General features: G+C 42.3%; 8 protein-coding genes and 1 pseudogene across 20 annotated transcripts in view; 3 read left to right on the forward strand and 6 right to left on the reverse strand.

Annotated features, from left to right (window-relative positions):
* Nucleotides 1–208, reverse strand: part of COL2A1 (collagen type II alpha 1 chain) — a 30,828-nt gene extending 30,620 nt beyond the window's left edge. For both annotated transcript variants that reach the window (XM_029204434.1, XM_029204433.1), the window contains exon 1: nt 98–208. In XM_029204434.1, coding sequence (XP_029060267.1) covers nt 98–182 — 85 coding nt within the window. In that variant the 5' untranslated portion in view covers nt 183–208. The remainder of the gene's footprint in view (nt 1–97) is intronic.
* Nucleotides 209–34,892: 34,684 nt separating this feature from the next.
* Nucleotides 34,893–99,008, reverse strand: SENP1 (SUMO specific peptidase 1). 2 transcript variants are annotated; one of them, XM_029204456.1, is made up of 18 exons: nt 98,171–99,008; nt 93,966–94,013; nt 91,928–92,058; nt 90,802–90,883; nt 85,530–85,689; nt 81,628–81,799; nt 73,809–73,912; nt 73,440–73,726; nt 71,835–71,889; nt 65,950–65,988; nt 65,017–65,101; nt 64,630–64,785; nt 63,623–63,754; nt 44,074–44,277; nt 43,135–43,214; nt 42,124–42,208; nt 41,501–41,596; nt 34,893–40,565 (listed from the first exon to the last, which is right to left on the reverse strand). In XM_029204456.1, the coding sequence occupies exons 2-18, from the start codon at nt 93,967–93,969 to the stop codon at nt 40,503–40,505; spliced, it is 1,935 nt and encodes a 644-aa protein (XP_029060289.1). In that variant the 5' UTR covers nt 93,970–94,013; nt 98,171–99,008; the 3' UTR covers nt 34,893–40,502. The 2 variants fall into 2 exon arrangements, with proteins under 2 accessions (XP_029060289.1, XP_029060288.1); XM_029204455.1 differs by lacking the exon at nt 98,171–99,008 and adding an exon at nt 97,538–98,023.
* Nucleotides 99,009–99,113: 105 nt separating this feature from the next.
* Nucleotides 99,114–141,012, forward strand: PFKM (phosphofructokinase, muscle). Of its 4 annotated transcripts, XM_029204447.1 has the most exons (24): nt 99,114–99,550; nt 100,208–100,330; nt 118,644–118,736; nt 126,268–126,341; nt 127,200–127,277; nt 128,908–129,097; nt 129,326–129,491; nt 130,257–130,301; nt 130,722–130,830; nt 130,943–131,038; nt 131,299–131,391; nt 131,975–132,100; nt 133,187–133,251; nt 133,773–133,836; nt 134,575–134,724; nt 135,823–135,893; nt 136,249–136,336; nt 136,418–136,570; nt 137,067–137,231; nt 138,212–138,273; nt 138,497–138,608; nt 139,924–140,023; nt 140,103–140,208; nt 140,450–141,012. In XM_029204447.1, the coding sequence occupies exons 1-24, from the start codon at nt 99,469–99,471 to the stop codon at nt 140,592–140,594; spliced, it is 2,556 nt and encodes an 851-aa protein (XP_029060280.1). In that variant the 5' UTR covers nt 99,114–99,468; the 3' UTR covers nt 140,595–141,012. The 4 variants fall into 4 exon arrangements, with proteins under 4 accessions (XP_029060280.1, XP_029060278.1, XP_029060277.1 ...); XM_029204445.1 differs by lacking the exons at nt 99,114–99,550; nt 100,208–100,330 and adding an exon at nt 107,653–107,671; XM_029204444.1 differs by lacking the exons at nt 99,114–99,550; nt 100,208–100,330 and adding an exon at nt 115,462–115,506.
* A 1,385-nt stretch (nt 141,013–142,397) lies between these two features.
* Nucleotides 142,398–150,560, reverse strand: ASB8 (ankyrin repeat and SOCS box containing 8). Of its 7 annotated transcripts, none has more exons than XM_029204502.1 (6): nt 150,430–150,451; nt 150,083–150,142; nt 147,743–149,987; nt 147,263–147,517; nt 146,176–146,280; nt 142,401–144,323 (listed from the first exon to the last, which is right to left on the reverse strand). In XM_029204502.1, the coding sequence occupies exons 4-6, from the start codon at nt 147,263–147,265 to the stop codon at nt 143,691–143,693; spliced, it is 741 nt and encodes a 246-aa protein (XP_029060335.1). In that variant the 5' UTR covers nt 147,266–147,517; nt 147,743–149,987; nt 150,083–150,142; nt 150,430–150,451; the 3' UTR covers nt 142,401–143,690. The 7 variants fall into 7 exon arrangements, with proteins under 7 accessions (XP_029060332.1, XP_029060335.1, XP_029060329.1 ...); XM_029204498.1 differs by lacking the exon at nt 147,263–147,517 and having other exon boundaries at nt 143,691–144,323; nt 147,743–147,902; nt 149,623–149,987; XM_029204497.1 differs by lacking the exon at nt 147,263–147,517 and having other exon boundaries at nt 143,691–144,323; nt 147,743–147,906; nt 149,462–149,987.
* A 17,586-nt stretch (nt 150,561–168,146) lies between these two features.
* Nucleotides 168,147–170,493, forward strand: CCDC184 (coiled-coil domain containing 184). Its single transcript, XM_029204512.1, has one exon. It carries the CDS (start codon nt 168,672–168,674, stop codon nt 169,257–169,259), a length of 588 nt encoding a protein of 195 aa, XP_029060345.1. The 5' UTR covers nt 168,147–168,671; the 3' UTR covers nt 169,260–170,493.
* A 13,835-nt stretch (nt 170,494–184,328) lies between these two features.
* LOC114886142 (olfactory receptor 10AD1) lies at nt 184,329–219,586 on the reverse strand. The gene is given in 6 exon segments (XM_029206702.1): nt 184,329–184,498; nt 184,501–184,713; nt 184,716–185,176; nt 185,178–185,294; nt 214,238–214,329; nt 219,419–219,586. Coding segments are annotated over 6 exon segments (1,221 nt in total).
* A 13,634-nt stretch (nt 219,587–233,220) lies between these two features.
* On the forward strand, nt 233,221–234,059 carry LOC114885123 (testis-specific H1 histone). Its single transcript, XM_029204516.1, has one exon. The coding sequence runs from the start codon at nt 233,251–233,253 to the stop codon at nt 234,055–234,057; it is 807 nt and encodes a 268-aa protein (XP_029060349.1). The 5' UTR covers nt 233,221–233,250; the 3' UTR covers nt 234,058–234,059.
* A 6,092-nt stretch (nt 234,060–240,151) lies between these two features.
* On the reverse strand, nt 240,152–252,125 carry ZNF641 (zinc finger protein 641). 2 transcript variants are annotated; one of them, XM_029204485.1, is made up of 6 exons: nt 252,016–252,125; nt 249,138–249,346; nt 248,423–248,514; nt 247,109–247,238; nt 246,197–246,310; nt 240,152–245,324 (listed from the first exon to the last, which is right to left on the reverse strand). In XM_029204485.1, exons 2-6 carry the CDS (start codon nt 249,319–249,321, stop codon nt 244,570–244,572), a joined length of 1,275 nt encoding a protein of 424 aa, XP_029060318.1. In that variant the 5' UTR covers nt 249,322–249,346; nt 252,016–252,125; the 3' UTR covers nt 240,152–244,569. The 2 variants fall into 2 exon arrangements, with proteins under 2 accessions (XP_029060318.1, XP_029060319.1); XM_029204486.1 differs by lacking the exon at nt 252,016–252,125 and adding an exon at nt 251,954–251,993.
* Nucleotides 252,126–274,388: 22,263 nt separating this feature from the next.
* On the reverse strand, nt 274,389–275,316 carry LOC114886143 (annotated as a pseudogene).
* Between the last annotated feature and the right edge of the window lie 13,042 nt (nt 275,317–288,358).

Here is a 288,358-nt window from a genome sequence, read left to right on the forward strand (position 1 = left end):
CTGCGCATCCGCAGGCTCCAGAGCGCGAGAGGGCCAGGCAAGAGGATGCGGCGGGACGGCACAGAAGGGTGGCAGGCCGGGGCTGTGGGCAACTTACGGACATCCTGGCCGTGACACCGAAGGACAGCGGCGACGAGCAGCGTCAGCAGCACCAGCGTCTGAGGAGCCCCGAGGCGGATCATGGCTCACCGCGGGGCCTGGCGGAGCCGGGCCCGGGCGGAGCGCAGCGTGGCGGCAGGAGCACGGCGTAGGTCCGGGTCTCTACCGCGCCCTCATGCAGGAGGGCCCTCGGAGCAGGAGGAGGAGGCAGGAGACCCGGCAGCCCAGCAGCGCTCTGCGTCTTGTCTGCGCCGCGGCGCCCGTTATATGCGCCCGGCTCTACTCGAGGCTGGAGAACTCGCCCAAACCGCGGGCCGCCCCCGGCCCCCCGCGGGGTTGTAACCTGAGACCCCGCCCCCGGAGCCCGCCCGGGCCCAGCCAGAGCCCGCACCTGCCCGGGCCGGACCCCCCTCTCCGCTAGCCCTGCTTCCCGCCCCCCACCCCTAGTGTGCCGAGTGGCCTGATCGGGCGGGGCGCAGAGACGGCCCCTGTACTCCCCTCCACCCGGGGCTGCGGCGCTGCCCTCTCCGACCACAGGCGGGAAGGGGGGCCTCCGGCCCCTCCCCTCGGAGTTCTGCCCGGATTGGAGGGGCGGGGGGTGTTTGCAGAGGCGCAGGCTGCGAGCCCTAGACCATGGACGGAAAAGACTTGGGAGGGAGGAGGGGAAGCGTAGAAAGGAGCAGCGGGGGAGGGAGAGAGGGGGCATCGCATTGGGACCTTGGGCGGGAGGCGAGGAGAAGGGCGCAGGGGGAGCCCACGAAGTAACTGGAGCTCTAAACCTTGGAGGCTGGCAAGCAGGGCCAAGTTTGGGGGCGTCGTCCTGACCTATCTTCTAGCAGCTTCTCGGGGCACCTGGCCCCTGGGCTCCCACCTGGAGGTTCAGAACGACAGCCCCCCAGCCCCTCCCCCATCCAACTATGCGATGAATGAGCCTCGTCTGGAACCTCAGCAGGCGTTGACTCCAGCCGAACGCCAGGAAAGGGGCCGGTGTGTTACAGCACAGAGGGAGACCTGTGTGAAGGTGTGGAGGGCGGCGTCCGATCCTGGGGAGGGGGCTCGAGGAGACATAGAGCACCGAGGGAGGCGAGACTAAACCGTGCGCGCGGCCGAGGTGGGGGACTGTCTAGTTCCAGGCTCAAACTCGGTGTCTGCTCTTCCTGGCCGGGGTCCGGGAGTCCCGGGGGGCGGGGCGGGGGGAGTGGGCGCTGCCGGCCGGGATTGAGCAGCTCTGGCCAGGGAGGGAGGAGGCTGCTCCAGCTGGACCGAGTTCTGTGAGCCAGAGGAGAAGCCAGAATTCCCTAGGTGGCCCCCTGGCCCTCACTTCCCACCTCATCTCACCTTCCCCGGTGAGCGCCCTTCTGGCACCTTGGCCCAAATGCCGCCTTGGAGAAGGGCTCAGCTGTGCTTGTCTCTTGGCTCCAGGTGTCTCCATTAATACCAGGGAGGAAAAGCCCCCAAGCAGGCCTTCTTCCTCTGGACGGTTTTCTATCCCTGAGGATTGTAAGCGGCCCCCCCCCCCACAAAGAACTTTAGGCAAAAAGGCAAACTTTAATGCAACTCAGAATTTGGAGTTTGATTTAACCAGAAATCCCCTCCCCAGTGGTGGGGTTTCTGCAGCGCTTTCCTCCTTGAAGCTGAAGGAGCTTAGAAGCTGCTTCTCCACCCAGGCCTCAGTCTTCACAGGAGGCTCTGGGGTTCTCCTCCCTCTCTCCACCCCGCCCTTGGGCTTTGAAGCTTCTCAGAGTAGAGCCCTGAATTCCAAGTGTGCAGAGTTTAACTTCAGTGCAAGTGTGCTGGCTCGAGAGTGAAGGAACTTGCATTGTTTAAAGAAATAACCTCCACGCTTTGCCTAGTCTGGATGGAGGTGGGTGAAGGATTAAAGCACTAGCTCCAACTTCTCCTCTACCTGCCATGGGCCTTCCTTGGCTATTTTCCCATCCTCCTGTTCAAGACCTTGCCTTAAGCTCTGAGCCTTTCCCTAGCCCCAGCTGGGAGAAGGCCAGTCTCACCCCCTGAGGTATCCCATGCCCTGCTTGGAGCCATGGGTCCTATCTTCTCCACCTGGAAGGTAGAATGACCAAATCTCACACATTATTCAAGACCCCCTACGTTTATGTCCCTCTGAGAGCCTTCTCTGATATCTCTAGAATGCAATGTCTCCCTGCCTTTCTGAATCCCTCTGGCACTTATAGCCTGTATCCACGACTATATTCTAAGCTACATACTTTTCTGTGTGGTTTTCATTCCCTCCTCCCCCCCCGTATTCATTGGTCTTATCTTACTAATGAGCCTAGAAGCTCCTTGGGGACAAGCACAGTTGCCTAGCACAATTTTAGGACATAGGAGGATTTAAGAAAACCCATGTGGACTACTGCATTTAGATGCAAAATATGATTTATTTTCTGATAAAAGCAATACATATTTTCTGATACAAGCAATACAATACAAGCAAATCTAGGCATTTATACAACTGACCTCAAATACAAGTGGCCATAAAAGTTCAACCAAAAAAAAAAAGAGTTTGGGTGAAAACACTAAAATAGATGAAAAAAATTGAAGCCTATTTCAAAGTGATCTGGATCAGTGGACAAAAATTATACCTATTTCTGTTGGTAAGTTGCTCTTGATTTCATCCTCTAACTCTGTGATTCATCTTCGCAGTGAACTGTGTCTACATGTAAGAGCTCTGGAGTCTTCCCAGTAATAATGGTTCATCTGTGAATACAAAATTTAGTTCTCTACTCCCCATGGGGGGGGGGAGTTTTTTCATCAGAGATGAGAATTGACAAATGCAAAATAAAATTTAAATTGACAGAGCCACAATAAACTATGGAAATTATTTAAATTCTAAAGTCAACTAAATACCAGTATTAATATTTTACCCATCCATGAATCCAAACATCTACAATTTAAAAACCCCTAATTTGTGACTCAGACTGGGACTGAACCTATATGTGGGAGGCAAAAAAAATCACTGATTTGGAGATTACTTACCCAGCAATCTCGCTATCCAGAACATAGCCAACAAACTGTAAAGAAGGAGAGAGAAACCTGTGATCTGGGGGGAGAAGTAGTGCTCAGAATTCTGGGCAGCCAGAATTTGTGTTATGTGCTAAACCTTATGCATTTTATGTGTAGCAGAGTCCCTCTTATCCCGTGTCTATTAATTCATAGTTTAGATACTGCCTTAACAGACAGTCATCTGACCTCACCAATTCGATGCAGAAAAATCGAGGTAAGACAGGAGAGCAGTTGATGAAACACAGGAAGAACAGCAAGAAGGGACAATAAGACAGGAGATAGAAAAGGAACCAATAAAAACCACGGTTGCCTAGGGCCAGTAGGGTAGGGGTCAATAGTCCTAAAGCCCTCAGTAGTTCCAGGGAGTATCCTGGTTTATAGCATTTGCTGCTGTCCCTGTGGTTCATATGATGAACTTAAATGTCCAAAAAAATGTTAACTCAAGTTGAATATGGTCTCTTCGGGGAGACAGGGAAACTTGTATTCCATTTTAGAAAGGTTTCCATTAAACATAATGAAAGTAAATGTTTGTTCACTTAATGTGGAAAACCTTATATTCTAGCAGTGTTAAATAGATGTGAAGCACTGCAATGTCTAGAACTGTAGAAGTGGAATCAAAGAGCTGCTATTTCCCCCCACTTAGTGGAAGAAAGGCATCGATGGCTAAGGATGAAGGTCCCACGTGGCCTTCATTGTTCACTTATATCTTTAAGTACGGCAGGCTTGGTAGAACGGTTAGAAATTAAACAGACACAATCAGTGTATCTACCCCAAATCAGACCAACTTAGTGAGACAGGTGGATTAAACCATTTTGTGTTGCATAAACGAAATAACTATTTCACTATTTTTTCTCTCTTTTACGGGGATATTAAATTTAGACTTATAGTGGACACAGCCTTATTGGGAAAGATGTTTGTAGGTAAACTGTAAAGAAAAGATCGCTTTCTCTCCCTCTACACAAATCCCATTTAAAAATAGTGATAAAGTGAGGAAGGATTCACATTCCAAAGAGGTAAGCCCCAAATATGGCAGGTGATGAATGCAGGCACTTCACACAGCCAGCCACGGTGGAGGGAGAGCCGGGCCAACTTGCTCAGCGACATTCAGCTTCTGTTGGTTGGGCTCAGTTCAGACACCTTTTCAAGACGTGTTTATGTTTTCCTTTGGCATTTTTGGGGCAGAATAACAGGATCAGGACTGTCCAGGGTAGGGTTTCTAGATTCATGGCGTACATTCCATTTCATGGGAGCATAAATGTGTTACTATGTAGTCTCAGCGCAAACAGCATAAAGAATCCAACTCTGTCTCTTCGGTCCTATCCCAGCGCCATACGCGTTCAGTTTAGCACTCATACAGAACGCCCACTTCTGTATGAAATGGAGATACAGTGAGGATTAAGAGACTGTCTTTGGGGCTTCCCTGGTGGCGCAGCCGTTGAGAGTCCGCCTGCCGATGCAGGGGACGCGGGTTCGTGCCCCGGTCCGGGAGGATCCCACATGCCGCGGAGAGGCTGGGCCCGTGAGCCATGGCCGCTGAGCCTGCGCGTCCGGAGCCTGTGCTCCGCAACGGGAGAGGCCACAACAGTGAGAGGCCCGCGTACCGCAAAAAACAAAAACAAAAACAAGAGACTGTCTTTGAATCTGCAGGGGAAATGAGAAAAAAAGACTGTGAAAAATGCTGCAAGCAAGGTACCCTCCTTCCTCCTAAAAAGCAAACCAAACAAAAACAGAAAGAACAGCATTCTGGAAGCCATACAGCAATCTGGGGAAGGTTTCCTAGGAGAAGTGAGTCTCCAAGGGTGGGTGGGGTTTTGAAATGTGGAGGTATAGTGAGAGGACAGGAGGCACCTATAAGAAAGCAAAGGAGGGTAGATGAACCAGAAGACAAGGTAGGGGGCCCAGAGCAGTGTGGAGTCAGCCATGGGGGCCAGGGGGAATAAGACGTAGCACCAGGGATGAGATAAAGGCCAGACACAGAGGACTCCATGAGTGCCACTAGTTGTCACTGGGTCTGGCTCAGACCTGCCTTTTTAACTTCTCATTTTTGCCTTTTCTACTTATCTCCTACTAGGTAGGCTTTTGGGGCAAAAGAAAAAGATGTCTGGGTTTTCTAAAGGCTTACTTTTTGAAGAAATAGCTGTACTTTTACACGGAAATACCTTCCCATTTCACTTTTTTTAAAAAACAAATCCCTTTCACGTAATATCTTGCATTTTCTTGAAGTACGTGGCTTTCTGGCTTAACGGAACACGTGTGTCTCTCATCAGCTCTTGCTGGTTATGGGGTGAAGGGAAGAATATCATTGCCTCGATGCAGCGATGCTGGAGCTGTGTGAGCTGTGAAGCAGTCATGGTCGTCCAGCCACATCTGTCTGCAAGAGCCAGGGAGCCTTTGCTCCGGGCACTCGTCAGGCAAGCACAGCATGGAGGCTCCAGGGGACACCCTTCGAGGGACCGACAACCTGCCAGACATGTGAAAGTGGGTGGCTTCTATCTCCTATCTCTCTCCTTCCCTTGAACTCTTTGCACGAATATATAGCCCATACCATACCATTGTGCCCTCATTCATTCATTCATTCGTTCGTCTATCCCTCAACCATGTAGAAAACTCCTACTTGAGTCTATTCACACATCTTGAGAGCGGGGGCCGTAATTTTTACATTTACGGTTTTCCCCACAAAGTCTGTCTAGCACAGTGCTGTCACGTAGTAAGTGTTCTAAGTTCTTGCTACTGGAAGAGTGGTCCACAGAATCCACTCAATCAGATTTGGCATCTTGCCGAATCTCCAGATAACTCATGCGCCCATTAAGGCTGGAGAAGTGCTGGTCTAAATGTTGGTTGGAGGATAGTTCTTTGCGGCCCTGGCTAATAGAGCGGGTGCTGTCTTCAGTTCCAGACAGCTGCGATCGTGCGTGCACTGCGTCTACCGGCGTGGCAAGGAGGGGGCCTGAGTTAAGGGGTGGCAGAAAGGAGAAGTGAGTTGAGGGAGAGGGATGGACAGAGGATTTGCCGAGAAGGAGACAGATGCAGGACTTTGGAAGGCGTGCTGCTGGGGGTGTGAGCATGTTAACATCTCCTTCTGTGGTAGGTGGGAGGTCACTCTTCTTCCATTTCTCTGATAGGAAGTGGGGTCGGTGCCAGGAAGAGATGGACCCATTCTAGAACTTGAGTCCGGAGCTCCATGGAGAGAGTGTCGGGGCTGGAGTGGAGGCTGATGTCTTACCTCTTTCCCACCAGCCCTGCCACTCAGGGTCGTGACCCATGAACTCTTCCTGGGTGGGAATTTATCACGGAAAGCTAGGAGCTAGACTGGAGCCCCTGGGCCTAGCAGGGCACATACCCCTGCCTCTCCCCCTCTCACCCCTCAAGAAAACCAGGCACCTGGAAACCAAGTTTATTCTACCCCCGTGGGTGGGGTGGACCTGCCTTCCAGGAAGTCCTTGAAAAGCTCAAGGGAATGTGTGGTAAGCTTCTGGTGGGTTCCTCTACCAAAAACAATCTCAGGAGGGAGCAGAGGACATATGTGCGCCCTTCCCCAGCCGCAAACCCAGTGAAGGCGCCTCGTCTGTCCTGCTGAGAGAGGCACATGTCTAGGGCCCGACAGGACACCCCCCTGCTCTGCACGCCTGCACCCCACTCCAGCCTGCAGGCCAGGCCCTCTGCTGACACCCACCCACTACCCCTGACACCGCCCGCCCGACTCCTGGGCTCAAAGCCAGGGACTTCTCTTTGACTGTCTCCCCTCACTCTGTCCCCCTTCCTGCCCGTTTCCCTCTCCCATGCCTCAGCCGGCATTCCTTCCACTGCATTGTGTTGAGCACCAACCCAGAAAGATCTGTTTGACGTGGATCCTGTCCTTAGGGAGACCACCATCTCGGGGGAGGTAGTCACATAAAGAGGCAACCTACGAGGTCAACAGGTTGCAACATAGTGTATCGCGATGTGAGGCAGCTCAGTGCAATGCCTCACGTGGAAGCACTCTGGCCTGGCGTTTAACTGAGAATAGCTCTTCTTCGCACAGCTTTGGGTAGCGAAGGCAGCTTCGTCGTACCTGTGCCAAAGTGTTACTTCCTAATCGTTAGAATCTCCAGAGATCTGCCATCAACCCCACCTCCACATCCCCAGCTGTAAGTTTCTTCCTCGGGCAGCTTAATTAAGACACCACCAGCAAGGCCCCGACGGTGGCTTTGTTCATTGTCACCTGGGGACCCTGCCCGGGAATCCTCAGCCAGTGGTACAGGAGCTCCGTTCTCACGGAAACAAGAGTAAAGAATCCCACTTACACCCTGGTTCCCTCCTATGCCAGCCCGTCAAGATGCCTGTCTGGTTTTATCCTAAAAGTTCTTAGAAACGCACATGCCCTAACTGTCGCCCTTTCACTGCCCAGGCTAGACAAGGCAACTGCATTTCCCAGCTCTGTCCCCTTGGGCGAGTTACTCGGTTTCTCTGAACTTCATCCATAAAACAGGGATAATAGCCATTTTCTCCTGGGCTCATTGTGAGGATAAATGAAATACAGATGTGGAGCCTCGGCAGCGCACTCCACAGAGGAGGTTCAGGGTCGCATTCATTGTCTTCATCCCGGCTTTCCGTGGTCCCCACCCTACGTATTTACCCTTGCCCCACTTGCCTACCATACCATAAAGACACAATCTCACTTCTCTGCTTTTAATTTAGTCTAGTCCGGTTAACATTTTTGTCTTACCAGTTATGTCTCCATGAGTTTGGATGACAACTGATAGTATCTAGGTTGATTGTTGAAGATCCTGGGATTTGAGGTATAGAATTGAAAGTGTTTTCATTGTTTTGAAGTAACACAAACTCGGGATTCACGAACACTTAGTATTACCTGAAAAGGAAACTTGGCACTAGGGATACATGGGCCCAATACTTGGGCACAACTTCTCCCTAAGAAGGTAGGATAGTGGTTAACCTTCTCAATACCTATCAGTTTAAACAAAAACATAACTGTGGAAAGACCAAGATTTGGGGGGAAATTACCCCATAAGTCTTTTTGATCCAGTTTGATGAGAAGCTCCAGAGGATCTAACTCAAAGATGGGAGAGAGTGGAGCTGGCTCTTCTCAGGTCACAGTAGCACCCATGCTCTACAGTTGACGGGGAGAGGCCTTAGGGGCGCCGACTCTCTGGCAGTCGAAAATCGGCCTATAATTTACCCCGACACTCTGTATCTATGGTTCCTCCACATATACAGTTCTGCCTCTGAGGATTCAACAGCTGTGCATTGTGTAGTACTGTAATATTTACTATTGAAAAAGTAATGGGTGGGGGGGAGGTTTAGTTATCCCAGAAGCAGTGTGTGCAAGGTGAATCCAGCAGTAGGATGTGGTGGCTGGGAGTGAGAAGATGAGAAAAAAGCAATTTCATTATCATCCTTACTAGCAAACATTTAACGAACACCTACCTACATATGTATTGTACTAGAGATAAAAATTTATGTAATATTTTATTTCTTCTCTTGAATGGCTTATGCATCCTTGCAGATCTCTTGGGCATGGAGCAATGGAAAGAACACTGGCCTTGGAGTCAGGAAACCTAATTTTTACGCCTACCCATGCGTCTAACTTGCCTCGTGATCTTGATCCAATTGCTTTACTTGGTGAGCCTCAGAGGCTTCATCTGTAAAATGAGGTAGCTGCGTGTGGTTTTACAATGAGAGGCACCAGCTCCAGTTTCTTTTCCTCTATCACTTCACCCTAATTCTAGTTTCACTATCAATGACCCATCAGTTGAATCTGAAAATCAACCACTGTGAAGGTAAGGGATCAACTGGCTGGAGGGTTTAATTTTCCCATCCAGTGTGACTAAGTCAGATGGCACTTCCTCTGCCTTTGGGCTCAGCACCCCTCTCCCAGCTCCACCTGGGTCCATGCTAGTCACCCAAGGAGGAGCAGAGCGGTTACTCAGACACAGGAGGCAGGCCGCCTCCAGTACTTCCCTTTCCCCAAGACCTAGAAAAAAATACCTTGAGAAGAGAGAATATGTCTAGATTTGTCACCTCTGAGTTGGGCTTGCAAGAGGAAGTGCCTATCAGCTGCACCAGTGTATCCTGGTCCATCTTCCAGGCTATAAGGACTGACAGCAGCAGAAGCTCTGAGAGGCCATCACCTGGAGCCCTGCATTTTCTTGCCTGAATCAGCGGCTGGCCAGAGGTAGGGGAGGCATTCCCAGTGCAACGTGGTCATCAACCTCTGACAAGCCCATTGAGCTGTGCTGGATAAAACTCCATGAGAATGCTAATTGATGCCCAAGTAGACATCAGTCAGTCAGCCAGTGTTTATGTGAATCTTGCCTGTGGACAAAAGCCTGAGTGCATTAACCTGAGCAAGCGTTAACCGAGCATCTTCCACAAGCCCAGTGCACAGGTGCGATGTGAGGAGTGCAAAAGAAGTGTTTTGTAGTCCTCGCACCAAGAAAGCTTCGACCCACATTTCAAGAGATGATCCACATTTCAAGCTGCTCCAATACAGCTTCAGAGACAAAGAGATGCTCTAAGACAGAACTGCCTAACAGTTCTGTGATGATGGAAACATTCTACATCTGTGCTGTCCAGGATGGTAATCACTAACCACATGTGATGATTGAGCACTTGAAAAGTGGCTAATGCAGTTGAGAAACTGACTTTTTAAGTTTTAATTGGGTTTAATTTTAATTAATTAGCTACATGAGGCTAGTAGCTACCATCTTGGACCACATGTCACAACCTTGCTACTCAAAGTGTGCCCTGCAAACAAACCAGCAGCATCACATCGCCTGGGAGACTGTTAGAAATGCAGAATGTCAGGCTCCACCCCAGACCTACTGAGTCAGAATCTGTATTTTAACAATATCCCAGGGTCATGTGCTTGCACATGAAGTTGGAGAAGTACTAGTCCAGGGCCAGTGCTTCCCAAACCTGACTGTGTATTCAAATTCCTAATAAGGGGAGCTTTTAATACTCCCAAAGCTGTGACTGCACCCCAGACAAGTTAAATCCGAATTTCGGGCACCAGTGCTTTTTAAGCCCCCTCCTCATGTGACTCCAGTGTGCTCCCAAGGTTGAGAATGGCTGTTCCTGGGCCACGCAGCCAGCCTGGGTCACACTCTGATGGATGAGTGTGTGTGAGGGCCAGTGCCTCATCTCTCAGCCTCGAAATTCACTTGTTGGGCCCGGCTGGCTGGGAAGCCAAAGGGAGTTGTTCACCCTCAGCAAGTAAAAGAACTGGCTGGGGCTTATATTTGTTTCCAACACCTGAGTGAGATGTTCGTAAGTTTTTCACAAAACACATCCAAATGCCACACCACCAGAGGGTACTGAACGGGCCTGATGACTGGAGGGCCGGGAAGGGCTCATTCACTTGCTTACTCTGGGACTTGGATAACACTGGCATCCCAGAGCAGGCCCATGAAGGGAGATATTCTTCCCATCCAGGGTGGAGACGGCTGGTTTTTCCAATGCCACTCTCTTCAGCTGTCCTTCCCTGTAGCTCAGCAAATGTCCGAGGGTCACTGGAGCCAAAGAGAAAAGGTGGATTTTCCTGAAGAGCTGGACTCTCTCATCCTGTTGATTCGAACAGGACCTTAAAGGCCCCAGTCACTTTCTAGTGATGAATGACATTTTAGGAGATGAGTTTTCATCTTCCAGCTGTGGCAAAGACTCGGGAAAAGCATATCTGAAATCAGGCTCTGAGAAAACTGGGTCCCATGAACAGCATGGCTATCCCAAGGGATGGAGCTGCAGCCCCTGTATGGAACGTCAATTTCCAGAGTCTCACTGAGGAATTTCATCCTTGACTTGGGTAATTTGGAGATGCAAGTGGTGCACTGTGGAAATGGGATCCACAACGATATGATTATTTGCCCCTTTGTCTTGACGTGTCCATAGAATTTCTTAAGCTTTCTATCCATAACTCTTCTCCATGTCGACCTTAGAAGACTGTGTTAAGACAAGGGTGACCTCAGAAACAAGGGAACAAGCTATGATGCTTTGCCCATTTGGGGCAAGGGAAGAGTAAGGGCCAACACTGGGAGTGTCCTAGGACAGCCAGAGCAAGGACGTCTGCTGCTGCCTCCTCCAAATCCACCTCCACCTGCAGGTTACCAAGCATCCTGCAGACCTCCAGACATCCTTAGGAGGTTTTGTTAGCCAGCAGGCCCCTGGACGCAAGCCACATCTGAATGAAGCTGTCTCTTTGCTCCGACTGGATGTGTACCTAATTCTAGGGGGAGAATCAGGAAAAGAGGCAGTGGGAGGATTTTTCTTCCCTCCGTGGCTGCGTAGGTAGGTTATGCCCAGTGGGAACAGAGAAAGAAAGTTGGCTAAATGTTATCTCCTCCAACTGTCTTAACTTTATTGCTGTCCCACTGACTTGACAAAGACTCCCTGTCACCCACCTGTACTGTTATCTAGGCTGTACAATTAGCACTTTGCTAAATGCTCCCTAATTCTTCAACGGTACTTCATTACTGAGCCATAAATCATTAGGGCCCAGCAGGCTACTGGAAGGTCAAATGGTCCAACCCTCTTGACTTAGAGGTGGAGAAATGAGACCTAGGGAGCAGAGCTGGGAGCCATAATGTCAAAGGTGGACATTCTGTTCATCATGGATTTTGGGTATTAATTTTTATTTTTAAAATATTACCTTAAAATACTCTTTATCTTGATTATTAAGGCTTTTTGTGTGTGTCCTTAAAAGTTTGCACCCAAAGCAAGTGCCTTACGTGCCTCTCACCCTAGGCCTGGCTGGCCCTGGCAGGAAGGGTAGGGACTTGACCAAAGCAGAGCTAGTTTTGACCAGAGGCAAAAGGAGAGCTTGGGCCTTCCAACTACATCTACCCCCTTCTTCTCTGTCGACTTCAAGTGTGAGATCCTGTTTCTCCAAATACGTGGAGCGCTTCAACAGGCAGGGAGCTGAACTTGCGGAATAATAACACTCTTGCTTTGTTATTGTCCAGTCAGAGAAGCAGTATTTGCACATTTGAGAAACTGCAAAATTATTCCCTAAATAACAGATTGCTATTGACAATAGTATCAGAATAGTGATACTGCAGTGAGGTAACAAGAGATGTAGAAACACGGGCTAAAATGTGGGCCAGTTCCCCTGCCCAACCCTCTCTCACCTGTACTGCTTTGGAAGTGAGGAAGCCCCTTCCATCCTTTCCAAACCCAGGCTGACATTCTTCAGAATAGTTTTGTTTCTTCGATAAAGCTTCACCATACCTGTGGTTCTTTTCCTCACCCCACGCTCACGGCATAAAACACAGCCTTAGGCACGTAAAGCGTGAACAACATGCAACAGCTGGGCACAGATGAAGCACCTCTTCTTTCGTTGTGTGGTCATGTGACACGGCGTTCCTCTGCATGGTTGCACCATGGCGCACCAGTTACAGGTCGACGGACACTCAGTTGCTTCCTTTTGTTTTCTCTCTCCTTCCCCTCCCGTCCTCTCTCTCTCAATCTCTCTTTCTCTCTCCCCTCTAACTTTTTGACTAGGGATAACCCTCTTTTGTTTCTCCAGGGTTCTCCATTGCACAGTCATGTAAAGCACACAGTTTTCTTAGAAAGAGTACATGGTCCCTGCCCAGAATCAGTGCTGCTTGTGAGTCACATCCTCTAGCTATAGGATCAACTGTCCCCCACTCAAAAGAAAGGCTTGGAAACCCAAGTTTATGGAAATTGTGGCTTGGTGGTAAGCTTTTACAGACAACTGTTCCCTAAAAATCTCTGTGAGCGTGGCTGCTGGGAGAACCCATAAAGAAGGAGAGGAGAATGCAGTGAGGTGCCATCTCACCATGAACCAGGTTGGGTCAGCTTTGCATCATCTACAAAGAAAGGAAAGTACTCTTGGTTTTTCTTCTCTCTTTTCTCTTCTTTTTTTTTTTTTTTAAAGAAAAACGATCATAACTTTACTATTATTTTTAATAGGTAATTCATTCACATGATTCAAGATCCCAAAGTTACAAAAAGTGAAGTCTCCCTCCCAGTCAGCTACTTCCCCTCCCAGAAGAGACCAACATGACAAGTTCTCAGGTATCCTTCCCCAGAGATTCCAAGCATAGCTCAGCAACTGTTCCCCCCCTCGCATTACAAATGGTAAGTATCATTTTAACACAAATAGTAACATACTCTACACACTGGTCTACATGGGACTTCATTTTTTTTGTGTGTATCTTGGAGATGGTTTCATATCAACACATTAAAAATGGCCTCATTATTTTATTGGTTGCTTTAGTATTCCACTGTGTGGATAAACCATAATTTATTTAACCAATCCTCTTTTGGTGGACATTTGGGCCATTTCTAGTCTTTTGATGAAATAATGCTGCAATAATAGTTGCAAGTATTTTCTCATGGTTTAACATTTTGTCTTTTGAGTTTGCCTATGGTGATTTTTTTGTTTTTTGTTTTGCCATGCAAAAACCTTTTATTTTTTATGGTCAAAATTATTTTTATTTTGATTTCTGGCTTAATTCATAGATTTAAATTTTTCCTCATGGTTTCTTTGAGTTTTTTTCAGAGTTTAATTTTTACATTTAAACTTTTCATCCATACGCAATTTATTTCATTTTAAGGTGTGAGGTATAAATCTGACTTTAACTTTTTTACCCGAGTGTCTACCCAGTTGTTCCAGGACATTTATTGAGAAGTCTATCTTTCCTCACTGGTGCAAATGCCATCTTTACTATATTGTCACTTCCAGAGCGTGTTTGTGCCTGTCTCAGTGCTTCACCTGCTGCCCCACTGGCCTAGGTCCCCGTGCACCAGCACCACAGCCTGTCTTTTCTTTAGGTGCCACTTGGACTTGACTGCAGGTGTCTGGGTTCGCAGACACTGGGGTGGGATGGGATGGGAGTGGGGGAATAGCAAAAAGTTGGCTATTAAGATCAGAAAGGGTTTCCCTGGTGGCGCAGTGGTTGGGAGTCTGCCTGCCGATGCAGGGGACATGGGTTCGTGCCCCGGTCCGGGAGGATCCCACATGCCGCGGAGCGGCTGGGCCCGTGAGACATGGCCGCTGAGCCTGTGCGTCCGGAGCCTGTGCCCTGCAACGGGAGAGGCCACAAGAGTGAGAGGCCCACGTACCACACAAAAAAAAAAAGATCAGAAAGATTCTAAGCGCTCTCCAAAGAACCCCGCATCAAAAATGTCTTTGCTCCCATACCTCCTCTCAAAAGAAAATCAAAAAGAGAACAAAGTTTGTTTCCTCATTAAAAAACCTGGCTATGAGGGCTTCCCTGGTGGCGCAGTGGTTGGGAGTCTGCCTGCCAATGCGGGGGACGCGGGTTCGTGTCCCGGTCCGGGAGGATCCTGCGTGCCGCGGAGCGGCTGGGCCTGTGAGCCATGGCCGCTGGGCCTGCGCGTCCGGAGCCTGTGCTCTGCAGCGGGAGAGGCCGCAGCGGTGAGAGGCCCGCGTACCGCAAAAAAAAAAAAACCTGGCTATGTGTCCAGCCCAGGGGGAAGCCCTTCTCCCCTGTGCACTGGCTGATCCTCGCAGTGTCTTCCTTGCCAATTTCAGGAGCCCAGGAAGGCCTTTGGTCACCGCCTCGCTTCCCTCACAGGTACCCTAGGCCCCAAGCCCAGTTCCTGAAGGTGGAGTGTAAACTGAGCTGGTCCTTATCTTAGAGACATTACAACAGACCCTAAACAAACACATTAATAGCCACTAAGAGACCTAACTGATGCTGGCCAACAAACAACCCCCCAGGAGAGATTATGCAGAAGAGGTTCCTCCTCCTCTCAAGGCAGAGTTCTTGCTCCCTCAGCCTGGGGGCTCCTTCCTGCGGCTCCCCCTCTCCACCCCACCACTGGACTGAAAGCACCTGGAAGCCAGCTGCCCCGCCCTGGCTTCTTTCACCTCTCCCCACAATTACCCAGCATGCTCCCCTGCACTCAATAAACAGCCATTGCAAATAAAACAAGTAAGTACATCTCCTTAGAAGGAACAGATGAGAGTTCCAAGATATCAAAAGGAAAGTTTTCCTTTGGAGGTGGAGATTATCCTATATAACAGAGGTTTTCAATTTACGGATGTTCCCTGAACCCCTGCAGTGATTTTCAAATGTATACATAGGCCTAGGGGAAGGAGGGTTCTTGGTGTTCGTCAGAGTCCAATACTTAAAGGGAAAAAAATCTAGATATCTATGGATCAGATGATGTCTAGAATTTGCTTCAATAGATTCCAGCTGGAGGCCATGGAGTGGGTGGGGTAGGTGAAGTTATAGGTGAAACAAGATTGGCCATGAGTTGATCATTGCTATTGATGGGTGCTTGGGAGTTTATTATATTATTCTCTCATGAAAGAAATGATGGAGGAAAGGAAGGAAAGAAGGAAGGGAGGGAGGGAGGCGGGGCGGGGTGGGGGAAGGAAACCCTTGCTGCAGACCACATTGAAAAAACCAGACAGCCCACAGCGGGTAGCTGCCATCTCACAGTTCTAGCTTTACAGGAACAGCTGCTGCCCAGTGGTTTCCCTGATTAGCGTTTGGAAGCCTGGAAATATTTGTGGGTGCAGAAGCATGTCCCCTTCGCCCTCACCTCCGCCCTCTCTCCTCAGCATCACCCAGAGAGGGGGACCAGAGTCCCTGAGGCCATCTTTGTTCATCTGCATCCTCTCTGCTAAGCCTCCAACACCCCGGCATAGGCTTCATGGGATCAGGGAGCCGGTCATCCGAGGCCCTTGGCCCTCCGGCCCCTCCCCAGGCAGACGGAGCCCCAGTTGCCTGAGCGAGCTTGTGCCGAAGGGGTCCGTGGCTGCTCCGTTTGGATGTGCTCGGAGTAGAAGACTCACAGATTCCAAGCTCTGCTTCCAAAGCAAACCTCCTCGGCCCAGGTGCTGCTCTCCTCACCCCTCCGACGAGCTCCTCGGGGCTGCCAAGCGGGAGGCTTTGAAAACCAGCTTGTGTCCGAGCTGTGAAAGCACCAATGTTTGCTGTGTTTGCCCAGCAGAGAGGGAACATATTTCCTCCCTTCCAAATGTACGCTCAAAAGATGCTCCACAGGTTTTTCTTCAGACTTTCCACAGGAAACATAAATAAGGAAGAAAAATGACTTTAGGTACTGAGACCTGAAGTGGAATTTTAACCCTGAAGAACTGCTTGTAACAAGTGTTCTCTGTCCTTCAGTGAAGCCGTCCAGAGCCTGGGTCCATGCTTCTTCCCTCTGAGCAGCCTTCATAGACCAGGCAAAGGGAGGAACCGGACCCGTTCTCAGGCCTGACACCTGGCCCAGGGCTTCACCCCCATCCATTGGACGGCTGGTACTTGGTCTCATCAGCCACTGAGATTCCTTAGCTAATGTTTTCATCTTTCCATCTTTTATCCTCCTTGATTGTGTTAGAGTAGAACAAATGTGGGTCCTCCAACCCCAGAGGCCCACAGCCCTGCGAGCCAAATGCTAGTCAGAGGGTGACACATGGACATGGCATCCCATGGGCCCTGAGGACCTCTCTGACTTGGTCTCCATCTTAGAAGGAGAAGGGCTTCCCTGGTCCATGGTCTCTGCCCTGAGGAAGCTTATAATCTGCGTGCAAACACAGAGTAAGAGAGGGCATGGCTGTGCACACATACATGCTTCAGTCGATCCAGAGCCTCGAATAATCTACATTGACTTTTTTTCTGCATGGAGGATGAGAGCACCTCCTATTCATGGGTTATAACTACCAACTGGCTGCTTCCTCACTGGGTTTTTTTTTAATTATACATTCACAGATCAAATGGGCCCTACAAAACTCCAGACCCAAGAAATACAGGGCTGAAGTCAGTTTGGCTCGTTTTAGTGGACTAGAAGCTACAGGCTGATTGATTCGTTATGAGCTGTGTGTCGAGGGTTTACTAGGGCTGTGGATGGAATGCTTCAAGGCCACCATGTCTGCCTCTTGACATCTGAGAACCTTTCTTCTTGAGATGTTTTCCTCTCCTATAACATTCTATCTTTGGATAGGCTCAGCAAGGCCATTAAGCATCTATAACATTTTTTTAATTATTATCAATTCATATACATCAACTAAACAAAGCAAGGGACACCACTGGAAGGTGCTTGTAAGAAGATCATGCTTCCAACTAGAACTCAGTTGTCTTTGATGCACCAGATTCAGAGAAAGGCACCAGGAACCATTTCTTTTTTTGGCTGAAGTTTATTTATCCTGTTTATTTGAAGCCAGAGTCAATAATCCAAGTGGCTTTCAATGGCTCAGAAGGTTTCTCTGCGTTAGATTTTTAATGAATCAGTCCCATCACAGAAAGGTCAGCTGCCCTATGGACCGGCCTGCTATATTCATGAGTGATGCCCGTTCTGACACCTGGGGTGGGGGGGAGGTATTTCCCTAGTGATGTATGAGAGGAGAGGCACCAGCTGAGATTGGCTTTGAAAGGAGAAGTAGAGGAGGAAAGGGCAGGCAGTGTGCTGACATGGGCGAGAAAGAGTTATCAGGTGGCTCAGAGTATGGGCTTGGGGGTCACACAGATCTGGGCCCAAAGGGCTAGCCAGGCTCTGCCCCTTAGCAGCTCTGCAACCTGATGTGCTTACACATTTCTGGACATGTAAAAGTGGCACCATTCAAGCACCTGCCTTATAAAGTAATTGTGAGGATTAAATAAGGCAGAATGTAGACCACAACGGACAGCGCTGGGCTCAGTCGACACTCAGCAAACGGAAGCTATTCCAATTATGACAAAAACGAAGAACAAGGGGACAAGTCGAGGATGGGGAGAGGGGACATCGTGGGAGAGATGCATGAGACAGCAGCCCCTCCCCCAGCCCCATCTCCAGGAGCCTGGGATAATGGATGTTCCAGTCCAGACAGATGGCTCAAATGTTTATTAAGAAACCATCCGTAAAAGTTATTGGAAACTTTACACTTGCAGCCTGGTCTCTGCACACTGCCTAGCTGCCACGGCTCTCAACAAGACCTCATTCACTTCCCCAGGCAGCTCGCTCTGCTGCCCCCAGCCCCTCAGTCTCATACCCACCAGCACCCGGCCGGCCGGGCCTGGTTTACAGAGCACCCCACCCCCCATGCCTGGCCTCCTCCCCTCTCTTGGCTCTGTGATTTCTGACTTGCTTTTTCCAAATGTGACCTCAGTCTTTGAATGAGGTCACTTCAAGTGGGGGAGCCGGGGGAGGGTCACCAATATTTCCTAAGTGCAGAGGTCCCTGGGGTGATTTTAGGTGGAACACGGGTAAGTATTTTTCGTCTTATTAGTTATACATTTTTGTAATGTATTTATTTTAATGTGCCTTGGAGGAAAATGTAGAATATCAATGCCACGATATAGAGTTTTCAGTTCATGTAAACTTGAGTAAAGGAAAAGAGAATGAGAGAGTTGACTTAAGGAAACTATTAAATCAGCAGTAGTGCAGGTGGCCCTCAGATCTGACAGATCCATCTGGGAACACTGCATACTTGATCTCAACCCTCACCTAAAGCTTCCTAGACATGGACAAGGTTTTGATCTAAACAGGAGGGTCCTACCCTGGGCTGGGCAGACAGAGGGGCTGCTCCATGTCCAAAGAGCTCTGGTGACATGTCACAGGTCCCTGGATGGTGGTTCTGTCTGCCCGCTGTGGTCTGCACACCTGGCCCGACTTGCTGTCCTCAAATGCTACTCTCATGGAGTTTCCGTCGAACTGCTCAGAAGCCCTCTGTAAGTCCCCATTGCCTGCAGGATGGAGGCCGACTCCTCAGCCTGGCACTCGAAGCCCTTCTGAATCCGTCTTTCTGGCCTCTGCCCCTGGCCCAGGGCACTCACTGCCCAGGCATCTGGTCTCCTTCCTTTGATCTCCCCTCTGCTAATGCTGCTCCACCGAGGTGAACTGCCCACCCACCTCCAACCCGTCCTCGTCCTTCTCAACCCCCTCCGAGGCCCCCAAACCTCCTCCTCCCTGAGGAGGGACAGCTACTACAGCGTAATGCTCACAGGCAGGCTGTGAGTCCTGACCCTGACTCTACTGCTTACCAGCTGTGTGTCCTTGAGTCGGTTACTTACCCTCTCTGTTACCCAACTGCCTCATCTGTAACGAGTGGGTAATGACAGCAACATCTACCTCCTCCCAGTTTTGTTGGGAGAACCGAGTGAGATGCTCCTGGCATAGCACCAGATACACGCTCTCGCCACAGTCTGTATCTCTGTCTCCAACAGCCTCTTGACTCTGGGTCAGGTTAACCCCTGGTCCACTGACCTCCTTTCAGGTTCTCTTTCTCATGTTGGAAAGAGCTCAGGATGGCGCAGGGCCACATCTGAACAGAAGACCTTCCCACAGCAGGGAGGGGAGAGTCCGCTTGCTCTGGGCTTTGAGAGGGATTCAGCCCGGGTCTTTGTAGCTGCTTCTAGAAGCCAGCATGCCTCAGAGGTGTGGGACTATTTCACCATTTTAAGGAATCCTACTGGTCTTTGGATTCTTTGAGGTGAATCCTATTTTCAGAGATCTGTGGGCTCATGAGGCACTGTTGGGAAGAACCTGTAGCTGGGACCAGGGCTCAGTCTCGAGGTTAGTTTGTAGCTGGGACAGGGGCGTCCTCTGAGACTGGAATTGGGACCTAATTTGAGACAAGTTCAGGGTTCAGTGTCCAGCCCAGGTCAAAGGGCTGAGTGGGATTGAGTCAATTTGCAGGGTAGAAGTAGTGTCAGGTGTCCATTAATTGAAACTTTGTCTTATATCGAGAATTCTCACCAAGTACCACCATTTTACTCTGGGTCAATTCATTTTCTTGAGGGATTCCTCCATCCTCTGACGCCTCACCTTCCTTGAACTAGTTCTTGCCAAGAGCAGCCTCTTGGCACTTGTTTTCCAGGGAGTAGGTGTTTGATAGACATTTGTTGATTGATCGTGGCTGTCCCGTGATGTGTTTTCTTACATTCTCTTGATAGTGGGCTCCATGGAGCCTGAGAGCTGCGCTCCTTTTCCTGGGTCTAAGGACCCTTTGGAGCCTTGAAGAGCATCTATTCCTGGGCCATCTCATGGCCTTCTCTTCTCTGAGCCCCTCCAGGGCTCTTTGTGGAACCATCTACCTCTTATCCTTCAAATTTGGCCGAATAGCTGGAGTCTTCCCAGGAGCGGGCGAGGCCAGTGGAGGTGGAGCACGAAGCGTCCCCAGAGCAGGTGGGTGGGGACAGGACGGTGCCTGGACATGTGCAAGGCCACCTGCGTGCACAGGGGAGAGAGGCCCGCAGCCCACACCCACCCAGGACTCCTCCCAGGCCCTGTGCTGGGCGCCCCCTGCAGGTCCAGGCCCTGCTCCCTGGTCTGGCCCCTCGGCCCTTGCTCAGGTTGGCTATAGAGACAGTCCCAGAGCCTGGGGCTTAGGACGAATTCTACAGCAAATGGCCCGTGGCCACCCTGGAGCCGGCCTGGAGGAAGCAGCTCGCCTTCCCTGCCCCGCCCAGGCCTCAGCCTTTTCTGAAAGAAATGCTGTGTTCCCTCAGCCCTCCCCTTCCACCCTCAGAGCCCGGGTCCCCAGGCGGCGTTCCAGCGGTCCCTCTGTGAGCAGACTCCGGTGACGCAGGGCTTTGTTAGAAAGCCTCATTAGCAGAGACAGAAAGGCGCGAAGCAGCTCAGAGCGGCATTCCAGGTGTCAGATGAGGGTGGCCACAGGAGGAAAAGGCCAGTAAACCGTACTGAGGTCAGCCCGCAGTCGAATGAAAATAATCAACTGCGACCTGGGAGAGGGGTGGGACGCGAACTGGGGCCATTAAAAGGGGATGCCCCGGGCTCAAGGCGGGAAGGGGAGGCCCTGGGTCCTGGAAGGGCTGCCAGCTTCTCTTGCCTGATCCTAAGGGTCCCAGAGGTGAGGTCTGAACAGCTTCCATTATGTGAACATCTGGAGATGGAGGCTGGGCCTCAGGGGACCCTGAACCCCCAGTGCCCGGCACTGGCACGTACTCAGCGCCAGCATGCGCTCAACATTCGTTTGATGAATGAATGTGTATTTAGTCTGGTCCTCGGGGGGCGGGGCCGGCAACAGCTCAGACCTCTGGTGCGTCAGGCGCTGTGCTAAGCACTGCCTATCTAGAAGCTCTTAGTAACCCCACCGCCCAAGTATCGCTGGCTCCATTTCAAAGATAAGGGAGTACAGATACCAGAATGTGTTATTTGGGGCTCCCCTGGCTCTTCAGGAACTCACTAGAACATGACCTCCTGATACTCGAGACGGCTGAACTGGGGACACGTTCCTTCACTCCACAATTAGTCATAAAAAGGCTGAGTGAGCACTGAAGCTCACTCCTCCTGAAGGGTCATTAGTGTGAATGCTGGGATCTGGAGTTCCCTGTCCTGGGGGCGGCGAGGGCCTGCCCCTAGTCAGGCTCTGCGAGGGCGGGGACGGTGTCGGCCTGGGTGGACTCCGGACCACCGCCGTGAGCTGTTGGCCTTGTCTGGGCAGGTATTCTCGGGGGCTGTATATTTCTGTCCTTCCCAACGGGGAATGTGTGTGATTTATGAAGCCTTTTTAACCTGATGCTTCCTCATAAAGGAGCTTTGAGGAGACTTCAGGGAACCTAGTTATGAAAGGCCTTCCTTTCTGGGGATCTGGTAGACAAGGCATTGCTGCCTGCCCGCCTGCCTGCCCTCAAGGGTTGGGAACTGTGCATGCCCCACCCTAGGTCTGGGATGTGAGGATCGGGGACCCCGGGAAAACTGGACGTGGACTTGTGCCTTGTCCTCCACCCCTGCTCGGGCTTCTTGTCCTCCTCATCCTCTTAGCAGAAACCTGCCCCGAGAAATCCCCGAGGCCCTTGATTTCCAAGGCCCGGGCTTCCCTTGGACAAGCCACTTTACCTCACTTGAGCCTCGGTTTTCTCATCTGCAAAGTGAGCATGACAGTACCTCCCTCAGGTTCTTGTAGTCCCATATTGCACCTCTCCCCAGTCCAGAAAGCCCTCTGAGGACTCGCCTTTATGTGTCTCGTGTATTCTTGTCTCTCAGGCGCCTGAAACAGGGCACGTAGTGGTGGATGCAAAGTGACAATTTGTTGAGCTGAATTCTACTGGATGCAGTGATGAGGAATAAACGAAATGTTTTTGAAAGCTCCAAGCACAGTGGCTGGCTTTGGCGGGCAATTAGAAAATCGGGGTTAGATTTGAATTTAAATCTGACTCTCCCCTACAGAGGCAGAACCCAAGACCCTGGCCCAGATTGCAAGATGGGGCCCCAGGGTTTCAACACTCTCCTCCCGGACCCCCTTTGGACGACCAGGACCAGCGGCAGAGGGCTTTTGTCTGTCTCCCTCGCAGGAGCCCCTCCCCCCACACGGACCTCCCGGCCTCTCTCCATCCAGGCAGCAGCTTCCGTGGCCCCTCTGGGGAGGTGGGTGTCCCTGTGTCGGCACAGCCAGGCTGGGCCCCTCTCCAAGGAAGCGGGCTGAGGAGTGTGAAGGACTGGTGTGTGTGACTTTGTTTATTTTCTCTGAAGGCTCCTGCCTGAGCCCTGCTATAAAAATAACCTGCCTGGAAACCTCATCTCTGAAGGGGAGAAAGAAGCTTTTGTACCCAGAGAAGTGGCTCTGACGGCCCCCGTGTACCTTCGTCTCAGCCCCACACATCAAGGAGGAGCTGGCTAAGGTGAGGAGGGTCCAGGGCCCAAGTGAGAGGGGTGCAGGGCAGCTGCCGATGGAGGGCATGGTGTGGGGGAGGGGGGAGAGAAGGGGGAGGGGAAGGCAGCTCAGCAGCCTCTGTCTGCTAGCACTGCTGAAGCATCTCCCTGCCTGCCTAACCCAGGAAGCTCTGAAAAAGGAGGGAGAGGAAAGGCAGAAAGAAGAAATCAACAAGAGATATGGGCTTCCCTGGTGGCGCAGTGGTTGAGGGTCCACCCGCCGATGCAGGGGACGCGGGTTCGTGCCCCGGTCCGGGAAGATCCCACATGCCGCGGAGCGGCTGGGCCCGCGAGCCATGGCCGCTGAGCCTGCGCGTCCGGATCCTGTGCTCCGCAACGGGAGAGGCCACAAAAGTGAGAGGCCCCCAAACCAAAAAAAAAAAAAAAAAAAAAAAAAAAAAGATAAAGGCACGCTGGATATCAAGAGAGAAACTAAGAGGAAAATCAAGTTCAATAGAGAGGAGGCCTGGGGAGGAGACTGAAGTTAAAGGAGAAAGAAAACAGTGAGAAATGTTCACCCACACAGCTGTAGAGCTCGAGGGATCGGAAGAGACTGCCGCCGTGTTTACAGATGTAACTAAGGATTTGGTCCAATTCCTGGGATCCCCACTGTGTGTGCCCCCAGCCCCAAGGGAAGGCCGCGCAGGGGCAGAGCTGGGCCTTAGGGCCCATTCCTGCTTAGCTGCACCAGCTCCTGCTCTGGCTCAGGCTGGGCGAGGCAGGAAGACAAGCCTGACTGAGGTTTCTCAGGGTATTCCTTCCCCAGAGACAGGTCCAAAGGCAAGAAACGAATCTGCAGGAGTAAAAAGAACACTGGCATTGGGTTCAAGAGGCCCTAGATTCAAGTCCCAGCTCTCCTACTTTTGAGCTAAGTGGTCTTGTACAAACCATTTAAAGTCTTCCAGCCTCATTCTCTTCTCTGTAAACTAGAAAAATAACAACTAACCCCCGCCATCCCCAACTGCCACTGGGCACATCCCTAGAAGGGTGTCCAATGGACTCTGTAAGCTGTACGGTGCCAGCAAGATGACAAGAGGGGATGACCCATTCGGACACATTTCTCCAGGCAGTGGCAACGGGCTGATGCTGACCTAGACGTCATTAGAGTCTTAGTAACCAGACCAGTCACGCCACCTGAAAGCTGCAGGAGAGGCTCTCTGTTCTGCAGCCAGAAGGTCAAAGAAGGGCCTCCAGCATCAGCCATTTGGAGAAGAATAGGTTCTAATATTAACCGTGTAAGTGAAGTCCTTTGCTGTAAGAAACCTCCCATAGTTTTTTATCACCCAAACTTGGGACTGATCCACTTGAAATCAGAGGTTGGTAGGACACGTGCCATTGAAGACACCCTTGAAACTTTTGTCTAGGAGGGAAGGTTGATCTCTCCTGAGATAATTTATGGGGTCAGCAGAGGGGACATATTATCTCCCTGGGACTTGGAGCTGGTGTACTTTGAGTGACACAGATCAAAGGGGAGAATAAAGCTGGGGTCCTGGATGCCTTAAAGCAACTTTTGGAGGGAGAAGTTAAAATGTGGAAAGACTATAAAGGAAGCTCTACTTTGGGAACAAAGAGCCATGCAGCACAGCTGTCCAGCAAAGCTAGGAGAGGGCTAGGGAGCTACAGAAGCCCTAATCACAAGCAGGCTGTTGGCACTGCAGGACCTAAAGGGTTCCCAGTGGCCTGAGGCTGAACAGAGTCCTAAGGCAGAAAGAAACAAGGAGTAGGGCAGCAGCAACATGGTTGCTGTGAAATAGAAAGGAATAGGCCTGGTGATGCTGCTGGGACTGTACCCCAAACTGGCCATCAGAAATGCATTTGAAAACTGATTCACGGCATGAGCTCAGGATGCTAATAACAATGATAGTTCATAGAGAATGGTTAGCACAAGGGCTTCCCTGGTGGCGCAGTGGTTGAGAGTCCGCCTGCCGATGCAGGGGACGCGGGTTCGTGCCCCGGTCCGGGAGGATCCCGCGTGCCGCGGAGCGGCTGGGCCCGTGAGCCATGGCCGCTGAGCCTGCGCGTCCGGAGTCTGTGCTCCGCAACGGGAGAGGCCACAACAGTGAGAGGCCCGCGTACCGGAAAAAAAAAAAAAAAAAAGGTTAGCATTGGGACTTCCCTGGTGGTCCAGTGGTTAAGACCCCGTGCTTCCACTGCAGGGGGCGCAGGTTCAATCCCTGGTTGGCGAACTAAGATCCCACATGCCGCATGGTGCTACTGACAAAAACAAACAAACACACAACCAAAACACCTGTGGGTCGGGTGCTACTCTGAACACTGTTCATACCTTATCTAATCCAGCCCTGACAAATGTCCTCTGCAGAGGACATGGTGGTTACTTCCTCAGCATCCATCACACCCCACCCCCACTATGGAGCAAACTCGCAGTTTGGTAGGGTTGACACCATGCCCAATTCCAAGGGTAGAACCTGGTAGATCTGAGCCAATCAGGGTAATCCTATCGCTCATGCCCGGGCAACTCTTTCAGGTTGATCCAAACGAAGTGTAGAGCAGAAGTTGATTTAATGACGAGGAAAGAAAATACTGCTCTTCTCTTTCCTTTTTATGTTAGACCGTATATGTGCAAGTGTGAGGCCTGGGACTGCTGGTGGCGATCTTAGGATCATAGGTGAGCCATCATCATAGTTGAGGATGAACCAACATATCAGCAAAGCAAAGCCAAACCAAGAGAATCACAGAGTACAAGCTGAAGCCCTGATTAGACTATTCCTGAAACTCTTATTATGACCTCAGGATTTTCTGTTATGTGAATTAATGAAGTCCATTATTATTTAAGACAGTTGAGTTGGAATTTTTTTTTTTTTTTTTTGTAACTTGCAAGTATCCAAACTGATGCAGAATATGCGGCCCAGGAAAGTTGAGTAACTTGTTCGAAGTCAAGTATGATACATAAATGAAGGAGTGAAGGAGCTGGGATTTCAATGAAAGCGATATGAACCCGGAGCCTATGCTCTTCCAACAGCATCAACAAACCACATTGCTCGCCTTCTGACCGTAGACCAGCTCTGTGCCTCATCACTTTTCATGTTATTTCGTCGCATCTTCACAACAGCCTTTAGAGGTGGAAACTACCATTATCCCTATTTTTGCGGATGAGGGAACTGAGGTTAAGTAACATGCTCACCATCACATAGCTCTTAAGCTATCGAGTGTGATTTGAATCCAAGCATCTGTGATGAGGATGCTGGGCCTTCTCTCCAATCTGGTGGCAGAGGCTGCCTGGGAAAGACCCGGGCCGGTCTGCTCCTCGCCCTTCGAGGATGAACTGGTTTCTAAATTGTTCGTTATAGGTCGGTCCTGTCTCTCCATGGAGAATGCACAAAAAGATGAACAACAAAGGGAGTCAGGGGGTCAGTTTTAGCCCAATGTTAGGAAGAACGTTCCTAGTGTTCCATCAATGGAGTGGGCTGCCTGGGAGGGTCCCAGCTTTCCATGGCCGAGAGGCCAGCAGGCCAGGGAAAGTGGTACCTGCACAGCTTAAAGGAAAGGCTGACGTTCTGTGCCCCTGAAGGACTTCCCCTCCCTAGGCTTCAGTTTCCCCATCTGTACAGAGGTTGGGGCAAGACTAGGTGAGGGCTGAGGTGTCTTCCAGCTCTAACATTCTCAAATTCTGGAATTCCCGGACGTAGAACTCCAGGCCCCAGGGTCTGGCGGAGAGAACAGAGCCACGGCTGTTTGGCCAGCTCCCTAGAACAGTGGCTCTCATTGAGCTAGCAGTTCCTGAAACAGAAACAGCCGAATGGAGCACGCAGGGAAGATAAATTCATCTGTGGGTCTGGTGAGACTTGCTGGAAAAAAATGCAGTGCTTGAGGGCCATCCAAGGAGAGCCAATTTTCAACTAGTAGGCTGTGACAGTGCGCTCACACGATAGAAACAGCACCCGGGGCTGCACTCGGCCCTGGCCAGAAGGAAGAGGGTGAACTCAGAGATCACAGTCCCCGCTGACACCACAGGGACCAAGAAGCCCTACTTGGACAGGGCTCCTTACGGTGGGGTCCACTCTCCCTGCAGGCCCGGTGGCGTTGTGTTTGTAATTAGCAAAGGGAGTCCTTTTGGAAATTTACCTTGAATTAAACTGTTGTTGTTTACTAACCCAAAGGTGTTTATTTCAGCAGTAGAGAGAGACCACCCTCACAGTGTGGTGAGGCCAGAATTAGACTGAGAAGGCCTGGGGTCTCCTTCCCTGTGTGTATTTGGGTTGGACTAGAAGCCAAGAGGTGGACAAGAGGCCATCATAAAGCGTCTGATGGTCTTTCTGGGACATTCCCTCCACCCTTTGCTCTAATGATGACTGATTTTGATGCCGTGCCTATTTTCAACGTGCCCGGGCATCTGCAGTCCTACTGACCTTCTTTTCAATCCACTGCAGTAGAGTCAGATAATACTGCACCGTCTAGAGAGGAGAGAACACAGGGTGAGCTGAGGGTCTCTCAGGTAGCACATTATGGCTCTGGGGCCTGAACCTAAGCCCCTCGGCCCCAAAGCCTATACCCCTTATTTCTGGCACACTGCCCTCACTCCACCCCCATTTTGGGGGCCACATAGGACTGACTTTTCCAGGCTGATTTTCCTTTTGCTTAGGGACAATGCAGAGCCCTTGGAGCTGGATTAAAACTTTTACAAGTGCCAACTTTGAAAAGATTGATATTCAAATAAAAGCAATTCAAATGGTAAAGTAAGTATAAAGAAGTCCAACAGAGTTTTGGCTTTTACCATGATGACCACCTGTATGCTTAAAAAAAAATCAGATAGCAGAGATTTTTATTTAGCGACCCTGCCCTACTGGTGCCCCGAGTAGTTTCAAGCCCACCTTTGGACCACCCAGCTCCGAGGACATCCCACCATCACAGGTCCCTGGGCCCCCAGGCTACACGCTGCTCTGAACTGAGAGGAAGTCTCTAGAATTGTCTGTGAACAGGGCAGGAAGATGCCTGGACCGGAGCAGGATGCCTGACTGCTAAGGAGGCGCTCCCTGAGGGGGACCCAGGTACACAGGAGGAACAAACCCTGTCTGGGAACAGCCTCACGTCCTCCCTGGCAAATAGGGCAAGGAAACGAGGCCACAGACATGGAGGCTCCTGCAAAGCTGTCAGTCATATTCTTCCCGGCCTTGGGAAATGCAGCCATGACTACCATCGCTACCCTCAGGAAGGAGATGGAGCTCAAATCCGGAAGGGCCAAGGTAACAGTGTGAGAAGAATGGAGTATTAGGAGTATCCAGCAAGGGGACCAGGAAAGGAGCTGGAGATTTCCTGACTCCCCACTCCCTAGTGGAGTGGACCCCATCGTCCAGAGCTTCCTAGAGCTAGGGCTCCTTCCTGTATTCTCTGGTTCCTTCTAGACGCCGGTCTGGGGAAGAGGAAGCTGAAATGAAGTTCTGGGCTCTCTATCAAGAATCCGGCTGGCACATTTTCCCATCTTCCCTTCTCTTTTCGTTACTTCAGCAGAGGCTGAAGGGGGCTGAAGGGTTATAGGGAGAAGAAGATAGGGGAGCTGTATTAACAAGCGTTTGGAGGAATCCTGAGCCCTTTAGTAGCAAATTAATAAGAATTTGTAAAACTCTTTTAAGTAATATAAAAATAAACAGCTAATAAGTCTTTGATTCTCTGCCTCAAAAGAAGTAAAGCCTGTTTGTTTGGGGAGCAGCGGGCATGCAGTCCCTCTGCTCTGATTCTCCCGGACAGAGTCCCTCCTGCCCACCCCATCTCCTGAGCAGCCCTGCCCCTGGCCACCCACCCTCTTAGGGACCCCTCAGCATGATGGGGGCTGGACGTTCTCCGGCTGAGGGTGGGAGGGACTGGAGACCCCCGGATGTTGGTGAAGCAGCCCAAGGTCCCTGAGGATGGAGATGGAGGAGCCTGTAGAAGTCAGAGCAGTGAACAAAGAGGGCTTTGAACCAGGCCTTGGCAAAAGCTCTGAAGAGCCAGTGCCTTTGGCCCAGCCTTCTTGCTGCCCTCATACTCCCAAGGTCTGACTCAGACAGACTTCTGGCTCTGTCCCTTCTCTCCAAAGGGGATTCCTTAGGTAGCTTTGTACCCCAAATGCTGAAGAGTGCTGTGCCCAATTCATCTGAAATGTCACCAGGGATGGGTTCATCCCCTTGATGTCCTTCTCTTTCAAGAGTAAAGACTTTGGAGTCAGACAGTCCTGATTTCAGTGTTAGTTTCTGCCACTTATCGGGCAAGTGACCCTGAGCAATACACAATGTCCCTGAGCCTCAGTTTCCTCACCTGCAAAATGAGAATAATGATATTACTCACTGCACTGTTTGGTTTCACAATGCTTGGCACATAGAAAGCACTCAATAGACATTAGTATCATGCTTATTATTCCGAATGTCCACCCCATCCTCCATTCTCTCTTGCTCCATGACCACCACCAGGCTTGACCCTCCAAACTGACGACCCCAGCCCAGCAAATGGGTCCGTCAGATGAGAGCGCCTCAGTCTGAGCCTGAGCTAGACTCTCCACGGAGGTGATGGGTATGGGGGTATGGGAATGGGGGTCGTGTGGGAGAACTTCAGACAGTAGGTGTCGGGTGAGGCTGACACTGACCTTAGATGATTGAAGGGACTTACAATGGCCATTCTGCGTCGCTTGCAAAGCACATGACTCATACAAGTAGAGCCCTGAATGGTCAAGAAATTCACTGATTCTTTGGTTTTGAGGGAGTTCAGCGGACCTATGAGAAGCTGGCTAAACTCATGAAACCTCTTTCCAGCAAAATATAGACTTCTACATGTTTTGCGTATGATTTTAGTAGGTTTCTCTATGGACCTCAGGGTGGCCTCTATTCGTCTCCCAGTCAGAGACTGGAGCCCAGGGGGGCTGACTGACTTGCCTGAGGACCGCAGCTTGCAGGCGGCATAGCTGTGACTTGAACCCAGATGTTCAGAGTCCTCTCTCTTCCTTCATGGGGAGGAATGCCTTCACCCAGTTCTTTGGCTGAGTGTGTGTTCACTTCCCCTCCCGGGTACTCGGGGGATTTGCAGGCCTGCGGTGGGCTCCCCGGGGATCCTGAGGAGGTTGTTCAAGGGTTAACTCAGGTGTGGCCAGGCTTGGGTAAAAGGGATTGAGAGAGGCAAGGCCAGAGCCCAGGCTGGGAGCCAAGAGCCCCCCGCACGTGGTGGTGAAGGGTTAACAGAGCCCAAGTGTGGCTCTGTGTGTGTGCTCGAGGGCAAGGTGCCATGTGCAAAGGCGCACGTCTCTCACTCGCGCATGTGGGAGCTACGGACCGCAGGCCAGCCTGGGAGAGAGGTGCCGCAGTGTCCTGGGATGAATGGGTCTCTGTCTTCAAGGCTGTGTGAGTCTCTGTGTGTGCAGTCCCATTAACTCGCCCTCGGCCACATGTGGAAAGGGGAGGAGAGACCTGGAGAAGCCCAAACCACTCAGAGTCCTTCTGATTTTAGAATGAAGTAGAAGCCACAGAAGAAAGACAATTATACTGACCCAAACTCATATATTAATAGAGCATGCACACATGTACGCGTGCACACACACGCGCGCACACACATGCACACACACACACGCTCTGGTGCCCTGTCATAACCTCCTCTTCTCAACCCTACTGTCAACGTCCTTTTACACATCTGGGTACTTTGGGGGAAGGATCTTTAGCTAATACCCTAAAACAGATTCTAGAGACCTGACCCTATTTGCTTTTGGGGTGGTTTCAGTTTCGTACTGTGTGTGTCTGTCTTCTCCTTGTCTGTGAGTCTAGGTGTGGCTTCTCTTTCCCCTGCCTCACCTGCAGCTCCCGCGATGTGCGCTCAGAACTCCAACTCGGCCAGCAGGCCTCACTTGCACCGTTGTGCCTGTGATGGATGGGCTTGGCCCAAGTCCTGTCCTGAGCCCCATGTTCCTCCTCCCCCTTCGAGTCCTCTCTGGGCCCCTGTGGCCCTTGGCTGTGGTTTGTTTAATGGAGTGACTCCTGTCGGGAGCAACCCAGAGCTCAGGACACAGGGAGACACTTGTCCAAACTTGCTATTTTTTTCACCAAAAAGAGCCAAGCCACAGTGATTGGGCTCAGTGGCCTGGCTGGGAGCCTTCCTCATCCCTCCCACCACTAGCCTGGCCTCCATTCCCCTCACTGGCCCTTGTTACCAGTGGCTTCTGGTTCAGGACTTCTAGTTATCCATTGGGAGTCCTCCTCAGTAGGAGTCTGGCTTCTTATGTGAGGAGAGAAGGGAGATCCGGGTTCTGTGGAAGTAGCTGAGGCTGAGAGAGATGCCCTGGGGACCAAAGAATAGGCCCACAGAGACCAATGACCATACCATATTCGTCCCTCTCTCCCCAGTGCCTGACACAGAGTAGGTCCTAAAAGAGTGAGTGAGTGAATGTTGGATGGTTGGATGGATAAGTAGATGTGTAGATGGGTGAATGGGTAGAAAGATAGATAAATAAATGAAGACGCTTAGATCCAAGTAGACATTCTGATAAACCTAATCTGATTTCTTGGTCCAAACGTGGGACACAAGGAAGGAGAAACCTAGGTCTAGAAGGTGCAGCCAACTTATTCCTGAATCTAAAGGAAATCTCTTTTCCCAGACTCTTTACAGCGTGTCCTTGAGACTCCCCTGGAGGTCTGGGGTTGGGTGAAACTGGCCTTTTCTCCATCCTCATGTTTTGCTTCAGGCCTCTTCTTGCAGAGGCTTCTCTGCCACTAGGAAAGGTGCTCTGCAGCTGGGCAAAGCCGCACTGAGTTAGGGAGGAGATAGATGGGCAGAGATGAGGCTCAGGCTGATGGGGGTGCCATGGAACAGGACCCTGGGCACAAAATGTTTTAGGCTGGGGCTAGAGCAGACTGTTATGTGCTTGGACCAGGAGGTGGAGAACATTTCCAGCACCTAACACAGGGGCCTGACATAGCAAGCACTTGTATTTTTTTGAATGAATGAATAAAACATTCCTATGTCTTTTTCTCTCTAGATAGCACCCCCAAATCATTTTCCAAAAGGTATAGAGAATTCTCAAGAGCGCTAGGCCACTAAGGACCTTCATTTGAGGGTAGAACGAATCAGGGTCAGCAGCCCTGCTGAGGGAAAAAGGGACAGTGGCATCTCTGCCCCCATCCAAACTCTTCTCACCCCCAGCCCTGCTACCCATGGTCCCCCCTCCTTCGTCCTCCTCCTCCAGCCCCATCACTAGCTATCATGGTGCCGATCCAGAAGCTGGGGGTGCCAGGAGGGAGCAACACAAAGCTGCTGTGTGTACATGAGTGCATGTGTGCTTGCATGAGTGGCCGTGATGAGGGGGCTTGACTGAGGAGACGGGTGGCTCCATACCACCAAGGCCAGTGCTGTGGGGCTTGGAGACCCCCTTCAGGGGTCCTGTCCCCAGGCCAGATCCAGTAGATCTTCTCTGGTGCTGAGATCTTCATGGAAGGAAGTTCTCAGAGCTCCTCAGGGGCTCTTGTTGCTGGGATGTGCTCCTGGAGTTTAATCACTCTTCCCTGCTGCAATTTGTTTTGGGAGAGTCCAAGTAGAGCCTTCCCTTAAAGTAGATGCATGGTCAGAGCTGCCCTCTGAATCAGACCTAGAAAGCCTGGGTTTTAAGGCCGGAGGGGGATTGCCTCTGGTCTGTGCTGAGTCCATTTTCTGAGCAGACACAGAACTGTTGGCTCAGGGCAGGCAAGAAAAGGCCTCGTGCGCCAAGGGGAAACAATTAGGAGTAATTACCATCAAGAGAGGCCCCCAGTGAGGGGTGAGGGTGGGAAAGGCCGTCTGTTTAAGAGGAAGCTGAAAGTGGCAGACTGATTTTGGGGAAAAAATCAGAGACAGAGGGTGGGAGGAAGGGTTGAGTGTGTGCTGTCTTTCTTTTCCAGGAAGACAGCAGGACTCCTCCCCCTCGGCCTCTACAGGGGCTCTCTGTCCGGAGGTGGGAGGGGAGAGCAGGAGGGCACTGGGCTCTGCATTCCTGAGATTCTCAAACCAGTCGGAACGGAATGGCAGAGGAAACTTCATACTGAGGGGACAGAGCCCTAGACACAGACAAAAGTGAAAAGATAAAATGGAGCACTGTGGAGCACCCAAAATGTCTCCAAGTGTCCCCCCACGCAACGCCCTTGATCCCTGAGAATCGGTGGGGATGCGCTGGATCTGCTTGGTGTCTCCCTACTCACCACCCTCCAGTCCTCAGCCTTGCCCCTTTCGGGATTAGAACCAGAGGCCTCAAAGGACAAGTGTTGCTAGTATGGGCAACCTGGAGTTGGGGACAAGAGTGGGAGGCAAAAAGAAGGGCAGTTGGAGAAAGAGCTGTCGAAGGAGGGGTGAGGGAATTCCTTGGTACCCCTCGCTAGAGAAGTCAAGAGGAAATGAACCCCAAAGGAGAGGTGCCCTGACATTCCACTTGACCTTCCAAATTAAGGTGAAGAGACAAGTAAGGGCCTCAATCCTGCTCATGAGGGAACAGAGGGAGGCTTGGCCTTTGCGGACCTCGTTGGAGGCTCTCACTGGCTTCATGCTGGTGGAGCCCCGTGACCCCTGCGGAGTGAGACGGAGCAGGGCTGGCTGTGTGAGGCCACAGGATTCGGGGACACAGGCTCTTGGCTTGGAGTCTCTATCACTGACAATCTGTGAGATTTTGGGCAACTTATGCAATCCCTATGCTCCTCGTTTTCTCATCTGAGAAATGGGGATAAAGTACCTACCTCATACACTTGTAAGGATTAAATGAGGTAATGTATATGAAGATTTGGCACATAAGGCTGGGGCCAGGGCCTCAATAAATGCTGAGTCTTATTATTATTATTGGAAGAAGACAGCTCTAAGTGCTAAGTGGGTGATGAATTTGAAGCCAGAGGCCCTGGGGGAGGCTGCCCTCTCAACCATACACGAGGAAGTGAGTGAGGACTTGACTGGGTGGAGGCTCTCAATACGGAAGGTAGGCACTGCTCAGAGATGCTGAATGACTGTAGTTCGTTCACTCCTTCAACAATTCTCTCCTTCCGTCGTTCTAGGCACCAGGGATGCAGCATAAACAGAACATTTTAGCAAGAGACTGACAAAGCAAATGAGTAAATAATATAGTCAGATATGAAATGCGACAGAGAAAACATGAAGGGAGCTAGGGAGTGTGAGAACTGGGGTGTGGGAATGACAAAGGAGGTGAGGTGAGTGGGGGGGGGGGGAGAGTGTCTGGGGGAAAGCCCTCCAGACACAGGTAGCTGCAAGTAGAATGACCCTGAGGCAGAAGCAAGGTGGGTTTGTTACACGAACACCAAGCAGGCCTGTGCGCCGAGACCAAGGAGCCAGGGCAGAGTGATGGGGGAAGCTGTTGGAAAGGTGGTGAGCCACCATGCAGGGCCTCGTGGCCCGTGTAGGCACAGGTAATTGGCCGGTGGTGGGCTGACCGGAAACGGAGCTCAGGTGTACAAGGAAGCAAACTTTCTTTTCTGGGTTTCAGAAGAGCATCTGATACAAACACTATATATAAAATAGATATACAACAAGGTCCTACTATCTAGCACAGGGAACTATATATTCAGTATCTTGTAATAAACTATAATGGAAAAGAATCTGAAAAAGAATAAAAAGCGCATCTGGAACACAAATTCCTTAAGGAACGTGAATTCCACCCCCCTTCCCTTTGTAACCTTCTGCAGGGCCCAAGACCAACCCAGCCACCTGGGGGTAGAGGCTGTCTCTGACTCACGATTGGGTCCAGGTCCCCACTGTGATGGAGTCTTCTCCCCATCTGTAGACCCAGGCAATTGTCAGCTATCTTTAACCACATTGGGGAATCAGAAAACAAGGGTGGCTTGAAGGTTTCTCTCCTCACTCCAACCATTTTCAAACGGCTGAAAAATCTTAACTGTGTCAGAAAAATGTTAGAACTCAAGAAATGTCCTGGAGGGACTTCCCTGGTGGTGCAGTGGTTAAGAATCCACCTGCCAATGCAGGGGACACGGGTTCGAGCCCTGGTCCGGGAAGATCCCACATGCCTTGGAGCCACTGAGCCCGTGCACCACAACTACTGAGCCTGTGCTCTAGAGCCCAGGAGCCACAACTACTGAGCCCGCGTGCCACAACTACTGAAGCCCACGCGCCTAGAGCCCATGCTCCGCAACAACAGAAGCCACCACAATGAGAAGCCTGCGCACCGCAACGAAGAGTAGCAGCCAAAAATAAATAAATAAATAAATTTATTGAAAAAAAAAAAAGAATGTCCTGGAGATGACAAGCAGCTCTTCTAACTCAACACAGATAAAACTGTTTCACCAGGGTAGTGGAAGATTTATCAGAAGTTGGTGCTTTCTTGTTTTATTCTTTGGAGTGCAAGTTTTACAGGTAGACCAGCGGAAGCACTTCCTGGAGGTTAGATGGGGAGGAGAAAGGGGTGTGGGAGGGGGCAAGGAGACAAGGGATGCTGTTAGGTATCCAGGGTGGGTTGGAAGTCCCGACTGGTGTGTTTGGCTCAGGAGGGCTCTCTGACTGGCTCCACAGACAGGTCTGGTTTTAAAAAGTGCCAAGGAGCCACAGATTTGCATGTTATTTGCGTTTCAGACTTCAATTCCAGGTATGTGGAATGAAATGAATGAATGAACAGTATTCAGACTCCTGGTTAAGGCGTGGACTCCGGAATCCAGGCCACACTGAGGATCCAATCACTGGTCCAGCTTGGATCAGGAGACACAGACACAGACAGAGACAGAACAAACAGTCAAAGAGACAGAGAGACAGTCAGAGAGACAAACACCATCAAGTCCTTTTTTACCAGGGAGTTTCCAAGTCAAAGCAAGAAAGCAAAATCCACAGAATTTATTTTAAAATAAATCAACTTTTAAAAACTAGGGAGAGAGTCACACATAGATAGTCAGATAAAGGCAACATCACCCATGACTTATCTCCACCTCTGCCCCTCCATCATCTACACCCAGCTTCAAACTGGACCATATGCCTATGAGTCTGCCTTCTTGATAAGGTCCATTGCTTGGTATCTGCCTGGCCTCCTACATGAGTTAGACTCTAAGGTCTTCGAGGATGGGTGGCTTTTATTTCTACCAAATGGTCAAACCATTTCCACCAGATGGTCAAACCATCTCTTCACTCCACCCTCCAGGGCCCCCAAGCCCAGTGCTTAAACACAGGCTTATTAAACACCTAGCATAAGAGGCTCCCCAGAAGTGTTAGATGGGGAAAATGCCCTCCAGGACTTAGCTCTGGCTAATAGACAAGACACAGCCAGCATGTAAAACAGTCCATTTAAAGGACAAGGCAGACAGAAGGGGACCCACAATCCATAATGGATGTACAACATCACTGGAAATAAAAAAAAAACATAAAGAAAACTGTATATAATAGAAAGGTGTGTGGTTAGGGAAAAAATACTTTGATTAGGCCCCTTGCGTAGAGACTGAAACCCCTGAAGGACATGCCAAACTGCTGAGGAAGGGGTTTTTGTTAAGGGCAGAGTGAGGCATTAGGTTTAGGGTCACAAAGGAGGTGCAGCCTCACTGCAGGCTGATGTGAGTGTACCTTCTACCCCGGACTCGTGCAATGCTGGTTATGTAAATGTTTAGTCAGTCACCCCTACTCCTCCCTAGCAGGCCAGAGAGAAGCAGCTTGCACTCCTGGCCTGGAAAAAAAGCACCAAATCATTCACCTGCCTTCACTGGCAACACAGGTCTCAGTCCATTCTTGATGTAAAGGACAGATTACAATACATATGCCATGTGGAGTTGTATTATTTTCTAAGCGCTGCAGATGTCCAGATAAGAGATTTTAATGTAATCAGGGAAGGCTTCAAGGAGGTGAGATTTGGGTGTGTGTGCGCTGTGTATTCTTCAAAGCAGTAAGAGTAAATTGGATGAGGGGTGCCCAGCAGGTTGAAGACTCTGGGCTCCTTGTGTGCCTCTCCCCGACAACTTTCCTTTCCCAGCACTAAAGTTCTGCTAAGGAAGGAAGGACAATCTCCAGAAGTCAAGCAGTTGATGGTTACTCCTCAGTTTAGAATGGAGAAAAGTCAGCAGCTATGATCCGTTCCATTAGGAAAGACTGACCTGCGCCTTAACTCTAAGATCAAGCCAGTGTTAACACTGGCCTTAAACTTGACTTTGAATCTCTACCTTGACCAATTTCTATTCCAAGCAGCATTATGACCCTCAATAACATTTCAGAATCTTAGACTTTGACCAGACCCTGGACATCTGGTTCAACCACTCCCAACTGGAATTCTCCCCACCCTCTCCCTGACAGGCCAGAGAGGCAGCCTGCACTAAGGTTTCCTCGAGGTTTATCTTGTAGCTAAAAGTCTCCTAGTTTCCCATTTCTCTCCCACAGGGAATGTATGTCTAAGTACTCTTCTCTTAGTGGTGGCCAGCATAACCCCATTTACCCTTACGTTACGTCACTCCCCACCCCCAAAGCTGGGAATAGGAATTATGGGCTCTTAAAAGACAGATACTAGGATTCAGCACAGGTGAAATAAGGCCTGGGCTATTAGGAAAGCTGTTGGGTTGAGCCTTACTTGTCCCTTCCCAAATTTTAGGATGAATTTGAAGCTGTGGACAGATTGCTCCTGGGTAGGGAAATATGGCCACTTTGCCAGGAGCTCAGCATGTAGTCTGAGTCAACAGTAGGGCCTGATAGCATTTCACGTCCTTTTCTGACTCTCTTGAGTATGTGAGCTCCCAGGATGAAAGCATCATATTCCACCCTACCTCAACCCCCCTGGCCCATCCAGGTGGAGCAAGGGAGAAGACAAATGCCGAGTGTCAGTTGTCTCTCTCACTCTGGGTTAAGACATATTTGAGAGCTGGAGGGATGGCACAGGAGAAGGACCAGAAGCTGAAACGTTAAAAACATTAGGGCTCTGAAGTGAACCCTCCCTCTCTACCCACTAGAGCCTTTTATGGGCCACGGAGAACCAGGTGGCGATGGACAGACTATGGAATATGGCTGCTGGCAGTGCTTTTCCAGGCAACCTGTTTCTATCCCAGAACACTAAAACTTTGGGGCTAATCTTGCTAGGGGCAGTGGGTGGAAGAGGCTAGCACAATTACAAGGGCAAAATAAGAGAGAAGTTGATACCACAGAGAAATATGTAGCACCTCATATACAGAGGAGTCAGTTTACACAAAGTATCCAGGCCAGATGAGGGAAAAGCGCTTACATACAACCCTAAACACGGCTCCCGGGAGCAACGGTGGGTCCCAGGTGACAAATGGGATGGAACTAGCCTCTGCGTCTCGCACCATGTATCCTCAAATGGGCAGGAATGGTCTGATTTTCTCTGTACAGGGTCCAGGAGTGATTGTTGAGACTGTGGTTTCTGCTGAAGGCTTCATATCTGGCATCTAGAGCTTATCATCCATCAAGTGTTCCTTTTTTTAGGGGAGGCAAGTAATTATGAGCACTGGACACAGAGGAGAGGGGAAGATCAGAGAAAAGGAAAGCAATAGGCTTTAGTTTAAAGCAGGTTAAACAAGACATTGGTAACATGCCCTTGGCCATGGAATACAGGAACGTCCTAGTTTTTCCCCCTGTCATCAAGGTCCGCCCTTAAATGAAGAAGAAAGTTTCCAGATGCTAGTCCTGCTCTTCTTGGGCAGCTCTCTGGAAAGAATGGCCCCCACTATGTTAAGTCTACTTGGTTCCCACCCTGGACCACAACCTGTGTCTCAGCCTGGCCCACTCATGCAGGGCATCTCAGGATCACTAACTTCACCTTGTACAAAACTGCACTGGTCAGAAAGTGGGGCCAAATTCAGACAGGCTTAACAATTCCTTGTATATTTTTCAAAGTGCTTTTGTTGCATGTTTCATTTTCTGCTGTACATGGCAATAAATATTTGTTGCTTTGGTCTGTACAAAAAGTCTGTGAGGAAGGTAAGACAGATGTTATCTAAGTGGACAAACAATAAATACAGAGAAGTATCTTGTTTTGAGTCCCCCAGACAATAGCAAGAGTGCCTGAAAAACTCAGGTCTTTTTGATTCATGGTCCAAAATCTATACGATATTGTCACCTTTCAAGTTGTCACTTAAATACATTAAGTACCAAGAATCAATGTTCAGGAGTCCCACAATGAGCCTGCATGCCATAGCTCTCTAAACGAGAATGTGAAAGTCCCAGGAACTCATATATAGAAAGCTATTTATTTCCTATAGAAAACACCAAAAAAACCCAAAACAAAACAAAACAAAACCAAACAAAACAGGCAAGAAAGAAAGAAGAAAAAAAAAGAAAACAAACAAACAAAAGGTGGTCTTCCCCCTAAAGGCAGGCAGTATGAAAAACGTAGGACATCTAGTTGCTGGAGTGGAAAACAGTAACATTCAGTTAACAATGGAATACTTAAAAAAAATAGTTTTCTTTTCAAATTGTAACCTGTGGTAACATATAGAAAAATGTACTAAACAAGCTTGATATAAAACAGAGTAAAATTTTCAAATAAGCCCAGGGAGAAAGCACAATGTTGGAAAGGATGAGGTACATGGGAAGAGAAGAAAAGATTTCGTACAAAACTACCTATTACAATACAGAAAAAAGTATAAAATGTTCCTGTTTTGGAACTTAAGTACAAAATGACACTGGCATTGGATCATTTCACTATCTAGCCTGAGGAGCGCTCAGAGGGTGGGGAGATGCCACATAGAACAAAAGGAATAGCAGTTTTTCATTCTCAGGTTGATCAGTACAAATTCCACCCGTTTTCCAGTTGAAAATCTCGCCTCCCTCTGTAACCTCTACCCCTAAGCCAAATCCATCCAGGAATCAAAATATTCTGTTAGGAAGTCCACAAACACCCTACACATAGGGGCTGGGATCTGTGCGTGCTGGAGCTAAATTTGGAAAATGGTAATAAACCTACAGGCTAAAATGGTGAACACATTCAGCCTTCAAAAAAAAAAAAAAACAAAAACATATCCCTGTGAAATATATATATATATTAAATTCTCTGTGGTTAGAAACATATTTAAACTAGCTAGCCACAGACCAAACTAGACCTGCATTCATCCAATGCTGGAATTTTATGCTAAAGACTGAGGTCCTTCTTCTTGGTCAGAAGTAGGTAGCAGTAAAAGTGGTGCCTTGTCGCTCCACTAAACTGCTCCCTGGGTGGGTCTTCCCCATGTCATGTGTTGTGAGCACATGCAAGCCTCTGCTTTTAAGGAAAGGACTGCCTGGGACTTTGGGGTCCATCCAGGGCTCACGTGTTGTGCCTCAGGAGAGGAAGAAGCTACAGATGATAAAACAGCCTTGTACAGAAGCAGACGGATTTCACAAAGGGGCATATAAATAGGAAAAGTCCTGGAGGAGGGAATTACGCAGGTGCCCCAAAGTCCAGTTTACAGTCACTTTCCCAGTGACATATCTTGAAAATCCTGTGTTTATGTATGTGTGCGTGTATATGCTGGTGGTTTTCATCCCTACCTTTTTGCCCACGTCCTTTCCTACCTCTTAGTAAGGCCTAACAACAAGAGTTTACATGAAATCAAGAGTCTTTCCAAGCTTCTCTCAGGCCCCTAATTAGAGACTGAGTGAGGCTGGAGCCCTTTGAAAATAAGATGGCAGAACTGAAGAAGTGAAAAGCAGTCTCTCTCTTCAGCTTAGGGATGTCCCTCACCCCTTTCACAGCACCAAAGTTTCTTTGCAAAAATAGTATCTGAGATACAAAAGGAAAGGCAGATGTGCTTGTGAGTGCATCTCTCCAGGGCCTGGTCCAGGATCAAGGACTTTACAAGAACAGAGGGTTGGGAGCAGCTGTTTCCAAGGTCTCTGGCCGTAGACAACAAAGAGCTGGTCTCCCACAAGTCCACGTCTGCTAATTGAGACAGTCTTCACAAGAGCTTTCGGTGGAGGATTTCCCAGACCATCCGCTTCCGGAAGTAGGGCATGTGTTGCTGTAGGGACACAGAGACACCCTTATTTTCATTTCTTGTATGCAGACCTAACACTCCTTTCCGTCTTGAGGTTTTCAACTAAAATAATCTCAGCTGAATTTCTGATCTTTCAAATGGCTCATTCTTTATCACATGTGATTTTTTTCCTTTCTATTGTTTTCTATTACTATTTTTATTGCTATTTTCCATTGTTGTAACCTTAGAAGTTTTGTTGGGCATTGCCAGGAGTCCCCAGGGTACACCCAAATGTCTCCAAGAATTTTGAGAACGGTGTCTATCAAGTCCTCTATGTTAAACTTTTAAGAGGATATGAGATCCGAGCTTGAAAATCAAAAACTCACTTTTTACAGGAGATGTTACAGGAACTGCAAGAGTGAGCTCCACCCAAGGGCTATGGTGGAAAAATCTTGTAAAGCCATTGATTTAAACAGAAGTAAAGAGTTAAGTGAAGGACACAGAATAACCCCTAATCTCTAGTCTCAATCCACCTTGGTCTCCGAAGGACCACATGGACAGAAATAAACAATCACAAACTATAAGAAGACTGACCAGCTGCATCAAGTGAGGGGCAGGGGAAGAGGGCAGCATAACAAATTATACTAGATCAAGGTGTGGCTTGTTCCAAAACTTAACTGCTACCCAAATAAAGGGAAACTATAGGAAACCTGCTCTGGTCCCAGTTCTCTGCTTCTCACAGGATTTGAGGTAGGTGGGAGAGATGGGCGGAGCAGAAGGCTCTGCCCATACATCACAATATGTGATATAGGATGTGGCCTATCACTACCCTTTTTCTTGTGAGGCGGCACAGGCAGTAACCACCCGTGTTATGAGCCACAAGCTGAAGCAGAGCCCCCTAAGTGGAGCAAGTGGAGGGAAAAACATCTATCTGGCAGCCTGGAGATGGGGTAGTCATCCCTCCTGAAGGTTTGGCTCACCTGTGTGAAGTTGATTGGTCTGTCTTTGGTAATGCAGTCAGCATATTTGCAGGCAAACATGCCACAGTCGCTTCCATTCATCTGCTGTGGAATTTCCTGAAAGGCCAAAAACAATAAAAAAAAGTGACATCTTTCCAAGCTTCCTTCTTTCTTATTTGATTATAAGTAAGAGCCAAAGGATATAAATTTTACAGGTTTCCCTGAATTTTGAAGAGATGACCCTGGTCCCCCACCCAGAACAACAGAGGCTCAGAGAAAAAAATTCAGCATCTCAGTCCAGCCTGTGTATTTCATATTAATCACACAGGAGACTATCTTAGATTTCCATGACACCCAAGGGTGTAAAAGCTGGCCCCTCCCACAAGGGCCAAACAATCTGCAAACATTTCCCACAGATGAAAGTTTAGCAAAATAGCTGGGCATTTATAAAACCTAGTTCTTTATAAGAAACACAATACTAGTTTCCCACAGATAGCTTACTCTATCTTCCCCAAGGAACCAAACGACCAAGCTGAGGTGAGGCTAGACACTAACACAGAAGGTCTCTGGGGACCAAGCAGTAAAATCCTTTTCTTTCTAATACCCTAGTCTCAGGATTTCCATCTCATCAAGGAGCAACGTACCTGGCTTTTCTTGCTGAAGAGTTGCCAGCCATTGGTGTCAAACTCTTTCCTTTTCTTGTCAATGCTTTCTTGCTTCAGGTATTGCCTAAAGGTATTGGGAGAGAATGAGATGAGCTTGGGGAGCAGTGATGACAGCTGCCACTGCAAGAATGGGGTTGACAATCCTTAGGAAGAGTTTTCTTCTGCACGTCTAAGGAAAACTGTATATACTACTGTGCAGGGAATCTTTGGACTGCTAAGCTTCCTTTGGAGGTCCCACAATTCAGGCCTGCCCTGTCAACCCAAGAGAAGCATGACATCTGCCTTTGATACCCAGGCTCTTTCTACCTACTGTCCGTCCTGAGGAACAAGTTCTGATTCTTCTCCTTGGTTTATATGGGCCTACAGAACTCAATCTAATGGAAGAAAAATGTTTCTCCAGCAATACTGAGGTATTTATTTATTTATAGTCTTGATTCTCCTGTGTGAAAATTCAATCCAAATCAACAATTTGTTGAGTGCATACCTCATACACAGCACTCTTCTTAAGTGTGAACTGCTCACCATTCTGGAACCCAGCCCCCTCCTGGCTGCCAAAATGGTACAGTGAGGAATAGACATTTTGGAAAGAGAAACAGATGGGATATAAAGAGATTTGCAGTCTGGTTCCCAGTTGAGCCACTAACTAGTAGGACCTGAGCAAATGTAAATCACCTCTGTGGGTCTTGGTTTCTTCATCTGAAAATTTAGGAGGTTGGAGTAGATGATTTCTAAGTAGTTTCTATATCTATATGTATATATCCACTCTATATTTAGAGCACTGGGACAGTAATTATCCCCATTAGGGTGTATTTTTGGTATTATATTATTATTAAGCTTTACTTACTTAGATGGAAAATACCCATTCTTATTCAAGATAAAGATTTCCTTTGTTAATCACTACATTGAAGGGATCAGAGAACTGAGTTCAATAGCTGGAAAAACATAACATATACCCAACATCAATCTCTTTGTCCTCAACTCCCTACTTACAAGAGGATCCTGCAGGCTTCATTGTTTATCCCACCCATGGAGTCGTAATAGGTAATATTCTTCTTTCTAAAGTCTACAACCTGGGAATTAAAAAAAAAAAATCTGTGTTTATGAAGTGAAGAAAACTGGTTTCTCAGCTTCTTCCTTCCCTGGAATTTGGAACCTTCTGCCAGATTTCCTATGATAGCATGACAAGTCTGATGGATGCTTAGCATTATACCATGCTTAATCTGCAGAGGAGAGAAGAACAGGGGGATTATTTACTCAGAACTACGATGGGGGCTAATTGACTGGTGGCTCCAGTAATTGCCCTGAAACCTTTTTCTAGTATTCAGGTTCTCCATCTGCACTGTGGGTAACAGTGAAGACAAAACATGCTCTTCAGAGGACGTAAGTTGAGTGAGATAATTTCCATACATTTTCTGAAAGATGGTAAAAGAGTCTAGGTTTTGTTTCTTTACTTGGAGAATTTCCTTTTGGCTTATGCTTTTCAAAGGTAACTCAAAACAGACTGTGAAATACTTTTATTAATATATTAAGCTCATGTATCCATGTTCTCAGAGTCATAAAAAATATTAAATTACCAAGTATGCAAGACAAGTCATGATTAGGCAGAAAATAACAGTCATAGAATCTGAGTTGGCAGCATCATTAAGAAGCCACTTTTACTCCCCATGCCTTGCCTTTAGCCTGCTTTGACTTATAACTCCCTTTTAAAATATTTCCAGAAAAGGAAAACTCCACAGCTTTCTTCCAAGACTAAGTATCTCCCACTCTTGACAGGGAGTTCACTGATCTATCCAGTTTTTAGACAACTAAATGCTACTTTTTCTGTCAGTCATCTAGTGAAAATGTAGAACTAATATTCACTACTCTCTGTGTATTCTATAATTATATAGATTTCTTTTAAATTTTATCAGTGATAAAAGAGGCACTCACAGCAAGACACCAGTGCACTCCCAGGTGAATGGGCACCAAAAGAATGTCAGCAGAAAAGACATCCACTTTCTTGGTCCAACGTTTCACTGCTTGATAACCAGCCGTTTTTAACTTAGTGAAAAAAAAGGTATTAAATGCATGCACACTTGGCAATCCCTTCTCTTTACTTCGCTCCATCAGCATATTCATGTAGAAATTGATGATCTGTGGGAAGAAAGTATATGTATTAAAATAGACACTCCAGCCTTTCAAAATAGTTGTGCTGTAAGAAGGAAACACAGTTGCTATATTGCACAGCATAGGTTAGTTTCCTAATCAATTCAATTATGACTTCAACACCCAACAGCCTCATGTCCCTATATCAAATTCTGACTAGAAGGGAGGAAGGTGTTGAGGTGGTTATAAACAGTGAAAACAGAAAAAGCTGATGTGTGTGTGTGTGTACACACACACACACACACACACATATGTGTATATATATGGGTCCGGATACATATGGGAAGATGTTGGCAGGACTTGTAGAAGACTGAAGATCAGGTTAAAAAAACTGGAAAATGAGGAGGAAGGGGTGGTACAAGGTGAGACTCAGAGAAAAGGAAAGGAAGGAGTACAAGCAGTTTAATGAGGTACACACTAGCAGTTCCTTTAATCTATCGGGACTGTGCGAGTAATTTAAATAAATCCTGAGCTCAGAGTCTAGTGTTAATAAAGCTAAGATCAGTAGTTCAATCCTTCTATGTAGGTCTCCTGATTCTGCACAAAGATAGAAAATTCTGCTCCATGACTAAAGATTGCATTTTCAACCTAACAAGCCACGTAGCAGAAGCAAACTGTTTTGGCCTCAAGTAGAATTGAGTGACAGAATAAACCATCAACTATACTGGAAAAACATCTCTAAACTGGTAGTAGCTCAGCAATGTCACCTTTATAGAGGCAGACATGGATATAGTATAACCTACATTACATGAGACCTGAAAGTAAAATGACACACATGAAGAGTAAAGTTCTCCCCCAGAATCTATATGGTTAGCTGCCTCATTTTTGTTGATTTCATTTATGCCTTCAATATCAAGTACAAGTGAAAGAAATTAAAATGCTTGATACAGGAGATATGTTAATGAAACAATGTGTTCTCTAACAATGACTATGTCGTCCATGGTTCCTTTAAGTCCAGGACTCCTTGGTACCAAAGCTTGAAAGTTACTGTGCCGGAAGTTACTGCATACTTACTTTATGTGGCCAGCTGAGGTCAGGCCAGTGTCTGTCAACTGCAAGGAATGAATGGGCTAACTGATCCAAAGCTTGGAAATATGACTAAGAAAACAGGCACATTTTTCAGAATGCTTTTTGGGGAAAGGGAAAACACCACCGTCCTTTGACAAATATTTACACACTAGAATGCCAGAGCAGTGAGCTACTGCCCAATAGTAGGCAACTACATACTGGGGAGGCAGCAGGGAACACTGCCAGGAACACACCGGAGCGTGGTCTAGACCAGAGAAAGGGCCTATAGACGAGGATGCCTAAGCAGCTGCAGGGAAACCACATTCACCATGAAGCAGAGCTCTGAGGGTGGTGGGAGGGAGACCCAGGACTGAAGGAAGACACTGTTCTTCCTGCATCTCTGAACAGAACAACAGGCCCAGAGGACTCAGGTTGTGGTTAATTCTCTGCTGAGTGATGCCCAACAGGTAACTGGAGCTCAGCTATTTACAATAATGACAATGAATTATGACACAATTAGGATCACAGATTTCTCCAATCCAGGTTTTTAATCTAACCCTGCCCCCGAAAATAATGGTGCTAAAGGATGCTTCTCGGCTTGTGAAGGCAGCCAGGAATGCAGGAGGATCTGCTCAGCAAGCACAGATTTCACAGCTATAATCTACATCCTCTAGTGAGAGAAAATCAGCAGGAAGGGACTGATTCCTCTGGCATTCTATCCCACAATATTAGCCATGCTCTGAGGCTAAATAAACCCTTCAATCCAGGGGGTGAAGTGAACAGGCAGACAACATGTCAGTCACTGTAAGCCAAACCCTCCAAGGGGGCAGACAAGTTATATATTACAACAGGCAACAAGGACTTAGGACGGAAGTAGAAGAAATCAGAGAGAGACAAGGATAGCCAAGCACATGAAAGCCACGGAGATATATCTCCCCCAGGTGCCCATCAGAGGGGTATACCACCTTTGGGATCGTTACCCTGAAGTGAAAAGGATGACATAAATGAGTGTCATGCTACACATGACTATCCTATTTTTCAGGGGGAAAGAGTGCCAGAAACCAATTAAGTTTAGCTGGACCTACACAGACTGAGCTGTTTGGCTTCTTATTTCATTTTGTTATTTTGAGAGAGTGGACCTATAAAGCTAAAGACCAAGCCAGCTGAACAGGAACAGAGACCTAGTGATCAGGACACCATACTAAGAATCCCTCTTCCACTGCTTCAGTTCTGCCTCCAACCAAGGTTTCTCCACTGAGAGGGAAATGGCTTCCTCCAAAGTCAGCTCATTAATTAGCTCTATGGAGTCGCCTGGGTTCTTTTTCATTTCTACTGTATCTCAGTAGGAGGGAGTTTAGTGGCTTCAATGTTCCCTCCCATTAACTGAGGACATGTAATCTGACATCTGAGGCAGAATTTAGATCTGAGTTTTTCTCCTCAGTTTTTCAGCTCTTACTCTATACAAATGAGGAAAATTGCCATAGTTCAGCCAAGACACAATCATACCAAAAAAACAAGCTAGGAGTTAGGAGAACAAAAAGAATCCTACACGGCATCTCACAGAGGGCTGAAGATAAAGGAAAAAGAAATGAGAGAAGGGATCACAGTGCTTAAGATGAAAGAGGAGCAGTGATGGTCAGAGCATTTGCTTGCATTTTGTGAAGACAAGGGTCCCTCCCCTTGCATGGTGAGAGCCTCTCTGCACACAGGACTCTCTTAGCTTCAGAAGATCTTCAATTCCCTTTGGAATAGGGGGCTAGGAGTAATAAGTCAGCCCTGTGCCTACTGTTTGTCTTGCACTTGTCCCTCTTTTGGGGGCCCACACTTGCCTCTGCTTGCTGCAGCTCCTGGTGCCTGAAGAGCTGCCCTTCCTGCTGCCTTCGCAGCTTTGGCCATGAGTGCCTACTTGTCTATGCAGCCCTGTCTGGGGGTGGAATGGTTGTTTATAGTGTCTTATTCCTTTGTGATTTTATTTGAAGAGCTGCCAGGTTGAAGCTGAAAAAAGCTTCTCTTTAAAAGAAAAGCCTACCATGTTTTCAAACTAAGGATTCAATCCTTTTCCTGTATGTTACCACAATGACATAAATGACTGTTATTTGTATCCTCCTTCTCACGCAGTAAACCAGCCAAACTATTGTTTTCTCATGCATATAGAAGTAAAACATTTCACAATACAATCCTGACTTTAACCCTTTCCAATTTCACACTCTGAACCCTTATAATTGACTTAGGAAATAAATGTTCTAAAAGTCCTGAGCATGACAGTGTTCCTGAGCAGAGACCAAGATAACTTTCAGGGGGAAAAAAAGCTGTTTTCCTATTTTACCCCTCCAGATTTTCCCCTCTACATACTCATTCTGAATTTTTTTTTAAAGATTTAATTGTATTTATTTTTGGCTGTGTTGGGTTTTCGTTGCTGCGCACAGGCTTTCTCTAGTTGTGGCGAGTGGGGGCTACTCTTCCTTGTGGTGCGTGGGCTACTTGCGGTGGCTTCTCTTGTTGTGGAGCACAGGCTCTAGGCGCGCGGGATTCAGTTGTTGCAGCACGCGGGCTCAGTAGTTGTGGCACACAGGCCCTAGAGCGCAGTCTCAGTAGTTGTGGCACACGGGCTTAGTTGCTCTGAGGCATGTGGGATCTTCCTGGACCAGGGCTCGAACCCATGTCCCCTGCATTGGCAGGCGGATTCTTAGCCACTGCACCACTGGGGAAGTCTCCCTCATTCTGATTTTTAAATTAGACTTATCCTTGTCAACCAGAAAACCCGAAAGACTAACCAAGCAACAACCCCTGAATATTATGAGTCAGAAGGTCACTCACTCCTAAAAAGATCTAATCTAATAATATTATAGAAACCAAGAAGGCAGACTTCAGGTAAGCTCTATGTTACTGCACCCCTCACTGTGTCCAGGATTTTTCTCACTTGCAAATTCAAGTAACAAATTATTAGATTTACTGCCAAGGTTTTAGAGAAAGAGAGGCAGGCAACATCTATTTTTATGGAGTCATGACAACTGTAATTATTCTCCCTGTGACCTCACATAAATCCCTGGTTTATCAATAGGACTAGTTCTACTAAGAAACACTTTAAAGAGGTAAACTATAATGACGTGGAATCTTCCCATGAGTCATGTTAGAAACACTATAACTTCCATTCTGGTCATTTTATTCCACATGTTAGAGTGCATAGCATATCGTAGACCCCATCATATTCACTTAACTAATTTATCTCATTTTCTCTGATTTTTTTCCCTTCTTACGCAGTTTTTATTTCCTAAGGAAAAGCTACTCCCTGTGCTAGGTTTGTCTAGTTGGGCTTAATGTTTGGCAAGATGTTTCCTCTCTTACCAAGCATCACTTAGATTTAACTTCGCCTTGGAAACAGTTAATTATTGAGAGAGAGGTACTGAAATCTTCAACAGTGATTATAAATTTGTCTATTTCCCCTTCCAATTTTCTCAGTTTTTACTTCATCTATTTTGAAGTTCTGTTAGGTGTGCACATATCTAGGTTGTTAATCCTCTTGATGAACTTACCCATTTACCATTATGAAAAGTCTATCACTGGTAATATGACTTGCTCTGAAATCTACTTGGTGTGATATGAATATAGTTACTTCATCTTTCCTTTGTTTAGTGTTGGCACGGTATATTTTTTCCATCCTTTTACTTTTAACCTATATGTGTCTTCATATTTAAAACAGGTTCCCTGTAGACATATTTTTTAACCTAATCTGACAATCTGTGCCTTTTAACAGGATGTTTATACTGTCCAATACGGTAGCTACTAGCCAAATGTGACTCTTGAGCACTTGAAATATGACTAATGCAAGTTGTGTTCTAAGTGTAAAATACACACATTTTAAATAGAAGGTAAAATACTCATTAACAATATTTTCAGATTTGTTACATGCCAAAATAACATATTTTGGATATATTGGGTTAAATAAAATATATTATAAAATTAGTTTTACCTGTTTCTTTTTACTTTTTTATTAATGTGACTACTAGAAAACTTAAAATTACATAGATGGCTCACATTATATTTCTACTGGGTGTGCTGGGTTAGGTCATTTACATTTAATGTGATTACTGAGATGGCTGGTTTTAAATCCACCATCATGTTCTTCTTTTACTATTTGTCCCATGTGTTCTTTGTATCCTTCCTCTTTCCCTGCCTTCCTTTGGATTGGGTATCTTTTAATTCCATTTTACCTCCATTACTGGCTTATAACGATACCTCTTTGTTTTTTGTTTTTGTTTTTAACTGGTTGCTCTAGGATTTATATGTCTTTAACTTATTGTAGTCTACCTTCGTATAACATTATACCACTTCATGTATTGTATAGGAACCTTAAACAAGTATGTACTTCCATTTTTCCCCTCCTTTGTGTATGATTGTCATATACTTTACTTCAACATGTTATAAACCCCACAGTATGTTGTTTTATTTTTGACTTGTCAATTGTCTTTCAGAGATATTAAAAACTGAGAGCATTTCCACTGCTCTTCACTCCTTGTGTAGATTGAAACTTTTACCTCATATTTTTCTTCTGCCTGACAAATATCTTTTAACATTTCTTATGGTAGAAGTCTGCTGGTGATGAATTCTTTCAGCATTTGTTTGCCTAAAAAAGTATAGCCTTATTTTTTGAAAGATATATTTGCTGGTATAGAATTTAGGTTGCCAAGCTTTTTTTTTTTCCTCCTTCAGAACTTTAAAGATGTAGCTATATTGTCCTCTGGCCTACATGGTTTCTGACAGATCTTTGTTCCTCTGTACATGATATGTCTCTTTTCCTCTGGTTGCTTTCATTAGTTTTCTCTTTATCAGTGGTCTTTAGCAATTTGATTATTATACATTTCACTATGGTGTTTCTTCTACTTGAGGTATGCTGAATTTCTTGGATCTGTCAGTATATTTCCAGATTTGGAAAATCTTCCACCGTTATTTCTTTAAACATTTTTTTCTGATACCACTTATACCCCACCTTCCCTTCTGGGACTTCAATTACATGCTTAGGCTTGACACTGCCCCAGAGCTTGCTAAGCTCTAGTCATCTTTTCTCAGCCTTTTTTCTATTTCATTTGAATGGTTCCTATTGCTCTATTTTCAAGTTCACTAACTGTTCCTTCCACAGAGTCTAATATGTTAATCTCATCTCATGTATTTTTCATTTCAGATACTGTATTTTTCATCTCTAGAAGTTCAATTTGGGTCTTTTATATTTTCCATTTTTCTCCTCATAATGTCCACTTTCCTCTACTTTCCTGAACATGTGAATATGTTCATGATATCTGTTTTAATATCCTTCTTGGCTAATCCTATCATTTTTGTCTTTTCTGGGTATTTCTATAGTGACTGTTTTTTCCCTTTGTTATATTTTTCTTCTATTTGCATGCCTGAGAATTTTTAATTGGATGCTAGACATTGTGAATTTCATGTTGTTGGGTTTTGTTGTTACCAGAATTTGCTGTGTTCCTTTAAATATTGTTGGGCTTTGTTCTGTGATATAGTTAAGTTAGTTGGATCAGTTTCAAGCTTTCAAGACTTGTATTTAAGCTTGTTACCATGGGTTCAGGCGGCCTTTATTCTAGGGTCACTTTGGCCCCACTCTTGAAGCAATGCCCTTTTGAGGACTCTATTCAATGCCCCACAACTTTTCTACCCTAGATGGTTGGGACATGAACTATTCTTGGCACCTGTGTTAGCTCTCAGGCTTGTTCTGATTCCTTCTTCCTGGTGGTTCTTTCTCCAGGCTCTGGTAGTTTCTTCCCATATATGTACAGATCAGTACTCAGCCAAAGATTTGAGAGGGGCCCACTGCACATCTCTGGAGCTTTTTTCTCTTTGTTCAGCAACCTCCCCTCCAGTATTTATCTCACAAACCTTAGCCACTTTGGCCTCCCCGAACTCTGTCTCCTCCACTCACAAGACTGCCAGGCACTGCCAGGCTTTACCAGCTGTCTCCCCTCAGCACACCACCCCAGTAAGCTGTGGAAATCATAGGCTCATCCTTTTCATTTCCCTTCTCTCAGGAATCACTGTTATCCAATGTCTGAAAATTCTTGCTTGATGTTTTATCTAGTTTTCTAGTTAAGTTGAAAGAGTAAATCTGATCCATTTTATTCTATCAAGACCAGAAGAAGTCAGATTCATTTACTTGTATGCCTAAATAATTTCCATGTATTTCTAAATTTATCTGATGCTTTATAAAACAACTTTTAGGCCCTCTAAGAAGCAGAATTAGCAGGCCATAAAGAGAAACACAAAGCCTAAAGTAGTCCTCTCCTCAGGATCATTAACCTAAAATCTTAGACTTGGATTCCAGAAGTTATTCAACTCAATCTCCAGGAAATAATAATTTCTAGTACTGACATACACTTAAAAATATTTCCTTTTGTTTAATTGTGACTTTCAATCTACTTTTGCAACTAATTCCTCCTCTCTTTAACCCTGTCTTCCTTCCCTTAATTAGAAATTTCTTTTAATAACTAATCACCAGACCTGGTAAAGAAATCCCCATCTATATGTTATTAGCTTTCCAGCCTCATTTTCTATTCTTTACAAGGCAGCCACTTCCCACATTCCAATTTTGAGAAGTTTCATTTTCTTATAGTAAGGTAAAATGTTAATCCTGTCAATCATTAGTCCTTTGAAGCTGTATAGAATTTAACTATTCACCTATACAAAAATCCATTCTTGGGCTTCCCTGGTGGTGCAGTGGTTGAGAGTCCACCTGCCAATGCAGGGGACGCGGGTTCGTGCCCGGTCTGGGAGGATCCCACGTGCTGCGGAGCGGCTGGGCCCGTGAGCCATGGCCGCTGAGCCTGCGCGTCCGGAGCCTGTGCTCCGCGGCGGGAGAGGACGCAACAGTGAGAGGCCCACGTACCGCAAAAAAAAAAAATCCATTCTTAAAAACATGTTGGGGGCGGTGGAGTCGAGATGGCATACTAGGGGGACGCGGAATTCACGCCTCCTCACAACTAGGGCACCTACCAGGCACCAGTGGGGGACCACGGACACCTAAGGGGGCGGGAGGAACCCCCAGCAACTGGGTAGGACGTGGGTCATTGGGGGAAGGAAGGGGGAGGAGAGGTGGAGGCGGGATGGGACTGGTGCCCCGAGGGGTGGCTGAGGGAGGAGAAGGGGTAAATCGGGGAACCACTGGGAGGGTAGAGGATCAAAATGGAGTGTGGCCAGGTTTCCGCTGCCCACTTGAACCCCCAGGAACCTGCTGAGATCCCGGGCCTGATCCTCTGCCCACTGAGGCCCCCTCCATCCACGCGGGTCCTGAGGGAGTGGGAGGGAGGGAAGGGGGAGCAAAAGTTAAGGCCGGACCTCCAGGACCAGCACCCCTGAGGGGTGACTGGGGGAGGGGAAGAGTTCCTACAACCAGCGGGACCCACCCACGGTTAGGGGTCCAGGAGCAACAGGAGACCCTGGGGGTGATAGTGGGGGAGGGGCACGAAGGAACGGAAGGGAACAGGGCCAGTACTTTCCCTGTCCACGTAGGCACCTGGAAGCCTGTTGGGCTCCCGGGCCTAATCCGCAGCCCTCGGAGCCTCCCTCCTGCAGTGCAGAGCCCAAGCCCCACCCCTACACCCCCACCCAGGGCCCTGACTCTACACTCGGAGACCCCCTCCAACGAGCTGGGCCTAAACCCCACCCACACACCCTCACTCAGCGCCCTACCTCCAAACTCCGGAACTCCACACTCCTGAGGCCCTCCTTTCGACATGCTGCCTCTCCTCTTCCCCACAGGTCCTAAGCAGAGGCCACGCCCCACACTTAAATGTCACCCACCTAGGCCCCACCCCATGCTCAAATGTCGCCCCCCACCCGCCTAGGCCCTGCCCCACCCTAAACACCGCCGCTGCCTAAGTGCCACCCCAGCCTAAACTCCGCCCCCATGGCCAAGGCTTTTTTTTTTTTTTTCCTCTTTTAGATTGGGGTTCTGTTTTACTTTGTTGATTCATTGTTGTTGATTCTTTTATATTTTTATTTTTACTAATAAATCTTTTATTTTTCTAATTTTATTTTATTCTTTATACTTTGTTAGTGATCTCTCCTTTTGGCTTGTCCTCCACCCCTGCCTTTTCTTCCTTTTTTCTTTTGTGGTTTTATTTTGCCTTGTTGCAGTTGTTTCAATTATACTTTAACTTTTCCTAATATATTTTTTATCTTTCTACTTTTATTTTATCTTTTATTCTTTGATATTGTACTGCTTTTTTTCTTTCTTCTTCTTTTTTTTTTTTACTGTGCCACAAACCTTGCGGGATCTTGGTTCCCAGGGTGGAGGTTGGGCCCAAGCTCCCGTAGTGGGAGCTCTGAGTCCAAACCACTGGACTAACAGGAACCTCAGACCCCAGGTAATATTAATCAGAGTGAGACCTCCTGGAGGTCCTCATCTCAACACAAAGACCCAGCTCTATCCAACTGCCTGCAAACTCCAGTACTGGACGTCTCAGGCCAAACAACCAGTAAGACAGGAATACAGCACCAACCATCAAAAAAAACAAAAAATGAAACAACAAAACAATATGTTATAAACGAAGGAGCAAGGTAAAACCTACAAGACCAAATAATGAAGACGAAATACGCAAACTACCCGAAAAAGAATTCAGAGGAACGATAGTAAAGATAATCCAAAATCTTGGAAACAGAATAGAGAAAATGCAAGAAACATTTAACAAGGATCTAGAAAAACTAAAGAGAAAACAAACAGTGATGAACAACACAATTGCTGAAATTAAAAATACTTTAGAAGGAATCAATAACAGAATAATTGAGACAGAAGAATGGATAAGTGAGCTGGAAGTCAAAATGGTGGAAATAACTGCCAGGGAGCAGAATAAAGAGAAAAGAATGAAAAGAACTGAAGACAGTCTCATAAACACACCAACATTCGAATTATAGGGGTCTCAGAAGAAGAAGAGAAAAAGAAAGGGTCTGAGAAAATATTTGAAGACAGTACAGTCAAAAACTTCCCTAATATGGGAAAGGAAATAGTGAATCAAGTCCAGGAAACACAGAGAGAACCATATAGGATAAACCCAAAGAGAAACACTCTGAGGCACACATTAATCAAACTATCAAAAATTAAATACAAAGAAAAAATATTAAAAGCAGCAAGGAAAAAGCAACAAATAACATACAAGGGAATCCCCATAAGGTTAACAGCTGATTTTTCAGCAGAAATTCTGCAAGCCAGAAGCGAGTGGCAGGACATATTTAAAGTGATGAAAGGGAAAAACCTACAACCAAGATTACACAACTCAGCAAGGATCTCATTCAGATTCGAGGGAGAAATTAAAACCTTTACAGATAAACAAAAGTTACGAGAATGTTACAAGAATTCAGCACCATCACACCAGCTTTACAACAAATGTGAAAGGAACTTCTCGAGGCAGGAAACACAAGAGAAGGAAAAGACTTATAAAAACAAATGCAAAACAATTAAGAAAATGGTAATAGGAACATACATATCCATAATTACCTTAAATGTAAATGGATTAAATGCTCCAACCAAAAGACACAGACTGGCTGAATGGATACAAAAACAAGACCTGCACATATGCTGTCTACAAGAGACCCACTTCAGACCTAGGGACACATACAGACTGAAAGTGAGGGGATGGAAAAAGATATTCCATGCAAATGGAAATCAAAAGAAAGCTGGGGCTTCCCTGGTGGCACAGTGGTTGGGAGTCCACCTGCCAATGCAGGGGACACAGGTTCGTGCCCTGGTCCGGGAAGATCCCACATGCCGCAGAGCGGCTGGGCCCATGAGCCATGGCCACTGAGCCTGCGCATCCGGAGCCTGTGCTCCGCAACGGGAGAGGCCACAACAGTGAGAGGCCTGCATACCGAACCAAAAAAACAAAAGAAAGCTGGAGTAGCAATTCTCACATCAGACAAAATTGACTTTAAAATAAAGGCTATTACAAGAGACAAAGAAGGATACTACATAATGATCAAGGGATCAATCCAAGAAGATATAACAATTGTAAATATTTATGCACCAAATATAGGAGCACCTCAATACATAAGGCAAATGCTGACAGCCATAAAATGGGAAATCAACAGTAACACAATAATAGCAGGGGACTTTAACACCCCACTTTCACCAATGGACAGATCATCCAAAATGAAAATAATAAGAAAACACATCTCTAAATGACACATTAAACAAGACGGACTTAATTGATATTTACAGGACATTCCATCCAAGAACAACAGAATATACTTTCTTCTCAAGTGCTCATGGAACATTCTCCAGGATAGACCATATCTTGGGACAACAAATGTGTTGGGACAACAAAAGCCTTGGTAAATTTAAGAAAATTGAATCGTATCAAGTATCTTTTCTGATCACAATGCTATGAGACTAGATATCAATTACATGAAAAAATTTGTAAAAAATACAAACACATGGAGGCTAAACAATACACTACTTAATAACCAAGAGATCACTGAAGAAATCAAAGAGGAAATCAAAAAATACCTAGAAACAAATGACAATGAAAACACAATGACCCAAAACCTATGGGATGCAGCAAAAGCAGTTCTAAGAGGGAAGTTTAGAGCAATATAATCCAACCTCGAGAAACAAGAAACATCTAAAATAAACAACCTAACCTTACACCTAAAGCAATTAGAGAAAGAAGAACAAAAAAACCCCCAAAGTTAGCAGAAGGAAAGAAATCATAAAGATCAGATCAGAAATAAATGAAAAAGAAATGAAGGAAACAATAGCAAAGATCAATAAAACTAAAAGCTGGATCTTTGAGGAGATTGATAAACCATTAGCCAGACTCATCAAGAAAAAAGGGAGAAGACTCAACTCAACAGAATTAGAAATGAAAAAGGAGAAGTAACAACTGACACTGCAGAAATACAAAGGATCATAAGAGATTACTACAAGCAACTCTATTCCAGTAAAATGGACAACCTGGAAGAAATGGACAAATTCTTAGAAAAGCACAACCTTCCGAGACTGAACCAGAAAGAAACAGAAAACATAAACAGACCAATCACAAGCACTGAAATGGAAATTGTGATTAAAAATCTTCCAGCAAACAAAAGCCCAAGACCAGATGGCTTCACAAGCAAATTCTATCAAACATTTAGAGAAGAGGTAACACCTATCCTTCTAAAACTCTTCCAAAATATAGCAGAGGGAGGAACACTCCCAAACTCATTCTAAAAGGCCACCATCACCCTGATACCAAAACCAGACAAAGATGTCACAAAAAAAGAAAACTACAGGCCAATATCTCTGATGAACATAGATGCAAGAATCCTCAACAAAATACTAGCAAACAGAATCCAACAGCACATTAAAAGGATCATACACCCTGATCCAGTAGGGTTTACCCCAGAAATGCAAGGATTCTTCAATATATGCAAATCAATCAATGTGATACACCATATTAACAAACTGAAGGAGAAAAACCATATGATCATCTCAGTAGATGCAGAAAAAGCTTTCGAGAAAATTCAACACCCATTTATGATAAAAAGCCTCCAGAAAGTAGGCACAGAGGGAACCTACCTCACATAATAAAGGCTATCTATGACAAACCCACAGTCAACATCGTTCTCAATGGTGAAAAATTGAAACCATTTCTACTAAGATCAGGAACAAGACAAGGTTGCCCACTCTCACCACTATTATTCAACATAATTTTGGAAGTTTTAGCCACAGCCATCAGAGAAGAAAAAGAAATAAAAGGAATCCAAATCAGAAAAGAAGAAGTAAAACTGTCACTGTTTGCAGATGACATGATACTATAAATAGAGAATCCTAAAGATGCTACCAGAAAACTACTAAAGCTAATCAATGAATTTGGTAAAGTAGCAGGATACAAAATTAATGTACAGAAATCTTTTGCATTCTAATACACTAATGATGAAAAACCTGAAAGAGAAATTAAGGAAACACTCCCATTATCATTGCAACAAAAAGAATAAAATACCTAGGAATAAACCTACCTAAGGAGACAAAAGACCTGTTTGCAGAAAACTATAAGACACTGATGAAAGAAATTAAAGATGATACAAACAGATGGAGAGATATACTATGTTCTTGGATTGGAAGAATCAACATTGTGAAAATGACTATACCACCAAAAACAATCTACAGATTCAGTGCAATCCCTATCAAACTACCAATGGCATTTTTCACAGAACTAGAACGAAAAATTGCACCATTTGTATGGAAACAAAAGGCCCCGAATAGTCAAAGCAATCTTGAGAAAGAAGAACTGAGCTGGAGGAATCAGTCTCCTGGACTTCAGACTATACTACAAAGCTACAGTAATCAAGGCAGTATGGCACTGGCACAAAAACAGAAATATAGATCAATGGAACAGGATAGAAGCCCAGAGATAAACCCACACACATATGGTCACCTTATCTTTGATAAAGGAGGCAAGAGTATACAATGGAGAAAAGACAGCCTCTTCAATAAGTGGTGCTGGGAAAACTGGACAGCTACATGTAAAAGAATGAAATTAAAACACTTCCTAACACCATACACAAAAATAAACTCAAAATGGATTAAAGACCTAAATGCAAGGCCAGACACTATAAAACTCTTAGAGGAAAACATAGGCAGAACACTCTATGACATAAATCACAGCAAGATCCTTTTTGACCCACCTCCTAGAGAAATAGAAACAAAAACAAACAAATGGAACCTAATGAAACTTAAAAGCTTTTGCACAGCAAAGGAAACCATACACAAGATGAAAAGATAACCCTCAGAATGGGAGAAAATATTTGCAAATGAAGCAACTGACAAAGAATTAATCTCCAAAATATACAAGCAGCTCATGCAGCTCAATATCAAAAAAACAAACAACCCAACCCAAAAATGGGCAGAAGAACTAAACAGACATTTCTCCAAAGAAGATATACAGATTGCCAACAAACACATGAAAGGATGCTCAACATCACTAATCATTAGAGAAATGCAAATCAAAACTACAATGAGGTATCACCTCACACTGGTCAGAATGGCCATCATCAAAAACTCTACAAACAATAAATGTTGGAGAGGGTGTGGAGAAAAGGGAACCCTCTTGTCCTGTTGGTGGGAATGTAAATTGATACAGCCACTATGGAGAACAGTATGGAGGTTCCTTAAAAAACTAAAAATAGAACTACCATATGACCCAGCAATCCCACTACTGTGCATATACCCTGAGAAAAGCATAATTCAAAAAGAGTCGTGGGGGCTTCCCTAGTGGTGCAGTGGTTAAGAATCCACCTGCCAATGCAGGGGACATGGGTTCGAGCCCTGGTCTGGGAAGATCCCACATGCCACGGAGCAACTAAGCCCATGCGCCACAACTACTGAGCCTGCACTCTAGAGCCCGCAAGCCACAACTACTGAAGCTCTTGTGCCTAGAGCCCATGCTCTGCAACAAGAGAAGCCACGACAATGAGAAACCTGCGCACCGCAACGAACAGTAGCCTCCACTCACCACAACTAGAGAAAGCCCGAGCACAGCAACAAAGACCCAATACAGCCAAAAATAAAAACAAATAAATAAAAATATTTTAAAGTAAAAAATAAAAAACAGAGTCATGTACCACAATGTTCATTGCAGCTCTATTTACAATAGCCAGGACATGGAAGCAACCTAAGTGTCCAGGGACAGATGAATGGATAAAGAAGAAGTGGCGCATGTATACAATGGAATATTATGCAGCCATAAAAAGAAACAAAATTGAGTTATTTGTAGTGAGGTGGATGGACTGAGAGTCTGTCATACAGAGTGAAGTAAGTCAGAAAGGGAAAAACAAATACCATATGCTAACACAGATACATGGAATCTAAAAAACAATGGTTGTGATGAACCTAGGGGCAGGACAGGAATAAAGACACAGACGTAGAGAATGGACTGGAGGACATGGGGAGGGGGAAGGGTAAGCTGGGACGAAGTGAGAGAGTAGCATTGACATATACACACTACCAAATGTAAAACAGATAGCTAGTGGGAAGTAGCTGCATAGCACAGGGAGATCAGTTCAGTGATTTGCGACCACCTAGAGGGGTGGGATAAGGAGGGTGGGAGGGAGATGCAAGAGGGAGGGGATATGGGGATATACGTATGCATATAGCTCATTCACTTTGTTATACAGCAGAAACTAACACAACACTGTAAAGCAATTATACTCCAATAAAGATGTTAAGAAAAAAAAAATCATGTTAGAAAGCCTATTGTGTGAACAGGCACTGTGGCCTACTCTTCTTTTAGGAAAGAGAGCAGAGAAAGGGTAGCCTAATGGCTTTCTGTACATATCCCAAAGACAGGATTTCTGGATTTTACTTTCCTTATAAACTAAACCTGATCCCTTTCATTTCTAGGACCTTATACTCCTTGTCTATAAAACAGTAGAAATAACGTGTCAACCACCTTCTTTTGGAGAAAATTTTAATGCAGCCTATAAAACTGACATGAGAAATGAAAAGAAATGGTTATTAATGAAAATATCTGTTTGCGGGAAGGAGAACAGCATTGAAGAGAGAGCAAATTACTTGCAAAAGATTGAGAGTTCACAATTGAGAAATGGAATTAAGTATTTTAAAATGATTATGAATAATTAAGGATATCTACTAATTCCCCTTCAGAATGGTATTAGCTTCTCAAGGGCAGTAATTCTAAAAGCCTGAGAAATGTGGTACTTTGAAAATGGTGCTTTTTAAAATAGTTAAAATAGTTATTAAAGTACTTATTATAACAGTTCTCATCATCATCATGGACATACGAATTTGCACCTGCTTTCAAGGTTAGCATTATTCTGAACTCAGAAGTACTCCTTACAAAAGTTATGGGTAGGTGTGGTAGAGATAAAGTAGGCAAGGAATCTTTCCTTTCCCTTGTCTCTTCTAAGTAATGTAATTTCCATGAACTTTGTTTGGTAAAAATCCAGCCTCTGGTAGGCCCAGGGAATGGAAAATATGTCCTGATGAATGCTGCCTCTGTAAGGGAGCTCACTGAGGTAATACCAGAATATATAGCAAGAACTCAGCTCATATCCTACTCATTGCTGCCCCCTAGAAGGTTCTGTATAATTTACAACAAACACGAGCTACAATCCCTATAGAATAACTGACTCTTTCCCATTTAGCAGTGGCAGTCAAGAAACGGTAAAAGACCACAGATTAATATCTCCAAATCAAAAACACTTAATTGGTGGATATTTATGACTGTTCTTGATTTTCATTTTGCCCTTTGATTTCGTGAGCTCTTTTTTTCCCCTGTTATTTGACCCAATGTTCTAATATCACTATTCTGAGCCACAAGAAGCAAGGGATGTTTCTCCTAAAGCAAGACAGTATCAAACCATAATTTCTTTACTATTCTTTGTCAAAGATATTATTCAGGGAGCGATGAACTTCTGAAATTTATATCTTACAAACTCACCAATGGCAAAGACGGTAGGGTTAGTTCAGCTGGCCCCATAGAAAAGCAACCTACTGGACAAGACATGGTTCTCAAATCCTATACATCTAATCCTAAAACGGGATCCAATTTAAGATTCTGAGGCAGTATGACATAATAGATAAGACCCAATGCTTGAGTCTGAATCCTGGCTCTGCTACTTACTAGTCATGTAACCTTGCAAGTTTCTTAATCTTTCTATGCCTTGTTTCTTTATTAAATGGAGATGATAAAATTACAGTATCTACCTTCAAGGGTTGTGGTGACTATGACATGAGTAGAACACATAAAACACTTAGAATAAACCATAAACAAGACGAAAGACAACCCTCAGAATGGGAGAAAATATTTGCAAACGAAACAACTGACAAAACATTAATCTCCAAAATATACAAGCAGTTCATGCAGCTCAATATCAAAAAAACAAACAACCCAATCCAAAAATGGGCAGAAGAACTAAATAGACATTTCTCCGAAAAAGATATACAGATTGCCAACAAACACATGAAAGGATGCTCAACATCATTAGAGAAATGCAAATCAAAAGCATAATGAGGTTATCACCTCACACCGGTCAGAATGGCCATCGTCAAAAAAATATACAAACAATACATGCTGGAGAGAGTGTGGAAAAAAGGGAACCCTCTTGCACTGTTGGTGGGAATGTAAAATGATACAGTCACTATGGAGAACAGTATGGAGGTTTCTTAAAAAACTAAAAATAGAACTACCATATGACCCAGCAATTCCACTACTGGGCATATACCCTGAGAAAACCATAATTCAAAAAGAGACATGTACCACAGTGTTCATTGCAGCTCTATTTACAATAGCCAGGACATGGAAGCAACTTAAGTGTCCAATGCATAGAGAAGATGTGGCACATATACACAATGGAATATTACTCAGCCATAAAAAGAAACAAAGTTGAGTTATTTGTAGTGATATGGGTGGACCTAGAGTCTGTCATACAGAGTGAAGTAAGTCAGAAAGAGAAAAACAAATACCGTATGCTAACATATATACATGGAATCTAAAAATAATGGTTCTGATGAACCTAGGGACAGGACAGGAATAAAGATGCAGACGTAGAGAATGAACTTGAGGACACGGGGAGGGGGAAGGGTAAGCTGGGACAAAGTGAGAGAGTAGCACTGACATATACACACTACCAAATGCAAAACAGATAGCTAGTGGGAAGCAGCCGCATAGCACAGGGAGATCAGCTCGATGCTTTGTGACCACCTAGAGGGGTGGGATAGGGAGGGTGGGAGGGAGACACAAGAGGGAGGGGATATGGGGATATATGTTTACATATAGCTGATTCACTTTGTTATACAGCAGAAACTAACACACCACTGTAAAGCAATTATACTCCAATAAAGATGTTTTTTAAAAAAAAGGTATTTGGGGGCTTCCCTGGTGGCGCAGTGGTTGAGAGTCCGCCTGCCGATGCAGGGGACACAGGTTCATGCCCCGGTCCGGGAAGATCCCACATGCCGCGGAGCGGCTGGGCCCGTGAGCCACGGCCACTGAGCCTGTGCGTCCGGAGCCTGTGCTCCGCAACAGGGGGGGCCACAACAGTAAGAGGCCCACGTACCGGAAAAAAAAAAAAAAAGGTATTTGAGTTCAAAAAAAATACTGCATAACATGAGGTAAATGCCCAGCAGACGTTGGCCAATATTAGTATTTGGAAGGTTTTAAACATACAAGGCCAGGATACAGGTACCTAGAATATCTACTGCTTACTATATTGAGCATCTAAAACGTATCCATAGCTATGAAGCTTGAGTACACCCAAGATATCAGGCAGGAATGCTCCTAGTGGGCCTAAGAAAGGAGGCAGGTACTTAGGGAAAAAATCCCAACCCAGCTCTCTTTTGCTGTGAAAGTATCCTTCCTAAGCCTGTAGGCTCCTACAGGTTTAGGAATAGGACAAATCAGTTTAAAGATTCTAATGTAACTAACCTACATAAAATAATTAGAACTCTCAGGAGCTGAGAGCCATACCCTTTTTTCTTTTTTAACTCAATACATCAAGTATTTAATAATGTAACTTCTATGTCAGTTTAAAAAATAACACGTATAAATGTAGACTATTTTAGAAAGCTTCCCACTCATAACGTAAATGACCTAAGTAGAGACAGAAAGGGTAGTAGAAATGGATTCCTATATGGAAATCCCAAAGTATTCCTTCATGCTGCAACATGGTCAGCTATTAAATATTTGCTCAAAAGATGTGAACTGCAGGGCGGGTGGTGCCTTAAACAGAGCGAGAATACCAATAAGCGAATGTCCTCTCCCTCAGCATCCAAATCTTCAACACATAAAAAGACACAGACCTACTGGAGAACGGACTTGAGGATACGGGGAGGGCGAAGGGTGAGCTGTGACAAAGCGAGAGAGAGGCATACATACACTACCAAACGTAAAATTGATAGCTAGTGGGAAGCAGCCGCATAGCACAGGGATATCAGCTTGGTGCTTTGTGACGGCCTGGAGGGGCGGGATAGGGAGGGTGGGAGGGAGGGAGAGGCAAGAGGGAAGAGATATGGGAACATATGTATATGTATAACTGATTCACTTTGTTATAAAGCAGAAACTAACACACCATTGTAAAGCAATTATACCCCATAAATCAACAGTTCTCAGACATTAAGGTACATTAAAAAAACACCTGAGATGTTTGTCTAAAATACATAACTCTACCACACTGCCTCAAACTTATTCAGGAGAATGGAGAGGCCTGTGAGAGCTGCTTCTGAAGCAGGTCATCCGAGGACCACACTTTGAGAAACAGTGAAATAATACCTTTCGTTTCCACTTGATGTTCACTTACTCTTTGAATATAAAAACGAGTGTGAGATTACCTCATCATTGAGCCAGTTCAGATGGTTTAGAGTTTGAATATCTTTGCGTGTAATGGTCAAGCGGAATGCTTCACTCAGAACTTCATCCTGGTTCCCATTACGAAATACATTCTTTATTTCTTTCTCCATTTCCTAGGGAACCAAGAAGTGTCAGAGGTCAAGCATATATGGCCTTAGACATAGCAATCTCTCACCAAGCTCCATGAAATCCCTAGACTTAAATCAACTATTTACTTCTAACATTTTGGTTTCTATTCCTTCCAGTAATCTCCCTGATTACTTCCTTCCATCCTAGCTTGTCCTCCCTTCTCTGTTTCAGTACATTTCAGACCCTTGTTTCATATTATTCCTGAAGTCTGAAATAACCTTTTGCTGTCAAATTTCCTAAGTTCATGAGAAGACCTAGTTATATTTTATATCTTTGGTCCAAACAATTTCCTGAGAAATAGAATCTTTCTCAAAGGCAATAAGGAAATAAAGGTAGTGAAGTCTTTTAGAAACATTTTCCTAGAAAAATTTGTTTTACTTTTTTAATGTAAAACTGTGGAATTCAGCACAACTATAATAAATGTGTTACACTCACCAGCTATATGATAGTTTTTCAAACAGAAGAATGAATTAAGGAACAGATTTTTAAATGTATGCAGACTTTTATGTATTTTCCAAATTTTTATTCTGTGTTTTATTGCTTAAAAAAAAAGGTAAGGCTCAACTTACTATTTGATATCAAAGTACCAGACACATGCATTAAGTAAAAGTGCACATGAAATGAAACACAAATTTATTAAATGCTTTTTTACTGAAGTCACTATAAGTCACCCATAATTCTTTCCTGAATTTTCAATAATCCTTTAAAAATAAAGCCAAGATTGGTATGCAGTACAAATGAAAGCAGGAGTATGCAATACAATTTAAATACCAGATTACTTTTATGTTTGAAATTTGTCCAAAGAATTCTCTCTAAACACAACACTTGCTAGTGTAGGAATTTAGAGTATATAGTTTACCTCTGTGATTTCAGGAAATTCATCTTCGCTCTCCGTTAATTTATGACCTTTTTTTCCTGTTTCTTGGGCGATCGTGACAGGAATCTCCTTTTCAAGAGGCACACGAAGATGCAATTCTACTGAATCATGTACTGAATGTTCTTGTTCCTGCAGTCTCTGAAAAACAGAGCTTCAAAATAAGTGGAATAAAGAAATCTACTATTTGTCTATGTACACTAAGTAGTACTAGCTGAAGAGACCAAGAACATAGACCACTTATCATACAATGCTATGCTACCACACTATCTTGCAGTTACAACAACTTTGATCCCAAATCCAGGTAACCTTCTAAAATTAGTTTCAACCTGGATGTGCTATTCATTTATTATCTCAAAAATATTGTTTTACCTGGTTTTGAAGCTGTAATGCCAGTGCTTTCTGCTCTTCAATCTGGCGCAATCTTTCCCGTGCTCGAGAATCATAAACACTAGTCCTTGGAAATGAAAAGGAATGTGACACAAATGCAGACCACTCTCTCAGCGTCAAGAACATTGCTGACGCACAATGAGCATTAAATATAAAACCCTCAGAGAGAAAGTCTAAAATCCTTATACTAACTTATCACTACATTTACTTTAAGACAGAGTGAAACCACATGGTGTTACTGAAATTATCCTATTATTTTTTGTTGAAATAATGAAAATTACTAGTTTGTTGCTAAACATGAACAAGTGACTGTTGTGTTCGTAAATGTGGAGTCCTTTGTAAAAAACATGCTTCTAAGATTATGGAAAAAGTGAAGCTTCATTCTAGAAATCCAAAAATGAAACTGAATCCCAAAGAAGAGAATAATACAAGATATCATCGAGGTTTTAGTTCAAATATTGTATTTATGATCCAGAAGAAGAAATATGGGTTTCTTTTTTTCTTAAAAAAAAATCAACTAGACCGGGGGTTTGGATAACTCAAAGTGAGTCCTTGAAACTAGAGACTAAACTTTCAGTGATTTCCCAAGCTCCAGAAATAAAGATTATTCAATGAATTAGTTTTATCAATGTGAAAATAAAGGCACTTACTTTCCTTTCTATATAATAGCTAACTTTGAAATATTTTTCCAATTCAGTTGAGCTTCAACAATTGTTGCAGATTTAATAAACCTGAGCATAGATATGTCCCAACTCCAATAGAACCTTTAAAACCCAATAACTTAAAAGTTATTTTCTATATAGACAAACACAGGAAATTATTACTGACTAAAAATAGGTAGGGTGATTGGCTAATTGATTTCTTCTAACTGAAAGTGATAGAGAGGGAAAAATGATACCAAAAATAATAACTTACAATTCTTTGATCCACAGCTCTGCCTGGAAAAAAGTAGGACTATGGGTGGGAAAAGAAAAATGTGACAAATGAGCAGGAGACGTAAAGGAAAATCAAATATTTTCATCAAGAAAACCAATTATTTAAACAGTTTATAAAAATGCTTTACAACTATGCAATAAATAAAAGGACCTAAATTACATAAAACAATTCTAACCAGGAAGTAAAGGAATACAAATATGAGTCATCTGCACACGTACAGTTAAAAAGATGACCCAACATTCAGCCGAGAAACTAAGTTTAGCATGCTCCTTACTTGGAAGAGAGACCAACACGATGTGAAAGAGTACATCACTTGTCAAGGCAATATATTAAGCTAGAACGTTCCTCTTTCCAAATGGCTCAGACTGACAGATTTATTAATGGTTTAAAAAAATCTTATGGGTTCTTGGACTTCTCGTAGGTCTACTTGAGTAAAAATACATTCAACCACATCACGTTAGATACTGAAAATCCCCCCGCCACAGAACAGCCCATATCAAATGGATAATGAGCCAATGAACCAAAGCGGATAATCAGCAATACAACTCCATTCCAAAGATGAAAGGTTAGTTCTACTCCATGCAGCTCTTGCTGACAACCCAAGTCAATAGTGCTTAGCAGAGTCACAGGTATGCTCTCTGTTCTAGAGCCTTTTGCTCTTCTCAGACTTTCTTGTCTCCTTTCTTATCTCCTTGCCCCTAACTGAAGGAGTTCTCATAGAACCAAATCAAAGAAGAGTGAACAGTTTTCCGAAGAAAACTTTCAGATATGTAGAACAAGTAAACAGAGCATCAAATTGGCATTTAAGAGACCAGTATCTCCTGGAGCTGCTCTGTGACCTTGAGCAAGTCACTTCCTTTCCATGGGCCTCAGTTTCTGGGTTTGTAAACATGGAGATTAGAGTCCCTTTCAGTTCTTAAATTTCTACAGTCTGTCCTGTAAAGGCAAGAATAAGGGCTCAGAGATTATCCCCTTGCTCCTTAGCCTAACTTCTGAGAATTAGTATTCCCAATCATCCTTAGTTCTGGGTTTTGGTGACAAACTTGCTGTTCTATTACCTCCCCACTGTCGGTAGCCTACAGTGAATGACTGATGTAACAGCCAAGAAAGAAAGTCACAGAGATCAGTGGAAGCACTGTGAGGAACTACTTAGTGTGGGATACTAAAAACAAATGAACGTGAGAATACATTTATTGAACAATATAATGAAGTGACAAGAATCACACAGAATTTCATGGTACCGGATCATGCTATTCAAATTTGTCTGCTCCCCTTATTAGAATATAAACTTGATGAGGATAGGAATTTTTCTCTTTTGTATTTACTACTGTATCCTCTGCACCAAGAATAGTGCCTGACACATAGCAGGCAGTCAGTATTTACTGAAAAAATAAATAATGTAAGGGCCGAGCACTTCTCTTTAATGGATCAAGGTATCTGCTGGCGCAGGAAAGCAAAATGCAGAGTAAAAAGCAAAATCTGTTTGCTTTTCAGAGATTATACATTACTTCTCATATAATTGAAGCAATAATAATTACAGCTACTTACTGAGCACCCACTTAGTGCTTTATGTATAAAACCCTCTTTGGGGGGTTTTACATATTAGTTAAGCCTCACAATAATCCTCAAATTAATTAAGACTCAATGAAAAATCTGAAAGTGAAATCAAGAAAACACTCCCATTTACCATTGCAACAAAAAGAATAAAATATCTAGGAATAAACCTACCTAAGGAGACAAAAGACCTGTATGCAGAAAATTATAGGACACTGATGAAAGAAATTAAAGGTGATACAAATAGATGGAGAGATATACCATGTTGTTGGATTGGAAGAATCAACATTGTGAAAATGACTCTACTACCCAAAGCAATCTACAGATTCAATGCAATCCCTATCAAACTACCAATGGCATTTTTCACAGAACTAGAACAAAAAATTTCACAATTTGTATGGAAACACAAAAGACCCCAAATAGTCAAAGCAATCTTGAGAACGAAAAATGGAGCTGGAGGAATCAGGCTCCCTGACTTCAGACTATACTACAAAGCTACAGTAATCAAGACAGTATGGTTCTGGCACAAAAACAGAAAGATAGATCAATGGAACAGGATAGAAAGTCCAGAGATAAACCCACGCACATATGGTCACCTTATCTTTGATAAAGGAGGCAGGAATGTACAGTGGAGAAAGGACAGCCTCTTCAATAAGTGGTGCTGGGAAAACTGGACAGATACATGTAAAAGTATGAGATTAGATCACTTCCTAACACCATACACAAAAATAAGCTCAAAATGGATTAAAGACCTAAATGCAAGGCCAGACACTATCAAACTCTTAGAGGAAAACACACGCAGAACACTCTATGACATAAATCACAGCAAGATCCTTTTTGACCCACCTCCCAGAGAAATAGAAACAAAACAAAAATAAACAAATGGGACCTAATGAAACTTCAAAGCTTTTGCACAGCAAAGGAAACCATAAACAAGACCAAAAGACAAACCTCAGAATGGGAGAAAATATTTGCAAATGAAGCAACTGACAAAGGATTAATCTCCAAAATTTACAAGCAGCTCATGCAGCTCAATATCAAAAAAACAAACAACCCAATCCAAAAATGGGCAGAAGACCTAAATAGACATTTCTCCAAAGAAGATATACAGACTGCCAACAAACACATGAAAGAATGCTCAACATCATTAATCATTAGAGAAATGCAAATCAAAACTACAATGAGATATCATCTCACACCAGTCAGAATGGCCATCATCAAAAAATCTAGAAACAATAAATGCTGGAGATGGTGTGGAGAAAAGGGAACACTCTTGCACTGCTGGTGGGAATGTGAATTGGTACAGCCACTATGGAGAACAGTATGGAGGTTCCTTAAAAAACTAAAAATAGAACTACCATATGACCCAGCAATCCCACTACTGGGCATATGCCCTGAGAAAACCATAATTCAAAAAGAGTCATGTACCAAAATGTTCATTGCAGCTCTATTTACAATAGCCAGGAGATGGAAACAACCTAAGTGTCCATCGTCAGATGAATGGATAAAGAAGATGTGGCACATATATACAATGGAATATTACTCAGCCATAAAAAGAAACGAAATTGAGCTATTTGTAATGAGGTGGATGGACCTAGAGTCTGTCATACAGAGTGAAGTCAGAAAGAGAAAGACAAATACCATATGCTGACACATATATATGGAATTTAAGAAAAAAAAATGTCATGAAGAACCTAGGGGTAAGACAGGAATAAAGACACAGACCTACCAGAGAATGGACTTGAGGATATGGGGAGGAGGAAGGGTAAACTGTGACAAAGCGAGAGAGTGGCATGGACATATATACACTACCAAACATAAAATAGATAGCTAGTGGGAAGCAGCCGCATAGCACAGGGAGATCAGCTCAGTGCTTTGTGACCACCTAGAGGGGTGGGACAGAGAGGGTGGGAGGGAGGGAGACGCAAGAGGGAAGAGATATGGGAACATATGTATATGTATAACTGATTCACTTTGTTATAAAGCAGAAACTAGCACACCATTGTAAAGCAATTATACTCCAAAAAAGATGTAAAAAAATAATAATAAAGACAAAGGAACCTGAGGCAGTGGAAAAAAAATTAAGACTCAATATAATGTATAATAAGGAAATATTACTTATACTGTACAGAAAAGGAAATTGAGTTCAAAAGAATAATTTGTTTTGGAAGAGCCAGGATCAGAAACTATGTATGTCCAATTTCAAAGACTATGTTCTTTCTATTATTATAAAGTATCTTCTAATAAACCAAAGTATTAAGCCAAAATGGAGATGATGAGTATTTGGGCTACTCAAGAGGGTATTTCAGGCTTTCTAGGAAATTCATTTATTTAATACAGATTTATTTACTAAGTACCCATGATGTGCCATGCACTATTATGGGCACCAGGTGGTAGTGCAAAGGTACTAGTACCGAACAAAGTACAGAGATAGAAGTATTGGAAGGAAAGACTAATGCTATCAGGAGAAGCCAGAGAAATGTCCTGAGAAAAAATTAACACCTGAGTCAGATTCTGAAAAGCAAAATAAGAGTGTAACAAGTGGACAAGGAGAGAAAAGGAATTCCAGGCAGAAGGGGAAGGGTTGGAATGTACAATGGCACAAAGGCATAAAATACATGGCACATTCTGGGAAATAAGGGCAGATCTGCATTGCTGGAACTTAACCGAGCTGGAATGCTGGGAGATTAAGAATAAAGAGCCAATCAATCAACCAAGCCTTGGGAGAGCAGGCTCCAACTTTGATAAACAGCATCATCCAATAAGCCTTACCCAAGACTACTTCTTGTCCATCTCACTCTTCAGTCATCACTAGGAGAAATTCTCCATAAAGGAAAGGCAGACTCAGTAAAGAACTGAAGAACTGAGAGCACCCATTACATGAAATCAACTTTTTCCCAAGAAAGAACACCTATTTTTGCACATACATGTAAAGCACTTTTATAAGTGTTTTATCTGGAAGTTAATCTTCACAACAATTCAATAGTAAGGTATTAATACTCGCATTTTATTGATAAGGAAACTGAGGTTTAGAAGAGTAACTTGTCCACAGTTACATGAAGCCTTGAAAAGGCAAGATCAGAACCCAGGTCTAACTCAAAAAAATAAAAAAGTATAAAGAATAAAGCATCTAAACTATAAAGTCTCCTTGAGAAACTATAACAACGGGAGAATTTTTTAAAATATCTAAAGTTTAGAACATACAGGGGAGCTGCAAAGACATAGAGGAACTGAGATGAGAAAGAACATTTTATTATCCTTAATCTTCTCAATGGAAAACTGATACCATTATTATTCTAGCAATTGAATTGCTAAGGCCAGATATGGCAAAGACATAGCAATCTGAGTAGCAACTTATTGGATTACAGAGGAAGAAGTACTTGGTACCTCTCAGAGGGGTCAAGTTTCATATAGAAGATCACATTTGAATTGAGACTTAAAAGATAAGAAAAAGACTACTGCCAGATAGACAAGTGGAGGGGGGAGAAGGGGAGCATACCAGGCAGAAGGCACACAATGTGAAGGTAAGAAAATACCTATCATCTTATATGTCAGCGTATAATAAACACATGAAAGAATCCAGTATTTACACATGGTTCCTTCTCTAACCTCCACTGTGTTTCTCCTCAAATGTCACCTTATCAGAAACTTGCCATGACTATCCTAGATAAATAGCACCCCCAGACCCTAGTCTATATACTACCCTGCTTTATTTTTCTTTGCAGCACTCATCACCAACAGGCGTGTGTTTATTTGCCCATTTGTTGTCTATCTGTCCCCCATCCCTCCCCTTACACCCCTTACAATTAGAATGTAAACTCCTTGAGAGCAGAAACTTCATTTTGTCCACTGCTGTTATCTCCAATGTCTATACTAGTACCTGGCACCCAATAGACTATCAATAAATACTTGTTAAAGGAAAGAACGCATGATAGGAAGCAAGACTTGTGGAGGAAGGGTGGTGTATACCATACTAGGAGTTTGGGCTTGATTCTATGTCTGATAAGCCACCCTCAAGGGAGTTTAATGAATGATTAGATAAGCATTTTAGAAAGATCACTCTGCAGAATGGAAGATGGACTAAAGAACAAGGCAAAGAATGCATTAGAAAACATGGTGGAAAATGGAATGAAGAACAAAATGGAGGCTGGAGGAAAAGAGATTCATCAGGAAGTTACTGAAATAATTCAAACAACATATAAGAGAGGTCTGAGTTGAGGCCATTTTATATTACTTAGATCTTAGTGAAGAAATGGTGATTAAATAGAGGGAGAACAATATGTTAAAAATGTCCTTTAACCAAAGTTTACCTGGGAGTTGGAGTCTGGGAATCTTTCACTTTGAGTAAAATCACAGAGTCTGATCCTAAACAATAAAACACAAGAGCATATCATTATTAACAAAATTCCACATGGCTGTACCTTCTAGATGTCTGTAGTTTAAGTTCCTATACTTTGTTATATTCTATTTCCATAAACATAACATAGCATAAGGATAAAGGTAAGATGGAAGAGAAAGAGAGGCAGGTCCATTTTCACTGAGCCATAAATAGGGCTTAGTGAAGAGCCTGCCTCACAAATAAAGCAATCACTCTAAAAGAAAGTATATATGCCCTTCATCATCTCCTCCTGGGCTGAGCTTGCTCCCTGTGCTTCTTCTTTCTATTCCTGGGAAACAAGAATGTGCCAAGATTTCTCAAAAGTCTTTAGTTCATGAGCTACCACAAGACTGAATAAGGTGAAAGAGGGAAGGGGAAGGAGGAAGGGAAGAGAGGGGAGGGGACAAGAAGAGGAGGGAAGGCAGAAAGAAAGAGAGCAACCGCTATGTGAGAAGTAGCAGAGTCTAAAGAGTATAAATTCTATTATTCTACCATTTATTTTCTATTGATAGAGGAATAAATCATGTCCTTCTAAAGCACTATGATTAGAATCGCATTTAGAATATTTAATAAATGGTACAAGGAAAGTAATTAAACAGTTCAGTGTAGTATATTTGTTCCAGTTTAGCTGTATCTAAGCATCTGCCATACAATGCATGCTTCTGAAATTAACAGCTTTTAATAACAGTTCTCAGTAAATCACCTCACAAAATTTAAGTTTTCATGAATATGTGTAGCTATATAATGATGTCACCAATAATTTTAATCTCCAAATGAGAATTTTAAGAAAGTGAGGAATAGATTAAAAAAAAAAATTAAATGACCTGAAGAAGGAGGGGAAAGCCTTAGAGACTGATCCAGCAAAAGATCCCTAATGGCTAACCACTTAACATAAAACTTGTTTTAAGTTACATGCCTATATACATACCATAAATACACACATAACGCATACTTAAAGAAGGGGCAAACTAAGCAAACAAAAAAAAACTACCAGAGCAAAACTTTTAATTAACTGGAATGCTAAGAGACGGAATATTTTGGTTAGCTGAAAGTAAGGTAGGAAACTTTGTTTTCCAAACTTGCCGATGACCATTCCAAAATGCATAAGGCTACTATACAGGTTTTGTAAGTAGTACTTGTATAAGAACTTTTACTTTAGTTCTTAATTGATGTTCCAAAACTCCTAGAACTTCAGAGTGCTTAATTTTCATTGTAAAGTACTAGAAACAGAGACAGTACTGAAGTAATTGGGCTTAATATACTCTGACACAAGACTGCTCAGAAAGTTAATCTTTTAAATAAAATATTATAGGAAATCATTTGCATCTCCATGTAAGAAAAAAGTAAGCTACTTATTATATGCTTCATTTACTCGTGGCACAGCTAACTGAATTAAATGTATGTAAGGTATCTTGTATCTTATATCTTAATTAAGTTACATGTGTATTACTACCTTGCCTATAATTCACATGGATCCAATAAACTGTTAATTGGCTATTAGGGTTCAAAATACAGTTATACAACACACCATTTTTACCTTCAGATTGTGTATTTGAAGCTGGTAAGTTATCTGGCTGATGTGAAAGAGAGTGGTGATGTTGGGGTTGATGGAGAGGATCAGAATCTTTGGATCCAAATGCAACAACATCTGGGGTATAAGATGATATGGAAAACACATTGTGGGACAATTGTTCCTGGGCAGTTAAAATGCTGGCCAATCCGGATGATGAAGTATCAGAGCCAATGATCTGGGTTGCACAAGAGTTTCCATTTTTAAACAGTGAGTCTTTCAAAGTATTCTTACTGGAACTAAGACATCGAGACCTAGGAAGAGAAGAATAAAACTTCAATATCAAATAACAAAATGCAGAATTCAATTCATTTGAAGAATGTTTCCGTGACTCACAAGTGTAAAGGAAAGTGTGTGGTGGGTTTGGCTACAGAAAACTGTTTCCCTGTGACCATCTGTAGAAGCTGTCTGTAAATCTCTCGTTCTTCCTCTTGAACTGTCTATAAAAGAAAAAAAAATCTTAAATACATGCAATGAGGCAAATGTTTCCCAAAGTAGTATCTAGACTCCCAGAAGCTCTGTCAAAGCTCTGGCAGCGTCCTCACAATAATTAAGAATTATGGTTCATTAATAATACGCTAGAAAATTATAAAGTATACATAAGAGGAGTTGAGTGAAGCAAATACCAGACAGTATATTTTGGAAAATTATGGGGCATATACGTAAATAACAGCATAGAGAAACTACAGGATACGAAAACAGAAGGCCACTTTTGTGTCACTTATAGAGTGCCAGAAATAAAACATTTGAGGACCTCTAAATAGGACTCCAACAAATCCCTTGACTCCTAATACCTGTTAGAAAAACCACGAGGAGGTAACCAGAACAGTCAAGTGGGATATCTTGCTAAAGTTTCCTATTCTATCCAATTTTTAAGAGTGTAAATATTTTCCAGAGATGGTTTTCATTATTTACTTTTTTCCCCCCTCAAGTCCCAATACTGAATTTAGGGAAAAGCACATACTTTACATCTACAACATAATTCACTTATTGACTTAAACACCTACTGTGCTCCAGTCACTAAGATACCGCACTGAATAAAGTCCATGCCCTTGTGAAGCTTACATTACAGTTGAAAGACTGACAAACTAGTCAAGTAGTATGAAGAAAATGAAAGATAAAGGAATAGAAAGTGATGGAGGAGGAACAGCAAGAACAGGTAAGACCTTTCTAAAAAGGTGATATTTCAATAAAAACCTAAATCAAAGGAAGAAATCAGTCATAGAAATTTATAAACAGTATTCCAGGTAGAGTCAGAGCAAATGCAAAGGCCCTGAGACAGAAATATGCTTGATGTGTTCAAGGAATAGTAAGGTCAGTGTGAATCAGGAGAAGAATAATAAGAAATGAGGTCACTTAGCAGAGAACCAGATTACATAAGGACTTGTAACTATAATCATGGTAAAGCATCTACTCTGCACAGATCCCCTGAAGCAATGGGCTGCATTCATTAAATAACATGCCCCAGCATTTTCAAAATCTTATATAGAGTTTAATACAAGCACCAATCTTCACAAAATAATTTTAATACTTTGTGCCAGTGCTAGCAACATCCTACACTGTGACATTTCAATATGCACATAAGCATTTCATTCAGTTTCAAATGTTTGTTAAAAGCACAGTGAAGGGACTTCCCTGGTGGCGCAATGGTTAAGAATCCGCCTGCCAATACTGGGGACACAGGTTCAAGCCCTGGTCCGGGAAGACCCCACATGCCGCAGAGCAACTAAGCCCGTTCGCCGCAACTACTGAGCCTGCGCTCTAGAGCTCACGAGCCACAACTACTGAGCCCACGTGCCGCAACTACTGAAGCCCGCGTGCCTAGAGCCCATGCTCCGCAACAAGAGAAGTCACCGCAGTGACAAGCCTGTGCGCTGCAACGAAGAGTAGCCCCCGCTTGCCGCAACTAGAGAAAGCCCGTGCACAGCAACGAAGACCCAGCACAGCCAAAAATAAATAAATAATTAATTAATTTTAAAAAGCACAATAAATAAAGCAATTACCTATGCAAAGGTAAAGAGACACTAAATTTTTTCTTCTTGAATCTTTTTTTTGTACATAGTAAATTTCAATTACATTGTCAGTGTAATGTTACTGCTCTAACATGATACACCTTGTACTGTGCTGCATGACAACTCCTTATGAGAAAGAGCTATCCTTAAATCTGAATAGTTGAGTGATCAGAAAAGGTAGAACTAGTTGAGCATTTGGTGGCAAAATAGACCCAAGAGAAAAAACAAATTTGCAATATTCTATATGAAGAAAATACACACCATTATTTTATCCGTTAGACATTAATATTATATTCAAGATGATGGTGGTCTTCTTTTTTAGTGTTTGTGAAAAGACTGTCTACAGTATTAAAAACCATAATTAAAATAAATGCCTCTTTATTAAAACATAAATTGGCTATTATGAAAATTCTTCAAGTAGATAATATGAAGAATGAAGCATCATTACAGATTATTAGATTGTAAGAGAGATCTTTGCCAACCAACTCCACTGTGATCTATATACAGGAAAGCTGTGTTATCTGGCACTTTAATGACTGGAATTTTGAATACCCCTCCATGTAAATCTTGACTCCACCTTCCCACTACACCAAGTAACCTAATCCACAATACTATGGGGTTAACAGTATGTTGCTTTCAGGGGTGGTAAAATGGAAGGAGGGAAGGGAAACCGTAAGCGGAATACCACACCTGAGTCATGGATATTAACTCAACCATTTTAGTTCATTTTCACTGACCCTACAAACTACATCTTAAAAAGCTCTGACTGTATTATCATAACATAGGGAGGAAAGTAAAGCAGATAAACTGGTGTAGGAGGTTACTCTGCATACCAAGGGAAAATAAAAAATATGCCCATCACTTAAAGACCTCCAGAGAACACCAAGAATAATGAGATAGAAAGGACCTTTATTTGTGGTACCCTAAACACTTCAACCAAAAGGGGAAACATGAGGTGGGGGGAAGAATAAATCAGGAGCTTGGGATTAACGTACATATACTACTATATATAAGATAGACAACCAACAAGGACCTACTCTATAGCACAGGGAAATCTACTGAATATTCTGTGGTAACCTATATGAGAAAAGAATCTGAAAAAGAATAAATATATGTATATGTATAACTGAATCACTTTGCTGTAAACCTGAAACTAACACAACATTGTGAATCAACTATAATCCAATAAAAATTTTTTTAAAAAGACTTAAACCATAAAAAGTTAAGAAACATTTCCCTCCTTCCTGATATCACATAGCGAAATGTTTTCTTGAAAAACATTTTTATACTTAGGACTTCCCTGGTGGCACAGTGGTTAAGAATCTGCCTGCCAATGCAGGGGACATGGATTTGATCTCTGGTCCGGGAAGATCCCACATGCCGCGGAGCAACTAAGCACACATGTTGCAACTACTGAGCCCGCAGCTGCAACTACGGAAGCCCGTGCGCCTAGAGCCCGTGCTCCGCAACAAGAGAAGCCACCCCAATGAGAAGCCCACACACTGCAACGAAGAGTAGCCCGCATGCAGCAACAAAGACCCAACGCAGCCAAAAAAAAAAAAAAAAAAATTTTTTTTATAAATAAAACATGAATAAACCAAGGAGCCATTAAGCAACTCAGCTAATGCAAATTACAAGAAATCTAGATTAACTGAACACAAAGAGTTGATTTTTAAAAATAATTTAACACACACAAAAGTCCCCCACAAATCTTTTTCCCCAGTATCTTCAAAGAAAAGCTTCTGTCTGAGCATGAACAACCTCAGTCATTAGACAACATAAAATGAACAGAAATAAATCCATATTCCAAATAATTATCTGAACTCCTTCAAATCCCATACTTTCAGTTTAAACTGATTTATGGTTTAAAAAAGAAATTACAGGGCTTCCCTGGTGGCGCAGTGGTTGAGAGTCCACCTGCCGATGCAGGGGACACGGGTTCGTGCCCCGGTCCCGGTCCACATGCTGTGGAGCGGCTGGGCCCGTGAGCCATGGCCGCTGAGCCTGTGTGTCCGGAGCCTGTGCTCCACAGCGGGAGAGGCCGCAACAGTGAGAGGCCCGTGTACCGCAAAAAGAAAAAAAAAAGAAAAAAAAGAAATTACAGAAAAAAGGTTAAGAAGTTTTCACTGTTCTACATGTTTATTTGGAAGTTACAAGAATTTATGTTTTTTTTTAAATGATGCAAGGCACTTTTCTTTTTGGGGCTTCATTAAACAATAAAACACTGGGTATATTACATTTTATTTAGAACCATTTCGGACAAAGAAAGAACAGTCTAAGCAACTCTCAAAATAACACATCCCTGGTGGCGCAGTGGTTGAGAATCCGCCTGCTAATGCAGGGGACACGGGTTTGAGCCCTGGTCTGGGAAGATCCCACGTGCTGCAGAGCAACTAGGCCCGTGAGCCACAACTACTGAGCCCGCGCGTCTGGAGCCTGTGCTCCACAACAAGAGAGGCCGCAATAGTGAGAGGCCCGCGCACCGCGATGAAGAGTGGCCCCCGCTTGCCACAACTAGAGAAAGCCCTTGCATGGAGAAACGAAGACCCAAGACAGCCAAAAAAATAAATAAATAAATGTGGGGTTTTTTTTTAAAAAAAAAGAATTTTAAAAAAAGGAAAAACTGAAATTATAAAAAAAAAGAACACATAAGATTTGGCTTTACCAAAAGCAAATGCAAGATGCAAGGAGATAAGTCACCTGAAACTTCAAACATAATCCTTTTTTGGAGCATCTGGTACTATAATGTAAAAAAAAATTCTTTCTATGTACATAACATTAAACTATTTTCTACTGAGAAAGCAAATTAGGAAATTGAGAGGAAAGGAAGCTATAATTGGATAAAATGTTAAAGGAAGTTGGCTAACGTTATGTTTCAAACCTAATAGAGGACCAAAGAAAGTTTAGTAAGTATAAGGACAATTAGTAAAGTATGTTTTTCTTACAAAAAAAAGAAGAAAACCATCAGTGACATCCATAAGGCAGTCTAACATTTTAAAATGCTGCTCAATATGTAGCAGAGAAGCATGTCTGGAAACAACATATAATTGAAAAGAAACTACTTGTGTTTTTACTATTTAACATTTCTATTGTCCCTAATATTTTTTTCTTTCCTAAACAGAAACTCTCATCCTCTGTAACAGTGCTAAGAGAACCTTCTGTGATAATGGAAATGATCTCTGTTTGTACTGTCCAATATGGTAGCCACTAGCCATATATGGCTAATGAGTACTTGAAATGTGGCTAGTGTGACTGAGAAACTACACTTTTATTTAATTTGAATTAACTTAAATAGTGCACGTGGCTGGTGGTAACCCTACTGCTGTGGTCCGCAACCTTTTTGGCAACAGGGACCGGTTTCGTGGAAGACAATTTTTCCTTGGAACGGGGGGAGGGGGGGATGGTTTCGGGATGATTCAAGTGCATTACATTTATTGTGCACTTTATTTCTATTGTTATTACACTGCAATATATAATGAAATAATTATATAAGTCAGCATAATACAGAATCACTGGGAGCCCTGAGCTTGTTTTCACTTGCCACTCACTGATAGGGTTTTGTGAGTCTGCAAGCAATTGATTTATTGTGGTCTCTGTGCAGTCAAACCTCTCTGCTAATGATAATCTGTATTTGCAGCCGCTCCCCAGCGCTAGCGTCACTGCCTCAGCTCCACCTCAGATCATCAGGCATTAGATTCTCATAAGGAGCACGCAGACTAGATCCCTCACATGCACAGTTCACGGTAGGGTTCGAGCTCCTCTGAGAATCTAATGCCACCGCTGATCTGATAGGAGGCGGAGCTCAGGCGGTAATGCGAGCGATGGGGAGTGGCTGTTAATACAGATGAAGCTTCACTTGCTCACCTGCTGCTCACCTCCTGCTGTGCAGCCCGGTTCCTAACAGGCCAGGGACCGGTACCGGTCTGTGGCCAGGGTGTTCGGGACCCCTGCCCTATTGGATAGTATCGTTCTTTAATGTTGCCCTTGAACCAGCCATCAGCCAAGTGGTGGTACAGCCACCACCTGCATATTTCCAAATTCTTCATCCTCACGTATTATCTTCAAACCCGTCGTAAGACTGAACAGCACAGTGGTGACATGTTAATTCCGCAGATAGCTGCATATTCCTGAAGGTGTTAGACAACTCCAGAAGTAAGATTCATACACAATTCTCCTTCTTTAACATAAGCAACAGATGTCTCTTGGAGATCCCAATATTTCCATGGAAAATAACTTTTCCTCCAGCTTATAAGCTCCCATCAATATTTTAGTCCAGGGGGAAAAAGTAACATTTTAATCTGGATTATCTGTAATATCCAAGACTAAATATCTAAATAATCTGTTGAGAGTTTCATTTAATAAAGTTTGGTCCAATATTTCGTCTCGTGCATATAACACGGGTTACTCCTTATTTCTACACTACAGGTGACTTGCTTTTCACAGCAGATTATAGACCTAAAAACAACGGAGGCAAAATTCCCTGCATCTCTTGTTCCATAGGATAGATTCAATCTTTGGCATCTTTTTGACACTGCAGAAGGAAAGATGAACCAGCTTCATGTCCTCCCTTGACCCAGCCTGTGGCCTGGAAGGTGGATTGGAAGGATGAAAGTATTGGGTCAGCCCAAGTCTTCAGGCTGGAAGTGGAGGTGAAAGGAGGAGGGGCTGAATGGTCCCAAGGACTGGCTGGCTAGTGGGTGAATGGGGGGCTTACAATGAACACATTCTAAAGGGCACTGGTGATGCGAGCAGCAGCCACACGGGGCAGGGACAGGTTTGGGAGGCCTGTACCAGCTGCCATGCTGTTACCGTCTTGGTCCCCACAAGTCTCTTGGTACCCTGCTGGCTGCCTGCACTCTAGCACAAGCACAACCCCCACAGCTCCAGTAACTAAAAAAGAATTATTTATGTATGTAATAACTGATACGCAGATAGTACTAAATTCAATGTTTCAAAAGGTACAGTGAAAAATAAATCGCCCTTTCATAACTGTTGCTCAGCTCTTATCACCAAATGCAACTGGGGCCAGTTTCTTGTCTATCCTTCCCCTGGATAATTATGATTTACTAGCTCTGTCATCCTCTGCTTGAATATTTTAGATTCAATACAAATTTAAAACCAAAAAATATACAGCATTTTAAACTATGTAACAAATAATCAAGTTTTGCCACCTAAGAGATCTTCACCGCCAAATTACATAATTATTTAGCACATAATGCTATATTGCTGACTCCACGGTCTGTAAGCGCCAGTGGACAGGAACCACATAACCATGCTGTATAACAGAAAGCATACCTTCTAGACTCCTGCAGAAGAACTGGGCTGCAGGCTGGCCATTTATTAGTTGTGTGACCTCTGACCTTTACTTTTCAACTTTGTAAAATGTGGTTATTACCTCATCTCTACCTATTTCACAAGGTTAAAAGAATTCAAAACAATAATACATGTGGAAAGCACACTGGAAACTCTAATGCTATATAAGTATGAGGTCATTATTATTTATCTGTATCTCCACAGCAACCAGTCCAAAGCTGACTAGATGCACAATAAATATTTAATTGAACAGGTGTAAGCACATCTCCTTATTGTATAAATTATATGTTATATATAAGGAACTGATTTTTTCCTAAGTTTACTGAATGAATGTAACATAGTGTCAACACAACATCTTTCTTGTGGAGAAAGTTTATGATCTCAAAGATCTTACTCAAATGAAAGGATGTAAATTATTTAGCTGGCTTCTTGATTTTTCTTTTATATTGAGGAAAAATTATCCTAGTAAGAAGGGCAGGTATCAAATCCAGCAAGGTTAACAGCTTTGCCACATGAAACTAGAGCTTTAATAAGGGTCCAAAAGAGAACAGAGATAGTTTGATGTATGAGAAGCCACTCAGACAATACTGAAGATTAAGTGTGCTGTCCAACAGGAATAGAAGATGGTAAGAAAAATACTGAAGTCCTGCTAAAATATCTCCTTACTTTCTTTAGAAGAGATGTTGGCACTCAAAAAGAGCAATTAAGAAAGAAAAAAAACACAGAAAGGATTAATGGAATGGTTAATAAACATCTAAGTCAGAGGGAACACATGGCTGAATGTAGGGAGAGTCTACCTTTTAGAAGCTTTTGTTGCAGGTTTTCCTTACCTCTTCTGCTGTACTAATGTGCCGCCTCTGAGTTTTCTTGGGGCTCAAAAGATTTCGACGACATGAACCACTCCAAGATGGACTTGGAACAGGCTTAATAGGAAAAGATTTTTCATATGCAGACACATGACAGTGATGGTTTGACTTTCCTGTAAAAGTGTTTGATAATCCACTAAAAAAAAAAAAAAAGTTTGTAAAAGACAAGAACAGTAAGTAAAAGTCTAACCAGGTGATTATTTTCACTTTTAAGAAATAACAAAAACAAAAATTAGCAGAATGACAGATGTACCCTGTGAGGGAAATACACAAGAAATGAGTTGCTGCATTAGGTTCTGCCACTTAGGAGGTCTTAAACTGCCAAACTATGTAATTACCAAACACCTAAAGTTGTATTTCTTAGCTTCGCCATCTATAAGTTCCTTTGGTCAGGAACCATAGACCTGTGTGGTATGACAAAAAGCCTATCAGATTAGACTTCTTCAGAAAACCTGGGTTCTAGGTGTGCTAATATGCACACACTTTCTATTTACTCCCTGCAGTCCCCTCTCCCAGCCTTTTGGAGGGAATTACTTTAAGATTAAATATGCAAAGGTGGATAAAGCTGAAGCTTCTCAACTGTTTTTCAATTGAATTTAAGTTTCCTAAAAGACCAACAGAGGGCTCCCAGCCTCCATTAAAAAAAACTAGAAGGCTTATGAGGCTGCATCGCTGTGACTGCTCCTTCTGCCCTCACTATCTACCTCTTCTGAAGGAGAATTTTGCTTTGTTTCTTTATACCATATGTGCCTCAAATAATGGGAAAAATTGGCAAGAAAAATATTTTTGTGGACTCAAAATCCAATTGTATCTCTAAGGTTAGGTTAATAATTTAAAGTTTTTTTCTATGTGCTCTTTTTCAAATATCATTACCCAGCACAGGTACTTGTGCTCAATATAATTAATTTTCTTTCTTTCTGCTGAGGCTGAAGAGTAAAGTACATAGCTGACTAAGCTGAACTTATAGAAATGAACTCTTTAAATCAGTACATGTGGTCTGATCCAAATGAAATCAGACTAGGTCTAAAGAAAATTAAAAAGTACATCTACTCCCTCTAACTCTTCAATCTCTAATGTTTCCTATGTGTGTTAGAGTGGGGAAAGGAGCAAGAACTTGGAATTTCAGAAACACGGTTCTTTTCTTAGGATGGGTAGATGTGGCTAGGAAAAAATGGCAAGGGCAATATAATTTGCTTGGTAAAGATATAATGAATTCCCCACAATGTCTTTTGTATTTATTTTTCCTAGAGTGTGTGTGTGTGTTTAATGCAAAAGATTCTTCTTCCTAAAGAAACAGTATGAGGGCATTTGCGATGCCAGAAAGCAAGGGTGCTACCAACAACTAACGAGGTTGAGTCAGACACAGACAGAAGCCTGAAGGAACTTCCACTAGCCAAAGTTGTGAGAATGTAAGCATTCAAAGAATAATGATTGTAGTAGTGGATTAAACCACACTGAATCCATGACACTGAAAAAAGAACAGAAAAATTCATTTGAACCACATCAAGTGGTGATTAAAAAAAAAAACTTACTTTGAAAATTGGTAATGCAGAAGAAAGATCTAATCACATACCCTGCCTTCCCAGTAGGAAAACTATTTCAGGGTGACCAAACAGCCCTAATTAATGAGGTAGAAAGCTCTCCCTTATAGCAGAGTGCCAATTAATTAGTGTAAAAGAAATGATAAAATTAGAAAAATACTACTTCACTAACACTAAAATTATTATCAGGTCAAAGGAAGTCAAAAGGTACAAACTTCCAGTGATAAAACAAGTAAGTCATGGGGATGTAATGTACAGCATGGTGACTATAGTTAATAATACCATATTTCATATTTGAAAGTTACTGAGAAAGTAGATCTTAAAAGTTCTCATCACAAGAAAAAAATTTTTGTAACCATGTATGGTGATGGATGTTAACTAAACTTATTGTGGTGATCAATATACAAATATTGCATCATTACGCTGCACACCCGAAACTAATATAATGTTATATGTCAATTATACCTCAACTTAAAAAGTACTATCAGCTAAGGATTATCAACTGATATTAATAACTCCTAGGCTGATGTGAAACTGGTCGTTCATAAAATGCCAAAGTAACATCATTTAGATTACATTCTAGTCACAAGGGGGAAGAAAACCTAACTGTACAATTAAGGACCAGAGCGCTATCACTCTAATCTAGAGGTCAATCCAGCATCACTAATGATAGGACTGTAGGTTTTCTAATATGATGTAACACAGCATCAGCTTTTATTAAAGTCAAAAATCTAGTTTATAAAATATACAGAGGATAGAGGACAAAATCATGATACTATGGGAAAGCAACTTGTCAAATCCAAAAGGTGGAACATTATGCAGAAAAAAGTCATGTCATAAAAAAAGGGGGTGCTGTTCAAGATTGTGAGACTTAAGGGTGATAAATACCAGATGCGATTTTAAACTGCATACTGCTTTGGACAAACTAGCTGTAAAGGACACTTTGGGGTCAACTAGGAAAACTTAAATATAACTTATTCAGTGTATAAGATAAAATTTACTGAATGAAAAAGAGAAGATGACTGACTGAAAAAGATTACAAAAGAGTATGCACAATATGAACTCGGTTTTGGAAAAAAATGTGTGCAAACAGAAAAATATCTGGAAGGACATGTACTAAGACATTACAAAGGTGACCTCTGACTGGTGGGAATATGATGTTTTTATTGTTTATTTGTGCTTATCTGTATTTTCTGATTCTGTACAAAGCATGCGCACTGTTTCTGTAATAACATTATTTAAAAAAATAACAGCATGGCATTATTGAGGAAAAAAAGCAACTTGCCAAATGATGCATACAGAATATCTTTAATGAAGATAACATATTATACATTTTATAGTATTACACAGCATATATATCATTCTATATCTAAGCAAGAGAAAGTGAAAAGAAACAAGCATAAGAAAAGATCTGGAAGGAAACACATGAAGGGGAAGGGAGTAAGATTGTGAGTAGTGGTCAAGGGATCTTTGGCTTTATTGGCAATGTTTTAACTGTTACAATGTGACTGTGTTAATGAATACTTATGTAATTTTTAAAAATATTAAGAAGTGGGGAAGACAATCCCTGGGAGTACTCACACATGTTTCCAGAGTCCATGTGCTGATAATCACAAAATAAAATAAAAACCATCTTGTTGGTTTTAATCAGCACCAGAAAGCTTAGCTTTGACTAAGCAGGAAATTGAATGATCCCACATGCCTAAAACCATCACCAGAGTAATATTTAAGAAGTCATAAATACCATATTAAAAAAGAAATATTTACTAATATAATAAAGTACTTGAGGGAAAAGTTTCTAAGCCAAACTTCATCTGCCTTTAATAATCAGTAGAAGTTTGGTGAGGGAATAAGCAAGGCTTATAAGTTAGGCTAAATATGATCAAGTTTTTTCTGAGTCTAATTTTACAATAGAAGTAGTTGACTAAGGTGTAAGGTTGCTTTGGTTTAAGTCAGGTCTCCGCTCACATGAGAGCCTATAAAATGTGCTGGTTTCTTTGCTACCGAAGTTGCAGAAATTGATCAATTTTCACTTTAAGGTTCAAAATAGCCATATTGATTCTGAAGGGTCCCAATACACTCATATCCACCAAGATTTCCCTCAAAATTCTCTCCCTCTAATTATAAGATTTGGCTGTCACCAAAATCCAGCACAAGATAAATTAAAAGTTGAAAGTTCAAAATGAATTTGTCCGTATCTCTATGGTTTAAAGTTCAAAAGTGGTGTTTGTTACTTTTTAAAAATGCCAATGTAACAACTATCTTATAGCCATTTTCCTTTATATTGGAGGAAGAGCTTGTGAACTGAGCAGCCAGAATACTTACCTTGAGGTCTTTCGGGTTTCGAGGTAAAGACTTCGGCTGTTTCTTGATTTTTGTAAAGTTGAACCTGATGCTGGAGTGGAATTTCTCCACTGGCCATTTGCACTCTGGCCAAAGGTTCTTAGGTCTCCTGAGCCAAGAAAACTGTCTGAGGAAGGGTTGTCTAGAAGAATAAAAGTTTGAATAAATTAAACAAATACCTATACTGGTTCTCCATATGACTGCAACCATGTCCAACATTGTATTCCAAAGTAATGTGGCATATCACCATGTCTCTAATGGAAGAAAGATCCCGGTCTCAACTGCCAGTAAAGTCTGCAGTAAGGGAACTTCTACAAACTATAATTGATTCAGCCATACTAACCTGAAAATTGATGAAGGAGCTGAATCCTGCCACAGCCATGTGCCTTATCTGCATCAATGTGACTCCGTGGTGTCCACCAAAAGTCAACATTTTACCCCAACTATATCTTGCAAGCACTCCCAGGCCTGGGCCTGAAAGAAGGTAGGCCAGACCAGTAAGAAAGCAGGTGGAGGGCCAAGGAGAATTGTAATTCAAATGAACAACAGTTATTGCTTAATAAGCAGCTGGTGTCACTTTCTTGTTTTAATTACCGTGTTCACGACTCAGGGGCTCTAAGAGCAGAGATAACCTAATTGCTGCTTATTCTGGCCGGCTTATGGCAGGAATGACCCGTCATTATGCATCTGGTTCTGGTATGATAACCTTCAGTCACTTAATGTTATAATCATCAGACATATCAATACTCGGATGCTTGCTATTGCAATCAGACTAAGCGAGGTTTAATTATTATTTGAATTTTCTGACTTGTGGCTTACAAACTGGGGTGTAAGTTTGTAAGTTTCAGCTAGGAGTAGAATAATTGTTATAGCCTCCTCTCTCCATCAGCAGGATGGGACAATTTAAAACAACACCTTCAAAATAACTTCAGATGTTAGGCTATGTAACTGAGGAGCACCAGTAGAAAGACAAAAATTTAACTCTCTACTCCCTGAATTTTGTCTAATGCCAACATCACTTTGAGGATCCTCTTTCAAAGCATATTACTATGGAACTTTGCACAATATTATGTATTTATGTTATTTAAACTATTTAATGTAGCTTTTGATACTCTATCCAAAAAGTTTGGCAGCTGACAAAAGTATCAGTTTTGTATTGTATTGGAATTTTTTTTTTTAAGCTGATCAGGATTATCAGAATTTAGGCTAAATAAGATGGAAAAAAAGCAGCAGTCAGGGGTGGTATTAGTACCAGTTGATGCACCAGTGGATGACCTAATTTACTTTCAAAATGAATTACAACCTTTTCCCTTTGTAATCAACAACTATGCTTGACATCTATTACTATTAATGTAAAAATAAGAGACGTGAGGCTAATGAAAATGAGTTTCATTAAAGGACCAGAAAATCATTATCTTTAAGCAAAGTAATAACAGTAGAAATCTTCCTCTCTCATACTTTTTTTTTTTGTTAAAATTTGATTAGGGAATGATCTAACTAGAGATGTCTACTTGAGGAATAAGTCTACCAAAAAATGCAAATTTGAGACCAAGGATAAACCAGAGTAGCCTCCTCAATGGCATCTGACAGAGGTTTGGGCTTTAAAATTCAAGGGAAAAGCACAGGATCAGGCAATCTGTTCCACCAGAATAAGGTGGTTCCATCCCCACTCAATGAAATCACTGAATAGTGCTCTACTGCTGATGGGATCAAGCAAAGCTAGAAAGGGATCAAGCAAAGCTAGAAAGGGACCAACAGGAGGCTGCACTCATTCTTTTTTAGTTGACAGTTTAACCCAGTATTCTGTCATCATTAAGAAGTCAGATTGCAAATGTCACAAATAAGATTACTTATGTGTACATACACACACATAGAACTATAGGGAAATACACCAAAATTTTAACTTTGGTTGTGTTCCAATGATAGAATGATGGGGATTTTTCTACTTTTCTCTACAAATTTTCTACAAGGACAGGCAGTAATTTTATGGACATAACGAAATTTTATATTTTATAAAAAGTGTGTCAGGCAATCACTTAGTATGAAAGTAACCATCAGTTGCTCCTGTTAACTTTCAGGTTTATTTAGTTATTATGAATACAGGATGCTTTAGTTCCTCTTACCTACTAAATGCCTATTTGGCAACCTAAGTTAACATATTTTCCAAAGATAAGACATTGACAATGATTCTAAGCTTGAGCAAAATCATTTTTTTTCATCTTAAGCTACTTTTCTTTAAGGTTTAAAATGTTTTAATGTTCTTTTCAATTGTGCCCTTAATAAAATCAAGAGGTCTTCAAGTCTGACCAGCACTAAGTTATTAAAGTGAAAATGCTGCATTTTCTCTGCTTTCTAAATTTAAAAAAATGTTTTTAACAGTCTAATCTTGAGATTAAGAAGCAAATATTTAAAAAGCTTGATACAGAGAGGCAGATCTAGTAAAGTATAAATGGGAAGCTCCAGACTCTAGTTTCTGAAGTTTGAGTTTTTCCTGTGTTTGTTTTCATCTTAGTGGAGGAGAGGATAGTAAGGTAGGAGAGGAGACAAAGACCAGTACAGTCAGAATGAGGAGGCTGAGGCAGGTAAACTGGGGACCCACATCTAGTCCAATCAAGAGGTAAATCTCAAGGTGACTGACCACAGAAATCAATGTGGAAATTATTGGAAAAGAATAGGAGCTAAGAGACAATATTCTGCAGGACTTGTAATGAACAAGAATGGGTGTGGCAAAGGAACAAAGTTAAAAAAGTACACAGTAAAAAGATCTGAATTAAAGTCTTTATTATAAGAAAAAAGTATACAGACCCTTGGCATTCACAGATTGAAAGTTCTGATTGTCCGTGAGCAACCTAAAAGGTCTGTGGCATGTCCTAAGCTTGCTTGGTCAGGGGCTAAACTTGGTAGAGGCATAAATCTGAATCCTCTGCTTCAGGCTGTATTTTAGAGAATGAATCTAATAGCTCAACAACCCCATTTCAATATGGTTTTATTATTTGCTGTTGGTATTCTCTAGTCATCACCATGTATAAAGTAACTGTTATGAATTTTTTTCTTTTCCTAAAAAAATGGACTTCAAGTGAGAGATAAAAACTCTGGCATAAGATTTTGATATAGGGATCAAATTGTGGCATGAGGACAAACAGAAAAAATATAACCCTCAAGAATCATGTAACTGAGTAGAAAGCCAGCACTCTGGTTAAATACCACCACAGTCAAAAATATAGGGACCTGAGATGATCTCAGAAATATCCTTTGTGAGTATCAAGGGTCCACTGAAATTTAAAAGAAAAAAGCTAAAACAAATTATTTTAAGTCATGTTATTTATAATAGCTGAAAATGGAGAGGGTGAATGGGACCTAAACCATAGACAAAATGAAGGAAATGAAGACACAGGCCCATTATCCTAAATCACAGGCCCCTGGATCCAGTTGTGTTTCTACATTAAAAATTTTGATGATTTTACAAAGATAACCTGGTATATACTATGTAGCACTTCTAAGTATAACCTGAAGCAGCACCCTGTTATCAAACATACTGATATGTCTACAGTAAAATGTGTAAATATTCATATTTACAGAGATAAATAAAAGACAAAACATTTAAATGTCAGTTAAATGTCAGTTCGTGTAGCTTTTGCCAAGTAATGAATTGAGCTCAGGTCAGGTTTTGATGTCAAATAAATTATGAAAATATTCTTTGGTTTTCAGAGCTTTTTGGATTTTGGAATTGCACATAAAGGATTGTGAATGTGCATATAAATTCCATGGATTATGAGAAATCAACAGAAAAAGGTAAATAAGAAGAATAACAGGTAAGCAGATAGAAAATTTTAAAAATATATATTGGGCTAAAAAAATCATATTTCAAATCATACAATGTGTACATAGATATATACTCAGATAAAAAAACAGAGAAGACCACAGGGTTAAGTAAGAGTTGAGTTAGCCAGGAGACCTTGATTATAATTTTCTATATATGATTGTTTACTATTAAGCAATTACTTTAAACAAAAACCAAATATTCTGTCCAATGGTAAATCAGCATACAAAATTACAAGCAAACACAGCCTGAGTTCAAATGAAAATATTTTCCACTCAACTGTCCTTCCCCTATGATCAATACTAATAAGCTATCAAGCCATATTTCAGGCTCTCTGCTCATCAGAAAGGCCTTTTCAACAATAATGATGGCAGAGTTAACTTTCTGAAAAAATTAACTGATTTTTCTATACAATTATGCACATACGATGTGGACACCATTTCCCACCCCAGAAGAGGAAATCCAGTGCCCAGGGTAAAGTACCACCCACCTAAATGATATTTAAATATAATATAAATCTAAAAGAGCATCATACTAACGTCTTTTTAGGGGAGGAGATCTCATCTTGCTGACAAAGAATCCTGAGGAAGCCAAATAACAACAATAATTATTATTTGCATTTCATATTTATTATCTCAACTTATCTTTATAAAAATCCCATTGAAACAGGTTCAACGGTATGGCTAATATTCCCATACTTGGGTCAGGTGAGGAGATTAAAGCATGAGGAGTGAAAAGACTTTGGAAGACCACTATAATCTTCCTGGGTCATACTGCCAGGAGACTAACCAATAAAAAACTCTCAAGTTTCCCCAAGACAGAGCCAGATCATTGGAAATCCAAACCTTAGAAAGGGGTCAGATGAAAAGTCAGGCAGGCCAGGGGCTAGGAAAAGCCTAGAGAATGCTGACTTCTGTCATGGATCACAAGTTGAAAAGGCAAGCCCTTGAATATGCAAGCATGGCTGTGGCAGGTGCTAGACAGAAACATGTAGTTAACATTTCCTGCCCTAATGGAGGGACAAGCTTGGGTAGAAATAAATTTTCAGTATTTATGATTTCAAGCAGAATACAAATAGGCTAGCTCTGTGCTTCAAATCAGTATAAGTAACCTTTACACCACATACACATATCTAAAAAAAAAAAAAAAAAAAGCCAAAAACAAAGCTGTATTGCTTTTAACAAGGGCATAATAGACAAGGAGGAGAATGGATTCTAAAAAAAAATCTCCCTTTAAAAAATATCTGGTTGAGACTAGATCAGTGAAGTATTATAGCAACCATACACAGAGAGCTCATTAAAATGATGTTTTAGTGGAGAAAATACCATTTTGCTTTTGACAATGTTTTCACTTTTAGAGACAGTAAACACAAACAACTTGCTAGGAAGAAGTCTGAAAGGTAGAAATGCCTTGACTCCAAGTAATGTGTCATACCTGAATAATAATTTGGATAAGCTGCACTTCTTGTAGAACAAGTATACGATCGGTCCAAATTTCCTCGCCTGGAAGGTAAAATCTAAACAAAACAAAAGTTCTTTCTTAAACCATATTTTTTACAATAAAACAAAAACTTACACTAGGAAAAATATATAATTAAACAAGATTATGACATATTTCAGAATGCAATATAATTAATTATAATTATATATATTATAAATAAATTAAGCTACATACTAGTAAGAAAGGAAAACATGATGAAATGATTAAGGCTTCAAGGGGAAAAATGGGCAAAATATCTGTTACACAACTTAATTCAAAGAATGCTCATTAGAAGGTAATACGTATTTAATATAGCCTGTTCTCAAAGCCAGGTGTATCACATATCAAAGCAGCTGAAAAATCAACCTGGTTTTGATTCTCTTCATAACTTTACAGGACAGTTCTTAATCAGAGGTGCTGCTGCACCCCAGTACAAATCTGGAAATGTGTAGATATATATTCAGTTATCAAAATGATCACTGGGGGCAGATGCTACAGGTATTCAGTGCCCAAGGATACTAAACATTCTGCACACAGCAAAGAATGGTCTCATCCTAATTAGTAATGGCTGCCTACTGAGAAAGACTGCTTTATTAACAGTCCTCAAACCTTGGAGATTTTTTAAACTGCAGATTCTGATTCAGCAGGTATGGGGTAAAGCCTGAGATTCTGCTTTTCTAATAAGGTCTCAGGTGATGCTGCTGCTGCTGGTCCCTTGAGAAACTAAGCTTTATAGAACAGATGAATTTCAGAGCTACTGTATATTTTCATAGTTTCCCCCCATTTAATGCTCAGCAATTTTAAGACACCAGTTTAAAAGAACGCTGATCTCTGTATTAGTTAATTGTAATATTCAGAGGAATAATAAAGAGTTTCTAAAAGGTATCATTCTCCAAGAATTTGTACATAGCCTGGCTCTTATTTAACTTTAACGTATCAAACAGAATTCCAAATACTAGCATTACTGAGTGTAAAAAGTTTACATATATTCTTGTGCTTTTGAGTGTGGCATTTAAACTCTATCAGATGAAAACTTAAGCCAAAATAATTCATTAATTAAGGAAAGAAAATTATTACTAACCTGATGGTCAGAAAGTGAAAGCTGGTCCTCTGGAAAACCTGTTTGTGACAGGAGATGGGTTTTGAATATGGAGTTGTGGTTCACTAAAGTTACTTCTCCAGCATCCATCCTCATCCTATCAGCAGTATCATCTGGGGAAAGAGTCCGGATTAGTTCAAGTCACATAATTCTTCAATACCTACTTTCCTATGAACCAATCTTTTCACCTAATAAAAATGATTTCCCCCAAATACCGCTACAGTCAAATAAAACCGCTCCTTCATAACTCTTGGCAAGAAATCTCAAAATGTCACTGTCAAAAAAACAGGCCCATGTGCAGAAACTGGTTAATTTGGAATCGAGATCATCTACTAAATAGTTCAAAACTTGTACAAGAATAAAAAGAGCTTAATTCAAAGTTTTAAAAATAATGAAATTTTCCCAAAAGAAAAATTTTTTTATTTTAACTGTAGAAAAAAAAAAGGGGAAAAAATTTCACCATTCAAAGCAAATACTCTTAACCCTGGTTTATTTCCTCTGTTTCAACTCAACAAGGTGCTTTAAAATTTAATCCACTTGAAAATTTTTTCTGCAAAAAGCGTAATTTATTCATATAGCTCTTAACAGATATCAGCTCAGTTACTGTATACTGTGGCAGAACTGTACTTTATTACCATTTTTGAGACCTTTGTTACCATAAAAGAGTTAGAATAGGAACAAGTGAGAGCAAGGGAACTCAGGGATTTATACTGCTATCAGCAATGAGAGAAAAGGGAAACAAATGACCAGGAGAAAGAAGGTAGACTAAACAAAAGGAAAAAACGGTAGAGGGAAGACTAATGTGGACTTAAGAGGAGCCTATGGGATATTATAAGATCGAATTGTATAGATTTTTCAACCTATTCCTAAACTGACTATTAGTCTTGACCTTATACTGTTCCCTGTTATAGACATAAAGTACTATGAATAGCAGAAAATGTTCCAATCACAATTAATTCTCAATGCCACTAGCTAAATGAAATTTAAATTTTACCTTAATCAAATTATTTATCACATAGAGGGCAGTATAACAGTACTAAAGAACAAGGACCCTGGAACCAGTCCCTGAGTTTAAATCCTGGCTCTGCCAGTTATAGCTGTGTGATCCTAGGCAAGTTTCTTAACTTCTGTGTCTCAGTTTCTCTGTCAACAAAATGGAGATAATAATAGTACCTACTAGGTACTAAAGTAAGTCCCCTACATACAAACGAGTACCGTTCCGAGGGCGCGTCCGTTAAGTCCAGCTTGTTTGTAAGTCCAACAAAGTTAGCCTAGGTACCCAACTAACACAATTGGCTATATAGTACTGTACTATAATAGGTTTATAATACTTTTCACACAAATAACACATAAAAAACAAACACACAAAAAAAGAAAACATTTTTAATCTTACAGTACCTTGAAAAGTACAGTAGTACAGTGCAGTAAAACGGCTGGTGCTTCTTAGCAGTACCACCTACATTACTGCTGCTTCACGTTTGCTTCCAGACATCCTGGGCTTGAAATAAAGACACCGTACTACTGTACTCTACACAGTACTGTACAGTAAAGTACACAAAAGCACAAGGACTTGTAGAGGATGCACACACGTGACAATGTACACCAGACACGTGAACTAACTTACGTGACTGGACATGCAAACGCATGTTCGCATCTTTGAAAAGAAAGTTCACAACTTGAAGGTTTGTATGTAGGGGACTTACTCTATTAGGTATTTTAAGTACTTAAAAAGCAAGTCCTTGCACACAGAAATGCTTGCTACTGTGTATTTAGCTTTTTCAACACAATGAATGAGAAAGTGCTTTAAAATGTTGCTATAAACAATATCCCAACCAAAAGAAAATTGTTTGGTATACTGTATTACATAATTAGGATGAGATCTCCTTTAAAATTATTATTAAGCACAAAGACACAAATATTGAAAATATTATTAAGCACAAAGATGCAAATATTCTTTCACTCGAGCTTATCTAATCAGAGTAACTAAAAGGATTGAGCACTACTTCATAGTCAGTCTTACCCATGTCAGGTATTTTCACATCACTGACTTCAGCAAAGATACAAAGTCCTATAAAAGAAGACAGAAAATAGAAATGTTACATTCTGAAACATCTCTTTCATGTCATTACACAACAGGAAGCCACTCAGAAGTGACACTTGTATTCTTAGTGGAGAAAAATAGAACATGGTAAGGCAAGTTGATGGGAAGAGAATGGGAACTAAAACTAGCCTGAGGTAGTTCCAAACATTTCTGCAACCTGTGTAATACTACAGAGCAATTATGGACTACCCACAGAATCACAGATTACAGCACAAAGCAGGTCAGGAAAGCCAACCCTTTGCAGATTAATTTGCATATGATCATAAAGTTAGTGACTGCACTGAAATTACAGCCTAAACATTCTTCCCAATCCATTAATCTTTCTATTACCTCATGCGAAGCCATTTTATTTTATTTTATTTGGACCATTTTTAAAGTCTTTATTGAATTTGTTACAATATTGCTTCTGTTTTATGTTTTGGTTTTTTGGCCCCGAGGCACATGAGATCTTAGCTCCCTGACCAGGGTTCCCCCTGCATTGGAAGGCAAAGTCTTAACCACTGGACCACTAGGGAAGTCCCACTAAACCATTTTATAAACAAGTGACAGATCTTGTGGTAGTCCTGTTAGGACTTCTCTTCCATATGTCTTAGCAGCCAAACAAAAAGTTATCAAGGAACACTTCGCTGTTGTACTAAGTACTTTTTCCCCCATCACTACTCAAACAGTTGCAAACCAAAGCCCCTTTGCCTACATGAAATTATTTTTTTCCTCGATATATCTAATTTGCCCAGAAAAAGAAGTTAAAAGTCTAACTGATGGAACTAGGTTAATAAATGTACCCTTGGACACAGGCTTCTTGGCAGATTTACAATAGGAGAAGACTAGAGATGGTACATATATATAGTCATAATCTTATCACATATTTTTAAAAAGATTGAGCACTTCACCAAATACATAGCACTATCAGAGCTGCAATCTAAGGAAACTGCATGATGATGACAGGAATTCTTTACGGCCCCAATAACGAAGGGCACACATAAAGGAAGGCTGCTTGAGCTTCTCCTGGCATAGGTACAGACTAAGCTGAGTAATCATCTGATTACCTAGTCTTGCCAGGGAGGTTTCCCAAAGAATTTAAGCCCTAGATTTAGGCTTCAAATGTATTTCCAAATGCTCAACTTACTAAAAGGTTTCGATCTGGTAATTCTACACATTATTCTTTCCGCTTCTTTCTTTTTTAATAAAGCCAAATTCCCTGGGTCCCCCATTAAGGGAAAAAAAAAATCCTATCAGCCAATAAACTAGCAGTGGCTTTTTCACATTTCACTCTTTCAGGTCATCCCGTAACTGTCATCGCTAGTCTAGTCTTTTTTTTTTTTTTTTTTTTTAACAAACCTACCCTTTTAATATTTATTTAAAGTTTCATAACACACCTGTTTGGCTTGGGTGGGGAGGGGTGAGGGGACATTTTTTTCAGGTTTAGTTTTAAAATATTTGCTCATTTTCTACTGTCTAATCATTTCAGCACTTCCAAAGGTTCCCTAGGACACTTTGCCTCTCTTCTCTCCCTGTCCCCCAGCCGCCCCCAACTCTGGGGGCCCATGGGCCAGGAGTCATCACTAGTCTTTTTTGTTGTGTTAAGAAGAATGCCAATTTAAAAGCCTGGTGCCCATTAGAACAATCCCATGTTAACTTCCTTTGCATTGCTGAGATAGATGTGAAGAGGGAAGCAAGCAAATCAAAGAATGTTAGAGATTATGTCCAGTAGTTAAGTGACTTGCCTGAAATCACAAAGATGGGGCAAAGGGAAGACAAAAATCCAGGCAGCCTCACTTCCAAGCAAATGTTCTTTCAATAAACAATACAAAATCACATCCTTTAGCATATCCTTATTCAAGGATTCATACACATTGGCAAGATAAAAGTAATCCCTAGTTAATTCTGGGGAATGCACACTTTTTTTATAATTTTAAGAATTAAAGCCCCACATTTACATTTTAATACAAATATATCCAGCTTCTTCAGTGTGCTACTTCCTTTTTGCCACTTTGCAAATACAATGGGAGACGGAATATTTTACCCCAAGATTCAACATGAAATGGTGGACCTGGAACCTCTGATACCACCAAATTCTTTCAAGCGTAAGAATTTTTTCCCTCTAAGAAGAGCATTCTAGTAACACATTTTCTACTTCACTTTGTTCATTTAATTTATTAAAAGAACATAAGTAGTTACAGGTATTCAGGTGAAGTCAGGTAAGTAGCTGAACACAAGATAATAGGAAATCTGAAAGAAAAAAAAAGATGGCAAAGTCCTGGCAATAACAGAATGTAATGAGTATGGTAAAACATTTATAAGTTTACATACATGCAAAGAGGTGATAATAAAAGTGAATGTTTAGAGCTATGATGAAGTTTTTTGAAAGTATATATTGAGGAGAGGCATTGTACAATTAGCTTTATGCAGGACCAAGATGTAGTAAGAACAATTTATGATATGAGAAGGGTGTGGAAGTGATCATATGAATTATCCTACTACGAACTCTGGGAAATTATGTTTATGAGACAGTTTGTACCATATCATTATGTACTTTTGTTCTTGTTTTTCATATTTTTACAAGGAATCTCTCCAATTAGACTCTAACACTTTAAACACCAAAGATTCACTTTCTTTCATACACAAACATTTACTGTGCACCAATAACATACAGGGGACTGGTGATACACAGATGAATAAGAACTGGTCCCTGCTGCTGAGAATCTTACTGTCCACGGGAGGAAACCAGATTCATCAATAGATATTACAGCCATAAAATAAAGCTGGTGCAATTGGTAGGAGGTGTAGGAGTCAGCTAAAGAAAAGGAAAGACTTCCGAAGCAGCAGTCAAGAGTTACATCATCTTAGCTTGAGGCAGAAGAACCTGTCTTTTAATCCATTTGCTCCCTCTAGATTTGCCATCAGATGGGTGATACGAAGACCATCTTTGCAGTTGGGATAATTAATTGGAATTAGGTTAAGAGTGAATGAGGCTTCTCAAGATAAAAACAAATGAGGCTTCCAAAATGGGACTAGAGGGAAAAAAGGGAAACTCTAAATTGGAAGGTTAAGGGATCATGCTTAAAGAGATGCTTAAGGTTTCACGGTAACTGCAATTTCAAATTCAGTGTAATCTATCTTTCAACACGAGTCCTTAACACAAATTATCTTTATAGAGAGGAAAGATTTAGGAGATGATGCGATCTACTCCATCCAAAAACATCCAATTGGAAGAGGGACCCTAAATCAAATAGTTAGTGGCCTATAAAAGGCTTTATATAAATTTCATAAGAATCACCACCACCCCAAATATAAGTGAACCAAACGTGAGGTGAAATGACTTAACAAGGCTGACGTGAAAGTGATAAAGAAGCAAGTTATTGCCAACAAGATAGTGGAAATACTGCAGAGGCACCGATAAACAGAAATCACCAAGCTCAAGAGAAACTGGGCATATATCCAGAGAGATCACGTTAGGGGACCCCAAGAAACAGACGGTTGAAGGGAATTACCAGAAGGCGATGAGCCAGGTAAGCAAACGGTGGCAGTTAAGGGGATTTTCATAACCTGGGCAGGAGGGTCCGGACGTTTCTCTCTGGTGGTGGCACTAGCGGTATGACATCTCGGGGAGACACCACAGAGTAAAAAGAGTTGGAGAAATGTTTACGTGAGACGCAGAAGTAGTCGAGAAATATCTTTCAGGTCTCGAGGAAGGCGGGAGGTGAAGCAGGTATAACAGAAAAGCTGAGCTTCCCGGTGAAAACAGCTTTCCCCTGAGAGAAAACCTGCTCTGGCGGGAAAGCCCCGAAATCCCAACCGGCCTTTTCCTCACACGTAGGGCTGGGTGCTGAGATGGGGCCGGCCGTGACCTTAGGGAGACGGCCTCTCCTCGACCCCGGAGAAAGAGGCCTCAAGGAACGGCCTCGGGAAACCTAACTAACGGCCACCGGCCAGATCGCGGCCGGCAGACAGCAGGGGTGAGGGGAGGTGGTCCCAGGGGGCGGGGCAGAGGAAAAAGCGCCGTCCCCACAGCCGTCCCCGCTTCCGTCCAGCCCAGCCCAGGCTGCCGGGCCCGGGCCCGCACTGCCTCCCGGCCCAAGCTCCCTCCATCCTCACCCCTCCCCCAGCTTCCCGCCGCCACTCACCGAACCGGAACCGGCTGCTATGCGAAGGGGTTTCCGGCCGGGCGCGGAAAGCAAAACCCGGGAACCGCCGCGAACCGGAACCGCCTCCACAACACCGGAAGAGCTGTTCGGTGGCAGCGGAGGAAGGGGGTGGGGTGAGAGGTCAAAGAGCAGAGTCGAGGACCCGCGCAACGCCTGCGCAGTGTGGCGAGGCCTGAGAAGCCAAGGGATCATCTGAGGCTGTGGTTATAATTTCCTCTTTCAGTTTTGGCTTTTTCTCGTTCTCGTTGTTAGAATACTGTTAGTTGCCCTTCGTCCTTCGCTTTTCTCTGTTCCCTCGGCCCCCTTACCTGCTGCCTTCTGGTTCCGCTCTGGCGATTTTTGCTTACGCTCTGGTTTCCATGGCAGCTTCTTGCTGTGGCCCTCGATCTGCGGGAACCTGTGGCCACCTTGACAGATGTTGACCTGAGAGCTAAATCTAACTCAGGCTAGATTCATGTTTTATTGAGAATCACAAAACGTTAGTGCGTGTAGAGGTTATTGGTGATCATTCAGTCTGAGTTTCAGAAATGTGAAGTCTTTTCCCAAAGTTATAAAGTACATGGCAGATCTGGGCCTAGTAAACAAGTTTCTTAACTTGCAACCCTATACTCTTTGCACTACATCATGCTTGATTGGCCATTGGGGAAAAGGGGGTGGGGAGCAGCTTGGGATTGGCTTAGGTTGGACTCTAGAAACGTGTAGAAATTTCCAGAACTCTGGAGGAGTTTGAAACACTCCTCCAGGAGGTGTGAGGAAAGCTATCTGGGGTCAAACCCAGATTTCTGCCCTCTGAAGAACTAAATGGCCATGTTGTTGTTCCTGGGACCGAATTGATTAACCTTTAATCTTTATTTTTAAGAGAAAATAATGAGAAGAAATGTGTTTGTTCATTTAGACTTGTTACCAAGTCCCTCAGCTTGGCGGGCCTCAGGACCCAAGCCCTGTCTAGAAGTCTTGGAGAAATGCTTCTGAGTAAGCACTCTAGACCCAGATGACAGCCACAGTCTGAGGTCAGACTTGGCTGAGCTGGAGGCCCCCAGCCATTTAGCTACTCCCAGCTGCTGGAGAAGATGCGTGCTGAGTTCAGGATATCTTGCCCTGTCAAATGTATAAAAGTAGATTATATGTATCACTTCATATGCTGACATTTTATACTGTCAGGTCCTAAGGCCTGTTAGTATTGAACATACCTGGTCCATGTCACTTTTGTCCATCTTAATCATTCCACAGATCTGTTGATTTGCATTAAACTCTGTCTCTATTTCTAGGAGACAACCATGCATAAAGAGGAGTTGCATCTGAAATTTTTCATGTGTGTGATTCAGTCTCGCCAGTTAGTCAGGACTCCTCAGAGAACAGGTACCAGTGTCTCCTGATCATACTCAAGTGACAGAATGGGTTCTCTTGCAGGGAATCGCAGTACAGGATATGAGACTTACTAGTGTAGAGGCAGGCTTTAGCAGTCAACTGACCTTGTTTTTCCATCCCCACTATGATAAAATGTTTATGACTGAGTCTTGTCTTTTCCTTGTACAAGTATCAGGTGAAATTTTGGCCTGATGTGTGGGGATAGGCCCCAGGCAGGTAAGGAGGACTTGGAAGTTGAGGGAGAACAAGATTTATAGCACATGAGCTGGTAGTTGATTTCTCTGTCCTTTGTGAATTATTTCAACCTTTCCAGGTTCATCTGTGGGAGTCCTTGTTGCCATTGGAATTGACACTCCAAAACCTATAAGATAAATAGAGTCCCAAAGAAAAATGGCTTTCTCTTCCACCCCAGTCTTAAAGTTTCTAGTTATGTGTTCTGCTTTTACCTCATTTATGTCAAAATAGTAGAACCTTTTGGAGGTAAGATAGTTGTTGATAAGAGTCATCACTTCTCTAATTTGTCACTGGATTTATGTGAAAAATGCCCTGGAAAGCTAACTGAGAGCCTTAGAGAAAGTGAAAGAGAATAAAGAGCACTCCCCTCCCTGAATCCCACCTTGAGGGTGACCTAGAAATGTTGCTTCTCAGCTGAGGAAGCTTCAACTTGCAGCATGCTCATACAAAAGCCACCATCCAAGACAGACGCCTTGAAGAGTCTAGATACTATGGATGATCCAGACACCGTGGAAGGCATACCTATTTTTAAAAATGGTGAGGCACGTGGTTAAACAAGGGGGAGGAATGTGGAAAGGAGTATTGGAAAGTGAAAAATTTATGAGTAGCATTATAAATTAGGATAGACTTACTGAATTCAAAATATGAGTTAAGACGCAGGGGAGAAAGTTGGTGTGTGTGTGTGTGTGTGTGTGTGTGTGTGTGTGTGAGAGAGAGAGAGAGAGAGAGAGAGAAATCTGTAAAATTACAGAAAGAGGGACAGTTCCCTCTATGAAGAATAGCTTGATTTAGTCAATAGTAAGTCATTTGGCTCCCTCATAACTGTAAGCTGCTAATCTGGTTTAACCTATTATGAGGAACCTTGATATATAAAAATGTGAAACTTAAAAAAATAAATTAAGGAGTCATTATATCACAAAGTGATTCCAAATATCATAAAAAATATGCACCTTCAGAATCCACTTAATAACAAATTTCTCTTTAAGTAGTGTCCAACTCTTAGGCAATTTATATGAAACTTCAGAAACACATTTCTGTGTTTCTTCTCAACTTAAATATATCTGTATTGGAGTCAGTTCACTGCAAACATTTATTGAGTTCCCACTACGTACCCAATAATATGCTAGAAATGATAAGAGAGGTTGTAACATAACCTTGTCATTGTCCCAGTAGTTTACAATTTGGAAATGCCTTAGAGTTTCTTTAGTCCAACTCCTTATATTTCCAGAAGGAATTCAGGTCTAAAAAGGTTTTTCTCAAGAAGTTAACGAATTCATTGGAGTAATTACTCCCAGCACCTATGAAGTATATAGCAATATTTATTCAATAATATTTGAGCACTTACTATTTGAAGTCATTGTACTAGACTCAGTAGATGAGAAAATGAACTAGATGCTTTCCCTCTCCCCCAGGAGCTGACGATCAAGAAGGGAGATAATAAGTTAAGAGCTTGATAACTTTGGTTCAAAAATGTTGAATTTGAAAAGAGGATACCTTGAAGATGTAGGAAAGGAGGGGCCAGCTGACTGCTTAGGTAGAGTTTCACTGAGCTCCAGCATGTTAGCAGGGCACCATGGTCCAGGATCCAGTCCTAAGCTTTAAAGTGGCATACACTCTAACTTAATTCAGTCCCCTTAGTGTACCCAGGGTTAACCAGACTCACAAGAAAATGGTTTGTATACAAGAATTCCAGTTTATTAAGCTGTTGGAAGAATACATATCTGTATATGGCAACTGTGTGTGGTCTGTGTCCCTTTAATCAGACATTGCTTTGCCCATGCATAAAAAGCTGCTAGGTAAAGAAATAAGCCCAGCTGGTGGACTTGTCCTACAGTTTCCCGAATTTGTATAGATTATTTCGTATTTGCCCTCTTCTTCCCTGCTTTTCCCATTCTCATTTTGCTCTATACTTAATACTCACCTCAGACCCCCTTTGCTCTGATGACCCATTTGGAACTGCTTCTGTGGTCTGAACTCAGCATTATCCCATGGACAAAATTTTGATGTTCATCTTCTGCCTTTAAGCACTGAGGCCTCAGGTAAGAGCTACATTTAACCCTTCCAACTCTCCCATTAGAGACTGAGAATCAAATATCTTCCCAATTTGCCCCACTGGGGCCTCCATTCCTCCTTTTCCGCCTTTCTCCCTGCCTACTTCCCCTCCTTCATTCCCTCCTCTTCCCTTCCTTTTCTTCCTTCCTCTCTACCTCCCTCCTTCTCTCCCTCCTTTTTGTTCCTTCCAAGAAAAGTTGTTTAGCACATATTATGTCAGGTACTGTACTTGGCACTGGGAAAAAAGTAAGGAAAATCAGTACATTGCCTGCCCTCATGAGGTTTATGGTCTTGTGGGAGGAAGACAGTAATCACATGATCACACATGTGGCTAGATAATTAGAATGATGCAAGTACAATGAAGGAAAAAAATACCATGTAATCAGAGTGTAAAACAGAGCACCTAACCTGGCCTGAGAAGTCAGAAAGACCCTTTCTTGGGAAGACCTGAGAGATGAGTATGCATTAGCCAGGCAAAGGGGGAAGAGAAGCTTTCTGGGAAAAGGGACAGTAGGCTCTGAGATGAGAAGGAGTTTGGCTCATTGGAGGAGTAGAGAGGCCAGTACAACTTGAGTGAGGTGAGGAGTAGCTGGGGAGCCAACTATAAAGATAGTAGAAGAGCCAAATCATGCTATGCCTTCTGGGTCTTACCACTTCTAAGCTGTAAGAACCTGTATTCTTGCTAAAGGAAAATCAGTGGGAGCTCTGCCTCTATCAAGATTGCCTTCATCTCAGCCTAGTCACCATTCAACATTGAGCTCCCGATCCCAACCTCTCAGGACCAGCTCCAAGGAACTTGTGTTTTCATGAAGCTAAAATTTTCAGGGCTTTTATAATGTCAACTAAATTGGAAAGATCATTGAGTGGGAAAATAGCCTTAAAGATGCTTTTCTTCCAGTCAAGTATGCAAGGATACCAGTAGACCTGTGGAACCCTTTTTTTCATCTTCCATTGGTTAATAGAAATGATCTTATTTATCCTCTTGGACCACCCTACTCTGAGCCCCCTGTTAAACTGCCTCTCAGTTAACCCAGGGAAATGTGTATAAGAGCCTGAAGATATATTCCTTGGACTTGCTAAACAGCTAGGCCTTTCACATTATGCTTGATGAGGTAAAGCAGAAGATCTGAAGTAGAAGACTCACTCCCAATATTGTCTTATATAATGATTATTTGTCTTCTCTTCTCTGATATCCCCCTAAACTTTCTTCTTTAAGAAAAGAAAAAGTGTATCTGGTCCAAGCTTGAGTCTTCACACCTCGGCTAAAGACTTTGTTTACCTCTGCCTTTATCAAGACTTGAATGTGGTGCTTCAGCCTGCGGTAGGGGTCATCTTGTTACCTGTAACCTCTTTCTTGAGCTAGCTTTCTCAAGAAGTTGATCCTCATTGGCAGAAATTACTCCATAGGAACCCCCCAGGCCTTTGAGACATGCAGATTTATTCTTCAAGTGACTGGTGTTCCTGGACCACCACAACTTAGAACAATGGTTCTTAAACTTCATTGTGCATCTGAATCACTTGGAGGGCTTGTTAAACCACATTGCTCTGCCTCAGCCCCAGAGTTTCTGATTCAGTAGGTTCCAGGTAGGGCCCAAGAATTTTCATTTCTGACAAGGATCCAGGTGATGCTGAATCTGCTGGACTGGAATCAAGAAGCTTTGTCTTAAGCCAGTGCACTGTGTCAGAAACTTTAATATTTGTTGCTAGTAGAGGCTGCAGGGTCTCCAGGGGTCATCCTATGCCAACTAGAGCTAAAGATGACTCTCCAGCGCAGACAGTGGTTTCATGCTTGTGCCCAGGGTCTGTCCTCAGGGAGCTTACATTCTAGTGGAGGCAAACACACAATAGCATATTAGTCAGGTAAGGACTAGATGAGATCCAGGGGTTGTGTAGAAGTGAGAGGACCAGATAGATATTTGTTTCAACCCAGAGAGAGACCCATACCTAAGTGCTACATATGTTTCACAATATGAACCCACCAAGTCATAGTAACCCATTTACAATTCTGATTCTGGCCCAAAGGAAATCTTGGTGATCCTCGGGTATGATACTCCTAACTTCTTCCTGCCTCAGAACCTTTGCATTTGCTATTCTCCCCATCTGAAAGCTCCCCCTCCAACTGGTAGCATGGTTTTCTCTACTGTTTGTTCAGACTTCTTCCTAGAATGTCATTTCAGCAAAGTTTTTCCAGAACACCCTACTTCAGATAGCACACTTGTTGCTCTGCTTCTTTGCCCTGCTTTATTTTTCTTCAAAGCATTTATCACTAATTGACTAACTTGTTCATTATCTGCTTTCCTCACTATTATTTAAGCTCCATAAGGATAGACAGGTTTCTTTTTCCCAATCCTGGATCCCCTTGTGTCTAGAACAGTGCCTAACATGTAATAGGTGCTCAATATTTGTTGACTGAACACAAGAAACCTATATAGTATGCTATTTCCTCTTCTCCTGGGTTAGACTTACACCTGGATGACTGACATACCTACTTCTCATTCCTAAATGATGGTCCTGGTACACCATCACTAGCATTATCAACATAATCTTTATCTTCTCATACCATCCTAGTGGTAGTGAATGGACTCATGAGTATAGCATACAACATCCTCTTTATTGCCCCTCATCTATACCAGCCTTTAGTAATCATTGTGAAAGAGATCTTCTGTCTTCATGAACTACTCAACTTCCTGGCAGTAATGTCTAATTTTATCCTAGTTTAGAGGGTCCTCTCCAAAGCTCTCTATATGTTTATTTAACTACCATTACTTAACAGGGTTAATGGGCAGAGCATATGAACCAAGTACTTTAGGATACCTCAGCTGGTTTACTCAAGTGCTCTTCCCATCTAGCTGTTGCAGAATTCTCTTTAAACATCTTCTTGTACTTCTCTCCCCCAGAATGCCTTATTTCATGATAATTATAATTTTTGCCCCTATTATTAGCCTGGACTTCATGCCAATATCCCAAATAGCTGTGTAATACCTAGAAAGCTCTGGGGAGTCTAAGAGGACCTTCTAAATGTCTTCCTGTACTATGAGGATCTATGTAAACAATATGTCTTTCATTGCTTGGTACCAGCGTATGACGTATAAGGTGAGCTGTCGTATAAGGTGGCTCTCCTTTGTGCACATTAGCTTTACCCAATGTGCTGAAAACAAGAAGACCACCAACAGATAGTACAAGGTAGAAGAAATAGTAGACTTTAACCACATGGCCTTCTGGGTCCAACTGACTTTCTTCTTATGGGTTCAAGTCTTTTTTCCCCTCACTCTCTGCCAAGTCCCCTAAAACCTGAATTCTAGCTACCAACCTCAACAACTGAAGAAAGCTGATTATATTTTGGACAAAGTTCTAGATTTCCAGCAGAACCCTAGCTAATTCCTATCATTGAGTCATTAGAATGGGCATAAGCCCCCCTTGAGAAGCCTATTTGAGGACCCCAGGTTTTTTTCCAGTGCAAACCCAGGACATTTTAGCTTTCTCCTCTGGAAGAGGGGCCCAGGGTGTCTGTCCTTTTTCAGCCCCATTAAACCATACCAGTAATGAAAATAATCTTGTAATAGGGCAAATTCAGCTACTGGCTTAGTCTGGTCACCTCAAGATTTTTTTGGGGTACCATCTCTTGTTTGCCTAACTTGCTGCTTTGTTTTTGTGACTCCTGGTCCTTAACTCTGCTAAGCTGTGTGCTTTACTCCTGACAATTTCCTTAGGCACCCTAACTTGTATGACGATGTTTAGACCCCTTTCTCAACCTCTTCTTCCTTAGTCACCATACTATATTTACCTGTAGGCGTCACATACCAGCACCATGCCCTGAGGGATGCTTCTCAGACTCCCCTGTTAGAGGCCCGAGGATTGGATATATACCATAGTTTTTAGAACTTCCCAGATCTCAAACATTCCCTTCTGTAATCATTCCACCATCAAATTATACATCCAAATTTTGATTCATAAGTCAACCATAGCTCACTAAAATGCCCCTTCCAAGTTGTTAAGATTCCTGGGAAACTATATTTGAAATTTAAGTTTTTTGATAAACAGAAAATTATGAAAAAGTGAAATGTATGGTCTTGGAGTTTAAGATTAAAATTAAGGAAAATCCATATAAGGAGCTGTCATGGTTTTATCATATCATCCATCTCTCTAATACTGGAATATGTTCTCTCAAACAGTACTAAATAAACACTGCCAAATTCTTACTATCCAGGTCCCATTTTTTTTCTTACTCCATTTTCCCTCAACTAATATATTTATGGCATAAGAATTTGATATATTATAATTGTTAATTGGGTTATTGACTTCTTCAATTATATCCCAGGTCCAATGAAATATAAGCTTCCTATGAACCTTTGATAGCCCCTCTAGATAAGCTTCTTGAGAGCTTATTATACCTCAGTACCTGACACAGTGGCTGGCACATAATGAGTCCTCAATAAATATTTGTTGAATGTATGAATAAATTAATAATGAATAAGGGTTTCTCAAAATTCTTATCAAGAAGACATTTACAGCCATTTCTTAATATGATGTATTTCTTCCATTAGCTACTCTCTATTTTGGGTTGGTTTTTTACTAATTTAGCTCTCAGAGAGTAACATCTTCAAATTTGGGTATTACACCAGGATTACCATAGGCAAGGCCTAAGTACTTTCTGTGATTCCAACCTCCAACTGACCTGAAAGTTCCCTAGGTGCCTTTTAAGATGATATTCCTTTGAATTGTGCTCATATAGTTTTCTAGGAGCTCCTAGGGATGATTGATCCCTGGACAGAAAAAGGGATCTAAAGGATCAAGTATCTTGGGATAAGGCTATGAGTCAGTGAGTGACATTTCCTTGTCTTTACCTAGTTAAGGTAGACTCATTAATGTAGTAATTCATTAAGAACACTTTCAATGAAGATATAGGAGTCTATAGTGGGTAGAAAGGGGAAGGGGTGGATTGATTTTTAAATTTCAGCCTTTAGATTAATTTTTGGAGTTAAAAACCCCAGAATGTATGGGGAGCTTTTCCAGCCTCTCCTTTTTCAAATTTTAAATACATATTTATTGAGATGTAATTCACATATCATAAAATTCACCCATTTAATATGTATAATTTGGGCTTCTGTCTTCCAGTTTCCCCATGTAAGGCGCTTGGAAGTCATACTCCGTGCTAACAGCAAGTAATAGTAAAAAGACTGAAAAACCAACAACTCTTCTTGAATCTGTAAGAGAGGGGAAGACAAAGGGCAAACTGTTGACCCCAAAATTGGAGAGACAAACAGGTGAATACAGTTTATCACAGCTTAACTGGAGCAGAGACCCATGAGTGGAAATCTCGGGAACCAGTGAAGGGGTAGGAAAGCCTGAACTGTAATTGATAAATTGCTGGAGGCTCAGTGCACACAATTCTAGGAGTAAAAAACTATAGGGGGATCCAATCAAAGGAGGACCTCATAATATTGTGAGATTTACTTCCAGGAGTTTGACCAGATTCCCACAGTAAATATCAGAGAAAAATCTCCTTGGGCTTCCAGCAGGGAGAGGAGAAGAGGAACCATTTTGAACTAAACCAGAGTGCTACCAAGTCCAAGCTTATACTGCCTTACTCATGACAAGCCAGTAAATTGAGAGATGAGTTGTTGGGGCAAGGAATAGCAGCTTTATTTGGAAAGCCAGCAGACTGAGAAGATGGTAGATTAGTGTCCCCAAAAACCATCTTCCCTGAGTTAGAATTCAGGCTTCTTTTATACTAAAAGGGGGGTAAAATCCTGGTTCCTACATGTGTTCATTTCTTCCTCCCTGCAGCCATTCACAGGTGGACCTGGTCAGAAGGTTTCCTGTAAGGTAAACAAAGTATATTAGCTTAACGTTCATTATATGGGAGGCAGGGTTCTCAGAGATGGACCATTATGTATAATTTAAGCTTATAGGCAACATCCCATTAGTGACTGACTTGTAGCAAAAGGAATAGACTACAAAGGTTAAAGTAAAAGAAATAGATCCAATATGCTGTCAGATTTGTTCCTGCCTGTTACAAGAGTACTTTATTCTTCTTAACAAGGCCTGCCTTCAGGAGAAATTAGTTAACCAGAGCCTAACTTACTGGGGTAAGTTATCAGAGTCTAACTGACCTGAGGAAGGGAAATACCCAACTCCAGCCCACTCTAGCTGTCCTATCCCACCTAAGGGGGGTGGGGAGGAAAAAAATGCAAGAAACACTTGTGAAATTCATAGTCCAGAGGCATAGGCACTGTAAAAGACTGAAATCTAACCGTAGGACTGTAGAATGCTTTCCCTCCCTCCATATTTAAGACCACATTATTAAGGCCTATTTACAGCACTTTCTTTTTTTATTTTTTTTACATCTTTATTGGAGTATAATTGCTTTACAATGGTGTGTTAGTTTCTGCTTTATAACAAAGTGAATCAGTTATACATATACATATGTTCCCATATCTCTTCCCTCTTGTGTCTCCCTCCCTCCCACCCTCCCTATCCCACCCCTCCAGGCGGTCACAAAGCATCAAGCTGATATCCCTGTGCCATGCGGCTGCTTCCCACTAGCTATCTACCTTACGTTTGTTAGTGTGTACATGTCCATGACTCTCTCGCGCCCTGTCACAGCTCACCCTTCCCCCTCCCCATATCCTCAAGTCCATTTTCTGTTATCTAGTATGTCATGTCTGGCTGCCAAGAAAAAGTTATAAGGCATATAAAAAGGCAAAAAAACACAATTTGAAGAGACAGAGCAAACATCAGAACCAAATGTGGCAGTGATGTTGGAATTATCAGACCAGAAATTTTGAACACCTATGATTAATGTGCTAAGGGTTCTAATGGATAAAATAGCATGTAAGAACAGACAAGCAATGTAAGCAGAGAGATGGAAATCTTCAGAAATAGTATTATTTGAAACTTGAATTAGTTGCAAATGTATATTGCAAACTCTAGGGCAACCACTAAAAGAAGTAATAAGGTATTACTGATATGCTAAGAAAGGAGAGAAAATAGTCACATAAAATACTGAGGTAAAACCACAAAAGGCAGAAAAAGAGTGGAAGACAAAAATAGGAACAAAGAACAGGACAACAAATAGAAAATGGTAATGAATATGGTAGATATTAATCCAATACTCATTTTGAATGTCAGTGGTCTAAATGTACCAATTAAAAGACAGATTGTCAGAGTTGATCTGAAAACATGACCCAACTATGTGTTATCTACAAAAAAAACCACTTTAAATATAAAGATATCTATAGATAAAAAGTAAATGGATGGAGAAAAATATCCCATGCTAACACTAATCAAAGAAAGCAGGATAATTTTAATTTTAGACAGAGCAGACTTCAAAGAAGAGTTACCAGGGTTGAAAAGGGCTCAATTCTCCAAGAAGATATAATAATCCTTAATGTCTATGTGCCTAACACACAGCATCAAACTACATGAGGCAAAAACTGATAGAACTAAAAGGAGAAATAGATGAATTGACTATCAGAAATGGAGACTTCAGCATCTTTCAGGAGTGGACAGACGTAGCATACAGAAAATAAGTACAGACATAGTTAAACTCAATGCCATCAATGAACTGAATATTACTGACATCAACAATTCATCGAAAGATTGGTTCAAGATGGCGGAATAGAGGACATGCACTCACACCCTCTTACGAGACACCAGAATCACAACTAACTGCTGAACAGTCGATAGGAAGACACTGGGACTCACCAAAAAAGATACCCCACATCCAAAGACAAAGGAGAAGCCACAATGAGATGGTAGGAGGAGCACAGTCACAATAAAATCAAATCCCATAACCGCTGGGTGAATGACTCACAGACTGGACAACAATTATACCACAGAAGTCCACCACTGGAGTAAATGTTCTGAGCACCACATCAGGCTTCCCAACCTGGGGGTCTGGCAACGGGAAGAGGAATTCCCAGAGAATCAGACTTTGAAGTCTAGAGGTATTTGATTGCAGGACTTCAACAGGACTGGGGGAAACAGAGACTCCATTCTTGGAGGGCACACACAAAGTAGTGTGTGCACCAGGACCCAGGGGGAAGGAGCAGTGACCCCCACAGGAGACTGAACTAGACCTACCTGGTAGGGTTGGGGGGGTCTCCTGCAGAGATGGGGGGTGGCTGTGGCTCACCGTGGGGACAGGGACACTGGCAGCAGAATTTCTTGGAAATATTCCTTGGCATGAGCCCTCCTGGATAGCCCCACCAAAAAAGCCTGTAGCCTCCAGTGCTGGGTTGCCTCAGGCCAAACAACCAACAGGGAGGGAACTCAGCCCCACCCATTAGCAGACAAGCAGATTAAAGTTTTACTGAGCTTTGCCCACCAGAGCAACACACCACCAGTCCCTCCCATCAGGAAGCTTGCACAAGCCTCTGAGACAGCCTCATCCACCAGAGGGCAGACAGCAGAAGCAAGAAGAACTACAATCCTGCAGCCTATGGAACAAAAACCACATTCACTGAAAGACAGATAAAATGAAAAGGCAGAGGACTATGTACCAGATGAAGGAACAAGATAAAACCCCAGAAAAACAACTAAATGTAGTGGAGATAGGCAACCTTCCAGAAAAAGAATTCAGAATAATGACAGGGAAGATGATCCAGGACCTCGGAAAAAGAATGGAGGCAAAGATCTAGAAGATGCAATAAATGTTTAACAAGGACCTAGAAGAATTAAAGAACGAACACCTAGAAGAATTAAAGAACAAACAAACAGAGATGAACAATACAATAACTGAAATGAAAAATACACTAGAAGGAATCAATAGCAGAATAACTGAGGCAGAAGAACGGATAAGTGACCTGGAAGGCAGAATGGTGGAATTCACTGCCGCGGAACAGAATAAAGAAAAAAAAAATGAAAACAGCCAAAGAGACCTCTGGGACATTAAACACACCAACATTCGCATTATAGGGGTCCCAGAAGGAGAAGAGAGAGAGAAAGGACCCGAGAAAATATTTGAAGAGATTATAGTCGAAAACTTCCCTAACATGGGAAAGGAAATAGCCACCCAAGTCCAGGAAGCGCAGAGAGTCCCAGGCAGGATAAACCCAAGGAGAAACACTCCGAGACACATAGTAATCAAATTGACAAAAATTGAAGACAAAAATTATTAAAAGCAACAAGGGAAAAATAATATACAAGGGAACTCCCATAAGGTTAACAGCTGATTTCTCAGCAGAAACTCTACAAGCCAGAAGGCAGTGGCGCAATATATTTAAAGTGATGAAAGGGAAGAACCTACAACCAAGATTACTCTACCCGGCAAGGGTCTCATTCAGATTCGACGGAGAAATCAAAAACGTTACAGGCAACCAAAAGCTAACAGAATTCAGCACCACCAAACATCTCTACGACAAATGCTAAAGGAACTTCTCTAAGTGGTAAACACAAGAGAAGAAACGGACCTACAAGAACAAACCCAAAACAATTAAGAAAATGGTAATAGGAACATACATATCGATAATTACCTTAAATGTGAATGGATTAAATGCTCCAACCAAAAGACACAGGCTTACTGAATGGATACAAAAACAAGACCTATATATATGCTGTCTACAAGAGACCCACTGAAGACCTAGGGACTCATACAGACTGAAAGTGAGGGGATAGAAAATGCAAATGGAAATCAAAAGAAATCTGGAGTAACAATACTTATATCAGATAAAATAGACTTTAAAATAAAGAATGTTACAAGAGACAAGGAAGGCCACTACATAATGATCAAGGGATCAATCCAAGAAGGAGATATAACAATTATAAATATATATGCACCAACATAGGAGCACATCAATACATAAGGCAAATGCTAACAGCTTTAAAAGAGGAAATTGACAGTAACACAATAATAGTGGGAGACTTTAACCAATGGACAGATCATCCAGACAGAAAATTAATAAGGAAACACAAGCTTTAAATGACAAAATAGACCAGATAGATTTGATTGATATTTATAGGACATTCCATCCGAAAACAGCAGATTACAGTTTCTTCTCAAGTGTACACGGAACATTCTCCAGGATAGATCACATCTTGGGTCACAAATCAAGCCTTGGTAAATTTAAGAAAATTGGAATCGTATCAAGCATCTTTTCCGACCACAATGCTATGAGGTTAGAAATCAATTACCAGGAAAAAAGCGTAAAAAACAATTCATCCAACAACAGCCAAATATAAATTTTTCTCAGGGTCACATGATTCACCCATACATATTCATTCATACATTCATACATACATGATAACATATTTACCAAGCTAGACCACATTCTGGGCTATAAAAAACATCTTAACTAATTTAAAAGAACAGAAATTATACGATGGCTGGTTTCAGACCACAGTGGAATTAAACTAGAAATCAATAACAGAAAGATAACTGGAAAATCCCCCAATACTTGGAGATTAAACAACATACTTCTAAATAACGCATGAGTCAAAGAAAAAATCTCAAGGGAATTTAAATATATTTTGAACTAAATGAAAAACACAACTTATTAAAATTTGTTGGATACAGAGAAAGCAGTGCTTAGAGGGAAATTTATAGCCTTGAATGTATATATCAGAAAAGAAGATGATCTAAATCTCTTATAATTCCCTAAGTTTCCATCTTGGGAAACTATAGGTGAAGAGTAAATTAAATCCAGAGTAAGCAGGAAAAAAAAAAACAACAAAAGAATTAGAGCAGAAGTCAATAAAATTGAAAACAAGAAATCAACAGAGAAAATTAATGAAACCAAAAGCTGGTTCTTTGAAAAGATCAATAACGTTAATAAATCCCTAGCTAGGGTAACTAAGAAGAAAAGAAAGAGGACACAGATTACTAATACCCAAAATGAAAGCGGGGACATCACTACAGATCCCATGGAAATTAAAAGTATAATACAGGAATACGATGAACAACCCTATGCCTACAAGTTTGATAACCTAGATGGGAAGGACCGATCCCTTGAAAGACACAATCCGCCAAAATTCACACAAGGAGAAACAGATGATTTGAATATGCCTATATGTATTAAAGAAATCGAATTAATAATAATCTTCAAAAAAAGAAAGTGCCTTTTATGTACTTATTGGTTATTTGTATATTTTCTTTAGATAAATTTCTTTTCAAACCCTTGCCCATTTTTTTAATATCACAATTTTATTTGATATTTCATTGAACAGAATATATATTTGAAATTAATAGACTTTATTTGTTAGAGAAGTTTTAGGCTTACAGAAAATTGAGCAGATTGCACAGAGAGTTTCCATATATCCTCTCTGTTTTCTCCTCAGTTTCCCCTATTATTAACATCTTGCAGTGGTGCAGTATATTTGTTACAATTGTTGAACCAGTATTGATACATTATAATTGATTAAAGTCCATAGTTTACACTAGGGTTTACTCTTTGTGTTGTACAGTTCTATAACTTTTGACAGATACATAATGTCATGTATCCTCCATTAGAGTATCACACAGAATAGTTTCACTGCCCTAAGAATCCCTTGTGTTCTGCCTATCTATTGCTCCATCTCTACTCCGAGCCCTTGGCAACCATTGATCTTTTCACTGTCTTTATAGTTTCACTTTTTCCAGAATGTCATATAGTTGGAATCATACATACGTAGCCTTTTCAGACTGGCTTATTTCACTAAGCAATTTGTATTTAAGCTTCCTCCATGTCTTTTCTTGGCTTGACGGGTCATTTTTTTTTTTAATTGCAATATTCCACTGTATGGATGTACCACAGTTTGATTATCCATTCACCTTTTGAGGGGCATTTTGGTCGCTTCCAGTTTCTGGCACTTATGAATAGAGCTGCTGTAAACACTCATGTGCAGGGTTTTGTATGGATATAGTTTTCAACTCATTTGTGTAAATATTTAGGAGTGTGATTGCTGGATCATATGGTAATACTATATTTAGCTTTGTAAGAAACTACAAAACTATCTTTTAAAGTGACTGTACCATTTTGCATTTGCACCAACAAAGAATGAGAGTTCTTTGTTGCTCCACATTCTTGTCAGTATTTGGTATTGTCAGTTTTTTTTTTTTCATTCTAATAGATTGTAGTGGTGTCTCTGTTTTAATTTGTGGTTCCTAATGATATATGATGTTGAGCATCATTTTATATGCTTATTTGCCATCTTCTGTCTTCTTTGGTGAGGTATCTGTTCAGATCTTTTGTCCATTTTTAAATTCGGTTATCTTTTTATTGTTGGGTTGCCAGAGTTACATATTCTCGATACCTGGTCCTTTATCAGATATATGATTTGCAAATATTTTCTCCCATTCCATGGGTTGTCTTTTCACTTTCTTTTTTTTTTATAAATTTATTTATTTATTTGTTTTTATTTTTGGCTGTGTTGGGTTTTCTTTGCTGCGCGTGGGCTTTCTCTAGTTGCAGCGAGCGGGGGCTACTCTTCGTTGCGGTGTGCGGCCTTCTCATTGCGGTAGCTTCTCTTGTTGCGGAGCACGGGCTCTAGGCGCGCAGGCTCCAGTAGTTGTGGCGCACGGGCTTAGTTGCTCCGCGGTTCGTGGGATCTTCCCGGACCAGGGCTCAAACCCGTGTTCCCTGCATTGGCAGGCAGATACTTAACCACTGCGCCACCAGGGAAGCCCCGTCTTTTCACTTTCTTGATGGTATCATTTGCAGTACAAAAGTTAATTTTGTGTAGTCACATGGTTTTATCTCCTAGTCACTTGCATTCTTATTGTTTGTAGAATGTGCAGGTGCAGAGACGAAAGAAAGCGAGAGGAAGGGCAGTAGAAACAGCAAGGAGGTGAGAGATGACTGTGGAGAGGCATTGAAACAAGGCATGGGTGGAGCAGTGGAAAGAGTAAAGAGGATCTGAGTAAAGGCTGCACCTCTTGCTGTGGTAGTATTGGACCTATGTTCCCAGAATGGATTCTGTTTGCTTTGTAGCCCAACAGATATGCTTGGTTCACTATCAGAATCCTGCACCCGCTTCTAGTGCAGTCTTGAGAATGAGGCTATCAAGGCAGGGGTCTTGCCTCTTAGTACTCTCATTCCTAGGTAGCTTCTCCGTATTTTCTCTGAGAAAGGTACGTAAATGTAAAAGGAGTTTTTGAGGTCCTTCCATAGAAAATACCAGTGATCAATGTTCCTCAAGGGCAGGGATTCTGTTTCACTTGTCTTTTCATCTCTCAGAACCTATTACAAAACCTGGCACACAGACTTCCAATAAATGTTTGTTCAAAGGGTGATAGAGGTGGGAGACAATGGATAGGGCCAGAGAGGGAGGCTTATTATTGGCTGTGGAGGATGTTTGAATGCAAGGAGTCTCAGGCAGCCCCCGCTCGGAAAAGAAGTGTCTCTGATGACAACAAGGGAAGCAACTAAATAAATTCTGATTCCCACTGTACACAGGAGCTGATGGATAGATGCGGGGACTCCAGAACCCTCTGAGGAGTGAAGAGACTAAACCGGTGTCACATTTGAGCTGTGTTCTTAGCGGGAGGGGGAAGGGGAGGAGAAAATCGACCAGGAGGAGGCGGAGCCTCCGGGCCAGCATCAGCTTAGTGGAGGCTGGAAAGGCTCTCCTCTTTCCCCTCCCCTGTTGCCTCCACCTGGCTCCTCCCCGTGTTCGCCAAGCTCCCCTCCCCCCTTCCCCAAGGACAATCTGCAAGGAAGACCGGGCGGAGGAGAGCTAAGACTGTAAGGCAAGAGGGGCCCTTGGGTAAAGAGCGAGGGGGAAAGCTGAGAGCGAGGTGGGAATGAACGTGCTGGGAGGAGGCGGTGGGGAGAACAGAAAGGAGCAGAAGGGAAAAAAAGAGGTGGCAGGCATAGCATCAGAAGAAGGAGCTGAGGCGGGGGATGGGTGAAGAATCCTAGCCCCTTCGCTCGGCTTGCACGCACTGCCCCTTTGCCTGGAAATCACGGATGGGTGGGTGGTATTCGGACCTCGTGGCCCTCGGCTGCCCGACTCCTACCCTGGCACTCATCCAGTTCAAATCAGTGCACCTAGAATGCTGCCACTCCAGTATTTCTCCCTCCCGCGTGCTTATCTCCGCGCCTGTGATTTTATATATAGGTTTTAACATATCTGTTTCTACGTGTGTCACTGTTGATCTGTTTATTCATGAATCTGCTTGCATATCTGTGACTGGTGCTTCTATAACATAGAGATGCAGAAGAAGAATTTGAGCTGTATTTTGCCGGTCCGCACTCCTAACCTTCCCCGTTTATGATGAATTCTCTCCCTCACTGAAGCCTCTGTGGGTGGAAGATCCCTGTATGGGTTTCTGCCAGTGATGAGCTCCCAGAGTGGCTGAGAAGAAAAAAACTCAGGGAAAAAGGGATCAGCATAGTACTCACATGTTTTGTTCTTTTCTTTCCAAAATTTTGCCTTCCTATTTGCAACCACTTAGTCTTTCTTTTTTTTGAGAACTGCAGAAATTTGCACAGGAACACTCTGGTTAAATAGGAGAGTGTTTCTATCTATGTGTGTTTGTATTCCTCTCACTGTTTGTCACTATCTTCTTTCTTAGTTCCCATTTGTATCTGTATGTGTTAGAAGTAGAGGGAATATAGAGGTACATCTGTATCCAAGCATATTTTAAAATTTTTCTATATTTGTGTGCATTTCCTGTTGTTTGTCAGTTCACTGATGCTTTCCATAAGAGTTTATTGAACTCCTGTTCTTATGTGCATAGACTTCTTTAGGCTTTGGTAGGCCGTGGGAGAGTTTAAAAAATGAACATGATCCACCCCCCAAGGAGTTTTCAGTCTAGTTGGGGAAATGACTTTAGCAATCATTAGTCCAGGTGTCTGCAAACTTTTTCTGTTAAAGGCCAGATAGTAAATGTTTTAGGCTTTGCAGGCTATCGGGTCTCTGTCACAATAATCTCTTCTGCACAAAAGCAGCCATAGATAATATGCGAAAGAATGTGAGTGGTATGAGCACTGAAATCTGGATTTCATATAATTTTCACATGTCATGGAATTGTTTTTTCCACCACTTAAAATGTAAAGACTTTTCTTAGTTTTCTGCCATACAAAAACATTAGAAGGGCTTGATTTGGCCTGTGGGCTGTAGTTTGCTGACTCCTTATCTAGTCCAACCTTTTCAGTAAGTAAGAAGCAATTAAACTATCGCATAAAGTAGTAATTAAGTGCTAAGTGAATGATCTGGTTTCAGACAATGTGTGATTAGAGGAGGTCCAGAAAGAAGCCCTCCTTGACCTGTGGTAATCAGTGAGGGCTTAATAGGTTTAACAGGGATGTGAGTAGGACGGGCCTTAAATAATGGAGTAGGATATTGATCTGTGGAAAGAACCAAGGTGGCCTTCCGGACAAGTGATGCAGTGTGCACAGGCACAAAAGTGGGGAGGAACAAAGAAATGTTCAGGTGATAACGGAGCAGAGAATTCATGGGAGCAAAGGTTGAAACTCTAGGCAAGAGTTAGATCATGGAAGTTTGAATGCCAACCCAAAAAGTTTGGGTTTATCTGTCAGCACTGATTATATGTAGCATGTCTGTGAATCTGTGTTTGTTAACAGCACTATGTGTGTTTCTGTATGTTTTTCTTCATGAGTGTCTCATTGCATGTATTTTATTGGCATGTGTGTGGATCTGTATGTGGATGTGACCTATGTCTTTATCAGCAGCTACCCTGATTGCCCTGGGTTCACAGCAGAAACATGAGCTGTATTTAAAGGTCATCAGCTCCTGTTCGTGTGAATGAATCCTCCCTCCACCGAGGCCTCAGGGGCCTATGACCTTCCCATGGAGGTTTATTTTGTGTCTCAAATAGAGTGGAGAAGGGAAGCACAAGCAGAGGGAGACCAGCTATTGTAGTAAGCAATTCAGGTGGAAAGGGGCAATGAGGACAGAAAGGAAGAGAAGGATAAGGGAAGATAATAAGAAGGAAGAATAATAGGGTTTGGTAACCATTTTGATTCTGAGAGTAAAGAGGAGATAAATTTAAAAAATAACAGATTTTAGCCCGGATAACTGGGAGAGTGATGATTCCATTGGCATTTTTATGGATACAAAAGTAGGTCTTTTGTTTTCCTTTGAGAGAGAGAAGCCCTAAAGACAAAAATATGAAGGTGTTCACATGTCACGTGTACATATCTGTGTATATGTGGCAGTGATTTTGTGTTACTCTTCCCATTTGATAGTATTTAGTGTGAGGAACAAGGCCTGAAGATAAAGGATCAAGAGATGCTTAGGAGGCAGAGACCCTGAGAGGGATGGGAAAAGCCAGAGAAAGTCCCTAACCACTCCTGAGCCTGAACCATTATTTTGCCCGAGCTCCAATGTGCCTCTATAACCTCAAACTCCTGTTCTAGCTTAGCCCAATTCCATCACACCAGACCCTAATCTTCACCATAACCCACCCTGCCCTTGCTTTTCTGCTTCCACTTTGCTAGTTTTCAGTGCCCCAAGCCTCATCTGATTCCTATCCACTGCAACAGCCCTTCCCTTCATTAAAAGGGAGGAATCTTTGAGGCTAACTTAACTTTTTCCTTTCTCATTTCTGTTCAGTCACCCACCCTTCTCCTTGACCTTAGCGCATTCTCCAAATAGGCTCCAATTGGGGTGGGAGGGATTAGCGAGGATTTTTGCAGTCTTGGGCTTGATTTCTGTGACATTTCAGCTTGTCACTCTGTGGGGTGTGGCTCTCTTCTGGAGGAAGTCCAAAGCTCCCAGGCTGCAAAGCTCAGACTCAGTGTAGTGGGAGAACCTGACTGAGGTGGCTGTAGCCAGTCTAACAGAGCCATCATTCCCTGAGCTCATAGCACCTTGATCCCGCTGTGTCTTAACTGGCCATTCTCTTGAATTCTAGAGTGGATCATGACCCATGAAGAGCACCATGCAGCCAAAACCCTGGGGGTTGGCAAAGCCATCGCCGTGTTAACCTCCGGTGGCGATGCCCAAGGTAAGGAGGAGGGCCCAGCTTGGGGGGAGACGAAAGCCGTGGCTTGGAGGCTGCCTTGAATTTCCTCACTTCCCTAGCCTGTAGAACAGAACTACCCTCCTGAAGATCCTCCTGCTGTAGATTCACACTGGAATCTTGGGCTTCCCTAAAACTCTGTTAGATCTAAGTCCACAAGTGCTTTTGGATTTCATTTGCTCTACTTTTATTTACTTAAGTCTCCATAAATCATCTTTCCAAGTTTCTCTGAAGATTTGGGACCATTTGGTCCTTTGGTACCTAGAAAACTGGTGTTTTCTCAAGCAACATTGGAAAGAAATAGACTAAAGAGATAAAATTGTTGAGGGGGCAGTAGGTGGATTCACTTCAAGTACGTTGGAAATGATGGGGAAAGGAGGAGATTTGGCATTGGTATTTGGTGGGCCCTAGTGAATCTTAAGGTACCAGTTCTGATGTCTGCAGAGCTCCTGCACTGTCCAGGGTTAGGTGCCTCACTCTTACAGCACAGTTCCTTCTACTAGGCACACTTCTGCATCATACTGTCATTCTCTGGCCTTTCTTCCCCTTCCATTCCTTTAACCCTTGAACAGACGGAAACAGCAGCAGTTAATCAGTACATATCCAAGGGGGTGGGGCAGAAAGCAAAGCCAGAGAGAACCCGTCTCTGGGTTGAGTCCAAGAAACCTAGGAGTCAGAAATATCAGGTATATGGAAAGATGAAGTGGCAGATAGGGGATGTGGTGTTTTTTTCTCAATTTATTATTTATTTATTTATTTATTTATTTTTACTGTTTTCCCTCTTTGATGTACGTTCTTGTATATCGTAATTTGTGATGTGTTGAAGAGAGGCAGAATTTCTTTGAAAGGGATACTAGGACATGGAGACTGTGATGAGGAAAAGAGAGAAAGAAGGGGATCTCAGCTAGCCTCCCCTTCCCTCTGCTCCACTCTCCCTAGGCTTTCCTAGACTTTGTGTCAAGCACCCACTTTGTATAGTGCCCTGTCCTGTGTGTTGTGGAGAAGTTGATTTCCTTCGGGAACTTTAATGAGGAAAGATATCATACATTACTAGAATTCTTACGTAAGGCACATAAATAAAAATAATCAAGTGTGTCTTAACCAAGTAGAATCCACTTACGTAATGAAATGATAGGCGTTGGTTGGATTAACCAGGGAAAAGTTCATGAAAAAGATAGATTTCAAGAAACTGAACTCTTCATTTAAGTAAAGTGCTTAGAATAGTACATGATGCAATAAATGCATTACTAATTAAATAAAAAGTGAATTGTTGAGCACCTGCTGTGTGCCAAACAGGATGGCAGGCACTAAGGCTACATCAGTGGAAGAGTCACACACCATCTTTGCTCTGCTGACCCTTCTTATTAGTATATTCGTTAAGCTAGACTTTAAGTATATTTTAAACTAATGTTTATAACTGTGTTATGTATTATGAACAGGAGAACGCTCTAATGAGGAAACAGGAAGGAGGGCACAGAGGCCTGAGTCTAGGAATAGGAGCCAGATTAGGAATGCAGAGCCCTCCTGGAGGCTGTAGAGACTGCTGACCTGGCTTCTGTTGCTTCTCTCTCCTCTCCTGGAAAGAATCCCATGCCAATAATGAGTTCTTCAACAGGAACTCTGAGTGTTGATCCTAAAACCTTGGTAGGATGGCCTGTGGAATTGGATTGTCAGATTAGGGGAAGTGAGAGCCTGCTAAAAATTCCAGATGAAGCACACAGAGTTCTGCATTTATGAAAAAGTAGAGCTTCCTGGAAAGGGAAAGAGGTTAAAAAAAAAAAAAAAGGTCTAAGATTTAACGTGGGTCCAAGAGCAGCAGAGCCCTCTCAGCTTCTGATCCTGAGCAGAGAGACCCTCTTATTCTAGAGATGCCCATCACCCACTTTAAGGGAAGGATCGTCTTCTGTGGAGGCAGGGGCTATTGATAAGCTCATTTCTGGAGGGTCCAGCTGGACTGACGCCTATGGGATTCTGTGACAGGCACAGTGTACCCAGGGAAACACCCCACTGTGAATCCCCATAACATCACAGGTGCATGTCAGTAGGGACTGAGCGTGGTAGAGGATGGAATTCTAGGGAGGAAGGAAGCAAAACAGAAAACTCAAAGTAGAGCTGAGAGGTCCCAACTGAGAGAGCAGCTCAAATGCAGAAGTGACCTTCCTGGAGATGGGTTTGAGGGGCCCTAGTTCTCACAGGGAAAGGGCACAGAAAGGTTTTTCCCTAGAGGCTGTGGGACACATGGGAAAGTGAGTTTGGGCTCTGTAAGATCAAGAGGGGCCTCAGCTCTGTCATTCCCTGAACTTAGCAAGGCTAGTAACCTCTTAAAGTAGAAGAGTGGCCAGGAATCAGACATCCTGAACTCAGAAACTGGGCTGATTGGATACCAAATCCTAACTCCCTTTCCAGCCCAGAAGTGGTCCAGTCCTCTTAAAACCATGCTACACTTGGCCTTATGAAATCGGCATATTCTGCTGGAGAGGGCCTCAGTCATCTACTCTATCCCTCTGTCTCCAGACAGGCAGTCCGTTCCAAATGCATGTTTATCCTATTTTTAAAGGTTCATAGGAACAGGATTCTATTCCCTCTCTGGATTGCTGTTGTAGGATTTACAATTTTTAATTGCATATCCATCAGAAAGTATAATTCACATCTAACAAATATTTGCTCCTCATGTCCTTTATTTCTTATTTAATGTTCAGTTAGGGTAGAAAGAAACTTTTCAGCAAAAAGGTAGTGACCAAGTCATACATTGTTTCTTCTTCTATCTCATATCATAGAGACCCATCACCCCTAGCTCTCCCTAAAGCCTCTTCCCAACAGGCTGTAATTGGAGACTCCAAAGTATGTGCGTCTGATGCTCTCCAGAGCCCCTCCTGGCTGTACCCAGAATACCCACTGGATGGTGCCTGTAATCTTATCCTTCATCTTGCTTCTAATAAGTCAGACAGCTGCTCATAGAGGGTTATTTAGGGCAACATGGAGCAGCCAAAGACTGGCCTGGGACCAGAAGAGGCCAGTGATGTTAAGTAGGAGAGCCCAAAGAATTCCTGGGGGAGCTTCCCTGGTGGCGCAGTGGTTGGGGGTCCGCCTGCCGATGCAGGGGACACGGGTTCGTGCCCCGGTCCGGGAAGATCCCACATGCCGCGGAGCGGCTGGGCCCATGAGCCATGGCTGCTGAGCCTGCGCGTCTGGAGCCTGTGCTCCGCGGTAGGAGAGGCCACAACAGTGAGAGGCCCGCGAACCGCAAAAAAAAAAAAAAAAGAATTGCTGGGACTTTCTAGTGTAAGCTATCTATACAGCCCAGTCTGTGATTTCTAGGGAACTAGGGGTTTGAGACACAGGCACAGAGGCACAAAAGGGGTCCTAAAACTCGATTTCTAGGGAAACACTCAGATATCCAATTCAGAGGCAGGAAGGATGACCTCTGGAGGTTGATATGGTTGAAGTGAGAAGGCAGAGGGAGGAGAAAAGAGAATCTTCTTATGGGATTTCTCTTCTGCCCAATGGATTTGGATATTTCCTGTCCACCATCTGTTGTTTGCTTTACACTTAAAACCTTTTAAGTGATTTGTTTTCTTTAAATGTTTTCTCCCCTACTCTTGCTCACCTACGGAGCAGGAAACAGCATTCCAGCTTATATGTTTCAGAAGGTTTTTTCCTTACTTCTTAAGATTACAGATTTATACTCCGGGACTCCAGGTATCTGAAAGAGAATTCCATAGGCCTTGTGAAAGTCTAGAAAATAGATAAACAAACAATAGTTTCGTATCTGTTCTGATCTTTTTAAGTTGAGTTTATTCATCTTTCCTAAAGCACTGATGGCTTTATGTTGACTCTAACCTTTTCATACACACAGGCTTTTCCTAAAGCTTCTGAGAAGCCCCCTTCCTTTACAGATTTTTGTTTTGATTCGTTTAAGTCCTTCAATTAGACTTCTAGACTTCATGGGGCTTTGCCTTAGTGATGTCATAAGTAAGTTTTCTTTTTTTTTTTTTAACATCTTTATTGGAGTATAATTGCTTTACAATGGTGTGTTAGTTTCTGCTTTATAACAAAGTGAATCAGCTATACATATACATATATCCCCATGTCCCCTCCCTCTTGCGTCTCCCTCCCATCCTCCCTATCCCACCCCGCTAGGTCGTCACAAAGCACGGAGCTGATCTCCCTGTGCTATGCGGCTGCTTCCCACTAGCTATCAATTTTATGTTTAGTAGTGTATATATGTCCATGCCACTCTCTTCACTTCGTCCCAGCTTACCCTTCCCCCTCCCTGTGTCCTCAAATCCATTCTCTACGTCTGCGTCTTTATTCCTGTCCTGCCCCTAGGTTCTTCAGAACCTTCTTTTTTTCTTTTTTAAGATTCCATATATATGTGTTAGCATACAGTATCTGTTTTTCTCTTTCTGACTTACTTCACTCTGTATGAGGTAAGTTTTGACATCATTGCTCACCAATGGCCTCTTGTTGGCAAGCCCAACCTTCTCGTCCTCACCTTAGATCAATTATCAGATGCATTTGGCAATGTTCCCACTTCTTGAAACTGTCTCCTTTGGCTTCCAAGACATTGCTAAGTCCTGGTTCTCCTCTTGCCTTTCTTGCTAGTTAATTTTCATCATGGAACCCCTGTTAGTTTTCATCATGTTAGTTTTAGTTTTAGTTTAATGTTAGTTAGTGTTAGTGTTAGTTTTCATCATGGAACTACTCTTTCTCTGCCCATTCCTTCAAGGTTGGTTTTCCTCAGGGTTCCATTCCTTGCCCTTTTCTCTTCTAATTTTACATATTTTCTTGAGGCAGTCTCTTCCAACTCCACATCAATGTTCCACAAGAACTTCAAACTCAACAGATCCAAATATAAATATATCACCCCCACCCCTACCTTCCCGAACCAAAAGCCGCCTCTGCTCAGTTAACTGCACCACCGTTTTCCCCGTGGCCTAAGCCAGTCACGGGACATCTCCTCCTTCCTCTCCAACACCTTGAAATCTAATCACATGGCCGATTAGATGGAAGTCCTGTTGCTTCTGTTTCCTAGGCGTCTCTTGTCCAATATCTCTGTTTTTTCCTAAATGCCACTCTCCCAGTCTAGGCCCTCATCGTTTTTGTCTAGGCTGCCATCTAACCCTAGTGTCACCTCTTTCATTCTGTCTTTCACATTGCTGCCAGAGTGATCTTTCTGATACTTAAATCTCATCATGTCCCACTGCTCTCAAAGTTCTTCAAAGATTCTCTGTTGCTTGCAACGTTTTTTTAAGGTGACAGACCCCTTTAAGAATCAAGTGAGGGACTTTCCTGGTGGTCCAGTGGTTAAGACTCCATACTTCTACTGAAGGGGCTGCAGGTTTGATCCCAGGTCCGGCGGGGAACTAGGATCCCGCATGCCATGCGGTGCGGCCAAAAAAAAAAAAAAAAAAGAATCAAATGAAAGTTGTGGACCTTCTCCCAAAAGAAATGCCTGTGCCCACAAAGCTTTTCATATAGTTTCATGGGGTTCATGGATTCCCTGAAACTATCACCCATGGATCCCCAGTCAAGCCCTGGCCTTCAGAATAAAAGCCAGACTTCCTCGCTGGGCACACAGGTGCCTGCCCATCTGTGTAGCTTCATCTCGCCATCATTTTACATTTTATTCTTTATAATACTGAATTTCCTAAGGTTATTTCTTGACCCTCACCTTTATTTGTGCTATTCCTCCTGTCTATAACACTCTCCCCAAATTCATCCACCTAGCAAAAAGATTTGAAAGGAAATTATCCTTTAGGCCTCAGGACAAATGCTGTGTTTTCTGTATCACCTTCACTGGCTTCCTCCTGGCAGTGTAGATGTTCCTTTTCCTTGTCCCCGCTGCACTTTGTATAAATCCCCTCCACATGGATCCAATTTGGAATAACGCTATAATTCTTCCCAAGTCTTGAGGACCATTCCTGAGTCCTTTATCTTTGTATCCCCAGACTCTCTATCATTCCGTGATGCGTACCCAGTGCCTACATAGTGTCAGGAGCATGAGAGGTATTTAATAGATATTTGTTCAGTAAGTGAATGAACCTTCAATTTAATTTGGAGCTTGTCGCCATGTAATACCAACCTTTGTCGGCCTGCAAACAAACAAACCCCCAAAACAGGCATTCTGGTCTTTTTGATTCTATTCCATTCCAGATAGCTTTGGATAATGCAATGGTTTGTTATGGATTTTAGTCTGCTGCTGCAGACTTTTCCAGTTACTGACTTCTCTAGTGCTCACTGGTATATGATATTTCCCCAGGCAGGGTTAAGGACCCTATGAATAGATTTTAGATTGAAACAAAAATGTGTAATGTATACAGGGGTATCTGAGGGAGGGTGATTAAAGTGGTTCACAAGAAGCTGATCCATCACAGCATCACCTCCTCACATTACAAGGTAAGACAGGGTTACCAGGATCAAGACCCAGGAATGTCTCACCAGTGAGGCTGTGCTGAGCACAGTAAGCAGTGGCATCGTTTCTGCTGTGGAGGTCTTCACAACCGTGTGTTGTGTGTTGAGACAGGTCAGCTCCTCCCCATACTCTTGGGAGAGAGTTCTTGTCATTGAGTAGCTACTAGGAGAAGGATAGTGCTCACATGGGAAAAGGAGGAAAGGCTCTCCTCTCTGTTTCAGCCCTAATTGTTTCTCCCAGTGGAAACAGAATAATTGGCAGTGTGATTTGTAAGTTCGTCATACACATGTTACACACAGGGTCACAGGAGAAGATCAGTGCGGGAGAAGGAGAGCATAGAGTCTCCACAAATTCTGTCTGCACACTTGGTCACAACCTCTTCTGGTAGTTTGGGAGCCAGAGAATCTCAGTGTGTGGTGCACACTGGAACATACACCAACTCAATGACACTAAAAAAAAGCTGTGTGTGTGTGGAGACTGGGAGAATCCGCCAGCCAGTAATTGTGCTCAAGAGCAGCTTGTGAATGGTCAGGTCACTGAGCCCCAGAGAGCCATGTCTTTGTCCTGAAAAGCCTGTACAAGCTGGATACCTAGATTCAATGCAGAAGGCAAGGAAAAGCCTCGTACAGACATTGGGATTAGCATGGAGGTCAGCAGTGTTGGTTGAGACATTTAGGATTTGGATTAAAAGCTGAGCTCGTCCCAGCTCTGTGACCTCGACCTCTTTGAACTTCAGTTTCCAAATCTGTAGAATGGAGGCAACTCCAGAGCTGTGGATAGGATTAAATGAGTTGGCGATCTACAAGCGTCTAGCAGCATCTAACCCCACAATAAGCATTCAGGATTATTATCCCCCAGATTGCCCTGGCAAGGAAAGGTCTTAGGAAAGATGGGGTTTGGGGGGGCAGGGGAGAGGAATGGAGGTAACTTGTGCTATATTAACATTGAATGAAGTAATTCAGTGTTAGTGGTGAGACCAGAAGAGTTGGATGAGAGGATTCTAGATTCAGAGAAAAGCCTTAGAAAAGGACTGTCTCAGATCCTAGAGTCCAGGGCTGCTTTTCTTAGGATAACCTCTCTCTGACACTTTCCTCCTTGCAGGTATGAATGCTGCTGTCAGGGCTGTGGTTCGAGTTGGCATCTATACTGGTGCCCGTGTCTTCTTTGTCCATGAGGTTGGTTCTCTGCTCTGCTCCCCATTGTTCTCTCTCTGGTTTCTCCTTCCCCTCCCCACCCTCTTTCCTTACCTCCCAGTTACGTTGCTGTGTCTGGTTAGTCTCGGTTCCCTGTCTTCACAAGTCACCCCTCCCCACTCGGGGCTCCAGTAATGACGGTGGGTCCCAGGGATCTGCAGGCTGGGTCCTCGTGTTGCCTATTCGATTTAAAGTAAGAAGTAGCTCTGTCCTCCCTTTACTTCCCCCAAGAGAAGAGAAGGTGAAATGCGTTAGTATTTCACAGCAAATTCAATACATCCAGAGACAGAGCCCTAGGAGGGACAGAGCCCTAGAGTCCCACTGTGTTTCTGCAGTTTGCCTTACTTTCTGAGGTTCTAAGTCCTCTTTGGTTCCCTCCTCTCCTTTTCCTCTCATCCTTTATCCACTCTTCTTTCCATAAGGTCTGTCTGCCTTTCTTCTCTCAAACGTTATAGTCTCTTATCTTTTCAAGTCACATTTATCTCCCTTCCTCCTTCCAACATACCCTTCTTTTCTTCCTCCATTGTTGGTTATCAAAACCATCTGTCATCTAGTTCCCCTGGGAGGAAATGGGATGAACCAAAAATAAGAGGAATCAAGATCAAATATTAGGAAGGGCATTCTGATGTTTAGAGAATGAGAGAAACTAGAAGAGGGTATTGAAAAAGCTGACGTCTCCTTCCTTGGACTGTGTTATTCTCAGGAGCACCCAGGCGTCAGTAATGGGAGGCGGGATGGGTGACTTGATTCTCAGAGAACTTCTTCCCAGGGACTTGGTCTTAATCCTGGGGGTTTGGGGGAAGCCTAGCAGAGGCTGAATGGGTGTAATGTACCCCACAGGGTTATCAAGGCCTGGTGGATGGTGGAGATAACATCAGGGAAGCCACCTGGGAGAGTGTTTCAATGATGCTTCAGCTGGTATGTTCCAGAGGATTCCTGTCCCGTGTTTGTCCTGTTCTTGTCTCACCCCTACTTGGATTGGGGCTCGTGGTTTCCTGAATTCCCTGCCATGTGGTTTGATAAGAAGGGATTCTGTGACCAGAGAGGGGCTATGTTTGTCCTTTACTCTTTACGTTTGAAAACATCACCCTGGTTTCCTGGGGCGGGATGGAGGATTGGGGGTGTGATCACAGGACACTTTGCTCTTTATAGAAAGGTCAGAGGCAAGACTTGAGGAACTGGCACGTAACAGGTCCTGCTCTGGGGTCACAGGGAAGGTCAGGCCCTGAAAATAACCTCATCAGAGGACTGGAGCCAGAGCCAGAGTAGAGCTGAAGTTTGCCAGTCCTCATGTGATGGCGATGAGGTGACCTGATACCAAACCTTTTAAGGAAGGAAGGAACCGAGAGAGCGTTTTAGAGTTTAAAGAAGAATCTAAGATGATTTCTATTGTATCCACAGCCCTTTTTGCTACTTTCTCTACGTCATTCTATGCTCATCTTCTGATTTACTGAAAAATCTGCACATTACATTTGTATCCTCATTCTTTACCTCAATCCCCTAAAAAAAATAATCCATGGGAAGAAATTTAATGAGCAGCACTTTGTGAAGGTTTTATACAGGCAATGGTGCCTTCATAAAGTGGTCTGAGAATGAGCCAGGATTGTCCATCAATACCCCCGAAGTCATGGATGCCAGGAGTTCATATGATTTGTGAAAACCCTAAGTGTACTTTCCTCTCTTGGGGCGTCTACAAGCTCCTGGGGATTTAGGGCTTTCCATATTCAGAGCGGGTTTTTCCTGTGAATGCCTGGGTCTTGTGGCTCCTCCCACTAGCACACAGATCCCCAGGCGCAAAGGGGAAAGGATTAGCGGTGCCTTGTCCCTGTTGAAGTCACTGCTGCTGCTTCTTACACGTCTAAGATGAGAAAGATGGAGATTATTTCAGAAGCCTACAGATACATGTGTATTCCTAGGTCTCTTTAGGACAGTCACAGTGACAAAGCCTTCAGTGGAATGGGCCCATCTTAGCAGTCTTCTAAGAAGTGTAGCAGAACATGGGAATGACCCTGTGATACTTCAGCCAGCACCATCTCGCCTTCCTTTAGAAGGGGCCAGAAACAAAACAAAACAAAACAAAAACCAACTCAGTGAACTACAAGGAGGTTAAAAACAGGGAAAGCTCTGGGTAGGCCCATGCAAACCAAGCTGAAAATTAAGATAAAGTGAACAATCTTGAATGCAGTCAGAGGAGTTAGGCAGATGAAGTAGAAACGTGTCCGAGGCAATCAAGACTCGCATGTCTTCTATCAATGGCTAAGCTTGTACAATCATGTACCCTCAGACAACAGAGTTAAACGTCAGTATTCGTGACTCCGGAATTTGAAACTCACGTGAACTTCATTCATCCTTTTCATGAAGAATAAAACTTTAAAACCACACACACACAAAAGAAGGGGCCAGTGACTGTTCAGGATGTCAGGGAACTTCCTAGGGAGCCACGTGGTGATGCCAGCCCATCACAGTGTTGGGATAGGGCAATCTTAGCGTGTTGAGCCCAAATTTGGCCGCGTCACCTGGGGAGCTGACTCCCACCTCTTCCCCAAAGGGAGGCACGGTGATTGGAAGCGCCCGGTGCAAGGACTTTCGGGAACGAGAGGGCCGGCTCCGAGCTGCCCACAACCTGGTGAAGCGCGGGATCACCAACCTGTGCGTCATTGGGGGTGACGGCAGCCTCACCGGGGCCGACACCTTCCGCTCTGAGTGGAGTGACTTGTTGAGCGACCTCCAGAAATCAGGTGAGACGTTGCTCTCGTGAGTGTGGTTTCTGCGTATGGGCACACACACCCGCCTTTCCCTCCCATGGAAGAAAATTGTTGCCCAGACACAGAGGGCCGTCTTTGCCCTCTTTTATCTGCCATTGTCAACAGCTGCCATTGGCTGCAGCCCCTTTCCTCTCCAGTCACCTGCTCCCTAGCATGCCAGGGACCTCACCCAGTGCCTCCTGCTTTGCTTCCCCTTGTCAGGTAAGATCACAGCGGAGGAGGCTGCAAAGTCCAGGTACCTGAACATTGTGGGTCTGGTTGGCTCAATTGACAACGACTTTTGCGGCACTGACATGACCATTGGCACTGACTCTGCCCTGCACCGGATCATGGAGATTGTAGATGCCATCACCACTACCGCTCAGAGGTGAGGGCCCAGTGGGAGGAGGCGTGGGAGGGTGGCGCTGGGACAGACCAACCAGCTGGGGACTAGAGAAGATGAAAGTGCTTGAGCTATGGTGACTACAGTGACCAGTTTTCTGGGACCAGAACATTGTTTTTAACTAAAAATTATCCCTAGAGCACTGAATTGCACTGCTCTATAGATTCCATAAGACTTGCCTCTGGCCACTATCTACCCACTGTCCAAATGTGTCGCTCTGAGGTCTTTAATACCTGTGCGGTCTCCTAAATGATTAAAAATGATTTGTCTAAATGATTTGTCTCCAGACTGAGACAAATCCAGGGAACCCCAAACCTTTCCAACCGTGTCACAGAGATAGTAGTGGCCATTACGCCGCTGCTCAGAAGGGCAGGGACTCGGGAAGCAGTGCAGGAGAATGGGAGGGCGGTGCAGGTGACAGTCTCCTGCAGGTTGGTCCTGGAGGATTCAAGCTTAGTGGAGTCCTCCCTCCAATTCTTTTCCCTTCGCTCCTTCCCTTCCCAGGCCCCCTCCTTCCCAGGCACAGAGCCTCAGTACTGTCACCTTTTTCTGTGGTGTTTTCTCAGGCCTGGGACACCCTGTGGCTAAAGTGTTTACCCTGCGTCTTCCAAGTGTCTCAGGAGACCTGCTAGAAAGCCCACGGCGTAAATGCATCTCGCCGAGAGGTTCCTTGGCCTCAGTGTGGGTGGGGGCTTGGTCCTGGCCGTAGGGCCACTTGGACTGTGCAAGCCCTATGTCTGTCTCTTACAGCCACCAGAGGACGTTTGTGTTAGAAGTGATGGGCCGGCACTGTGGGTAAGATCCCCCACCTTGACTCGTTTATGCCATGGACCAGGCAATAGCCCTTTCCTCTTCCCCGGGGAGTCCAGGGAGGCCTCCCAGTGGTGGCAGATTGGAGGTGTACACACTCCTCTTGGGGTGGCTGCCTTTCCCCGTCTCCACCCAGCCTCCCTTACATCCCACACATGCACGTGTGAAAGAGCAGACAGCGCTCTGAGATGGGGAGCCGCTGTGGCAGGTGAGCGTGGATAGAGGGGCTCTTCAGGGACAGAATCCCGCTGATTAGCGGAACCAGTGGGGCTCTTCCCCTCACCCCAAGAATGAAACGGGGCTCCTCAGACCTTTCACTGGCTATGGGACTAGGCCTTGTCAGGAACGGGAGAGGCTGTTGGTAGAGCGTAGCTGCTGGCGCGACGCTTCTGGCTCTTGTCTCAGATACCTGGCCCTTGTCACCTCTCTGTCCTGTGGGGCCGACTGGGTGTTTATTCCTGAGTGTCCGCCAGATGATGACTGGGAGGAGCACCTGTGTCGCCGGCTCAGCGAGGTACCGGCGCCTTATTTCGCCCTTTGAAACCCCTCGCCCTGCTCTGCTGCTGATCCCTTTCCTGTCCAGCAGTTTCATAACACTGACCATGTTTTCCTTTGTTCTTGACCAGACAAGGAACCGTGGTTCTCGTCTCAACATCATCATTGTGGCTGAGGGTGCAATTGACAGGAACGGGAAACCAATCAGCTCAGAAGACATCAAAAATGTTAGTATGAATGGAGCCACAGAGGCCTTGACGCCTTACTCATCCTGGCCCCACTGCCTGGTGGTTTCTGAGTCTCCCCTGAGTCCTGAACGTCTCTCCCCAGCTTTCCTGCCCCCTGGTTTCCTCCCACCTAGGAATCATTACAAGATAAGAGGCTAAGTCATCCTTGGTTTATCTAGGTCCCTGCTTGTTTAGGGACCTTGACTTTAAGTCTAGGTCCTTGACTCTGTATCTCTCTGCCCCTCCCTTGATCCCTTCAGCTGGTGGTCAAGCGTCTGGGATATGATACCCGGGTCACCGTCTTGGGGCATGTGCAGCGGGGTGGGACACCGTCGGCCTTTGACAGAATCCTGGTAAGTCATGGGGCTCTGGGGCCCTCACCATGGAACCCTCAACCTGCTGTCCTTTCCCAGCAGGACAGTGCTTCACCAGCACAGGGGCTTCAACCGTTGCTCATGCCACCCTGCCACCAGACTCTGGACTGCAGTGGCCCTTGACCCATTCCCATGTGCTCAAGAGTTCTCTTTTGTTGCAGAAAATGTTGGGAAACGATATGCTCCCCTAAGGTCTGATATCTTAGAGCTTTGAGCATGAGTGAAAGTATTAAGATCTAACCTCAGATACTCAGTTTGTACCCTCTTATCCTACTTTCATCAGGAAGGGAATATTATTCAGCACCAGTAATCCCCTTGATTACTATAGTGGATATGTTTCTCTGGAACCAGGTAGAATCCTTGGGGTTCAGGTGGCAAAAGGATGAAGAGTCATCAAGCTTTAGACAAAATCTGGGTCAGGAGGTAAAGCCCAGTGAGTTCTTGGCCACAGTCCTTAAATGCGGAACTCAACTCGTGATTTGGAAAGGGCCTTGAATGCCCAGGTTCTCTAGGCCAAGACTAGATGGAGAGGCTTGAACCAGACTGTCTCTGCTCCCTGCAGGGCAGCAGGATGGGTGTGGAAGCAGTGATGGCACTCTTGGAGGGGACCCCGGACACCCCAGCCTGTGTGGTGAGCCTCTCTGGTAACCAGGCTGTGCGCCTGCCCCTCATGGAGTGTGTCCAGGTGGTGAGTACTGACCCCAACCTGCCTTCCTGCCAGCCCCAAACCCGTCTCTGAGCTAGAGCTAATGGGGAAAGAGAGTAGCTGCCGAGGCTACCAGGGCGGGGGCGGGTGGAGAGGTGGCGCAGCACAGGAAGAGGCATGTGGGGAAGGCAAACGATGGGCTTTGTGCAGGAGCTGTCACCTGTCTAACTAAGCCTCAGTTTTCCCATCCTCCAGATGTTGCTAAAGACGATGCGAAACTCTGCATCCTACCTAGTAATGAGACCCATGCAGTCTCTCTCCAAACTTATTAAAAGCAGGGGAATACTATTAAGGTCTGGCTGGCTAGCTTATCCCTCTCTGATTTCTCCCTGGAACATGTTTCTCTGAACCAATATGAGGTTACTAAGAAACACTCACCCCGAGGGTGAGTATAAGGACTGGAGAGAAGGCATGTACATGGTCTGGAAGATGCTCAGTGCCCAGGAAGTGGTGGCTCTAGTTACGGGGGAATCGCTCCTCTGATACCACAGGGCAGATGCTGCGGCTGGAAGCCCAGGTGTCCGGTTGATTCTCAGGCCTGGCTCTCCGTCTCCTGGCTGCTTCTCTCTGAGACTTGGGAGTCCTAATGACCTACAGCCCAGACAAGCTCCAGCCTTGCCTGGAACCGTATCTCTAGAAGTCCCAAGCTGAAGCCGTGGCTCGCGGAGCAGAAAGCAGTAGTTGGGAAGCACATGGCAGGGATCAGCCTTTCCTCCTAACTGGTTATCTGCAGGATCGTTTTATTTAGTCATTAGTTCAGAGGCTACTCTGAGGCTGGGGCCCTGGGTGTGGAATGGAGGAGGGTGCTGTCTTATCTGTGTGTACTCCTCCACTCTGCCCATCTTCGAATAAATAGGGCATAGAATCAGCCCTTTTCTTTTGCTGCTCATGACTCAGAAGATTAAGGAAAAACAAAGATACTTCTTCTGTGAAAGTTTGGGGGGCATAGAAAAGGTGGGGTACAGGATGGGCAGGATCCAGTCACAAGCCCAGAGATGAGCAGGGTCTCAGTGTGGGATGGGAATCCAGCGCTGCTAGAGTCTGACTGTTGCCGTGCTTCTCCCTCAGACCAAAGACGTGACCAAGGCCATGGATGAGAGGAGATTTGATGAAGCCTTGAAGCTGAGAGGCCGGTGAGGAAATGACCAGGAGCTCACTAGCTACAGAAATCAGATGCCAGAATGAAGCCAAAAATCGACGTAGCTCCAGACCCAAAATAGGAGCTTCTGCTTTCTCCTCTTCTTATTGTCTCTGCAACAGTTTCTTCTGAGAATTAGTTGTGAGATGACCAGGTGGCTCAGTTCAGCCCAGGGATTCTCTCCCTGGCCTTAGCCTTTCATAGTCTGTCATTTCTCTATGTGGACCCAGCTAGATCATAAGTTTCTCTAGGCGAGGGGGGAAGAGTGCTCAGGGAGTGTTTGGTGAGTTAGTGGCCTCTTTGCAGCCCCGCCCAATCCCTGCTCGGCCCCAGTTATGTCCTTAGAGGTTTGCCCTGTGGAACTTCACGCTGGGAGCAAAACTTCAGACCAGATCCCCTTGGCTGCTGGCCTTGGGGAATGGCCTGGAGACACCACCCCTCTCTCCCTCCCGCCCCCTCTCTCTCTCTCTCTCTCTCTCTCTCTCTCTCTCTCTCTCTCTCTCTGTACTTTTTTAGGAGCTTCATGAACAACTGGGAGGTATACAAGCTTCTGGCTCATGTCAGACCCCCAGTATCTAAGGTACTGGCAAGTTGCTCTCTTCCCTTATTCTCCCATTATGAAGTGCTACCCTCAATCCACACAACCTACTTCTTTGCCCGCCTGTAATCTTCAGTGCTGAGTCCTAGACCCCACTAAGATAATTTTCTCTCAGTCACCCCAGATGTAAGCCCATGTTCTTAGAGTGCCCTGAAGGTCTCTGAGCCAAGACCCACATCCAGTTCAAGGCTGACAAGATAGCATGCAAGGAATGGGAAAGAAGGCTCATGTATTATTTTCTCTGGGCAAATCTGGAATAATCACATCTAAGTGTATTTGAGCCACCTCTTCCATTGGTGTAGTGGTTCTTAATATTTACCATATACCAGAATTATCTGGGTTGCTTATTAAACATGCATATTCCCCCCCCCCCCCCCCCGCCTCAGAGGGGATTCAGATCAGGGGTAGGGTTAGGAATATGCAGATTTAACAAGCTCGCTGGGTGGATCTGATACAGCAGGTGGTCCAAGGATCCCACTTTGGGAAACACCGCTCTGGAGGGTCTCCTATTCATTTTGCAGTGATACCTGGGATCAGGGAGCACAGCTTTATTTATTGATCTGTGATGAAGACTTTTGCTTCCCTCGTATGGGGGAGGGCGTTCCCTGGGGGAGGGGTGTGCTGTCAGGACCATAAGGGACTCAGAGTGTAGCTCCCCTCACTGACCTGTCCCCCCACCCCACTGCTGTCCCCCCTTTCCCCCTCTGCTTCCTTCTCCAGAGTGGCTCTTACACAGTGGCCGTGATGAACGTGGGGGCCCCGGCCGCAGGCATGAATGCCGCCGTCCGCTCCACCGTGAGAATCGGTCTCATCCAGGGCAACCGAGTGCTGGTTGTACACGACGGCTTCGAGGGCCTGGCCAGGGGTCAGGTACAGGGACACAAGGAAGGAGGGTGCTTACTTCGGGGCCAAGGAGCAGTGGTGCAGAGGATAAGCGTGGTGGCTGGCCTGCCTGTTCTCCTACCTTCCCCCATCCCGCACTGCCTTTTTCTCCTCTTGGGGTTCAAGCAGAAGTAGATACAGTAGTCCCCCCTTATCTGCTGGGGGCACATCCCCAGTGGATGCCTGAAACCACTATAGCACCAAACCCTAGGTACAGCTGATCCTGGAACAACTCGGGTTTGAATTGCATGGGCCCACTTATATGCAGAATTTTTTTTTTTTTTGGTGGGGTGGGGGGGGCCATGCTGCACGGCTTGTGCGATCTTAGTTCCCTGACCTGAACCTGGGCCCACGGCAGTGAGAGCACCGAGTCCTAACCACTGGACCGCCGGGGAAGTCCCCAGAACTTTTCAGTGGCAAATACTGCAGTACTATATGATCCGGGGTTGGTTGGATCCACGAGTGCAGAGCGGTGGATGTGAGAGCTGACTGTCAAGTTACACGTGTACTTTTGACTACGCAGAGGGTTGGCACCCGACCCCCATGCTGTTTGGGGTCAGCTGTATACTATGTGTTTTTTCTGTACTAACGGGTGGGTGGCATATACATCGTGGACACACCGGGCAAAGGGATGACCCACGTCTTGGGTGGGATGGTGCAAGATTTCATCACACCACTCAGAACAGCATGCAATTTAAAACCTGTGAATTGTTTATTTCTGGAATTTTCCATTTAATATTTTTGGACTGAGATTGACCACAGGTAACTGAAAGCTTGGCAAGTGGAATCACAGATAAAGGGGGACTACTGTATTTAATTTTAGGGCAGTGGGAACAGGCCGCTGAAGTGAACCCTTTGCAAACAATGCGTCTGATTTAATTCTCTGTCCCAGAGTTCAGCACAGGGCCTGGCGTAATCTAAGGCGCTTAAGATTTGTGAACGAGCAGAAAGGGGAGGACGTTGAGTGAGGTGGGAAAAGCTGGTGCCTGGCGTTCCTCTGTCCGGGCAGGTGGGTGTAGGGGCGGGGTCAGATCTGAAGGAGTTGTGTCAGGCCACCGGGCGGACCTGTGCAACCTTTCCCTGCAGATCGAGGAGGCTGGCTGGAGCTATGTTGGGGGCTGGACTGGCCAAGGTGGTTCTAAACTTGGAACTAAAAGGTCAGTGCATTACAGGAGCGTCTCCTCCTCGTCGCCCTGAAAGGCGGGCCTCGGCACGCGGGCGTCAGTTCATCCAGTCGGGCTCTGCCTGACCAGTGCTGTCTCTGGGTCCGCTCCCCACAAGCTCACAGTTGCCTCATGGGGGCAGACGAGCCAATCCAGACATCTCTTAGCATCTCTGGCAACTCAGAGTCCCAGCGTGTATCCTCGGACGGGGATGAGAAAGTGGGGTAGGGAAGGGGGCACAAGTTAAGAAACTATAAACAAAGTGCCTTCTAACTCTAGCGTTTCTCTCCTTCAATTTTGCTGTCTCTTCCCCAAATTCTATTCCCCTCCCCCTGCCCCAATCAACTAGAACTCTACCCAAGAAGAGCTTCGAACAGATCAGTGCCAACATCACCAAGTTCAACATTCAGGGCCTTGTCATCATCGGGGGCTTTGAGGTGAGTGCCCCCACCCCCGTTCCCCCCGCCCCCACCTTCCCTCTCCCCTCATTCCCGCCCCCGCTGCTCTCGTCTTCTCAGGCTTACACGGGGGGCCTAGAGCTGATGGAGGGCAGGAAGCAGTATGACGAGCTCTGCATCCCGTTTGTGGTCATCCCTGCCACAGTCTCCAACAACGTGCCCGGCTCGGACTTCAGCGTGGGGACCGACACGGCTCTCAACACCATCTGCATGGTGAGGGCCACCACTGCTTCCCAGCCTCTGGCCAGGACTCTAATCCCTGGACCGAGTCTGGGCCTAGAAAGTGAGCCACTTGTTTTGTACCAACCAAGTCACAGTGTTAGAGGAATGCTTCTTCAAGCCCCGGCATTTACACACACTGCCTTTAACCGTGCATATGGTGTCCATCCTCCACGCCTTGTGAGTCCTGTCACCTAGAAAGGCGTCTGTACTCTGCATATCAAATGATTTTTCCTTTCTGAGGTCCTACAGCCTAGTTCCCCTACTCCGAGCAACAGGAGGGGTAGGGACAGCTTCCTTCCAGGGGAGGAGTTCCACACTGTGCTTAGCAGACGTGCCTGCCGTCCCGGAAGGCAAGCACTCGATGAGGCGTAGGGGCCCCGCTGGCCTGGGGAGGATGTCGCTCCAGAGTTCGGTGATGGTAGGGGCCAGCAAAGTGACAAGAATCACACCCCTGACCGTGTCTTTCTATGACCTGTTGTCTTTGCAGACCTGTGACCGCATCAAGCAGTCAGCGGCAGGCACCAAGCGCCGGGTGTTTATCATTGAAACTATGGGTGGCTACTGCGGCTACCTGGCCACCATGGCGGGCCTGGCAGCCGGGGCCGATGCTGCCTATATTTTTGAGGAGCCCTTCACCATTCGAGACCTGCAGGTAGACGGCTACCCAGAGCCCCTTTCCCCGCCCCAGTCTCTCCCCACTGTCCCCATGGCGACCTAAGCTGTGAGAGCCCAAGGCGAGGACAGAGCTGATGTGTGGTCTGTGTGTGGAGTCCTAGAAGGAGCACCAGGCGGGCATTCTCTGGTGTAACCTCCTGTACGTGGCCGCTGCTCCTGTTGCCGGAGCATTTGTTTGAAGGGTGGTATGCAGCTAAGCACTTTACGTACGTTTTTGCATTTTATTTTCATAACAGACATGCAAGGGAGCTATTATCTCCATATTACAGATCAGAAAGGTTTAGTGAGGTTACAAAACCTTTCTAAACTTTGAGTAGGTGGTTTAACTGACTGAGAAAGTCACACGCCCACCCCCCACCCCCGCCAGATTTCCCCTGCTACCAAACCGGAGTCCTCATTGCATTTTTTGAGGGGATACCTTTATGATCCTCGTTTTCCAAGATCCCCGTTCATTGGAAGGAAAAAGAGCCACAAAGTGGAGGGCCGCCGGCTGAGGGAACTCCCTAATCCAAGGGCCCAGCCAACCCCTGCCCGCAGTGGAGGGTGACCTTTTCCCTCCTTCACCCCCAACGCAAAGCCCAATGAAGCGACTGCTTCTGGGTGAATCACTGCTGTACACGGACCCGGACGCAACCCGTTTAGAGACCTACACGGAGAGCAGGGTCAGCCCTCTGAGGGAGGGAGAACTGGAAACCCCTGAAGGAGCCGAAAACTGACAGTTGCCACGCTTTGTCCAACTTTCCCTCTGCCTGTTCTGCCTGTCGCATCTGGAGTCTTAATTTCAGTCTGCACTGACCTTCTTAAAGGGCTTAGGCACGGTTCAGGCCCTGGGCTGTAAATAGCCCTCTTCATGTCCCTCTCCCTCCTGCAGATGCCTGGCGGGGAAGAAGGGATCTATGAGCCTGCCCAGCCGGATCCACTCTCAGCCGGGCTTTGGATTTTCTGTTTCATTTTCAGGTGAATGTGGAACATCTGGTACAAAAGATGAAAACAACTGTGAAGAGGGGACTGGTGTTAAGGTACCTCATCCCCGGTTTGCTATTAAGTGAAGAGAAGCAATAGTCAGGCTTTGGCCCTAGTCAGACTGCATCCGTGGCTGGGACACCCTGAGGAGTCTGGATACAAATGGAGAGCGCCTGGCCGCGGGGGTAGATGGAACCGGGAGGGGCAAAGCTGACCAAGGCAGAAGGCGGGTGGAGGGACGGGGACAATGCCCGGCACAGGCTTCGGTCTCTCCTGCAGGAATGAGAAGTGCAATGAGAACTATACCACTGACTTCATCTTCAACTTGTACTCTGAGGAGGGGAAGGGCATCTTCGACAGCAGGAAGAATGTGCTCGGCCACATGCAGCAGGTGCGGAAGACACGCCATGCCCGTCACCAGACAGCCATAAATAACCCCCAAGAGTCACTGAATCTCCCAGTAGACTCCGACCCGCTGGAGGCTATCGGGGCTGCCACAGAGCGTGGGCCTGCAGGCTTTTACAGTCACAGAATCAGAAATCTTTACCTTGGAAATGGCCTTAGACATTCTGTGGTTCATCTTTATTCAGGGCAGGGTTTCTCAACCTTGGCACTCTTGCCATTTTGAGCTGGAAAATTCTTTGTGGTGGTTCTGTGTGGTGTAGGATTGCTTACTTAGCAGCATCCCTGTACTCCTACTCACTAGATGCCAGTAGCACACCCTCCTCACTTGTACGACTGAAAAAATGTCTCTAGACATTACCATATGTCCCCTGGGGGGCCAAATCGTCTCCAGTTGAGAACCACTGGTTCAGATGAAGAAAATGAGGCCACAGAGGAGAAATGCTTTTTTCAGGGTCACTAGTCAAGCTGGAATGAGGTCAAAATGAGCTGGTCCAGTGCTTTCGCCACCATAGCATGCTGCCTTTTGTGGGGAACCTGTGAGATGAGTACAGGCACCTTGCTAGGGTTGGGCTCCGTCTCTGGAGTTTCAAGGGGAAAGGAATCCCTTTCTATCACCCACATTCAATCCCCACCCAAGGCAGGCCTCACTCACAGATGACACTAGTGGTCTGAGGCCTACCCCATCCCAAATGTCCCCACAGATGCCTCTTAAGCATTGACCTTCGACCTTTCTATACCCACAGATGAGTTCACATTATCTCAGTTTGAATGGGCTTAGCAGCTCCTGCAGGAATGGGGTACCATTGGATAAAGTATGACGACCTATTTTCTGTTTTTCCTTCCTTCCCATTTTCCCACTTCTGCTTTGTTCAGAGAAACTCTGCACCATGTTTTATATTATTCTGAGGTGCTACCAAGAGCATCCAAATTGGGTCACAAGGAACACTTGTGTCATCGATGATGGTGACTGACAGAAGCTGCTAAGCTAATGAGGGGCAGGGAATTGACTGAATGGCCAGTAAGACTAGAAGGAAATGAACAGGGTCATGCAGCTACGGAGCTGGAAGAGGCGACTGTGAGACCAGTCATCCCCTTGTACCGATTAGTTACTCTGAAGTCTGATGACCGGCCAAATACACCAGGCCAGCTTGCCCTGGCTCCCGGCCCTGCTTCAGGATTTCCTTTCACAGTTAGACTTCCGGATTCCTCTTTCTGGTTATAAACTTTCCTCTGTGTATTCCCATCTCTCTGCCACTTCATTAGAGTCCTTCCCCGTGTAATTTTTATGATTCTTTTTCCAGGGTGGGAGCCCAACTCCATTTGACAGGAATTTTGCCACTAAGATGGGTGCAAAGGCTATGAACTGGATGTCTGGGAAAATCAAAGAGAGTTACCGTAATGGTAGGTGGGGTAAGAGGGTGAGCCCCCTTCCTAGAAGCTGGTTCCCAGTATAGAAGCTGACTGACCATCCCTGTTGCAGGGCGGATCTTTGCCAATACCCCAGACTCGGGCTGTGTTCTGGGGATGCGTAAGAGGGCCCTGGTCTTTCAACCCGTGACTGAGCTGAAGGAACAGACAGATTTTGAGTGAGTACCTCTACCTCCTGCGGTGGTTCCCTCCCCGGTAGTTTCGAGATCTACCCTTCCCAAGCTACTCACCTTCTTCAGTCCTTTTCTTTTAGGAGTAACACCTGTAGTCGTACTTACTTCAGATCTGATGCCCAGGCCCCAAATGCAGCCTCTTCTGCTCAACTTCTTCCCATAGGCTTTGATAGAAGTTGATTGGGGTGCTAAAGATTAAATCATCATCTACTTCGTTCCTCTGTAGGCACCGCATCCCCAAGGAACAGTGGTGGCTGAAGCTGAGGCCCATCCTCAAAATCCTAGCCAAGTATGAGATTGACTTGGATACCTCAGAGCACGCCCACTTTGAGCACGTCAGTCGGAAGCGGTCCGGAGAAGCTACCATCTAAACCTCTTTGCAGTGAGAGGAACGGATCGTCTGATCATGGTCAGCTCACCCTGATAGATCCAAGTCCATGCGTTCTCAAGTGTTTCAGCTCAGCTCACTTTCAATTAGGTTTCCTTTTATTCTGTAACTGCAGCCATGGTCAGCTCTGGCCAGGGAGCTGGGGCAGGGGGCAAGTAAGCGTAAGCTCCTTGTAGTTAGAATTTATCCTGACTTCTACCCCAGCTTCATGTGTCACACGAGGCTGGGCTCCTCTAGTGCTACTGCTCCATTTCAGTTACTCGGTTAGAATTTTCCTAAAAATAAGCTTTATTTATTTCTTTGTGATAACAAAGTCTTGGTTCCTCTACTACATTTATGACAGTGACAAACCATAACTACACTAATAAATGCCAACTGGTCACTGTGCTTTTGGTTCTCCTGTTACCATCTTCACAAGTGCATTCCTGTCAGCCTCAAGCACCAGATTCTGCCCAGCGGACACCTAGGAAAATGCAGCCCACGCGCTAACCCCATGTACTTCTCTCTGTTCTTGGACATCTCTTGACTCTGTACACAGGGTCCTAAAACACAGGACACTGTCCTTATCCTCATCCCGCAACTAGTCCCTCCTGCGTCCTCTGCAGCCAACAGGACGCTCCCGTCTTCCTTAAGCATGAAGTTGTGTTTCACCTCTTGATCATCTACCCATTACCCAGCGTTGCTATTTTCCAGCCATCCCCCAATCTCTACTCTTCCTCTGACAATACAGGGTTCTTCCTTCTCAACTTTTCCCCTGTGCTTCTTCCTCGATGAAAGCCAGACACCATCGGTGGGGAGACAGGTACATCTTGAATGCCTGGGAAATAGAGACACCCAGTCCTGGACCTAGTTTGGTGGGTGGTTGAAATACTGATTAGGAAAATTGTCAGTTCTTATTCAGCTCAATTTGTTTTCTGTCCCATACTGCCTCATGGGCAAGTATCCATGTAATACAGTTGGTTCTTAGGATTGGGACTACAGACTGTTCCCCCAGTTGATAGGATGCTTCCCTGTCAATGCCAGGCTTGAGATTAGTCTCCAATAATCAGATCCTGGCTCTTGGCACAAGTGTACATATTCCTCCCAACCTACACAGTTTCCTCGCTTGCTTGCTGAAGCAGGACGGAAGTCTGAGGTTTTACAAGGGATGGAGGAAAGGATTATCTGTAGTACTTCACTTTTGCTGGCTGTCCAAAGTATAACTGCTATACCCTAAAAACAGTTCTAAAAAATGACCGAGGGCTTCCCTGGTGGCGCAGTGGTTAAGAACCCGCCTGCCAATGCAGGGGACATGGGTTCAAGCCCTGGTCCAGGAAGGTACCACATGCCACGGAGCAACTAAGCCCGTGGGCCACAACTACTGAGCCCGCGTGCCACAACTACTAAAACCCACGCGCCTAGAGCCCGTGCTCCGCAACAAGAGAAGCCACCGCAATGAGAAGCCTGCGCACCGCAATGAAGAGTAGCCCCCGCTCGCCACAACTAGAGAAAGCCCATGCGCAGCAACGAAGACCCAACACAGCCAAAAATAAATAAAATAAAATAATTTATAAAGCAAACAAAAAATGACCGAGAAGTCTTGTCAGAGCCCAGCATTAAAGCAGCCAAATGCTCTTTGTACAGTTCTTTAAGGGGAAGAAAAATTAATATCAAGCACTGTTATCACTGATTCTTCAAAACAGCCAATGCAGGTGGTGGTGACAGCCCCATTTCAGAGATGAGGACACTGAGGCTCACGGTAATTAAATAATGTACAGAAAAGTAGGAACAGTAGAAATTGCCAAACTTGCTTTTAGAACTGTTTATTTCTTTTTTTTTTTTTAAGTGAGCAAAAAACACCAACAGCAAAAGGACAAAAGCGGACAAACTTTTTCAAATTAGCTGTGTCAGCAGATTCTGTTCATTTTTATTTATAGTTCCCAATCAGTTAAAAAAAAAAGTTTTCCACATTTGCATAAGGTCATCTAGGATCAATAACAACTTGATCTAGTTTAGGAACATGAAAAGGGAGAGTACTGTAGACTAAGTATTGTTCACTAAAACAGATCTTTTTTGGGTAGGTGGGTCATCTCTGAGGAAGCTCTTATAATGTTCCTCCCCCACTCCTCAACTCTCCACCCCCTCCACCAATGTCTAGTATAGATCAGTAAAAAGTAAAGTTTCCAAAACACCTGAAAACAAAACAAAACAAAACAAATTCCAAACTCTTAGCAGAGTGAATAAAGAAGACCAGAGAGAAAAGGCAGCCCAGCCCACGTCCTCCTGTGCTACAGCAAACACCTTTGCCTACGGCGCAGTTAGTGCCTGTCAAGCCCACTAGAGCAAACTGGCTGTCAGGAGGAGAAAGAACTGCATTAGAAGAAAAGTTCTGAGGACTGTTAGTTCTTAGGACTGCTTAGAATCTCCTATCCCTTCTACTATATGGAAAGCAGCAAGACAGTCTTTCTAAAATAATATTGCTGAACTACTGTGACCCTTGGGCACACCCATGGAAAAGAAGCAAAGGCTGCCCTTCCCTTCGATGGTGAGAAAGGCGGCCAGTCCCTTCTGAATGCCCCAGGATGATTCTAGGGATATCATCCAGCCCAATTCTGAACCTGCACACCATTTGAGGTTGTAGTATCTTCATTTGGGGGCTGCAATTGTTAGCTGGAATTTTCTTAAACTTCTTCACAGATCAATTAAAATGTTTCTAAGAGGGATTCTTCTGAAAACGTTAATCAGGTCCCCAAAGGAAAACCAAACACATGTTCTATAAATACGCTTCATCTTCCGAGACAAATTTAGTCTCGCTGTTGACTTTTTCCCTAAAGGGAGGGTTAGGGAGGCCTCTTCCTTTTCAGGGTGCAATATGAAAGGCCAGGTAAGTAAGAAACAGAAACAAAAGTGAGGGACGTTTTTGGTTGCTTGGTTTGGGGAGGGGAGGTGACGTGGAGGTTACTGTTGTGACATGTTGCCTCGAAATAGAAACCACAGAGCAGGAACAACTGCTTTCCCTGTTTTCCAAGACAGAGACAGTGCTGCAGGGCAAAACCTCACCCAGAGTTGCCTGCCTGACGGTGCACTCGTCTCCTCTGGGCTATTCTACGAGTAACAGGTATTCCTTCAGAGAAGCTGGCAGTGGAAGGCCCTTCACCGCACCCGGCAGATACTGGAGTCCCAGGCTCCGGCGCACAGCATAGCGAGAGAGGGTTTTGAGGGTCCCTGGGGCTGAGCACAGAACAGTCAGTTTTTCACAGAGCTGCTGGTCTTTGGCCACTTCTCGTGGCATGGTGCCATTTTTCCTTAATTCAAAGTGTCCCACAGCTCTGTGGAGGAGCTCAAAGCAAGAGTCCTCTTTCTCTGTTCCAAGTCCCCTGACTAGCAGAGCCACCAGGCGGGAGATGGGCGTCTGGCCTTTTAGGTTGATGACTCTGACCTCTGCACCATAATCAAGAAGGATGCTGATGCTCTCAAGATTTCCCTTCATGGCAGCCCAGCTGAGCGGGGTGTCATTGTTGTAATCCAGGGCATTGACAGAGGCCCCGCTCTCCAGGAGGGCGCGCACACACTCGGCATTGTTCTTAAAGGCTGCCCAGTGAAGTGGGGTGTCTCGGTTGCCGTCCAGTGCATTGGGGTTTGCACCATATTCCAAGAGGACCTCCACACAAGCCTCATCTTTCTCAGCTGCATAGTGGAGGGCTGTTCGGTTATAACCATCCAGGGCATTCACCTGTAAAGGGGGAGCAACTACATTACAGTGTATAGACGACTGAGAGGACAACAGGCTGGCAAAGACACTTGCATGTGTCTATCCGTTGCCTTTGCTATGTAGCATTCTGAACATGAGGGTCGACAAGCAATTCCCAGGGAGTCATGGTGATCAGGATGGAGCTATGACAGGAGCTGAGGAGCAAATAGGAAAACAACTGTCCCCAGACAACCGACACTATGATGTCCACCGATTAGCTGGCCTGCATTATCTAGGGTTTTGCTTCCACGTTCTTATTTACTATTCACTAGGACCTCTACCACAGAGTAAGGGGAAAGAAAGAGAAGATGAAGTCTAAGTCCTCGTAACTACTCTGAAAGATGTTTATTGGAAAGCGGCTTGCATATACTGGCCAGAGAAAAGGTTTTGGATTATTTTACTTATCCTGACTCACTCTGTATCCCGTGGCTAACGGCAACCAGACTGAAAAATAATGAGGTCAAGATTCTGCCCGTGTAGCTCTGCTGTGTTCTTTAACCATCCAGAGAAGCTCAGATTGTTCATCCAAGTCAGCCCCCTGCAAACATCTGCTGTGAGGTCACAAGAGAGCCTGGAGGAAAGCATGTGGAGGAAAGAACACAGATCTTCCAGTGCTGGAAGAGCAGCTGGCTTGCTAAAACTCAGCATCACCTATAATTTTTGAAGGCTACAAAGACTTCAGATCCCAGGTTTAAATAGCGAATTATCTTCTCCCATGAAAGGCACTAAAAAAAAAAAAACCCTGCAATATTTAACTGAGTTCAACCTTCTACTTAGCTAAAAACTGCCTCCCCCACCGCCCCCTGGGGTAGTTTCACTTTTATCATTGACATTAATCACTGGCTTTCACTTCAGGGTCACTCATAAAAGTTACGGGATAGTTAATGACAAGCAGAGAACAACATGGCGGTGTGGAGGTGAGGATGCGGGGGGCTGCAGCAGGCTTACCGACCACTGTGTCTGGGGCCTGCACACCAGCTTCATGGCATGTGTGATTCAGATGAGTGCCGCAGCGTGTGCACCTTGAGGATGCCTCAAAAGCTGTCGAAACTGCTGATTTATTTATTTAATAGGCACTTACTTAGTAATTACTACATGCCAGTGCTCTAAACAGTTTACAACCTTATGAAGAAGACACCACTATCATCCTCATTTTACAGATGGGGAAACTGAGGCAAAGAAAGGTTAAGTAACTTGTTCAAGGTCACACAGCTGGAAGTGACAGAGCTGGAATTCAAATTTATGAAGTATGGTTCCAGACTCTGTTCTTTTAATCATTCATTATACTATGCTGCTTCTTGCTAATGCCAATAAAAAGTAATCTGTGTTTTTTTATGTTAAGATACATTCGCAAGAAAATAGGAACAAGATATGCTAAGACAGAAAAAAAATCAGTGGGCAGAAAGAGCACAAGTAGCTCAGTCCTGGGGAAGGGACTGCCTAGTGATCTATTTTCCAGTGACAGAGGTATTAGGAGTGTACATCCAGTAGCAAGTCTCAAGTGGTTTACGTTGGATCAGGGTTGAGGGGCCTGGATAGTCAACAGGCAATGAGAGGATTAAATGGAAATATAAACAACCCTAGAAGGAAGGCTGAGAGATTAAGGGGAGATTAAAAATTCCCTCTTCCTGGAGTCATGGACAGTGTAAGAAAGAAAGACAAAGGAATGAAATACTTCGGATGATTCACCATTACATTTTGTTTTAATATTGGCCATGCCAATGTTACCAGGAGCTAGAAGGTGGGAAGAGATGGGAGAAGAGACAAGAAATTGTAGGAAAGTGTGAAGCTCAAGTTTAGTGCATCACTGATGTGACAGCGTTAGAAACCTTACCTCAGCTCCCTTCTCCAGCAGTAATTCCACACAGTCAGCATCGGACACCATGCAGGCACAGTGCAGGGGCTTCAGCGTGCCGTGGGTACAGTTCACATCTGCTCCCTGTGGGCGGAAGGAAAGTTCGATCGGTGTCTTCAGCTCTCGCTCACCACGCAGGACAAGACTCAGAACAAGGTCCGGGGGGAAAAGGGTCCTAACTCTGTACTGTAAACATACTACCAGCCCCAGTTTCTATTCCTATTCATTAAATGATATTATAATGCCAATATCCAAACCAAGAGAATACACTGAAAATGAACGAAAGGAACTGTCGATCCCTTAGATCAAGTCATTAAGTTTCTCCACAAGCTAGACTGCCAGATGGTCGTTTGGACATCACTGAGGACATAACCTTATATGTAAAAGCAGTGGAACCTTGTCATCAGGCAGGAAGGTTGGAAAAGCAATCAACTTTCTATGGCTACCATGCTCTGAAAAAGTCAGGAAAGGGAGTCTTTCAGCCTGAAGCCAGGAGAACTGGCATGCTCTTTTGCCACCTGACAGATGACCATCACTAATAGTAAGGTCATCTTAATGTTATTTCTTTGTTTATAAACATCTTCAAAGTAGCCTATTATTATCAGCATTCTCTGCCACCTAGCCCCCCACTGGTACTTCTATTTCAAATCTGGTAAAGAAGACGGAGATACCACAGCAGACCAAAGTCACAGAATGACTCGGCAGCAGAGCTAGAATTAGAACGTGACCAAGTTTCTATGCTCAGTCTTCTGATACCACTTTTGCCGAGAACAAGCTAATGCTGTATGACTTTTTCTTCTCACAGCTGTGCCACACAACTCTGAAGCAGCTACAGGGCTCTAGGCTTTAAGTAAGGACTCTAAAGTTGTTAAAAAAGAATGTACAGAAGTAACTATCTGGATGCATTCTCTAGTGACCAAAAAAATTACCCTGTAACTTCTCTTCAACAGGAATAATACACAGAAAAAGGCATCAAAGCCCTTCTAGGATACTAGTCATTCAACAGAATTACTGAATAGTAGTGGTTAGACATCAGATAGTTCAGTTTTCTTAAGTCAAAAATTACCATGCATGTTAGGGGTTGATCTTCTCTGTGGAACTTTAAGTGGTGGCTGTTGGTAAGACAGAAGGCCAGTGATATCTCTCCATGTAATTATTACAAAACACAAGGATTTGAAAGCCGCTTATGCTTTGCTTGCCTCCTTCCTCCCTTAGTACAGCATGTGTTGAAGACTTTGAGCTTGCTGGGTCCCATATGCACCATATGCAGACGGAGATTTTTACAGAGAACAAGGGACTAGGTTTATCTAGAACATAATTCCTGAAGAAAAATATCATAGGCGCAAAGTGAAAGGCAGAAGGGAAGAGAAGCAAAACATAGGCTAAATATATTTTAATGGTCAAGCTAATACATTTTAGAAGACTGTAAAAACTCCCTGTGATCTTGTGCTGAGTCAGAGCTGCAAACCTGTCATCCATTAGGATTCCCCGGGAGCTTTCCCACTTCACCTCCCCAAGGACTCTCGCATCAACACAGCACACTCACCCCTCTGATGAGGTCCTCTACATTGTCATGTGGGAAGGAGCGAATGGCAGCGACTGTTCGGATTAAGCGCTCTGAGAGAGAGTATTTGCTCTGAATGCTCTGCATAATATACCACATACTGGAACTCATCAAGGCTCAGAGTACGTTCACATGCTCCAAACTGCCTGAAACAAAGATGTTTTAGGCATACACAGTCTCACTGAGCACACCTGTCCTTAGTTAGAGGCTCTCTGAGGCCTTCCCACTACTAAAGCCAGATTTCAAATAGATCAATGATTCATTCATTAATATCATTTTTTCTTAATCATAAGAAATAGATTATAATAGTTGCTGAAGGAGCTGGGTAAACCTGGATGCAAATGTTCTGACCCTTGAAATCTCAGTTCTACTCTCTGACCTAGCCTAGCACAAGATTTCCCCAAGAGGCTCCAAGGTCCCCATGGAGCTCTGTGTGGTTTAAAAAAGACTAGGCAAGGAAGGGGATTCTTTTAAAGGCTAAAGATGCCACAAAACATTCTTTTCCTCCTTTGAATTATGTGGTCTTTATTATCAGCACCCCCTTTAGGTTACATGTGGACTTGCAGTATAGTTATGGTCATATTGTCCTTCCATCTAAACTGTAATCAATTGGAAGGCAAGGTCCTTGTCTTCTACTTTTTTGGCCCATATAAGGCCAGCCACAGAGTCTTACAAAAAGTAGGTACTTAATAAATACTGGTTGATTGACTGACTAAAGGGTATGGGAGTGATTGCTACTTGTGAGAAGAGATGGAACAAATACAAATGACAAGGCATCTGTGAAACAGTTTAAAATGTCTTCAGCAAAGAAGAAAATAGGAAGCTTTTGAGGTAATATTCTAAAATAAGGAAGGAACGCCAAAGTATAATTACTCTGGGGTCATCTATATAAAATTAGAAAAAAATTTCAAAGTTCACACCAATGACATGCTTGCAGTTGTACGAAAACAAGCACATTTAAGAGTGAAAAATGAATTTAAAAATTGGCCATTTGTGACAACTGTGAAGCAGACTTGAGTTCGGCGTTGGAAGAAGAAAATAATGCAATATACATAAATTCAACTATGATAAGTTTCGGCTGTATAAGAGCCATGTATCAGTTGGGGAACATTTAAGATTACAGCAAAGAAGGTGGAGTATTTCTATGAAAAAGCATATATCAAATTGTAGAGGAAGCATGGTATGCTGTACGGCTCTCTAGGTATAACTGTTTAGGAATCCATGTTCTTATCAAACTATAAACTCCTTGGCGGTAAATACAGTGTTATTTTTAACAGTGCCCCGCACATGGCAGGTTCTCAATAAATATCTGTTGAACCAGTGTAAAGCTTATTACTTTGGATCCTAAAAAAATCCAAGACTTGCAGTAATTAAACATCTTATGCATATGATGACTAAGGGAAAAATCCAAAACTTATTTTGGTCATTTCATACTATGTAGTTTTTGCCTTTTGTGAAGGCCTATCCCCTTATACATTATGCAATATACTATAAACTCTAATAGTTTCCATTTTGCTAATCAGTAGCCATTTATCTGTTTAAAATACATACAGTATTAATTAATGGAATGCAAGTTAAAAATATTCAATTCATAAGTATCAATGATTCAAATTGGGTATTCTCCCCTACTTTATTAAGTAAGCTTACACACTTGTTTATATGCCTCCCTTAAATTTTCTAGATAGTTTAGACTTGGCATACGTTTTAATCTCTCCAACAGCCACGAAACTCCTCAGAGACAAAGGGTCTGTATCTTACACTTCATTGTTGCAAGGAAAAAGGGGGAAAAGGCATAGCTGCATTTGAGTCTGCGATTTCAAGAACGGGGGCAGAAAACAGAGCGTCCAAAGTGGAAGGCTTACACCGAAGTGGTTCTGTTAACCATTTCTGGGTCATGATAATCTGAAAATACTAGACCCTGCAATCATTTTCGGAGCGCCCTTGGGCTCCAGGCTAAGAACTCCTAACTCAGAATATGACCACTGGTCCTCTGCTGCTGCCGCCTCGAAGCTCGTGCTGAAGAGTGAAACTTCGGGACACATAGACAACATTCACTGTCAGGGAGGGTCAACGAAATCTAAACTCGACGTATCTCCGGGCAGCAGCCTATGCACGGTTTGACCCCAAGTCTCCCCTTTCCTCTGCTGGTGCTGCAAGTCCTCTCTCTCCCGTTTTCTTTCACTTCGGATCCAGAGACAACCCCAAGGTTTGTTTTTTTTTTGCGAAGCTAGAAGCAAAGTAGGAGAGAGGTGACGTTCAAGAGCTCTGGTGCTAGTGAGGCCAGGCTTCCGCCCGCCCAGGCGGGCCCCCGCCCCACCGCACCTGCTTGGGGGAGGAGTCGCGGCAGCTTGGTCTCGCCGAATCTAGGGGGGCGATGGACAACTGCACGAAATGCGAAGACACGTGGTGTCACTTTCCGCACGGGCTCCTCAGAGACCGCAGCAATTCCAGCAGGTCCCGGGGCCGGTATTGAAACGGGGTCGCGAAATCTGGCAGGAGAGCCCCTGAGGCGGACCAACCCCTGCCCCGATCTCCCCAAGGCCCGGAACGAGGTCCCAGCCTCGAGGGCTGGCGGACCCCGAGCTGGGAGTGGAGGAAGCGTTACTGGGCGTGGTGCCCCGGATTAGGGAACCAGGCTGCAGACATTTCTGCAGCGGGGCAACACTCACCGAACTGCAGGGCTGCCCTGGGTGGTGAAAGCCGCTGTCAAGACGTGACCCGGAAGCAGAAGTTGCCTCCCGGGGGCCCCTCTGTTTACAGGATAGGTGACTAGAACGGGCGCCTGCGCAGCGACCAGTGTCCGAAGGCGGAACGCGCCTGCGCAGACTTGTGACGCCGCCTTGGTCCAACCAAGGCTTAGTTAACCACTTTGCTATCTAGGCCCGCCACAGGGTTTGCGCAGGCGCAATGTGGCGCTGTCGGCTGCTGGCCGGGCGCTGAGTCCGTGGCGGTCGTGGGCAAAGAGCTCACTCCCCGCTGGCTGTTCGACCAACTCCGTGGGGCTGTGCCTGCGTGGAGCAGGCCTGCAATGAGTTCATCCGAGCCCTCCGCTGCCTCCCACTGTCTCCATCTGATACCGGACCTGAACAGCCAATTCCCAGATTATCCCCAAGCTCGCGACTCCGATGCGGTTCGTTAGGAGAATAAACTGTTAGTAAGAAGTGTCTTTGGCAAATAAAAGAGACTTCCAGCATTTTTCATAACATTGGAACGCATCGATGCTCCTCGGAACCCTTCTGGTTATTGTCCACCCTCCCTCAAAGGAAACTATTGATATATCAAAGATAAACAAGCACTCATGAGGAGTACTCGCCCAAATGTTGAGGGCTGAACAAATACGTACATGCTGACATTAACCTTTCCCAACCAGAGAGATGCTGACACCTCCGAGTGATGATTTTTCCATACAAAGCATAAACATTTCGAAGCCAGCTGCACGTAGTGGTGCATGCGAAGAGTAAAGCAGCCCACACAGGCAGACTGTTAAGAGCCGTGATCTACCCCGCAGCCCGTTTAACCAAGAGTTCCCCAGCACCCCTTCCTCAAAGCTTGCTCTGAGCAACAGAATTTAACCAGTTTGAGAGTAAAGCAGGGCCCAGATAGTTCTTGTATGTCAGCGAGGGAATGGCGAACTGGAAAAGTTCAGTGAGCCTCCTCCCAGCATCTTATAAATTAAGGATGCTTAGTACATTTCCTTATTATTAAGGATTGGGAGACAGATTTGCAAACAGTCAATTGCAGTTAAAGATCACTATTTCAACAACATTTTACTGTACAAAGCTGATGTTGAAGAACAGTTCTACTTCATGGTGAGATCAAGAGAGTGTGGAGAGAGAGGGTCTGTGAAGAGGTTTCTTGTGGAGAAATGTGTTTTGTTGAGATCCCGCTCCCTTCCCACTCAGAGGAAGAGGCAGTGCTGGTGCTGCATCCTTCTCAAGCCTAAAGAGGGGACTCTGTGGGACCAGAGAGCTTGGAAATTGTTTCCCATAGTTGTAAAACACAGAGGATTGCACTGACTCTTGCATATAAATAAAAGAAGGCAGTGGCCATAAAACAGAGGTGGCTGCGTTGGGATCCACCAGCACGCCCAGATTTGGTAGGGATGACAAATGTGAAATGTTTTCCTGGACCCAATGTGGGCCACATAGAGGACAGTCAACATGAGGTTGCCTTTGGTCTATTCAAAAGACTTGTCTAGAAGTGTAGAGGGACCCAGTGACCAGAAGTTAGAGATGAACGCAGGAATCCTAGAAACCAGAGAGGCTGTTGCAGGCAACCACCTGTGTCTGTCTAGGCCAAAGGGACTCAAGTGAGAGGTCTCTGATGATGGGAATCTCCCAAGAACCTCTAAAAGCACCTTACAAGAGAAAGAGTAACCATGTACCAGACCCAGGTAGTGCAGACCCATCCTATCAAAACAGAACCGCCCTATCCCCTTGGCTGTCCTGCCTCCTCCCACTTTTACACAGCAGATCAAACAGCAGTTAGCTAGTGGTAAGCTGAGGAGAAACCTGAAGGCAGCAGCCACCAGCCACAGGAGGCAGCCACCAGCCCTCCCCTCATGGGGGAGGGGAGGAGAGGGCTTAGACTAGCACCTTAGAATGAAGCCTGAAGTATTTGGTTACCATCTTGGACTGGAAACATTCTAATTACTAAATCAAGACTCTTTTCTTGACTTAAAATGACTGTTACTTAAAATACTGTCCATTATCAAAGAATAAACCAAAAAGTCAGAGAATCTGCCCAATTTTCCATTCAGGGGCATGAATTATCCCCTCCTAATAAATATTTTTTAAAGATGATAAAAGCCAAAAAGTAAAGTGGTATTTTGATCATATCCCATGAATCTTCCATTCAACATCCCAACACCATCTCTATATATTTCAGCTTATTTACGATCTTCATGCTTTGATTACAAGTGATTCCCTGAGTTTGGTTTTTTTTTTAATATGTTGTGTCTCTCATAAGACTTTTATTTTTTCTTCTCTCCCTTGCTAGTTCTAGTTCTGTTTTGAAGAACTGTTCATGAGATGGTGTTGATTGACAGTACAACTAGTGTTCCTATTTTCAGACCTTGGCATAAACTGGAACTAGAAATCTGATAATAATGTTTTGCTTGTAATGAATGCTGCTATCACTGTTCAACATATATTAGCATCCAGTCTCCATGGATAGATGCCATCGAACTGTCCCAGGTTACAAATCTGGGTGTCTTTCTTCTTGAGTGCTGCAGCAACCTAACAGTGGTGGGCTTTTGTACAACTCCTTTTTGGAGTTTTGCGGAGTGGCTGGGCCCGTGAACCATGGCCGCTGAGCCTGCGATCCACAACGGGAGAGGCCACAACAGTGAGAGGCCCGCGTACCGCAAAAAAAAAAAAAAAAGAAAAAAAAAGAAAGCTGGTGTAGCTATATTAACATCAGTCAAAATTGACTTTAAGGCAAAAAGCATTATTAGAGAACAAAAACACTGCCCAATGAAAACTGTTCAATTCACCAGGAAAATATGACAATTCAAAAATTTAAATTATACTTACAACATAGCACTAGAATATATAAAGCAAAAATTATCAGAACTACAAAAAATTTATCAGAAGAATAAATTCATACAGTGGAAGATTATAAAAACCTCTTCTTAGTAATATGTATAGAAAAAATCACTTAGGATATAAAAATTTTTAATAAACAATTTATAAATTTGTTTTAAATTTTGTACTAATGGGTGTCTCTAAACCTTGCATCCAACAAACACAAAACACATATTCTTCCATGATGCATATACATAACAATTGCAAACAACTTGTCTATTTGAAAAATTTCAACAAATTTCCAAAGGTTGATATTGAACAGGAAGCGTTCTTCAACTACAACGGATTTAAGTTTTAATAACCAAAAGATAATTAGAAAACTCCCACGTTTGGAAAATAAGAAATATTATTCAATGAATATTTAATGCATGCATACTATAAGCCAGGCACAGTCTAGACACTTGGGATTACTATATCAGAGAGAAATTTATAATTAAAAGTCTGACTATACCAAATGTTGGAGAGAATGTGGAGTCATGAGAACTTTTACCCTGCTGGTGGAGTGTAAATCATTACAAAACCACTTCTGAAAATAATTTGATACTTTCTAATAGAGCTGAAGCTCATACCTTATGATTCAGCAAGTCCATCTGTATGTGTAAACTTTAGAAAAACTCGTTATGTGCACCATAAGATATGTACTAGAACATTAGTAACAATAGTAATATCCTAAATTTTTAAACAACTGAAATGTCCATCAACAGTAGAATACAGCAGTAGAATACAGATAAATACATTGCAGTATATTCATGCAATGGAATACAGTAGAAAAATAAATATAAACAATGCACAGGTATCCCCAAAACACTGATGACTTTTACAAATATAATGTTGTGAAAAAGAAGCAAGACACAAAATGATAAATTGTATGGTTTCATTCATATGAAGTTCAAATGAATGAATTCATTGTGATTCTATCCATATAATGTTCAAAAACAGGCAAAATCACACTACATTTTTAGCACTGTAAAAATATGTGATAAACTATAAAGAAAAGCAAGACAATTTTCATCATGGCAATCAAGGCAGCGGTTACCCACAGGAGGGAGGGAGTTTTGACTTCAGCATAGCAGTGAGGGACATTGGGGAGGGGAGGAAAGATGATTGCAGTACTCTGTTTCTTGACCTCGGTAGAGTGATTATTCATTAAATTGTACATGTATGTTTATTTACTTTTATATATTTGTCCTATATTTCACAGTTAATGAAGGTCCAAGAAAAGGAAAGAGAGAGAGGGCAGACAGCAGAAGCAAGAAGAACTACAATCCTGCAGCCTGTGAAACTACATTAACAGAAAGATAGACAAGATGAAAAGGCAGAGGGCTATGTACCAGATGAAGGAACAAGATAAAAACCCAGAAAAAAAACTAAATGAAGTGGAGATAGGCAACCTTCCAGAAAAAGAATTCAGAATAATGATAGTGAAGATGATCCAGGACCTCGGAAAAAGAATGGAGGCAAAGATCAAGAAGATGCAAGAAATGTTTAACAAAGAACTAGAAGAATTAAAGAACAAACAAAGAGAGATGAACAATACAATAACTGAAATGAAAACTACACAAGAAGGAATCAATAGCAGAATAACTGAGGCAGAAGAAAGGATAAGTGACCTGGAAGACAGGATGGTGGAATTCACTGCTGCAGAACAGGATAAAGAAAAAAGAATGAAAAGAAATGAAGACAGCCTAAGAGACCTCTGGGACAACATTAAATGCAACAACATTCGCATTATAGGGGTCCCAGAAGGAGAAGAGAGAGAGAAAGGACCAGAGAAAATATTTGAAGAGATTATAGTTGAAAACTTCCCTAACATGGGAAAGGAAATAGCCACCCAAGTCCAGGAAGCACAGCAAGTCCCATAGGGGATAAACCCAAGGAGAAACACGCCGAGACACATAGTAATCAAATTGGCAAAAATTAAAGACAAAGAAAAATTATTGAAAGCAGCAAGGGAAAAACGACAAATAACATACAAGAGAACTCCCATAAGGTTAACAGCTGAGTTCTCAGCAGAAACTCTACAAGTCAGAAGGCAGTGGCATGATATACTTACAGTGATGAAAGGGAAGAACCTACAACGAAGATTACTCTACCTGGCAAGGATCACATTCAGATTAGATGGAGAAATCAAGAGCTTTACAGACAAGCAAAAGCTAAGAGAATTCACCACCAACAAACCAGCTCTACAGCAAATGCTAAAGGAACTTCTCTACGTGGGAAACACAAGAGAAGAAAAGGACCTACAAAAACAAACCCAAAACAATTAAGAAAATGGTCATAGGAACATACATATCGATAATTACCTTAAATGTGAATGGATTAAATGCTCCAACCAAAAGACACAGGCTTGCTGAATGGATACAAAAACAAGACCCCTATACATGGTGTCTACAAGAGACCCACTGCAGACCTAGGGACACACACAGACTGAAAGAGAGGGGACGGAAAAAGATATTCCATGCAAATGGAAATCAAAAGAAAGCTGGAGTAGCAATACTCATATCAGATAAAATAGACTTTAAAATAAAGAATGTTACAAGAGACAAGGAAGGACACTACATACTGATCAAGGGGTCAATCCAAGAAGAAGGTGTAACAATTATAAATATATATGCACCCAACATAAGAGCACCTCAATACATAAGGCAACTGCTAACAGCTATAAAAGAGGAAATCGACAGTAACACAATAATAGTGGGGGACTTAAACAACTCACTTACACCAATGGACAGATCATCCAAAATGAAAATAAATAAGGAAACAGAAGCTTTAAAAGACACAATAGACCAGATAGATTTAATTGATATTTATAGGACATTCCATCCAAAAACAGTAGATTACACTTTCTTCTCAAGTGCGCAAGGAACATCCTCCAGGATAGATCACATGCTGGGTCACAAATCAAGCCTCAGTAAATTTAAGAAAACTGAAATCATATCAAGCATCTTTTCTGACCACAACACTATGAGATTAGAAATGAATTACAGGGAAAAAAACATAAAAAACAAACACATGGAGGCTAAAAAATACGTTACTAAATAACCAAGACATCACTGAAGAAATCAAAGAGAAAATAAAAAAATACCTGGAGACAAATGACAATGAAAACACGATGATCCAAAACCTACGGGATACAGCAAAAGCAGTTCTAAGAGGGAGGTTTATAGCTATACAAGCCTACCTCAAGAAACAAGAAAAATCTCAAATAAACAATCTAACCTTACACCTAAAGGAACTAGAGAAAGAAGAACAAACAAAACCCAAAGTTAGCAGAAGGAAAGAAATCATAAAGATCAGAGCAGAAATAAATGAAACAGAAACAAAGAAAACAATAGCAAAGATCAATAAAACCAAAAGCTGGTTCTTTGAGAAGATAAACAAAATTGATAAACCATTAGCCAGACTCATCAAGAAAAAGAGGGAGAGGACTCAAATCAATAAAATTAGAAATGAAAAAGGAGAAGTTACAACAGACACCACAGAAATACAAAGCATCCTAAGAGACTACTACAAGCAACTCTATGCCAATAAAATGGACAACCTGGAAGAAATGGAAAAATTTTTAGAAAGGTATAACCTTCCAAGACTGAACCAGGAAGAAATAGAAAATATGAACAGACCAATCACAAGTAATAAAATTGGAACTGGGATTAAAAATCTTCCAACAAAGAAAAGTCCAGGACCAGGGCTTCCCTGGTGGCGCAGTGGTTGAGAATCTGCCTGCCAACGCACGGGACACAGGTTAGAGCCCTGGTCTGGGAGGATCCCACATGCCGCAGAGCAAATAGGCCCATGAGCCATAACTACTGAGCCTGCGCGTCTGGAGCCTGTGCTCCACAACAAGAGAGGCCGCGATAATGAGAGGCCTGTGCACTGCGATGAAGAGTGGCACCCGCTTGCCACAACTAGAGAAAGCCCTCGCACAGAAATGAAGATGCAACACAGCAAAAATAAATTAATTAATTAATAAACTCCTACCCCCAACATCAAAAAAAAAAAAAAAAAGTCCAGGACCAGATGGCTTCACAGGTGAATTTTATCAAACATTTAGAGAAGAGCTAACACCCATTCTTCTCAAACTCTTCCAAAATGTTGCAGAGGAAGGAACACTCCCAAACTCATTCTATAAGGCCACCATCACCCTGATACCAAAACCAGACAAAGATACTACAAAAAAAGAAAATTACAGACCAATATCACTGATGAATATAGACACAAAAATCCTCAACAAAATACTAGCAAACAGAATCCAGCAACACATTGAAAGGATTACACACCATAATCAAGTGGGATTTATCCCAGGGATGCAAGGATTCTTCAATATACGCAAATCAATGAATGTGATATACCATATTAACAAATTGAAGGATAAAAACCATATGATCATCTCAATAGATGCAGAAAAAGCTTTTGACAAAATTCAGTACCCATTTAGGATAAAAACTCTCCAGAAAGTGGGCACAGAGGGAACTTACCTCAACATAATAAAGGCCATATATGACAAACCCACAGCAAACATCATTCTCAATGGTGAAAAACTGAAAGAATTTCCTCTAAGATCAGGAACAAGACAAGGATGTCCACACTCACCACTCTTATTCAACATAGTTTTGGAAGTCCTAGCCACATCAATCAGAGAAGAAAAAGAAACAAAAGGAATACAAATTGGAAAAGAAGAAGTAAAACTGTCACTCTTGGCAGATGACATGATACTATACATAGAGAATCCTAAAGATGCCACCAGAAAACTACTAGAGCTAATCAATGAATTTGGTAAAGTTGCAGGATACAGAATTAATGCACAGAAATCTCTTGCATTCCTATACACTAATGATGAAAAATGTTAAAGAGAAATGATGGAAACACTCCCATTTACCAGTGCAACAGAAAGAATAAAATACCTAGGAATAAACCTACCTAGGGTGACAAAAGACCTGTATGCAGAAAACTATAAGACACTGATGAAAGAAATTAAAGATGATACCAACAGATGGAGGGATATACCATGTTCTTGGATTGGAAGAATCAATATTGTGAAAATGGCTATACTACACAAAGCAATCTACAAATTCAATGCAATCTCTATCAAATCACCAATGGCATTTTTTAGACAACTAGAACAAAAAAATCTTAAAATTTGTATGGAGACACAAAAGACCCTGAATAGTCAAAGCAGTCTTGAGGGAAAAAAACGGAGCTAGAGGAATCAGACTCCCTGACTTCAGACTATACTATAAAGCTACAGTAACGGAGACAATATGGTACTGGCACAAAAACAGAAACATAGATCAATGGAACAAGATAGAAAGCCCAGAGATAAACCCACACACCTATGGTCAACTAATCTATGAGAAAGGAGGCAAGTATACACAATGGAGAAAAGACAGTCTCTTCAATAAGTGATGCTGGGAAAACTGGACAGCTACATGTAAAAGAATGAAATTAGAACAGTCCCTAACACCATACACAAAAATAAACTCAAAATGGATTAAAGACCTAAATGTAAGACCGGACACTATAAAACTCTTAGAGGAAAACATAGGAAGAACACTCTTTGACATAAATCACAGCAAGATCTTTTTTGATCCACCTCCTAGAGTAATGAAAATAAAAACAAAAATAAACAAATGGGACCTAATGAAACTTCAAAGCTTTTGCACAGCAAAGGAAACCATAAACAAGATGAAAGGACAACCCTCAGATGGGAGAAAATATCTGCAAACGAATCAACAGACAAAGGATTAATCTCCAAAATATATAAACAGCTTATGCAGCTCAATATTAAAAAAACAAACAACCCAATAAAAAAATGGGCAGAAGACCTAAATAGACATTACTCCAAAGAAGACATACAGATGGCCAAGAAGCACATGAAACGCTGCTCAACATCACTAATTGTTAGAGAAATGCAAATCAAAACTACAATGAGGTATCACCTGACACCAGTTAGAATGGGCATCATCAGAAAATCTACAAACAACAAATGCTGGAGAGGGTGTGGAGGAAAGGGAACCCTCCTGCACTGTTGGTGGGAATGTACATTGATACAGCCACTATGGAGAACAGTATGGAGGTTCCTTAAAAAACTAAAAATTGAATTACCATATGACCCAGCAATCCCACTACTGGGCATATACCCAGAGAAAACTATGATTCAAAAAGACACATGCACCCCAATGTTCATTGCAGCACTGTTTACAATAGCCAGGTCATGGAAGCAACCTAAATGCCCATTGACAGAGGAATGGATAAAGAAGATGTGGTATATATATACAATGGAATATTACTCAGTCATAAAAAGGAATGAAATTGGGTCATTTGTTGAGACGTGGATGGATCTAGAGACTGTCATACAAAGTGAAGTAAATCAGAAAGAGAAAAACAAATATCATATATTAATGCATATATGTGGAACCGAGAAAAATGGTACAGATGAACCGGTTTGCAGGGCAGAAATTGAGACACAGATGTAGAGAACAAACATATGGACACCAAGGGGGGAAAGCCGTGGGGTGGTGGTGGTGGTGGTGGTGTGGTGAACTGGGCGATTGGGACTGAAATGTATACACTGATGTGTATACAATTGGTGACTAATAAGAACCTGCTGTATAAAAAATAAATAAAATAAAATTTAAAAATTTAAAAAAAGAAAAGAAGCATTATTCATATTTATTTTGTTATGTAGTTATTGAAACTTTTATAAATAAATATATTTTAAAAAAAGAAAAGGAAAGGGAGAAAAAGGTGAGAAAACTTAGAGAGCAGCATGAATAAAGGTGAGGCTGGGTGTATGTGCATCTAGAAGGCAAACAGTGAGGCAGAAAGCGGTGGGAAAAAATGAAGCTGGAAGCTATGGGAAACCTTTGGAATATTTTAAGCTGGGTTGTGAGAAGGCTCAAATGTGAATTTTAAATAGATTCTTCTAAATGCTGTGAGGAGAGGGATTTACAGCGAGGAGAGAGGGGAGGGGCAGAGGAAAGGCTGAAAGTGGAACTGTCCCAATCCTCCAGGCATGAGATAACCAGGGCCTGAAAGATGGCATTGCCTATAGAAAAGGGAGGAGGGAATGGATTAGAGAAGGGTCTATAGGACCAGAGATTACTGTAAATCTTCCTATTTTGAAAAATACACAATTGCTTCAGGACTCTTTCAGCTTTAGGTCTGTGCTTCAAATGCAGGCAGTGGGGTGCCAAAAATATCACAGAGCTGGTCTCAAGGGTAAATAAATCTATTTCCTTCCAAGCTAAACTCAGACAAGTAAGACTCTCGCAGTTTTCAAGTCCTCCTGGAAAGGAAAGGCAAGCTCCTTCCTCTCAGGGATGCAGCACTCTCAAGAAGTCCTTTAAGAAATCTTACTTAAATGCTTCATCCTGCCTCTTGTCCTCATAGTGGAATCAGGGTATGATGCTGCCCTCTATCCTCTGTGCTGGTTTGTTTCAGAGTTTAAAATCTATGGAGAATCTCCTTCTAGCTTTTCCTTCTCTCTCACCTCTGTTGATCATTTCCTTTCTTCCCTTAGACTTTAGACTCAAATTATAGCCCTGGTATCATCTCCATGCTCCATCTCCATCTGCATTGAACCTGTCTCCTTAATCACTCTTTATTATGAAAAGAATATCCCCGAAACACTAATAAAAATTCACAAGTATGAAGCAGAGAGGCCTTATGTCCCAGAGATATCATTACAATTGAAACACCAGTGATTTCAATGTTCTAGTAATGTAAAATTGTGAGCAGTTTATTGTCTTTCACACCTGCAAGTGTCTTGGATGGTACTCATTGTTCTGCTGAGCAGCAAAAGCCACTAATGTCCTTGGTAAGAGGGAACTGATTTTTAATAATACATGAAGTAACTGGAAGGGTGTGTGATATGGTGATGGATGAGCTAGGATGAATAGGAGATTGGGTATGTGACTCAGGATCACCCTCTGAGGGGAACTGAGTCCCAGTTTAATGCATTTTATCTGGTCAATTACCAGTGAAATTGCCCTCTGCTTCTTGGAGGACCAGATAACCCTGCTGAGAATAGCAAGTTCTTATTGAAATTGTCCTACAAATATTGTTTAAAACTAACCTCAATTCCTGGAATACTGTTTTTCTGATCCAGGTTTGCTGTTTGGTCTTTAATTTGATTTTACTATCCTGGAAAAACTGATCTTTATATCTCCTTTGTTATATAGTTGATCAATGTGGAGAGTTTTTGTTTGTTTGTTTTGGTTTGCTCATAGAACAGAAGTAGGGAAGGCATAAGCAGAGGACAAAAAGGCCTCAATTTTATTATAGTATAAAGTACCCTGGGCTAACATTACACTAAATTACTAGCCTATCAGCTCAAGAACTCAAAGGGAAGAGAAATCCTAGCTTTACAGCACAGTAACCTTTCTCTTCATAGTATCCCTTCTCGGTTAGCTACCAATCTTTTATTTTTTTTTGCGGTAACCGGGCCTCTCACTGTTGTAGCCTCTCCCGTTGCGGAGCACAGGCTCCAGACGCGCAGGCTCAGCGGCCATGGCTCACGGGCCCAGCCGCTCCGCGGCATGTGGGGTCCTCCCGGACTGGGGCACGAACCCGTGTCCCCTGCATCGGCAGGCGGACTCTCAACCACTGCGCCACCAGGGAAGCCCAGCTACCAATCTTATAACCAGTAGCAGGGTACTTTTTCTGAGCCTGTCTCCAGTAGAATAAGAGTATAAATCAGGAGTTCTTCTCTGTGACATACAGGGTGGGGATACAGGTTTAGCATCATCCCATTCTTAAACATTTGAGGGGAGAGGAGAGCATGCAGTCCTCTGACCTTGAAGTTGGACTAAAACTTGGCCCCATTCTTTGACACTTCGATGGGGATAGTGGTGGAATATGCTGCTGGGGGTTCCAGTGGGTGGCTAAGTGATAACTCTTATTTCAAAGCTACAGGCACTTTGCTATCTTGCAGGAGGTGGGGACTTCCATGTGTCTTACAGTAAGTATTCCTTTGTACAAGGAAAGCCAGTAAAAGGGCCATTTAACTGTGTGAACATAAGCCACAGATCATCAAAGTAGATGGCTAAAACCAAAGATAACCTGCTCTCTAAGATAAGGCAGACTTGGAGCTCTGCAGGCTATGTGTCCTTAAGGGAGATGTTTCTTTTTCTAGGTATGGATTCAGGCTTCATTCATTCATCTATTCAACATGTATTTATTGAGCATCTCCCAGGTGCCAGGCATTATTCTAGCGCTGGAGGTACTGCAGTGAACAAAACCAAACCTCTGTCCTAATGGATCTTACACCTAGTTGGAGGTGAAAGACAGTAAATAAATACATAACTGAATAAACAAACAAGTAAAAATACAGTATCACAGATGTTAATGGCTGTGGAGATGTATAAAGCAAAGTAGAGGGACTAGAGCTTTCCAGAGCAAAGGGGATCCTAGTGCCTTAAAACAAATAAAGCAGGCATTGTGTCTATAAACTGTGAATGTGTAGTTGACCACAGAAGATGGAGCTGCTTTCATGTAAGACTTCTTAAAACAGGGGCTTCAGGGTCTTGGTGAAAAAGTTGGAGAAAGGGCCCTCCTCCTCACTTCTGCCTAAGATGCAGCACCTTTGCAGTCCTTGGAAGATGTGGATTACTTTTGGGGGACCCTGTTCATGACATAATCATGAATACTAGTGTAGTTGTGTTGAGTAGAGCCATAGTGCACCCTCACAGTGGTTGCTCTACTAGTGCAGCTGACAGTGCCTTGTTGGCCCTTGGAATACCACCTCATAGCAAAAGGGAAGTGGTAGGAACCACTTCTGATAGTATTTTTAGGGCCTTTGAGAAGTGTGGAGAGAGTATAAGTAGAGGCATTAGTAAGAGCGAGACCTGAAAAATTTTTTATATATTGTCCACAGACTTCCTTACGATATGACAGGTGAGAAGGGGCCTAGAAATTTGCATAAGTCAGTATTAAGGAACTAAATTTCTAAAAATTCTTTTAAATGGAAGAGAAGTCTCAGGCAGACATACCACAGTCCATACCCTGCCCAGATACTTGGACATAATTTCCTCCAAATTTGACTGATACTCTGGGAGAGGCAATTTGCCAAGCAAAATTGCCCCATGGCACCAGAAATTGTGGGTGTTCTCAGGTGGTGCAGCATTATCCATGCCTGATGAAGATCCTCACTTGGGGACAAACCAGCCCCTGAGCTATTGGCAACTTTCTGGCGGCAGAAAAATATATGGAGAGGATGCATGAGGAGGGTGCCCCAGGCCCTGCACCAGAGGTCATGGGTGGCTCCAGAGCTTGGAATGTCTGTGTCTATGGCCAACTGCCCAGCGACACTTGGACTGGAACTAGTCCAGAGTGGTACAGGATAAATGACTAAACATGCACTGAAAAGGGAAAAACCCTTTGCAAGTGTTGAAACAAGAAAAGCTGTTGCAGCAGGCAATGAAGAAAGGGGAAGTAGTGTAAAAACAAGTAAAGCAGGTTTAATTGAAGTGACAGGTTATTTTCAGTGGAAGTGCAGACTGCATGAGAAGTCGGAAGGTCCCCTGGTATTCTTGTTCTGAGTAAAGTTAATATGAGTGAAAAAGAAATGGGGAGGGGTGGCCTTTAGGATTCCTAAAATTAGGTTGAAGGCACAAAGCAAGCAACTGAAAGCCCAGCTCTGGGCTTAAGTGAGGGGTGTGTGCGTGTGTGCGTGTGTGTGTGTGTGTGTGTGTCTCACCTCATGACCATATCTGTGACAGTAGAGACTCCTGAGCGTGTGAACAGTTGGAACCCCTCTCCAGTCAGAGGCTCATATGGATTTCGGATCTTTGCAAATGACCACGCTCATTTCTCCGTACAAGTGTGGAGATGAGCAAAGCAGGTTGGCTGTAACACCAGGCCACCCACCCACTCATGATGAGAAAATTTAGTCTATGTGACAGACAAAATCCACAATAATATGATTATTCTCAGCCTCTCAGTCTTTCTTACCCTCTTGGAAGGAGACCCCTGTCACTGACAGCTGGGGCTCCTGGTACCTGTGCAGATCAGGGAACTGAGGGACAGAATCAAAGGAGCTGAAACAAGGACAAGGAGTTTCTTCTTGCAGAAGAGAAAAAGAATACACTCAAGAAGTAAAGAGGGGGCTTCCTTGGTGGCACAGTGGTTGAGAGTCCGCCTGCCGATGCAGGGGACACGGGTTCGTGCCCCGGTCTGGGAAGATCCCACATGCCGTGGAGCGGCTAGGCCCGTGAGCCATGGCCGCTGAGCCTGCGCGTCCGGAGCCCGTGCTCCACAACGGGAGAGGCCACAACAGTGAGAGGCCCACGTACCGCCAAAAAAAAAAAAGAAGTAAAGGGGGTGGGGGAGTGAAGAAGCAAGGGCCAGCCTTGAGAGAAAGTTTGGCGGTGATAGGGGAGAGGGGAGAGAGAAGGGCAGCAACAGCTATGCTCACATGAGCGAGATGAATAGAGAAGGAGGAAAGAGAAGTTTAAGATGTTTTGCTCTGTGCTAAGAATGTAAACCCCTTTAGAGTTTTTCCAGAGACATAATAAAAATCTCAATTGCTTTTCAGTTCTTTTTTGTTATTAGATGTGTTTCTTTTGAATGTGATATCATGCTGAGATGGGCCACAAGGCAGCTCAGCTTCATAAAATTTACATTTGGGGAGTACTGTCTGGAATTGCAGACCTGTGGTGCAGCAGTCAGCTGTTCCTTGATTTTGACCTTGATTCCTTGATTTTGACCATCATTCTAGATCTGAGTCAAGCGAGCATCTTAATTACAATTGCTGGATTTATAGTGCAAAAAGTACACCAGCTATATAGAATAGACACTGGAGATAAACTAGACACGAGACAGAGGAAAATGGCAAAGACCATTAAGAATCACAATTTTAGTGACAATTTGAAGTTTGGAACTAGGTGTACCTGATGGAGACCTTTATCTATGCAGCATGAGTCTCTTCCCCCCATGAGCTGATGAGATTGGGATGAAGGAATAGAAGAGCTAAGGTGATTCCCAGAGGAAAAGAAAAAGGCAGGAAGCAGAAGAGGAGTGCATAGGGCTTATTTTTTCTTGCTGTGTCCGAACACTCTAGTGATATGGCCAGAGTACCTATCCATTCAGCTTGGGGATGGACCCAATTAACAAACCCCAGGGCCCTGGCTTCCAGAGGGTCCAGCACTGTAACCCAAACAGCTGACTGAGGCTCTGCTCCACTCTCTGCATCTGTCTCCCTTACTTTTCTGAGACTAGACCTCTCCTATTTCCCCTTGTCTCAATTTCACACAGAATTCCTAAAATTATCTGGTTCTGAATCTGAGGCGCCAATTGTCTCCTTGTATTTTCAAGTCTTGCTACTAGTCCACACCCCCAGATCCCACCTACCCTTGGCTCTCCAATGTCTGACTTGGAACTTGACTGGATCAGCCACACCCCTTGATCTCTGCACTGTTTCCCATATTCTTTCTTGCTTCTCCAATAATTTCCACTTCCTCAAGGCTCAGACCCCCTGTACTCTCAGCAGACCTCATGCCAGCGTCTCTGGGGAGCATAACGTAATCTATGCTGAAAGCCTTGACATAATGGTATCCACAACAACAGTGGCAAAGGGCCTTGTATGACGGCATAAACCAGCTCCTACTGTATAGGGGCTATGTTTAATGTAAGGTTAAGGCTAAGACGGGAGGCCCTGTGCTGGGGACAGGGTCAGTTCTTGTAGGTAGAAGGCAGGGGCCTATCTGAAGAGTGAGGGAGCTGGCAAGGTGAAATCATCCTTGCGAAGTGCTGGTCAAGAGATGTGAAGTAACAGACCCAGGCAAAAAATCTGAAAATCATGCCAGTCTTTTCTGACTATAGCAAAAGTCTCCAGGGAAAGACGAACAGCAGGGTTGAATCCGTAAACCCTGAGACTATGCTTGCTATAAACTTATACTGTGTAAGCTCAGCTGTTTTTGGTGTGTCTTGTCTGTTTCTAGTTTTCCTACAGCTCCTTTTTGGTAAAGTCTTTTTGTGAATATCAGCGCACTTTGGCTGTGCTTAGGGAAACCAAGGAAAAGCATTTCTGTCTTCTCCTGAGCTTTAGGAATAACCTGTGGGACACATGGTGAAGGTGGGAGTGATAACTGAGGTGAGAGTCACAAGTCTGTGGAACGGAGGAAGGATGGAATGAGCAAGCAAATAGGATTGAATCAGAGAAAATACAATAGGTTTAAAAACTTTCTCCATATATTTGTTTTGGGAAATCAAATTTCTAATGGCTGCATAATATTTTATTATATCAACATTTGATTAAACATTTTGCTGTTTAGGATATTTTCCCACTTGTTTCTATTTTAATAGCAGTAAGACAAGGAATAAGCCAAAGAGTTTTTTAGTGCCAGAAAAGTTTCTCTGGGCCAGCCCCACTCCTCACCACTAGAGTATGCAAGCAGGGAAACCTCAAGGTAACACATTTGCTATCACTGAACCACTAGTATACAAAACACTCACCCATACCTAGCTCTTCCCCATCTTGAAATGATACAGCTTTTCTCTTCCTCAGATTTACTTCTTCTTGTGAACTTCATTTTTGGTTTCTGAACACTTGGCTTCTCCAATTTACTAAGGTCATTATTAGTTAATATGCTGCTGCCTAGGTATTGCTTGCTTTGCAATCTGAAGTCATCTGTAAATGTATTAAATTCAACTTTTCTTCCTCCTCCTCCTTTCCCACTCCGCTCCTCAAAAAGGGAAAGGCATTGTCACAACGGTTGAGACACCCCATGTATGTCTGTACATGGGTGGTGGGCCTGCTGAGGGGGAATTACCCTTACATAATCCTTCCTCCCCATCCCTTCCACACATTTTCGACAGTTCGCCCTTTCAACTGTGAGCTGATGCAGTGTTATTCAGAGTTAGAAATAATATTACCCAATATTGCCCAGTCCAATCCCCTAACAGATCAGGGAAATGATTTATTCAGGGTCTCTGAACTAATAAATGGAAGAAACAAAACTGAATTCAGGTCTCCTAAAATCCACTACCTGTGAGCTGGAGAGTAATGGATGAGGAAATGGGACGCAGTGGTTCTTGTTAAATTATTCATTCAACAAACGTACTGAGCATTTACTTACTACGCGCCAGGTTCTATTTTGGGTGCTGGGGATTCCGTGCTGGAGGACACGGAGGAGACAAAAATCTCTGTTCTTACGGAGCTTTCTTTCTCAAAACTGAAGCGCTTTGCCTCACCGTGCTGGAAGAACCCCCAGTGCCCTGAGTAGAAGCGGTTGGGTCTCATATGGGAGGGAATCCCATCTTTTCTCGGCTCCTGTACTATCTTATCTACAGCGAGGGCTGATTTACTGCAGAAGCAGAAGGGAGTGGCGGAAACCTCCGTCGTGCCCTCCCGCGCCTCTGCACCTCTAAGGCCGGGCGGGGCCGGCTCCAGGTCGCCGTCGCGCACCAGCTCTAGTCTGGGTAATAGGGTCGGCCTCGCTACCCGCTCTGCTTCCCTGCTGGAGGACAGAGAAGTAGGACGCGGCTCTACCGTCATCCTCAGGGAAAGGATTTCGGGCGGGTGAAAATCCTTCCAAGGCAGTCGCGCTCAGTGTCTACCACCCAGGCTAGGGGAGGGACGATGTCTCCCCGACCTGGGGATTTATGCAGCAAACTGCTCTCTCATGCTTCCCTATTAAACATTGCAGCCACACGCTCTTTCAGCCTCAGCTGAGGCCACTGCAGCGTCCCCTCCCCTCCCGCTCCGCCCGCTAGCTCAGACTCCAGAGCCCCACTGCAGCTTCCCAACCATCCTCCCTTTTCTTCTCCACTTCCTGGTTGCCATGGAGACACACGTCATTTAAGTGCCGTGCGTCGCCTTGGAAACAGAGGAGCATCCGCGGCTCGGCTGGGAGACCCGCCCGTGTCACTTCCAACCACACTCGCGGACGCTGCCCGTTAATGGCCGAGGGGAGTCCCGAGCTCGACCCGCTGTTGGCCTCTGCCTCGACCTGAGCCCCTGTGCGAGCGCTTCCGTGACCCAGGAAACCCGCAGGCACTTGCCGCTCTTGGCGCCCAGAGGGCGGAGCTGACACGGGTGCAATTCAGGAGGCTAGGTAGGGCAGGGCGCTTTCGCCCCGTGGCGAGCCGGAGAGACGCCGGCCCTGGGACTGTAGCGCGATCCTCGTCCCGCAGGCTCTTCCCGGCCTCCCCGATCCCGCCCGCACCCTCCGCCCGAGACTCACCTCCTCACGTCGGCTCCCTGCCCCTCTCGGGAGCCTCCTCTTCCCAGCCCCTCCAGGCACCTCTTCCCCTCCCCGTACCTTCCTCCCACCTCGAGGCCGGGCTGGACCGGACCCGGAGCCGCCACCGCCCGCTTCTGCCATTCAATGGAGGACGGTCCGCTGGAGATCATGACCAAGGACGGCGGCGACATGCCGGCACCTCTGGAGGTGTCCACAGTGCCGGCCGTGGGGGACGTGATCTCCGGGGAGTACAACGGCGGCATGAAGGAGCTGATGGAGCACCTGAAGGCCCAGCTGCAGGCCCTGTTTGAGGACGTGAGGGCCATGCGGGGGGCCCTGGATGAGCAGGCCTCGCACATCCAGGTGCTCTCGGACGACGTGTGCGCCAACCAGCGAGCCATCGTCTCCATGTGCCGGATTATGACCACCGCGCCCCGCCAGGGTGGCCTGGGCGTGGTCGGCGGCAAGGGGAGCTTCCCGGGCGCCCCTCAAGAGCCGGAGACCCCTTCGCTTGGGATCGAGGACAGAGGTTTGCTGGGTCGCGATCCTGAGGACGAGGAGGACGACGATTCAGAAGAGAAGGAGATGCCCAGCTCCGCCACACCCACTAGTCAATGTGAGCGCCCCGAGAGCCCCTGTGCTGGCCTCCTTGGGGGGGACGGGCCACTTGTGGAGCCCCTCGACCTGCCCGACATTACCCTGCTGCAGCTGGAGGGAGAGGCCTCTCTGTGAGGGGACTCCGAGGGGGCACTACTTTCCCGGGCTGGCTTTGGGTTTCCGAGAGCATGACGCGAGAGGACTGAACCGCGCGGTGCAGCATGCTTCACTCCGACCGCTACTCTTGCGGTTCAGGCGGAAGAGACTCCCTGGAGGAAGCATTTATAGGGTGAAGGACTTTGGGAGCATCAGGAATTCTTTCTGCCTGACCAAGCGAGACGTAGCAAACTGCGGAAAGGTGAGGTTGCAGGAGAGGAAGCGCCCATCTCTGGACTCCCATCCAACCCCCTACCCTGCCCTTTCCCCCTCTCCAGCCAACAGGAGAACCCCTGAATTGTGTAAATAAAATTCTGCTTTTTCTATTCTGAAAAAGGACTTATCTAGGACTCTGGCAAATAATCTCTAACGATTTACCTAGAAATTAAGGAGTTGGGGGTATTCTGTTCTGGCAACAGAAAATTTACCCTTCTGATGAACTCCAAGCTATTCAGCATTCTGCAGAAGCCTCTCCCCTCTCAGATCTCTGCGGCTGCTGATTGGTAAAAGAAGCTTGAGGAGGGAACTGCAGCCCTAGGAGTCTGGGTGAATGGGGTTCCAAGGGCCTCTGGGCTGGGAGGAGCTGACTATCAATGTGCATGAAGACATAATAGCTCAACCTCTAGGATTTTGCATGCAGAGTGGATCCTGCCTTGTCACTGACTTCATCTGGGATTGTTTTATCCATTCACTGAGGCTTAGAGAACAAAGAGCCCAGTTCACAGGCAGAGACTTGGGGATGCTCAGCAACAGCCCAGATTTAGGGGACACTGAGGGGCTCTTGGGGGCCGCAGCCAAAAACTGTCTCTTTCCTGGCTATACCTGCTTAACTTCAGTTTCCTTTTCCCGTCAACACTTCCCTGCCCGCTGCCTCTTGGTGCTGCCTCCATGATGTCTTGTGTGCGTTATGTGTGTCGACCTGTGTAGTAGTGTGTGAGCCCTGAGGGGCAGGGCTTGTGGCTCTGGTGTTAGGTTCAGGGGGCTTCAGACCCTTCTGTGAGGCCCAGGCTCTCACGGCGCTTTCCCCTCTCCTCTCCTCTTTCACCCCCACAACCAGGGCATGGAGCATGTGGCTGCCCTGAGGTTCCTAACTGATGTGCTTCCTTCCCACCTCCTCAAGTGGTGACTTTGTGTGCCCTTTCTCCTCCTCCGTGTATCCCTTCTCAGTGCTTTCCTTGGTGTTAACCTTAATAAAGCGGTGTCATCTCCCCTCCTTGCTGACTGGTACTAGGGCGATGTCAGGGTGGGGCTTCTGGACCCACTGCATGGACACAGGCTTAGCGGGAACTACAGGGACCATGCCTTTCCTCCTCTCTTCTTGCCTCTGGTTCCAAGGAGTTGACCGTCCCTGCCGTGATTGGGACATGCGTTGCCAACTCTACCTGCGGTCATTTCCGACCTGGACCTTCACCTCAAGCTGGAGACGGTACGTGTTGAGACTCCCAAACTAACAAGGGTTTTTGGTAGCTAGAACTCCAGATGTGCAGGAGACTTCTTTTCAGTGAAGCACCTGGCTCCTGGGAGATGATTTCCAAATCTGAGTCCTGGAACGGTAGGCATGACACTTGTTCCATGGGAGGGTTAGGGAAGGGGTATTGTTCAGGAGGGATTGCCTGGAATCTCTGGCAGTAGAGTGACATATCACAAAGGAAACCACAAAAACTGCCTCAGGCCTCTTGTGGAGAATGCCTGTAAGGTGTTCCCCCGGGAGCTTAGATTGACATCAGCTCTAGTCTGCTCCCTGGGGCACTGGAGATTTTCCAAGCTGCTCCAAACAAAATTTGGGAGAAGAATGAGCTGGGGTTCTGTGTGTGTGTGTGCACTTGCACTTGCATATCTGCATATGTATGTGTATGTGTGTTATGTATGTGTGTGTGTTCTTGCTGTGTGGTTGTTGCAGAGAGATGGAAAGAGCACTGGCATTGAATCTCAGTTCCAACAGTGAATGAGTGCTTGAGACTTGCTTCCTTGCTTGAGGCTTAGTTTCTGCCTGTGTAAAATGGGGACAAAAATTGTTAAGGAGAAAAATATCTAAGATTCCTGGGAAGTCTTGTGCAAATGTTAGTTTTTTCTTACAGTTCTCTTGGGATAGGCGGTGGTGGTGGTGACTGGCTCCTCTGGGAAAATACAATTACTTAGGGAAGGTTCTAGAAGCTCTTGTTTAATATAATCCTTCCCTATCTAAAACTCTTATCATTCAAGATAGTCAAGGGGATGATGAGATTCCCAAGCTGACATGGACTTTCTTCATAAATGTCATGTAGTTATGGGTCAAAAGGGACTTAAAGTCAGCTCTGTACACATAGGATGACCAGAGGAAGCCTTGAGTTGTGCAGTGGTTGGGGAATATGTGCCAGGGCTCTAGAGAGGGCAGCTAAAGTATATTAGTGGGGAAGTGTCCCTGAGGGCTGGAAGATAGTTTCCTGTTACAGTTCCAGCATTCTGCACCAATAACAACAATGATAGCTATCATTTATTGAGCACTTACTGTGTGCCAGACACTGTGCCCAATTTTATCTCCCAACAGCCCTATGAAGCAGGCACTATTATTATTTTCACTTAACTGTTCCAAAAACAGACTTCCAAGGCTTGGTCAAGGTCATACAGCTAGTACTTGGCAGAACCAGGACTTAATCCAGATCTTCTGACTTAAAGAACCCTAGATGGGAACCACTCTGTTAATTGCTCTATTATTTCATCTTCAGAGAAGGAAATCCCTTACTTCCCCAATCAAGAGTCTAAGAGTCCTGAACAGGAAGAAATGCTGGTTTTACTCACTTTTCATCTTCTCAGTGGGAACAAGTAATCGCAGATCAGGTTTTGGTTAGTGAGCCTTCTCAGAGTCTAGTGGGTGATAATTCAATAATGGCACAGAGAGGATGGTCTTCTGGACTTGCTTCTTGAGAGGAAGAAGCTGATGTCCCCAGATATTCCCTGACACAGATCCATTCGTGTGCCTCTTTCCTGTTCCCTGTAGCTCAGATTCCGCAGAGAGTGACATGAATCTCAAGGCAGCTTAGCTCTTTAGCACCTGTAGAAATGTCTGGTTTAGGCTTTTAACCCTTGATGCCAATTCAGTTCCTCTTCCTACGCCTACCATCCTAAATGGTCATCAGTCCTTTAGCCCAGGGCTCCTAGAAGTTCTCCAGCTCTTCCAAGTCCAGATAGATAAAAATCTCCCCAGATAAAGCAATTTTTCAGCTTTCTTTAGTGACCTGCATCAGCATTTCAGAGGGATACAGCACAGGTTTTTCTCCCACCTCCTCCTTTCTCCAGATTCCCCACTCTCCTCTGGCATTTCTCCTTTGTAATGCTTCTGATGAGTGAGTTTCAGGTGAGATTTCTAACCTGGGACTCATGGATGGGGTCACTATGAATTTCAGGGGGCCATAGCCCCTTGAAATTGAATGCAAAATCGTGTACGTATATTCTCTAGAGAGAAGATCTATTGTTTTAACTTAATTCTAACAGGTAAGAATTAAGTAAAAAGGTAAGAATCACTGAACTAAAAGATAATGAGACTTTTAAATTCAAAAAATAACAAAGAAGAAATGACCCTGCCTGAACTGATACACCCTTGCCTCCTGGGGCCTCCAGAGTATTTCCTACACTGAATTGAAATCTTTGCATAAACCTGATTACTTACCACTTATTCAACAAATTCAAATTATACTGATACCCATTAGAATGCACTAAGGATCTTGTCTACCATTATTTCCAAGTCTTCCAGTACTTGGGAGTTTGTCAGAGCACTGCTGATGTGTGGCAGTGAGGTGATGGTTCCCATCCCCTCCCCCCATAGCTTTATGCTGCATTTTATGTCTGAACCCAGCGCAATGCTGCATGTAAGTCATCACAGCTCTTTCTGTTTCTGGCACTCCTATCTCTCACTGGGAAATCTCTCCGGGTTAGCTCTAAATCTCAAAATGAAAACATACAACTTCATAGAAATAAGCTACAACTTTAGCGTGGTAAAACTAAAATCTGTTCTAGAGAAATAGTTATTTCTCTAAGAGATGCAAACTGGCCTACAACATAAATATGCAGTTTTTTGTGGCTTCAGTATCCACCAGAGTATGGTCTTTGCTTGATATGTATAATGAAATGGCTCACCTAGAAGTATTCCCAGAACTAAGGGACAGTTCTTCCGCAGATATATTTGAGTCTAATACTCCTTGCAAGACAGAAAACTGCTTGCATCTTTGAAAAGGCAGGTTTTCCTAAGCATCTTTCTCCATTTATATGCCTAGGAATAGAAATTCAGCCAAGATTCTCAGCTACAATAAGAAATGATATATAGAAGTACAAAAGGAATATTTTTAAAAGTTGAGGGATAGTTGATGTACAATACAAAAAGAATATTCTTGAATCTTTAGCTACCATTCCCTCCACCCCCCTCCCCAACCCCACACCTCTAGATTGTCCCCAGAAGGAGAATTCCCTCAAAGAAACACAGCCTTTCTGCTTGGAAGCACTGTGCATATAGAAGGACGTCTGCTCTGTAAGTAATGCTGTAATGGTGCCACCTGGTGAGTAATAGGGACATTGCAAAGGGACCCTCAAAGTAAATTTGTGGTTTTCAATTCAGCAAGCACCACCAAATGCTTACTAAAGGCCTGGCTCTGCCAAATAATGGGTGGCGAGGACAGAAGGGGAACCGAATAAATAGAATGTATTTGAAGGATATAAAAACTAACTGCAGTGAACCCCTAAATGGTCTCCCCTGGCCTCTCACTCACCTATAATCCTGAAGATTGATTTTCCTAAACCACAGCTCTGAACATTCATTCTCCTCAGAAATCTGCATCATGTCCCATTACTTCTCAAATTAAGCATAAAATACAGTGGCGGTAGCCAAGCTCCCCCCAGTTAAGGCCCTGGCATACTTTTAAACCCATACATTTCATTTCAGAGGTACATTTTTTAGCCATCATACCATCAGTTGGAAGCCTATATCATCCAGTCAGCTAGAAACGATTCCCAAGTGTATCTCAGCTCTTTTAATCTCTGGATGAGTGGACTGGATGTGTCCCCCTGGCCCTTGCTACAATTTCTCTTAGCCATTCTTCCCAAATGCAGTCAGGTCCAAATTTCTCCTTCAGAAAAGGGACTTCTGCAGCCTTGGTCACCTGCACCAGCCTCTCAAGGGGTGTCCTGCAAGGCTGCTTTTCCCTCCTGTCTCTTCTGCTATCTGTAAGTAGGAAATCCCCAGAAACAGTATGCAAAAAACCTTTTGATTATGAAATTTGTGCTTTTGTTTCTAGGAATTGGGTTCATAGTTTTCATAAAATTCTTAAAGCCAGAAAAGGTTAACAAACCCTTGAATCAAAATATGCTATTCACCATTCTCTAGAAATGCCCATTTTCCTGCAGCTGATTTCTTGCTCTCTATTATTCTTACTCTGTTCCATCTCTGCCAGTTGGAATCTTATCAGTTTTTCGAGGCCCTTCTCAAAGGCTACTACCTCCATGGAACCTTTCCTAATGTGATCTCTTCCTCCCTTAAATATCTAAATCTTTTTGTTTGTCACTCTTTGGGGGACAATTAGTATATTTTCCCTCACTTCTACTATTCTTTATGCTTGTTATTCCCCCTTCCAGATTATGAATATCTTGAGCTGGAACTGCTTTCTCATTTTTATAGTCTCTGAAATATTTATCTTATTTTATTGACTTTAAGGCACTATCAATTGTGTGGCACGTCATTATTTTAGGTACCATTAAGAAAGAAAAAATACTGCCAATTCAACTATCACCATGCTTTCTTATCACATATTTTAAAAGTTCATTCTTATTTAAAGAGCTTATGTAGACTTATTTAGAAAATGAACTTTTTTATATCACTACAATGCACACAAACATAACTGAAAGTCATTATAGTATTATTGTAATTTCTTCATACTGAGTCTGACACTTCTGAATCACTTTTTGACTCAGAGTTGTTGATGCCTGTATTTTTCATGCATTTATATTCTCTGGGCCATTTTGAGTGTTAGTGAAGCAGCATTTCTTGAAAGAGAGGGTGACTATTATCTCTGGGAATTTCTCACAGACCACATCACCTATGCTGAAAGTTTTAAAACGGGGACTTTTTTGATCTTGCCAGTGAGAGGTCAAGAAAGATGTTCAGACAACGACCAGGACTAATATTTCTTCAGAATATTGAAGAAAGCAAAGTCTTTTTCTTATCAAATAGTTTATCTCACATTTAGACCCCTGGGTCAGGGAAATTTACCTTATTTCTACCTCAAGTACTTTAAAAAAAATGTATGGTCTCCTTTTAAGAGGGTTAACAGTGAATAAACATTATGTCATTGCTTATAAATAAAGTAATAGATGGAATGACGTGAAAGCTTGCATAGTCAATGACAGCATTAGGACTAGAATCCTGTTCGTCTGAAATAAAAATCAAGGATTTTTTGTTTTGTTTTGTTTTTTTCTCATTAAATGGTTCTGCATCTTACTCTGTTATAAGTAATTACAATATACTAAGGGAAGCTTATGGTGGCTTGGATTCTGCTTTGGGAATAAAAAGGGAAATTGAAAATTTCTTTTAGAGTAGGTGAATAATTCTTATAAGGATGATGGAAAAAGACATCCAAGAAGAGAACCATGACTGAATCAATCTACCAGGAAGTATTTACCAACTGCTTACCATGTCTCATGGAAGGTGGTAGGCTCTGGAGAAGACTCCAAGAAGTCAGGGTCCCTGTCCTTATGTTGCTCTCAGTCTAATGATGAGGGGATGATATGTTCTTGAACTGGAACGCAGCGCTTCTCAAAAGGTTGAAGGGAGAGCTTCGCTGGTGGCGCAGTGGTTGAGAGTCCGCCTGCCGATGCGGGGGACGCGGGTTCGTGCCCCGATCTGGGAGGATCCCGCATGCTGCATGGCCGCTGGGCCTGCACGTCCGTCCGGAGCCTGTGCTCCGCAGCGGGAGAGGCCACCGCAGTGAGAGGCCTGCGTACAGCAAAAAAAAAAGATTGAAGGGAATGTTTTCTGTGAGCAATGTTAACTGAATTAAGAGAACTTCAATTTGAAAATGGGAATGGGGTGTGTGTGTGTGTGTGTGTGTGTGTGGTGTGTTGGGAGTCAGTGGGAGGGTGGGATGACAAGATAAAATGGAGAGGACAACAGTTAAAAAGAATGCTCACAAAATTTTATACCACAGAGGATATCAGATATGACACCAGAAGAAAAGCAGTAGCCGAAGCGGCATCCCATAATTCTCTGGAAAAAGTAAGTAGAAAAGGGTTGGGGAAAAAAATAAGTAGTTATGGCCTCTACACCAGTGCACAAAGTACAGGTAATATAAAATAGAACTTGAGTTTTTACACAATGAGGAAAATAAAATGTCACATATATAAAGAAACTTGGTAGGATGGTACTTATGCCTGGACCATGGCAGTGAAAAAAGGTGGAGTACGTTGTTCCAAAGAAACAGAACTGGGTTCTGATGTGCAACTGGAAAGGAATTGCCAGTCATGTGACACACACCACCTGTTTGTGGGGAATTTACTTCTGGGATAGAAGCAGCTTCTTTGCTCTGATCTACAGAAAGCCTGCCCTGGCCCTCAGTATTTGTGAAATTCAGAAAGGAAAGGAGGAAGAAAAAGGGCAGGGAGGGAAAGAAGGAAACAAGAAAAGAGACACAAGGAAGTAAGGAGGAGGAATAAAAACAAAAAAAAATGATAGAAGGAAAGTCAGAGTAGTACTTTACATCACGAAGATAGAGTCTTTTATGGGATTTTATAACCTTGAGAGTGGAAACAAGAAAGGAATTATTTAGGTGAGGATAAAGGAGAGGAAAATAAGTAATATCATTGTAAAAATGTGCTAGAGTCTGCCAAAACAGATAAACTCTATTACAGATCCCAGGGCAAGTCATGAAACGGCACAAAGCCAAGTTCCAGAAGTGAGGAGAACGTTGATTTAGTGTAGTCTCATCCTTCATAAGGAAGAGGTTGGCAGAGAATAGATTGCAACTCTGGATCTAATTTTGACCAACAAAGATGAAATTGACTAGTGGAATGGGAGTGAAGAAAATCTTGAAAGACAGTAACTATGGTGATTTGGTTCTCCCTGATAGCCAAGGAGATAAAGTGAGATGTGTGTCCAGGATTATGGGAAAATTGACTTCAAATAGATAAAAGATATGATTTTCATAGCCTGAGATTCTATGGAGGAAAAGGCTCAAGGAAGATGTGATTCTGTTAAGAATGAAACTCAGTCAGTGCAAGTCCTTTGGAGTCCAATGAAGAGGAATAGATGCAATGACTACAGGGACCTCTCCAGTGAACTCAGATTTAGAGACGCCAGGCTGAGAGTAGGTATAACTAAGAGAGTAGTCCACATATTTCGACACTTTCAAAAGCATAAACCATATGGCAAAAACTGAGGAATTCGATTACAAAACAATTAAAGATTTATGTTCTATCAACAGCACCATGGACAAAGTTAATAGGCAGATGGCAGAATGAAGAAAATATTTGTCTAAAACTGACAAGGATGTAATATAATCCTAAAATATACATGGAACTCCTGCAAATAAGCAGGAAAAGGACAGCAACCCAATAGAAAAAAAGGGTACAAATAATATCAATAGGCAATGTACAGAATAGAAAAAAACTAATATGGATATGGAAATTTGATCAAAACCATTATTAATCAAATGCAAATTAAACCAACGATGAGATCAGTTTATATCTATAAAAACAGCAAAAATTAGAAATCTAGACAATTACTAATGTTGTCAGGAATGTGGAAATGTAGAAACTTGCGCTGCTGCAAGACTAGTTTCACCACTTCTGGAAAGCAATCTGGCAAAACTTGGTTACATTAAATAGATTCATACCCTATAGCCCAGCAATTCCTCCCCTAAGAAATATAAAACAAATTCTTTACAAGTCCAGCAGGGGACTAATAGGAGGATGTTCTTTGCAGGGTTACTTGTAGTGGTATGGAGGTGGGGGCAATGTGGGTGTTCATCAATGGAGGAGTGGATAGATGCAACATCGTGAGTGAAGAGTGTACACAGTGGAATAGCAGGCAACAAAGTGAAGCAACAAATTAAATATTAGCATCTGGCAATGTGGATGGAGATGAAAAACAGTGCTCAGTGAAAAAAGTAAGACACGGAATGAGACATGTAACAGTAGCTTTGGAGTACATTTAAAAATAAATGCCTGCAAAATGATAACTATTTTCTGAAGACACATTTAAACAGATATATACACACTAGAAAACTGCCTGTTTTGGAGGGAGTGAAGATACAGGGTATAAAGATAGAATAAAGCAATAAATAAAGACATAAAACAAGAGAGCCTTTCCTTGCAGGGACCAATGATGGTGTCTCGTGAACTGAGGATTATGATTAATTCCATCCATTGAGGAACAAAAACTTCAAAACAAAACATAGCAAAACGCAAATATATCAGCGCTTGGACCATGAACAGAATGGCAACTGGAAGAGGAAAAGCAGGAATGAAGAAAATCTTGCAAAAATACTGACAGCGAAATGGGCTTGTCACTCCAAATAAGAAGTACAAAGAACAGGGAAGTCTGATGCTCAGAGCACATGGGTGCCATTTACAGTTGGAAGGGAGAAAGTAACATTTTTGGAGGCACTGATGTAGATGTTTGAAATACTTTATCTCATTTAGTCCTTATAACCTCATTGTGGTAGATACTGCCTCAGCTAAGACTTTTTTGGTTGCAAGAAACAGAAACCCATCTGTATTAGTTTTGAGGGGGAACAAAAAAGGAGCTTATTATAAGGATGCAAGGTTATCTCATAAAACCCAAGAGCAAGAATGCAGGTGGGCCTCCAAGGCTGACTAAAACCAGGGCAGTCATTATCTTGGGCTCTTTCTTTAGAGATATGGTGTTTTATCTCTGCTTCCCTCTCCTCTGACTTCAACCTATTCTCCCTGCTAACTTTCTTTGTTTCTTCAGGTACATGGCAGAAGACAATTGCTCCATAGGTTGAGTGTCTGCCTGTTCCAGCCCTGAACTGATTATACCCACTGCATACCAATTCCAAACTCCTGTGAAAGAGGACTTAATCCATCTAGCTTTGCTGCACTGATTGTGCTGATGGTGGAGGGTGGTGTCCCATGGCACTTACTAACTTGATTGCCAGGTTCACCATTATGGGAGGAGAAAAGGGTTCTTAGGGAATGGGATGTGTGCATAGCAGATACTCCCTAAAATCTCTACCGCAACTGATAGGACTGTGCAGTATCTGCCAAATGAATGAATGATTGAATGACAGGAGACTCAGGTTTCTCCAACTTCAAAGTGCATGCTCTTTCTAATACATCATGTAGCCTTCAAATGTTTGCATGTGAGATAACTGTTTCCATTACCTCAGTAAAAGAGAATGGTCTTGTATAAGGGCGTACCCAGGAAACAGATGGCACATTCAAATCACAATAATTTGAGGAAGTTTAATAAAGATTTATTTGCAAAGGTGTGGGCATGGTGTAGGGAAATCACAAGGGCAGTGGGCAGTTCCCAGAATCTAGTATTAGAGAGGCTGAGCCTGAAGAGGTAACGGGAGATGGTGGTTCAAACTTAGAAACAGAGAGCTATGTAGAGGGGGTCACATGGCGGGAGTGAGATCTTAGCAAGGGGACTCAAGTGAGTCCACAACCCTCACAGGGAAACAGAGGATTAAATACCCAACCTTACACTCCTACTTCCATCTGATATTCTGCCTATGCTACTCACTGGCTGAACCCAATAGAAAGCCAGGGAAGTAAGGGAATCTGTTGATGTGGTCCATACAGGTTAGCCTCAAAGCCCAGAGCTGGGTGAAGAAGATAAGGAATTAAACAGAAGAAAGAAACAGCTATCTAGATCGTTAGACTGGAAAATAAAAATAAACACGTGTAGTCAGATTTGAAACCCAAAAATGAGATTTTTAAGGGTGTTCCTAGAGGCTCTAGATATGTTTAATTTTCATGTCCTGGGTAAGCCATATATATTAAACTGATTACTTCAGCTGAAGTCACTAATTATGGTGCCTCAGGGGCTTCCTTGGAGGTCCAGGACTCTGGACACTCCCTCTCCACTCCTATCAGAACAGCTCTGCTTTTATTTGGTTAATACAACAGGATTCTGCTTAAGATTTCATTGAGGAAACAGCGCTATAGCACCACCTATAGTCAGGCAATGTGCTAAGGACTCGAACCACAGACTAGTGGGGAAGACAGAAAAGTAACAGTACAGTGTTGGGAAAACGCACAGGTGATGAAGGGTTAAAGACAGTCCAGTGAACCCAGAAGGGGCGAGGGATCAAGGAAGGCTTCCCGGAGTCGGTAACTGGAAAGGGAGGCAAGGAAGCTCAGAGGACACTGCCGTTGTCTAAAGAAGGAAGAGGAGCCCAACATTATGCAATTCGCTGAAAGGGGGGCTATCACCTGGAAAGAACTAGGATACAGATCCGCGTACAAGGCTCGGAGCTAGGGTGACTGCACGTGACGGGCAAAGATCTTCGCTCAGTCCAGCCTCCAGCCCTGCTCCGCCCCCATCCCATCCCACCCCACCGACAGCCAAAGGGGCGCGGCATTTCAACAACTGCACTCGGCTGGGGGGACATCCCAAGCCCGAGGTCCGCATCACCAGCTGGGGCGGATGTCTGCAGAGTCTCCCAGAATAGCTGGTGTCTCCCAGACTGGTCTGGTTAGGGCTCTCTTGCCCGGGAGGGGTAGCCAAGGACAAGGCGCTCATTGGTTGCCATAGAGGCGATCCGAGAGGCTGAGGAAGGCTGATTGGCCGCAGGTTCTTAGCGCGGACCACGCCCACCTCCTCTGCCAGCTGCAATCAGGTCAGGGCCCCGAGGCCTCTTGGGTAGTTTATTGGTGCGGCGCCAAACCGGGCTGGTTAACATGGCGCCGGACTTAGATGGGAGGAGCGCAGGGCCGGGCCACAGCTGAGGTCGGGCTGAGTCGGGACTCTCGGTAGAATTCCCGGGTTTTCTTCCCACATTTTCGGCCCTTCGGTCGGGCTGTGGTAACCCTAGAGCCTGGTCGCGCGGTCTGGTGACCAGTGACTTTGTATCGGGAGATGACGCGCATTTCAGGATGGCTTCTAGTTAATGCATTTACAGCAGTTTTCGCTGTCCCTGTGGGCTCTTCTTGTGCCCCCAGGGACCAAGGCAGAGGCTGCAAGGGATACAGGGCCAGGGCGGTGTATCTCTAGCGCTACAGCCCCACCATGCGTCGGTTCCCGTCTGGCGCCCGTGGCTCCTGGGAGCCGGACCTTGGACCAGAAAGTGCGTGGCCTTGAGAAGACAGTTCTAGGTCACTCAGCCTGGCTTTCCAGCATTCATGGCCTTACTTGCCCTTCTCCAACCATGTTGAACGCAACATTTTTATGACGAATCACGCAGTTCCTCTTGCCTGGAATTACTAGTCCCTGCCAACGCCGCACCCCGCCCCATTTTCTACCTTTTAATTCACTATTCTTTAAGGCTTAGATCTAGTATCACCTCAGTATAAAGCCTGCCCATTCTTCAGGATAGTTATTCTATTACCTCTTAAGGAGTGCAGGCTCAGGAAGTGGTGCCCAGTTAGTATTGCGGCTATGCCATTTGAAATGCGCTGTGATTTTGAGCAAATTACTTAACCTCCTTGAGCCTCAGTTTTGCTTCTCAAAATGGAGGCAGTAGTATTACTTCAAGGGTTTTGTGAGGTTTAGATGTAACGTTGTTAGAACCTAAGTGCTTAATAGTTGTGAATGCTGTTATTATCTGTCATCCCAATGTACTTTGTACATTGTACTCTGTTATTATCTGTCATCCCAGTGTACTTTGTATAGGCTTGTTATTAAGTTTGCCCATTGTATTACCATTATTTGTTCTTATCTGCCCTGTTAGAGCTTAAAAGCTGGAACTGTGTTTTGTTTATAGCATCAGCGTAAACAGTGCTGGGAAAATGTTATATTATTTCTCAGAAAACTTTGTAAAAAGCACCCTTTCCTCTCTTTTCGCTTTTTTCCTTTTTTCTTTCCTTCACTTTTTCTTTTTACTCTTAAAGGCTCCTTGAGACAGGAATTTTCAAACTTGGAGAGGGAGCTGAGATCCTGAGGCAAGAATAAGCACTTCTTTGTTCTCCATGGTGACCAGGAAAGCCTTAACATTTCCCTTTCCCTTGACTACACTTAGGGCAAGTTTCTTCTTGACTGTTGTCTCCTGATCTCTTTTTTCTCAGTGCATTACTTATTACTTTAGAAACTTGCAATTACAAATTCTTTCTCTGCCCCTTTGAAATGTACAGAAATCTCCCTAAAAGCCCCTTGCCAGTTTTAAGACCCAGGGAATGTTTTCTCAAGAGCCATCCCTTTGAAGTGTAATCCTCAAGGAAGATAGCACCCCTGTTTCCTAGTCTCTGTGGGAGGGTAGGAGCCCAACTTTACTGGGTGTCTTGCTCCAAATTGTAAAATACAGCATATAAACTTACTTTTCCTTTGGGTAAGAGCAATTACCACCCACAGGTGGCCTAAGATCTCCCTACTGCAGCTCTTAAAAACTCTCCAGCCACTTGTTTCAGCAGAGTTGAATTCAGTCTCCTACCTCTTGCAGTAGCCTTAAATAAAATCTTTCTTGCCTGCTTAACTTTGCCTTGGTGTAGTCTTTCTTTGATAATGTAAATGTTTAGGTTCTGTGCTTATTGTTTCTTCTTGATTACAGTGTTGTCTCATTTCTTCTTGCTGTCTGAGAAGTGCTTCTCACATGTCCTCTATTATCTAGAGGTTCACCAATTTGGACTGAAAAGAGTAGAGCTTTGTGGAGTGAAGCTACTGCTTCAATTCACTGCAGGGTAGTTAGTATGTGATGTGCAGGATGTGGAAAGGGCAGTACATCTATTTGAGGGCATCCCAAGTGAGGTGTGTTCATCTTATGGAATTAGCACCAGAAAACAAAGCACAGGCCTATGCCCTTTCCTTTCCTATCTATTATGAAAGGAGCATGAGAAAGATGTAATTTTCCAAAAAAGAGAACAGCTGAGAATATAATGCCCTCTCAAGGGACACTGGCTTTTGTTAAGAAGAGAAGCTAAGCCAGAGAGGAAGGGTTGCAAATAGAAAGCATTCTGCAGTGGTGGAGGTAGTGTGGAGAGGTGTTCCTTAAAGTACGGGGAATTAAGTGGACCCATTTACGATGAGGAGGTAAAGTGGTATAGGACTGAATTGGAATGAAATGAAAGATGGTTGAGAAAAACAGGCAGTAGGGAGAGGGGAGTTAACTAGGAGTATGGGTAACAGGGAAGGAAACTGGTAGCCTAAGAAGCTTGGTAGAAGTACTTATTACTTGGATCTGAAGGGAAATATCAAACAGTCATGTATTTAAGGAAACTAGAGGACTTAGGAAGAAGGGGTTTGACACCTGGCCTCTCCCCCTTCCCCTTCCCCAACACACACAAGCATAAACACACATGGAATGCAGTGTTGATTATTTAATGCCACCACAAATTCTCCCTCATGGCCTAGCGGAGGCAAACAAGATGAAGCTCAGGCTGCTGATCCTTAGTTTTTCTTTTTCTTCTTTTCTCTAACTGACTTTTCTTAATGTCAACACTGCTCCCTAATTCCCTTTTTCTTACTTCGTCCTCTACTGTTTCTCATATAGGAGCAGGGTGGATGAGGGCAGATTCAGGAAGTGAGAGTGGAGTGTGAGAAAGAAAAACAGATTAAAATGATAAGTTGAAAGAGAAAAAAGTTTACCTAAATGTATATGCAGAACTCAGGCTAGGAAGAGCATGTACAGAAAGAAAATGAAATGGACTTAAGTGTGCTTATAGATCCTGTTGTGATAGCTTAGAAGAAAATCACTCAGGAAAGTCTCAAATTCTCCTGAGGAGGGTCCAAGAGAAAACAGTGCTTAAAGTTACATCAGACAGATGAGCATTAGACATCAATAGGATCTTCCAGGTCTGATGCTATTGCAAAGGAAGCTATGAATGCTCTTTCCTGGAGCCTTTCAGCACTGGAGAGTTACCCAATAGTCAGGGTTGGAGGAGGGATCTTCCCCTCCAGGAGTCTTCCCACTAGACAGACTCTGCCTGGGAAAAGCTGCTCCTCCCAAAGGCCCTCACCATGGCCGCTTTCATTTCTTTATTTCAAAAACTGTAGGTGATGGGGTTGCACATGGGGGTGATAATGGTGTAGAGGAGAGAGAAAGGCTTGTCTTTGTCAGGACCATGTGTGCTGTGTGGTTCATGTAAGAGAACATGGCTGAGGTGTAGAAAAAGATGACCACAGTCAGATGGGAGGCACAAGTAGAGAAGGTCTTCCCCAGACCAGAGGAGGAGGCTCTGCCCAGAATGGAGGCCAGGATGCGGGCATAAGAGATGACAGTGAGCACCATGGGGCTGAGCAGCACCACAATGGCATCGGCAAAGATGACTCTCAGACTAAACTGGGGGTCTCCATAGAGACAGCAATCACTATGGGGGCCTCGCAGAAGAAGTTTTCTATGTGGTTATCTCTGCAGAAGGGATTCTGGAATAACATATACTCAAGAAAGATGCCATTGATCAGCCCAAAGAACCAGGCAGTACTCACCAGCGTCACACGGACCTGCTGGCTCATGATCTGGGCACAGCTAAGTGGGTGGCAGGTAGCAACATAATGGTCATAGACCATGAAAGCCAAGAGGATGCACTCAGCCACACCCACACCAAAAACCAGATACATGTGGGTCAAGCACGAGGCAAAGGAGACAACACAGTTCTTGACCACCAGGTGGATCCGCATCAGCATTCCACCAGGTGGAATGGTGGTAGGAACGAAGTAGATATTCAGGAAGGATAGGTGGCCAAAGAACGGCGTGGGGCTGTTGAGCCTGGGATCTGTCCAGGTGATGAAGGTGATGAGGCCATTCATGGGCATGGCAGAGGGCTAGGAAGAGGACAAAGAGCAATGCCCGTGTGGAAGGGGAGCTCTGCTCGAAGCCCATGAGGATAAACTCTATCACTGTGCTCCTATTCCCTATATCCACAATCTGAGGCCTGCTTGAAGAGGGAGGACAGCAAAACACAGACAGGATACCTGTATACAGGTTTTATCCACTTGTATAAAAATAGATTAAGGGCAAAAGGGTGAAAGAGATGGGAATTTCAGTAAACTCCATGTGAGTCGGCAGTGTCATGGGCACTGAAAATACCAGTTCTACCGTAGGCAGGAATAATGGAAACATATTATGAACCAAGAGAGATTCTGTTGTACTTCGTATGAATCAAGTTGGAACTGAAATACTGTATCCAGTTCTGTGATATCTACTTCAAATGATTATATACCAATGGGATTATGTTCAGAGACAAAAAAGATTGCGAATGATCTAGGAACCACGTGACAAAGAACAGTATGGAGGTTCCTTAAAAACTACAAACCCAAACAGACACTCACCAAGACATATCATAATTAAAATCGCAAAAGTTAAAGAGAGAATACAAAAGGCAGCAAGAGAAAGACAAAGGGTCATATTACAAGGGAACCCTGAGGCTATCAGTTGACTTTTCTGTAGAAACTTTGCAGGCTAGAAGGGAGGGGCATTATATATTTAAAGTGCTGAAAGAGAAAAACCTGCAACTCAAGACACTCTACCCAGCAAGGTTATCATTAAGAATTGAAGGAAATATAAAGAACTTCTCAGAGAACCAAAAACTAAGAGTTCATCAATACTAAACCAACCTTATAAGAAATGTTAAAGGGTCTTCTCTAAATGGCAAAGTAAAGGCTGCAACAAGAAGTAAGAATCTATAGGAAAGGAAAACCCCCACTAGTAAAGGCAAATATATAGTAAAGGCTGTGGATCAACCACTTAAATAAGCTGGTATGAAGATTAAAAGACAAAAAATATAAAATCAACTATAACTGCAATAAACAGTTAAGGGATAAACACAAAGATGTAAGATATGACATAATAAAACACAAAACGTGGGGGAGGGGAGAAAAAATGTAGATCTTTTGGAATGTGCTTGAACTTAAATGATTACCAGTTTAAAACAAGTAGACATAGTTATAGGTCAATATATATGAACCCCATTGTAATCACAAATCAAAAATATACAACAGATATACAAAAACTAGAGAGAAAGGAACACAAACATACCATTGAAACAAATCATCAAACCACAAGGGAAGAAACTAAAAGGAGAAGAACAGAACAGAGAACTACAAAAACACCTGGAAAACAAGTGCAAAATGGCAATAAGTATACAACTATCAATAATTACTTTAAGTGTCAATTGGACTAAATCCTCCAATCAAAAGACATAGGATGGCTGATTGGATAAGCAAAAAAGGTCTTTCTACCTGCTTCTTAAAAGAGACTCACTTCAGCGCTAAACACACAGACTGAAAGTGAGGGGATGGAAAAGATATTTCATGCGAATGGAAGTGACAAGAAAGCTGGGGTAGGAGTACTCACTCATATCAGACAAAATAGACTTTAAAACAAAGTGCTGTTTGGGAATGACAGGTACACTTACTATATTTAAAATAGATAACCAACAAGGACCCACTGTATAGCACAGGGAACTCTGCTAAATATTCTGTAATAACCTAAATGGGAAAAGAATTTGAAAAAAATAGATACATGTATAACTGAATCACTTTGCTGTACACCTGAAACTAACAGAACATTGTTAATCAATTATACTCCAAGATAAAATAAAAATATTTTAAAAATCTAAATAAATTTCCAATGGATTGAAATCATACAGAGCATGATGGTCTCTAATTTCAACCACTGCGCCACAAGGGAAGCCCAAAAGCAGTTACTTTTAAGAGGGAAGTTTATAGCAATACAATCCTACCTCAAGAAACAAGAAACATCTCAAACAAACAACCTAACCTTACATCTAAAGCAATTAGAGAAAGAAAAACAAACAAAAAAAAACCCAAACTGAGCAGAAGGAAAGAAATCATAAACATCAGACAAGAAATAAAGGAAAAAGAAATGAAGAATAGCAAAGAACAATAAAACGAAAAGCTGGTTCTTTAAGAAGATAAACAAAATTGATAAACCATTAGCCAGACTCATCTAGAAAAAAAGGGAGAAGACTCAAATCAATAGAGTTAGAAATGAAAAAGGAGAACAACTGACACTGCAGAAATACAAAGGATCATGAGAAATTACTACAAGTAACTATATGCCAATAAAATGGACAACCTGGAAGAAATGGACAAGTTCTTAGGAAAGCACAACCTTCCAAGACTGAACCAGGAAGAAATAGAAAATATAAACAGACCAATCACAAGCACTGAAATCGAGACTGTGATTAAAAATCTCCCAACAAACAAAAGCCCAAGACCAGATGGCTTCACAGGCGAATTCTATCAAACATTTAGAGAAGAGGTAACACCTATCCTTCTCAAACTCTTTCAAATTATAGCAGAGGGAGGAACACTCCCAAACTCATTCTACGATGCCACCATCACCCTGATACCAAAACCAGACAAAGAAGTCACAAAGAAAGAAACTACAGGCCAATATCACTGATGAACATAGATGCAAAAATCCTCAACAAAATACTAGCAAACAGAATCCAACAGCACATTAAAAGGATCATACACCATGATCAAGCGGGGTTTATCCCAGGAATGCAAGGATTGTTCAATATAGGCAAATCAATCAATGTGATACACCATATTAAAAAAATGAAGGAGAAAAACCATACGATCATCTCAATAGATGCAGAAAAAGCTATCAACAAAATTTAACACCTATTTAAGATAAAAACCCTCCAGAAAGCAGGCATAGAGGGAACTTTCCTCAATATAATAAAGGTCATATATGACAAACCCACAGCCAACATCATTCTCAATGGTGAAAAAGTGAAACCATTTCCACTAAGATCAGGAAGAAGAAAAGGCTGTTCACTCTCACCACTATTATTCAACATAGTTTTGGAAGTTTTAGCCACAGCAATCAGAGAAGAAAAAGAAACAAAAGGAATACAAATTGGAAAAGAAGAAGTAAAGCTGTCACTGTTTGCAGATGACATGATACTCTACATAGAGAATCCTAAAGATGCTACCAGAAAAATACTAGAGCTAATCAATGAATTTGGTAAAGTAGCAGGATACAAAATTAATGCACAGAAATCTCTTGCATTCCTATACACTTATGATGAAAAATCTGAAAGACAAATAAAGGAAACACTCCCATTTACCAGTGCAACAAAAAGAATACAATACCTAGGAGAAAACCTACCTAAGGAGACAAAAGACCTGTATGCAGAAAAGTATAAGACACTGATGAAAGAAATTAAAGATGATACACACAGATATAGAGATATACCATCTTCTTGGATTGGAAGAATCAACATTGTGAAAATGACTGTACTACCCAAAGCAATCTACAGATTCAATGCAATCCCTATCAAACAACCAATGGCATTTTTTCACAGAACTAGAAGAAAAACTTTCACAATTTGTATGTAAACGTAAAAGACCTTGAATAGCCAAAGCAATCTTGAGAAAGGAAAACAGAGCTGGAGGACTCAGGCTCCCTGTCTTCAGACTATACTACAAAGCTACAGTAATCAAGAAAGTATGGTACTGGCATAAAAACAGAAATATAGATCAATGGAACAGGATAGAAAGCCCAGAGATAAACCCACGCATATATGGTCACCTTATCTTTGATAAAGGAGGCAAGAATATACAATGGAGAAAAGACAGCATCTTCAATAAGACGCTGGTGCTGGGAGAATTGGACAGCTACATGTAAAAGAATGAAATTAGAACACTCCCTAACTCCATACACAAAAATGAACTCAAAGTGGATTAAAGAACTAAATGTAAGGCCAGAAACCATAAAACTTTCATAGGAAAACATAGGCAGAACACTCTATGACATAAATCACAGCAAGATCCTTTTTGACCCACCTCCTAGAGAAATGGAAATAAAAAAATAAACAAATGGGACCTAATGAAACTTAAAAGCATTTGCACAGCAAAGGAAACCATAAAAAAGATGAAAAGAGAACCTTCAGAATAGGAGAAAATATTTGCAAATGAAGCAACTGACAAACGATTAATCTCCAAAATTTACAAGCAGCTCAGTATCTAAAAAACAAACAACACAATCCAAAACTGGGCAGAAGACATAAATAGACATTTCTCCAAAAAAAGATATACAGATTGCCAACAAACACATGAAAGGTTGCTTAACATCACTAATCATTAGAGAAATGCAAATCAAATGCATAATGAGGTTATCACCTCACACGGGTCAGAATGGCCATCATCAAAAAAAATCTACAAACAATAAATGCTGGAGAGGTTGTAGAGAAATGGAACCCTCTTGCACTGTTGGTGGGAATGTAAAATGATACAGTCACTATGGAGAACAGTATGGAGGTTCCTTAAAAAACTAAAATTAGAACCATCATATGACCCAGCAATCCCACTATTGGGCATATGCCCTGAGAAAACCATAATTCAAAGAGTCATGTACCAAAATGTTCATTGCAGCTCTATTTACAATAGCCGGGACATGGAAGCAACCTAAGTGTCCATCAACAGATGAATGGAGAAAGAAGATGTGGCACATATATACAATGAAATATTACTCAGCCATAAAAAGAAACGAAATTGAGTTATTTGTAGTGAGGTGGATAGACCTAGAGTCTGTCATACAGAGTGAAGTAAGTCAGGAAGAGAAAAACAAATACTGTATGCTAAGACATATATATGGAATCTAAGAAAAAAAAAAAAAAGGTCATGAAGAACCTAGTGGTAAGACGGGAATTAAGACACAGACCTAGTAGAGAATGGACTTGAGGATATGGGGAGGGGGAAGGGTAAGCTGTGACAAAATGAGAGAGTGGCATGGACATATATACACTACCAAACGTAAAATAGATTGCTAGTTGGAAGCAGCTGCATTGCACAAGGAGATCAGCTCGGTGGTTTGTGACCACCTAGAGGGGTGGGATAGGGAGGGTGGGAGGGAGGGAGACGCAAGAGGGAAGAGATATGGGAACATATGTATATGTATAACTGATTCACTTTGTTATAAAGCAGAAACTAACACACCATTGTAAAGCAATTATACTCCAATAAAGATGTTAAAAGAAAAAGGTGTGGCACATATAAAAAATGGAATATTACTCAGCCATAAAAAGAAACGAAACTGAGTTATTTGTAGTGAGGTGGATGGACCTAGAGACTGTCATATAGAGTGAAGTAAGTCAGAAAGAGAAAAATAACTACTGTATGCTAACACATATATATGGAATATTAAAAAAAAGGTTCTGAAGAACTTAGGGGCAGGACAGGAACAAAGACGCAGACATAGAGAATGGACTTGAGGACAAGGGGAGGGGGAAGTGTAAGCTGGGATGAAGTGAGAGAGTGGCATGGGCTTATATATACTACCAAATGTAAAATAGATAGCTAGTGGGAAGCAGCCGCATAGCACAGGGAAATCAGCTTGGTGCTTTGTGACCACCTAGAGGGGTGGGATAGGGAGAGTGGGAGGGAGATGCAAGAGGGAGGGGATATGGGGACATATATGTATATATAGCTGATTCACTTTGTTATACAGCAGAAACTAACACGCCATTGTAAAGCAATTATACTCCAATAAAGATGTTAAAAATAAATAAATAAAAATTTAAAAAATAAAAAATCCTTTAGCCAGACTCACCAAGAAAAGAAGAGAGCCCAAATAAATAAAACCAGAAATTAAGGAGGAAAAATTACAATGGACACTGCAGAAATACAAAGGATTATAAGAGTATGCTATGAACAATTAAATGCCAACAAATTAGACAGGCTGGAAGAAGTGAATAAATTCCTAGAACCATATAATCTTTAAAGCCTGAATCATAAAGAATTAGAAAATCTGAACAGACTGATTACTAGTAATGAAATTAAATCAGTAATAAGAAAACTTGCATCCTAAAATTCCAGGTCCAGAACACTTCACAGGTGAATTTTTGCCAAACCTATAAAGAAGATTTAATACCTATCCTTTTCAAATTATTCCAAAAATTGAAGAAGAAACATATTCAAACTCATTTTATGAGGACAGATTATAAAACCAGACAAGGACAATGCAAAAAAAGTTAACACCAAAATCCTTGATGAACATATTTGCAAAAATTCTCAACAAAATATTAGAAAACTGAAGTTAACATTAAAAAAAACCATACACCACAATCAAGTGGGATTCATTTCAGGGATGCAAGGATGATTTTACATCTGTAAATTGATCAATGTGATACATTATATTAACAAAACAAAGGATAAAGGTCATATGATCATCTTAATAGATACAGCAAAAGCATTTGACAAATTCACATTCATGTATGATAAAAACTCTCAACAAAGTGGGTGCAGAGGGAACATATGTCATCACAATAAAGGCCAATATGACAAACACACAGCTAACATCATAACTCAATTCTCTAAGATTAGGAACAAGACAAGGATGCCTACTCTCACCACTTTTATTCAACATTGTATTGGAAGTTCTAGCTGGAGCAACTAGGCAAGAGAACTCAAAAATTCAACCAAACTGGAAAGGAAGGAGAAAAAACTGTCACTATTTGCTGATGACATGATACTATATATATAAAATTCTAAAGACTCCACCAGAAAACAATTAGAACTAATAAGTGAATTCAGTGGAGTTGCAGGATACAAAATTAATATACAGAAATTTGTTGCATTTTCATACACTAATAATAAACTATCAGAAAGAGCAGTGAAGAAAACAATTTCAATGACAATTGCACCAAAAAGAATAAAATACTTAGGAATAAATTTAGCCAAGGAGATGAAAGCCCTGTACTCTGAAAAGCATAAGAGACTGAGTAAAGAAACTGAAGATGACACACAAATGGAAAGATATACTGTGCTCATGGATTGGAAGAATCAATATCATTAAAATGTCCATACTACTCAAAGTAATCTACAGATTCAATGCAATCCCTATCAAAATACTAATGGCATTTTTCACAGAACTAGAACAAATAATCCTAAAATTTGTATGGAACCACAAAAGCCAAAGCAATCTTGAGAAATAAGAACAAACCTGGAGGTATCACATGCCCAGACTTGAAACTATACTACAAAGATATAATAATCAAAACAGTATGGTACTGGCACAAAAACAGACACATAGATCAATGGAACAGAACAGAGAGCCCAGAAATAAATCCACACTTATATGGTCAATTAATATTTGACAAACGAGGCAAAAATATACAATGGGGAAAGGACAGTCTCTTCAATAGATGGTGTTGGGAAAACTGGACAGCTACATGCAAAAGAATGAAATTTGACCATTTTCTTACACCATATACAAAAGTGAACTCAAAATGGATTAAAGAGTGAAATGTAAGACCTGAAATCATAAAGCTCCTAGAAGAAAACATATGTAGGGCAGTCTCTGACATAGTTCTTAGCAATATTTTTTTGGATCTGTCTCTTCAGGCAAGGGAAACAAAAGCTAAAATAAACAAATGGGACTCTATCAAACTAAAATGTTTTTGCACACTGAAGGGAACCACCAACAATATGTAGAAGATAGCAACTAGCAGATATTTGCAAACTATGTATCTGATAAGTGGTTGATATCCAAAATACATAAAGAATTCATACAACTAAAAAAAAAATTAAAAATTGGGCAGAGGACCTGAATAGACATCTTTCCAGAGAAGACAGACAAATGCACATGAAAAGATGCTCAATATTACTAATCATCAGGGAAGTGCAAATCAAATCCACAAGGATGGACCTTTAGGGTATTATGCTGAGTGAAATAAGGCAGACAGAGAAAGTCAAATACTGTACTATTTCATTCATATGTGGAATCTTAAAAATCAAAAGAAATGAGCAAACAAGACAAAACAGAAAGAGACTCATAGATGGAGAGTGCAAACTGATGCTGGCCAGAAGAAAGATGGGTGCAGGGATGGATAAAATGTGGGTGCAGGTGAAGGAGATGAAAAGGTACAATCTTCTAGCTATAAAATAAATAAGTCATGGGGATGTAATGTACACATAGGAAATAGAGTCAGTAATGTTGTAACAACTTTGTATGGCGCTTGATGGTAACTGGATTGATTGTGGTGATTATTTCATAATGTATAAAAATACTGAACATATATACTTTGTTGTACATCTGAAACAAATATAATATTGTATGTCAAGTATAACTTAGTAAAAAAACCTCCAAAATACCTGAGGCAAAAGTAAATAAAACTAGGAGAAAAAGACTACAAAATTATGGTCAGAGATGTCACAGTAATCAATTCTACAAGTAGATGAAATCCCAAAATATAATAGATCTGAACAACTCTATCGCTCATGTTAACCAAAGTGACATTTACGGAACACTGAACCTAGCATTAACAATATAAATACCATGTCCTTTCCAGATGCACAAGGAGAATTCACCAAGATAGACGTTACTCTGGGCAATAAATAAGGAATTTTAAAGAACTTAAATCATTCAAATTATGTTACTTGATAATAACAAAATTATAATAGAAATCAATAACATAAAGATAGACATTTAGGTTGCTTCCATATTTTGGCTACTGTAAACAATGCTGCTATGAACATTGGGGTGCATGTATCCTTTCAAATTAGTGTTTTTGTTTTTCTCTGGATGTATACTCAGGAGTAGAATTTCTGGATCACATAGTAGTTCTATTTTTAGTTTTTTTGAGAAACCTCCATACTATTTTCCATAGTGGTTGCACCAATTTACATTCCCACCAACAGTGTACAAGGGTTTCCTTTTCTCCACACCTTTGCCAGCAGTTATTTGTATACTTTTTAATGATGACCATTCTGAAAGATGTGGGGTGATATCTCATTGTGGTTTTGATTTGCATTTCTCTAGTAATTAGAGATGTTGAGCATCTTTTCATGTGCATGTTAGCCATCTGTATGTCTTCTATGGAAAAATATCTATTCAGGTCTTCTGCTCATTCTTTGATTGGGTTCTTTGTTTTTACGATATTGAGTTAATATGAGCTGTATACATATTAACACTTTATTGATCACATCATTTACAAATATTTTCTCCCATTCAATAGGTTATCTTTTCATTTTGATAATGGCTTCCTTTGCTGTGCAAAACTTTAAAATTTGTTAGGTCCCATTTGTTTATTTTTGCTTTTAGCTATTTTGCCTTAGGAGACAGATCCAAAACATATTGCTATGATTTATGTTGGAGGGTGTTCTGCCTATGTTCTCTTCTAAGAGTTTTAAGGTTTCATGTCTTACATTTAGGTCTTTAAACCATTTTGAATTTATTTTTGTATATGGTGTGAGGAAATGTTCTAACCTCATTCTTTTACATGTTGCTGTCCAGTTTTCCCAGCACCACTTGTTGAAGAGACTGTCTTTTCTCCATTGTATATTCTTGTCTCCGGTGTCATGGATTAGTTAGCCATAGGTGTGTGAGTTTATTTCTGGGCTCTTTGTTCTGTTCCATTGATCTATGTGTCTTTTTTTTTTTTTTGGTGCCAGTACAATACTGTTTTGATTACTTTGTAGTACAGTCTGAAATCTGGGAGGACTATACCACAAGCTTTGTTCTTTTTTCCCAAGATTGCTTTGGCAATTTGGGGTCTTTTGTGTTTCCATATGGATTTTAGGATTATTTGTTCTACTTCTGTGAAAAATGTCGTAGGTATTTTGATAGGGATTGCATTAAATCTGTAGATTGCTTTGGGTAGTATGGATATTTTAAAGATATTCTCTTTTCTTCTTGAAACAACTGACAACAAAAGTTCTTTGTGACTATGAGATGACCTCGAGGATACTAGCATACTATCACTTCTGCCTACATTCTGTTGGTCAAAGAAAGTCACTTAGTCAAGTTAGATTCAATGGGTAGAAATGTATAGTCACATGATGATGGATAGGGATTATTATCTTATTGCAAGGAGATAGAAACTAGTCTATTAAATCAAGCTATGCAATTGCCATTCCAAGAACCTAGGAGTCTCCTTTGATTCCTCCATTTTCCTCACTCTTCACATGTACTCCATCAGGACATCCTGTTGAATCTTTTGTCAAAGTACATAGAGTCCATACATTTTCTTTCTGCCACGCTAATCTAAGATACCATCACCTCTTGCCTGGGCTCCAAGAGTCTCCTAATTGGTCTTCTCACTTTTACTCCTACACTTCGCCTATCAATATTCCTCACTGCAGCAAGACTGATCTTAAGATGTAAATCAGTTTGCATTGTTCACTCACTTAAAAAAAGACTTTCTATTGTACTTAGAATAAAATTTAAACTCCTAACAGCATTGGAAGCCATATATTATTCTCCTTCTGCCTATCTCTCTAATCTCATCTCATTCTGGTTTCTTCTTTTATTCACTATATTCCAGCCACAAGAGTCTTATTTCAGAAAAAAATTTCCAAGCTCTTTCCTGTATCATTCCCTTTGCATATGCTGTTAATCTCTCTAGAATGCTCATCATCATCCCTTAAGTCTTAGTTTATGTATCATTTTCTCAGATAGGCCTTCTGTGACCCTCCTCTCTAAAGTCTGTCCCCCTGCTATTCTCTACCTAGCTCTTTGTTTGATTCTATCATAACTCTTATTTGTTGGTTTACTTATCTCCTCAACTAGAGTGTAAGCACAATGAAGGCAGGAACCATTTCTGTGTTGCTCACTGTTGTATCCCCACACCTGGCCTTGACCCTGGTACTTTGTAGGTTTAAAAAAAATGTTGAACAAATGAGTGTATTAATGAATAAATGAAATAATGAAGTTGTTATCCAGTGCAGTGGCCATGGGGAAAGAAAAGAAAGAACACTTGAAACTTTTTAGACCCAGGTTAAATGTCCAATCCTTTCTGAGGCCTCTCCTTATCTCTCTATTAAGAAATTGAGTATAGTGTTCCATGGCTGAACGATCTCTGATTTTTGTTTGTGCCTAATTTGTGGTACTTAACATTCTCTAACTCTTGTAGTGATTGTTTTGAACAACTACTCTCTCCTTTCAGATTTTTACCTATCTTAAAGCAAAGACTGTATTTTATTCATCTATCTCCCATAATATGCAGCACCTGACTTGGCAAATAGTAGACTGAATATATGTTTTGAATGAAAGGATGAGGGGATGATCTGAACATTTTCCTGTTCTAGGATGAGGGGAGGGAGGGGCTCATGCTTCTTGAAAGTTTTCCAATCTCATCACAAAAGTTCTTTGCCCAGGGCATGAGCTTGCCATGCTTCACTTTCTGAGGGAGACCAAAGAAAGATACAAATAATGGATTGACCTCTTTCCAGAATTAATAATCTTGAGTAAAAAGTCTGTTATTTCCCAAATGATTATAATACAGAGCATTTCCCAGCACAACCCAGTAAGGCCAATAGAAATTACTTTGAACTTGCAAACTTTTCTCCCTGGGGAAACCTGGTAATAGTCTTGAACACACTCTGAGGAGGCACTTGGGTCCCAGCCAGTCTCTTCCCTCCTTTGGTGTGTGTGGGAATAGGTTTAAGGGGAAGAGAAGGTAGAATGAAACTGAGACCCTCACGGCCTCATTAGCATTTGTTACTTAGAGATTCCCAGAGGTTCCAAGTGTGGACATCCCAACAGGCAGCTTTACTTCAGACCAGTTAAGGCCAGACTGAGTTTTGGTTTTACTCTAAATGAGTCTCAGGAGGTTAGTTAAGAAGATGCCTACAGGAACTCCCTGAGTGACAGCCTAAAGAGGATCAGGAGCAGCTGGGATTTATTAAAGGAGTGAGCAAAGGGCATACGTCCAGGAGATGTCCCTGCAGATCTTGTTCTGAACATCCTGAGTAGCCTGGCAACTCCAGGGCCAACTGTCCCTGCTAAGTAACTTAAAGACTGTTCCTGGAAGACTCTCTCTACTCCCACCACAAATCTTTCCTTTGCAGTCTCTTTTGGATTAGTCAGGAAAGGCAGATCTCTGCTTTTGGGACATCCCTGTTAACTGTGCATTTCTCTAATCCATCCCAATCACCCATAGACAGATTAAATTCCTCTGGAAACAAGACTTTCATCTTATTTACCCTGTATCACAGATTGTTTGCAATAACAAAAAAGTAAAAGCAATCCATTATTCAACAATAGATAAACTGTTAAATAAAATATGGACCACCTATATAATGACATTTTATGCAGTCATAAAAATATTTATGAGTTGCTTACTCCATGAATACCTATTTACCTATAATTTTAAGTGAAAAGTCAGGATGAAGAATTCTATATGTAATATGAAAAGGCTATATAAAATCAAATTTAGGGAAGGAATAAATGGAAATATACCAAAATGAGGACAATGGAAGTATTATAGATAATATTTCCTACTTGTTATTTTTCTTTAAATGTTTCTATAGTTTCAATAGCATGTATTGCTATCATAATAAGGAAAAACATTAAAATGGTAATGGAGCCATTCAGCACAGAGATTTGATTGTCTCACATAACACCAAAGAAAAATCACTGATCAATGTATTTGTTTCCTAGAGCTGCCATAACAAATTACCACAAACTGGGTAGTTTAAAACAACAGAAATTTATTCTCTCATAGTTCTGGAAGCTAGAGGTCCAAAATCAAGGTGTTGGCAGGGTTTGTTCCTTCTGGAGCCTCTGAGGGAGAATTTGTTCCATACAGCTCTCCTTCTGGTGGTTGCTGGCAATCCCTGGCATTCTTTGGCTTGTAGAAACATTACTTCATCATCACATGGCATTTTCCCTGTGTGTTCTTGTCCAAATCTCCCTCTTCTTATAAGGACACCAGTCATTAGATAAGGGTCCACCCTCATCCAGTATGACCTCATCTTAACTTGATTACATCTGCTAAGACCCTATTTCCAAATAAGGTCACATTCACAGAGAGGTTACTGGGAGAATAAATACCCAGACTTTACTCTGTTCTATCTCCCATCTCTAGCCAAATGGTAGAACCTAAATGGAAGCCAGAGGGCAAGGAAGCCTATGATGGAGACCATACACATCATCCTCTGGGAGCACTGAGCAGAGTGAGGAATGGAGTTGTAATGGCAAAAGGAAGCTACCTAGAACACTGCATATTTATTTAGTGTCATGAATGTTTGTATGTTTGGCCTGAGGCCTCAGTTCCTCCCTAGTACTTGTTGGGAGGCTGTTCCTTGCCATGTGAGCCTTTTACATTGCTTCATCAAAGTAAAGACTCAAGAAGATCCAGAGAGAGAAAATCCCAGCCAGATGGAAGCTGGAGTCTCTTATGACCTAATCATGGAAGTGACACACCATCATTTTTCCTGTACTGTATTCATCAGGAGCAAGTCAGTAGGTCTAGTCCACACTCAAGGGGAAAGAATTAAATAAGAACGTGAACAACACGGCCCCCTTCATTCTCTCTAATAGAGGGTTAATTTTGTGCCCCTCTTCCTAACAACCAAATGCTTCAGAGGTAGCTGGGTCCCTTCCCAGCTCCAGGGGGTCAATCTTAATTAGCCTAAACCAAACATGGTTATCCTATTTCCTTTGCCAAGGGTTACTTTAAGTATAAGTGTATGATACAATTCTGGCAAAAACTATGTGAGGCTAACCTCCTGGGAGGCTTCTGAGAAGATCACCCTCATTCTTAAAAGGGACACAAACACAGAGACACTTCTTGCTCCTATGAATGTAGTTTTTTTGCATCTGATGCCCAGAACCATGTCAGCCATCTTGGAAGCATGTGGGCATCCAGACTAAGAAGGCAAACCAACACTAAGTGAAGATGGCAGAGCAGAAAGATTTAGCAAACACCTGGGATTCTGATAATGTTGCTGAATTAACCAACCCCAGATCATCCATCTCTATAGTCCTTGTTATGTGAGTTAACGATGTATTCATTGTTGTGTCACTTTTGGTTGAATTTATATTAAGTTCAACTAAAAGTATCCCGACAGACAATACTATGACTTATTTGTTAAACAGCAGCTATGCCACACTGAGTATCTAACTCTTATTAAAGTCTGTGACCTTGGGCAAGTAATTTAACCTCTCTTCAGTTTTCTTATCTGCAAAATGGAAGTAATAATAATACCTATGTCACATATCTTTTGTGAAGATTAAATCCATCAATGTACATAAACAATGACTCACATATTACAAGGGTGCAATAAATGTGAGATATTATTATTACTGTTGTTGTTATTATTTATGTCAGACGTTAAACTAGGCAACTTACACAGTCATTATTTTCTTTCCAGGTAGATATTACTACTTTTATTTTACTGGTGAAAAAATGAGATCAAGCAGAGAGAAAAAATGTATTCAAAGTCACACAATAACTATATTAGGTAGGGATTAGTGTATCTCTATTTTATAGATATGGAAATTGGGGTTTAGTCACACGTCTAGTAAACAGTAAAGCAAAACTCTGAAGACAGACTTTCTAGCTCCAGAGCCCATGCTTTTAACCACTGTTACATGTACTGCCTTCAAAGATGAATCATAATTTATTGAACCATTCTCCTACTGTTGGATAATTAGTTTTCTAAACTTTCACTGTTACAAGTAAATGAACACCTTGAACATATATCCTTGACACAGTTAAACAAACAACTATTTCTGTATGATAAATTCCTAAAAGTGAAAGAGGGTCTGTTTTTTAATATCCAACAATGCCTTGCTCAGAACAAAAATTCAGAAATTAATAAAAAACTTTTTAACATGATCTAGAGCAAGGCATCTGAATTGGAGGGGAGAGAGATCCTTGCATATTTCTTTCCACTTTTGAAAATCAATAATGGTTTTTATTAGAATACAAAAACTGCTGCACACGCCCATTAAAATTCCATTTAGCATCCATTTTATTCGAGATTCAATGGGGCACCATTTTATTTTATTTTTTAAACATCTTTATTGGAGTATAATTGCTTTACAATGTTGTGTTAGTTTCTGCTTTATAACAAAGTGAATCAGTTATACATATACATATTCCCATATCTCTTCCCTCTTGCGTCTCCCTCCCTCCCACCCTCCCTCTCCCACCCCTCTAGGTGGTCACAAACCACCGAGCTGATCTCCTTGTGCTATGTGGCTGCTTCCCACTAGCTATCGATTTTATGTTTGGTAGTGTATATATGTCCATACCACTCTCTCACTTTGGCCCAGCTTACCCTTCCCCCTCCCCGTATCCTCAAGTCCATTCTCTAGTAGGTCTGTGTCGTTATTCCCGTCTTGCCCCTAAGTTCTCCATGACCTTTTTTTTTTTTTTAAGATTCCATATATATGTGTTAGCATACGGTATTTGTTTTTCTCTTTCTGACTTCACTCTTTTATTATTATTATTATTTTTGGTACGCGGGCCTCTCACTGTTGCGGCCTCTCCCGTTGCAGAGCACAGGCTCCGGATGCGCAGGCTCAGCCATGGCTCACGGGCCCAGCCGCTCCACAGCATGTGGGATCTTCTCAGACCGGGGCATGAACCCGTGTCCCCTGCATCGGCAGGCAGACTCTCAACCACTGCGCCACCAGGGAAGCCCTGACTTCACTCTTTATGACAGACTCTCGGTCCATCCACCTCACTACAAATATCTCAATTTCATTTCTTTTTATGGCTGAGTAATATTCCATTGTATATATGTGCCACATCTTCTTTATCCATTCATCTGTTGATGGACACTTAGGTTGCTTCCATGTCCGGGCTATTGTACATAGAGCTGCAATGAACATTTTGGTACATGACTCTTTTTGAATTATGGTTTTCTCAGGGTATATGCCCAGGCCTGGGGCTGCTTGCTCTAGTTCCTCCTCCAGCTACTCTCACCCTAAGCAGCTTCTTCTTTCTCATAGAGGACAGGGCAGCTTCCTCCACCACCACCCCAGAAAAGTGAGGAGGGAGGTCCCAAGAAAACCTCCAGTTAGTTTGGGGGGCTGTATTTAGAAAAGGGAAGCAGGTGTGTAAATCCCTGATTGGATGCTCACAGAATGGTGGAACTGATGAGCTGTCACCAAATTTTGTAGGGATCTTGTCATATTTATATGTTCCTAAAGATGTGTGCCTACATTTTGCCTTGAAATGTCTGATTGTAAGAGGCTTGCTGTGGCAACCTGAGCTAGTAGGGTAATAGGGGACAATGGAAGTATGATGGTTAATTTTATGTGTCAATTTGACTAGGCCACAGGATGCCCAGATATTTGGTTAAATGTTATTTCTAGGTGTGTCAGTGAGGGTGTTTCCAGAAGAGATTAGTATTGGAATAAGTATGCTGAGTAAAGCAGATTGTGTTTTCCAGTGTGGGTGGGCATCATTCAATCTGTTGAGAGCCTGAAAAGAATAAAAAGGCAGAGGAAAGGAGAATTTGTGCTCTCTGACTGCTTGAGTTTTGGCATTGGTCTTCTCCTGCCCTTATACTGGGACTTACATCATTGGTGCCCCAGTTCTCAGGCCCTTGGACTTGCACTAGAACTATACCACCAGCTTTGCTGCGTCTCCAGCTTGCAGATGGCAGACTGTGGGACTTCTCAGCCTTTATAATCATACAAGCCAGTTCCTCATAATAAACCTCTCGAGATATATGAAATTTATACTGTTAATCTTTCTCCCGGCCTTCCCCAAAGGGACTTATGGCCTTTTATCAGAGTTACTGTGCACTGAAGAAAAGGAAATAATCAAACCTTTCAGGGACTACTGGACACTGATTCTGAACTGATACAAATTCCAGGAAACCCAAAATGTCACTGTGGTCCACCAGGCAGAATACAGGCTTATAGAAGTTAGGTGATCAATGAAGTTTTAGGTCAGATCCATCTCAGAGAGGGCGCAGTGGGTCACCAAACCTATTGTGTGGTTATTTCTCCATTTCAAGAATACACGCTTAGGGCTTCCCTGGTGGCACAGTGGTTGAGAATCTGCCTGCCAATGCAGGGGACACGGTTTCGAGCCCTGGTCTGGGAAGATCCCACATGCCGCGGAGCAACTAGGCCCGTGAGCCACAACTACTGAGCCTGCGCATTTGGAGCCTGTGCTCCACAACACGAGAGGCCGCGATAGTGAAGAGGCCCGCGCACCGCGATGAAGAGTGGCCCCCGCTTGCAGCAACTAGAAAAAGCCCTCGCACAGAAACGAAGACCCAACACAGCCAAAAATAAATATAAAAATAAACAAATAAATAAAAGATTACTAAAAAATAAGAATACACGCTTGGCAGAATCCCTACGTTAGTTCTCTGACTTGCAGAGTGAGGGCTATTATGGTGGGAAAGGCAAAGTCGAAGCCACTAGAACTGCCTCTACCTAGGAAAATCATAAACCAAAAGCACTACCATACTGCTGGAGGGATTGCAAAGATTAGTACCACCATCAAGGACTTGAGGGATGCAGGAGTGGTGAGTCCCACTACATCCCCATTCAACTCTCCTATGTGGCCTGTGCAGAAGGCAGATGGATCTTGGAGAATGAGAGTGGATTATCATAAGCTTATCAGGTGGTGACTCCAATTGCAGCTTCTGTACCAGATGTGGTTTCAATACTTAACCAAACGCTTTTTTCTTGATACCTGTTAGTTAAGACCACAAGAAGCAGTTCGCTTTCAGTTGACAAGGCAAGAAATACACCTTCACTGTCCTACCTCAGAGATATACCAACTCTCCAGCCCTACTTCATAATTTAGTTTGCAAGGATCTTGATCACCTTTTCCTTCCACAATATATTCCACTGGTCCATTAAATGGTTGCTGTTATTGCAAGTATGCATCATCAGTGAAAAAACAGCCTGTTTTCACGTTTATGCATGAAGCTTTAGAAACCATGGAAATTATATAAGCTCTAAAGTCCCCAAGCACCTTCTTGCCTTCTTGCCTCCGCTGACCTTAGTCCCTAGGGGGAAGGCCAGCTACCCTTATTAACATTTCTCTTCCACATAGAGCTAAATGCGTAAGTGGACTTAGGGCTCCTCTTGGGGAGCCACACTATTATTTTCTCTTTGCAAGCACACCTGGGAGTATAGGTCCCAAAATTTAGAGCTGGGGATCAGAGAAAAGAGAAAGCCTTCATTTAAGGCTTGAGCCTAAGCAATACCTGCTAACTCATAATTTACCAGAAAGTCCTACACTAGGAATTTTTAGACACTGACTCAACTAATTAACGATTCCCATTCTGTCACTTCTTATTTCAAAGTCTAGGATAAGGTCAGTCATGAATAGGCCCAATGAAATTTCAGAAGGAAGAACAATATTAGATAAAGTGCCAGTCTAGTACTATCCTGCAAGATTTACCATTCATTCCCCCACATGAAGTCTGCCCATAACCTTGGTAGTATCCCATTAAAAAATTCCTCACTTTTTCTTTCCTTAGCTGGATGTTTTCTTCAAATAGTAGAAAGGCAAAAGTCTATAGAAATTTTTTCAATGCACAAAGGTAAGTAAATTTGAGATTTAATACTTGAGGAATGTGGTAGTATTTCCTGACTCCTGCACTGTTTAACAGAGAAACCAAGTCTCTCTTTATAACCCAAGAAGTTATTGTGTAAGTGATGGAAAGGGGTCTAGTTAAAAGGAAAAGAGTAGGCAACAAGCAAAAGAGGTGAAAGCCAAATAGAAGGTAAGAAGTTTTTTTAAGGAAAGACAGAAGTGAGCAGAAGGGGCAGAGACTTCCTATTGGCATAGACTTCCTCTTAATGATAAATCACTGCTCAATTATTTCCAGTAAATTCTTGTAATTCCTTTTCTACTTATGGGCCATTCACTCTGCTTTATATAAAATTAAAGTCAGCTCTTGCTTAATGAAAAAAAGCCAGCACAAATCATTATCCAGTGAAACAATATCTCAGCAGGTCTCCTGCTTGAGTCCCTCTTCTGATTGAGGAATTTTGCTCCTCCATTCTTTCTGGAAGAAAGATACACGTAAGTCTTCACACACTGTTATATGTGTGTGTCATATGGGTTCCTCCTTTATCCATGTATCAGGGGGCTTCTAGACCACTGTATTCTAGAACTTTAAACATTTGAGATTCAGCCTCATATTTATCGAGAATCTACTATGCTCCAGACACTCTTTTAGATGCAGGAGATCTAGCAGTGAAGAAGACAGACAAGTCCCTTGCTCTTATGGATTGTAGATTCTAGGGGAAGGGGAAGTTAACTATCAAATCAATAAGTAAACAAACAGGATATTATTCAGATAATAATAAATGCTATACTACTTTATATTGGGTGTTCAAGGAATGACCTGAGAAAAGAATGATATGAAGGAGCAAGTATGAAGATTTTGGAACAGAGGGTTACAGGCAGAAAGAACAGAAAGTGCCGAGTGTTAAGAGGGAAATAAGAAAAACTAGTGTGACTAGAGCAGGGTGAGCAAAGTGGAGAGGAGTGGCACAGGTGTCCAGAGGACAGTTCATGCAGGGAGTGTAGGTCAGGGAAGGAGTCTAAATTTCGTTTTACATGTATAGGGAACAAAATTCTCTATAGTAGGATTCATAAAAACTTCATCATAGAGGAAGTCAAATGAATAAGTTTCTGGTTGAACTTTTCTTTTTGCTTTCAAGATAGTTTATTATATCTAGCATCAATTATGAAATAATCTGCTGAGAAAGAATTCTTAAACAAGAATTTAAAAATACATTAAAAAATAAGGATTTCTGCCCAAAGAAGAACTTTATTGGCATTAATTATTATATAATAATAGAACATTAATATTCTATTAATAAGAATTTTTCAACAAATACTTTTATCCTAATAAATAGAATCTACTTAAGTAATTATTAAAATATACTCATGAAAAATATATTCTTAAATAAAATTACGAGAAGTCTTCATATTCCAGAATACATTCTTATTACTCTATTATTTTTATGATCTTTAATCTCTTCCTCTATCTGTCCCTCAAAATCTAGCTATAGTAGCAAGAGATGGGGTAAAGAAAACAAAACATTATTTAAAACGCTGTTAGGCAACAAATAATTTTTAAAAAGCTTTAAATAGTAGTATATAGTTAAAATAAAGAGGTAAATTTGTTGAAATGATGATTTGGTGAATTGACAATTTGGCAAACTAGCCATTTGCTTTTGTTGAACTGGCATTCTACATATTGTTAGTGAATTAACTGAGGGCCAACGAGAGAGGTCAAAGTTTATGGGAGCCAGAAAACTGTAATCTGAACACAAACATTTAATTTTGCTCTCTCCTAAACCTTGCATAAGCTATAGGAAAGAGGGTTTTGTTTTTTTTTCAAAAGATACAAACCTACAGAGTAAACAAAAGATAAAACATCAGCAACAATATATTTTGGAAACTGAAGGTAGATAGATGTGTGGTATCTGATTTTGCAGAGCTAAGAAAGATAAATTCCAGGCCAGTAGCTAGGCAGGGGTATGGAACTGAGAATAAACTGATGTGTACTGCAAAATCCTCTGGAATTGGGAGTGAAAGGTATGAGGTAAAGGCTAAAATAGGAAGAACTGGTTGAAAGCTACCTTAAAAACTTTTCAATCCTTTCATCCCTTTCCGCATTGCACACTGTTGTGAGATCATCTCTCACTCACCCTAGCAGAAAATTGGGAGTTTATTCTTTGCAGAGAAGAAGCAGTGATTTGGTCTCAGACACACTAGGTCTACTTGAAAGCATTAATATTATGCTTAAAATAGGAGGGATTAAAGAAACATATGCTTCCTAAATGCTAAGAGGCCCAGATCTCTTTCCCACCTTAACTTCCAGATGCTGACAGCCACGTCTTAAGCCTCCAGGTAGAAGACTGGAAGAGTCTTCTATGAGGAATCAGAGCAGCCTAAGAGGAAAGGCCTAAATGTATTGACATCAGGGCTTCTTAACCAAAGACCCAACCAAATTAAACAATAAAAAACCCCTCAAAGTTGACAAGTCCCACCAAAGAACTTGGAATTTCATCCATGTTTTCGTCTTCCACTGTAAATATGAACAGGCAACAAAGTATTACTAGGCAAATGGGGAAAGCTTTCAATATGAAAGATAAAGACCAAATCAAACTAATAGAAAAAAAAAGAGCAGCTAGAAGAAAAAGACAATATGCAGAGAGAAGAAAACCAAAAGTCAACACCCAGAGAGATGAAATGCATCCATGAAGCAAGTATAAAAAAGAATATTTAGAAAACAAAGAAAGGGCTCTTAGCATTAAATATGATAACAGAAATGAAAATTTCAATAGAATTGGAAAACAAAGTTAAAGATATCTCCCAGGAAGTAAGGCAAAAAGCCAAAGAGGCTACCACGTGGGAGAAAACCATCACCACGATAATTTTTTTTTCTTAGAACCTAACAGTTTCTTACACTGCATGAATTTTCAGATTGAAGGGTTCTTTATCATTGTGATAAAGAAAATAAAAAAACATTGAAGTGCACCACTGTAAAATTATAGTACACTGGCACAAAGAAAATTCTATAAGCTTCCAGATAGATAGAAATATGGAAAAATAGGATAGAAATAATAAGTTAAAAAGAATCATAAACCGAAAATGGTTTTGTACTTCTCAAAAGTTACTCCAGAATCTAGAAAACAATGGATAAATACCAAAGAAGAAAGTATTTCCAAACTAAAATACTGTATCCTGTGAAACTACCAATCAAATGAGAGGGTATAATAAACACATTTTTGACATGCAAGTTCTTACATTTATCTTCTTTGCACTTTTTTCTCAGTAGATAATAGAGGACAGTTTACTTCAAAAAAAGGGAGTAAACTAAGAGGAAGATATGGGATGCAGAAGACAGGAGATCCAGCAGAAGTGAGAGGTGAAAGAAATCCCCAAGGATGAAGAGATATCCTAAAATGAGAATTATGTACCAGATTAGAGCAGTGCCACTCAAAAAAATACATATTAAGGGCTGTCATCCCCATTCCCTGTCATTATTCCATTTTTTAATCTTCACAAAGCTACTAGTAAGTGTATTCCCCCCCAAAACACAAAAGCATGAGATCCAGGAAACAGGGAATCCAAATCAGAAGAAAGCCAAAGGGAATTCCTAGGATGGCAGTAAAAGGAAGTCCCAGGATCATAGTTTCAGAGCAGGACCAAAAAGCAATCAGGGCAGAATGAATCTCTTGGAAGAGTCTTAAGTATCTGTCTGTGTGTCTGTCTCTCTCTCAATCCCCCATAGACTCACACACACACACACTCTGGAACTGATATATTAGCTGATAAAATTGCTCTTGTGGAAAATTATAGTGAGAGATTATTGGAAGATATGAGAAGAAATAGCAATCGGTAAAAGAAAAATTACATAAAAACTACGAAAAAAACAAAGCAATTATTTTTTTAACATCTTTACTGGAGTATAATTTCTTTACAATGGTGTGTTAGTCTCTGCTTAACAAAGTGAATCAGCTATATGTATACATATATCCCCTCCCTCTTGCATCTCCCTCCCACCCTCCCTATCCCACGCCTCTAGGTGGTCACAAAGCACCTACCTGATCTCCCAGCGCTATGTGGCTGCTTCCCACTAGCTATCTATTTTACATTTGGTAGTGTATATATGTCAGTGCTACTCTCTCACTTCGTCCCAGCTTACCCTTCCCCCTCCCCATGTACTTTAGGGAAAGACATAAGAATGTAATCCTAGTACCTTACAATAATATGATAGACATATCTGGACAGACAATAATCATATAAATACTGAGTACTGATTAATAAAAAACTATACTATAACTCCACTGGGAGGATGGGGAAGGAAAAGCCAGAGAGGATGGAAGCACACCAGAGCTAAATCCTCTCTCTACCATTCCTATCTACCAAAATAGGATGTCAAAGGACAATGTCAAAAATAAATGAATGAACAAGATTAGAAATTTGGAGATAAGTAAACAGAGATGTATAAAAGCCAGAAGACACAGCTAGAAAAGGAGTCAGAAGTTGTTGCTTCTGAGGAGGAAGACTTGGGGAAGCAAAGAGGAGCGGGGTAGTCACTATATTTACACTAAGTCTTTCAGTACTATTTGATAACTCTTTATACTTAGTGCATGTATTATGTTAATCAAAATCAAAAGTAATATTTAAAATTCCTGGGTTCCAAGAGAGGCCATAATACCTGATTTTGGCCTATATATAAATTGGATATTCACTCTGAATACCCAGCTTGCTCTCCCCTTGTAAATGCCCACAGCTTACACTCCCCTCTTTATGTCCCAAAATGCACAAAGAAATCTCATGGACATAGAACATGGGTGGGCAAACTATACCCCTTAGGGAAAATCAGTCTGCCACCTGTTTTAGTATGACCTATGAGGTAAGAATGGCTTTTACAATTTTAAGCAGCTGAAAAAAATCAAAAGAAGAATATTTTATGACACATAAAATTATATGAAATTCATATTTCGGCGTTCACACTCACTTATTTTTTGTCCATGGCTCTTTTTTTTTTTTTTTTTTTTGCTACTAGTAGAGCTGAGTAGTTGTGACAGTGACTGTGGCCAGAGAAGTAAAGAATATTTGCTATCTGGCCCTCTACAGAAAAGGTTTGTATACCCATAACCTGGAAGCTTAGTATCACAGGATGGGTACACATAGGACCATCCTTCCTCTTTTAGCACCTTTCTGAAATCATATTCCAGAAATACATGCACGTATAAGCGAACACACGCTCTAAACTATCAGAAAATCATCTCCTTTAGCTTCACTACTGAAGCTTTTTGTCAAATTTCATCACCGAAATTTCCTTGCAGTCCCCATTTCCCAGCACTATCATTTTGGAATCATTAACTTAGTCTGTCATCTTCTCAATTAACAGAGAAAAACTGAGGACCTGACTGTAAGAAAACTAGGGATGCCATATTCCAGTCTAGTATTACTGTCAGTAGGAAGAGAGGGAAACTAGGAAGGTGGATGATCCATAAAAGAAAGTAATTAGAAAAAAGCAATATTTTGATTTTTTTCATTACAAGAGGGTCTATCTCCCCAAAGGTACTACTACTAGCGACCCTAAGAAAATGAAAACTGAAATGTAGTTTTTTTAATCATTAATTTGAAATCTAGATCCACTCTCCATAAAATTGATTCTAGAAAGTTAGTTTGGTTGGTCCCAATCTGAATATGCTTCTCAGAAAGTGAGATTAAAAAGTTCTGGGTGGGGACAAAGGATAGAGGTCATAAACAGTTCTCTGTCCCGTGAGTCCATATCGGGCTTAAACTTCTGAAACTTCCACTCACTTACCTAGGCCTTCCCTCTTCCTCTAATCTGGGATACAGATGTTGTGACTCCTCTTCTTCTTCAGGTTATGGTACAGTTTTCGCTACTGGGGAACTCAGTGATGCTAACTCCACCAAAAGAACTCTCTGATCCTATTTCTGGATTGTGACCTGAACACCATTCCTTGTTTGCTGTAGCATTCAGGATTGAGGCTTCTTGAAAAAAGTGGCCTGGCTTTTGCATAGAATAAGAGAAGGGAAAACAGAAAATAAAGTCCTGTTTTCAGGGGTTGTTAAGGAGAATAAAGAAATTTCCAAAAACTTCTGGCCTAAAGCTTGAGCTAGGATCTACTGAGATACAGGGTAATGAGAGTTAGCAGGACCTTCCAGTCACTACTCTACTTTGTTGCCCTCTAGTTTCATTCATATCTATCATGACCTCTGCTGTGCTTCAATATTTAATAACTTCAAGCAAAGAAACAAGTCAATACTGGGGGCTGATGGGCCTCAGGAGAGAATCACTAACCTCTTCTCTCAAAAGATTAGGGGCCCAAAAGAAATATAAATCTTCGTAACATGAAGGAAGCATACTGGCCCAAACATAAACTCCTTCCTCTCTGTTCATTGTTTTCCTTTCTGGGAGAAAATTCTCAAAAACATTTACAAGTATTCTTCATACTGCATTTGTATGTGTCCTTACAGAAAACAAAGAGGCAATGAGCTCCATTCCTTTTCTCCAACTCTGCCCTTCTAGCCCCACACCCCCCCTTAATACGAGTACCCCATTTCATCTACTGTGTGAGCTTCCAGGACTCTTTCTGCAAGTTTTCTCTTACGTCATGGTCACAAATTCTTCACCACATTTTGGATGCTGGTACCGAACCCAGGACTAGATATTCTTGGGCAGAATTGTTCCTTGGTGTGGTTCTGACCTGAACTCAAGGCATAGCTGCCAGAATTGAGTCAGAACTAATCCAAAGAAGCTATGGCAGAAAATATTGGGGCCAAAAGAGATCCCACTTAGGCTGAACTTCTGATTCCATGGGGGCAATGTTCCTGAGTTTCACTGCAGATACCCTTCTGGCTCCAATGCCTGGCCCTAAAGGCATTATCTAGCTCAGAGAACAACTTCAGGCCAGCGGGAAGCCAGCTTCTTTTTCTTTAATTATTATTTTTTTAATTAATTTTTTTGGAGTATAGTTTCTTTACAATGTTGTGTTAGTTTCTACTGTACAGCACAGTGAATCAGCTATACATATAAATGTATCCTCTCCTTTTTGGATTTCCTTCCCATTTAGGTCACCACATTGCATTAAGTAGAGCTCCCTGAGCTATACAGTGGGTTCTCATTAGTTATCTATTTTATACATAGTATCAACAGTGTATATATGTTAATCCCAATCTCCCAATTCATCCCACCCCCCTCCCACCGTGGTGTCCATACATTTGTTCTCTACTTGTATGTCTCTATTTCTGCTTTGCAAATAAGTTCACCTGTACCATTTTCTAAATTCCACATACAAGCGATATTATACTTGTTTTTCTCTTTCTGTCTTATGTCACTCTGTATGACAGTCTCTACGTCTATCCACGTCTCTGCAAATGGCACAATTTCTTTCCTTTTTATGACTGAGTAATATTCCATTGTATATATGTACCTCATCTTCTTTATCCATTCCTCTGTTGATGGACATTTAGGTTGCTTCCACGTCCTGGATATTGTAAATAGTGCTGCTATGAACATTGGGGTGCATGTGTCTTTTTGAATTATGGTTTTCTCTGGGTATATGCCCATTGCTGGGTCATATGGTAGTTCTATGTTTAGTTTTTGAAGGAATTTCCATACTATTCTCCATAGTGGCTGTATCAATTTACATTCCCACCAACAGTGCAAGAGGGTTCCCTTTTCTCCACACCCTCTCCAGCATTTATTGTTTGTAGATTTTTTAATGATGGCCATTCTAACCAGTGTGAGGTGATACCTCATTGTAGTTTTGATTTGTATTTCTCTAATAATTAGTGATGTTGAGCAGCTTTTCATGTGCCTCTTGGCCATCTGTATGTCTTCTTTGGAGAAATGTCCATTTTGGTCTTCTACCCATTTTTTGATTGGGTTGTTTGCTTTTTTAATATTGAGCTGTATGGGCTATTTGTATATTTTGTAGATTAATCCTTTGTCCGTTGCTTCATTTGCAAATATTTTCTCCCATTCTGAGGGTTGTCTTTTCATCTTGTTTATCATTTCCTTTGCTGTGCAAAAGCTTTGAAGTTTCATTAGGTCTCATTAGTTTATTTTTGGTTTTGTTTTCATTACTCTAGGAGGTGGGTCAAAAAGGATCTGCTGTGATTTATGTCAAAGAGTGTTCTGCCTATGTTTTCCTCTAAGAGTTTTATAGTGTCTGGTATTACATTTAGGTCTTTAATCCATTTTGAGTTTATTTTTGTGTATGGTGTTAGGTAGTGTTCTAATTTCATTCTTTTACATGTAGCTGTCCAGTTTTCCCAGCACCACTTATTGAAGATACTGTCTTTCCTCCATTGTATATCCTTGCCTCCTTTGTCACAGATTAGTTGACCATAGGTGCGTGTGTTTATCTCTGGGCTTTCTATCCTGTTCCATTGGTCTATATTTCTGTTTTTGTGCCAGTACCATACTGTCTTGATTACTGTCGCTTTGTAATATAGTCTGAAGTTAAGGAGACTGATTCCTCCAGGTCTGTTTTTCTTTCTCAAGATTGCTTTGGCTATCTGGGGTCTTTTGTGTTTCCATACAAATTGTAAAATTTTCTGTTCTAGTTGTGTGAAAACTGCCATTGGTAATTTGATAGGGATTGCATTGAATCTGTAGATTGCTTTGGGTGGTATATTCATTTTCACAATATTTATTCTTCCAATCCAAGAACATGGTATATCTCTCCATCTGTTTGTGTCACCTTTGATTTCTTTCATCAGTATCTTATAGTTTTCTGCATACAGGTCTTTGGCCTCCTTAGGCCTCCTTTATTCCCAGGTGAAAAGAGATACAGACTTCAGAAGTGCAGCCCTGTGAATACAGGAGCTATATGGAAATTAAACACTATCTCAGTCTATGTGATAGCATTCCAAATTTCTGTTATACATTGTTCCCTCAGGGAGAAAGATCTTCTTCCAGGATTTCCTCTAAAAGCGTTTATTTGTGTACCCTGCTTTTCTAGTTCTTCAACTATAATTCACGGACATTTGGGGACCAGAGAGAAGCCAAGTTCAAAACTCTTGAAACCAGTGTGCTTTCTACCATGTGTTAGTGCTTTACTCTGATAAAAATCTCATTTGTGAGGTTTTTTTTCAAGACTATCTACCACAGCCTTATGAAGTATTTGTATCCCCATTTAGTAGATAAGAAAACTCAGAGAAGTAATTTGATTATGTCAGATTTAATGATAGAGCTGCGATTTGAATCTAGGCTTTTCTAAAACCAAGGCCTCTGTTCTTTCCATTTTCCATGTTGGGGGTCATCACTCAATTAGAAATTCAATTTCTAAAGTTATCTAGGAAAGAAAGAATGAAACCCTCTAAATCCATCATTTCAGAGGTTAGTTTAGAATTGATAAGAATCATTAGGAGGAGGAAGAGACATGAAATGGAAAGGATAATTTAGCTTAGGCCGGACTGTGTGATACAACTGAATATGTCCACTTTACCAATTTCATATGTCCCAAGTTCCTTGTCACTGGGGATTCAAACAGTTAATCCTCCTGTCCTGAAGCTCAAAGGAAGGGTAAGCTCTCTTTGTAGAGCCAAGCTACACAACATATTCCCTAGGAGCAGGAGGCTTCCATTTGTCTAGGCAGAAAACCCAGATTCTAACATTACCTTTCCCTGACACTGCCTGCCTGGCCTTTATGCACCCCCAGAGGTGTGAGAAGCTGATTTCCATACTTCATTGGCTCACTTAGAGCTAAATCATTGGAGGCAGAGCCCTGGGTACTAGTTTCAATGTTTTTGCTATACAGTGGTGGAACCCTGGGCGGGGCCTTTTATCTCTGTTTTCTCTTCTGTGAAATGAGAGAGCTGGCCAAGACCTACTGTCAGTAGTCAAGCAATGGACAAGGGCAGATCCATGGAGCCTCTGACCCACACCATATATTGCTCCCTTCCAAGTTCCTAACCCATAATGGGTAATACTTTTATTCCCAGAGCCCTTTACCATGTTAGGGTACAAACAAACACCAATATCTACTAGCTTTTTTGTGCCAAGCACTGTGCTGAGCATCTTCACATATTTGGGGCTTTCCAATTGGCACTCTCAGGGAGAAACAAAAACTAAACACATCCTCACTTCCACACCTAATGCTTGGGTGAACAAAATAAAAGTCCTAGTCAGATTCTGGAACACTCCGCAGTTCCAAGGCAAGAGACTGAAGGAGAGTAGGGTCTGTTCAGGAGGGTGAAATTTAGGAGGATGCCAAATTCTACTCCAGATTGTCTATAGCTATCTTTCTACCTATTTCTTATTCATATATGTCTCATTAATAAGGAGCACAACAGCCTTTTTCCTTCAGAGGCAAATGACCACGACAGCATCTTGAGGCTTAGCGGCTTCTCAGGCTCCACATCAGCCTCAGGATACAGGAGGCTCTGAGACTACATTTCCCAGAAACCACCGCTCCGCTTGTGGTCTCAGAACAGCTTTTTGAGGGGGCGCGCATGCTCTGACCATTAGCACCAGATTCTCCTCCGCCCCCTATCTCCCCCAACCCCGCGACTGGAGTATTGACAAGTTAGACCCACCCAGCCTTCAGAGTACCGGAATGGGGTGAGCAACAAGACCGGAGCTTTTGGCTTTCACCCACTCCAGGCACCCAGTCTTTCTCCACCTTTTTTGGTAGTCCCGGGACCCCACATCGTCCCTCTTTTCGATGCCCGTCGTCCTTTGAGGACGGGAGTCCGCTGCGTGCGTCCCCTCAGCCTTAAGACAAGAAGGAGGAGCCAAAGCCCCACAAAAGGGGCTTTGGCGAATCTTCATGGAAATTTTTCCTGCAGCTTGCATAATTTTAGTTTTAAGTGTAGTAGGTGGGGAGAAAATTGTTAACAAGAATGAGATAAGCAGTCAATTTTTTATCCAATTGTAATGCACAAGTGCAGTTGCAGGCCTGAAAGGCCCGCCCCGTTACCAAGGCAACATAAATAGCCCAGGGACAAAAATTTCTTTCTTTCATTCTCAGATCAACAAACACTGGTAGAGGCCCATCAAATAAGATCTGGCCCTTGTTCTCTAGAAGACGAAGTAAAGATGACAGTCAATCGATAAATATTTATTAAACTCCTATGTTGGCAACACATTAGACACGGAGGTAAAACAATAAATAAAGTGCTGCCCTTGCTCTTCTGCAAACTATTCTAAGACAGAAGCGATGATTGTTGTGACGTGTGGTATGGGAACAAAAGGCAAAGACTCCTAACCCCGACCATTAAAATGGAGGGGGAGAGAGTCAAGGAAAGCCGTCCAAAGAAAGTGATGGATGTGAATTAAGTTCTGAAGTGACCTATATTTGTAAAGAACTTCAATCCTCATTATCTGTACACAAAATTAAAGTCCAAAAAAAAATTAAAGTCCAGATGATTAAAGAGCTAAACATTAAAAAAAAAAGTAAAAGTATTAAAAGAAAATATAGGATACTAATACTCTTTCTATGATCTAAGGCAGGGAAACAAGTCACAAAACTAAGAAGTCATCAAGGAGAAGACTGATAAAACTGACAACATAGAACATACTGTATAGCACAAGGAACTCTACTTAATGCAACGTGGTGACCAAAATGGGAAGGAAATCCAAAAAAAAAGGGGATATATGTATATGTATAGCTGATTCATTTTGCTGTACAGTAGAAACTAACACAACATTGTAAAGCAACTATGCTCCAATAAAAATTAATTAAAATAACTGACAACATAAAATTAGAAACTTATCAATAACAGAAGATACCATAAACAAGGTTAAGAGACAGACAAGGAAAAAAATATCTGTGTCATGCACAAGAGCAATCAACATCCAGATTTTTGTGCCCACCAGCCAAAAGTACCAGGAAACACAACAGTAGGCAAGCAGAGTTGAGTCTAATACTTACTGCAACAAGGAAGACTGCACACCACGGGCAACAAGGGGGACATTTCCGTAAGATGGGGTTAAGAGGGGATTGTTTTGTGATTTGGGCTTGTGTTACATTTGTGGAGAGTCTGTCAGAAATTGAGGCAATTCTATGATTGGATATCTTAATTTTTATCTGGGATGTGAGAGAAACCGAATGGAGCTGAAGCTGTAATTGGTAAAGCAGCAGCAGGCCCTCCTGTTCCCTGGGAGAAGGGGATGTTTGGTCATTTTTTGTGATTTGTACAGTGTTCTTGTTTTTATCTGTGCTCAGATAATTTCAGAATGGTTGTATTGTTGTCCTGCTACACTGGAATCACAGAATAACCTTGTCTGACATTGGTTATTCTCTGTAGTTGTTTATATTAAGTAGGGAACGCCTGGGCCTAGGTACTAGTTGCAGGCTAGCTCCTCCTATCTGACACCTGTCATTTTTGTTTCTCATAGAAGTCAATAACAAAACAATAAACACAAACATTAGGGAAGTATAAGAACAATAATTCACAAAAGAAAAAATAAAAATGAATAATTAAACACATGAAAAGATGCTCAACTGCACCAATAGGAAAATGCAAATTACAACAGTAAAACACTGTTGGTGTTAATTTAAATTGGTCCAGGCTTTTTGGATGGCAATTTGACAATATCTACCAAAATATTATATGCAAGTACCTTTCAACCAGGAATTCCATTTCTTGAAATCTCTCCTAGAGAATTTTATGCACATGTACACAAAGAGGAATATAAAAGGATATTTATTGTAGCATGTTTATAATAGTAAAAACTGGAAAACCTAAATAACTGGCAAAAAGGAATAATTCACAGTAGTTTAAGTTTCATCTTATTTAACTTTCTGTTATTTAATTTAAAAAAAACACTTGAAACTCAATATTTATGGCTCTAAGTAGCAACATAGGAACACAATTATGACATAACATTTAATAAGGAAAGCAGCACTCATAGTTATACATCAGTATGATTCTATTTTTAAAAAAATTTCCAAAGGAAAAAATAAAAGATAGGAAATACTCCTAAATACGAATAGTACATTTAGATGGTGGGGCTATGGGAAATTTTTTCCCTTCTGTCTAATTTTCAGTATTTCCAAACTGTGATTAATTAGTATGCATTTCTTTTAGAAATGAATAAGAACATTTAAAAAATGTAGCAGCCTACAACACGTCAGCAAGTACTAATCCAGACTAGCTGGACTGGCTAAACGATTGTCAAAAAATAGTCCCTATGCAGAGAAGAGTTCACAAGGGAAAACAAGATTTTCCAAAAGTACCCACACTCCATGACCCATTTTAAAATCTGGTTGCTCTTATGCACAGGTGCTGCGATGTTCCAAACTGATTTAGTGACCCTGGTGACATGTTAATACTGCTTTATAAAGCTTTTGTTATTTTTAATTACCAAGCATCAGGCCCTATTATTTTTATCACTGAGCCTTACCCAAATCCTTGGCTTTATTCCAATTCTGGGCTTTGCCAAATAGGGTCAAGGACTGGGTGAGATTTCAGGAATGAGGTTAGGGAAGAATGTGTAATATACCAGTAGGATATAAACCTATTCATGATAAAATATTTAAAACTGTTTCTATATGCTTAACTTTCACTGAAGCTTAATTTTCATATTTTCACTTCCTTCTGGAATATCTCCTTTTATTAACTCAATGCAAAATGCTCAAAACCAAATATATCATTTCCTCTCACCATGAGCCATTATTTAATAATTAACACAGAACTTGGAGAAGAATATGATCAAACTCCAGGCCTTTTAAAATTTTGACAAAAGTGTATCCCACGGTTGCAGATATCATCTGAGCTTATGCAAGTAATTCCACCATAAATAAGAAGAGAATAGAAAATGTAACCAAGAAGCAAGTCTAAGGAAGTCCAACTGGTAAAGAGGCGTAAGAGCAGGGCTCACACATATTTCAGGGTTATGGTGTGGTAAGGGTCAGGCTCCAGGTGAAACTGCCACATAGACTTTGAAATGGTTTTATAGAGAGGGGTAAGAATAAGGGCTTCAGTGGGTTTGCTGAAGGAGTTCACTATATAACACTGTGATGGCAGGTTAAACTTGATGGTAGAAAGCTTATGAGCATAATCAAACGTTTAGACCCAATTAAAAGATATAAGCAAAGTACAGCTGCTGTAATATGACTGGATCCAAACAGTATTATACCTACATTGCTGGTATAGCTCTAGAGAATGAGATGAATGGGCAATTTCATTTGGGTAAAAGGATATTCTCATATCCTTATGAGAATAATAATAGTGATAACAATAAATATAATAACCAACAGTTTTGAATGCTTAATATGTTGTAAGGCCATGATAAGTGCTTTACATTCAATCATTTAACCAATATTTATTGAGCACCTGGTATGTGCTAGTAGGCACTGTGCTAGTGAGAATAGGGTGGTTAACTTGGACAAGATTCTTGCTTTCACTGGGCTTATTTTCTAGTAGAGCTCATGAGTTATCTTATATAATCCTTCCAACAATGTCTCATAGGTATTATTAAACCTATTTTATAGATAAGGAAACCTGACGAACAGAGAAATTAAACAACTTTCTAAAAATCACAAAGCCAGCAAGTGTCAGAGTTGAGAAATAAACCTAGATGGCCTGACTCCAAGGTCACTTTAAAACCTTTATGTTATGATCAGGGTTAATTAATCAAGGGTAATAAAATATTTCTATCTACATGTATATCAAGGAGTTCTTATACTGCTCAAAATGCAAAACTTTTGAGGGGAGAAGAAAGTTCCCAAAAGGAAAAATTTTTCTTAGGTCCAAGACCAATTAGAGAGCCCTCCAACACTTATTTGTGATAGCCTAAATTTTAGAGTTCAACAACAAGAGCAAAGCAAAACTACCTTTTATAATTTTTGAATTAGAAACATCAAATGAGGTTTTTATAAGTGAAATGTGGTGAGAAAGAAAAAAAAAAAACTACCCTTAATATCCAGGAACCGATTTGGTACAGCTAAGCTATGTTGTCCCTGGACATAAACAATCTCACAAGAACATCCACTTCAGATAAGATTATTCAACAACCCCACAAAATACCAAATATTTCCCTGTCACCTAAATGAATGATTGCTTCTTCTTTACCATTATAGCTTTACCTTTGCTCTAGTTTCCTCTCCCTATAGATAAAATTTATTGATATATCCAATCACAGTGTTGTCCCTGCTTTTTGACACCACCAAATCTAGAATGTCCACTTCCTTAGACTCTCCCCAAAATTATCAAAGTCAAAATCCCAGAATAAGTTTTTGCTAACATCCTCTTACTGAGACACCGCACAGCTTCCCATGGTGTGTGTTCTACCTTGCTACAATGAGTAATAGATTCAACTAATTTAACTGCAGGTGTTCCTGTAGCTTTTGGCTGAAGAGCGTAGACAGCATAAATATAAAAGTAACCGGTAATAAATTCCACTAGACATGTATTGACCCTATATTATATGCAAGGTAAGGTGTTAGGTTCTAGGAAGTATTTGTGCCAAGGAGATTATAATCTACTGAGGGACAAAAGGAGCACACTAATGAGGCACAAAATGCTTGAATTTTAAGCAGAAGCAAAGGTTATATTATATTGAGGGAAATCAGAACAACTTCATGAAGAGGTATATTTTGAAACTGGTCTCAAAGTAGAGGAGAATTTATGATTTCCACATGTTGAAATGAGAAGGAGGATATTAAGAGCTAAGGTAAAAGACTACTGTATTTGCTTTCTTAAATGATAACAACACTGTCTATAAAGCACTGAGCGCTCTAGAAATATTAGCCTTATTTATTCCTCAAAATATCTACATTTTGTAGATGAAATTGAGAGGGGTTAAGTCACTTCCCCAAGGTCACACAGCAAATAAGTGACAGAGCTATGATTCAAACCCAAGTCGGCCCAACTCCAAAGTCTATGCTCTTAAGCATTACAACAGTGCAAGCCAGGCTTTGTGGCTGAAGTTTGTGCTCTGACTCTTTGAACTGGGCTCCAGATCCCAAGCGATGTGTTGATATAAACTGAATTTCATTTTCCTGAACTCCATTTTCACTTCTCATTCCTATTTCATCTCTGGGTCAAAGTAAAGAAACAGAGATATCTATGGAATTATCCTACAGACTCAAGCCTTGGTCAAGCCAATTATAATTGATGTAGTACAAGTTTCCATAACCTTATGTCAGCACTAAGCCTATAGGAAGCCAGACCTTCAGAGAATCATAGTATTAGGAAGAATAACCTTGAAAATCAAACATTTCTGGGATGTCAAGCCTGTGGTCTCCAAACCTGTAGGAATTCATAAACAATTTTCAATATTTCAAATGTTCTCATAGAAATCACATAGCTACCTAAGTCTGTGCATGCTAAATAAAACCTTGTTTTTTGGTTTTGACTGACATAGCAACTCAGGGTGACAATCATGTTTATCTTATGCTAATCAGAAACAAAAATTTCCTTAATTAATAAGAAATAGAAAACAGTTTCTTAATAAATATGGTATGTACCTTACAAGACAGAATCTTTCAAAGCATGAGACCCAAGGAGGAAAAATAGTAACAAGTTAGGGTTCCTGACGGTCTCACTGCTGTAGTCAACCTGCCCATTTTGAGGATACCTAGGCTTGGAGTGGTGAAATAATTTGCCCAAAGCTACTCTCCTAGGGAACACAGTTCAGCAAAGGTATGTAAACAAATGTTTTTTACTGTGTTAAAATATACATAACATAAAGTTTACCATCTTAACCATTTTTAAGTGTCCAGTTGAGTGGTATTATATATACATTCATTCACATTACTGTGCAGCCATCACCACCATCCAACCCCATAACTTTTTCATCTTGTAAAACTGAAACTCTATACCTATAAACAATAACCCCCCATTCTCCCCTCCCACTCACCCCTGGCAACCACCATTCTACTTTCTGTCTATGATTTTGACAACTCTAATAAGTACCTCAAATAAGTGGAATCATATGGTATTTGTCTTTTTGTTACTGGCTTATTCCATTTAGCATAATGTCCTCAAGGTTCATCCATGTTGCAGCATACTTCAGAATTGCCTTCCTGTTTATGGGTGAAAAATATTCATTAGATATATATACCACATTTTGCTTATCCATTTATTATCAGTGAACATTCAGATTGCTTCCATGTTTTAGCTATTATGAATAATGCTGCTATGAACACGGGTATACAACTATCTCTTTGAGACCCTGCTTTCAATTCTTTTGGATATATACACAAAAGTGGAATTGCTGGATCATATGGTAATTCTATTTTTAATTTTTTGAAGAACAATACTGTTTTCCATAGCAGCTATACCATTTTATATTCCCACTAACAGAGCACAAGGGCTCCAATTTTTCCACATCACTTGTTTTCTGTTTGTTTGTTTGTTTGTTTTCAGCAGTAGCCATCCTAATGGGTGTGAGGCTGTATCTCATTGCAGTTTTGATTTGCATTTCCCCAATGCTTAGTGATGTTGACCATCTTTTCATGTGCTTATTGGCCATTCCTATATCTTCTATGAAGAAAAGTCTATTCAAGTCCTTTGCCCATTTTTGAATCAGGCTGTTTGCTTTTTTGTTGTTGAATTTTAGGAGTTCTCTGTATATTCTGGATATTAATCCTTTATCAGATATATGATTTGAAAATATTTTGTCCCATTCCGTAGGTTGCCTTTTTACTCTGTGGATAGTGGTTTTTGAGGTACAAATTTAAAAAATTTTTGTAAGTCCAATTTGTCTATTTTTTCTTTTGTTACATGCCTTTGGTGTCATATCCAATAAATCATTACCAAGTCCAATGTTGTGAAGCTTTGGTCCTATGTTTTCTTCTAAGAGTTTTATTATTTTAGGTCTTACATCTGGGTCCTTGATCCATTTTGAATTAATTTTTGTATATGGTATTAGGTAAAGGTCCACCTTCATTCTTTTGCATGTAGATACACAGTTTTACCGGCACTATTTGTTTAAAGACTATCCTTCTCTAGTCAATGATCTTGGCACCCTTATCAAAAATCATTTGACTGGGGCTTCCCTGGTGGCACAGTGGCTGAGAGTCCGCCTGCCGATGCAGGGGACACGGGTTCGTGCCCCGGTCTGGGAGGATCCCACATGCCGCAGAGCGGCTGGGCCCGTGAGCCATGGCCACTGAGCCTGCGCGTCCGGAGCCTGTGCTCCGCAACGGGAGAGGCCACAACAGTGAGAGGCCCGAGTACCGCAAAAAAAAAAAATAATCATTTGACTGTGTATGGGAGGGTTTATTTCTGGGCTTTCCATTCTGTCCCAGTAGTGTATATGCCTGTCTTTATATGCACAGGTATTTTAAACCATAGGGCAATAGTGTTCTGTGACTGCTTATTCTTTAGATCAGAGAAGAATGTGAAGCTGGTGGCTGGCCTTAAGGTGGAGAGGTGTGTTTTTTGTAAACTTCAGTAGCCTTCTCTGAGAATGAATAATATCAGTCATTATGTTCAGTCAGGTTTCTTCTGCTGTTAGAGAAATATTAACCCCTATCTGTTACAGTTTTTTTGTTTGTTTTGGTTTTTTTCGGTACGCGGGCCTCTCACTGCCGTGGCCTCTCCCGTTGCGGAGCATAGGCTCCGGACGCGCAGGCTCAGCGGCCATGGCTCACGGGCCCAGCCGCTCCGCGGCATGTGGGATCTTTCCAGACCGGGGCACGAACCCGTGTCCCCTGCATCGGCAGGCGGACCCTCAACCACTGCGCCACCAGGGAAGCCCTCTGTTACAGTTTTTATAAGAATTTCATGTAAAATAAACCACTCATTTAGTAGAATGCCTGAAATTCAATAAATTTTACCAATTAGATATGCTAGACAAGTAGTTCTCAAAATGTGGTTCCCAGATCAGCAACAGCATCAGCTGGGAATTTATTAAAAATGCAAATTATTAAGACATAAAGATGGCTAACAGGTACAGAAAAAATGCCCAACATCACTAATCACCAGGGAAATACAACTCAAAACCACAATGAGCTATCACCTCACACCTGTCAGAGTGGCTATTACCAAAAACACAAGAAATAATGAGTATTGGCAAGGACATGGAGAAAAGGGAACCCTCGTGCACTGCTGTTGGTATTGTAAATTGGTGCAGCCACTATGGAAAACAGTATGGAGGTTCCTCAAAAATTAAAACTAGAACTACCGTATGTTCCAGCAATACCACTCCTAGAAATTAATCTGAAGAAAACAAAAACACTAATTAGAAAAGATATATGCACCTCTAATTTCATCACAGCTTTATTTACAATAGCCAAGATATGCAAGCAACCTAAGTGCCCATCAACAGGTGAATGGATAAAGAAGATGAGGTATGTACATGTGTACACACACACACACACACACACAATGGCATATTACTCAGCCTTTTATGGCTGAGTAATGAAATGAAATCTTGCCATTTGCGACAACAAGCATGGATGTGGAAGGTATTATGCTCAGACAGAGAAAGATAAACACCATATGAGCTCACTTATCTGTGGAATCTAAAAAAAAAAAGCACAAGCTCATAGATACAGAGAACAGACTGGTGGTTGCCAGAAGTGGGGGGTGCGGGTGGGTGAAATAAGTGAAGGGGGTCAAAATGTGCAAATTTCCAGTTATAAAATAGCTAAGTCATGGGGTTGTAATGTACAGCATGGTGACTAGAGTTAATTATACTGCATTGCATATTTGAAAGTTGCTAAGAGTAGATCTTAAAAGTTCTCATTATAAGAAAAACAATTTTGTAACTATATATATAGATGGTAACTAGACAATATATACAAATATAGAATCACTATGTTGTACACCTGAAACTCATATAATGCTATATGTTAATTATATAAAAACAAACAAAATGCAAATTCTTGGGCCTAACCCTAAATGTACTAAACCAGAAACTTCTGGAGTAGGACCCAGCAATGTTTTTTTAACAGGCTCTTCAAGTGATTCTAATATGTATAGTTTGAGAATTAGTTCCCAGCATGACAAAAAAACCGAAATTCTCCTGAAGATATATTTACAAGTATCTTGTTTATCATTTATACATTCTCAAAGGCATAAACTAGCAGTAATACTGGGAGTTAATTTTAATAACACTGCTTGTCAAAACTTGCTGATGGGCAGGAGAATGAGAAAAAGAAAGCCTGAGTGCTCAAGGCCACTACAAGCACGCTAGATGGAGAGCCTGTAGTGGGAAAGAACATCAAAAGGCGGAGGAAACGCAGGAAGGGAAAGGGTATTTTCGTTAATTATTCAGAAATCTCTAAGCGCTGGGGAAAGGCCGTCTCCTGGCTCTGCCCACGCCATTCATTCTGACTAAATGCCTTGTTTCCTTTTCTCTGCCCAGCCTAGTCCTTTGATAAGCAACTCTTCCTCACCTCAGGAGTCTCCTGAGCGGTCCACTTGGCCAGCGTGTTCCTCTCCCCGGCCTAGCGAAGTAACCTTTGCTCTCTGCGTTCCTTTTGCTCTTTGGCCTTACCCTAATAGAGACTTTTCACGCCTTAACTGTTTGTCTTTTTTTTGCTCCGGGTATCCCTCTCGGCACGTGCTCTTCGCCAGCGGTTACCAATTCCCTTCACAATTCCCGTTCTAGGCTCTGAGGAGCCTCCTACCTCCCGCCTCGGGGCAAAGGGTGGGAACACAGCATGGGCGGGGCCAGGGGAAAGCTGCTCTCATTGGCCAACGTTTGCTTCCCTGCCCCCCACCTCTGGGGAGGGGGGTTCCTGGGAGGGGAAGCACTGCCCTAATTACTGGACTTCACTGCTATTGGGCGCATGGTTTCCCGGTCCTCAAGGCACTGGGTTACCTTCCTCTGTGGGCGGGACAGCTCTGGGAGGTTCTACCCTCTCTCTGAAGGAGGTTTTCTGGAAACCATCGTTTTAATGTGGATTACTCTGAGCTCCTGAGGGCCCCGCAACCACCCTGGCAAGCCTTCTGCCTACATCACTCACAGGACTTCCAGTTGTGACCCCTCACTTCTGGAGGTGAGAAAGATTAAGAATTTTTGAAACCGGGTTTTAGAAGACCCGTTAATGGAGGTTTTCTGACGGTTTTTTGATGTTCTTTCCTACTACAGGGTCTCCATTTAGCGTGCTTGTAGTGGCCTTGAGCACTCACGCTTTCTCTTTACCTCATTCTCCTGCCCATCAGCAAGTTTTGACAAGTAGTGTTATTAAAATTAACTCCCAGTGTTACTGCTAGTTTATGCCTTTGAGAATGTATAAATGATAAACACACTGTGGAAGGAATGGAAGAGGCAGATGGAGATTCATTATGTAATCAGTGCGGGTAAAGCGAGCAGGAGGAAGATCCACTTTTTTGAGAAAATTTCTCAAATTTTCTTTGAGAAAATTTCCCTGTCTTTTATGGATTGAAAACCCCTACATCTTTGTGACCACGGGAGGAGCAGTCCTCCTTGGAGTCTTAATTTATTTGGGCATTCTTTCCCTGTCCTTAATTTTCTCTTTCTAAAAAAGGCCTACCCTAACTTCTTCAGAGTAGATGCTTTCACTTTTAAGGCTCCTTTAGGAATACTCTTATTTATTTATCTATTTTTATAAATTTATTTATTTTTTATTTTTATTTTTGTCTGCATTGGGTCCTCGTTGCTGCACACAGGCTTTCTCTGGTTGCGGCGAGCAGGGGCTACTCTTCGTTGCGGTGCGCGGGCTTCTCATTGCGGTGGCTTCTCTTGTTGCGGAGCACGGGCTCTAGGCGTGCGGGCTTCAGTAGTTGTGACATGTGGGCTCAGTAGTTGTGGCATGCGAGCTGTAGAGCGCAGGCTCAGTAGTTGTGGCGCACAGGCTTAGTTGCTCTGCAGCATGTGGGATCTTCCTGGACCAGGGCTCGAACCTGTGTCACCTGTACTGGCAGGCGGATTCTTAACCACTGCGCCACCAGGGAAGCCCCTATTTATTTATTTATCTGTAGCACTTTTTGTATATTCCACATTCTTAATAATGCACCTATATGAATCAGAAAAATAGGATATAAATATTATTTGAAAAGAAAAATAACTGTTGAAGTTCAGAGGCTGCAGACAGGGCAGAATTAGTTTATCTAACATATTGTTTCAATTTTTTAGGACTCAAGGTGCCTTCTTCAACCTTATCCAGCTACAGGCACAAAGAGACTTGGTACTGTATCTTAAGGATCTTAAGGCAACTGAATCCTGGCGAAAGGACACAGGTGAGGAACATATGAAGAATGGCTAGATAAAAGCAACTAGTAGATTAGGAAAAAGGAGCAGCTGTATCTGAAAGTTCTTAAAGTGCCGAAATAATAGTTCTCAGCAGACTAGGTATTTTATCTGTAGTCTGGTCCTTTTCTTCTGGAAAGACATATTTTAGAATTCTGATATATGAAATGAATGTGATTTTACCCTCTTTTGGATAATTAAGGCCTTTGGATACTAATCTTGAAACCTAATTTTTTTTGCTAATGTTTAAACATACTTTATTGACAGAGACCCTAGAGGCTTTTTCCCTATTGGTTTTAAAAATAGTTAAAAAATAAGTTTAAACCATAACTTTTATTCTTTTGATGGTTGAAGGAGGAAGCATGTAAGAAAGTGGGACAGGAACTGTGAAGGGGAATGTTTCCCAAACATCCAATAAGGGAAATTGGAAATGAGTGGCAAAGAAAGAGTATCTCGGTTTTCCTGAAATCTATGAAAGGTGGAATCTGATAGGCCAACAGGAATCCAGTGTAAGAGGAAAAGCTTGCCAAGTATTTTATATATGAAAACTTTGGGTTGATTTCAAGTTGGAGTTATCCTTGAGTGTTGGACCATCATATCTGTTGTTTTAGAAGAGCAGTGTAGTTGTTGAAGGACAAAACTACTTCTGGTGGTGATGAGGGTGGGGATTGAAATATGTGGGATTTATTTCCAACATGTGCTGTTTTGTGTCAGTTTATGCTAGATAAATGATTCTCTAGCACATAATATGAATAGTAGAATTCTATGTTTTTAATAGTATAACTTCTGAATCAGTTTAAGTGCTTTGTAAAGTTAGTTCTTTAATCTGTTAAGTTTGTAGCCGTCTTGCAGTTGTAGTATTGGTCGATAATCCAGATTTCTAGCCTAGGTCCACAGGTCCCTGTATTTATTTCTTTTAGTATTTGTAGAGAAGGTTGCACCTCTTTTTGGCATATTTTTGTATATTAGTGTCAAAGGAGACTTTTTTGTATAATACTTAGCTGTAAAAATAATTTCAGAACTCTCATATATATTGATATAGAGAATTTGTCCCCAAGAGGCAGGGGGTGGTATAAGGCAAGAGCATGCATGAGCTTCCAGCCTTCCAGCTCATGCTTAATTGTCCCATACAATTTCACTTACCAGACACAAACTCAAAAATAAAGTTATTAAGAATTTTAAGATAGCAACCTCAGTATTAAACTTCATGCATGAAGCCCTGTGTGACTGCACTAGTCACATGCCCAAGAACCTGGCCCTGCTAATTACATTATTTTCTCCAGTGTAAAAGATGAGGGATACACATTCCTTATGTATTCCTGTTTTGTTATTTATCTTGTGCAAAATAGAAGGCTCATTCACACTGATGACATTCAAAGTGTTTCTCCGTGGTGTGACTGCTCATCCATTATCTAAGGATAGAGAAATTGCCCCCTACTCATTGGTAACATTCATAAGATTTCTGTCCAGTGTGAATTCTCTTAGGTTGTCTAAGGGATGAAAGATCAATAAGTGCTTTTCAACACACATTGCATTCATAGGAATTCTCCCCACTGAGTACTCTCTTATGCACAGTGAGCAAAGAACTTCAGTGGAAGGATTTTCTGTACTGATTACATTCATAGGGCTTTTCTCTGATGTGGTTTGTCATGTTTCCTAGGGGATGAAGTAGCACTGAAGGCTTTCCCACAGTCAGTGAATTCCATTTTGTGCTCTGTTGTACACAGTAAGGGAAAAGCTACTCCTGAAGGATTTTTCATATTGATTACAAACATAGGGTTTTCTCCGGTGTGAGTTCTCATGAGTGCTTCCTGAAGATTGTTCCACAATCATGGCATTCATAGAGTTTCTCACCAGTCTTATGTGTGCAGTGCAGGTAGAATTTACACTGAAAGCCTTTCCATATCAATTACATTTATAGGGATTGTCCCCAGTATGAATTCTCGTGCCCTCCAGGGACAGATCTAATGCTAAAGACTCAAAAACACTACTTATGTTCATAGTGTTCTATTCTAGTGTGAATTCTCATATGTATCCAAAGGGATGAGTGATAACCAAAGGCCTTCCTATAGTTCTTACACTCTTAGGGTTTCTCTTCATTATGTATTCCCATATGCATAGAAAGTTAAGAGTAGTACTGAAACATCTTCCACATTAATTACATTCACAGCATTTCTCACCAGTAGGAATTTTCTTGTGTTGAGTAGAGGAGGAAAAACCCTTTCTTCCTGCAGTATCTCTCCAGTGCCCTCTACTGACAAGGCTTAACATCATGTCAGCTGGAAAAGGAAAAATATTTAAAAGGCCTAGATCCATTTTCACATATCTGGCAATAAAGGGTGAATTTGGTGGAGAGGCAATAAACTGGTAACTGGAATAGCTAGTATGGTAGAAATTATGGTAGGAAAAGGAGAATATGTATTGCTTGTTCAAAGCTTTGATTAGTGAGATGATATAAGAAAAGAGAGATGGTGCTGCAATTTCTCTTCCTTAGGTGGAAGAGGAAAATTTGAGATCCTTGTTGGGTTTATTTGTGAGGTGTGGAGAATTCTCATTCTGAAATTTTTCTTTTATACACCATTTACCTTCTCATCTGTAAATGTGAATAATATTATCCACTTTTCAGTGTTGTTGAAAGAATTAGTGATAATTTATAACTAATTATAATGCCTGGTCCATAGGCCTTCAATAAATAGTAGCTCTTCTTCCCTAGATGGATCAAAGGCTGACAAAAGTCCATGGGAGAGTAGTTGTGTTAAAATTTAAAAATGGGTATGATTTTCCCAGGAAATGGAGAATTGTTTTTTTTGTTTGTTTGTTTTGCGGTACGCGGGTCTCTCACTGTTGTGGCCTCTCCCGTTGCGGAGCACAGGCTCGGGACGCGCAGGCTCAGTGGCCATGTCTCACGGGCCCAGCCGCTCCGCGCGGCATGTGGGATCTTCCCAGACCGGGGCACGAACCCATGTCCCCTGCATCGGCAGGCGGACTCTCAACCACTGCGCCACCAGGGAAGCCCGAGAATTGTTTTTTGAATTGAAATATTTAGAACTGGAATTTTGAAGAAAAAATTGGGGGAAGTTATGCAGTATAATACAAGAATGTGTATTGTTAAATGGGAATGCAAATAAAGCCTGCTTTTGGCTGTATTCTTTAGCATGGACATTTATTTACATGGTTACTCAATTTGGTGGAAAGGAATTTTTTAATAAGTGAATTCAATTTTGTGGAACTTTAGGTGTTTAGAGATTAGGATAGAAATAAAGTTCTTCATGGTGGGATTGGTATATCAAATTGGGCATGTAGGTATGAGATGTTTTAATTCTCGGACTATAGGAGTTAACATATACATGGTAAATGATTGCTACTTTGCAAATTTCTGTTTCTGCTTCGGCTTCATTTGTACAATATTCTGGGAATTTGAAAAGGGGTGGATGGCTGGGAATTATGATAACAGAATTGAATGATCCCCAGGATGTAGTGTTATTGGGGGGCTGCAGTATGACTGTGTCTAACGATTTCCCAAGCCTCATGTTGAAAGTATAAATCCTCAGAGAAATGGGTTTTCAGCTTGAGATGTAACTGACTGTAGTAGAACAGTTCTTAGATGTCCCATATTTTAGACTCATGGAAAGACTTAACTATTAATAAGCCTTGGATGAAAGGCTTAATTTGTATAGCATATCTTTGTTTGGGTTAGATTTCAGTAATACCAAAGCCCATATTTCTTTCTTGCCGTCATTTTTTGGGGGGATATAGATTTTATGTATGTGGGGATGGGTATGCTTAGAGCTTCTTGGGAGGGGTTAGGGAGACCAGATCTTCATATCTGCAGGCTAATTGCTGAGAGGTTTGCCTGGTCCTCCAGTAAGATCACCTGGATCTAGATTCTCTGTACTCACTTCTGAACAGTTGGGCTGAGGATTAAAATGATGAATGTCCAATTGCCAGATTGTCTCCATGCTTTTAAGGAATCTTGATATTTTATCTTTGCATTCCTTTTTGTGAAACCACTTTAGTCCTCCCGAAAGCCATGAGTGGACTAGTGGGCTTATTTGCTCAGATAACTGTTGTGGGGTTATTTGCATTAAAGTGGAAGGCACAATAGTTCAGGAGAGGAAAAGGGTTTTAGAATATAAAACAAAATGAGATGGCAAGTTACTTTTGCAAAAAAAAGGGCTAGCAGTTTAAGGTCAGTTGTAATAGATTGTTGAACAGGTTTCTGTCATTCAGTTTGGGGAGAGATAAATCAAATCAGTGCAAGATAACTGAGTCAGAAAGACCTAGCCCCTGGGAACCCCAGGCCTGTGGATCAGGGAAGGGCAGTGAGATATAGATTGAGGTTAGATCAGAGTGTGCTACTAAATTTTGCTGTGCTCTGACATGGAGTTATCCTTGGTGACGTTAGAGTTATATAACTCTGTATGAGGGAATGAGATTAATAAAACCTTGATGTTCTTAGAATTTAGTATAGTAATTAAAGGTTGCTTATTGTCTAAATCAACGAAGATACTCTATAGACACCTCATAGAGGCATGACTATCCTAGAGGAAGGGTCTTGTTTCCAACCAAGGACAAAACGATCTTGCTCTGGAACTTGAAGCAGAAGGATTACGACCAGACATTATTCCCAAGTATGCTTTTTCCTCTCCCCCCACCCCCTGCCACCTCCAGCCCCCAGAACTTCCAGAAATTAAGAGCTATTGCTCTTTCTCACAACAGGGTGGTGCTGTCCTCTCTAGGTGATAACTTCTAGTTTGTAATCATAGACTATTAAAATTGGAAGGGATAGTTCAGTCTTATATTTCTGCAGCTGGGGTTGGTAATTCCTGATTGGGGGTATGATGTTGGTTTGCACTGACTGTTTTCCTGAAGAAATCATTTTTTCCTGAAGTATCTTTTCCTTTTGGGGTGTCAGATAATGGGGGCTAGCAAGTAGATTTATTCTAAAGAGGGAGGGATTGGTGCTATGGAAAATGTCAACTGGCTTTCTTGCCCTCTGAACCAGCTGAGTGGTGGTGGGGCATTTGTTTCCTACCTCCCATTTTTGGTTATTCCTCTATTACTTACAGCATATTTATACAGAAATCTATGTGAAATGAATGGTTATATATAAATCAAAATGTTTGCTCTTTTTTGCCGTAGGTGTTTTTGATATTTTTTTCATGTATTTCTTTTCCTTTGATTTCAACCTCTCCCAAAGGTTTCCAGTTGGCCTCCTTTCAATAAACATGGTTGTTTGATCTGGTTCTTGTCTTTCTTTTGTGATGATACCATTATGTGCAGCCAACCTGTTTTTACCTGGAGTCAGCTGATTTGAAGGTCAGACTTCATTGACTTTCCTCCTATTCTCAAAGCAAACGCTTTTGTTTCTTTTTTTCTCTGGTGGTTGCCCCATCCTGTGACCACTGGCCTATGCAACCATGAAGAATAGCCACAAATGGGAGAAATCAGCACCATGTGGTTCTGCCTCTCCATCTGGCAACTCTTCCTTGATGCACTGTCCCTGTGCTGGTGTGTTAGCCCCTGCCCCTGGAGATCCTCAGCGTGACAGTACTCTGCCCTGATTAAAAGATTGGGAGAAGGTACAGTGAGTGCTTATGGATACTCTTGATTCTGCGCTGTGATTATAAACTTCCCTCTAGTCTACAATGGAGATGTATAAGGGGGTGGGGAGGGTCAACCTTGGAGAAAAGGAAACCTAGCATAGTAGTTTTAAGAGCTCAGGCCTTAGAATTAAGTAGACTTAGGTTTAAATCCAAACTCTACCATGTACTACTGTGTGACCACTGACATCTGTGTCATTATTATTGTATCTGTCCTTCACACCTTGGCCCTAACCCACCTTTCCAGCCTCATCTCCTGCCACTTCCCTTCTCATTGTCTACTCTCCCCCACCCCCCAACACTTGTGTTTTAACCAGGAACTACCTGGGAGCTTGTTGGAAAGGTAAAATCTTTGGATCCATCCCAGATCTAATGTATTGGAGTCTGCACTTTATGAAGTAAGTGCACATTAAAGTTTAAGAAGCACTGGTCTAAGCAACTTCCTGGAACTTTGATTCCTGGAAGAAACAATGCCACAGTCTAGCCTATGACTGCAGATTATATGTGAATGTTCTCTGGAAACGTATGATATGCTTTGCAACTTGAGGTATTCTTTGAATTATTCCCAGCTAAACTGTGTCCAAAATAAGAGGTCCTCACCAGCAAGGAACTTAAGCAGACTCAATCAAATGCCTGCTATATATAATGAAGGATAGTGTTAGGTACAGCATGGGGCATAGAAATTCAAAGACTGTCTGACTCTCAGGGACCTTTTTATTTAGTTGGAAAGACATTAACATTCAGAGTAAAATAATTTTATGCTAATTTTATGCTTTATATTTGAGTAGCCCTTTTTTATCTACCATCACCTCTTTTGAATCTTTGCAATAATTCTGTGATATTGGTAGGAAGGGATTATTAAGCCTTTTTATTTTATTTTTTTAGATAAACAAGTAGGATTCAAAAATATTAAGGGATTATTAATGTCATATGGCTATTAAAGAGCTAGGATATGTATCCATATTTTCCAGCTCCAGGTCCAGGTTTTTTTATTTTTTTAAATATTGTGCCACATTGTACCATCTAATACCAAATTAATTTAAAATAAAGAAAAAACAGTATAGGATTGCAGAAGTAATTGTGGGAGTTAAAAGGAGAGAAATTATTTGACTGAAAGAGTCTGAGGAGGCTTCAGTGAAGGAAGCATTTAGTAGGACTTTGAAAGATGAGCAGGATTTATCTGGACAGGGAAGGGATAGGCAGTCAGGACAAGAAGCAGAAAAGCACAAAGTCTGTTCAGAGAATAATGATTAGACCAATGTTCTTAGGCTATTTGGAATCTGGATTGTTCCAATCCAATTGAATGAAGCATCTGAACTTCCTAGGTGTGGGAATTATGTTTAGGATAGAGGGACCACAGTGGGTTCTTCCTTTGTTTCATACTCTTGCAAAAAATCGACCGTGCAGAGAGTCAGAGAGATATGACTGCATATATCTATCTGGTGGGACCTAAAAGTGGGAGTTTCTCGGCCGGGTTGTGTTTTATAAACTACTACACCTACTTTCTAAAGGCATCGTATTACTTTTGGATGGTTGGGAGCAACTTCTCTCACTTTGGAGAATGTGGGTGGATGGCGTGCAGGACCACAGGAAAAATAGTGACCTTCAGAAAGCGGCTGAGATCAAGATCAATGAGAAGTATGAACATAAGAGCAGGAAACAAAACCCTGGACATTATGGTGATTCTTTAGGTCTGCATAGGCTCTGAAAATCCGGATTGGTTTAGACCTAGAAGGAAGTGGCGTCTGATTGGCTATTCAAAGTGAGAAAGACCCGCTACCTGGGTGGAATCTGCCGCCCTCTTACTAGGACGTGACTTACCTGCCTTTGTGACGTGGCCCAGCCAGCCTCAGCCTTAGCTCACACCTTGGTGAGTGAGGTCCAAAGCCAGCGGCCCCGCAGAAGTGGGAGCGGGGCCATGGCTGAGGGGGCCGAGACCGTGGGCGAATCCCAAGGTGCTGATGTTAAAACCCAGCAGACCACGGAAAACGTCCTCGGGGGACCGCCGAGGCAGGGCCCGCTGTCTGTGCTCAAAGTGTCCCAGCTGTTGCTCCAAGCCATCGCTGCACACAAAGGGCTGACTCTGGCAGCTCTCAAAAAGGAGCTCAGAAATGCCGGCTACAGAGTGAGCAGGAACTACGGCCACCACTTGCACGAAGGGTCCAGGTCTCGTGTGAAGGGCACCCTCCTCCGGGTCAGCGGCAGCGACGCCGCCGGCTGCTTCAGGGTCTGGAAGATTATGAAGTCGAAGAGAAAGCCGGGATGCCAGAGTTTGGAGGAGGGTGTCCGCTCGCCCAGGAGAACCCCTCTCTGGACGCAGAGCCCACGCAGGCGCTGCGGGAGACGCAGGGCAGCCAAGAAGGCCCAGGAAGTGTGGAGACAGAGCTTGAGGGCAGACATGAGGATAAGGCCAAGGGCCAGGGAACCGGTGAGTTCCAGAGCCAAGGAGGAAAGGAGGGCCAAGGCAGTGGACAAGGGGAGAGGACGGACCGAGAAGGAAGACATCAGGCCCAGGACCCCAGACAAGAAGAGGCCACGCTCGAAGCCCAGGAAAGCGAAGAAACGGGCCCCGGAGAAGCCGGTGAAATGTACCATCCAGAAGCCAACCTCCGTTAAAACCGACAGGGCTTCGAATAGGCAGGGGAGGACTCATGACCCAAGGGCTGCTCGCACAAAGACTTCCATTAAATCTGAAGGTCCTCAGAATGCAGCCAGGAATCCATAGTGCGGGAGCAACTTCCCTTCCTCCGGGCACAGATGCCTTTCCCCACAGGCTCCAATGAGAGCAGCTCCACACTCACTGAAATGGGCAAAACTATTTACAAGACCTTTCCACCACATTGTGTCTGTTTCCTCTCTGCCGCACCTGGAAGGGAAAGGGTGGGTATTGAGGTGAGACCTGTAGCAGAAGCATGACGGGTGAAGAGAGAAAAAGGAGTTGAGATTCGGTTCCTGTTGCAGGAGCCAAGAAAATGCCTTTCAGAAGGAAAGAAAACAGGTAGAAGAAAGCCAGCAACTTCATGGGATTAGACGAAGTGTTGAATTAATGTTAGATACCCTAGTAAATACATATTGAGTTCTGGGGGGACGGGCATGTAAGGAGAGAAGTGTGGGCATCACTGGGGCAAGAGAAGAATAGACAGCCTTTAGGCTAAGTGGTCCCACTGATCCAAAGTGTTCTTACCTGAAATTCCTTTTAGGAAAAAATCCCTTCTCCCAAAATCGATTGTAATGGGTTTGTAGTTTTTGCCCTGATTTGATAATTGTTTTAACTTAGAAAATATGTCTCATATGTTAATCCTTAGTTAAGTAACAGTGTGTGTGAAAGCTAGCACAAGGCTTGACACATGGTAGGTGCTTATCACAGAGAGTTAAGTATGAGTATAACTAATTTGTGATGGAGTGATAATGTGCTACAGCAGAAAACTACACTGGATCAGTACTTAATGAGACCAGGATTCTAGTCAGAGTTCTGCCACTCTGACCTTAGCTGAGTTATTCACTTAATCATTCATGGTCTTGGTTTCCTTCTCTGTAAAAAAAAATGTTGGAATTGGACTAGGATTATTTTAGGTGATATTAAGTGTCAGTAAAATGATAAGAGGGACTTAGACATCATGGTATATGCTTTGATTGACAAAATTCATTAAGGGAATTATCAACTGGGAAAGTAATAGCTCCTAGAGAGGAAACTATTAAGATACACAGAATGCATATCAGAAATATAAGATGGAGAAGGCTAAATAATGAATAGCTAGGTCTTTGCTCTTCTTAAAACAACAACATGTACTAAGCTTCATATACCAAATTGGAGCAGATGTATGATTTCTTTGGGTTCTGAAAGCAGGGGTTAAGCACAGTGTGAGAGTGGTTCTCAGGGCCTAGGCCATGACAGGACACAGAAATGATGCCTAGGGAAGTAAACATCAGTGTTTTTTAGAGTATACCTGACCAATCTTTCCCCAGGAAAGTCTGATATCTTCTACAAGGGGGAACAGGATTTGTATTTAAAACAAACAGACTTAAGTGATGCTGATATTCACTCTCACACCCTTAAATGGGAATCACTGCTTTAAGCCTATACAGTGTAACAGCAAAATGCTTGCAGTGTATCTCATCAATAGATGATTTGAACTTTGAAATCTGCCCCTGCTGTAGTTAGGTTTATTGTGCACTTGAATTGTCTGTGAGTGGCAGAATGAAGCAAATGGTCAGAAAACAGACACCTGAAAAGAGGCAATGAGAAACATTGTCTATTGAACACAGAACAAAATTAATCAAATGCTCTTATGATAGCCAGATGTATTGCTCCTTCCTAGTCCCAGGATGTTTTTACCTAAAGAACAAGATGGTCTGGAATTAGAAATCCTTTTCCCCTAAGTTAGGATGGGAAGGACACTGACAACAATTTGTTTTCTAGATTTCCTAAGAATCTTCATGCTTCTGTTTGTATTATGATGATTTCTTCATTTAAGCAAACTTCATTCACTCAGTAAACTTATCAAATTTATTAAGTGCCAGACTTATATAACTTACATAGCTAACAATAGTCATTTCAGATTATTTTTCATTGATAAGCCTTAGGGTGGTTCTGATGAAATATGAGAAATGACCTTAACTCATAGGTAGGCTATCCAGATTATCTAGACCATACTTCTGTGGAAGAAATTCCTAAGAATAGCTCATCTCATCCCTGTTGTTCACAAATGACTAAGTGTCTGCAAGATTCTCAACCCTTTGCTGGGACTAAAGATGGATAAAACATAATCCCCACTTTTCAGTGCTCACATTCTAGTGGCATATTCGGGTATTTAACTTTGGTCAGAGCAAATAGAACATCCCTGACATCAATTCTTTGCTCTTCTTTTATCTCAACTGCCTAGTGTAACGATGATCAGAAAATTGTTGGACTTTAGAGTTGTAATGTCCTCTAGCATCAAATATTCAATAGTTGTTGAAAAAACAAATACAAATGGCCTTTAAAAATATGAAAAAAGTGGGCTTCCCTGGTGGCGCAGTGGTTGAGAGTCTGCCTGCCGATGCAGGGGACGCGGGTTCGTGCCCCGGTCCGGAAGGATCCCACATGCCGCGGAGCAGCTGGGCCCGTGAGCCGTGGCCGCTGAGCCTGCGCGTCCGGAGCCTGTGCTCCACAACGGGAGAGGCCACAACAGTGAGAGGCCCGCGTACTGCAAAAAAATAAAAATAAAAATATATATATATATATATATATATATATATATATATGAAAAAAGTGTAACTTTACTCATAAGGGAAATGCACATTAAAACAATAAGACAGCATTTTTAATCTAAAATGTTTAAGAACCTACTCCATTGGTGAGGCTGTGGGGAAACAGGCACTCACATACAATGCTAGTGGGAGTGTAAATCTCCATGACCCCAGTGGAAGAAATTTGGCTTTCAGAATTACAAATTCAGATGTCCTTTGACCCAGTGGAACCACTTTTAGGAATTTACCTTTTAGATATTAATGCATTTGTGAAAAGACTTATGTCCAAGGTATTTAGTGCAGCATTGCACTAAATGATATTAATGGAAATATCACTAGGGGACTGGTTAAACTGTGAACATTCAATACAGTGAAACAGCATACAGCTACAAAAAGGGGGAGATTCTCTATGTATTGTTATGACAAGCTCCCCAAGATAGATTAAGTGGAAAAAATTCAAGACATTGAGTATACCAACTACCTTTTGTGTAAAATGAAGGAAAACATATCTCTTTGCAATTGTATAAAGAAACTCTGGAAGATTACACAAAAAAAATCTAAGTGGTTCTCTATTATGAGGGAAGGTGATGGGAATTGTAGGAAACACATAGAAATGTGTTTCATTTAACACATTTTCAGATTCGTATAAATTGTAACTTGTCCAAAAAAGGTAGAAATTTCCACATAATTGTCAGTTATAGCTTTTTCGTTTATAAGGTGGTTTATACTTTCGCATGCACTATTTCATTTTACTTCACTACAATCTCTTAGATTTTAAATTGAAAAGCTAATGTTTAGAAAATGTACAATTTAGAAATTGACTTTTAACTGCAAATCCAGTGCTCTCTTCACTACAGTTATAGATGTTGAGTGGGGCCTCACCATCTACTCATTAGCTCTACATCTTTTTTTATGTAGGGAAAGGTCAGAAGTTTAGAATTCATTTATACACTTGAGTGTTTTAATAATTTAGCGGTTTCTTGTAGGGAAAGGTGTTCTCCAACACATTGGGGGGAGTGTGTTTTCAGAACATGAAAATATTTCCATTTGTCAGTAGTCTCAAAGCAATAGATTTGTCCTATTCTTCTTTCTCCTCTGAGGACTTCTAACATGGCAAGGCTGTCTGGTTGGGCTGCAGATCCAGCCAAAACCTAAGTGCCTAGCAAGGACAGGAAGACAGGTTGCTTGGTGAATTAATTGATGGACACCATGCTGGAAAGGACTTTAAAAAAGCCAAAGGATTTGGAAGAGAGGAACTGAAGACTGACGGAGTGTCAGCATGAGTCCTGTCAATGCTAGGAAAGACACTGATAGGAGAGTAAGTAGAAGGAAGTCAGGATTTCAGTCGACCACTGGAACTGGCTGAGAGAACAGGCCCATCAATGAACAATCACAGTTGTGTTTCTGCTCCCTCTGTCAGTTCCTTCCCTCTTCCCCTTTTTGGTTAGGGGAAAGATCAGACATGTCAAACGTTTTACTCCAAGTGCCTGGGGGGGAAGTAAGAGTGAACGCAAGAAAATAATGAAACATATGCAGTACGAGGCAGGTAGCAAAACAGCCTGGCTGGTGTTAAGAAAGCTGCAGAGGCAGATCACCCCCTAAGCAGTAGGACTGAAGCTCTTGAAGGCAACTCCCGTGAAGAAGAGCAAAGCCTTTGGGCTGCACCCAATGCCTGCAAAGTGATTCCCTCTCCCCACCCCAGTGAAGATCCATAGGTGAGAGGCCATGTCAGTGGGTCACAGGCTGGTGGTTTTACCCAGGACAGGTTTCCATGTTTTTTCCCCACACTGTTTCTTACCCTGTCCTCTTGATACCCTCTACCAGATGCCCATCCTCTTCACCCTCAAAGGTGAATGCATCTGGTGGACCCAGTTCCTGTCTAACCCCATCTGTGCAGGTTTCCTCTGGATCCCCCCAAACTTCCAATAATTGCAAATTTGTCTAGGGGGTCAGTTCAGTCACCACCACCACCTCAGGCTCCAGACTCAGGCTCAGCACTCTAAGGGTCTCTCAAGAGTGGATCAGCCCTTAAACGACCCTGAGATGGAAGGCCTCCTTAAATTCATGTGCTAGGCCCTCACTCACCTCACCCTTGGCCTGGCCTGCTCAGCACTCTGCTCCCTGAGTCTCCAGAATGGATTGCCTCCCTAGCTGATGGGAATGACATCTGGGAGCCAAGACACTAGGAGGGAGGTGGGGAGACCTAACTTGTGGTATCTTGAGGTGTGTGTTTTGGGAGGGGCAGCGAGGGGGCTCCTGCATGGCTGCGTGACTCCCCCTGGAGCCATCTGGTGTTTCCCACTCTGCTGCAGCCTTTTTATCAGGAGAGAAGAGCTGAGAATGGAAGCGAGAGGAGAGGATGGAGAAAGGAAGTCAGCGACACAGCCAATACATCCTTTATTCAACTGACAGGGATCGTACTGTATTATAGATCTCTAAAGATACAGATGAAGGTCCCTGGTTGGGTAATCCATGGGAAGTTCACTGTCCATCAGAGGGAACCAAGTCAGACAATAGCTAGAAATCTGGCAGGCACTAGGCTGTTGGGCTGGATAGCCAGTGGCATACACCCCCAGAGTTGCCTGGAAGAGGGTCCCTTGGCGCACAGTGTCCTGAGGTGTGGCAGGAAAGTGGTGGCAGTGGAGGGGTTGGCTGAGGAACATGCTAAGTACAGGGGCCATCACCATACTCAGTCTCCCAGGCCTGGGACAGCCAGTGCCTGGGACATAGTAAGCACGCAAAAAATGGAAACTTCATCAAGGGAAGAAGAGCCTGTAGGGAGGGAGTAAAGAGCCTGGATTTGGCAGTACAGGCAACCTTGGCCAAGTCCAGATGTGTGGAGATGTGTATGAGAGAGAGAGGTAGAGTGGGGAGATGGCAGCTGAGATGCTATAGCCAAGCCAAGAATCTGAGGGAAGAAAGTGGGAAATATGAGCAATGGACTCTACTTAGGCTTGAAGATGACAGAAAAGAAACGGGATAATAGGCAGAGGGACAGGTAGCAAGTGGGCTCACGATGGAATGGAACTGGCTAGAAACTTGAAGTGAGAAAGTATAATGGAAGAAGGATAGGAATCGGGAAGAACAAATACCCTTGGAAAGGTGTGGCATTCCCCAGGCAAAACAAAACAGAAAGCCAAACCAAACCAAACCAAACCAACTGAAAAACAGAAGTGGGAGTGAAGAGTGGAGGAAGAGCTCTGCTTACTGGATGGAGGCTGTGGCAGGAAAGGAGAGAGGGAGAGCCTGAGGCCTGGAATTGAAGAAAGCTGTAGCCAACCTTCTCTGCCTTAGGAGACAGGGGTTGATTGCCTCCCCCAAAGAAACCTGGGTTCACTCTAACCTTCTGACGTTGCAGAGCCCCACAGAGGTGGCAGGTTTGCAACTGTCTTCATGGGTATGTCTAGGAGAGGGGGTGGAGGAGGTATCAGGGCCAGGGCCTGCAAGACAGATCCCTTCCTGTAGCCTGAACTGGACAGAATCTTCAAAGCAGGAGGAAGCAGTTTTGACATAGGTACCATGGCTTAATTGGTTACAACCTCTACCTAGTAAACAGAGTCTAGGTTCAAATCTTGCTTGTGTCATATCTTACTAAATGAGCCTCGTTTCCTCTTATGTCCTGGGGGCTCTCTAATACTCCTGCTGCCCTTGCCCATGATTTGGGTTGGCCAAATCATGGTTAGGAATCCTCTGCATGGCCCCTTACTGGTCTCCAGTGCAATTGTGGGGTAGGAATACATGGGTCCTTAGGGGCTTGGGACAGATGGCCTTACTCTCTACCTTTGTGCTGAATGCCCACCCTGCCTACCTCCAGGGCAACTTATTAGGCCTGCAAAAGGACCAGATAACTAACAAAGGAGGACCATTTCTTTGGATTTTTCGGTTTTACATTGGATTTACCTTCTTTGAGGTGTCTGCTCCTTTTTGTCTTTTCAGATTTCTAGACCCATGAATTCTCAATACCCATTTAAGAAGCTCCAGCCCCAACCAATTACAACAGCTTGGTAGTTACCCCACCACAGTTTCTGAAATTGGTGACTAATGCAGTTCTTTCACTGACTTAAGGGTGGGGGAATAACTTGGGACTCGAGAGGAATTGAACTGAGGAGCAACTAGCCTAGGATTTTGCAGAAAATAAATCTGAGAACAGGGGTGTGAAGATTCCATCTCTCCCTATTTGAAGACGGTGAGGAACCACTGATTAAAATGGAATTTGAATCTCCTAGCCAGTGGTTCTTAAACTTAAGCCTACATCAAATACCCTGGTTAAAAGGCATGTTAAAAGACTGATTCCTGGGTTCCATCCCCAAAGTTTCTGATTCAGTTTGTCCAAGGTGAGAATTTGCATTTCTAAGACAAGTTTCAGGTGATATTGATGCTTCTGGTCCAAAGATTGCATTTTGAGATCCATGGCCTAGTACAGCACTCTGAGGAATAGAAGTAAACTTTGCCATCTCAGGATCTCTAAGGGGCCTAAGGGAATAGATTTCACTTTTCCATTGTTGCCCAACCCCACTCACCCCCATCCAGTGTACTCAACTGAATAGAGATGGAAAGAACTTGTCTTCTGGAACCTCTGGTTCTGAGTCAGGGCTCACCTTGCCCTTGATGGAAATAGGAAACAATGGTTTGACTGTAGGAGTGCTGGAAAAGGGAGGATTTTGTCCCCAGTTATCACCCCTTTGCTCCCTGAAGGCGTAACATCACTTTAACAAGGGAAAATCTTTTCCCTTTTCCACTTCCACTATCAAAACTACAGCTTAAAATGTAGATAGCTCTGAGAAAGCTAACCCTTTGGTTACAATCTCCATTGTAAGGGATTCTTTGCAGAGATACTCTGATGGGGTGGAAAGGCAAGGATACTTGGGCTCTGAAGAGGGTAGAGGCACCACACAGAGGGAAAAAGGTGACAGGTCCCTAAAGATGGACTTCCCTATTTTACATTTTGCTCAGAGAGAACACGGAGATATTTTTTATTTAAAGGGGATAGGATAGGGTAGACATGTGGCAGAGGCAATTGGGAGGAAGATGGGAGTGTTCCCTGTGGGAAAAATCACTCAAATCTCTTTGCCCAGCTGATGGCTGTTGCTTATTTTATTTTTCGTCCAAGGGAAGTGGTGTTGGACAGAGGTAGAGAAGACAGCAGTACAGCAGAAATGACCTAAAGGGATGCCCCTTCTGCAGAATGCCCTTAGACGCCATGTTGCCTTTCAGTTGGGTGCTATGAGTGCACCTACACTTTGGGGGCTTCACTTTCTCACCTTACAATTACTAAAACAGATCAAAGGCTGGAGGTTAACACCTGGTTGTTAAGAGGCATGATCCGATGGTACGGACAGTCACCTCATACAAGTCTTTAAAACAAGGTTCGTGAGGAGCTGGATTTGTCAGCATGTCATATGAATTTTTTAAAAAACATAGAGTGTAAGAAATACCCTTCAAGTCATTAAAGACTAGACACTCCTTATATCCTATTGCCTCTGGTATCTTAGTCCTTAAAATGTTTAGTGATCCTCGCCTTGTAATTCTTGACACAAATATATAATGACCATATTGGGACAGGGTGACTCCCTTTCTTTGACCCCTGTTTAGTGAATCCATGGATGGGCTCTGAACCTGTTAAGTGTGTATGCAAAACTAAGTGAATTACTAATATCTTTTTTTCCTCAAAAGTGAGTTTCTGGTTTTTATCAGATTCTCAAAAGGGCCTGTGATCCAAAACAGGTTCTGAACCATTGCTCACATACAGCTGACTTGTATTAATGAATGAGGCATAGTGGGAGGGTAAAAGAAATGGCGTAGTCCAGTTTTGCCAGTGGAACCCAATATTTTCCTGTGCCCTGGGGCATCTCCTAATACTGATCCTAAAATGCTCCTGTCTCTGAGGACCTGGGACAAGGATGCCTTACAAAGGGCTGGCCATTTTGCTCTATTCATAGGAACATAAGCAAGAGAAGTACATTCTGGGCAAAGAGGGAAGGCTGCTCTGAGTAGAAGGGAGGTAGGGGCTGGGTTGCTCAAGTCATATCCACTCTAAGAAGCCCAGTGAGCAAAATGACCCTATTTTTGGCTCCATTTGGGCCCAGGACTCTAAGGAGCTATGATTCACCCAGTTTTTCCTAAGCAAGTGGAACAGTCATTAAACTAGACTGTTGCAGCTAACTTCCTCTTGCCTCTCTGGTTAATTCCACCAGCTGTGGTTGAGAAACGTGTGTTAAGGAAAAACCGGAATCTAAGCATTAAAGAGAAAATATCCCACTTCCATCCTCTTTGCTTTTCTCCCTCCCTAACCCCAAACTGCTCTTACATACAAGGTAATTTTTAAATGATAAGATTGGTATTAACACATCATCAACAAAGAGAAACAATGACCAACTCATCAACTAATGGATGCTAGAATACTTACGCAAGTTCTGGAGTCAAGAGTCTTAGTGCAGACACCTTTCCAGAATTGGGAGGAAAATCAACCAGAAAGCTCATTACCCTGCATCAGCTGAATAGCTAAGCCACAGCCATTTCCCCTAAAGTTCTGTTTAGGGGAATGAGATCCACAAGAATAACTCTGCCCCCTTGATGAGGCAGTCAAGGTCAAACAAGGGTGATGATAACAACCTGCAGGCACTGTGACTCCTGCCTTAATTTCCCAGCACTTAAAACAAGACCAAAAAATCCACTAAGCACAAAGCTTCTATATGTACCTTGCTTAAAATCAATTAAGAAACAGCTCACCTCACTGAGGATGTCTCTTTCTCTCTCCACTTTGGCAAAAAGAATCTGTGGCCCAGAGATTCAGACCTAGACTTAAATATCCAGTTGTCTTGATCTCAGTGATACTGGGGAAGGCTTTATATCTCAACTCCCACAACTTAACCCTTTCCACTAGGGCTCCCTTGATCACTCAGCTTACTTACTATCTTGAAACAAAACAAAAAAATCCTTACAATCCCCACTACCCTCATCCCCAGAACACAGCCCCTAGAAAATCTAGCTTATACAGTTTGCACTTTGCATGCTCTCTTCAAAGACCCTGCACACAGATACACAGACACATAAAGACACTGTCAAGAGGAAAGGGGTCTGTTCAAGGGGATAAAGTATTTTTCTTCTGTGTGGGCCTGGGTTACTTGGGGGTATAAGGTCCATCTCTTAGCACTGTAGTGTGGTCTCTCAGCTGGATATATGTATACGCAGGGTGAAGGGAGCAGGAATAGGGGTGAGAAGGTTATTGTTTCTGTTTTTCAGCAGGTTGGGTGAGAGGTGTGGATGTATGTTCAGATGATCTGTGTAAGGATGATGGGCCCACACAAGAATGAGGTCGGCCCCTCAGCTTTCATCTGGATAAAAAAGGGGGCTCTGGGTGCCTGATCACTATCTCTTTCCTGTTTCCTCGTTACTCTCTAACCCAGTGTTCACCAGTATGTTTCATGGAGTCACCAGTTCTGTGGGATGTGAGATAAGGATACTGAAGTCAAATAAATTCAGGAAACACTGCATTAAAAGAGGCTTAACCATTTGCTCTACTGCATAAATTTTCAGAGCCTTTAATATGCCAATATGGTCTTTCTCTTCATATATATATATATATAGAGAGAGAGAGAGAGAGAGGGAAAGAGAAAGAGAGAGAGAGAGAATAGTTATGTTACGGAAGGGTAATACTCAAAATATTTAACGACTGGTATGGCATAAGCTCCAACCAACCAATCCAAGCAGTTTGGGCCTTAGCCAAAAACTGCTGGTACCACTGTACCCTGGAGAATGGGCTCAGGCTGAATATCAGCCCATGCAGTAGGCACTGTTTCCCAAAAGTTTTGCCCAAAGAACTCTACTTTATGTGGCATCTCATAGAACTGGTGAGAAATACTCTGGCCAGTGCTGGAACCTCATCTTTCTAGGGATGGACTGGGACTCATGACTCTGGCCACGGGGGTGCAGGAGAGGGTCAGCTCTGGCAGAGACTCCTGGTAGCACCGGTTGAAAGATGTGACCACAGCTGCAACAGAAACAGATTTTAAAAGACAGATGTCCCTCTGTCCCAGCTGCTCCGGGGACTCTGTCCCTGGTGGGTCAGCAGGTGCCTGTCCAGGTGATGTTTACGGCCGAAGCTCTTCTCACAGCGCGGGCACTGGAAGGGCTTCTCCCCGGTGTGCGTCAGCCAGTGTCTCACCAGGTGGTGCCGTCGGCCAAAGCTCTTCCCACACTCAGTGCACACGTGGCACTTCGGCACTGGTGGAGCGCGCTGCCGCTTCCGAGCCCCAGGGCTCTCTCCAACCTCTTGGCCCTTGCAGGACTTGCCTTCTGCATGTACTCTCTGGTGGCTGGCCAGATGGGAGTTGCATCGGAAATTCTTGCCACACTCAGAGCACTTGCTGGGTTTGTCATGTAGGTGGGTTTTCTGGTGTCGGATCAGGTGATGTCTTCTCCCAAAGCTCTTCTCACACTTGAGGCAGCTGTAGGGCCTCTCCCCAGTGTGTGTTTGCTGGTGCCTGGCAAGGTGGGAGCCCCACACAAACTGTTTCCCACACTGGGGGCATGTGTGCGGTCTTAACAGGGAATCCATTTCTGTGCTACACAGAAGGTTTGAGAAGCTATCTTCCTGAAGAAACGGTGGGCCAAGGAGCATGCCTCTGGAGCTCCTGGGCATGGAATCCCAGCTCTCATCCTGCTCTGGGTTCCAGAGAACGGTATCTTCAGACACACTAGATAACATTCTGGGAGGTTCTGCTTCTAGTTCAGGGGTATCCCCTTCGTGCTCACTTCCATCTCCTGTGGAGAAGGGAAAATACCGACCCCAAGAGGGGAGTCACAAGGGAGTACCCCAGGACCTGAGTCAGAGGTGAGGTTGTATGATGCCTATTAGGGCCTAAACCTCACCCCATAAAGGCTGAGAGAACAGATTTTAATGTTGTATAAGACAGTGCAAGAGGTACAGAGGTTAAAAGCCTAGGCTTAGGAGACAGATACCCAATTTTGAATCTCAGCTTTCCCACTTAACTTCTGTAGGCTTTCATTTCTTCTTCTGTAAAATGGGAATCGTTATAAGATAGATGTTATAAGACAGATAGGATAGTACCTGCATATAGTAAGCACTAGTAAATGGTCTATGCTATTGTTGTTACTTATTTATTACTGTTATTTATTTAGCACTTAAAAAAAAAACTATTAATCACCATCTTCCTGCCTAAGCATAGATGGAGAGAGTTAAGAAACGTGCTACAATCATCACTGGCCGGGTGACCACCTGTCAGCACTAGAGACATTGTGGAAGGCATTTCCACAATGGGTGGCAGGTTGAACAACAACAATTAACATTTATTGAGTGCTTATTATGTGGCTGGTACTGTTCTACTATGGTTATATATTTAAATCTCACGATAATTTATAGATGAGGAACCCAAAGATAAGTTAATTACTTTTCCAAGGTTCCACAGGTATGGTCCTGGATCCAGATCCACAAAGTTTAGCTCCAGAGCCTGCCCTCTAAACCACTGTGTTACACCGTCTTGCTTTTGAAGAAAAAGATCTCTAAACCTTTCAGTACTGTAACTCTCTGAGGCAGAGGAGGGATTAGAGGGACATGTAATGATGAAACTCCAAAAGGGGTGAAGGCCGTAGCTGAGTGTATTCTACGTCATTACCTGTATATGTGACCTTCAGAATGTCCCTCTCTTCTAAGTCCTGGGGGTCAGGAACCCATTGCTCTTCCCCTCCTTCTAGTTGAGGAAGCATATCCAGTTTGGGGATTGGAAATCCTGCCCATGGGAAAGGAAAACAGAGATGTCAATTAGTTCAACCGTAATTCTCATTTCTGAAAAAAGCTGTTTCCTAGATTATTCCCTGGAACTCTGTAGATAAAAGAAAGGCCAGGGGACTTCCCTGATGGTACAGCGGTTAAGATTCCATGCTCCCAAGGCAGGGGGCCCGGGTTCGATCCCTGGTCAGGGAACTAGATCCCGTGTGCCGCAGCTAAGACACAGCGCAACCACATCAGTAGAGAAATATTAAAAAATGAAAAGATAGAAGGCCAGATACAAGCCTTTCCCTCTTCCCCCCTCCCGTTTCTGTTCAGTCCCTCTTCTTTCTTTCAGAAAATCATACTTTCTTCCCAATGAGTGCTCTCTTCCACTCAAATTTCAAATACTTCCAGTCCAACTGTCTTTTCTGGTCATAACCTCACTTAATTAGCCCTACTGCAGCTGTCTCACCACCTACACTCCCATCTTTCCCTAGGTGGTTTCTGAGTTTCCAAGGACTCAGTTCCATCTCTTAGATGTCCTTCTCTCTGCTTTGAAAGAACCTCCCAATTCCCAACCAAGAAGAGCCTAAAGTTCTCTTCTCTAATAATTCACATCATTTTGTTGTTTTTAAAAATATGACACTTTACTTCCATTCCGTTTGAATTAACTCTAGCATTCTTTCTCTAGTGGAAGCTTAGACAGATTCTCTGCCTAGAAAAGAACCCCAAATAGACGCTCTCCAACAGCCCTGGAGCAGACGACTCCATTCTCCCAGAGTACAGTCATTTAGTGGCTGGGGAAGGTCATGCTTACTTAGAGAGACTACTATCCCACAGTTTTCCTGCATGACGTATTCTCCATAAAAGTCTGTCTGAGAAGGGTCCAGGCTCCGCCACTCCTCCTGAGAGAAACACAGTGACACATCCTTGATGGTTACCAGGCCCTGAAACAAAATGTAGCATCATCTGTCAGCAGCTGTTCCTTAAGGGAAATGGGTTCTCAGTATAAAAGGCTGAGGTAGTAGTAGAGGGGAGAGGGCAAGAGAGTGTCTAGAAAAAGAACTGCCCAGAGGTCCCTGGGCAGGGCACATGGTTTTGGTGAAGAGGAAATGAGGCAAGGGGTAAAGGTAATGGTCCGTGAATGAGTGAGGAAAACGGCTGTAGAGGATTTCCCCAAATTGGGACCATGAGAAGTTGGAGGCACCACAAACCCTTTGGTCCCTCTGTTTAGTTACAGGTGTCTGCCCAGTCTCTTCTCACCGGCCTTATTCTTTTCCTTGTAGAAATTGTGTCCTAGCTCCTCCTTTCTCCACTTGACCTTTCCTTTCCTATCAGCACAGAAGAATACAGATAAAGTGCCCTTCCTTGCCCCCTTCCCCTACTGTGCCATATCCTTAGGCAGCACAGCGTGGCAGTTCGCCCAGATTCTGGAGCCAAAGGACTCCTAGCTCTGCCACTTATTAGCAGTATGACCTTACACAAGTGCCTTAATCTTATCCTGTCCAATTTTCTCATCTGTAAAATGGGGATAACTGAGTTTCTCTCAGGGTAAAATGAGTTAATATACCTAAAGCACTCAGAGAACAGCAAGCATGGTAAGCACTCTGGGAGTATGGATACTACTACTACTATTATTACTGTCTTCCCATGGCTCTCCCCTTGCCTTCTGAATCTAAACCTGTTTTCTCTCTCTGGCTCTGCCCCTTTTTACATCTTTCTATCTTCTATTCTTTTCCATAAATGCTCTATCATCCACCCAATCCTGTCTACTTTATGTTCTTCTAAGCTTCCTTCAGGAACTTAGAATTTTCCTAATATTTCCAGATTTATTTCTTAAAGGACGTTAATGAATTATTCTTAAATTCCCCCTGTGGATAGCACAGCCATCCATTAAAAAAAAAAAAAAAAACACCTAACCTCTAGGAATTCCCTTCTTCTCATCATGCCTCCATTCATTTTTTAAAAGGGTATTATGAGCCCCTTGGAAAGGGGCAGAATCTGTTCAGACATAAAATGGACATACCATTAGTGGTCACGTGAAATGACAAATCAGTGGAATGATGCAAAGGCTGTAGAAAGGCAGCGTTGAGAAAACCCTGAGAGAGGCCAAAGGAAGAACACAGCCCACCTGTGATCCAGCTGCAAGAAGTGCAGCTGCCATCTCCCAATCTCCAGTGCTCCCTTCCTGGGGAATGGCAGGAACCCAGGGAGCCGACTGAGCTGGTGAGGGGAGAGAAGAACCGTTAGAGATGGAGCATCCATCCTTTCCCAATTAGAGCCTGGGCCCTATTTTAGAGGGGCTTAAGGGTCACTTTTTTTTTCTATATTTATACCCATTGGTAAGACTCCAACGCATAAATGTAGTAGAAAAGACCCTCCCTCAAAATATCCTGAAAGGGTACTGAGTGGTTGTTAGTAGAGCATTTATCTCATCCATTTCTACTCGACTAGAAATGATAGAATTTATATTATTTGAATGTAATTTTCATCTTGTAAAGTGCATTTTACTGAGTGTGTTTTCCAACAGCAGTCAGTGTTTCTGTCACTTCCTTTGTCTCCCATATTTGTTACCACTAACCATGTAGCATGTGGAGGGAGTGATTATGCAAGAAACGGGAGAAGCCCAGTTACATGGTTTGCAGAATCCAGGTGTTCATTATATTAGTATTTCTGTGACCAGAGCCCAGAAGTTCCTTATATTTCTGTGACCTAGTCCTGGTACTGACTATGCTGTGCAGTCAGTCCATGGCGATTTGGGGATTTTTAACTCTACTTTTTCAACAGAGATTAGAAGACTATTCTCTGCACTGTGCTTCCCCCACACACCCCCTCCGGGCTCTCACCCTTCTCCTGAAGCGACTGTGGCTCCTCTTCAAGGTCACAGCACAGGTGCTCCAGTGGCCCTGGTGCTGTCCTCCATGGCCCCTCTTCCTGGCTTCCCCTTTCCACCTGGGGCTCTGCTCCATCCAGCTGAACACTCATTGACTCCCATCCTGTCCCCAGGGCTGCAGTCTGTTCTGAAAGCATCTTTGCTACAAACCCAAATTGTGACCTGGAACAAATTCATATCAGTTATGCCCATGAAAATGGAAAGGGGTGATATTCCTAAGGGAGTTATGGAGAACAGCCCAGGGATAAAAGATGACACTGGATAGGAGGAGCTTGATGAAAGATGAACTTTAAAAGCTTGATGTGTTCCAATCAATTGAAGCTGAGCCAGAAAAGAGCAGGTGCTACATAGCAAAGTCACAAATGGTTATTTTGGGGCTGGAAGAACTTCATTTAAAAAAAAAAGAACAATCCTGGAAATTCAAAAGCTATAAATTAATTTCAACAACTGAAAATACTTAACTGGAAATTTCAACCACTGAATGTAAGCAATCTGGAAATATGCAGGACAGGATGCAAACAGACTTGCACTCAACAAAAACAGATGTAACTACACATAAGATTTTCTGCCACAAATCCCATTCTCATCAGTTAGTTTAGAATGAAATGATTACTATAGGTAGAAATCCTAGTCAAAGGGTGTATTTTTTATGAGGCTGTACCAAATGGTGCCTTACTTAGGACAAGCCTCAACAAACAGACATATAGCTTGTCACTCTGTTGTAGAAAATGAGAACTGGTAGTAAATATGGTAGAAAGATCAATAACTTGGAAAGCAAGTATAAGACTCTAAAGCAACCCTAAAAGATAAGAGAAACTGTTGGTCAGTGAGGAGCTAATGTCTGATTGGGAAAAGAAAAAAAGAACAGAAAGGGTTTGGACTAGGTAGAAAAGGGGAAGCAGGTGCTGCTAACATGACCCTGGGGTGAATTAACAGCCCTGTGATTTAAGACACAGGAAAGAACCTGAGACACAGGATAGAACCAGTCAGATCTCATTATAAAAATGTACTCAATTTTCAAGAAGCGTATGGTCAAGCCAGAGTGTGTTCCATCAGAAGAAACAAAAGTGAAGAAAGGGATGGGAAATATGTACACTGGGGGAAAGTTCAAAACAGTGGACATAGTCTTCTCTTGACTAGGGAAGAAGGCTGATGAATGATGCTGCCAATGAATAAAGAGAGATGTTTTCTATCTCTATGCAGATCTCTTCTCTTGATTGCAAGAGAAGAGATTTAGGTTAGATTAAAAAAAAATTCCTAATAGTCCTGCAGTGCATAGGACCTGGTTGAAGGCTTTTTGCTCTGGACATCTTAGGAGCAGGACAGGTTGTGTTGTGATAGCGGTCTCCCTGCCTTACAGCAGGGAAATAGTCTATGAGACTGTGAAGAGTCCCTTTTTGCTTGGCAACGTCATATTTTTGTGATTCTTACTCAATGCCCAAGCAGTCAGAGCCAGTGAAAGTCTTCCAAAAACAGGTCAGAACCTTGGTAACTGTTCTGGCTAACTCATATCCATCCAAAAACATTTGCAAGAATCCAGGAGCCCAGGATTGGTAATGACAACTGTCAAGTTGTTTATTTTCTTGCCTATTTGTCTTCGACAAAAGAGGTAGGTGGGAACTCTAAGCTCAATGCACAGGAAGGGAACAAATTTCCCTTTCATCTCAGAAGTCCAGAGATGTCTCAGGGCCTCATGGGAGCATCCTGGACTGATTCCCAGCTTACAAGGTTTCCTTTTCAGAGACTTCTCATGAGAAAGGAAAATTCCCAATAAAGCAATAAAGGGAAAGTTCCATTTTAGCTTTTTCCTCTGAATTCCAGCCCCTGTATTCACTTAACTTTTAACATGTAAAGCATGGATTCCCCCTCTTCACCAGATGTCTTCCTCATTCTCTAGCTCCGTTTGAAAGTCCTCCTTCAGGACTTTACCTCTAGGTAAGTATCTGGACACCTGAGACCCACTTCTCCATCTCTCCAGCAGCAGAGTCCCTTGATAGGAAGCCTCTTTTGCAGGCCAGATGTGAGCCTCTCCAGACCACTGACAGAAAACCTGTGGAAGTGCTAGCAGAAATATCAGCAAAGGAGGGGGCAGGTACTTGTCCTCAAACTGCATTTGCTAAAATATTTGCTCTCTCAGAGCCAGCATCTGGGCAGTTAAGGTGTCAGCCCTAACCTGGTTTCTCCAGGCTCCAGGATGATCCCAGGCCTACTGGAGTCGGGGTTCTAAGACATTTCCCCCTTTTCCTCACATATCTGGGGGGCATGGCACCTGCAGAAGTTGGTTTCTGCAGCAAGTGTTGTTGGATAGAGAAAGGGCCATGCTACCGAAATGAGTAGTCCAAGGACACAGGGACAGTCGCGCTGTCAGAGAAGCCTGGCCCCTGTCCCGGGCGGGGCGTGGGCGGGACGGGCGCCCACTCCAGAGTAAGGTTGCTTCTGCCCTCCTTGTCACAGTGCCCCTGGAGAGGGTCAGATTTCAGAGAACCCGAGAGAGGCAGAGCTGGAGCAGGGGAAGTGAGGTCAGAAAACAGGTTTCTCGTGAACTGGGTCATGAGCAAGTGAAGAAAAAGGAGCCGCGGGGTAACCTGCGAGCGGTGACAGCGGTGGGAACCCGCGGGGCCTGACAGCGACGATGGGGGGACGGGGAGACGGAGGGGCGAGCACAGAGTGTCAGTGTGGCCGACCCACCCCCCCCCCCCCAGAATGGCAGCGACCCAGAAGCCGCGACGACCCTCCTCCCCGCCCCCACGGGTGACCGGCCCCACTCACCGCCCCGGGAAGCCAGGCGTCCCTCCCTCCAGCCGCGACTCCCTCCGCCCGGCCCCACTCACCCCGGTCGTCTTGGCCTGCGGCCCGGTGCCTCCCTCCCGGCCGCCGCCTGCCCCTCCCCTCTGCCCTCGCTTCCTCGGAGCCGGCGGCCGCGGAGCCAGCGACAGGCGGAGACGGCAGCCCGGCGGGCGCGGGCGGGGCGGGCACAGGAAATCCCCGCCCGCTTCCGGGGCTCGGCGGCCGCGGCGGCGCCGAGGGGCGTGGGGGTCGGGGCGGGGGACGGGCTGCGCCTCCAGGGCCCCCGGGCGGCCCGGCCCCACATCTCAGGCGCCCGCCGCCCCTGGACGCCGTGGGCCCAGGCGCCAGGATCCCGGCCGACCTTGGCGGCTCGACCCCGCCCTCTCCCTGACTGACCATCTTCCGTCCCGGCCACGCGGCCTCCCGTGGGGTCCTTTGCACACAGGTTCATTAATTACCTCGACATTTAACAACCAATCCTCACATGCCAACGATCGATGTGAGAGAGATTTCTCGAGACAACGGTCTGGAATTCCTCAAGGAGCTCACCTTCTAGGTTTCAGGATAGCCAGGGTGATGATAAGGGGCTGGAGAGAGGGTTGAGGAGGAGTCACTAATTCTGAACGAGGTTGACTTCACCAAGACGTGTGTCTGAAGTCGGCCTTGCGCCTGCATTGTCCAATTTGCGGGAGCCACCAGCCTCCGGATTGAGGTGTGTTGTTAACATACACACCAGATTTAGAAGACTTAATTAACAAAATGTACAATAGCTAATAAGCAATATTTTGAATATGTTCGGCTAAAATGTATTGTTGATATTCACTTCACCTACTTCTTTCAACTTTTTTTTTAATACTTTATTTTTTTAACATCTTTATTGGGGTATAATTGCTTTACAATGGTGTGTTAGTTTCTGCTTTATAACAAAGTGAATCAGTTATACATATGTTCCCATATCTCTTCCCTCTTGCATCTCCCTCCCTCCCACCCTCCCTATCCCACCCCTCCAGAGGGTCACAAAGCACCGAGCTGATATCCCTGTGCTATGCGGCTGCTTCCCACCAGCTATCTACCTTACGTTTGGTACTGTATATATGTCCATGCCTCTCTCGCGCTTTGTCACAGCTCACCCTTCCACCTCCCCATGTCCTCAAGTCCGTTCTCCAGTACGTGTCTTTATTCCTGTCTTACCCCTAGGTTTTTCATGACATTTTTTTTCTTAAATTCCATATATATGTGTTAACATACGGTATTTGTCTTTCTCTTTCTGACTTACTTCACTCTGTGTGACAGACTCTAGGTCTATCCACCTCATTACAAAGAGCTCAATTTCGTTTCTTTTTATGGCTGAGTAATATTCCATTGTATATATGTGCCACATCTTCTTTATCCATTCATCCGATGATGGGCACTTAGGTTGTTTCCATCTCTGGGCTATTGTAAATAGAGCTGCAATGAACATTTTGGTACATGACTCTTTTTGAATTATGGTTTTCTCAGGGTATATGCCCAGTAGTGGGATTGCTGGGTCATATGGTAGTTCTATTTTTAGTTTTTTAAGGAACCTCCATACTGTTCTCCATAGTGGTTGTATCAATTCACATTCCCACCAGCAGTGCACCCTCTCCAGCATTTATTGTTTCTAGATTTTTTGATGATGGCCATTCTGACTGGTGTGAGATGATATCTCATTGTAGTTTTGATTTGCATTTCTCTAATGATTAATGATGTTGAGCATTCTTTCATGTGTTTGTTGGCAGTCTGTATATCTTCTTTGGAGAAATGTCTATTTAGGTATTCTGCCCATTTTTGGATTGGGTTGTTTGTTTTTTTGTTATTGAGCTGCATGAGCTGCTTGTAAATTTTGGAAATTAATCCTTTGTCAGTTGCTTCATTTGCAAATATTTTCTCCCATTCTGAGGGTTGTCTTTTGGTCTTGTTTATGGTTTCCTTTGCTGTGCAAAAGCTTTTACATTTCATTAGGTCCCATTTGTTTATTTTTGTTTTTATTTCCATTTCTCTAGGAGGAGGTGGGTCAAAAAGGATCTTGCTGTGATTTATGTCATAGAGTGTTCTGCCTATGTTTTCCTCTAAGAGTTTGATAGTTTCTGGCCTTACATTTAGGTCTTTAATCCATTTTGAGCTTATTTTTGTGTATGGTGTTAGGGAGTGATCTAATCTCATACTTTTACATGTACTTGTCCAGTTTTCCCAGCACCACTTACTGAAGAGGCTGTCCTTTCTCCACTGTACATTCGTGCCTCCTTTATCAAAGATAAGGTGACCATATGTGCGTGGGTTTATCTCTGGGCTTTCTATCCTGTTCCACTGATCTATCTTTCTGTTTTTGTGCCAGTACCATACTGTCTTGATTACTGTAGCTTTGTAGTATAGTCTGAAGTCAGGGAGCCTGATTCCTCCAGCTCCGTTTTTCGTTCTCAAGATTGCTTTGACTATTCGGGGTCTTTTGTGTTTCCATACAAATTGTGAAATTTTTGTTCTAGTTCTGTGAAAAATGCCAGTGGTAGTTTGATAGGGATTGCATTGAATTTGTAGATTTCTTTGGGTAGTAGAGTCATTTTCACAATGTTGATTCTTTCTTTCAACTTTTAAAATTATGGGTACTAAGGTGTTTATATTTGCCGCTTACATTTTATTTCTACTGGACAAAGCTACCTCGAAGCATTAGACAGATTTGACTGGAAAAGATGAGGAAGGGCCTACAAAACAGAATAAACAGATTACTATTAGAATCTGTTTATAATCTACAAATCACATTCATTACTTCATCATCTGAACAATTCTGTACAATTTTATTTTATAGACTTAAAAAATAAGTGACTCACTTAAGGTCATAGGTGACAAACATTCCTTTAATATATATTTATTTTTTGCTATGTGCCAGGCACTGTAACTAAATCCTGGAAGTCAAAGGTCCCAAAGGAATTGTCTGTCTGTGGATTCAAGAACTCAGTCTGTGGAAACACATGTAACAAATATTTGCAATAAAATGTGACAAATGCTGAAGTAGAGGAATATACTTTGCACTAGGAGCAAAGAAGTAAACATGTATGGGTGGGAGCTCAGAGATAAGCCTGACAGAAGTCTTGAGGGAGAGAAGAGTGGGGAGGGCTCCATTAATGAAAAAGAGGAGAATGTGGGCTTCCCTGGTGGCGCAGTGGTTGAGAGTCTGCCTTCCAGTGCAGGGGAGACAGGTTCGTGCCCCTGTCTGGGAAGATCCCACATGCCGCGTAGCGGCTGGGCCCGTGAGCCATGGCCGCTGAGCCTGCGCCTCTGGAGCCTGTGCTCTGCAACGGGAGAGGCCACAACAGTGAGAGGCCCGCGTACCAGGGAAAAAAAAAAAAAAAAAAAAAAGGAGAATGTGCTAGACATGCAGTTGAGGAAGGGTATAGACCATGTTGTAGAGCAGATCATAGGGTATTTGGGGGAGGTGTTAAGCCAGGATTTGTATCTCAGGTCCTGGAACTAAGTCCAGGGGTTCTTTGCATTTATGTTTCCACAGGTGAGAAATACAAGGTATGTTAATCTGGGTATGTTAACAATACCAGTGTCTCAGTGGTTTAACATAATAAAAGCTTATGTTTCACCTAAGTCACAGTGTGTAGCAGGCTTGTCGGAGCCAGTGGGTGGGGTGTCTGCTCCCTGCAATCATGGAAAGACCAGGTTTCTTCTATCTTGTGGTTCTACCATCCCCTGTTGCCTTGGAATCATCCAATCTGTGGGCCTCAGATAAAGGAGGAAAGCTGTGGCTGACTTATTGGAGATATCAGGGACAAGCCCTGGAAGTGCTCTACATCATTTTCACCCATTTCCTTAGCCAGAATTCATGACTAAGGTGCATGATCATATGGTTCCACCTAACTGCAGGGGTGGCTGTAAAGTGTGTGCACCCCAGTAGAAAAGGAAATGGGGTTTGATGAACAATTAGCATTGCCTCTGTCACACATATAATTAAATTAAGTTAAATAACCAAGCTGTCTTTACTTGAAAGAGAGATTTGGGGAGAGCTGGCAGAGTATATCAAAAGAGGAAAGAAAAAGGAGGCAAAATAGTCATCTTTGGCCTGATGGCACAATAATGGGTCATTAATATTTAATAAACATCTACTTTATGCCAGAACTTTGTTTTTTAACATCACAGGGAAAAAAATATAAAATACCTTTATATTTAGCTTATTAGCTTTAATGTGCCATCTTTTTAGCTTTCAATCGGCAAACTGTAGATATTATCTCAGCGTGGGTTTAGGAGCATTCAGTGAGCCAAAAGGCAAAATTAGGAATTGAACCCTGGCCTTAGACTTATAATCTGGTGCACCTGTCACCAGAGTGGTACTTTACCTTTCACAGTAATATATGGACGAGTCCAAACTCCTGTGTAAGGTGGGGTAATTAAATATGCAGTGAGTAGCAGGCAGGTGATTCCATCTTTTTAAGACTTTCTGGTGGAAGAGTTTCAAGATCAGCTTTGAAGGCAAAATGTAGGAACAGCATCTTGGGTAGAATCAGAAGGCAGAAGTGTACCTGCTGTGGGGTGAAGAACACACAGGTGTGGACATGCCTATCTAGAGTAGAGAAGAAATGGGGAAATTGATAGAAAGATTAGAATAGTGGGTCAAGGATTTTTAATTTGCCATATCAAGTAATAGAGAGTCACTATATTTAGTGTTATAAGGAAGTGATATACCTGGTGGGTCCAATTATATCATTCTAAGGAAACTTGGTCATCCAGGGCTGCCCTGTTGATAGAGTTCAGAACGACCGAATGGGATGAGTTGGACCCAAAGCCAGATTCTAGTGTGTGGAGTACAGTTCCTCAGGACACAGCTGTGTTCTTCCTGGGGCTCAGGGAGAGGTCACAATCATTTAAGGTTCCGAGTTCTCCTTTGGACTTCAAAAGACCTTAAGAGACTCAGTCTCTTGCCTGTCAGCCTTAGCTCCTTCATTTCTGAACTCTTGTTCTGCTGTGGTTTGAATAAAAACATATAATGCAGGTGTTCACCAGTTTAGGATTGTGTTATAAGAGTTTCTTTATTAGTCAGTTGATTGCAATGAATTAGCAGCTTGGCTTACAAAAACCTTTTCCGCTATAATAAACCATACCTCCAGTTGCTAATTAGAGTCTAATCACCATTTATAACACTGCTTTTCGGAAGCATTCAAAGTTTTGAAGCTTGACGTCAGAGATGAGTTTTCTACCAACAGGGCAGTGCAGCTGTTTGTGTCCACTATGTCTAGGACTATAAAAGAAAGAGGAAGGTTGAGGGAAGTGTCAGGTTAGGATTCCTGTGGAAAGAAAGGGTAAGGGTCCCCTAGTCAGTAGTCGATAATTAAAACTGGTATTTGTAGAGCACTTCACAATTTACAAAGTGCTTTTTTGTACATGTGATCTTCACAACTCAGGGAGATAGATAAATTATCGTTATCCCTAGTTTATATTTAAGGAAATAGTGGTTCAGACATTTAAAATCGTAGAATCTCACTTTTTATTTTTATAATCCTGGGCAGATTTATGTAGATATACCTGTTTCCTAATTAATAAAATGAAAATCATTATACCTACTTTGTAGGGTTGTTGTGAAGAGTAAATGAGATGATGTAAATTGCCACCTTGAAATTGTCACTCGCCATCTGCCTCTACAAGGATTAGGTCACTAGCCACTGTAGTTGCTGACCTTCAACACACCCTAAAAGGAGTTCAGGGTGGAGGTCAGGAATGAGGCACTCTGTGCTCTGGGAAAAACTGACAGAACAGGCCTTCAGATAGTTAGATATTTTTAGGAGAAGGTTTTGTGAGCCCAATTTTTTGCATCTTCTCATATCTAGGAAAGCACTAAAATCATTAATGGAGACATCTACTCCTTGTGACTATCAGCAACCTTCTTGTGACCAGCAGTAACCTTCTGCCAAAACGTGTGCTTGATTGCACGTATCGCCCTTCAGCAAAATCACATATATACTGACCTCCCCCCCACACGCCTCTTCGAAGCAATTCCTCAGAGCTATCTGAGCGGCTGTCTCCCAGGCTATAGTCCTCATTTTGCCCCAAATAAAACTTAACTCACAACTGTCACATTGTGCATTTTTTTCAGTTGACAAAATAGACAATTTAATACATAGTAAGAATAGAGTAAATGATAAGACTTAGGAATTGAAGCGGCATAATGGGTGAAAAGAAGACTTTAGTAGGGTGGAACAGAGCAAAGATGGGATGAAAGATCAATTTGATTCCTGAGTCACAGTGAGGTAGACAAATTGGTTGAGGCTGAAGGTGTAGGTGGCAAAGTAGGATGCTTCAACGGGAGATGAGGATGCGGGTTGCAGTCGTTGGTACTAACTAGATATAGGATATGATTGTGCAAGTGGGTGACTGAGGTGGTGGACAAGATCATTTAAGGTAAGAAAAAGTCAAAGAACTGGGAGGCTTGGTATTAGCAGGGATAGTAATCAAAATATTTAACTGCCAGTACTAGGGTAGGCATGGATCCATCAAAATGAATGTAGCCTATCGTGCTATGCAGGGTCTTGGAGGCACTAGTGGCTATGAAAATGTTTCAGTATTTTAACGATCATACTTGTGCAGTCGAACCCAGGCCATAAGATGGATCGTCCACATGGATATTACCAGGAATGATGATGGGGTTATGGAGAGTGAGATAGCAAGCTAGTTGAGGGAGTCTTTAATGAAACAAGGAGAATGACCAGGACTATGGTAGGTGATAATAACAAGGAAGGGTAGTGTGTGGAATGGCTTGATGTCTCAAAGGATCAGGACATTATTTAGGGAGGAAGGAGGAAAGTGGTACTTGAGGCAGCAATGAAGAGCAAAGAGAATATTTACTCGATTTTACTGATGACAAATCCTGAATTCCAGAGGTCACAGTGGAAGGAGTTAGATGTTATTTGGGGGGTTAGAGTCTAATTCAAATTAGGCAGTGTAGAGGACTATGATAGGGTAAGAATCTCTATGATGAGGAATGATCTGGAGGCCAAGGATTCTTGTGTTGTAAGCAGAGATATAGGACATGAGGGGTTTAGTACTCTCAGGGGTAGGTGGATAATCAGTTCTAATTATAGCCCCCTTCTTGGGACTGGTCTAGTCATCTTGTCAGTGGTGAGGTAAGGTGTAAGGGTTGGCTGGCAGTGAGTAGATGAGGTGTGTGTGGTAGAATGAGGATCTCATTAGAAGTGTGCTGCACTTGTGGACCCTCTTCCAATCCTATTGTGGACAGAGTTAAGGCTAGAGGGGCTGTCTTTCCAGAAGTGCCAGAGTTCCGAGGTCCCTTAAATCATGCTTGGCAATGGTGGTGATGGTGTCAAGGCTTAGGGAGTTCTGTGGCTTACCCTTAAGTCCTATTGTCCTTGATATTGAGGGGGAGGAAAGGAGTGGCCTTACAAGGAGTTAACAGTTTCTTGTGTACTCTTTAAATAGGAAAATTTTAATTTAAAAGATAGTGCTAAATTGGAATGGTGGGCACAAAGTTGTGCTAGAAATAGCACTAAACTAAGAACCAGAAGATTTGTTTTTAGTTCTGGCTTTGCCTCTGGGTGACAGATTAGAGCCTTAACCTCATCAATCAAATTGGTGTAATATCATGCCATTTTTTCCTTAAAAGCTGTTGTGAGGACTAAATTAAGGAAAAATATAGGCATATGGTATAAAACTCATAAAGCACTATTTAAAGGCAAGAAGTTGGCAATTGGCGCTACTTGGCAGAAATAATTTGTAGTCAGTGTAAATAGTGAACCAAGTACAGGCAGCTGTCAGTTAGTGACAGCTGGTGTTGCAGTCAGGGTAAGACTAGATGTTTTATAAGATTTAAAGTTTTTTTGATGATGGGACACAACTCAAAGACAGATAGATGAAAGGCAGAACTCTTTGTTACTTATAGCTCCAAACCAGACAAGGCTGTCACACAGGGCCACACAGGAATTTGCACCCAGGGATAGGTAACAGTAAGCTGGAACTGCAGGAAATGCTTATGTATGGCAAACAGGATGGAGTAGCTAGGTTTCATAGGCTTCTAGGGTATTGGGTATTTTGAATAATTCTTCAGGCCTAAGAAAGAAGGGGCTGTCCCTCGGTATAGGTATGGAGAAGGGGGCCTCTGGCAGTTGGGTATATATGTATTATAACCCAAGAGTGGGCACTTCCCTGGTGGTCCAGTGGTAGAGAATCCGCCTTCCAATGCAGGTGATGCGGGTTCATCCCTGGTCGGGGAACTAAGATCCCGCATGCTGTGGGGCAACTAAGCCAGCGTGCCACAACTACTGAGCTCGTGCGCCTCAACGAGAGAGCCTGCGTGCCACAAACTACAGAGCCCATGCACTCTGGAGCCCATGCGTCACAACTAGAGAGAGAAAACCTGCAGGCCATAACTAGAGAGAAGCCCGCGAGCCACAACAAAGTCCCGCAGGCTGCAACGAAGACCACTCAGGCCGCAACTAAGACCTGACACAGCCAAAAAAATAAAGAAAAAGAAATAACCCAGTAATGTTAGAGCCTGATAAGGGAAGTAGTTGGGATGGGGATTTGAAAAATTGCAGGTTAAGTGGAATAGAGGGTTTCAGTCATGGCAGGAAGACTGGGTCAAGACAGCACTTGGTTTTTTTTTTGGCCATGCTGCGAGGCTTGCAAAATCTTAGTTCCCTGATCAGGGATCGAACCCAGGCCCCCTGCAGTGGAAGCACGGAGTCCTAGCCACAGGATCACCAGGGAATTCTAGCACTTGTGAAATATCATGTTACAGGCAGACGGCTTCAAAGTGGTGTAATCTCAAATTGCCATTATTTTATAGTGCAAAAACTTACTCTAAGCAGATTTCTCATTGACATAGTATAGTTTCTTAATTTAGTTATTTGTTGTCTTTTTTTAAATTGAAGTATAGTTGATTTACAATATTATATTAGTTTCAGGTGTACAGCAATGATTTAATATTTTTATAGATTTTACCCCCATTTAAAGTAATTATAATATATTGGCTATACTCCCTGTGCTGTACAATATATTTGCCTTTCTTATTTCATTTATACCTACTAGTTTGTACCTCTTAATCCCTTTCCCCTATCTTGCCTCTCCCCTCACCCCTCTCCTCACTGGTAACCACTAGTTTGTTCTCTGTACCTCTGAGTATGTTTCTGTGTTGTTATATTCATTCGTTTTATTTTTAACATTCCACATATAAGTGAAAACATACAGTATTTGTCTTTCTGTCTGCCTTATGTCACCAAGCATAATACTCTTCAGGTCCATCCATGTTGTTGCAAATGGCAAATTTTCATGCTTGTTTTTATGGCTGAGTAATATGCCATTGTGTGTGTGTGTGTGTGTGTATGTATGTATGATTTTATATATATATATATATATATATATATATATATATATATATATATAATCACAGCTTCTTTATCCATTCATCTGTTGGTGGACACTTAGATTGCTTCCATATCTTGGCTATTGTGAATAATGCTGCTATAAACATTGGGGTGCATATATCTTTTCCAATTAGTGTTTTTTCATTTTCTTTCGATATATAACCAGGAGTGGAGTTGCTGAATAATATGATAGTTCTATTTTTATTTTTGAGGAAACTCCATACTGTTTTCCACAGGGGCTGTACCAATGTACATTCCCACCAACAGTGTACTAGGGCTCTCTTTTCTCCACATCCCGGCCAACATTTATTATTTGTTGTCTTTTTGCTGATAGCCATTCTGACAGGTGTGAGGTAATAACCCAGTGTGGTTTTGATTTGCAGTTCCCTGATTATTAGTGATGTTGAGCATCTTTGCATGTGCCTGTTGGCCACCTGTATCTCTTCTTTGGAAAAATGTCTATTCAGGCAATCTGCCCATTTTTAATCAGGTTGGTTTTTTGATATTGAGTTGTATGAGCTTTTTACATGTTTTAGATATTGCCCCTTATCAGACATGCCAATGTAAATATTTTCTCCAAATTCGGTAGGTTGTTGATGCTTTCTAAGCTTCTAAGTTTAATCAGGTCTCATTTGTTTGTTTATTTTTGCTTTTGTTTTTCTTGCCTAAGGAGACAGATCCATAAAAAATATTGCTAAGACTTATGTCAAAGAGTGTACTGCCTATGTTTTCCTCTAAGAGTTTTATGGTTTCTGGTCTTACATTTAGATCTTTAATCCAAATTGAGGGTTTATTTTTGTATATGGCATGAGAAAATGTTCTAATTTCATTCTTTTACATGTAGCTGTCCAGTTTTCCTGGCACCAGCTATTGAAGAGACTGTCTTTTTCCCATTGTATGTTTTTTCCACCTTTGTCATAGATTAATTTACCACAGTGCATGGATTTATTTTTGGGCTTTCTGTTCTGTTCCATTGATCTATGTGTCTGTGCTTGTGCCAGTACCATACTGTTTTGATTACTGTAGCTTTGAAGTATAATCTGAAGTCAGGGGGCATGATTCCTCCAGTTTTGTTCTTATTTCTCAAGATTGATTTGGCTATTTTAGGGTCTTTTGTGGTTCCCTATAAATTTTAGGATTGTTTGTTCTTGTTCTGTGAAAAACGTCATGGGTATTTTGATAGGGATTGCATTACATCTGTAGATTGTTTTGGGTAGTATGGCCATTTTAACAATATTACTTTTTCTAATTGTAATTCATGAACATGGCTGTCTTTCCATTTATTTGTATCATCTTCACTTTCCTTCATCAATGTCTTATATTTCTCAGAGTACAGGTCTTTCACCTCCTTGGTTAAGTTTATTCCTAGGTATTTTATTCTTTTTGATGTGATATTGAATGGGTTTTTTTGCTTTCTCTTTTTGATAGCTCATTATTAGTGTATAGAGAAGCAATGGATTTCTGTATATTAATTTTGTATCCTGCAACTTTCCTAAATTCATTTATTAGTTCTAAATTTTTTTGGTAGAGACTTTAGGGTTTTCTATATATAGCATCATGTCACCTGCAAATAGTTACAGTTTTATTTCTTCCCTTCCAACTTGGATGCCATTTATTCCTTTTTCTTGTCTGATTGCTGTGGCTAGGACTTCCAATACTATATTAAATAGAAATGGTGAGAGTGGGCATCATTGTCTTGTTCCTGATTTTAGAGGAAAAGCTTTCAGCTTTCACCATTGAGTATGATGCTAGCTTTGATTTTGTCATAAATGGACTTTGCTATGTTGAGATATGTTCCCTCTATACCAAATTTGTTGAGGTTTTTTATCATTAGGGATGTTGAATTTTGCCAAATGCTTTTCCTGTGTCAATTGATATGATCATGTGATTTTTATCCTTTGCTTTGTTAATGTGGTGTATCACATTGATTGACTTGTGAATATTAAACCATCCTTGCACCCTTGGAATAATCCCACTTCATCACGGTGTATGATTCATTTTATATATTGTTGAATTCAGCTTGCTAATATATTGTTGAGGATTTATATATATTAATCATGGATATTGGCCTATAGTTTTCTTTATTTTTGGTAGTGTCTTTGTCTGGTTGTGGTATCAGGGTAATGGTGAACTCATAGAATGAATTTGGTAGTATTCTGTCCTCTCCAGTTTTTTTTGAATAGTTTGAGAAACATAGGTATTAGCTCTTCTTAATATGTTGGTATATTTCCCCTTGAAGCTGTCTGGTCCTAGACTTTTGTTTCTTAGGAGTTTTTTTCATTACTGATTCAATTTCAATACTAGTAATCAGTCTGTTCAGATTATCTGTTTTTTCCTGGTTAAGTTTTGGAAGATTGTACGTTTCTAGGAATCTATCCATTCCTTCTAGTATGTCCAATTTGTTGGCATGTAATTGTTTGTAGTATTTTCTCATGAATACTACATGAATACATTGCTTGTAGTATTTGTATCTCTGTGATATTGGTTGTAATTTCTCCTCTTTCATTTCTTATTTTATTTGGGCCCTCTCTTTTTTCTTGATGAGCCTGGCTAAAGGCTTATCAACTTTGTTTATCTTTCCAAAGAACCAACTCTTGGTTTCATTAATCTTTTCTATTATTTTGGTCTCTATTTTATTTATTTCCTCTCTGATCCTTATTATTTCCTTCCTTCCCCTGACTTTGGGCTTTGTTTTTTCTCTTTTTTCTAATTTCTTTAGGTGGTAGTTTAAGTTGTTTGAGATTTTTCTTGTTTCTTAAGGTATGCCCATATCACTATAAATTTCCCTCTTAAACTGCTTTTACTGCATCCCATAGACTTGGAAAGTTGTATTTTTGTTTTCATTTGTCTCAAGCTATTTTCTAATTTCCTCTTTGATATCTTTGTTGACCCATTGGATTTTTAGTAGCATATTGTTTAGTCTTCACTTGTTTGTGTTTTTTCCATTTTTCATCCTGTGATTGATTTCTAGTTTCATGCAATTATAGTTGGAAAATGTGCTTGATATAATTTCTATCCTATTACATTTGTTGAGACTTGCTTTGTGATCTAGCATGTGAGGTATCCCAGAGAAAGTTCCATGTGCACTTGAAAAGAATATGTATTCTGCTGTTTTTTGTTTGTTTGTTTGTTTTATTCTGCTGTTTTTTGATGGAATGCCCTATGGATATCTATTAAGTCCAACTGGTCTAATGTGTCATTTAAGGCCATAGTTTTCTTATTGACTTTCTGTCTGGATGATCTGTCCATTGATGTAAGTGGGGTGTTAAAGTGTCCTCTTATTATTGTATTATTTTCAATTTCTCCCTTTATGTCTGTTAGTACTTGTTTTCTATTTAAGTGCTCTTATATTAGGTGCATATTTGTTTATGAGTGTTATATCCTCTTTTTGTATCGATGCCTTTATCATTACATGATGCCCTTCTTTGTCTTTTGTTATAGACTTTGTTTTAAAGTCTATTTTGCCTGACATGAGTATTGCTACTCCAGCTTTCTGTTTCCATTTGCTTGGAGTATATTTTTCCATCCCTGCACTTTCATTCTGTGTCTTTATCTCTGAAATAAGTCTCTTATAGCAGCATATAGATGGGTCTTGTTTTTTATACAAACAACCCATCCTGTTTCTTTTGATTGGAGCATTTAGTTCATTGACATTTAAAGTGATTATTGATAGGTATGTACTTATTAACATTTTGTTAGTTGTTTTCTAGTTGTTTTGGTAGTTCTCCTCTGTCCTTTTCTTCTTTTAGTCTCTTCCCTCGTGGTTTGATGATTTTCTTTAGTGGTACACTTGTATTCCTTTCTCTCTAGTTTTTATGTATCTATTGGAGGTTTTTGATTTGTGGTTACCATAGAGTTCATATATGTTGACCTATTATAGCTTACCTGCTCGTTTTAATCTTGTTATTTCAGTTCAAACACATTCTAAAAGCTCTACATTTTTACCCTCCCCCACTACGTTTTGTTTTCAATATCATGTTTTACATCTTTGTGTCTGTCCTTTAACTGTTTATTGTAGTTATAGTTGATTTTACAATTTGTCTTTTAATCTTTGTACTAACTTATTTAAGTGGTTGATCCACAGCCTTACCATATATTTGCCTTTACATGTGGGATTTTTCCTTTCCTATAATGTCTTATTGTTGTTGTAGTCTTTTCTTTTTCAGTTAAAGAAGACCCTTAAACACTTTGTAAGGTCAGTTTAGTTCTGATTAACTCTTTTAGATCTTGCTTGTCTGAGAAGCTCTTTGTCTTTCCTTTAATTCTGAATGATAACCTTGCTGGGTACAGTATCCTAGATTGTAGGTTTTTCCCTTTCAGCACATTAAACATATTATTCCACTCCCTTTTGGCCTGCAAAATTTCTGCAGAAAAATCAGCTGATAGCCTTAAGGGGGTTCCCTTGTATGTGACCCTTTGTTTTTCTCTTGCTGCCTTTAAAATTATCTCTTTAACTTTTGGTATTTTAATTATGACATGTCTTGGTGTGGGTCTTTTTGGTTTCATCTTGTTTGGGACTCTCTTTGCTTCCTGTACCTGGACATCTATTTCTTTCTTTAGGTTCAGGAAGTTTTCAACTGTAATTTCATCAAATACATTTTCTACCCCCTTTTGTCTCTCTCTTCTCTTCTTGGTGTATGTTTGACATTGTCATAGAGGTCCCTTAAACTATCCTTATTTTTTTTTAATGTGTTTTTCTTTTTGCTGTTCTGATAAGGTTGTTTCCATTATTCTATCTTCCAGATCACTTGTGTGTTCTGTATCATTAAGCTGCTGTTAATTCCTTCTAGTGTAATTTTTATTTCAGTTATTGTATTCTTAAGGTCTGACTGGCTCTTTTTTTATATTTTCTAGTTCTTTTTAAGAATTCTTAAAAAAAAAAAAAGAATTCTTGCTGTGTTCATTTATTCTTTTCCCAAGTTCAGTTAGCATTCTTATTACTATTGCTTTGAACTCTTTATCAGGTAAATTACTTATCTTTGTTTCATTAGGGTGGTTTTTTCCTTGTTCTTTTGTTTGAAACATATTCCTTTGTCTTCTCATCTTGTTTTTAACTTTCTCTTTCTTTATGAAATTAGGTGAAGCAGTTACCTATCTCAGTCTTGAAGTCATTTCCTTGTGACTACATAGGGACTATGTAGTCCCTACATAGCTCCCTACATAGGGAGCATCCCTATGTAGTCTGCATGTGCCCAGTGGCTTTGGTAGGAGAGCTGGATATGAAGTGAGCATGGGCCACATCTTACCCTGGGTTCTGCTGGCAACCACCACCTTGGTGGGAAGTAGGGATGGATTTGAAGGGCTAGAGCCAGAGCCAAGTGTGATCAGGACTTTTCCTATGCTTAATGGCTATTACCACCCTGTTGGAGGCAGGTTTGGGGCCCAAGGTGCTGGAGCAGGACCCTTGAAGCAGTTGTATTTCTCCTGGGTGTGATGGTAGTCTTTGCCTTGGTTGGGCTATGGCTGGGCCTGAGGGACTGCACTTCTATGCTGGTTTCACTTTTTCCTCTGTGTATATGCCTTAGTTAGAGGCTGGGTTGGGGCCTCAGTGCCTGGTGCTACACTATTAAGCTGGTTTTTCTCCTACAGGCTTTGGTGGTCTCCACCCTGGAACTAGTTTTGCTCCTCCCAAATGTAGGCAGGAACACATACACTGGAAAGGTTGCTTCTGCCCTGGTCAGAGGCAGGTCTGGAGTTCAAGTCAGCTCTGTTGCCTCTATGTGTGCGCACTCTTATTGGCAATGGCAGCCTTTGCCTTAGTTTAAAAGTAAAAGGATGGGAAAGGATATAACATTATATACAATTATGAGAAAGCGAAGGCGTTATAGAAATCTAGGGCAAAGTAGACTTCAGAACAAGCCATAGTATAGGGAAAAGTATACTTCAGAACAAGCCATACTACTAGGGATAAATAAGGACACTTCATGTTAATAAAAAAATCAATTTTCCAAGAAGACACAACAGAGCTTCAAAATAATGAAGGAAAAACTAATGGAATTGAAAGAAGAAATAGACAAATTCACAATGATACCTGTGAATTTATTTTAACTCTCCTTTCTCAGTAATTAATACAAAAAGTAGACAGAAAATCAGTAAGGATATAGAAGACTTGAATAACATAACCACAAACTTTATCTAGTAGACATTTATAGAACACTCCATTCAACAACAGCTGAATACACATGGAACAGTCTGAAGCTAGAACTATGATTATCCATTAAGCAAATTGATCACAATGGAACTAAATTATAAATCAATATTTGAAAGTATATGGAAAATCCCAAAATAGTTAAATGTCAAACAACACACTTTCAAATAACCCCAGAGGTCAAAGAAGAAACCACAAAGGAAATAGTAAATTATTTTTTAACTGAATGAAAATGAAAACATCAACATTTGTGGGGTACAGCTAAATTAATACTTAAAGGGAAATTAAATGCTTATATTAGAAAAGAAGAAAGGTCTAAAATCCATCTTAAGAAGTCAGAAAAAATCAACGTAGACTGAAAATAAATATAAAGAAACAATAATGAAAAGTTGAAGTCAACAAAATAAGAAACAACAATAAAGAAAATGAATTAAACCAAAAACTTTTTTTTAAATCAGTAAAGTTAATAAACCTCCATTAGATTAAGAGAAAAAGAGAAAAGACGAATTATCAGTATCAGGAATAAAAGAGTGTATCACTACAGATCCTTCACAGACTTAAAAGCTAATAAGAGAATGTTATAAATGATTTTATGCCAATGAATTTGACAATTTAGTTGAAGTGGACAGATTCTTTGAAAGACACAAATTACCAAATTACAAGAAAATATAGGAAACCACAGTAGTCCCATATCAACTAAATAAATTGAATTTGTAACCATAAATCAGAAGGAAACCCAAGGTCCAGGTGGTTTTCCTGGTGTATTTGATCAAGCTTAAACAAAAGGATAGTAATTCTACAAACATTTGTTTTCAGAAATTTTTATACAGGTCTTGTTTTATGACACTAAATATAGTTTTAGTCGTACAAATTCTATACCTGTTTTGGTTAAATTTATTACTAGTTATTTTATGATTTTGTTGTAATGTGAATGGATTTTCTCCTATTTTCAGTTCAAACTGATTATTAATAGGATAGTGAAAGACTATTTTTTGTGTATTTATTTTTTGTGTTGCCAACTTAATCTCTCTTATTCTCATTCTTCCCCCCAACCCTCAGCCTATTGAGTCCAAGAATATAATCATATCATGTGCATACAAAATAAGTAATTTGGTATTTTATAATTATTCTAAGTATTTCATCTTCATGTCTATTACATTAGTTATAACCTTCAAAACAATGTTAGGAAATAGTGGAGAAAACAGGCATCTCTGCCCAATATCTGGTTTTAATAGAAATTATTTTAGTATTTCACCATTTATCTTGTTGTTTACAGTTTATTCAAGAAAGTAAAATATGCCATATATACTGAAAAGTACACGCAACATATACGTACAATTTAACAAATAATTGTAAAGCAAAGATCTATGTGACCACTGTACAAGAAAAAATTTTAAAGGTTAAGAGATAGTACATTACCAGCACTGGGACTGTACACAACTCTGCTACAAGAACCCTGTTCCTTCTCCTCTTAGTGATAACACAGGTTGCCCTAAAATTCTTACTGACTTCCTTACTTTTTAAATAGTTTTATCATTTAGACATGCAACCCTAAATAGTATAGTCCTGTTTGCCTTTATTTGAACTTTATATGAATGGAATAATGTTTTATGTATCATTTTGTTCAATATTATATCTAAGATTGATCCATGCTACTTCATGTGAAAAGGTTTATTCATTTTCTTTGGTTGTTTTCACTTCACAGTATGGATATATCAAAATTTATCTTTTAATTTCTATTGTACGTGTCCATGAGTTATTTCCTATATTTGGTTATTACAAACATGGCTACCATGAACATTTTTGTACATTTATTTTGGTACAGTGTGTATGAGTTTCTCTAGGATAAATCCCTAATAGTACAATTTGGGGCCGAATTAACTTTACTACGTAATGGGTAACTAAACCTTTTTCCCAAATGAGAGTTAACATTGTCCTACATTAATGCTCCAACCAAAAGACATAGACTGGCTGAATGGATACAAAAACAAGACGCATATATTTGCTGTCTACAAGAGACCCACTTCAGACCTAGGGACACATACAGACTGAAAGTGCGGGGATGGAAAAAGATATTCCATGCAAATGGAAATCAAAAGAAAGCTGGAGTAGCAATTCTCATATTAGACAAAATAGACTTTAAAATAAAGACTATTACAAGAGGCAAAGAAGGACACTACATAATGATCAAGGGATCAATCCAAGAAGAAGATACAACAATCATAAACAAATATGCACCTAATACAAGTGCTGTTTTCTACAGCCACTGTACCAATTTACATTCCCACCAATAGAGTAGATGGTTCCAGTTTCTCCAGATCCTTGACAACACTTTTTATCTTTTGTTTGTTTTTGTAATAGTCATTCTAATAGGTTTGAGGTGATATCTCACTGTTTTTGATTTGCATTTCCCTGATGATTACTGATATTTAGCACTTTTTCATATACTTGTTGACCATTTGTATGTTTTCTGTGGAAAATGTCTATTCAGTTCTGTTGCCCATTTTTTAATGTGGTTATTTACTTTTTCTGATAATCTCTTTATTTATATTGGCCAGTTAAGGTTTTCTATTTCTTCTTTTGTTTTTCTGGAAGACTTTATCTTGCCTTTATTTCTAAGGAACAGTTTTACTGGGTACAGTATTCTTGGCTGTTAATTTTTTTCTTTCCGCACTTTGAATATATCATCTCAATCTTTCCTGGATTGAGAGGTTTCTGCTGAGAAATCCACTGACAGCCTTATGGGGTTCCCTTATATGTGATGAGTTGCTTTTCTCTTGCTGCTTTGAAAATTCTTTCTTTATCTGTGAAAATGTGATTATAATGTATCAGTATAGACTTCTTGGTTTCTTCTATTTGACATCCTTTGGCATCCTGAATATGGATGCCCATTTCTCTCTCCACATCTGGGAAGTTTTCAGCCATTATTTCCTTAAATAAGCTTTCTGCCCCTTTCTCTATCTCTTCTCTTTCAGGACTCCTAAAATGTGTACATTGGCTCAGTTGATGGAGTTCCCTGAGCCCTTTAGGCTTTCTTCACCTTTTTCATTCTTTTTCCTTTTTGATCCTCTGGCTGTATAATTTAAATGCTCTGTCTTTGAGTTCACTGATTCCTTCTTCTGTTTTTTTTCTAAGTCTGCTGTTGAATTTTTCACTGCAGTCATTGCACTCTTCAGCTCCAGTATTTTTATTTCATTAGTTTCTTTTACAGGGTACGGCAGATTCTATTTTCTAAAGATGATGCAATATCTCCTTTGACATTCTCACTGATTAGTGGGTCTGCTCTTGACCTCAAATCTGAGTGGGCTTAGACTCACTTGTAATCAGAGTGAAGTAGAAGTGATGCTGGATGACTTCCTAGGTAAGGCCAGAAAAGTCCATGCTACTTTTACCTTCTTCTCTTGAACTCTCATACTCAGAGCCCAGGAATGCCATGCATAAGTCTGACTATCCAAAGGGTACCATGCAGTGATGAAGCCAAACCACTCTGATGGGCATTCTCTGTCATCAAGTCCTCCCAGCCTATGTGTCAGATTCTGTGACTGAAGGAGCATATAGGTAATCTCAGCTCCCAGCTGTTGAGTCACCCCAAGCCTTTGACTCCTCCTAGCTGAAGCCCAGATGGGGTGAAGCACATAAAAGTCATCCTTACTGTGCCCTTTCCAATTTCTGACCCACAGAATCCCTCTTTCTGCGTGTTGTTTCTGGGACTTGTTCCTGAATTAAAGGAGAGATAGACGCTAATGAGATTAGGAGGTGGAAGAGAAGGTAAATAATAGAACTTTAGTTCTGTCGGGCTCAGTAGGTGTTTGTTTATGGTCAGCAAAGTACCTGCATACTGGAATTAAATGCAGACAGTGTGGGTAGGGGATGCCAAATTTTCCCTGGGTTTTGACATCATCTGTCATGTTTCAGAGGGAAGGGCTCATGAAAAGTAGTTTAAAAGTATGTTTTCAGTCCATCATCAATGAAACGGTTGAAATTCCACCTGGATTTTAGCAACTGTTCCTCTCTCATTTTAAATCCATAGTGTCGTTGCCAGTTTTTCTCCTTTTCTGTATCTTTATGGTCATTTTTTAAATGGTGAGGTTTTTTTTTTTAATTGAGATATTGACATATAACACTGTGTTCGTTTTAGGTGTACAACATAATGGTTGATATATGTATATACTGCAAAATGATCACCGCAATAAGTTTAGCTAGCATCCATCACCACACATAGTTACGTTTTTTTTTTCTCTTGTGCTGAGAACTTTTAAGGTTACTCTCTTAGCAACTTTCAAGTATACAATAGAGTATTAACATATTCGTCATGCTGTACATTACATCCCCAGGACTTATTTATTTTATAACTGGAAGTTTGTACCTTTTGACACCATTACCCATTTTATCCAACCCCCATCCCCCACTTCTGGCAACCACCAATCTGCTCTCATCTCCAGTATTCCTGAGTGGTCCTTTTTATTGTTTCTATCTCTTTATTGATGTTTTTCATTTTGTTCATATATCATTTTCCTGAATTCGCTTAATTGACTGAGTTCTACTGTAACTCACTGAGCTTCTTTTAGAAGATTGTTTTGAATTTTGTCAGCATATTCATAGATCTCTATTTCTTTAGGGTCAGTTACTAGAGATTTATTTTTCTCCTTTGACTATGTTATATTTTCCTGAAAGATCGTCGAATCCCTTGTAGCTTTGTGCTGATGTCTGCATTTTTTGAAGACACAAACACTCTAAATTGCTCCAGATGACCAGCCTTTTTTTTTTTTTTTTTTAATGGAGGCTGTAATCTCTTATTCCCTCTGGTGTCTAACTTTGCTGGTTCTGTCAGCACTTGATGTGAGGCTATACAGAAGCTGGTGCCGTGGGTAGGACCCTGAAAGGTAAAGACATTGGAGGCATGCCCTACTCCTCTGCCTCCCTTCTGAGGGAGAAGCCTCAGTTCTGCACATTTTCCCAATCTTGAAGATCCTTGCTAGCTGTAGGAAGCCACCCTCTGCTTTTCCTTTGTTCTTAGCTGCCCCAGGCATCTGGACTGTGCTAGTACCTTCAGCACTTGGTGTGAGGTGAGACAGGACCTGGACCCTTGGGGAGTGAGTGCACTGAAAGGCTGGGAGGCTGAGCGCACACTCTATTCTCTTTTCCCCACCATGGGAGAAGTCATTGGCTGAGGAGATCTCTCTTGGCCCTGGGCTGTGCAGTTTGCAGGGAGGGGCTAATGCAGTTAAAGTGAAATTGCTCTTCTTACCCGTTTCAACGCGGCTGTTCTTGGTTTTTGTGCTTATCTGGGGTGCTGAAACTTCTTATTTGGAATATGGAATTCTCATAAAGGTATTTTGGTTCATGTATAATTTTTACATCGCTGTTTCTATGGGGGAACAACGATTGAGTATTCCTATTTCTTCATTTTGCTGATCTCACTCGCAGTTTAATCTTTAAGGAACAGATTATTTCGTGATACTGTGGTGGAATATGTGTAGTGATGAATTTAGCCAGGGTGGCTACAATGACTAGTGGGACAGTGTGCATCTTCATTTAGGGGAAGGTGTAAGAACTTCTTCACTTATAATAACAGTGGTGTTTTAAAACCTGTATGATCATGTTATAACTCTTAATATTGATACATATAACTAGATTGATTTATGAAAGGTTTAGCTAAAATAAAGCATGGTCAACAATGTATACACATATCTGTGTGCCCATTTTATCATTGTATTTCTTGATATTTCTTTATGTTTGTTAAGATAAATATAAAAATAATGCTCTCTTGATGTTTTAATTTGCTTTAATTTACTTCTGCTTTTTTTTGTTTACAGAATGTTTATACATCAAATACAAATGCTGCATTTTATAATGTATGCCTTCAGGCAAGAGGCTGTAGCAGAATGAAAAATCAATTTTTAGCATAACAATATGTTCAATCTTCTTATATATATATTTATTTATTTTTATTGTGGTAAAAAACACAAAACATAAATTTTACCCTCTTAACAAATTTTAACTGTACAGTATTGTTAACTATATGCATATTGCTGTGTAGAAGATCTTCAGAACTATTTTTATCTTCTTGACTGAAACTCTATACCCAATGAGTAGCAACTTCCCAGTTCCCCCTTTCCCCTAGTCCCTGGCAACCACCATTCTGCTTTCTGCTTCTGTGAGTTTGCTTTAGATATCTCATATAAGTAGAGCTACACAGTATTTCTCCTGCGACTGGCTTATCTCACTTAACACAATGGCCTCAAGGTTAATCTATGTTGTCACACATTGTAGAATTGCCTTCTTGTTTTAAAGCTGAATAATACTCCATTGTATGTATATATCACATTTTCTTTATCCATTCACCTGTTCATGGACATTTAATATGTTCATTCTTTGTGTTCACTATTCTTTGACTATTTGCAGGCACACATGCCATTTGATGCCTATGGTGCCACCAGGTCAGGTGAATGGAGGGTGCTGAACTATCTTATCCTGGAGCATTGTCTGTGTGTAGTTTACTTGTCCTGTGCCCTTCTACTAATGGGTTCCTTTGTGTAACTCCACAGGTAAAAGTCCTGGGCTCAGAATCTTAGTTCTTGTCAGAGTCTTTGCTCTGGTTCAGCCTCCTCAACTGTAGTGAAGTCATTCTTTCTGGATTAGTTTGCAAAGGCTATGGTAGGAGCTAATGTCTGTGAACCTTTCCCCTAAAACCCAGGATGGGCCAAATACTTCTCTGACTATATTGCTTATCTTTTGGAAGTTACTTAACTTTGAATGAGAAATAAATACAGTTGCATTTAATTAAAAATCAAGTTATACATGAGCTCTAAGCTTACAAAGTTCTCAGCCCTTGTAGATTGGTTCTCTTATACAACAAACATCATGTTGAGGTTTCTTACCCTGAGACACATATTTGCTGCCTCAGCATCCTCTGCAGAGCTGCCTTTGCCTCCTGGTTCTTGAAGCTGTAAATGAGAGGGTTTAATAAGGAAGTGATCACACCATACCGTATAGAGATAACTCACTACAGGACTGGTCCTGAAGAGGGGCTGATGTACCTGAATAGAGCCATCCCATAGAACAAGAGCACCACGGTGAGATGGGAGTAGCAGGTGGAGAGTAGCACCTTGGCTTTTAGAGGAAGAAATACTTAGAATGGCAAGAATAATTTTTGAGTAAGAGAAGAGAATCAGGGGAAGTGTCACAAATCCTAGAAATGCAAAAAACCTAGCCAGCAGGATGGTGTTAGGTGTGGTATCACTGCAGGACAGAGGGAAGTGTGAAGGCAGTTCACAACTGAAATGGGAGATGATATTGGGACCATAGAACTGTAAGTTCTGAACACAAAGATTATTCACTAGTGAGTTCAGAAACCCCATCACCCATGCTGTACCAACCATTGCAGTGCAGAGAGGTCTATTCATGACCACGGTGTAGAGCAGAGGGTGACACATGGCAGCATAGCGGTCATAGGCCGTAGCAGAGAGCAAGCAGCTCTCAGTGACTCCAGAAATCATGAAAAAGAAACTCTGGGTAATGCAGCCCCACACCGAAATGGTTTTCTTCTGAGATAGGAAATTCTGCAGCATCTTGGGCACAGTGACTAAAGAGTAGCATATGTCTAGGAAAGATAAATGTCCAAGGAAGAAGTACATGGGCATGTGGAGGTGAGAATCAGCCCTGATCAACAGGATCATCGTCAGGTTCCCTATCAGGGTCAGGAGGTAAATCCCCAGGAAGAGAACAAAGAGCATGGTCTGGATTTCCGGGTCACTAGACAATCCAAGCAGCACAAATTCATCAGTAATGCTAAGATTTGTCATGGTTTCTTAGATATCCTATCCCTGGAGAGAAACAAATAGTTATTCATTTGGTGGGACAACGATCTGAGTCACACTCAGTGAATAGGACTTTTTAATCTATAAAAGATCCACTCTTTAAGGCTGAAGTGTCCCGGTATCCAGTTACGCTGATTTGAGTCTTTTGGTCTCAGCTAAGAGAATCTGGTACTCTTCCTTAACATTTTACTCTCCTTTTGTCTCCCTCAGTCCTGAGGACAGCGCCTGCCCAGTTTGTGTGACTTATATCTCTTTTTTCATCAACTCGTTGGTAATCTTGTGCCAGCTGAGCCCTGGAGACAGATGTTGAGTAAGAACCGTTGGGAGCCAGGACCAGTTCACTGCCCATGGGAGAGGCAGCAGTAGCCACAGCCAAAGTGGTTCTCAGTCCAGAGAGGGACAAGCTACTAGTCCTGCTGTGGCCAGTGGAGGACACAGGACTGCAGAATGCTTCTGGCTATAAATGGCTTTACTATTAGGGGACCAGGTGAACTCCAATGTGTGAGACTCTGCTTAGAGTCTTTATTCCCTGATAGTCCTAGCATTCTGAAAACACACACACACACACACACACACACACACACTCTCTCTCTCTCTCTCTCTCTCTCTCTCTCTCTCTCTCTCTCTCTCTATTCAACCAAGTACATATACTCTCCTTTCTCACTGTGACAAGTTGAGCCATTTCATTACTCTCGTGAAGCTACCTACTCCTTTAACCTCACACTCCTACCTCTCAGCTGATAATTGGCAGAGGACATGTTCCTGCTCCTGTTATGGGCGATCTCTAACTCCCTAATCCCCACACATGGAGGTATTCTTCTTTTCTCCCCTCCAGCGTGGGGAGGAGGCCCTTCTCCTTCACCTCTGGTGAGTGCTTCTCTCTGCTCTGGATTCCATCTTAATCCTTCTCTTTGAGCATCTCTCTGAATCAACCATGCTCTTTCACTTCCCTTGTCTCTCCCTTTCCATCAAGCATATCCACTCAGTTTATATGCAGAGCTACTCACATTTATCCATTTAAAATAGAGCAGAAACAATTAATAACCTTCTTTCTTCCATAAGAAGCCTTAAAAATATAATAGAATTTGGCACCCTTCCTTGGGTAATAAAATATATTGCCTTTAAAGTTTTCTACATGTAATAAGACTTAGACAACTTTTCGTTTGAGACATAAAGTCCACATTAGTGAAAATTTTACTCACCCATCTAGATTTTAGTATATTTCTGATGTTACCCCAATCCTCCAGAAAAAATTTATATGGAATATACCACATATTATATAACACCTCTACTGCACCCTGCAGTCAAACATATTACTATTTCTATAATGAAACTTCTGAGTACCCTTTCTACATGGGATTTTAAGAGTCTACAAATAGCCTCATATCAATTAACTTCCAATGTTTCCTCCAAACTAGTTCTGGAAAAAAAAGTTTGGCTTTTAGAGATTTTTGGAGATTTTGGAATTGGAGATGAGAGCTTATAAACCTGTCTTAAATTTCTATATTCACTGGCTTTTATTTCTAGGTTTCCTATTCTATTCTTTGATGTGTCTGTTTTTACAGTAGTGCCGTACTCTCTAATGACTGTAGATACGTTATATACTTTAATATGTAACGATGCCAGTTTCTAATGTTTATACTTTTATGTTATTTTTTCATTTATTCTTATAATTTCACTTCATAATTGGATTTTTAGTTTGAAAAATTCCCTTGAGATTTCAGCTGGAGTTGTTTTTTCACCAATATGTCAATATTACTTTGGCAGTAAGCTTTACAATTTGTTCTACCTTTTCTTTGTTTCAGCCTTTTCTTTTTGCTTACAGTATAATTTTTTATTTTCTTCACATAGGCCCTAGGCTTTTTTGTCTATATTTTTTATACATCAGGTTCTTATTAGTCATCAGTTTTATACACATCAGTGTATATATGTCAATCCCAATCACCCAATTCATCACACCCCCACCCCCACCCCCATGCAGCTTTCCCCCCTTGGTGTCCATACGTTTGTTCTCTACATCTGTGTCTCAATTTCTGCCCTGCAAACGGGTTCATCTGTACCATTTTTCTAGGTTCCACATATATGTGTTAATATGATATTTGTTTTTCTCTTTCTGACTTACTTCACTCTGTATGACAGTCTCTAGATCCATCCACGTCTCAACAAATGACCCAGTCTCATTCCTTTTTATGGCTGAGTAATATTCCATTGTATATATGTACCACATCTTCTTTACCCATTCGTCTGTCGATGGGCATTTAGGTTGCTCCCATGACTTGGCTATTCTAAAGAGTGCTGCAATGAACACTGGGGTGCATGTGTCTTTTTGAATAATGGTTTTCTCTGGGTATATGCCCAGTAGTGGGATTGCTGGATCATATGGTAATTTTATTTTCAGTTTTTTAAGGAACCTCCATACTGTTCTCCACAGTGGCTGTATCAATTTACATTCCCACCAACAGTGCAAGAGGGTTCCCTTTTCTCCACATCCTCTCCAGCATTTGTTGTTTGTAGATTTTCTGATGATGCCCATTCTAACTGGTGTGAGATGGTACCTCATTATAGTTTTGATTTGCATTTCTCTAATAATTAGTGATGTTGAGCAGCTTTTCATGTGCTTCTTGGCCATCTGTATGTCTTCTTTGGAGAATTGTCTATTTAGGTCTTCTGCCCATTTTTGGGTTGGGTTGTTTGTTTTTTTAATATTGAGCTGCATGAGTTGTTTATATATTTGGGAGATTAATCCTTTGTCCCTTGATTTGTTTGCAAATATTTTCTCCCATTCTGAGTGTCGTCTTTTTGTCTTGTTTATCATTTCCTTTGCTGTGCAAAAGCTCTGAAGTTTCATTAGGTCCCATTTGTTTATTTTTGTTTTTATTTTCATTACTCTAGGAGGTGGATCAAAAAAGATCTTGCTGTGATTTATGTCAAAGAGTGTTCTTCCTATGTTTTCCTCTAAGAGTTTTATAGTGTCCAGTCTTACATTTAGGTCTCTAATGCATTTTGAGTTTATTTTAAGTGTATGGTGTTAGGGAGTGTTCTAATTTCATTCTTTTACATGTAGTTGTCCAGTTTTCCCAGCACCACTTATTGAAGAGGCTGTCTTTTCTCCATTGTATATCCTTGCCTCCTTTGTCATAGATTAGTTGACCATAGGTGCATGGGTTTATCTCTGGGCTTTCTATCTTGTTCCATTGATCTATGTTTCTGTTTTTGTGCCAGAACCATATTGCCTTCATTACCGTAGCTTTGTAGTATAGTCTGAAGTCAGGGAGTCTGATGCCTCCAGCTCCGTTATTTTCCATCAAGACTGCTTTGTCTATTCGGGGTCTTTTGTGTCTCCATACAAATTTTAAGATTTTTTGTTCTAGTTCCATAAAATATGCCATTGGTAAGTTGATAGGGATTGCATTGAGTCTGTAGATTGCTTTGAGTAGTATAACCATTTTCACAATATTGGTTCTTCCAATCCAAGAACATGGTATACCTCTCCACCTGTTGGTATCATCTTTAATTTCTTTCATCAGTGTCTTATAGTTTTCTGCATACAGGTCTTTTGTCTCCCTAGGTAGGTTTATTCCTAGGTATTTTATTCTTTTTGTTGCAATGGTAAATGGGAGTGTTTCCTTAATTTCTCTTTTAGATTTTTCATCATTAGTGTATAAGAATGCAAGAGATTTCTGTGCATTAATTTTGTATCCTGCAACTTTACCAAATACATTGATTAGCTCTAGTAGTTTTCTGGTGGCATCTTTAGGATTCTCTATGTATGGTATCATGTCATCTGCAAACAGTGACAGTTTTACTTCTTCTTTTCCAATTTGTATTCCTTTTATTTCTTTTTCTTCTCTGATTGCCGTGGCTAGGACTTCCAAAACTATGTTGAATAATAGTGGTGAGAGTGGACATCCTTGTCTTGTTCCTGATCTTAGAGGAAATGCTTTCAGTTTTTCACCATTGAGAATGATGTTTGCTGTGGGTTTGTCGTATATGGCCTTTATTATGTTGAGGTAGGTTCCCTCTATGCTCACTTTCTGGAGAGTTTTTATCATGAATGGATGTTGAATTTTGTCAAAAGTTTTTCTGCATCTATTGAGATGATCATATGGTTTTTCTTCTTCAATTTGTAAATATGGTGTATCACATTGATTCATTTGAGTATATTGAAGAAAACTTGCATCTCTAGGATAAATCCCACTTCATCATGGTGTATGATCCTTTTAATGTGTTGTTGGATTCTGTTTGCTAGTGTTTTGTTGAGGATTTTTGCATCTATATTCATCAGTGATATTGGTCTGTAATTTTCTTTTTTTGTAGTATCTTTGTCTGGTTTTGGTATCAGGGTGATGGTGGCCTCATAAAATGAGTTTGGGAGTGTTCCTCCCTCCACAATTTTTTGGAAGAGTTTGAGAAGGATAGGTGTTAGCTCTTCCCTAAATGTTTGATAGAATTCACCTGTGAAGCCATCTGGTCCTGGAATTCTGTTTGTTGGAAGGTTTTTAGTCACAGTTTCAATTTCATTACTTGTGATTGGTCTGTTCATATTTTCTATTTCTTCCTGGTTCAGTCTTGGAAGGTTATACCTTCTAAAAATTTGTCCATTTCTTCCAGGTTGTCCATTTTATTGGCATAGAGTTGCTTGTAGTAGTCTCTTAGGATGCTTTGTATATCTGTGGTGCCTGTTGTAACTTCTCCTTTTTCATTTCTAATTTTATTGATTTGATTCCTCTCCCTCTTTTTCTTGATGAGTCTGGCTAATGGTTTATCAATTTTGTTTATCTTCTCAAAGAACCATCTTTTAGTTTTATTGATCTTTGCTATTGTTTTCTTTGTTTCTATTTCATTTCTTTCTGCTCTGATCTTTATGATTTCTTTCCTTCTGCTGACTTTGGGTTTTGTTTGTTCTTCTCTCTCTAGTTCCTTTAGGTGTAACATTAGATTGTTTATTTGAGATTTTTCTTGTTTCTTGAGGTAGCTTTTATAGCTATAAACTTCCCTCTTAGAACTGCTCTTGCTGCATCCCATAGGTTTCAGATCATCATGTTTTCGTTGTCATTTGTCTCTAGGTATTTTTTTATTTCCTCTTTGATTTCTTCAGTGGTCTCTTGGTTATTCAGTAACGTATTGTTTAGCCTCCATGTGTTTGTGTTTTTTACGTTTTTTTCCCTGTAATTCATTTCTAATCTCATCGCGTTGTGGTCAGAAAAGATGCTTGATATGATTTCAATTTTCTTAAATTTACCAAGGCTTGATTTGTGACCCAAGATGTGATCTATCCTGGAGAATGGTCCGTGCGCACTTGAGAAGAAAGTGTAATCTGCTGTTTTTGGACGGAATGTCCTATAAATATCAATTAAATCTATCTGGTCTATTGTGTCATTTAAAGCTTCTGTTTTCTTATTTATTTTCATTTTGGATGATCTGTCCATTGGTGTAAATGAGGTGTTAAAGTCCCCCACTATTTTTGTGTTACTGTTGATTTCCTCTTTTATAGCTGTTAGCAGTTGCCTTATGTATTGAGGTGCTCCTATGTTGGGTGCATATATATTTATAATTGTTATACCTTCTTCTTGGATTGATCCCTTGATCATTATGTAGTGTCCTTCCTTATCTCTTGTAACATTCTTTATTTTAAAGTCTATTTTATCTGTTATGAGCATTGCTACTCCAGCTTTCTTTTGATTTCCATTTGCATGGAATATCTTTTTCCATCCCCTCACTTTCAGTCTGTGTGTGTCCCTAAGTCTGAAGTGGGTCTCTTGTAGACAGCATATATATGGGTCTTGTTTTTGCATCCATTCAGCAAGCCTGTGTCTTTTGGTCGCAGCATTTAATCCATTTACATTTAAGGTAATTATCGATATGTATGTTCCTACGACCATTTTCTTAATAATTTTGGGTTTGTTTTTGTAGGTCCTTTTCTTCCCTTGTGTTTCCCACTTAGAGAAGTTCCTTTAGCATTTGTTGTAGAGCTGGTTTGGTGGTACTGAATTCTCTTAGCTTTTGCTTGTCTGTAAAGCTTTTGATTTCTCCATCGAATATGAATGAGATCCTTGCCGGGTAGAGTAATCTTTGTTGTAGGTTCTTCCCTTTCATCACTGTAAGTATATCATGCCACTGCCTTCTGGCTTGTAGAGTTTCTGCTGAGAAATCAGCTGTTAACCTTATGGGAGTTCCCTTGTATGTTATTTGTCATTTTTCCCTTGCTGCTTTCAATAATTTTTCTTTGTCTTTAATTTTTGCCAATTTGATTACTATGTGTCTTGGCGTGTTTCTCCTTGGGTTTATCCTCTATGGGACTTGCTGCACTTCCTGGATTTGGGTGCCTATTTCCTTTCCCATGTTAGAGAAGTTTTTGACTATAATCTCTTCAAACATTTTCTCTGGTCCTTTCTCTCTCTCTTCTCCTTCTGGAACCCCTATAATGAGAATGTTGTTGTGTTTAATGTTGTCCCTGAGGCCTCTTAGACTGTCTTTATTTCTTTTCATTCTTTTTTCTTTATTCTGTTCTGCAGCAGTGAATTCCACCATTCTGTCTTCCAGGTCACTTATCCATTCTTCTGCCTCAGTTATTCTGCTATTGATTCCTTTTAGTGTAGTTTTCATTTCAGTTATTGTATTGTTCATCTCTGTTCGTTTGTTCTTTAATTCTTCTAGGTCTTTTTTAAACATTTCTTGCATCTTCTTGATCTTTGCCTCCATTCTTTTTCCGAGGTCCCGGATCATCTTCACTATCATTATTCTGAATTCTTTTTTTGTAAGGTTGCCTATCTCCACTTCATTTAGTTGTGTTTCTTCAGTTTTATCTTGTTCCTTCATCTGGTACATAGCCCTCTGCCTTTTCATCTTGTCTGTCTTTCTGTGAATGTGGTTTTTGTTCCACAGGCTGCAGGACTGTAGTTCTTATTCCTTCTGCTGTCTGCCCTCTGGTGGATGAGGCCATCTCAGAGGCTTGTGCAAGTTTCCTGATGGGAGGGACTGGTGGTGGGTAGAGCTTGTCTGTGTATTATATATACTTTTTGTTTTGCTCTTTTACTTATGAACTTTGCAGTTGAGGTTCCCAACTACATAGCTTTGTGGAGAAGTAGCAGCAGCTTCTAGGGCTTGAGCTCCATACCTTTATGGAGAAATTTGATTTTATGTGGGCATATGCTGCCAGATAGGGTACACCAGGTAATATTATTCTGGCCTCCAGTACTTATTGTTCTTCCCTGACATCAGCAGCCAAAGGGAGGCACTCTCTTCTTCCCAAGCTCTGGTCCTACAATGAAACATGTCACCCAGTTGCAGTTGCCTGTCTGATGCCATGTGTATTTGCTCATGCATTACTCCAACCAAAGTCCCTATTGGTACCCTTTTACTTTCCCCTCTTCCTGGCTTCTACTTGTCTAATCAGGAAACTTTCTGATTTTTCTCCTACTTTTTTGTGTTGGTACTTTTCTGTTCACCCCTGCATACTTTCAAGTTACTATTTCTCTCTTTAGTACCATCAGAACTGCTTTCAGTTTCTCAGTAACTGCTTAATATCTGGTCTTCTAAGTAATCACCCTTTTGATTTGACAATAGGTAAATTCACTTAAAAACCCTCTTTAATATTTTTCCATGGTTTGTTTCTTAAAAGAAATACTGCATCATATGCTCAGTAGACCATTTTATAATCAGAAGGTCACAAGCTATATGTTCCAATTCACTAGAGATGATAAAACAATGAAGCCGAGAGAGAGAGAGAGGGGGAGAGAGAAAGGGAAAGAGATTGGTCATGAATTTTCATTTTGTACTGAAGAAGTATTGGACATCAATCCTGACTCCATCACTTACTGGCTAAGTGACTTAGGCAAGTTAATGGTCTCAGACACACTCAATATCTTCGTTTTTAAAAATGGAACTTCTACCTTACAAGGATGTTATAATGAATAAAGACTTTTTTTTAATAGTATACAGAACACTGCTGGCTGATAGCTTGATGAACTTTAGCTCTTTTGTCTATTTTTATGGCAAAAATAAAAGTAGAGAAAGGAAGTTTACAACAAAAATGATCAAATAAGACAGTTGAATAAATTAAACCCATAATTTATAACAGTGTATGTAAAAATCACAGTGGTATTAAATACAAAGTTTTAAGTATCCTCATTAAAAGGCACAGATTTAAGAAACAAAAATCTAATGATATGGTGCTTTAAGCATATAACAAAATGATACAGAAACATTAAAGCTGCCATGATGGGCAAAGATATACATGGTGACTTCTAAAAAAGAAAGAACAAGGTGGAAATATTAACATCACAGAAAGTGAAATTCAAAGAAAAACATTAAACTATAAAAGAGTTCCATTTTATAATATCATTATAATATAATGATAAGAGGTATAACCCACAGTGAAGACAAAACTTTCATGATCTTTTAAGGCTACAAAATTCAGTTTCAAAATAAATGAAGCAAAAACATGGTAATACCATGAAATACATCCAGAGGCACAATGTTGGTGTCAAACTTATACATATTTTTTCAGTCTTTGACAGAAGAAATGAAGTGAAAGTCAACACCATTGCAAACGATTTGAGTGTATGATAAATAGAACAAGGACATGATGATGGAGTAGAAGGACTTGAGCTCACCTCCTCTCACAAAACACCAAAATCATAACTAACTGCTGAACAACCACTGACAAAAAAAGACTGGAACCTACCAAAAAAGATATTCTACAACTGAAGACAAAAAAGAAGCCATAATGAGATGGTAGGAGGGGTGCTTTTTATAATATAATCAAATCCCATACCTGCTGGATGGGTGACCCACAAACTGGAAAATAATTATATGGCAGAGGTTCTCCCACAGAAGTGAAAGTTCTGAGCCCCCATCAGGCTTCCCAGCCTTGGGGTCTGGCATCAGGGGAGGAGCCCCCAGAGCATTCAGCTTTGAAGGCCAGTGGGACTTGAGTGCAGGAGCTCCACAGAACTGGGGGAAACAGAACTCCACTCTTGGAGGGTGCACACAACGTTTCACATGCACTGGAACCCAGGGCAAAGCAGTGACTCCATAGGAGCCTGAGCCAGACCTACCTATGGGTCTTGGAGGTTCTACTGGGGAGGTGAAGGTTGGCTATGGCCCACAGTGGGGGCAAGGACACTGGTGGTGGAGGCCCCAGGGAATATTACTCAGTATGAGATCTCCCACAGGTTGCCATTTTGGCACTGAGACCTGACCCCACCCAACAGCTTGCAGGCTCCAATGCTGGGGTGCCTCAGGTGAAACAACCAACAGAGTGTGAACAGTGCCACACCCATCAACAGACAGCCTGTGTAAAGTTGTCCTGATCCCACAGCTACCTCTAGACATGCAACCTGATATGGCCCTGCCTACCAGAGGGACATGAACCAGCCCCACCCGCCACTGGGCAGACACCAGTCCCTCCCACCAGGAAACCTGAACAAGCCCCTGGACCAACCTCACCCACCAGGAGGCAGGCACCAGAAGCAAGAAGAACTACAATCCTGCAGCCTGCAGAATGGAGCCTACAAACAGAGAGACAAAATGAGATGGCAGAGAAATATTTTCTACATGAAGGAACAAGATAAAAACCCAGAAGAGCTAATAAGTGAAGTTGAGATAGGAAATCTGCCTGAAAATGAATTCAGAATAATGATAGTGAAGATGATCCAAGATATTAGAAAAAGAACGGAAGCAGAGACCAGAAGATACAAGAAATGTTTTTTTGGTCACACTGCACAGCTTCTGAGATCTTTGTTCCCTGACCAAGGATTGAATCCAGGCCCTCAGCAGTGAAAACACGGAGTCCTAACCACTGGTCTGCCAGGGAATTCCCCACAAGAAATGTTTAACAAAGAGCTACAAGATTTAAAGAACAAACCAAGAGTTGAACAATACAATAACTGGAATGAAAAATACACTAAAAGGAAACAGCGGCAGAATGAATGAGGCCTAAGAACGAATAAGTGAGCTGGAAGATAGAATGGTGGAAACCACTGCTGTAGAACAGAATAAAGAAAAAAGACTGAAAAGAAATTAGGCCAGTCTAAGAGACCTCTGGAATAACACTGAATGCACTAACATTCACATTATAGGGGTCCAAGAAGGAGAAGAGACAGAGAAAGGGCCTTAGAAAATATTTGAAGAGTTAATAACTGAAAACTTCCCTAACATGAGAAAGGAAACACTCACTCAAGTCCAGGAAATGCAGAGAGCCCCATACAGGAAAAAGTCAAGGAGGAACTTGCCAAGACATTTATTAATCAAAAATTAAAGACAAAGAGAAAATGTTAAAAGCAACAAGAGAAAAGCAAAAAATAACATACAAGGGAACCCCCATAAGGTTATCAGCAGAAACTCTGCAGCCAGAAGGGAGTGGCATGGTATATTTAAAGTGATGAAAGGGAGAAACCTACAACCAAGAATACTCTATCCAGCAAGGCTGTCATTTAGATTTGATGGAGAAATTAAAAGCTTTACAGAAGAGGATAGCTAAGGGAATTCAGCACCACCAAACCAGCTTTACAACAAATGCTAAAGGAACTTCTCTAGGTGGAAAAGAAAAGCACAGAACTAGAAACAAGAAAATTATGAATGGAAAAGCTCACTGGTAAAAGTGAAAATACAGGAAAGGTAGGATATCATCTGCAAACAAATATGGCATCAAAACTAACAATCATGAGATAAGGAGAGTAAAAATGCAGGATACTGGAAATACATATGGAATTAAGAAACCAGGAACTTAAAACAATATTGTTTATATATAGACTGCTATATCAAAACTTCATGGTAACCACAAAGCAAAAATCTACAGTAGATACGTACACAAAAAATAAAAAGCAATCCAAACACAACACTAAAGATAGTCATCAAATCACAAGAGAAGAGAAGAAAAGTGGAAGGGGAAAAAAAAGACCTACAAAAACAACTTCAAAACAATCAACAAAATGACCATAAGAACATACATATCAATAATTACCTTAAACACAAATGGATTAACTGCTCCAACCAAAAGACATAGACTGGCTGAATGGATACAAAAACAAGACCTGTATATATGCTGTCTACAAGAGACCCACTTCAGATCTAGGGACACACACAGACTGAAAGTGAGGGTATGGAAAAAGATATTCCATGCAAATGAAAATCAAAATAAAGCTGGAGTAGCAATAGTCATATCAGACAAAATAGACTTTAAAATAAAGACTGTTACAAGAGACAAATAGGACAGTACATAATGGTCAAGGGATCAATACAAGTAGAAGATACAATACTTGTAAATATATATGCAGCCAACATAGGAGTAACCCATATGTAAATCAAATGCTTACAGCTATGAAAGGAGAACTTGACAGTAACACAATAATAGCGGGGGACTTTAACACCCCACTTACATCAAAGGACAGACTCCTGAAAAAAATCAATAAGGAAACTCAGGCCCTAAATGATACAATAGACCAGATGGACTTAATTGATATCTATAGAACACTCCATCCGAAAGCAGGAGAATACACATTCTTCTCAAGTGCACATGGAACATTCTCCAGGATAGATCACATGCTGGGACACAAAGCAAACCTTGGTAAATGTAAGAAAACTGAAATCATATCAAGAATCTTTTCTTACCACAATGCTATGAGATTAGAAGTCAACTACAAGAAAAAAAAACTGTAAAAAATACAAACACGTAGAGGCTACACTATATGTTACTAAAGAATCAGTGGATCACTGAAGAAATCAAAGAGGAAATAAAAAATACCTAGAAGCAAATGAGAATGAAAACACAACAATCCAAAACCTATGGATGCACCAAAAGCAGTACTAAGGGGGAAGTTTTTAGTGGTACAATCTTGCCTCAGAAAACAAGGAAAATCTCAAATAAACAACCTAAGCTTACACCTAAAACAGCTAGAGAAAGCAAAACCCAAAGTTAGTAGAATAAAGTCAGAAGAGAAATAAATGAAATAGAGAAGAAAACAATAGAAAGATCAATCAAACGAAAAGCTGGTTCTTTGAAAAGATAAAAAGATTGATAAACGTTTAGGCAGACTCATCAGGAAAAAAAGGGAGAGGGATCAGATCAATAAAATTAGAAATGAAAAAGGAGAAGTTACAGCTGACATCACAGAAATACAAAGGATCATAAGAGACTACTACAAACAACTGTATGCCAAAAAAAATGAACAACCTAGAAGAAATGGACAAATTCTTAGAAATGTACAATCTCCTAACACTGAGCAGGAAGAAATAGAAAATATGAACAGACCAATCACAAGTAAATGCTGAAATTAAAACTGTGATTTAAAAACTCCCAACAAACAAAAGTCCAGAACCAGATGACTTCATAGGCAAATTCTATCAAACATTTCAAGAAGAGTTAAACCTATCCTTTTGAAACTATTCCAAAAAATTGCAGAGGAAGGAATACTCCCAAGCTCATTGTACAAGGTCACCATCACCCTGATACCAAAACCAGACAAAGATACCGCAAGAAACTAAGATTACTGGCCAATACCACTGAGAAACATAGACACACAAATCCTCAACAAAATACTAGCAAACCGAACCTAACGATACATTAAAAGGATCATACACCATGGTCAAGAGGGATTTATCCCAGGGATGCAAGGATTCTTCAATATCCACAAATCAATCAGTGTGATACACATTAACAAACTGAAGAATAAAAACCATACAGTCATCTAAACAGATGCAGAAAGAGCTTTTGACAAAATTCAACACCCATTTATGATAAAAACTCTCCAGAAACTGGAGAGGGAACAAACCTCAACATAATAAAGATCATATATGACAAACCTACAGCTAACATCATACTCAATAGTCAAAGGCTGAAAGCATTTCCTCTAAGATCAGGAAAAAGACAAGGATGTCCACTCCCACAACTTTTATTCAACATAGTTTTGGAAGTCCTAGCCATGGCAGTCAGAGAGGAAAAAGAAATAAAAGGAATCCCAGTTAATTCAAAATTTTAAAAATACCATCTACAATAGTACCAAAAATAAGTGAAGTACTTAGGTAT

This window comes from Monodon monoceros, unplaced genomic scaffold (assembly GCF_005190385.1).
Source record: "Monodon monoceros isolate NGI ecotype Baffin Bay Population unplaced genomic scaffold, NGI_Narwhal_1 Super_Scaffold_6, whole genome shotgun sequence".
Taxonomy (NCBI): Eukaryota; Metazoa; Chordata; class Mammalia; order Artiodactyla; family Monodontidae; genus Monodon; species Monodon monoceros.

What these genes read in the sequence shown, in the direction of transcription:
- CCDC184 (XM_029204512.1), top strand. Translation starts at nt 168,672, where the DNA reads ATGGAGGACGGTCCGCTGGAGATCATGACCAAGGACGGCGGCGACATG.
- PFKM (XM_029204447.1), top strand. Translation starts at nt 99,469, where the DNA reads ATGCATAAAGAGGAGTTGCATCTGAAATTTTTCATGTGTGTGATTCAG. An exon ending in CTCCGGTGGCGATGCCCAAG is followed by an intron (nt 118,737 to 126,267) that starts GTAAGGAGGAGG and finishes TCCTCCTTGCAG; the next exon opens with GTATGAATGCTGCTGTCAGG. An exon ending in TCTAAACTTGGAACTAAAAG is followed by an intron (nt 135,894 to 136,248) that starts GTCAGTGCATTA and finishes CCAATCAACTAG; the next exon opens with AACTCTACCCAAGAAGAGCT.
- ZNF641 (XM_029204485.1), bottom strand. Translation starts at nt 249,321, where the DNA reads ATGCTTTCAGAACAGACTGCAGCCCTGGGGACAGGATGGGAGTCAATG. An exon ending in ACAGTCGCTTCAGGAGAAGG is followed by an intron (nt 248,515 to 249,137) that starts GTGAGAGCCCGG and finishes TCCCCTCACCAG; the next exon opens with CTCAGTCGGCTCCCTGGGTT. An exon ending in TCTGAAGGTCACATATACAG is followed by an intron (nt 245,325 to 246,196) that starts GTAATGACGTAG and finishes CCTTCTCCACAG; the next exon opens with GAGATGGAAGTGAGCACGAA.
- LOC114885123 (XM_029204516.1), top strand. Translation starts at nt 233,251, where the DNA reads ATGGCTGAGGGGGCCGAGACCGTGGGCGAATCCCAAGGTGCTGATGTT.
- SENP1 (XM_029204455.1), bottom strand. Translation starts at nt 97,589, where the DNA reads ATGAAAATCCCCTTAACTGCCACCGTTTGCTTACCTGGCTCATCGCCT. An exon ending in TGTGAAAATACCTGACATGG is followed by an intron (nt 92,059 to 93,965) that starts GTAAGACTGACT and finishes CTCTTTCCCCAG; the next exon opens with ATGATACTGCTGATAGGATG. An exon ending in ACACACTTTCCTTTACACTT is followed by an intron (nt 73,727 to 73,808) that starts GTGAGTCACGGA and finishes TTCTCTTCCTAG; the next exon opens with GTCTCGATGTCTTAGTTCCA.
- ASB8 (XM_029204499.1), bottom strand. Translation starts at nt 147,871, where the DNA reads ATGAGTTCCAGTATGTGGTATATTATGCAGAGCATTCAGAGCAAATAC. An exon ending in TAGAGGACCTCATCAGAGGG is followed by an intron (nt 146,281 to 147,742) that starts GTGAGTGTGCTG and finishes TTCCGCCCACAG; the next exon opens with GGAGCAGATGTGAACTGTAC. An exon ending in TGCTGGAGAAGGGAGCTGAG is followed by an intron (nt 144,324 to 146,175) that starts GTAAGGTTTCTA and finishes CCCCCTTTACAG; the next exon opens with GTGAATGCCCTGGATGGTTA.